Source organism: Phalacrocorax carbo, chromosome 1, assembly GCF_963921805.1.
Source record: "Phalacrocorax carbo chromosome 1, bPhaCar2.1, whole genome shotgun sequence".
NCBI classification, from domain to species: domain Eukaryota; kingdom Metazoa; phylum Chordata; class Aves; order Suliformes; family Phalacrocoracidae; genus Phalacrocorax; species Phalacrocorax carbo.
Window position 1 is genome coordinate 94,615,810 of NC_087513.1, and position 288,358 is coordinate 94,904,167.

A 288,358-nucleotide genomic window follows, 5' to 3' on the forward strand; every position below is an offset into this window, starting at 1 on the left:
ACTGTAACCAGCTGTGCTTCACCAGTGGTAGGTATGAAATGCGTAAATTTTATGTATCGATAGTTGTAAGTTATTTCACAATGCCTCATCTGATCGCAAACCTTCCTTGCCCTTTTTTCCCTCTGGAAGGCAGTTGTCCAGGCTGTTGGGCTGTATAACAAAGGCCACCTTGTCCAGCTGTCCCTGCCTTAATTAATGGAATTAGGACTGGTGTGGGGTGGAACAGAGTAGCCTGGAACAAGGTTGGTAGCTTGCTCTAAATGCATTTGGTTTTCTTGTAAACTAGAGAAAGTTTGAGGGAGCTGGAATTGCTAGCACTGTGTATTGGATATGATTCCTTTGATGTACATGGAGAAGCACTAATCTAGCCAAGGATCAGTTGTGGGGGTCTTTCTTCAGTGGAACAATAATCCCATTAATTCACACTGCTGATGCCTATGTTGTGGGCTAATCTAACCTCCTGTGAGATACCCAATTCTATGAATAATCTCATTGTGGTTCTTTTCCCTCTTTCCCTCACCTCATTACCTTTTAACAGGGGATGATGGCAAAGGTTAGATACTTTTGTATGAGATTGGCTGTATGCAACATTAAGCTTGTATAGTGGTTGATTTGGGTTTTTTAGCTTTGCATAATTCATATCTATTTTATTTTCCTCATATGAAAGCTCAAGTGGATATTGGACAGAGCACAGCAAGAAAAAATATTTGGATATTACTTAGGAAAATGAATGACATTGCAACACTCCTGCAGTTATAACTAGATTTAGATATTTTCATTTTTCACATTTCTGTTCCCCTTCAGAAAAAAGCCCCAGCAACTTCCAATCACATCGTCATGAGTTGTACTGAGGAGAAATGGTGAGTGTGTTCCTCAGCATAAATCCCACAAATACTTTCCATGGAGGGGAATAAAATCAGATGGTTTTGGGGAAAGCAGTTGGAGAAGCCTCTCAGACCCTCCTTCTCCTTTCTCCTGATGAGAATCCAGGCCATAAAACAAAAGTACTGTTTGTTCTCAGGCTAAATAAAAGTCCCAAGAGGGAGGCTGGTTTTGGACCTTATAACCATACATTTGCCTTGGGTGCCCCAGCAGCATTTCTGCACAGGGCTGAGGGCAGGAGGTGCACTGCTCCAGCAGCAGATATTGCAACACCTCCAGCATTGCAGGGAGGAGCAGACGTGCTGGAAAGGCTGAGCCATGCCCTGTGCTTTCCTCATTCATCACAGAGGAGAGAAAGGCCTCTCGATGTGAAAAATAAATAAGGTACTGAGGGCTGAATCACACTGGCTTGTGAGGAAACAAGAAGGGAGCGAGGCTCTATTTTAAATGCGTGTTTATTTAATTTATCACAACACATGCTAAATTCATCTTTTTTCCTGGGGAAACCCATGGGAAGGCGTGGGAGGAGGTGGCATGAGGTCATGTCTCCTCCAAGGCCTGTCTGCCTGGAAGGGATGCATGGCATGGCTGGAGGGCTTGCTGCTGGCTCCCCCACCAACATGGCATCCACCTGGGGAGCAGGGAGAAGAGGGTCCATTCAGCTGTGGCCATGCCTTTGTTGGGAGGAAAAACTGGGCTGGGAAGTGGGGAGTGAAAGGAGCGTGGGTCTGTGTGGGGCTGGCAGAGGGAGATGTGCTTCTGGAGCCCAAGATCCCACAGCACCTCTCCCAACAGCTAATGCAGGCGTCACCTCTGGTGTCCAACCTTTCAGGCCTTTAAGTCTCTTTTGTCCTTGCTTTGCAGTTAGTGCTCAGCGGTGACAATGCTCTAGGTCCAGCTTTTCTTTCACAGCAACTGCTGTTGTGAAGGGGTGAGCTGAAGGAAGAAAGCAGCTTAGGTTTATTTATCAGTGAAAGCATGCCATAACCACCATTATGCCACTGAGCTGGAGGAAAAAGGCAACAACAAATTTGATTACCGGGTGAGGGTTTTTTCTGAATAAAGACAGTGAAGTATCGGTACATTGCTACAGCCATTCTTCAATGAAATATTTTATATAGCTTTGGTTACCCATGCTCTGGAAGGATTAATTAAATGTGAACAGTTGCTACTCGTTTGAGAAGAACAGTATGTCTTCCTTTGGAAGAATGATGAAAAGAAGCTGGCTTCTGGAGCTGGAGACATTAATGATGGCTCTTTGTAAATATATTTTTGGAACAAGGAGAGGGCAAAAATTGCAGAGGAAGAAGAAGTATTTAAGTTAAATGACACTACTGGCACAAACCCAATTGGCTAGAAATTCGTCATGAGGGAGTTTATGTTTGAAATTAGTAAAACCATTCAAAGACTGAAGTTCTGGATCAGTCCAGAGGGCTCTAGCTCATCAGAGGGAAAGGACCTAAATCCTTTTTCAAGAGGAATGTCCTGAGTTATTGAGCTGATTCTTAGTAATAAACAAGACATGTCCCCAGATAACCATGAACCAGCATGTCCAAAGGGATTGGAAAGGAGACTAGGTCACTGTACATCGCCCTGTATTAAACCTGTACTCAGATGCCTCTGCAGCTGGGATGTAGGAATCAGGGAGGAAACCCTTTCCTCCTCCCACGACAGCACCCTGGAGGTTGGCTACGGATAGATAGTGGCAGGATGTACGGCGAAGTAAAAAAAGTGGTCCTGTTCAGGTCTCTGATGGAGGAATGGTGCACCCTGTTTGTGTCCTTGGGTTTAGTCTCTGGATTTAGAGCTGAACAGGAAATTTCCTACAAGCCAAGCGTGCAGTGCTTCCTTCCTACCCTCAGCCAGTGGGGGCAGGACATGGTCCACTTCCCAGGTCTGCATGGAAGGTTGTCGTGGTAGCCTCCTTCTACCACCCGTAGCGAGAAAGATGCATTTTTGGGGAGTGACTTATCTGACCTATTTTGCATATTTACTTTGGGATGAGACAGACAATGCCCCAAAACTACATATCCCTTTTTGTTGCCCATAATGGGAGTCGAGATGAGTAGTTACATGCCAGAAGAATCCTTTTGTCCTGAGGACAGGGTATGGCAAGGAGAAGAAAGGTGTTTTTTTCTCAGAATAGCTGCTCTGATGAGTTCCCAGGGAAACAAGCATTTGTTTAAGATGGGAGGAATTAAGTTCTTCGAATCATCAGTTTCCTTGGCTATTCAAAACTTTTCATCAGCTCTCACCTCATCAGTCCCTGACTGTTGGATGTCAGGGAGGGCTTTACCACCAACCTTTATGGAAGGAGAACTGAGCTAACATGAAAGTAGTTTGCTCTGTGTGCGTGTCTGCATGTGGTTAGCATTGCAAAACAAGACAACAAGGCTTGCAGCTTTCCTGAGATACACTCATTTACATCACGATGTGATGCCCAATTACTACAGGGTCCTTTTACGGCACTTTCCTTTTTAGACTGTGGTGGTTCTTACACATGGGATTGTTTATTTGTGTGTACGTGACATGCATGTGTAAGCCTTTACTGTGGTATGGGAAGAGGAAATGTATTTTGTTTGCCCATTTCAAGAGGAGAGTGTTGGGGTTTTTTTCTCATAGGAAGTAATCTTGCTTTGCAAGCATATTTCTTGTAAGTATGTATGCTGGAAATGTTTATACTTCTCTTCTAAAAAGTAAGCTACTAAGAATATACTAACAGTTATATAACACCCATGCGACTGCATTATCACTTGAACTGATGTGGAAATTATTTTTAAAACCACCTTTGTCTTCTGGTGCAATAACTTTCTGAGGTACCTGAGACATTCAGGAATGTGTTCTGGCATCAGTGAGGTTGAAGGTAACTGGACTGGGAACAAGGAGGTTATTTATATCTCAATTACAGCACTGTGATAGAATTATGAATTAAAGCAACCTGGAACCTTACGAATTAAAGCCTCTTGAGGTTCTTTCCTTGCCTTTTTGTGTTAGTCTCCTATCTCTTCTGGAATAGCAGTAAGCTGCACTGTTAGGAAGCTGGCAGAAAGTGGCCTTAGTCAATCATTAGGTTAGACGTGAACTTGTGAACGGGGAGCACAGACTGGCTTATCACTCACTTCTGTTTGGAGGCAAGGCAGCAAATGTGGAATAATCTCGAGTGGCACCGTGTATGGGTTTGTCTGGGCAAGTGTGAGGGATCATGCTTCTGCCCAGCTACAAAACTGTTCTCTTCTACCAGAAAACATTTCCTTATTTTAGTACACTTGTTTTGTTTTATGTAATACAGCCTGCCAAAGTAGGAAGGAGTAACCTGCCTTTATAAACAATCTACATCTGTGAATGAACTCAATTCTTAAGCTGGAGAGGTGCCAGTCATTTCCCCAGAGAAATTACTCTCTTGGCTTTGCTGACTGACAGCTCCATCCACAGTGTCTGAATGTGTTTGAACTGGATCATGGGGGCCTCAGCCGGGTAAAGGGTGGGTGGAGCGGGAGAAAAGCAAAGTTTCAACCCCAGCTTAACTGATATGTTAAAACAAAAACTCAGCCTTGATTTATAGCCACAGCCACCACTGGTTACAGCTGTTGTTGTTAGCAGAACTACATTCAGCCAGTACGATTTGAAGTTAGGATCAAATCCATTCCTTCAGCTGATTTTTTTGTGGAAGTAAGATGGAAAACCGTGCATGTCTCCAGGAAGCAACTGTTGCATGCTCTTTGGGACAGCACGGCTGAGCCATCCCACCTGGAGCACGCATCAGCAGTTTCTAACTGTGTGCCTTTCACCTGTCAGGGAGATGTGGTCTCCTGCGCCAGCTTCGCCTTCAGCTACCCTGGGCACCAGTGGCAATGCCACCCCTTTCTCAGGCCTCCTGCCTAGGTTATTTCACCCCCAAAATTTCCACTTGGCTGAGGGAGGTCTGGGCTCCTGTTCAACTCTTCAGCAACACGGTGGCAGAAAGCGGGGGGACCCAGGCTTACAACAGAGCTTCTGGAGAGTTACGCAGCTGGGAGAAACAAAACCTGAATGCCTGTCAAGTTAGGATGCTGCTGCTCTTCAGAGGCATGGTTTTGCCTGGTGCCCTTCAGCTGCTCAGCCCATCCAGACCTATGTCAAAGCCCTTCTGCCTGGGGTGAGCCTCTTGTGTCAGGAAACTGCTTGCCTTCAAAAATCCCCTCCTTCTTCTTTAAATTAGGATACAGGTTGAGAAAACACATCCGCTTCCTCCGGAGAGATCTTTACTGAGAAATTATTCTTTTTGTTATCTCAGTCTGTCTGGCTTCTCTCACAGTTAGTGCGGCTAAGGCAGCCTGTGCTCCACCATTAGTATCCTCAAAATAAAACACTGTTATCAGGATTAAGTTGCTTTATGCCCTTACTGGAGCTTTACACTCTGATCTGGAAGCTAAATTGCAAAGCAAGCATTGCAGTGAAGGTTATAATAACATGACAGAGATTTCATTTTGACACAGACCTATCTGTTGTTCGTCACAAGATCATCTAATCTTCCAACTTCCACCTATAATTGCATCCACTGTTTTGATTGCTTTTGAAACAACACAGCCATTGTGTAATAACCTGGGTGTGTGTGAACTAACACTCCCTGAGCTCTTGAAGCAGGGAGCAGAAAGAGACAAGGCAAAAACTATCTCGGTGAAGCCTTCTGTGGTTGAGCAGGAGAGCTGTATGTGGAGAACAATGAGATGCATTCTGAGCACTTGGAAAGCTCAGTAAAATACTGTTTAGCAAAGTATTGTCACTGTCACTTCATGCCCTATTAGCTCCTGTCCTACTAGTTTAAGAGGGCATGAAAGCAGAAGGGGTGCTCCCACCCAGGATGTTTCTGGGCTGCCAGTCACCCCATGTTGGGAGGGTGGGTATGGGAGACAAGACTACAGGTGGGCCCCGCTTGTAGGCTGCTCCTGAGGCTCAGGCAAGGGGCTGCTGCAGTAGATGGGATCTCAGTGTGGCCTCCCATGCCCTTGTAAACCCTGCGCTGGCTGCACTTACACCAAATCAGCCAGCATGCCCGTGTGCCCGTGCAGCGCTGGGCTGCCTCTGTGCTGGCAGCTCGCAGCCCTGGAGTCAGTGACCTGGAGGAGGGCAAGTGAGCGAGCAGCCACCCTCTGCTGCCCACAGAGGAGGCTCTGGCACTGCTCTGGCAGGGCCGATCTAACCAGGTTGTGACCTGCTGGCTCTCAATTTCAGTTAATTACAACTCCTGTAAAACTTGCAGCCTTCCTCTTTGCTCCCCGCTGTTAACAGATGAAGCAAGTTTCTATTTATAACTGTTTTCATGGACTTCCTTGCCAAGGGATTTCTATGTTTGTTGCAAACACAGACCAGGCAGGCAGTGGGGGTAAAAATTATACTTGTTTTGCTGTGTTTTCAGCCATGACTTCTCACCTTTCTCCCTATTGAGCCACTGCCCAATGCACTTTTTGGACTAAAGTACACATGGGGTGAAGAATTAATCAGCCCAGCCTCTTGCCTTTGTTATCTTACGTGCCAGGTAAATAGATATATAGACTCTGCAATCTAGTTCAGATGAAAGATCTGCTTTAAAAACAAACCCAAGTGTAACAGACGTTAATCTGGACCATTTTGGTAGCAGTGGGTTAGGTCCTGGCTCCGTGGGCTGTTGTGTTGGCAGGGCAGAGGAGACATGCTCTGCTCTCCGCTCAGCTGCGGCTGGAGCAGCATGTCTCCTACTCTTTCTGTTAGCCCTGGCAGCTGGCCTACAGCAAACCTCGCTGCATGACATATGCTGATGAAAAGATTGGATCAAAGCTGTGTTTGAATGATCTTGTCGACTCTGATGGTACCTACTCATCTGACAAGCCACTTTTACAGTCCTTGGGTGCATTTCAGAGGGAAAAGGGAGAGCTTTACTTTGTTGGAGGCATGTTCAGTGGTAAACCTGCCAGCTGTGGGCGAGGTGGTGAGAAGAGAGAATGTGTTTTGTTAGGGAAAACCCACCTGATGATGGGGCATAGATGCCTCAAAGCACCATGCTACCAGTTACTGTGCCACTGGGGGGGGATTGGGACCCAGCCTTTCCAAACTCACACACACTCCGTCTCCTCAGCATGGTGCCTCCACCAGTGATCTCGCGTCTCTTTGCATAAGCCTTCCCCTCAAAACTTGCCACATTTGGGGCTAACATTACTGCTGGCTCCTGTGAGAGGGCGAATAATGGCCACATGCCAGCAATCAGCAGACCCAGTGCAGCTGGGAAACCCTGCCGTCTGAGAGCCATGTATAACTTCAGTCACTTCCCCCTGGTTCTTTCAGCTTTCGGGTATATAATTTTCCTAACAGTGCAGCAGACCTTTACATCAACAGGTGATAGTGACCAAAATGCCTGAACTGGGCCTTTAGCAATCTGGGGTGTTGGGTACTTTCCAGGTGACTGTATCACTTTTCTTCTGTCTCAGCCTGGCGCCCTGATGGGGCCGAGAGCTACAGGCAGGTACTCACATGGGCCCTCAGAGATCTGTGGTGTTGGCCCTGCAGGTTTTGGTGCCCCTGCAAAACTGGGTCAGGTCCCACGTCTGTGTCCGAGCTCTGGCTCCGGAAACACCCCCGTGTGCTTGGACTTAGGACAGGCAGGCTCCTTACAGACTCCTGGTTTGGGATAGATGCTGGGGATCACAACAGAGTCCAAGTCCCCTGCTGACTCCTAAATGGGACCTCCTCTTCCAGTTCTGGAGTTATAGGTGCTGTTACAACGGACAGGATCGTTTTGGTTGCTTTGTTTGTCCTCATGGCTTGGATGGGTGTACTCTTTGTTGGGTTAAAAACTGTCTGGATGGCCGGGCCCAAGGAATTGTGGTGAGTGGAGCTAAATCCAGTTGGTGGCTGGTCATAAGCGGGGTTCCTTGTTGGCTCAGTGTTGGGACCAGTTTTGTTTAATATCTTTATCAATGATCTGGACAGGGGGGTCAAGTGCATCCTTAGTAAGTTTGCAGACAACACCCAGTTGTGCAGGAGTATTGACCTGCTTGAGGGAAGGAAGGCTCTACAGAGGGATCCGGACAGGCTGGATCAATGGGCTGAGGCCAACCATATGGAGTTCAACAAGGCTAAGTGTCGAGTCCTGCACTTAGACCTCAACAACCCCATGCAACGCTACAGGCTTGGGGACAAATGACTGGAAAGCTGCCTGGTAGAAAAGGGGGTGTTGGTTGACAGCCAGCTGAACATGAGCCAGCAGTGTGCCCAGGTGGCCAAGAAGGCCAGCAGCTTCCTGGCTTGTATCAGGAATAGCGTGGCCAGCAGGACTAAGGAAGTGATCGTGCCCCTGTACTCAGCACTGGTGAGGCCACACCTTGAATATTGTGTTCAGTTTTGGGCCCCTCGCTACAACAAAGACATTGAGATGCTGGAGTGTGTCCAAAGAGCAACGAAGCTAGTGAAAGGTCTGGAGAGCAAGTCTTATGAGGAAAAGTTGAGGGAGCTGGGGTTGTTTAGCCTGGAGAAGAGGAGGCTGAGGGGAGACCTTATTTCTCTCTACAACTACCTGAAAAGAGGTGGTAGCAAGGTGTGGGTTGGTCTCTATTCCCAAGTAATGAGTGATAGGATGACATGAAATGGCTTCAAGCTGTGCCAGGGAAGGTTTAAATTGGATATTAGCAAATATTACTTCACTGAAACAGTTGTCAGGGATTGGAAGAGGCTACCCAGGGAAGTGGTTGAATCAACATCCCTGGAGGTATTTAAAAGACATTTGGATCTGGTGCTTAGGGACATGGTTTAGTGGTGAACTGGCAGTGTTAGGTTTACGGCTGGACTCAATGACCTTAAAGGTCTTTTCCACCATATAGGATTCTGTGATTCTGTTTGTTTGTGTTATACTCCTTTTTGCTAAGCCGTAGTTTCCCCTTTGCAGTAGTTGGGTGGATAGCGTTTATGGTTTTGGCCAAGAAAAAAAAAAATTATTGCACTTAGACACGAATAGCGAAGGGCTTACCCAGGGCATGATCAGGCCTGTGACTCTGAATAATGTAAGTTAGAATGTTGTTTATGTAGGTTAGAATGATAAACAAGACAAACCAAAGACAACCAAAGTATCAGATAAACTAAATAAACAGAAGGTCTCAGCCAGAATCCAGATAGCGTTGCTGAGTCCCAGACAGTACCTTCGGTCCCAGACCACTTTTGCTTTTCTCCTTTAACTGCTGATGTGGTGTGACCTAGTTCCGGGGTGAGAGGGAAGGAAGGAAGACCTCTGCCCCCTCCCTTCATAGCCCTTCAACTGCTCTGAGCCAGAGGAGGGTGACTGCTTCCATCTTCCACCGCCTGTGGGGAACAGCGGCAGGAGCAGGGTGGTGGCGATGCAGGGCAGGACAAGGTGAGGAGGCAGGGTGGCTGTGAAGCCGTGTCACCTGGCGCCAGGGCCAGCTCTCAGAGGGCTGGAAGCAAAGAGGGGAGCTAAAACCTTCTGCTTTCCCCTCTCTGGGTCCCTACTGGGTTTTGTGGAGGCTGTGGGCTGGAAGCTGGGGTGCCTGTCTGCATGACTCTCCCCTTGTAAGCACAGACGCGTGCCAGCACCACAAGTGACATCTCACTTCTCTAGCATGGCCCTGTTTGAACCAGCATCTTAAATGTGCCTCAAACTTGCTTGGCTGCCCCATGCACAGGCATCACTGGTGTCCTGGTCCCAGTGCCCCTTGCCAGTTGCTTTCTCCCTTAAACTCTTCTTGTTTGTCCTGTGGTAGGTGTATACTCATCTTGCGCATATGTTTCTCCTGGTCACTTAAGGATTTTGTGCAATTTGGCCCAATTTTGAAAGACTGGGGGTGCCCAAGTACCTCCTGCTGTCCCACAGCTACAGCCTCCGTGTGCAGCAACCATGTGCTGGGCACAGCTGCTGTCACCTGGCCGCCTGCAGGTGAACAGTTATGTTGGTGTGTAGAAGACATCAGTGAGATCATCATATACTGCAGAATCATCTGCTTTGCCCTCTTGTAAAGATATTTCCTTGTTTGTTCATGTTTGGGTAACTGTCCTGTACTAGTGGTGGTGCCTCGCAGCACGTCTATGAACATCTCCCATTCACATGAATGGCATTCAATCGGGAAAGCCAAGCACTACTGGGCAATTTAGATAACCAGGTCATGATGTGAACTGTCTCTGTGCCATTAATCAAAATTTATACAGCCCAAAGACTGTAAATATTTTGTACTGGGATTATTATTGCTTTGTATTTCTGAGTAATGATTATGCAGCAAGAAATTAGTCAATAAGACCAGGATAAGGAAAAGACAATAATGTGCAAAATCTCATAACAGATCATAAAAAGTCTCAGTCTACAATGTGGTCATTAGTTGATGGCATATACAGCAGACATAAGGAGGTGATCTGAGTCATGACCATAATATTGGCAAATCTCTGACAAACCCAGGAGAATAATGCACGCTATCTGCATCTGAGCAGGGACACCATGAAACAGGGATGGGGTAATGTGGGCAATAGCCACTATTAAACTTTAACCCTAGTTTCGTTTGGCTTTAGATGAAAGCACTGGTATCAACAGTGTGCAAGATGATCTATGCAGATTTTTATTTTTGCTTTCACAAAGTTTGGGAGAGCCTTCGATTTTGAAGGTGGAGGTAAATTATCAGCATACTGCTCCACTCGCAGTAAGGACCACAGTTCAAACGGCTCTACCATGAAATAAGGAGAGGCTCAAAATCTGTGTGGGTGACTGGTTGATCTAAAAAAAATGAAACAAAAATAAAATCAGGCCTCATTTTAGTGTAGATATCTTCAGAAATTAAAAGGAATGGGATTGAGGGTATTGGACCAAGAAGACTTTTCTTTGTTTTCTGTTAATTTGCCACCTTTACCACAATGTAGCATTTTATATTTGAGTTTGTAGTGTTGCTTATTACTGCCAGCAATGGAAAGCAGTGTATTCCCATCCATTCATCTCCTTTACAAAGTGATCCAGACCACAGTGAAGTAATTTTTGTAACATGACACACATAACAAGCTGTTGTTATGCTGGTCTCTGTATCTTCTGTTGCTGATTTACTACTTATTAAAATTTCAGAAAGTATTTATTAATCTGCTGCGAATGTGTACACTGGAATCATGAGTACAGTATTTGGCTTAGAATATTGTTACTTTGAATTTACAAAATGGTGTGGAGTTATGGCCAGTTAGAGCAAGGATGATGTCCTCAACTGCACGTTTCCCAGCCTCTCGGCATGTGGATTTTATCCACAATGTGTGAAGGGAACACAGTCTCAAAGAGCAACTGCAAGCGGTGTTTATTCATTTCAGGGTGGGGGGTGGAAAAAAGTATCTGAGTCATAAAATCCCAAGCTTTCTGAAAATTTGGGTGTGTTCAGAAGTAGAGTTTCCATCCCTGTGACTGTATGTGAGACCACTAACACGCTTGCTTTGTTTACTTCTGGAGAGAAGCTTGAAAAACATCAATATTTTGAACCCAGTTTCTCACAGTGCAAGATGATAAAATCTTGTTTTCATAAGTGCTAGCTTACTAGCACAATCCCTCTCCCTGGGCATTATGCCTTTTATTACTAAGACATACGGAGAAAATAATTGTCCCACACCTCTCCTTCTCTTAGCCTGAGTTTGCCTGTGTGGGATTTGTCAGATTGGGTAATTAAGCCTGCTGCTCACTGTTGAAGTTTGCTTGCAGCTGGTGTTGCATGAAACACAGCTGGTTCTCTTCCTGAGTGAGCAAACTCTGGCTGGGGATGGTCTTGGACATCCCTGAGGAGTCTCATCCAAAATCCAGCTCTCACCAACATGGCACTGCCAACCTGGCAGTCCCTGTGGATGGAGAAGGCACTAGTGGCATTGAGGGCCAGGGCTGTGGACTGCATGGGCTGCCGGTCTTCAGTTGCACAAGAAACACCACTTCCCTGCATCAGGCTGGGCGCTGGGGGAAGATGGGCTCAGTGGGTGGGAGGCAAGGGTGCCCGCAACCGGTGGCAGGGCTGGGTGCTGGAGGCCACTTCCCGTCTGTGCTTGGCCAAGGAAAAGGCTCAGCTCTATTGCCTTCCCAAATATGTCATTAATCCAGTGGAGGCAGAGCTAGAGACTTGGAAAACAGTGTCCCATTTTGGCATGGCTTGTCCCTGCACTGGGACTTCTCAGTGTTACGTGGGAATGAAATGAAAACAAACTCTGAACCTCAGTCACTGGTGTCCAAAATAAACAGGGATGTAGGGGCGCCAATCCTGCTTGGTTTTTCACTGCATCCTCCAAACATGGCTCGGAGGGATGAATTAACCCCGCTTCTGCTGAGCTGCCCTGCTGACCCTGACAGGCAGGAGATGGGCGCTTTACTGCCAGCATTCCTGCCCGCCACGGGCGCGAGGAAAGGAGATGTCCCCCAGGGTCGGGTTCCTGTGCTGCTGCCTCACTGTGCGAGGTCGTGCCAGCTGGCACTGCGGCTGACTGTGCCCTGCAGGGCTGACCTCTGCGTGCCGTCCCTGATGGCACGCATGCTTAAGCCCCAGAAAAAGCAGGGCAAGCCGCACACTAATCCTGCTCTGATCCTGCAAGGCCGTGTGGGGTCCTTTTCTTCCCCCACTTCGTGCTGCTTGCGGGTGCTGTGATTCCTGCATGCACCCGCACTCCTTCAGCACTCTTCTGGGACACTAGTGTAGCACCATATGGGACATAAGGACAGTGCTATGAGTTTTGTGATAAGACAGTGGTAACAGAGCCCAGCAGTCTTGTCATGTAGAGGTGTGTTACTCTCACAGTGTGTCTTTGCTGCTGTCGCCCCAAGGAGCAATGGCTGTCTTTGCTCCGTGTGAATTGGGTGGCAGATTCAAACTGCCACCCTAAAATGCTTCTCATCTATGGTCCCCTTCTGCGACAAGAGGACATATTGCTGTTGAATCCCCAAAATGTGGTAAGTTTGTGCATCTGCCATGGGTTTCCTGACATCTGGCAGCACAGCGGGGGGAGGAGTTGCAGCTGCTCTGCCAGAGCCTCTGGGTGTCCCAAAATCCCAGAGGTACCCACTTTGCCTGCACAGAGCGGCTCGGACTGAGACGTCCAGGCTGACCAGCCCTACTGCTGATGCTCTCTCACAGCTGAGATCTCCCAGGCAGAAATACAACTGTTCGAGTTCTGCATCTCCAACACGATTTTTTTCTCCTTTATTTTTGGCAAAAGCAGGTCACTATTCTAAACATAATAGGTTTAGGGTTTATATTATCTGTTGGTCTGCTTTATCTGGGTTATTCCATTTCCTCTGGTCCAGATAACCAAAAGCTATTGATGGCAGCAGCTCTATGCTTTAACATGAAAGACAGAGCTCAGAGGTGCTTGGGAGCCTAGAAGATTATATGCAAACACAGGTAATCTCCACCACCACAAATAACAAAATTTATGTTTACGGAAATGTCTATCGAAGTCATGGTTCATTGGTAAATTATTAACATTTTAAAGTAAATATGTGTGCAACTGGGAATAATGAAATACTTCAAGGAAATCTTAGAGTATGAGGCAGCTGCAGGCAGCCTGGAGGGCGAAGCCCCGGTGGAAGAACTCCCTTTTGTCGGGATTTTCACAGAAGACTGGACAAGTGACTAGAGAGAGTACTAACAGTGCCAATTTGGCATTGCATATGAGAGCTATACAACAACTGTTAGATGAGCAGTGCTGTCCTCCTGAGCTGGCTTCCAGGAGAGTGGACAAGATGACCCAAGAGGGAGTTTCCACTTCTGTGCTGTAAATGACTGTGTCAGTGTTTAAACTAAACTGAAGAAAGTAATACTGGAAGCAAAATCAAAGTGTCCTTGGCTTTCTGTCAACCGTTGCTGTGTGTGCCTGCTTCCCTGTTCCTAGACCTTCCCCAGGTTTCAGGGTTTCACCAGCTGGGCTGTGTGATGGGAGGCATGCCAGGAGTTTTGTGGTGAGGAGCTGACACGAGGACAGGGACATGCAGTAGAGAACCGGCCTATGTGTCACGCAGGGCATGACACGCAGCTGTCTGGCAAAGGCCAGGGGAACTTTGGCTTTCACACCACCAGTGATTCATGCTGCCGAGAGGAAAAAGGCAGTGCGGGCAGAAAGCATGCTCCTGTTGACTGCATGGCTGAGCTTTAGAAAAGTGAATGGACCTTATGTGACAAGGAGAACTGGAAAATGCTTGCACTAAATTGTGTGTTCCACAGTTAATATCAGAGCTTTGTAGTATTCAGGCAGGCATGACCCTTAGTAGCATCAAACCTGAGATTAAGAAGTGGATTTAGCTGTCCTGTGCTTCTGCACATGTACTGATTAATATCAGGTTTTATGCTGGCTGACTCATAGCTCCTAAATGACCAGTATATTGTGGACTTGGTTATTTTTTCTAGTATCTTACCCATGCCTAGGATCTCCAAGCAGTAGTGTGGGAGCACAGCTGGCCTCTCAGTATTATGCTTCTTCGGGCAGTTTTCTTGCAATTGGGATTTCTTATGGGCTAGAAAAAAAAATGCCATATTTGTAATGATTTTAGGCCTCGGTGTTTGGCAGGGTTATATACCCTTTCTCATTCATGTCCATGTTCAGCTCTGGACTTTGTCAGTGATGAGTGTGTATCCCACAATGCTGTCATCATCCAGTACTTCTAGCACCAACACACACACACAAACACACATATTAGCAGTTGAGCTTCTAAAACTTTGAGACTTATTTGAAAATAGATGTTTTTACACAGTCAGGTTTCACTTGCCTTTGATTTTGATTCTTAAAAGATACCTGCTTTGAAGCTCTTCTGAGCTCCAGGAACTTAATTTTGTTTTAATGGGAGTCCAGATTGTCTTAATTGCATGATACTTGGCAGTGTTAAGAAAAATATAAAAATCATGAGACCTTTGATACTTGCCAGAGGTGTACCAGAACCTGTGGGTAATTTTGTATGTGTCTTATTCTCCAGCCCAGTTTTCAGGTGTGGCTGACTGTTAATGCTTTCCAGTTAGTGGACATGAGCTTTAGTGATGAGTACTTTGTTTTCTACATCTGATGAGACACACAGTGCCTGAAATCTCTGTTTACTTTTTAAGGAAGATATGAAAAACTGCTTTGTCATAGCTGATTGCCGTGGTATTTATCATTATGATGCTAAGCCCTGTCAGTTCATTTAATGGGTGTGCTTGAGCACGTGAGTTTGTGGGTACACATCACTGCTAGCAGATTTCTCCTTCCCAAGCCACACTAACTACTCTGACTATTAATTCAAAGCCCCTGTGATGGGAGAAGGCAGAAATGATAGTTAATCATGGACTGGAGAGCTTGTACTGTTTAGATTATAACAGTATGTGTTAAGAAACATGCTAATTTTTGGTTATACTCCCTTGGAGCTAGATTCTGTTGTCCACTGGAGTCAAGAAGCTTGGTTTTGTTGATGCCAGCGAAACAGGATACAGCTTGTGGAGGCTGACCCACCTCCAGCTCAGACAAAACAGCACCATCTTTAATAGCATGAGATTTTTCTGGAGGACTAAGTCTTTCCAGGCTCTTATTCCACTGTTATTCCCATTTGCTAGCAAGTCATCAGTAAACCTTGCTGCTTCTTTAAATGAAGTGGGGGAAATGATGCCAAGTGGACCAGCTGGGATTCATTGGAAGGGGGTGGTAGCAGTGGGACAGAGGAGGAGGGATAAGCTTGTGGGTATTTGCATGAATGTGCTGCAGAAGGGAGAATCACCTGTAAGGAAGAGCTAAGGCGGCTGTGACATGCTTCATTTGGGGGTATAAAAGACCTGGAAAGCCTTGTCTCATTTTTTGCTTTTTGTGTCTTGAAGGGTAGAACAGAGGCAGAAAGCTGAACCTGTTGGCTCTGGCCTAGAGGGTGTTTATATGTTGATTCTCTCCTTGGCTCTGAAAGTAGATGGTAACAAAAGCAATGAAACCAAAAGGTATGGTTATTCCTTGTTTTTACAAGTGTTCTTCAGGAAGTAAGTGCCTTTTCTTGAGCTGATGCTGTGTTTTCTGATGTGTGCAATGATTTGGTGAGATTTTGTTTCATTTTTTTCCTGTGTTTTTGTGAATCATTTAAGTCAACTGTGATTTCTTTAATGCCCTTGTTTTTTTTTTGAAGCCATCCCTGCAGAGGTAAATGAATTTATATTACTGTGGCTTCTAAAGGAATATTTGTTAATTAATTTGAGCTGTCTCAATTGTTTGCCTGTACCCATTGAACTGGTAGTAGCTATGGGATTACTGCTGTCACTGGACAGTTATGGTTTTATTTCCATCTGACAAAAAGTCCTGCTTTAAGAGCTGTTTGGAGCCCAGGCCTTGTTTTGCTACAAAAAAAAGATACTCCTGATATGACTTAGCTAACACTTGGTAGGAGCCCAGGGAAGATAAAGCTTCAATAAAGTGAGGTGACCGATCTTGAGTGAGTTGATCCCGTTAACTTACGGAGAGAAACATGAATGGGCCTGACCCCCCAAATGCCTTTGATTTGAGGCTTATTAGGTCCACAGATCTGTAAATAAATATTTCAGGTCGAGGCACTGAATATCTGTGTAAGACAAGCATGTTTGCTGAGTGTTGCTTGGCTACAGTTAGGAAGAAATTCTACGCCTCTCTTGTGAGGGGAAGAGGATTGATTTGCCTTTGTATTACCTTGTCTCTCATCAAATGCATGTAACCCTAGTACGCAGGACTTTCGTAGCTTAAGAGAACAATTTTTTGGTGTCTGTGCTTGCAAAGGTGACTGTTCTTTCCTGTCTCCCAGGTGTTCTTCCTCCCTTCTCTAGTATAAACTCTCCTGCTGCTGTTTTTTTGCCTGAGGCTTTCTACATTATCCTATGAATATGATCTCAGCCTAAAATCCAAACAAAGATATAAACACAACAGCTAGCAGCAGAGCTGCTGGGTTTTTTTGCCTGTGTTCTCTGTTTCTGGAGAAATCACCCTTGTGTTTAGCATCTTGTTTAACTTGCTGAGGTGTTTCCATGCTTTTGAAGGGTTACTCTGTGCTTGCCTGTGGTGTGCTCCTCCTAATCACCTCCATTTATTGCTGATGTGTACTTGGCTCACCTTACCTGTCTGTGATCTGGAGATGGGGCAGAAGGAGGAAACATCTTACTTAACCTGGGACTGCAGATAGCAGTGCAGAGCCCTGGCCATGTCAGGCCCTGACCTGCCAGGGTGGGGTAGCACTGTGACAGAGGGGAAGAATAGGGCTGCTAACCATAGCTCTCCTGTTAAAGCCCCTCTTGGGAGTAACTGTGTACTGGCAGAAGGGTCTGGATATGCACGTATGCTGCTACTGCTCAGCAGTGGGGACAGGATGCTTTAAAGCAAGGTGTGTTGGTGCCCTGAGCCAGCGCTGGAAGGAAGGTTTCCCCTGTGTCTGGTGCCTGATGTTGGTGCCAGTGTGAGTGCAGTGGCTGTGCTCCTCTGGGAGCCCCTTGGTCCCCTTTTGTTCCTGTCAGCCCTCCCTCCTCTCCTTTTCATGGAGCCCAAGCTGGACTTTGGTTGTACCACCCACTGACCGATACTAGTGAAAGAGTCGCCATGGTGTGTACAGGAGCTGCTTGGGAGCGAGGGCAAGCCTGGGGCGTTGAAATGAGTATGCTTGTTGTTGCAACGCCTCCTGTGTGGCTGTGGTTTCAGTTCTTGCACTCCTCCCCTCTCTGATGAATGTTGTAGGAATGCACCAAGCTGAAGTCTCTGGGTTTCTGTTTAAACTTTTGCTTGTCTTGACTCTTTGAATAAAAGAAGCTAAAGAGAGGCACAACATTCTGGGCTCCAAAATAAGGTGCTGCTGTGCTGCTGGAGCATTTTCAAAACAGACCCATGGGCTTTTAGGTCTTCCCAAGAGTCCAATTAGAGGGAGCTCCTTCTTAGAAAGCAGGTACTTGCCTCCTACAACTTGTGTTCCTCTAAGATAGATTCAGGAGAGCAGATAAATCACTAGCTGCTCCCAAAACCTTAGCCTAAAAATTTAAGATATGCTGTCCTAGAGGATATGAAAATTGAAAATACAACTATATTGTGGTTCCTGATGAGGTCCACTAGGCAGAACAGCAATACAACAACATATATTAGTGGAAGCTCACTTAAAAACACAGGTGCAATTTACATGGTATGCTCATCTTTCTGGTGATATCTTCCAAAATTATTCCAGTGTTAGCCTTACTTGTTACTAAGTTTTCAAAGTAGTAACATGAAATGCTACTGTGGGTTTTCTTCCTGCCTTACAACTGGCTGATCAGTGATTTAAAGTCCAGTGAAGGCTGGGATTTTGAAATCTGAAAGGTATTTTTGTGCTTGGGAATGTCTTCAGCCATCCCTTCTAACTTAAATATTTGTATTCTATAACTTGGCTTGTAATGTTTTCTTGACTCAGTCAACAGCATCATTGAAGTAATGGCGTTAAATTAGTCATAATCCTGTAACTTGCAGCAGGCTTTGTTCCCAAATGGGATGCTGTGTCAGCACAGAACGCTGTGTGTTGTAGGTAGCAGGGTTGGAGTCTCCACACTCACTTTCTTTTTACTTCTTAAAACTAAATAGCACAAGTTGGGATGCTTTCTAAAACTAACAAAAATAGAGAAAGCAAACTTGATTATTTTTAGGGTTCCAGCTCAATGGGGTGAAGGTCAAAATCCTGCAACTGAGCAAAGTTATTAATTAACAACTAGTTACCGGATTCTTCCTAACTTATGACTTCATGTATCACAACTCTTTCGGTAAAACATCCTTGCTGGTTATAAACATGCCCATTGAGTAATCACATAGTATGTACAGACAAAAAAAAAAGCAAGAACTCAGCAGCTACAAATTAGTAGAGCCTGTTCCTGACTGGAGCAGGTCAGAAAAGTTACTCAGCAAAAGAGTTTATTGAAATAAAGGCTTCTCAGTAGTTTCAATAAAATAGAGAGGAAGCCTCCTCTGTGCTGGAAAGAGAGCCAGATCTGCTAGAGTGTGCTGCCCATTCTGGGAGCAGGGGCTGGTTGCAGTGCTGGGGGCTGAAGGCCAGCCCTGCAGTTAAGTCAGAACATCTTTAGGGACACTTCTTGCCTGTCACTGAAAAGCAGTGCCCTCTGTGACTAAGCTCCAGGTTTGGGTGAGGGTTGTGGTGCCATAGCTGTGCTGAAACAACTATGAAATACTCTGGAGGGTCCAGAGGCTGCTGGGCAAGGTGGGGACCTTCATGGAAGACCCCCAAGAGACTTGTAACAAAATAGCCGCTTCTCTGTTTTGTTTTGTGTTTTGTTTTTTTTTTTTTTTTGAAACAATGCTGTGCAGTTTGAGCAGAAGATTAAACCTGAAAATGGCTTGGAGAACATCTGCTTCCCTACTAGCTTTCAGACTTTAATGTTTAACCACTCTTTATAATCAGGACATCATGGATGTTTGCTTTCATTCTAGCAGGAAGGCAAATGCAGAGAGGCAGGTGTATAAAACGAGTGTGGAGTCAGGAGGGTGAAGACCAAAGAGCTGGACAAGGCCTTTTCTCTCCCTGGCAGCTGGAGAACTTTTTTTTGTGTAGGGAGGAACCTACCATCCATCATATTCTGATTTAACCATATTTCAATAATAAATGCAATTTCAGTGTGAGGGGCTGAAACATCACTAGAAATCAGTGCTAATTGGACAGTGGCCATTTTCCTTAGGGGTGGTTTGATCTCAGACAAAATCCCCATGGGATCAGGATCCTGCAGAAGGCGGATATCCCTATCTCCCTGATCACCTGTCTGCCTCCCATCATCCTGGCTATTTGCAGTCACTAATAACCTCCTAATTTGCCTGTAAGGCATTGTCTTTGCCTTATGGATTAGAAGCTGAAGTGCAGCACAAACTAAAAGACTTGCCCAAGGTCATGCAGGAAATCAGTGTCTGAGCCAAGAACTTCAAAACCAGTATTTCTGAATCATGACTGACATCTCTCTACCAGCTTTGATTTGGTTAAGGATGAGTCCCTGGGCAGAAGGAAAGAGTTAAAAAAACCCTTCCCCCAAAACTGCATGTTGACCTTCTTTAGTGAGAAACAGTGCCTCCAATTCAAGTGTTTATCTCATGATCTGACCCTTCATATCTCCCAGCTGTCAATTATTCTAAGAAGACTTTCCCAGTGTTTACTTTGTCACACTCCGTATGAGTGGACCGTCAGGGTCACAAAGTCGTCTTGCTTTCTGCCTCTTGGGTTTTTCTTTTTTTCCTTTCAGTCATGTTTTTTCCTTTTTGTGTTGGAGGGCAGGCGAAGGGAGGAACCTCAGAGGCAGCCAGCCAAGGGTGTGAGTGGTGCAGAGTTAAGTAATGGCGTTGCTGACATGGATTCCCATAACTGCTGCCTACTCCTGCCCTGCCAGGAACAGCCCATCAGACGGCAAGTTTTGAAAGTCAAAACAGTCCAGGACAGTAATCTATTGACCTGTACAGGGCTGCAGGAGAAAGCTTGTGCATATATGTGTGTTTCCTCAGAAAACTTATTTATGTAGTAATATTTAATTATTTAAGTGGCTGGGAGCTACAGGAGTCTGATGAAGCACATGTGAGAGGCTGAGGAGGCTGGTGTGCTCAGGGTGCAGGAAGCAGAGAGGACCCTGCAGGATAAGCTCTGTGGGGCTGCAAGGGAGCTGCTGCCAGGGATGCCTGGCCCTGAGGGCAGGATGCTGGTGATTACTGTTAAGCACTGCCTCAATCCTGTCATATCTGCTCAGTAAAGGGCATGATTTCTGCCCTTACCTTTTGTCTACATCCCCTTTTATTTATTCCAGGTCCAGCAGAGATGGGCTACAGGGGTTGAGTTATAGGTTGCTTGTAATGCCCAAGCAAATCCTCTGTATTTGTTGGAGCTCTAAAGCAATCTGAACAGACTGAATACAATCCTTTCTAAAGTTCATGGGCTCACTTTCTCTGATTTTTTCAGTAATAGCTTAAAAAATGGATGTAACTCTCTAAATTTGTTTCATCAACCCCTGCCAGGTCTACCTCTGTAACCAACCAATGAAGCAAACCATGAGACCTGATTTCTCCACTGGTTATTTTCATGAACCTTGGGTTCATGAATTTATCCATGCCTCCTTGTCACAATGTCAGAGAAGCAATTCAAAGCCTACTGCTCTGAAGGTGACTGTTCAAAGCAACAGCTTGATGGACGAACTGATGTTTAGATATGTTTTGAAATCTTCTACCAAAAAAACCACATTAGGCTGTCAAGAATGCTCTCTTCATCGGAGGAAGCATTGCTTTATCTCAAGTGTGTTATTGCTGTGTTGCTTCATCTTGTTCAAAAGGAGCTGTTGTCCTGGAAATCTGCTAACAACAGGTGACAGAGATATGAAACATCAGCAGAGAGGGGCTGAGGGATGATGTGAGAGGGAAGTGCAGGTTATCCAGAATCACAGCACAGTGAAGGTCTGCCTGACCTGTGTCATATTGCCTGTCTTCTGCAACCGGGCAATAAAACTATAACTTTTATCAGCTCTTCAGAAGGTAGAAACCATTTAACCTCTTTCTTTGAACAAAGCTTAAAGCTGTCTTGACTCTACTTGTTGACTGGAATCCAAATGCTCTCCTTCTCCCACTTTTCATTAAACAGATTATGACCTATTTATTCATTTTGTTTAACTCTTCTTTGACCCAAGACACTATACAGGTATAGTACTATTGCTTTTCCTGTGGTGTGGGTATGGGAACTGTAGCCTAAATGTGCTCTTTCCTCAACAGCATATTTTCAAAAACAAAACTAACACCCTTCTGTCTCCTCTTTATTACTTAAAAGATCTGGATGCCAAGGTATCATTACAGAAAGATTTTGGAGAAAAGTAAAAGCTTGCCCATGGACTTATTTTTGAATCATCAGATCTGTTGAGATTTGTAGCATTTTTATTTGTGACAGAGCTGTAGTGATTGTTTTCCCTGACTAGGTTTGTTGGGTTTTCTGGTTTTTTTTTGGGGGGGGATTTTTTTTCTTCTTCAGAGAATTTAGCAGGCAGTGTGTCTGTGTGCATTTTTGCATGCTGTTGCTTTGCTTTAGGAAACTTGTGCTTTCAGCTTTTGGGCTGTAAAATGTGGCCACTTTCATAGGGCTGATGTGAAGAGTGGGTGATGGCTTGTGAAGTGCTCTTGACTTATCCTTTGCTAGAGCATGGGCCTTTGTGCATAATGTGGAGCAGGGCTGGGAGAAAGAGGGGACAGAGTGGGGGTGCTCAGGGAGGCTCTTGGAGCTCCTTCCTCTGCTGGGGCAGACATGAACCGCTGTGTCTCTACTGAAGAGGAGGAGTTCATCTGGGTACTTGGTGTTTCACATAGTCATACTGTTGACACATGGGTGAAGGAGCTTTGCTTGATTGTTCTATTTGAGGTGACACTTCACCTTGTAGGGAATGCCTCTGAAATGACACCATGGTTTTAAACATCTGTTTTGCCTTTATGTGGGCTGTGTGCATAGGCATATTTTTCCATTCCTCCTTCATATGAAAGTATACAAGTTTGCCAGAATCCATCCTTCTACAGATAATAAACACATTGCTATGTAACACTTGTAGAGACTATCACAGACCTTCATTTTTGCAGACTGATGTCAACCAACTGGTACCAATAAAACCAGCAAGAATGATTGCCACTCTTGAACTGTTTTTTACTTAATCCATTTTAAAAAGTTAAATCTTCTCTAATTAAGATTTTGATATTTCTCAGAACAGGTAATAGAAAGGGGAGGGGCAAAATAAATACTTGGCACAAAAGATAAATGAGTTATACTCTTGGTTCAAACACCAGCTGGAGCTTTAGTTATGTAGAAAGAGCTCCACTCAATGGCAGAGCAAATTCCTAGACTATTATTTGTGATGCCTTGCTCTTGGGCTAAAAAGAAGTCAACAGGGGCAGCTGTTACAAAAGACAATGTGACCGCCCTAGTGGAAATTTTGTGTTCAGTGCAGAACCACTTATTTACTAAAACTCAAAAATATTTAATGGCTTACTAATTTCATGCATGGAAGCTAGTGTATATATTGTGTTAGAAAAAGTGTATTTTGATGGATGTGAATGGAGTAGGTCTAGAAGTTCTTCAGAAGAGCTCACTAAACATGTGTGGCTGATATGGCTGACACACGTAGCGGGAACAAAGCATGCTGTGCTATGATTAAAAAAAATTATGTCTTTGACTAAGCAGTGACCAACATATATATTTTTTTTTTTCTTTTCCTGACCAAGTCATTGCTTCTGCTTCCTCCTTTGCTGTCCACAAGGAGCAGGCTCCTCTGCAAATGTCATAGAACCATAAAACGGTTTGGAAGGGACATTAAAGATCACCTAGTTCCAACCCTCCTGCCATGGGCTGGGACACCTTCCAGTAGACCAGGTTGCGCAAAGCCCCATCCAACCTGGCTTTGCACACTTCCAGGGATGGGGCATCCACAACATCTCTGGGCAACCTGTGCCAGTGCCTTGCCACTCTTACAGTAAATAATTTATTCCTAATATCTAATCTAAATCTACCCTCTTCTAGTTTAAAACCATTACCCCTTATCCTATTGCTACACTCCCTGATAGACACCCTCCCTATCTTTTCTGTAGGCCCCCTTTAAGTACTGGAAGGCTGCTGTAAGGTTTCCCTGTAGCCTTCTCCAGGCTAAACAACCCCAACTCTCTGACTGTCCTCACAGGGAAGGTGCTCAAGCCCTCTGATCATCATCATGGCCTTCCTTTGGACCTGATCAAGCAGGTCCATATCTTTGTTATGCTGTGGGCCCCAGATCTGAACACAGTACTCCAGGTGCGGTCTCATGAGGGTGAAGTAGGGGGGGTGAATGACCTCCCTCAACCTGCTGGCCACACTTTTAATGCAGCCCAGGATATGATTGGCTTTCTGGGCTGCAAATGCACATTGCTGGCTCATGTGAACACCTGGTGGTGTGCTGTGTAGCTGGCTACATAGTGGGGAGCTCTTGGGAGTTTGCTGTTCCAATAGGCACCAACTAACCTTTTTGTTAAAAGGTTTAACAATGTTTAGGAAGCTCTCCTAACAGTTAAATATTGTAGACTTATCCTTGACCACGTCCTTCAGAGAGAGATCACAATTCATGAATTGCTGTGTCTTACATCTATTGCAGAACAAGGTGTGCCTAGTTACAGGCATAAAGGGGCTGCGTGTGCAACAATGTCTTGGCTGGCTTTTCATGACCATCCTTGGCCTGGAGGCACTATTGTTGCATCAGCAAGACACTGCTCCGGTGCGGGTCTATACACATGAGGCTGGATGGCTTTCAGATCCCAGCCAGGCATGGGGCTGTCTTGGCTCAGGGGTCTCTTTGTGCTCCTCCTAACCAAGCAGTGTCAGGCCTATTTCTAGAAACAGGAGAAGTTTGTGCTCACATAAAATGGTTACAGCTTGATGTGTTATCCTCGTTACATCACCAGGGCTACTCCCCTGCCATTGATGAACAAAGTCCTTGGTTGTCTCAGTCTCTGAGTCTCTGCCTGCTGCCTGGTTAGTGGGTTGGAGGGTGTACAGGCATGTAATGTGCATATATGTGGCAGTATGGCCCCAGGGTATCTTTGTCCTTTTTGGGGCACTTGGGACAGCAACTCCGGCTAGGTGGTGTTGTGGTTTAACCCAGCAGGCAGCTAAACACCACACAGCAGTTTGCTCACTCCCCACAGTGGGATGGGAGAGAGAATTGGAAGAAAGATAAAACTCATGGGTTAACAGAAAGTCAATTTAATAGGACAGAAAAGGAAGCAAACATAATAATAAAATACATAAAAAAGTGATGCCCAGTGCAATTGCTGCCTGATGCCCGGCCAGTTCCTGAGCAGAGGCTGTGCCCCGCTGGCCAACTCCCCTCTGTTCTTTTGTTCAGCATGATGCCATATGGTATGGAATATCCCTTTGGCCAGTTTGGGTCAGCTGTCCTGGCTGTGTCCCCTCCCAGCTTCTTCTGTACCTCCAGCCTTCTTGTTGGCAGGGCAGTATGAGAAGCTGAAAAGTCCTTCACTTAGTGTAAACACTGCTTAGCAACAACTAAAATATCACTGTTATCAACATTGTTCTCATCCTAAATCAAAAACACAGCACTACAGGAAGAAAGTAAACTTTATCCAAGCTGAGACCAGGACAATATCCACCCTTTATTCAATACCACCTATATCATGCCTGGGTCCCACACTTTCCAATACGTCCTAATTAATCACAGAACCACAAAGAATCAGAGAGATTTGGTTGGAGGGACCTCTGGAGCTCATCTAGGCCTATGTCTTCCTCAAAGATTGCCAGCACTAAACCAGGCCAGCCTTGGCTTTGATTCATCATGGTCTAGAGGCCTGAAAGGATGAAGACTCTACAATCTCTGAGCAACCTGTTCCAGTGCTGTGCTAGTCTCCTAGGGTGTTTCCAGAAAGTTTAAAGTAGTCAACATATTTGAAGTTGTAGAAGCTCAGTTCACCACCAGCTTTCCTGTTTTTTGGTGTATTCACACAGATATCACTCCCTAAGTCTAAGGGCTATCCTTCTAAAATGTCTGAGCTCATTTAGTCCATGACTTTGGGATCTATCTGTCATAACAGTGCTTCAGGGCAGGAAAGAGGTGTGTGGTGTTCAATTGTTGCATGCTGAAGCCAATTCTGGTTCTATCACTGGTGCACTTGTCTGGTTCTATCATTGTACTTTGCTTGGTTTCATCAAAATTCATTTTTCAGTAATTTGGGTGAGTCAATCTAATATTGTTGATATGGCGTACAGCAACTATACTAGTGATGACATACAGTATTGTATAGCAATTAACACAGTACAATTCAAAACATTGGCTCTTCTCACCCAAAATCAAATCCCCTTGAGGTACACACTGGAATTCCCCATCTTTCTGCATCGTCCACCAAGTGCACCCAGGCTCTTGAGCAAAAGCAATCCCAGTGATGGGTTTACCTTTGCCTGAGGCAGGAATAGCCCCAGACTGTCTTCCCCAGCATATTTTTTGCATGCACTACAGGAACTTTATCCTCTTCCACAGTGCATAAGTTTTGACTGGGAAGGGCCAGCTTGATTGGCAGATCCCCTAGTGTTGACTAAAAAGGTGGCTTTTGTTAAATGTGTATGACAGTGTTTGAATGTCCCAGCACCTGTTGATCACAGCAGTCTTGAACACTCCATTGTATTGTACAATTTTCCTAGAGGCTGGCGCATGATAGGGGATGTGATACACCCACTCTGTGCCTTGCTTTTTGTCCCAGGCATCTATGAGGTTGTTTTGGAAATGAGCCTTGTTGTCTGACTCAATTCTTTCTGGGGTGCCCAGTTGCCATAATAGTGTTCTGGGTGGCATGGGGGATGGGATATGTTTCCAGCCACCTGGTGGTCGCTTCCTCCATGGTGAGCACATGGTGCTTGCCTTTGCAGATTTGTGGGAGTGTGATATAATCAATCTGCTGGGCCTCTGCATACTTATATTTCAGCCATTGTCTGTCATACCAGAAAGGCTTTACCTGCTTGGCTTGCTTGATTGCAGCATGTTTCACATTCATGGATAACCTGTGCAATTATGTCCATGGTCAAGTCCACCCCTTGATCATGAGCCCATCTATATGTTGCATCTCTTCCTTGGTGGGCCCATGACACTTCAGGCCATTAAGCTATAAGTAATTCACCCTTATGCTGCCAGTCCAGATCCAACCGAGCCACTTCAGTCTCAGCAGCCTGATCCACCTCCTGGTTGTTCTGATGGTCTTCAGCGGCCCGACTCTTGGGTACATGAACATCTACATGATGTACTTTCACAACCAGGTTCTCTTACTCGGGCATCAACATCTTGTCACAATGTGGCAGCCCAATGGGTTTGCCTCTGCTCTGCCAGTTGCTCTGCTTTTACTGCTGTAACCACCCCCACAGGGCATTTGCCACCATCCAGGGGTCAGTATAGAGATAGAGTACTAGCCGTTTTTTTCAGTCAGCAATGTCTAAAGCGAGCTGGATGGCTTTCACCTCTGCAAACTGACTTGATTCACCTTCTCCCTCAGGAAGTTCTGTGGCTTGTATGGGTCTCCATACAGCAGCCTTCCACCTCTGATTCTTTCCCACAAGGCGACAGGACCTATCAGTGAACAGGGCATACTGCTTCTCATTTACTGGAAGCTAGTTATACGTTTGGGCCTCTTCAGCGTGTGTCATCACCTCCTCTGGTGATATTCTGAAGTCTTTGCCTTCTGGCCAGTCCATGATCACTTCCAAGATTCCTGGGCGACTGGGGTTTCCTATTCGAGCCTGTTGGGTGATCAGTGTGGCCCACTTACTCCAGGTAGCATCAGGTGCATGATGAGTAGAGGGGACCCTCCCTTTGAACATTCAGCCCAGCACCGGCAGTTGCAGTGCCAGAGGCAGCTGTGTTTCAGTACCAACCACATCTGAAACAGCTTGAACCTCTTCATGTGCTTCCAATATCTCTGTTTCAGTTGGAGTATAGCAGGCCTTGGACCCTCTGTATCCCTGCCTCCAAAACCCTAGGGGTCAACCTTGAGTTCTCCCCTGGTGCTTTCTGCCAGAGGCTGCAGGTAGGGCCATTCTCCCTGGCTGAGGTGTAGAGCACATTTTTTACATCTTGCCCTGCCTGAACTGGCCCAAGGGCTGTTGCATGAACTCTCCTGTTTAATTTGTTCAAAGGCTTATTGTTGCTCAGGGTCCCATTCGAAAGCATTCTTCTGGGTCACTTGATAGAGAGGGCTTACAATCAGATTGTAACTTGGTATATGCATTCTCCAAAACCCCACAGTGCCTAAGAAAGCTTGTGTGTCCTTCTTGCTAGTTGTTGTTTTGTTGCTCATGTCCATTGGGATCTGATGGTGTCCATATTGCCATTTTATTCCTAAAAGCTGGATCTCCTATGCAGGTCCCTTGACCTTACCTTGTCTTATCGCAAAGTCAACTTTCAGCAGGACTTGGACTATTTTCTTCCCTTTCTCAAATAACCTCTTTGAATAATGTAGTGTTTCCCACTTCCCTCCTCCCTCACTTTTGTGACCCCCAACCCTTAGAGCTGGGCTGGTTGTGGCAGAGGAAGTTCAGATCCTGGCTCTGATACAGGGTGGTCAGCAGCCTCACAAGTGGCTCAGTCAAGCCTCCTGTTGCTTTACAAATGATGTGCAGTGCAACCAGATGGGCTTTGGGCAGGATAAAGTGGAAACCTCTACTCTTAGACCCTGCTACTACTCTGCACTATGGATCTGGGACCTCACTCTGCTAAGTGATGTACGAATAAAACATGGTCCCAGCTTTTGGCATCCTGTAAGCTAAATGAATGCTGACATGAACTCCCACAGGAATCCAAATGGACATATCTACATTCCTCTGGCCTTACTAGCATAGATTCACCAAGTCGCTGAAGCAAGTTTCCAGAGACTCTGCAAAGCTGCTTTGGCAGATGATATTTTATCAGGTATGTTTGCCAGGAAACTGAAGCAATCCATGATATGGTAAGGGATACTTAACTCTCTTCCAGTGCCAATGTAGTCATGTTTTATGAACAAATAGCCAGCTGACACAAAGCTGTATGAAAACATACACATTAATAAATGCTTGTGTGTAACAGGTGACAGATACTTGCCATAACCTTAAGGATAACAATGTGTAGCTATCTGGACCAGAATAATTGTTAGAAAAAACACTTCAGTTTCAAGTGTTGTCCATTTCAAGCCATAGTGTAGCCAAGATACAAATATTTGAAATAATTAAGTTCTATAGATGAGAAATCTGTTTTAAACTGAGACTTCTGTTATTTTTCTCCAATTTCTTCTTGAAGTCAGAATGAACCGCTTAGTACTGAAGATCATCATTTCTTCAGTTTGTGCAGTCTTATCCAGCAGCCAGTGAAGACTGGAAATTCTGCATTTAGCTCCCTTTTCAAGGAATAGATTGGTGAACTAAAAAAAAAAGAGGTGCAGAGCTATATCTGCTTTGACACTTGAGGTTAAGTATGTTGAACAAAAAAATTACCTGAAATTTCTTGCACTACTTTGCTTTCTGGGGTTCTTAGAGTAATCAAATATTCATCATAAGGTATAACTGAATTTCAGTTCCTGCAAAGAATGGGAGTGTTATGTACTCTTTTGTATTGTGACTTTTAATAAAGTTTTTGTCATAAAAAAGTACATGACTTCTCAAAGACTTTCACATTAAGATAGCTTCTCTGTTCTCTTCATTGCCCGAATAAAAGGCAGATACTAACACTTGTGTATCATGGAATAATTATGGTTGGAAAAGGCCTCTAGGATCATCAGGTCTCCTGAACCATGCCCTGAAGTGCCGCATCTACAGGTTTTTTGAATACCTCCAGGGATGGTGACTCCACCGCCTCTCTGGGCAGCCTGTTCCAGTGCCTGACCACTCTTGCAGTAAAGACATTTTTCCTAATATCCAATCTACACCTCCCCTGATGCAGCTTGAAGCTCTTTCTTCACATTCTATTGCTAGTAACTTAGGAGAAAAGATCAACACTCGCCTTGCTACAACCTCCTTTCAGGTAGTTCTGGAGAGCGATAAGGTCTCCCCTCAGCCTCCTCTTCTCCAGGACAAACAACCCCAGCTCCCTCAACCTCTCCTCATAAGACCCGCTCTCCAGACCTTTCACCAGCTTCATTGCCCTTCTCTGGACACTCTCCAGCACCTCAATGTCCCTCTTGTAGTGAGGGGCCCAAATTTGCATACAGTATTCAAGGTGCGGCCTCACCAGTGTTGAGTACAGGGGCACGATTACTTCCCTACTCCTGCTGGCCACGCTATTCCTGATTACAAGCCAGGAAGCTGTTGGCCTTCTTGGCCACCTGGGCACACCACTGGCTCATGTTCAGCTGGCTGTCAACCAGCACCCCCAGGTCCTTCTCAGCTGGGCAGCTCTCCAGCCACTCTTCCCCAAGCCTGTAGCGTTGCATCGGGTTGTTGTGATGATCTATACACTGGTGCAACTTCTGATGCAAAGCCCCTTTCTTTCCCTACTTAACGGCAACTTTCTTCATGTAGTACTGAGTGCTAGACAATGAGCTCCAAGTGACTGTAATACTCTTCAGACACTTCAATTTTGTCCTGTTTTTCATATTTCTTATGTGGAACAGGATCATCTAGCCTGCTTGAACACCCCTCCTCTTCCCTCTGACAACACTTTAAAAGTTTTCTTAAAAGATTAAGTTGTTTCAGATCCTCTAAATCTTGAACGAAGGATGTCCAGGTAAATCGAATAGCAGAGATACTTTATTTGTAGTGGACTGAAAAAAGTTGTGATGGATTCTTGTATTGTGAACAAACTGATGGTCTTCCCATCATTGCCTGGAAGTGCCCTGATTTCACACATACACTTCTGGGACAGAATTCATTTAGCATGTTAAAGCTGAGTTTTTAATTAAAAAAAATTAAAAGAGGTAATGTGTGTACTTTAGTATGAAGGGATGATGAACAGACACCAAGGAACATGGAGGTGCTTTGGCTTCGGTGCTTGGTTCTTTGGCATAATTTTATATTGGGGCTCTCCTGGAGATGTGGGATCTGCCTCCAGGACAGATACAGCTCATCTATAGGAAAGCATACTTGCCTGTTGCAGCACTGTGGAAATTAGGCATGCTTGCTTGGTTTTTTGTTTTGGGGTTTTTTGAGGGATGGTGGGGCTGGAGAGAAATAATGAGCTGAAGTCAGCAGGTAGTCTGGCACTTTGGCAACCAGGACCTCCAAGGACTCTGACTCAGCCCCTGCTGCAAGCTGGAGCCTGTGGGGTGATGGTCAGGGCATGGACATCACTCTTGCTCTCATCAGTCTGGCTGATGAGGTAGGGGTAGGAGCAGCTGTGATGTCATACGCCACCAATGGCAGTGGGATGGCTAGGGAAGGGCCCTGGTGGTGAGCAATACCCAGGCTTGGCCCTCTCCTGCCTCATGTCACTTAACTTAGCTCTTCCACTTTGTTATATGCTTAACTTGTGGAACGGACTCTACCCAAAGAGCTCTGACCATCTGCATGGCAAGGTTTTGGCAGTAGGGAGGTTATAAGGGTGACTTCTGTAAGAAGCTGCTAGAAGCTTTTCCATGTTCAACAGAGCCGGTGCCAGCTGGCTCCAATACGGACCTACTGGTCAAGGCTGAGCCCATCAGTGATGGTGGTAGTACCTCTGGGATAACATATTTAAGAAGGGAGAAAAACTGCTGCACAACAGTAGCTGGAAGAGAAGAGTGAGAATGCAGGGTTGTGCCTCTCAGACATCAAGGTCCGTGAAGGAGGGGGAGGAGGTGCTTCAGGCATCTGAGCAGAGATTCCCCTGCAGCCTGTGGTGAAGACCATGGTGAGGCAAGCTGTGCCCCTGCAGCCCGTGGGGGTTACTGGTGGAGCACAGATCCACCTGCAGCCTGTAGAGGACCCCATGCTGGAGCAGGTGCATGCACCCAGAGGAGGCTGTGACCCCATGGGAAGCTCATGCTGGAGCGGGGTCCAGGCTCCTGGCAGGACCTGTGGCCCTATGGAGAGAGGAACCCACACTGGAGCAGGTTTTCTGTCAGGACTTGTGACCCTGTGGAGGACCCATGCTGGAGCAGTCTGTTCCTGAAGGATTACGCTCCATGGAAGAGACCCATGCTGGAGCAGTGTTTGAAGAACCACATGTTTCTTCACAAGTAGTTCTTCCCATGGAAGGGAAATTCAGAAACCACATGCAGCCCATGGGAAGGACTTTTGTTGGAGAATCTTATGGAGGACTGTACCCTGTGGGATGGACCCTATGCTGGAGCAGGGGAAGAGTGTTGAGGAGTCCTTCCCTCTGAGGAGGAAGGAGTGGCAGAGGCAAAATGCGATGAAATGACCACAACCCCCATTGCCCATCCCTCGGCACCACTGGAGGGGAGGAGGTAGAGGAAATCAGGAGTAAAGTTGAGCTTGCGAAGAAGGGAGGGATGGGGGGAAGGTGTTTTAAGATTTTATTTCTCATTATCCTACTCTGATATGACTGGTAATAAAATAATTTCTGCAAGTTGAGTCTGTTTTGCCTGTGATGGTAATTGGTGAACAATCTCTTCCTGTCCTGATCTTGTCCCATGAGCCTTTTATATTTTCTCTCTCCTGTCCAGCTGAGGAGGGGGATTAATAGAGTGGCTTTGGGGAACACCTGGTGTCTAGCGAGGGTCAACCCACCACACCATCTGCAGAGGTCCTATCTGAATTCATATTGGTAATGACCTAATATGGGCTATCCCACTGTGTAGAAAGAATATTTTTAATTACTTGAATTAAAAAACCTAATGTGCTGCTTGCATTTTCAAAGGTGTAGTAAACATGGGTTGTGGTATTATGGCCATCAGTGTTGCAGCTGGTCATTATTGGTGGCAACACTGAACGAGAATCAGCTGCCTTGAGGATCTGCCTCTTTTACCAAGGCAGGTGCCTTTTGCACTTGCCTGATGAGCTAACAGATTGGGAGCGTTAGAGCAGGCCAACAGCAGTCTCCATCTAGCATCTTCCTCTTTGAAACAGCCTCTTCTGTAATGGCACTAGGGCATATACTGAGGAAATGAAGCAGAAGTAAATATACCTCATGTAGCTGTACGCTCATCCTCCTGTTGCTGTGATGGGAATTCAAATGCATGTTTGAAATCTACATTGACACAATTACCCAGAGTCTTAAGCCACGGGAATCAACTTCTGTTATGCCAGGCTGTGAGGCATGAGATCAGCATGGCTGTAAGCAATTGAAAATATTTTGCTGGATACAAGGAGATGAACACTGGGGTTATATGGCAGGTCCAACTGAATGAGCACTCCAGCTAATCTCTGCCGAAGATTTTCAGAGGGAAATATTTCTCCTTGCGCAAGATGGCTGGTACTTGATATGTCAGACCTCAGTGTTGTGTATTTATCCTCTTAAAAAATGTGACATTTGAAATGTTGCTGTTCTTTGATTACTGATTTACCAGTGTTTCTTCCTGGAAAGAGCAGGTGTTGATGGACTGCTGCTCTGTTTTATCATGCCACGGTCAGAAGTGAAGGTAGGTGAAGCAAGACTGTGTTGGGGGATGAGGAAGGGAAGACAAGTGTGGTTCTGTCTGGAGTTCAAATGACAGCTCAGATCCTGGAGGGAGGTTTTATTTGAGTAGGGCAAGCTGGTCTGCCAATCAACAGGTATCTAAAATGCAGTTATACAAAAACATAAGATAGAACTCTTCTACCTGGAAAATAGTATGTATAAAAGTGTGGGCATATGCACATACAAATACAATGCTTTTGGGGGGGAAAAAAGTCTTTCTTAACTGCTGGGTATAACTGTAAAAGACAGGTAAGTTTTCTTTTTCATTTTTATAAAAGAAAAAAGACCTTAAGTAAGTTTAACAACCCTTCCTGAATTCTTCAGTACACAGTCTCAGAACAGGGAGACTAAATTGCTGGTGCTGAAAGACTGAGCTTTGCTAGAAGCTGAGACTCTGGTGGCCCAACCAGTGAGCTAGTTAAGCAGAACATCGTGCTGATTGTTATGCAGGCAGCCCACTGATTCCTCAAAAAACCTTCTGCATATGCAATTGCATCTGTTGAGTTGTGAATCGAAGGCCTGTAGACCACGTTTTCCACCTGGTTTTTCTAAATGCTTTGAGCATGGTTGGAGCTTTTCCTAATGTTTTGTCACTACTTCCCTTGCTCTTTCTGAAGTGTTTCAAGACTGAAAGGAAAAGTATGGAAATGTGTGTACATCTTAAAGATGAATGTATGATCTCATGGAAGGAAGCAAGAATATATCTTGGGTATTCTTGCAAAGATAGTTTTGAAGTGACAAATACAGTGGTGGGGAGTGACTCTATATTTTGGAAGAATAAACATCCTTATTCTCTCCTGTGATCTAGGTCGAAACTTGTAACGGCCTGCAGTAACGTGCTGAACAATCAATCAGACCTACACTAAAAGCAAACTCAGCAACAAGGTGGCGATGCCACCACTCTGGTCTTTCCTTGTATGTAGAAGCAGAAAGTTTGAGCTGATCCTTTTTTTGTAAAGGAGAAACAAGCTGTGGAGTGGGTGGGAGCTGCAATATGGCTAAGCGTAGGCTTGCTGAAATGTGAGGTCTTGCAGTGTAAAACAGGGGCTTCATGCTTTTTATGGGGTGGACTAAGAAGGCTGCAAAAAGCTGTATGAAAAGGTTGCAGCAAAGTGAAAAGTGGGAGGGTGGATGTGTGCGCACTAAAGAAAATATGCAAACGCGACACCTTTCAGAATGAAAATAAAACTAATGCACACTCAATTAGATTGGTACTGGAGTGTTCTATTTCCCAGACAATGCTGGCATCATGTGGCCACTTTATTTGGCTTGTCTTGTACTAAAATATTGCTGAAAAATCTTTGCTCTTTCTCAGCATCTTTCTGATTGGAATCCCCAAAGAAGCTCACAAACACCACTAAACTCAGCTGCTTCACTTGGCTGGATGCCCTGGGATACTATCTCCACTTTACAGAAGACATAAGGAGTCTTAAGTGGTGGTTTGGGGTCTCTTACTTTCTGACCAAACATCACTAATAACATTTTTCAAATGATCAGACTGCCTCTTCCACATGCAGAAGTGTTTTTAGCTGTGTGTTGCTTCTGTATCTAAATGAGGAAGAAATTGCCATCAGCATGGCAGGCCGTGGTAAGGAGGGGGAGTAATGTTAGGTGACAGTGGGTTTGCAGGGAGGGAAAAGAAACTCTAAGGCAGCAATTCTTCCTAGAAAGGAAGAGCATGGACTGTAAGAGGAGAGGCGAAGCTCACTTTGGAAAAAGCTGAAGAGGGAAAGATCTTGCTGTGGCCAGGAGATAGGCACACAGGGAACAGGAGTGGAACAAGGAGGAAAGGGAGCTCTAATGCTTTTCATGTGTACCCTGCAAAGGAGCAGCACCCTGTAGAAGGTCTTAGTAAAGCAGGCTTCAGTGACTGCTAAGCTATGGAGAAGTGTATCATTCTGAATTTAGCTGATTCGTTTAATTATCCAGGCTATAGAAAATGAGGGTAACTTCACAGCGATACTACTGGTATTCTGGAAGAATGAAATCCTGTGTAGAGATAGTATCTAACACTAGTTGAATTGGGATCCTGTTAGACCAGACTTAAAGAATTTTGCAGAAATGCCCCTGAAGCTCAAGTAAATAAAGCCTAGGTAGTGTAGCTTTAATCAATGACACTAATAGCTTACTAACCTCCATCCAAAATAACCTGCCAAGAACAGAATCTGTTCAGGGGAGTTCTTCTTTGAAGTTCTGTACATTCAGATAAAATGGAAATCTTGGCAAGAAACATAAAACAGTCAAAAAGAGGGTATTTCTCCAAGCTATGTTTCAGATTGTGGAAGAGATGATACAGCATTCTTAAACATTAAGACAGAGCATGTGCATAATTGCACACTTGCACAAATGTACAGAAGAGCTGTGCATAGTCGTATACATTTCTGTACATAAGAACACTCATGTCTATGTAGACGTGTGGCTTTCTGCAAAGGCTCTCTATAGTTTAAGAAACCTCATACAGGTGCAAAAGGGGTGAAAGTATAAAATGGAAAAGGAACGGTAAAACTATTAAACCTTCTTCAGGCTTTGTACAAGCCCAGTAAGTCTCAGGTTTCCGGATACCTGATATCAGCAAGCAGGAAGTAAATTAAAGGGAAACACATGCCTCATTCTAAAGTATACAGTGCTAGCTGTATAAATGCAGACATGTGTCTTGGGTAAATATTGATAATTATGACTCTGATTTTATAGCTTTTATGTACTTTTTATTATGTGTTTGGCTGAGGGAACCTTTAATCCAACTGCCTTGCTTAAATTGGTTGCACTTTGTTAAAATTTCTAGCTTGGATCAAAGCTTTGGCAGAGAATAAAATACAAAATACAAAAATTCTGTAATAAAGAGGTATCCGCATTGCATAGTAGAAAATAGATATTTAACTGTTTTTCTATCTAGGTGATAATGCAAAGCAGATAAATAAATCACTTCTCCATTATCACTGAGATTCCAAGTGCAGTGTCCTGCAGATAAGTGAAATATAGGCCCTTTGCCTTCCTATGGTAAACTCTGGAAGAGCTTCTGTCCAAAAAGGAGATACTTTTATTTCTCTGGCTATATATGATTAAATGCAAAGTTTAATATATGCACATACTTACTGTGTGAGGTCTGCTAGACTATTTGTTCCCAAAGACAACTCTTTTCACACTGGTTCTTAGAGGTGCATTGATAAAAGGAAGTGAAAGCACTGTGTGTGCTCTTTATGTTTCTTCCAGTGTAGCTTTAAACAGAAGGCTACCTGCATCATTAAAAGTTGTTGGGCTGGATACACGTTGACCTCGCATTGCCATTATCTAGAGTTCACTGTTGGCATAGGACTTGATAAAAGCTATTAAATAGTTATTTCTTCTCCTGAGTATTTTGGAAGGGGGTGAATGGAAAGGAGTGGAAAAGGAAAATGAGAAAGTGGATAATGTGACTGAGGGGAAGAGAAGAGGTTCTTCTGCTTAACTGAGGAGCTAGGGAAAAGGTGAGACTTTTGGTAGGTTACTCTCTCTCAACTGTAGTTCTGCCTCTCATTTCTCCTGGCTGGAAGAATGAGAAGTTTTAATACATATTCTTAGAGGCTTTTGCATAGCTTTGAGTGAAGGATGGGGCCTGTTATTAGTGATGATATTAGTAATTTTGGGCCATAATGGCAGGTAATCTTCCTGATGCCTATGTACCTTTACCAGAGCCACAGAGAGCAAGCATTTACAGATAGAAATGAAGTACATCTTTACAAGGCAAACATGGCCTACATCTCTTGCTGCCACAGGACAAAACTTACTTGGGATGTGAAAGAAAAATAATGAGCTGGTTGAGTTTTTTTTCCTGAACGGTTACTTCAGCCTTTCACTCTGGTTTCTCAATGGAGTCAGTTATAGCAAGTAACAGTTACCACTAAACATCCCTGCAAGGCACGCTTCATGCTCACTGGAACATTGTCTATCAATCTGACGCATTGCAGGAAGGACTGGGATATTAAATGCAATGTAAGAGACATTTAAAATGTGAAGAAATAAGCATACGCTGGAAGTTGAAGATACTGAAGTGTTTATTGTAGTCAAGCTCAGACCTAAATCTCTTCTCAAGGAAAGAAGAAAACATGTTAAATACCCTTTTTTTTTAAGGGGGAGGAAGGAGGAGGCCTTTTTAGACAATTCAGATCTTGGTTTCCTACCTAGTTTATTAAAGATTAAAAGCTTTAGAGTGCATGTCTCCAAGTATTTTTGGTGACAGACCTCATATTTAGGGAAGTTTCAGCTCTGTTTTTGGGGATGAGAGACAGAAGTAGAGTACAGACTGAATAATCAGCTCAAATACCCCAGGGAAAAACTTATGACTTAATTGAAAATTATGTCAAATTCCCCTTTCAAATAAACTAGTCTTTCCTTAAACTTTTATAGGGGACAGTATTCTGGTAATGGTAGAAAAGTGAAGTTCCTCTTGCTACAAAAAAACCCCCATACAAACAAAAAACAACAAACAAACCCAAAGAGATCAGGACTGGCAAGACTGCACGGCTACAGGAATTGGTGGGTTTTACTTTATGGGGAAGAATGGTTAAAGTATTAGAGCTTCAAGATCAAAGCACTTTTTAAAGATACCTTTACAGCTATTAAACTCAGGCTGATATGCCTACTTTCCTGGGCTGTACCAGCTGCAACCCTGTTCTAGGATAGACAGAGAGGAATGTAATGTTTGGATCAGGGTTGTTATATTCACACTTAACTAATACATACGAGGATCAACAGGAAGGAGGATTGCACTCAACTCAGGTGGCACTATGCTGGAAGAAGATGGGGTATGGTGGGATACTGCCTCAGCTCCTGAATGTGGGGAAGGAAAGGAGCATTGAGGGAACTGTGTGATCTTCAGCAGTCATTTAGACAGCTTGTAGGTTTTATATCTTATATGGGAGATAGAGACTGGCAGAGCCATAGTGCCTGTCCATTCATCGTGTGGGTCCAGAGCAGAAAGACAAGCAGATGTTGGGGTTTGGGTTGGCTCCTTTCTGGTAGTCCCTCTGGATGCCTTGCTACAGGTGCAATTCTGGCCTCACCAGATGCATCTGGTCTGTGGGACTGGAGACTGAAGGAAAAGCTTGCAGGGCTGCACTGTAAAATGTAAAATATGTACCTGAGGGAAAGACCATGGGAACCATGCCTTGATGGTATGCCTTGAGAATAAGTGAAAACAGGTAATACCACAAAGGGTAACAGGTGTCTTACAGATCCTGGGTTTGGACTGACTTAGTGCTGTTGAAAAGCAGTTGGAGGGAGAGTTTAGTATTTAAAAAACCAAACCAAACCAAAAAACCCTACCTGAACCCAAACTGGTTTGCTGGTAGAGGCACACAGAATTCTGTCTGCTTAAGACATTCTTTCTGCTCTTTCCCCAACCACTAGCTGCATTTCTAACTCATTCCTACCTGATTTTTTTCTCCTTTATTCTCCTTTAGTAGGTTTTATTCTCCTTTAGTACCATTTCCATGCTAGATGAGAGGCTGTCTTCATGGCAGGCGCTCTCTTGAGAAAATCACCATGAGCTTTGTAAGCAGTGTTCCTTGTTCCTGTCACAATTTCTCTGCTGCAGTATAGCTTGTAAAACTGAATTTGATTTTGCTGCTGTTTTTCCTTTCTTCCAAATATATATCTTAAGGTATATAGAGGCTGTCATGGCTTTTTAAACTTATGAGGCGGAGTGGGTAATTGTATTAAATGAAGGCATGAGACACGAAACTCTTTCAGCATCCCTAAAAGAAATCTGGAAATTTTGCATCTCTAACATTTCCTTGGTGTGCTTGAGTTCTTTATAATTTATAGATTAATCAGTTCAACCCTTCCAACTTTTTTAATGAGAAAACTACCCATAATCTATAGCAATAGCTTCAATATAGTATATCTTATGCTGGCAATAAAAACATGCTGCAAGATTTTAATCTAGTATTGTGGAATACTCTTGGGTATTTTTTAAAATTAACATAAGGGCCGACTGCTGGAAGATACTCCATGAAAACAAATTATATTATTAATCAAACGAAAGCACAGAATTCTCCACATAGTGGTTTTAAAATGCCCAAGATGGTCTTTAATTGAAATGTTACAGAAAATAACAGAATGAGAAACTGTGTACTTGGTGCTTAATTAACTTTACAATGTATGTTCAGCAGTTTGTATTAAATGGTGGGACCAAAATGCAACTATGTAAGATGTTGTCAACACACTGAGTCCATCTATCTATTGACTAATAATAAATTTCAACTTAGATTAATAAGCACCTTCTTAATTAAAGAGTGTCATTCCTTGTTGCACGCTGAACTGGCTGATGCTAAATGCCATTTCCATGCATTGTCTTCCATTAACTTCAGCACTTGCCTTTCCTTATGAGGATTATCTGTCACGTAAAGAAACCAGGTTTTAATGACACTTTTTTCTCTCAGCATCTGTCATGTAGTTGATTGTGGCTTTTTTGCATACTTTTATTTAAATACAGGGTGTGTTTTAGCCTTCTGTGGTTGTGAAAAGGATACAGGAGATCTAAAGAACTCTATTTTGTACAGAAGGCCTTGGCTGCTGGTCCTTCATGGGGTTTCTGTTTGCTCCGGGGGCCAGGCATAGAGATGACTGCCCCCCCTGAAGGCACGGGCCTTGTCAACTTTGTGTTTTTGCTCTGGAGCCTGCTCAAAATAGCTAGAGGAAGAGACATCTAGATTTCAACAGAAGATCCAGACAGTCTTGCAGCAGTGATGGATAGTGGATGACTGGGGAGGGGTATGAGGACAGGACAAACATATGATCATGCATTCCTGTTACACTCTGCCCAAGCCACACTGCTGTGACTTTGTTCTGTCTGTGGATCTTCATGCTACAAAAAGCTACTTTCAAAACTGGTCAGCGCTGGAGCCCTCAGGATTTTCTCCCTGTACTTGCTGTCCTCTTGGGTTAGCAGATGTGCGCTCCTTCTGTACCAGCACAGCAGCTCCAACCCTGCTGAGCCTTAGCTGTGCCCTGACACTGCCGTCTTTGGTCTTGTTCTCACCACCTCAGCACTGGCTGGTGAAGCCCCTGGTTATGGCTGGTGTGGTGGGCCTACAGGATCAGTCAAATATAAATAGTTTTTCTGTACCTGGCAAGAGACTCATCTCTCCTTTTTTTTTTTTTTTTTTTTTTTTAAACTTTATAGCAGGTTGTACAGGATGGATTGTAGTACAGTGTGACACCCCTCTTTAAATATCCAAGCAGGACGCTGGGCTTGAGCATACTGCCAAAAAAGCAGGGGAAGATGGTAAGCAATATCTTGGTACTATTAAGTACCTCTTGATGTCTGAAGCAACTGTTCAGGACCTGTTCCCTTCTGCTTTATTGGAGAAGGGCTCTTCTCTGGAAGGAAGGAGCGTCACCTACAGGAACCCCTGCTATGGGCAGTGGATGGCTGGGGCTAGGGACAGGATACCTCTGGGGTTTGAGCTGGAGGAAGTGGGGTGACATCAGGATGACATGGTAGGCTAGGGCCTGGGGTGGGATGATAGCAGTGAGAGCAAGCAAAGGTTTTCCTCTGTGGTCAGCTGAGCTTTCAGCCACCTGACCCAGGTGAGTGTCAGTGATATCTTGCAATATCCAGAGCTGACTCTGCTTTGTAACTTGTGCTAGTCAATAAATCTTGCCTCTAGTGGGAAGGATCTTGTGTCTCTTGGTGCAAAGGTACCAAGTAAGCTGAGTGTGTCCTCTAGTGGCCTGTTAATATCAGCTAGTGAAGAGTTGGGGCTTGCTGGGCTTTTAATCTGCTGGGATCCTTGATGTTCCTTGTTAATTAAGACCTGCAAATCTGTGAAAGAAAAGAAAATGACCACCAGAGAGCAGGGATATCTACGTTGCTTACTATCAAGCACCTGCTCAGCACTGCGGGCATCTGTATTGCACTAGAAGAACTGCCATTATAAGGCATGTGCAAACTCTTTAAAATGGTGCCACAACTGGATCTCGCTGCCAAAGCATTCGTACTTTTGTTAAATATACAGTAGAAGCTTTCAGTAAACTAAAAGCTCTAATAGATGTGATCTTTTGAACAAGGACAAAGTAAATATTAGATCACAGTAGCCTTAATTTATTAATATTTACTTCTGTAATTTGCAATGCTGTGTTGTAGGGTAACACAAAGCTCTGTGTTGTCCCCCTATGCATCTGAGATGTCTCCTATAATCTGGGTTTTGTAGTTTCTTAGCAGCAGGCACCCAGGCTGGGTGTCAGAGGATGCAGTTTCAAAACCTCCAGTCCATCTGACTTGGATTATAGCAGGATCTACTGCCTTCCACAGGCGAACTGCAGAAGCAGAGCTGCTCATCCCAAGCATGTTAGTGTGAAAGCAAGCCCTGGCCCAATAGAGCCTATGTATCCTCAAGAAAGTCCATTCCCTGAAGTACAGACTTAAGTGACAAGCAGTAACAGTACTAACAATCAGTTTATCTATATATCTGCAATCTTTCATTTTTAATCCCAAGCAGTATAAGCATCTAGCAGGTAAGATTGAACAAGTGTCATTTTTGTCTTGTTTTTAGTTTCTGGGAATGTGTGCATGAGCAATATTGCTTCTCATCTTCCACAGCATCCTTCCATAGATGTGTTCACATTTGTGCTTTCCTGCAGCTCTGAGGTGCTTATATACCTTGATGTCATTGAAGAAAGTTATTACTAATGGTCACCAAGTGCAAAACATTCTCTGCAATAAGAAACTTTCATAATTTTGTACTTCTGATTTGTGGTGCTAGCTCACAGACATGAGTAAATTGTAAAATTCTGCTGGTGCAGTGTGTGTTTTCCACAGCCTTCCATTGTGCCCTTGACTCAGAGGTTATTTCCCTCTGAGGTATCTGGCCCTGCTTCAGCAGTGACTCAACTGTTTGTGGCGTTGAACACCACGAATGACAGCCTGGCATATTGAGGAAAGCTGAAACTGGCACTGATTATATATTAATATGCTGTAGCTAAGCAGCTACTTTATGAGCATCTGAGTCATGCCTGCAGCTTGCATGAGTCATGAGGTCTGCATGCCTGCAGACCAGGACCAGAAAAGTCTGAGGTAATTTGGAATAAGGCCTACTGCTTATGCTCTTCCTTTCTCCAACCAGAGCCCTGTGTCATTTAGGTACCTTGGCAGCTAGGGAGAGCTGCTGTTACCCTGGAAGAGAGAGAAACCTGGAAAATAGGACTTAACTCCCCTTCTCTCTCTGCCTAGTGTCTGCCATGGAGACAGCCTTGAGCATGCATGAAGCTCCTGGTTTTCTTCTTGTGGTGGTTTCTCTCGTGACTGTGTTCAACAACATATGCCTGCAGAAGGATCAGTTAGGGCACATTTGGGTTTTCAGAAGTATATAAAACACACTCCACAACACCTGGTGTTTCTAAAAATTGCCTCTTCAGTAGCTGTCTCCCAAGGTTTTTTCTCAGGTCAATTGACTTTTTTCTTCATAAAACAAATGCTTGAATTTTTAATCAGTTTTTTGTCCTTGTCTAATATGGACATGGATGCTTTCTGTGGTGAGGTTAGTCACCCTTGGAGAAAGATGATTTGAGAATGCTCTGAGATAGGAGGGAAGATGAAAAAGCATACCTGTTGCTCTTTTGTTATTCCTTGCTGTTTAAGGGCACAGGAAAGACTTCAACAGCTGCTTTCTCTTTAGACTGAAGCACCCTCATACCTGCTTTTAAAGTTTTGCTGGGATGAGTGCTGAAAAAAAGAAATAAGTCTTTGACTTTTGCCTGTACAGTAGAAACTATTTTAATGTTAACATTTTTTTGAAATGAGACTGGGAAATGGCGATGTCTCAGATATGAGCTACCCTCCCCCCTCACCCTGCCCCAGCCAAAAAAGGTGCGACTAGCAAAAGCTGGCTTGGTTGAAATTACTAAATTGCATTTTAGCCACAAAAATATTCCCTAGCTGATTCCTAGAGAGTTTAGGGTGTTGCCTGGAAAGAAGCAGGCTCTCTTCACATGTGGAAAAAGCAACAGCTTTTGGAACAAAAAAGTATTCAAATGGCAGACTGAAAAGTGTTGGTAACTGGCAAATGGGGAAAACTGCCTCCCGGTCTGGGCTCCTTGAGGGAGCTGCTTTTCCTGGTGAATAGCTAATGTGCTCTCACCACCTTTTGTGTGCAGACCGATGCTCAGGAGAGGCAGGATGGAGACAGCTTTGCTGGTGTACGTGCGTGATAACGCCTATCAGTCTGGGGCTAGGAAAAGGATCTGTGCTGGGGAAAGGATAGGGGAAATAGGATACAAGATACGAAAGTAGAACCGTGTCTGAACAGTGTTTTCTAGCGTATCTGTTCTTTACAGGCACAAACTCACTATCCAATTTATTTTATAGCAAGAAACTAGTACCTTTGAAGTCCTTTAACTGAACAAAGATTTGTTATATTTGCCTTTTCTCGACTAGCTCAGATCTCTTTGCTCTCATTCGGTGTTCTGATTTCTGTATTAGCTGATGCTTCAGGGAAAGGCAAAGAAACAAAATGAGTGCCTTAAAATGTAGTACACCTATATAAGCTGTGGAGAGCTACGTGTGAGAAATGCTTCCTTGTCTGCAAGGGTGATCTATCTGTGCAGTGAGGCCTGAAATTTGACTATTATCTTTTTCCAACCTTTATTGTAGCTTGTAGAGCTGAAAACATTATTAATGTAAATAAAATTACTCAAACTTTCCTAGGTAATGTAATCCTCCTTTAATTTTCAGAGGCAGTGAGTCCCTCAGGTTGGTTTGCAGTCCAAGCTGGCAGCTGTTCTTTGCCCCAGAGCTTGTTTTTGCTGGAGCTGTGGGATGAGGAACTAACAAAGTCTTCGCATTCTGACCCAATGCAATGTACAGCTGAGCACTTTGCAAGGACTCAGATTTGTGTTGTGTGCTGGTATATTTTAAAATCAAAATCCCTTGTCAGGTCAGAAACATCCCTGTTACCAAGGCAGGTCCAGGAGCACATGGTGTGACCGTTGGCATATTTTGGCACATGCCTCAGGTCTGAGCTAGCCCTTATCCTGGGCTGGCTCTGCTGGGTGCCAGGAGGAATGAGTGAAAATAGAGAGCTGCAGCCGAGCCAGGCCCTGCAGATGGCAGCAGAACAGCACTGAAGGCAGAGCCTGGTTCACACGGCACAGCAGCACCCCCAGCTCTGCCTCAGCTGGAAAGCTTCGGACATCTTCCACGGAACCCTTCTGCGAGGCTGAAGGGTGAGGGCAGTGAATTCATATATCCAAAGCGTGTGCCAAGGTCCCATGTTGGAGTTCAACACCTTGCATTCAGGCACGGCAAAAGAATAATGCTTTGGAAAAAAGTGAACCATAAAGAGGGGAGAATAAGATGCCTCAAACACAGTACATACTAATAGCATATTATAAGGTGATGTTATCTCTCTGCCCTGTTATAGCCCTACTGTGTAAATACTGGTGAAGGAACTCAAATTAGGGTGGTGTTTCCCACCAGTGGGTCTTAACTACAGTTATGATGAATGCTCTTTGTTCTCGGCCTGAGCCGAGGGATGCTTTCTGCAAAGCAAAACAGGTTCAGTGATACAGACTGGGAGAAACCTGCTCCCAGAGTAGCTCTTAACCACATGGTTAGCACTTTCTCCCTTGAGACATTGGTTCAGAAGCCTTTGGACAGGAAAGGAGCTGAAGTAACAACGAGTGGTTCTCTGACTATTAAGTAGCAGAGTCTGTTGCTGCTGGGGCTAAAGGATGAATTGCAAGAGCTGTAGGGCTCCCAATGTACCTTGTCCTGATCACTGTCCTCCCACATGGGTTGGTTGTAAGGTGGGAGGCAGGCATCAGCTCTGAATTTCTATCACTTCCAGAGTACTCTGTTTATTCTGAGAAAATCTTCAGCCAGCTGCTGAAGCTGGTTACGAGCCTGTTTTGCACGGTTAGCTTATGTGCCAGGATCTAGCTCTGGGTGTCTGTTATGATTATTTATTATTGTGGGTGAATGTAATCATTACAGCAGGCTGAAGAGGCCATTTACTGTATATAATAACTGCTGATTTTATTTGTTGGTATATTTTACTGTTAGTAAAAGCCCCCACAGCAATGGATCTGGTGTTCTGATATCAATCAAAATAAGACTGCTATGAGAAAAGGCTATCACCCATGCAAAACAGCTCCTCTTCAGCAGCATTTTTATTATGTATTTTTAATACACATGCAGGTGGTAGTACATAACCTCTGGAAGACATGCAATTAAACAGTGTACCTGCACTCTTTTCAGAACTCATGCCAGTATACCAATTTTATGTCTGCAGTCATGTTTCTGCTAGTGGTTTCTCACAATGGCCATAAAAATTAAACAAAAGGCAGTGTTCTCTATAATGTGGTTTATTAGGCATATTGAGCAGTAATACACAGATCAATGAACCTGTGTGTAGCCAAATGCTTCTAAGTCATGACTGTGGTACTCGCTGGCTTGAAAATGAGCTCAAAATTGAGTTTGCTTTTAACAATAAGGGTCAGCAGGATGAGTGCTTTGCTTTATGCTTACCAGCCCCATTGTTGACCTCTAGAACACTAGATGGTCAGCTGGGGGGGTTGTTCCCCTATTTATTTATTTTAAATAACAAAAAGCTTCATCTGGCTCCTAATAACTTGCAGCACTGTCAAGTCAAAATAGTCGAGTACTTACAGCAAAACGAAAAATGGTGAATCTCAGAAGTGCCATTGTGTTATCAATTTCCTGACCTAAGTTGGTTAGATATTAAGGGCTGCCACAGTAGTGGGGTGTAGGAGTAAGAGGAGCAGATCATAATCCAAAACTTCAGCTGCGATAGAAGTAATACAGAGTTTAAATATCTAGGTTTGACTCGGGTAGAGTCTGGAAAAAAAGGACTCTGTCTCAGAACATACCAGTTGGTTAAAAGACACTGCAAGATGTTGCCTGTGGTTTTGTATGGTTGGTCTTGGTCTGTTTTGCTAAAATACTTAAGGATTTGAGAGAATGACTGTCTTCAGTGGTGACAGCACTTCTTGGCACAAGTACCTGAATTTGAATCACATTTCTGTTAAAAGAATCCATAGTTTTGTATTTAAGGAAACAGGTCAGCGAAAAAAGACAGAAGGCAGATCACACTTAGCAGTATACATTAGCTGGCAGTTGGGCACTTGTCTTGGAAGATGATCCAGTCATGAGGACCCTTCTGCAGAGGAAGCTTGGCTGTGCTTTGTATCCAATGATTGTCCCAAGCACTGGGCCATCCTAGGCTATGCAAGTGGAATCACACTGAAACTGTTGCTTAGTCACAAAAATATTAAGATTTTAATTCTTTGAGCTCAGCCCTTTGCCTCTGTTAAGTGGCCATCAGCTGGGGAGGAGGAGGAAGCAGATGACTTGCCATAGATTGAATGGACCACTGAGTTTTCAGTGACCAACTTTGAAAGATTGTTTTGGAAGCATTGTCTGAAACAACATTCCGATCTTGCTTCCCCTCATTTTAGTCACTGGCCTTGAAATGCATTCCTTGCATGCTGTTAGAAGTTTAACTAGTTTTCATATTGGAGCCCTGGGGCTCGTGGAGTCTGCTTGGGTTCTGCCCACGTGGTGAGCTGTGTGCCTGTGCTGCTCATGTGCTGCGTTAGTTTGACTCAAGCTACTTCTCATCCAGAAACCATTTTCCATGTTAGCTAATGGGCACACCTAGCATTACCCACATCTTTGCAAGATGTCATAGTACACACAAACATACAGATAAATACCTGTAGCCTGCCACCATTTCTAGAAGACCTCAGGGTAACTCCCTTGTGTCACCTCCCCCTGAACAGCACTTATGTATTTGACTGTTGTAAAATTGTAGGCTATGCAGGGTGGACAAGGACTTCAAGAGATCGTGTAGACCATCTCTGAGTCAAGACAGTAAACTCTGAGTCAGAGGAGTATCTTAGATGAAGACAGCAACACAACAGGTGCAGAGACAGACAGAAATGGAACTCAGAATATTTGTCAGTGGTCTGCTGCCAAAATGAGAGGACTTCTGGAGGGTGTGTTCTGGAACCTGTACTGCTAAGAAGGTAGAGAAGGTGGTTATTAAATCTACTGCTGCTGAATGTTAAATTCCGTGATCTCGAAAGAACTGGAGGTAGCTTAGCAATGAAAAATAGCTTGAGAAATCAGGAAAAACGCGTGTGTAATAGAGAGAAATAGCATAGGATGGAAGGAAAGAAGTAAAATAAACTCAGCAGAACAAGTATGAGGTACTTGACTTGAGCAGGAACAATGAATTGCACAGAAGCAGGACGGGGGAATAACTCAACGGGTATAACTCAGAGATGGGAATAACTCTAGTCTTCTCTACAAAAGAGGATGTAGGGGATGGTAATGTATCACAAGCAGCATATGAGTCAGTGCCATGCCACTAGGGAAAGAGGCAAATACATTACTAGAATGTATAGTAGAAGGGAATACAGTCCATCAGACGCATGAAGCGGTATGTCTGCTCAGTATTGCTCTGTTCTGGTGCTGCTGGAATGCTGGAGCTGTTCTGCACAGAGCTCTCCAGTAAAGATGTGACCTCCTGGGAAGAGCTCAGCTGAGAGCACCAAGGAAGGCTCAGAGATCTGGAAAATGCAAACTGTGGCTGGATGGAGCAAACTGATATGGTGTTTAGCTTAGAAAACAGATTTCCTCTGTCTGGGCATGTCTCTAAATCTGCAAGAGGAGGGAAATTGTGTTGCCTGTCTCTGTGGTGGGTAAGATGAGACCTGATGGACCTGAATTGCTGCAGCAGAGATTTAGGGTAAGGTGTTAGGAGAAATCTGCAGTGATTAAGATGGAAAGGATGGGAAGAGGGACTCTCTGCACTCTGAGCAATTGCTCTCTGCAATTGGAGGTCTTAAAGAACAGACTAAACACCTGTCAAGAGTGACACCAGCAACCTATGATCCTTCTGTTACAGTGTTTCTGTGAGCTGCCTACATTTTTTTTGAGCACTATCTCCATCCTTCCTCATTTTTTAAACCTTGTGGGATTCTTTTTCCCTCCATTTCCTTCCATTTGCAAGTACACCTTTGCACTAGTGCAATCCATCCCTGTCTGCCAGAGTCTCCCATGCAGCTGCCTAGTGCTGCTCGCTGAATTTCCTCAGCTGTTCAGCCTGGGAATGCTTCTGTCAGGGAGCCCTCGTGCCCTAGTACTCGGGGTCACTTGGTTCCCCCGCCAGCCCTATTCAGAACGATCCTGGGGGTGTCTAGACCCTTCTGCGCACCGATGGGTGGTGTTGAGCGGGGCTCCTGATGTGCCTCCTGCGGCCCCGGCCCTGTGGCGCTGACTGGAAGCGGGGGGCGGGGCAGCGGCCCACCGAAACCAACGCCTGCGGCGCGGCGGGAAAACGCGGGCCGTGTGAGGCGGCGGTGGGCGGGGCGCCCGCCAGGGGGCGCTGCCCGACAAGGAACGTGGCCGTGCCCCTGGTCCGCCGTTAGAGCCCCCTCTGCGTGGGGGGCGGGCGGGGCGGTCAGGGGAGGTGGCGTCCGGGGGGTGGAAGAAGAGGGGGCTGGAGCCGCAGCCCTCCCGCCGGACGGGGCGGCCCCTGGGAGGCCTCTGGTGTCGGCTGGGACCGGGGCGGCCAGGCGTATGGCTGTGGCTGTAGGCGCCTCCGCACCAGGCACTGCCGTGCCCCCCGCCGCTTTGTTGCCAGCCGAGGCTAGCGGCGCTCTTGCCTGCTAAAACAGGAAAGGTTGTTAAAGCAGGCGGTCGGAGCGAGCCAGGGCCGTTCAGTTTTGGGAGGAGAAAGGTGGGATGAGTTCTCAAGAGGCCTCTTGAAGAGGAAGGGAATAATGGGGAACAGGAGGCTGGAGAGCAGCTCTTCAGAGAGGGACCTGGGGGTTCTGGTCGACGGCAAGTTGAACAGGAGCCAACAGCGTGCCCCGGCAGCCAAGAGGGCCAACCATGTCCTGGGGTGCATCAAGCACAGCGTAGCCAGCCGGTCAGGGGAGATGGTCGTCCCGCTCTGCTCTGCCCTGGTGCGGCCTCACCTCCAGTGCTGTGTGCAGGTTTGCGTGCCACAGTACGTTCAGGATACAAAGCTACTAGAGAGTGTCCAGAGGAGGGCCACAAAGTTGGTGAAGGGTTTAGAGGAGAAACGGTATGAGGAGTGTAAAGTCACTTGGTTTACTCTGCCTGGAGAAGTGGAGACTGAGGGCAGACCTCATCATGGCCTGCAGCTTCCTCACAAGGGGAGGAGGAGGGGCAGGCGCTGATCTCTTCTCTCTGGTGACCAACAACAGGACCCGAGGGAATGGCAGGAAGATGTGCCAGGGGAGGGTTAGGTTGGATATCAGGAAACGGTTCTTCACCCGGAGGGTGGTGGAGCCCTGGAACAGGCTCCCCAGGGAGGCAGTCACGGCACCAAACCTGACAATATTCAAGGAGCACCTGGACAATGCCTTGAGACACATGGTGTGATTTTTGGCATTGTCCTGTGCAGGGACAGGAGTTGGACTCGATGGTCCCTGTGGGTCCTTTCCAACTCAGGATATTCTATGACTCTGAGATTCTATGATCTGCTGTCTGTGCTTGGGGTGGTGGGGCAAGGAGCAGTTGCTCAGGTTGCAGCAGAGGGTACGTAGGGAGTGTGTGGTAAAACGTTTCGGTGCCTGAGAAAAGTGAAGTGCTAGAAGCTGCGCAAGGCAGGGGGGTGGATGCTGTAACCACAGGTCTATTTAATAAGAGAAGATTTGCTAATTTTTTTCGGGATGTGCACAGTAATTGCTGGTTCCACCCTGGAAAGGGGGAGCTGGGGGGGACCTAAATGATCCTCTCGTGGTTCCTTCCAGCCCTCTTACTTTTTTTTCCTTCTCTTGAACCTCGAGTTCCTTACAAATACTAGTCCCACTTTTCTAATTAGCTGTCCAGACTTCCAGAGAGCTTATTACACAGCTGTCACTCTAGGTGCTTGAGTACCTTTGTATGCCTTTAGGTTCTAGACACGTTCTATCTACTTTGGAATAAGATTTAGAGCATCCCATAGGTGAATTTGAAAACTTGGTCATCAATAGAGTGAACCTGCTCTGGTTACCTGTCACCTCTGCTCTAAATTCTTACTGAGCCCTTTAGTAGCTTAACATGTGACAATCTCAAAAGCAATGTGACATGGTTAACTCTATCATTCACTATTAAGAGAAGATGTAATCTCTTCTTGCATGAGCCCTTTCAACTATTTTCATCTTCTCAGGGGCTGGGAGCAAAGCCTCAAGGTTTTTGTTGTTTTGCTTTGTTAGATTGTGTTGTCTTAGGAAAAATATTTGGGATTTACTGCATGTCTTTTAGAGCAGGATTCTGCAGGTCTGGAAGACCTTTTGATTTGCCTGCAAGCTGGTCCCAAACTGCAAACTTATCTGCAAACCGTGTCTTGCCTCTTGTTCCCTGGAAATGAAAGGAAGCATTTTGCTATTAATGTATTTTCAACTATACTTAATATGAATAATAATGATCTCATTAAGGGCTGACAAACCTGTCCTTTTTAGAAACTTTATTTTAACATGGGATGATTTGAATTTCCATAGATAAATTAAGTGTTAGCCTTGAGTAAGTACAAATTTGTAGATAATTAAAATCAGGATTAGTGAGAGAGGAGGTGAAGAATGGGGGTCAGATGCAAACCACCGTGGGTCAGGCACCATCAGTTTTGCTTTTGCATTTTTGTGCTGTTCAGAATAAAGTTTTTGATTTTGCTGGTTAGAACAAGGTTTTTAATAGTTTGGTGTACTGAGTCCTTCACTTCTAAACTCAGCCTTATCTCAGTGCCAGTGATAAGCTCTCTTACTTAACTAAAAGGTTTGAATATATACTTAGCGTCCTGCTAACTTTATGGGAGTGTGCTACAGACACCTAAACAGGTGCAAAGGGTTCAATTTAGTTTGGAAAACTTTCTGCTTGTGTTTTGTTGTCAGGGATATATATTCTTCTAAATTTATTTGGGATTTCCTTACAGATAGTGTTTTAAGTATTTATTTTTATGTCTGTTTCTTCTCTTGCTCATTGCCTATCTAGTCTTCTGGCAGCTCTTTTGTGTGGGTGATAAAAAGGGGATTCAGTCCTTATGGTCAAATTATGCATGTGGCTTTGAGACCTTGGCTCTTGACCGACTTGGTATTCATTTGGTCCCCATAATGGTAGCATCTATGTGCTGCCAGTAACTCTTCTGGTAATAGAAGATCAGTGAAATGAAAAGCCATCTTGGCTGTTTCCCCCCGCCTTTTTTTTAGCTGTCCCGGAGATGCAGAAAGATGTTTATCATAAAAGTCACAGCATCGTCTTGTGCCACTGAAGAGCTCAGGAATCCTGCTGGAATCTGGCTATTCTGTGAGGTTTCTTTTGTCATTTTTAGAAACAGGACATCCACCTCCCAAGGTGCTGAGGCTTCACCCTGTAACTTGAAGGGAGGAAGGGGCACGTTAGGCTCCAGCAGGGTTCATAAACCCCCAGGGGACTGAAGAAAATTAAACTACTAGTTTTCTTTGTTTCTGATAGCTACAGTTCCTGTGAAGAAGCTGAACCTTTCCTCTAACTGACAGTAAAAAAAACACCCCCAAAACCCAGCCAAACAAAAAAACCCCAAAACAAAACAACCCCTGCCCCAAACCCTACCCCAAACCAAACAAAACCTTCCCCCCAACAGTCAAACCCCCCAAAATGGAAATGTATTATGCCACTGTGGTAACTTGCAGTAGATTGAAGATAATTGGGGCAGACGGGGGAAAAAAGAAATCCAACCCTGCAGAGCTTCTTCCAACTACCTGCAATTTTTTTATATTTTTTCTTTTAGTACAAAGTGAAAAGACTCCTAGATAAGGTATAGAGGGACGTAAGCAAAAGTCAGCACTCCACTGCACATTTCCCAGATGTGTCAGTGGACTGGTTCCTATCTCCTGCATTACCTCAGAGCCTCATGGTGGGAATCTTCTTTGAATCTCCTTCAGTTTCCCTTCTGTCAGGATAATGTCTATTGTAGCTGCCAAGTTTCTGCCCTGATCTGTCATCATTATTTGGCTGTTCAGAAAAGGGGAGAACACCTAAGTACTACTGGGTGGCAGTTTTGCAGGCATGAGCTGAGTTCCCCTCCTCCAAAAGTCAGGAGCAGAAGCTGGCAAGTAGTGGGTATATACTGACGGACCTGAAGCTTGAGAGGCATCGTGTCAGGCTAGAGCAAGATGAGCAATTGAAAGTGGGTAGTTGCCATTATTGTAGCGCTGTGTGTGTGAGCGTAGCCAGTTTCCATGTCTTGCCCTCTGAGAATGAGAAGGCTGCAGGGATGGTGGGAAGAGTAGAGGAACTGCTCTTACGGGAGTGGTGCTTCAAGGAGGATTGGCTTTTTAGAAGGTATATAAATTCCCTCTGGCTTGGCAGGTTTTTAAGTCTGCCTCCCACTGATGTTATGTAGAGGTATTCTGCAGAAGCTGGATTCTTCTGGATTAGCTGTGCATTTATGCCCTTGTGATGACTTCCATATTTATATCTGTGGTGGAAAGCAAGTAATTATGATTAGGTGTTTTATGTATTTAGAATTATTGGACATCATATGTGGATATTGGCCTTCTAAGATGCAGCTGAAGTGAAGCCAGGGTATAAAAACAGCGAAGTAGGACACGTACTTTTCATAGCTTGTCTGGAGTTTCCATGTATTGTGCTGTTTACAGCAGTGTGTGGTTCCGACTTTGAGAAAATGAGATTTAGAAACTAAAGATATTTCTCTGTGGTGATATAGTTTGCAATAATTCCAGCACAGCCAAAGTTCCCTGCAAATAAAGAAAAGGTTGAGCCCTATGAATTTACTTCTTTTATTTTAAAATTGCTGCTGCAATTGTTGTAAGTGCTTGGAAAGCAAGATTAGAACGTTATTAGAAACTTGTCCCTTGGGGCATGTTTTTTATGGCATTACCAGTGGGAAAGAGGTGGTTGGGGAGGGAAGCATTTATACTGAAACAGCAAGGTCGGAAAATATTTTTTTAAGTAATACACTACTGAATGTACGACCTGGTGCCCCTTCACTGTCACAGGAAATGAATGGCACTGCCTTATTTGTGCAGTGGCAGTGTTTTTTGCCTCTAATAATTCTTAAGGTATTAGGCATAATAGAGTCTCCAGCTGAACCTATTCAAACATGGCAAATATTTATGGATGTTCTGGTGAACTGGGATGTACTTTTTGGCTTTTCAGCATTCTCTCCCCTGGCAGTTTATTGACACATAGCACCTCCAGAGAACTTTCTTCATCTTACTGACAGTCCACACAAAACAGACATTTCTTTCTCTTAGTTTTTAACTGCCATAAAGTGAGTTCCCAGCAGCACTCCAGCTGTGAAATTCTCTAATAGGCTGTAGAATTGAAGAAGAAACCAGGAAAAGAGGATGGGGGGAGGAAAGGAAGAAGAAGGTGCTGAGACCTGTCCTGTGATCTCTGTGGTTCTTTAACTGAGTTTGGTCTTGTAACTATTTTTGACTGTCGACATTACATGAAATCTACGCAAGAAGTGACTGCAGTCCCGCAGAGCTAGCGTCATTGCCTGCCTGTGGATATGGGTATGGGGATCTGCCTTCTGGCCCAAAGTGGGTTTTGTTAGGTGCCTGAGTAAAGCCTTTTAAGAGCTATGTGCTAGCTTGTGATGGAAGGTGTAATCCTCGTTCCTTGTTTTCCAGTAAAGCAGTGTTTTCCAAGATGAAAACCTTTCCTGCCACCTTATTTTGGTTTAAGTCTGTTTCTACGTAATCTCTAATTTTCTTTCATGAGGACTGGAAATTCTGTTTAAAGAAATGTTCGATTACTTTGCTCATTTAGTTTACTGAATCTGCAGGCCAAGTCTAAGTGCTCTGCAGAAAGAGGTATGCTCTCATCAGGTTTTTTTTTAAGTCTTCGATCTGTGAGGAAATGTTTTTTTCATACCCTTTCCTTTGAAAAGGTGACCTTCCTGATACTGAGATGGTAGAACAGGCCAGCACCCCAGAAATCTGAAAATAGATGCAGACTGGCTGGGATAGCTCTGGGTTTTTTCTTCCTTCTTCTCAGTGAAAACGTTTGCCAGTTTTAATTATGAGCCTTGGATGTGCATCTTGAGATTTGCAGCATCTGGAGCACGGTGCAATGATTTCTGTTCTGTGCAAGGCATGCAAATAAGTAGCAGCTTGAGCTTGCTTTCTATTCCTAATGGTATCTGTGTCTCTTCTGCATGCACACAGCCTCATCAGCCCTTGCATATATGTGCCTCCTCGTCTCACTGTGATGGCCACGTTTTCAGACTCCCTTAGCTTTTAAGGCAGGGGGATGGATTCTCTTAGGGGCAAACCTTACGTGGCTTCAGTGATTGACTTTTTGAATTAAATCAATATGTTCTAATTGGATAAACCCAAGTGAGTCAGGCAGCTACATACGATAGGGGAGAGAAGATTGGAGGTGAAATGGTTTGTTTATTGCTAATATCCATGGATGATGTTCTTCACAGTACCAAGTTTTCCCTCCCTCTTCCCTGTCCTGTCCATCACTTCATATATTGCTGAGGATAGCTCTCTAAATGGAACAGCTGTGCCATCTGCCTCCAATATTATTTCAGTCCTCACTGTTTTGGGATAAATTCCATAAAGTGTGTTGCACATACAAACATTTAATTGAACAAATGGGAAGCCTCTCCAGTTAAGAAAGCTGTGCAAATGACAAGTAGTGTCCAATTTCCATTCTAATGGTTACTCCGGGGCTTTAAAATACGTGTGAATTCATCTTGCAGGGGCTGATGGTATATTTGAGGCAGATGGCTTGGTTCTGCAAAGAAGAAATGTAAGTGGCTTTTACTATAAATCTTATTTTTTTGGCAGAGGCTTGACATAATAAAGATGTGAGTATTACTGAGAGTGCTGTTTAATAATTATACTACCTTATGTTTTCCCTCAAGAATATGGTTAACTGACTAGAAAAATCTATTCTGAATTTTTATGCTTAACTATAACAAACACTTTAGAACCAGCCCTTTCTTACTCTAGTAAAAAGATTGAAGAGTGGGCAGGTTATTAAACAAAAAGGCAAACATCAGTCCTTAGAGAAACACTGCAACCTCTGGAAGGGTGTTGGACCTCATGAGAAATGCAGATCAGCCACACACAATGTCCTTGCTTATCAGAGGACCTTAAGACTAAGCGTAAACCTAACCTCCCCTATAAATTCTCAAATTTTTAAGGCAGATAGGAAGTAGGCAACTGGAAGATATTTGAAATGTTTCTCTCAAAGCTATGCTGGTGACTGTCTCAAAGCTTCAATGCCTTATCTTAATGCTCATGAAAGCTCAGCTGTGAAGCAGAGTATTTCTGAGTCATTTGACTGAGAGCCATTACCACAAACAGTGGGCAAACAGGCAAGTGTTTCTAAAGGCACTGGAGATGAATGTGCCTATGGGACCAGTAAGGTGGGAAGGGCTTCAGAATTTTGATAGTGCTGATCTGAATTTGCATTCAACCAATGCATGGAAGTAGGATGTCTAACGTAAGTTTAGCTTTTGTCTATGGCTTTGAGACACTTGTATCTTACCTAGCGGAATAAAACATGAACATGTATAAATTTGCCAGTGAGCTTTATCTGCACAAAGAGGACAGATCTTGCTAGTAAGAGCAGTAAGGATGTATAACTGAGAATGTCTGCTTGTTTGCCACAAATTTGATCAAAGTTGCGTGCTCATCACACCTTTCCTCTCAGGGTTTACTGAGCTATACTCCTTTCCTGATGCTTTCCCTCCACGATATGCTCTTACGATTTTCTTTCCCCCTTCTCAGAATTTGGATGTATGGATGGATTTTGTGAATTCTGGTGTTCTTAGGACTGAAAAGATGTTACCTTGATAGTGTTCTGAGTTCTCTAATTGGAAACTTATGAGCAACTGAGGTCTGGAGATAATTTTTTAGTCTGTCATAAAAACAAAGTTAAACAGGAACAGAGGACTAAATATACTGTCTAACTTGGGGACCAGCTCTTGAGATTTGAATTAAGCCCCCAAAGTTGCAATAACTATTAAAACCCACAACAATTCTGCTCCATGCCCTTGCTGAAAACAAGAGTAAGCTGAAAAAAATTCTGGGCTTATGCGCTTGAATTTATGTACTTCTGAATACTTGCATATGTCTTAAATCTTAAAATACGTTTGTCAGAACTCATAAGAACAGACGTGATTATTGAGTCTTCAAATGGCTTTTTTGTTTTTACTTGGGACAAATTTTACTAAAAAGAAGACAGATGTGATGGAAACCTTAACATACTCTTTAACTATGGTAGTGTTTGCAGGCACCAACCTAGTGTTCATAACCCTTCTCAGTAATTCTTATTCTAACTGTAATAAGCAGCTATTGACTTCTGTTGTATTCAGCATCAAGATTCATTGACCTTAGAGGTAAATATTGGTGAGAGCAAAGCCAGGGTCAATATAACCCGCAGGGAAATGTTAATCTTCTGTAGACTGAAAAGGAAGTCAATATCAGTATTATTTCATGATTCCAGCGTAGAAATTTCTATTATGTGCACACACAAAGGAAAAGAGAAAAAAGCTAGCAAAAATATAATGTAGCTGTTTCTCTGGGCCCTGTGTGTAGTCAAGTCATAAAAGTTGATTATTTTTATAAAAAAGTTCTGAAAGTAATATTCTCTCGTGATGCAGTCTGGGTTTGGATCAAAAGCAAAGGAAGGCTGTGAGATCTGGTGAGAGGGAAATGGCACTTCTGAAGCATTGTTTTTTCCACCTGGTGGGCATAACCCTGCCAAGTGCTAAATGTCTTGTTCTTAATGCTGGAGAGCATGGGAGTCGCTGTCGTTGCTTGCATCAGAATAAATAAGTGATACTGCTTTGCAGGCTCAAAGGCTGCAGTGCTCACAAGAAGGCAGGATCCTGCCTTAAATGTAGCTGGTAAACTGGTCTGTGCAGTGTCTCCCAGTCAGCCTTCGTGACAGTTCCCTGAATTTTAATTGAATCCTAGTTTTGAACAGTGCGTGTTCATTGTGTCACCTTGCTCCCTTCTTGTCCTTCCTGAGGCCTCCACTCTGATTGCTCTCTATCTCAGCTTGGGTAGAAGTCTTAGAAACTAGCTTATAGAATCATAGAATCATTGAGGTTGGAAAAGACCAACCTCTAAGATCATCAAGTCCAACCGTCAACCCAACACTAGCATGACCAGAAGTGCCATGTCTACATGATTCTTTTAACACCTCCAGGGTTGGTGACTCCACCACCTCTCTGGGCAGCCTGCTCCAATGCCTGACCACTCTTTCAGTAAAGACATTTTTCCTAATACCCAATTTAAACCTCCCCTGCTGCAGCTTAAGGCCATTTCCTCTTGTGCTATCACAAGTTACTTGGGAGAAGAGACCAACCCCCACCTCACTACAACCTCCTTTCAGGTAGTTCTGGAGAGCGATAAGGTCTCCCCTCAGCCTTCTCTTCTCCAGGACAAACAACCCCAGCTCCCTCAACTTCTCCTCATAAGACCCGCTCTCCAGACCTTTCACCAGCTTCATGGCCCTTCTCTGGATGCTCTCCAGCACCTCAATGTCCCTCTTGTAGTGAGGGGCCCAAATTTGCATACAGTAATCAAGGTGCGGCCTCACCAGTGCTGAGTACAGGGGCACGATCACTTCCTTAGTCCTGCTGGCCACACTATTCCTGATTACAAGCCAGGAAGCTGTTGGCCTTCTTGGCCACCTGGGCACACTGCTGGCTCATGTTCAGCTTACTTTCTGAATATTGCATAGTTATGAATGCAATGCCTCTTGAAAAGTGATGAGCTTTTGGAGAATATGATGCACTTATTTTGAATGGGCTCCTCTGATTCATGATCTGTACAGCAGTAATATAACACAAAAGAACTGTGGGGTCACAGTAATACCCAATAACTGCTTAATGATTATATGCAAAGTATGTAGTCTTGCCATTGCCATAGAGAGGTGGTCTGGAAGGTGCTTCTGGGCTTCGGAAATCAAAGAAAAGCTATTTAGAGAGCCTCATGTAGTATTGTTCCTGCAGTGTGTGTCTGAAATGGGATTTGCCTTTTGATGAAGCACACTGCTAGCCCTACTGCTGTGGTTAGTGAGTTTGGTCACACTCCTTGATGTGCTTTCTGAGGGAATATTGTCAGCTTCTAAACAGCTAGGCAAAGATTGCTTTTCACTAGGAAACAAAATTAGCTGTTCCTGATTCATGATTTGTTATTTCTCTTGTATGGATATAGCAGCTTAAAGTTTCACTCGTTCACTTAGGGAGTGGAAATAATGTTGTGTGACTTGAGTCTGCTCAAACATATTGGATAATAGGTAGGGAACAGTAAAAGCAAACAAGCTTCAGAGAAACCCTTAGGGTGAATTTCCTTCATATAAATTATTCTGTGAATAATTTGCAAACAGCAAATGTATTGAGAAAGAATGGGTTTGGTTTGTGAATGCCTCACAAAGGAAAAATAGGTTTGAAATCCAGACCATTTACTCACAAAAAGTAATTGGACTGACTCTTGTTCTCCGTTAGGGTTATCTGTAACTTTAAAATCACATGTGTTAAAGGTACCTAAAACTCTACTTTTTACAGTTGGTAACATCTACTTATCTACCCATCAGTCTCCACGCATGCGTGCTCTGTGATTGCTGTTTGCATAAGAATTTCTAATTCAACTCATAAAATAGTAATATGACACTTAAATGATGTGGATATTGATATTTTACAGGTGCTGGTATTCAGAAACATGCAAGCATACAACACAAAATATTGAGGTCATTGTGTAAAATATATCTTTAAAAGTGCCTGATGATAATAAAAAATTAAATAATCTCTTTTCCACTGTTAGTTGTATTTGCAGTTCATCTTCAAATAGACTTTGTGTAGGCATAATGTCCTAGAAAGAAATACTTTGAAAAGTCAAGTTTGGATCTTATTTGGTATTATTTCAGATTTACCATGGTATGGCAATGGAATCAAGTCAATATGAAAGTAGTTTAACATGGTGGTGCTGTGGTTCCTAGCCATTGTAAGCTTTGGCAGCTTCTCCTGCCCCTTTTATCCCACCCCGCTCTGTGTCTCTAGCTATCTGATTTTTCAAGAGAGAACTTTTTACCTAGAAAAACTTGTTTTATTGGCTCTTTAGATGTTAAACCGATATTTTTTTTGTGCAATACCTTGCAAACCCTCTGTATTGTATTCCATGAAAAATGAATTGGACTACCAAGAGGTGATTTTCCATGATTGCCTACAAATTAATTTCCTTACCTGAATGTTCAGCTCCAGACTTCAGGGTAGTTTTCCTGTACGGGAAATTATTTTCAACCCAGCCTTCTTATCAGATGTTGGTTAGAGCCCAGAAAGACAAACAGGCTGTTTTGCCTCTTTAATGATGTCCCAACACAAAGAGCTTCCTAGAATAAAATGCTACATTCAATATAGAGGAATGCAAAGAGGGTGCTACTGTCTGTCTGGAGGTATGTTAGAAACAACTATGGATGGTTAGAAAACAAGAAACACTTGAGCATTTTCTGTCTGGAATTACTAGAGCTGAAAAATAGAAGTTACATAATTGTGGCCAATTTTATTAAAGCCTGAGTTTTAACAAGTCAGTGTTTTGTGGAAGTTTTGGTGGAGGAATTATACTTCTGTAGAAATACTCCTATGTTGAGTGTTTTTTGGAGAGGGGAGCGGATTGCTTGTTTTCACCTAGCTCTTTCAAGTACTTTCCTGACACTCTGTAGTCATGGGATTATGTCCCAAAATGCAAAAAATATGGGTATGCATTCTTTCTACTGTTGTGGCAGGGTTTCTACTGACATCCCTATTTAACAGTAATAACAAAGTCGGTTGCAATTTTTACAGGATTAGGGAAATTCTTTTTTCTGAGTTAAAATTGCTGGTATTTTAGGCAAGGAAAACTTGAGCATAATGGTGACCAGCCGAAACATCCACTTTTAGATCAATCCTACCTTAAGGAGGTAGACATATTAATGACAAGAAAATAGTTAAAAAGGCTTTTGTATAAAAGCTTCCTAGGCAGGAAATGCTACCCCAAGTGTTTATTGCTATGTATGCATTTGCATGTGTCTTTCAGTGCAATGAATTTGTGAAATGTATGCCTTGTTAATCTGTCATGAGAATATCAGTCTGTCAAAAATTGATCACCAGCCTATTACAGATTCATGCATTTACCTTTCACTGCTGAATGGTAGCACAGTTTTGTTTTGAAAGATTGTTGCACAATCCAGGTTTCTTTCTTCTTAAATACAAATGAGACTGAGATACAAATAACCTGGTAAAAGGAAAGAAGTGCTTTTTCTAAAAGCCTAATATTTCAGTGCAAAGTGTTCATTTGTCCCGGGAGCTTCTTGCTGGAAATGTTGTTGCTGTTAGCGCTAAATGGATGTTCAATTTCCAGGCTCACAGCAATGGAGCTAAAGAATGTTGCATCAGTATGACAGTGAGTCAGACATGCAGCACTGGGCTAACAAATTCATGTGCCGAGCTCAATGTTAATCAGCTTCTACCCCGTGGATTCCTCAGATTTGCTTTTAAAGTACATACTATCCATTCTGTGTAAAGAGCAGATGTGCATTTCCAGCATATGGTGCAATCAGGAAAGACCAGAAGATAGTACAGTAGACGGTGCCCATTTTTTATTAGGGTTTGCAGCATACTGATAGCACATACAGTGACTCTCTCCACTTTTCTGTCTGTTGCTTTAGAATGCCCCATCTCTTCTCTTGCACATTACAGTGAGCAGTCTGTAGCTGTTTCATTTTGCTTCCATTTTTCAGAAACTCTGTTCCTTTCAGTTTTTCACCTTCTTGTGTTGTTCGTGGCACTAATTCAGAAGCTCTAGGTATCTCTATGCCTGTTTCATATCCCTTGTTTTAACTTGAAACAACATAAGGTCTTTTTCTGTTCTTACTTGAAAGCCAGAAATAGCTTTATTCTGTTAAGGTTGCTTGGAAGGATGGACTTGCCTCACTGAGTACGCTCTAGGGACTGGCAGGGAGGCTGAGGGTATCATCAGTCTCTTAAGAGCCCTGTTGTGTGAATTCAGTTTACTTGTACTTTGACAGCAGTCAGTAGCAAGGTTGGTAAGACACCTTGCCCATGTGATAGGCTGTGTTTTTATAGCAGGTGTTAAATCTAGGTCTGGATCCTTTGGCCATATAAAGCCTTCTGTTCTGCCTGCAGAAGCTGCAACCTCAGGCTAAAATGTTATCAAGTAGTTAATTATCAAATGTTATCAAGCCAATGTTATCTAGGTCTTCTCTAGCACCCAGAGCAGAGCTTGCCAGGGCGGTGTCAGGCTGAACAGAAGATAAGCCGAGTTGCAGCTGCATCATGCCATTCACTAGTTCTTGAGCTCAGAACAGAAAGTAGAAGGCAGCATTTCCCTTTTCTTCCTCGCAATGCCCAGCTCCACTATTGACTTGGAAGGGATGCAGGGGATAAAAGCAGTTACACCCCTTGAGGTTAGTTTATGCAGCAGGTAATTCTTTTTTTCAAGTACTTGTTTTGGCTGTCTGTCTGAGTATTCCGTCTGCTGGGAATGAGGAGAGCTGATAGAGAGCGGTCTGCCAGCTCTGAGCAGCCTGATTCAAGACACACAGCTGTGAGTAGCTGGGATGGTTGTGCTATGGGTGCTCTGCCCATGTGTTCTGAGATCAAGGTTTTGCCTTTTGTTACTTTCATGGAAGATGAACAAAGAATGGTACCTTGTCCCCTTGCTGTCATGAATGTGTCTTTTGGTATCTGTGCAGGAAGGAGCTTGCCTTCTTGCCCTTGCTCTGATGCCTTTTTCTGTGCTTTCCTCAGAGATGTGGAATTATGAATAGAAAGCATGTGAGCTAGGTTTTGCTTTTATTCACTTAATGCTTTTGGAGGGCCCAAGAATCTGTACTACTGACTTGAAAATTAGCAATGCTATTAATCATAACGCAGTAAGCTTTGAGTTGTGCCACATGAATTTGCAGGCCTTGAATGAGCAAAGCTTCTCCTTGGCTTCAAAAATACTGGGTGCTACTGCGCTTGCCAGACTGGTGGCTGTCAGCCAAAGGAATGAGAAAGGAAATGAGATAGCTGTGGCAGGCTAACTTCCTTCTCCCAGTGGCAAGAGGAGGGAATACTAGATTAGCATCAATCTAAGGTGACGTGACTTTGACATGAAACTTCTGTTGGATATAACACATATATAATCTTTCCACATTTCCTCCAGAAGACTCTTGGTGTAGCTCCTTTCAACACATCAGAGACTGATTGGGCTTTTGCCCTTGGTATGCTATCTTTGTGGCTTCCTTCTGTGCACTGTCTGCCCTAGACATGGAAAAAAACAGTATAAGTTTGTGCACATCCTGAGATTACATGTAGCTGGGTACCCCTCTCTTCTGATCCAAGATCTTGCAATAAGGCTTAAGAAGTCCCCATTAAGACGCTGGGGTTGGAGAAGATTTCTCATTGCCAGAGCTTCCTCATTGTTTAATAAAAGGAAGTGGTCAGAAGTCAGAAAAAGCTTAGCTGATGTTGAAAAGTCATCCTTATTTCTGTAGCTCTTTGATTATTCCTTGTATCTGTTATTCATGGATACCAAGCATTCCAAATACTGTTGGCAAATAACGTAACCTCTAATGCTCTCTGACCAGAAAGCTTCCGAATAATGAGCCAGTAACACATGGAGACACTGAGTGAAAAGATTATTTCCGCAGCCTTACATGTGGGCATTGCCAAATTATGGGGTTAAATGGGAATCACTGGCAGCTGCGTGCAGAGTTTTTTCCTCATCATAAAGCTACGGACAGAGTTCCCAGAGGAGAGCTTCACAGGGCTTGAGATCACCTTAATGACTTCTACCTCGAAAGTGGATCTGGTTGGGCTTCTCTGCCCCTCTCTCCTACTTTGGTTCCCATTTGTCTCTGCATGTTAAGCTGAGGGGACCAGAGAATTGAAGTGTCATGACTTGCTGCCCTTTTGGTGTGACTGTAGGAGGTAAAGGAGATACGACCCCCTGCAAAGCTCCTTCTGCTTTGTGCACTACTGTCCATGCTCCGTGTGCTTCTGCACTCATGCAAGCAGCTAGCTAGTTGTGACAGACTGACAAAAATTAGAAGGGTAACCCATGGGCAAATGCTGGTAACTGAACTCCTACCCTGGGGGCTTCTGCTAGTGCAAGATTGGAAAGGGAGGAGTAAGGGCAGAGACTCGGGCGTCTTGTGCCTCCTCCCCCCATGCTTGTTGCATTGTTTCTGACACACTGAAAAGGGAATTCTGGGGCCTTGTCTGAAACATGTTTTCCCTCCTGTCCATCACCCAGGTACTGCTATTACATGTGTATCAATTTTCGTCTCTTTCTCTTTTTTATAAACCCCCTTTTATCATAGGACATTTTTGCCTGTCTCATCTTATAGATGTGTGGTGGGAACCAACTGGCCTTTTGTTCTCTGCAGATGGAAGGAATATGACACCAATGTACTTTTCTGGTTTGTTACCAAAATTAACGTATTTCCTTCCCTGTGCCTCTCCCACACAGTTAGTGGAGTGATGGGAGTGATTTGCTGTTGTTTTTTAGATCTGCAGCAGGAGGTGTCAGGGAGAAGTATATAACTAGATGCTTCGCAGTGGCACAAAGCTGAGAGAAAAGCTTCAAGGGTAATGTTCTGTCCTTAATCTAATAATGTTCCTTGTTCAGTATTAGTAGAAATGACTCTTTCTGCGTTCCTTCATATTGCTATATAATAAACAACAGCATAATACTGAAAATATGAAGTAATTTAATAAGTTCAGGCTTTGTTATAGATAATGGATAACTGTACACAGGAGTATAGTAAATCTTGAATGACAGTTTTATTTCATTACCAAGCCTGAATGCAATGTTCCACAGCACTGCTTTACCATAATGCTGTGTCATACTGTAGGAAGTCTGATTACCCTCAGATCTGACCAAGAAGTTCTGCTTCTGTGGCCTCCTGTCTCATCAAATCTGACAGACTATGCTTGGTCAGTGCCTGGGTGGAAGACCTACAGAGAAGATTTATGTTTGTTAGGAAGAAGTCCTGGTGACTCATACCTGTCATTTCCCACCTAGTCCAAACCAAACTGAAGTCTCTGAGGTAGTGCTGAGTATGTTCAGGTTCGGAGTTTCCACTTTCAGATGTGATGTACTGCTGAGGCTCAGGCCAAAAATTGAGTCTTTAAAATAGATTCTGTGGTTTCACTTATTTTTGGTTTTTTGCTCAAGTAAAGTTTTCATCAGGTATTATCACATTGTCCTGTGGCTGCATTTTAATGATCAGTGAAATGTTTTCAAATGGAGTATAAAGACGGCAAAGAGCTTTGCTGTATTACACAAATTACATCTTTCTGTTAGACATGATTAAAGGAAACAGGAGGAGATCAGTTTTTATCAGACTCTGCCAGGCAGATGGAATATGTTTCTTCCTTCCCCTGTATCCATTTTTCCATTCAGCCTCTTACCACCACGCTACTTTGGCAGGGTGACTTTGAGCAAAGCAAGAAAAGACATTTGACAGTTTTCTAACGAAGCACTGACATTGTCCTTTAATACTGCCCTGAGAGAAGTCATGGTATTTTGTTCTTCCTTGATAGGAGGCAGCCAAATGTTGTGACATTTTGTGATGAGCAGGAGCTAGGAATGAGTTTTTGTCCTTAGGCACTGAATTAGTTAATTGTTAGACCTGTTTCGTACCCAAAAAAGTTCATCCTGGTTTACTGAACACCCAAGCCTCATGCTTCTAGTTTGTTTTATTCCTCACAGGCACACCCTATGGGTGTGGAAGGAATTGCACTTCAGGCAGTTTGCAGTTTATTTTTGACAAATGGGGAGGTTGCCAGTTTTAACAAAGATTATGTTGCACTTTGTGCACAATTTACTGGTTTCAATTTTTGGAGGTTTCGGTAGACCGTTTTTCCAATGCCTACATTTCCACATAACTTTAAGGAAGCATAGTGTTAAGTGGGTTTCAAATGAGGTGGTTTGTTGTGTTGTTTTTTTTTTCATTATCATACATCTTTATCAGAGATCCTGGGACAGGAGGAAGAGGAGCTAATTATCAATTAAAAGGTAAATTGCTGGGATGTATTAAGCTAAAGATTGGGGAGAGATCTAGCAACATATTGTTCCTTTCTTGAGACGCCACAAGGACAAATAGCTTGTTCTTTACTAGAGAGAGATTTGAGGCTATAGAGCTCCCTTGGAATGGTTTCCAATACCACTGCTAAGTCATAAGACTGCTATAAGCAGTACTGCATCAGCATCAAGACTTTCAAAGTGTGCTGTAAGTGGTCAAAATCGGAGCTTCTCTATATTCCAACCAGTGGCAGTAATTTATTTTGACTTTCAAAAGGATTTTACTATACACATTCATAAAAGACCGCTGAGGATTCTTGGGTAAAGATTGAGAGGAGCAGCCCTTTGAGAGAGGGAACAAAGGCTGATAATAAATAGCTAATTCTCAGTATGGAGGGAGGTTAACAGTGGGGCAGGCCAGTGAAGAACTTAAAAGGAATGCTGGTAGAGTGAGGGAGATCAGAGAAGCTGTTTTAGAGAGTCCATCACCTACTCTTTAACATCTTATTCACCACTGAAGCTAACTTAAATATCTGAGGAAGCTTCTTTTGTCTCCCTAATTAAGACTGAATGTTAAAAGCAGCTAAAACTTCTGCAGCTAAACTGAGGTCAAGTAGATAAGTATTGAGGTGTCAGTCTCTTATGAAGGTGATGTAGAGATATAGTGTGATGAGAGCACTTGTAAGACAGAGCTCCCGTTGTCTTTTAACACTTGTAAAGAGAATGCAAGTTTGCAGTATTTTATTCCATGTTTTGTAATCCTAGATAAGGCACCTAAATAGGGCAAAACCAGCCAAACTTTTTATTTAAAGTAGGTATTTTTGTATTGTTAGGCCTAATAACATCTCTTGACAGAGACCAGCAGAACTTAGACAGCCACCTGTTCCCCACCAATCCATGATATGTTTTACTAGCTGATGTATTTAGATTACTTAAGTGCATGGAACAGCCAGTGAGGGGACCAGTAGTATGCAGCCTGCGGATACAGAACTCAGTTGTGATCATTGCTCTAAGGAGCTGTAAGCCAACCTGAAAAAAGGATGAGTGTCACCTTTTTTTATCCACTTCTGTGGATTTATCTAATGTGGCTCTTTTTATACACAATGAGGCTTATTTTTGCAGAATGCCATAATATTTGGATTAAGCATGTTGTGTGTATGAGGAAAGGAGATAAGGACTGAAACAAGGTAAGGAATGGAATGTGATTTACTTCTGGTCCCATTAGATTTGAATGATACCTCCTTATTAAGTTAAGTATTTAGCCCCGATTCACTTGGCAGAACGAGTACTTTATACTAAAGCTCTGTGCTGTATATACCTCAATGTCCTTATTTGCAACCAGCTATTGTAGTACTAGAGTGGAGTAAATAATGCACAATCAATGATTTATTCTGCAAATAGCATCTTATTTTTCCGCTAGTAGAAAATCCATGAACAACTCTTGATTTCCTGTAGTGGTTACTCAGTAAGTATTTTGTATTAATAGATTGAACATGGACCTAGTTCTGTTGGCATGTATGTGCTGTTTGAATTGGGAAGGTGAGTTGTGTTTGAGGTAGGTCATTTGGCATGATTTTTGTTATGTGGATGGATGCACATCAAGCTTGAATAATTTTGCACGGTCATCTTGGCACCAAGAACTGTGTTGAAATGTAACACTTGTTTTTAGCAAATAAGCACCTTAAAGTCTTTGTTTCAGGCATTTCTACTAGTGTAACTCAGTGGCATAAACATATTGGAAAGTAAATGCAAAAGAGGTTCTTGTGGTCAAAGCAAATATTCTGCATATTTTCAGGCTTAAAGGGGTGTGTCTGTGTATGTATACACAAGTAATATATATAGTTATATAGCATTCAGTTAGACCTTAGCTTATCTTTCTTTAACTCGAGGGAGTTGCAAAAGTTATTGCACATCTGCAAGGTGCTTGGTAATATGCTGCCTCAATTCAAGCATACTTTTGGAATGGTATATTTTTATCTAACCCATATATTTTGGGTCAGAAAATGTATCCAAAATGTAGCCAATTAGAGACTGCCTTGATGATGTAATGGTTTTCCTTTAAAGTGCCATTGGTTGCCTGGGGAGAAAGTGGGTGGAGGTTGCAGAGCACTGCGGATACTCCTCTATCGCATGCATTTCATCACGGCTTTTAATCAACTCTCTCTCTCCCTTTCCTCACAGCATCAAACTGGTTTTGGAAAGAGGTGTTAAGCTAGGAAGACAGACCCATTCTTCACTCTTGAGAGCGCGGCAGTGAGCACAGGCATCATAAGCTCCTGTGCAGGTAGAATTTCTGACACAGCCAGATTTATCTACAAATAGTCAATAATGTGAGGGGAGTAGGTCATAGCTAAATCTTGCTCATTTCACTTCAGGTGACTGAATTTTGCCCACTGAAACAAACTGCATAACTTTCAAAGGAGGCAGGATATAGTCCTGAGTGATGGAGGAGCTGCAGTACGGCACGTGATGAGAACGTCAGCCAGAGAACGACTAGAGCTATAAGCGTTGATTTTTACAGATAGATCTAAAGAGTTCAGTCCTGTGTCTGGGAGCTGTGTATGGGCTTCTTTTAATCTTTTGTGTGATGAATGTGTAAGGTAAATGTGTAATATGTGCAAACAGTTGCTAGCACTCGTACAGAGGTAAAGATGGCAGACTTTTATTCATTTAAGTCCATCCTGATGCAAGTGGGTGACATTCCATGGAGAAAAAACTTTCAAGATATTGAGCTAATACTGTATTTACAATTAAGCCATAGGCTGAGCTTTAGCAGTTCTTATGACTGTAGCTTCAAGTCACCCTCTTCTGTTATTTTCCCTTATTTTCTGTTTTTGTTGTATATAGATACAGTATCTAATGCTAGAATGGCCGAGATGAGACTGCTAAAACCATCTGATCTGTCCTATAGAGAGCTGGCATGCATCAGAATACTAAGTTGCATCTTCTTTAGTGCCAGTAATCTACACAACTAAACAGGCTGCGACTGCATTAAATTGCTATGATTTTTGACAGAAGAGACCTTGTTTGCATAAATCCCTTGAATACCAATGGGAGTGTGATTACAGCGTTAACAAAGGCAGAGGCTGAATACAAATTTGGGAGGGCCAGAAAGTGTTTAGTATCTCTTATTGTTTTCATCAGAATTCTAAATCTTATTCATGCAGATGACTCTGATCTTTATATCAATGCACAAAAAGAAAGGAACGGAGCAAAAAGACTCTTCTCTTTTGACTGAAACACTGATTTTGTTATCGTGTTACCAGTGAGGGTCCATTTGGGATATTATTCAAGCACAGAGATCAGTGCTGGCCTTTTGTAAGAGCCCTTAAATGTTTGGAATACATTTGCCCTTGAGGGAGATAATCTACTGCAAAAAAGTTGGATTCGGATCAGGAGACAGAGAAGGTGGGATTGTGCTTAGCACATTGATGCTTGCTGGCAGGGCAATTCTGCCTTAAGCTTAACCTGCATTCTTTTGTAACCTTCTATACTTAATACCTGGATTCTGTTTTCTGTGTCAGGTTTTGTTCATGAAACAAATTGGCAATTAGCCACTGGCTGAGGGAACAAAGAATATTTGTTTGGAATAAATGCAGTGATCAGGATGTGTCTTGCTATTTGGTTTCTTTTGAGATCATAAAAACCAGGTATGTGTTTTTTGAACAAAATAAGCTAAACAGACTGCTTGTTACACTTACAATAGACATTAAATTTTATTTTCTATACCCCATATTGTCTCCTGTTGCTTCAAGGGTGTTAGTTTTGCACTATGAGTGGACAGTTAAGTTCTGCATGGACTCACAGGGCAGAGAAAAATGATGGGCCATTTTGCTATTTTGTGCCCCATGTAACTTGGCCAGCCTTCCACTTGGAAGCAAAGTTGCATTTCCCTGCTAGTATCCTGGACATCTCCTTTCTGACAGGAGGCATGGTGTTTGAGGCCTGGGCTGAAAAAGCCACTGACATCCCTGAGGCTGGGGGATCTCATCGATGTGTACAAATATCTGAAGGTACAGTGCAAAGAGGATAGACCCAGCTCACTTCGTTGGTGCCCAGTGACAGGACAAGAAGCAATGGGCACAAACTGAAACATGGAGTTCCCTCTGAGCGTCAGAAAACACTTTTTTAACTCTGAGGGTGATGGAGACTGGGAATGAGTCAAAGGTGGAATGAGTAGGGCAATCCTGACTGAATTCAGGACCCTCGGATTCAGGCCTGCAATGATACAGCCACAGCTTTCATAGTGCTGTGAATGTATCAGTTCATTGTAATTGTGAATATCAGACTAGTTCAGGATTGCTTCGGTTTTACACTTATGCCTAAATGGGTGTCCTGACAGACCTGAACATAACTGAGAGAAAGGCCATGTGCTGAGCCTCACACTGGGAGATATTCATGTGAAACCTGAGGTTTGGGCTAGGTTTTACTTATGTATGGCAAGTGAAGTGTGCCTGTGTATTTGTTGTGGCTGAGGATTTGAAAACTAGGCCAGAATGCTCTGACCGAGTCCTAGCTCACTGCAATATTCTGGTCCTGCTGCCCAGTGCCTGGAAGACTGTAATCTAGCACACTGTGAAAGTTTAACCTTCCAGGAATTTCATCTCCCAGTGAAATTTGGAATAATTGGGAATTTTTTAGGCTTTTCAGGAAAATGTAACCGGAAATCTTGTCTTCCTATGGAATTTTAATGGCAGAACTGCATTGGTGTAATGTTGCTATAGCTATACTAATACAGTTTTTCCCATATAGATACAGGATTTAGAAACCCCTTTCTAGTTCTGATCATTGTTTTTTTAAAGTTAAGAACTGCCCTGATTCCTAGAGGTGGTCAGAATCCAAAATTATGTCCATATAGGCAATATAATGGTATACTTAATCATATATTGTACTAATGTAGGTTTTTCCGCACAGACTTCCACAAATGGACCAGGTCTATTTTCTGTCTGTTGTTTCCCCTGACTATCTTCCTCCCCCACCTTTCCAAGCTAGAAGAGCTGCCAAAAATGGACATTTCTCCTTCCAGGAATAAGATCAGAATAACTCAAATAACCTTTCTACATGGGTCATTAAATAGCATTGTAGAGAAAATCCACTCTATGGATTTATATGTATATACATATATACATATATACATATAATATACATATACACAATAATGTACCAAAAACCTGTGATCTTCTAGTTCTCTCACAGCTGTGCAAGAATTTGGACTGCAGCACTGCGCTGTGACCACTCTTTGTGGTTGTATAGGTTACATGACAGTTATCAGTTTGACATAACAGCAATTACTCTCACTGGTCACGGGGAGATGATAGATTGCTGTCTAAACATTTCACTCTTCTAGTCCAAAGGCACTGCGAGATTTGTTTGTGATAATTTGAGTCTGAATGATCTGTAAAACTTCGTATTCTTCCCTTTTGCTTTGCCAATAACCTGGCGTTCCTAACTAAAGTGGTATTGGTGTCCTTGTTTATATTTTAAAAAAGAGGTTAAAAAGATTAGGAATATTGAAGTAACTCAATATCCTACTGCTCAGTTAGTGCTGGTTTTTGTCAGAGTACTTCTGAATGAAGATGATGTTGTTCCTAGGTTAAGTTCTATTTTAGTGGAGTTACTAAAACTGGGGTTTTAGTGACATTTAAGCTGAATACTAGTTATCTTCAAGTTCCTAGTTGTGACTTTCTTGCTATACAATGACATGGATAAAACGGAAATACCTGGGGTTCATTCTGATTCCTAGTGGAGCACTTACGTCCTGAAATACCGTCACCTATTTCACCTGTTTTGGATCTTGTCTGGGGCTCTCTAAGTGATTAAGTAGGAACCATTCAAAGGAAGTCCATGAGAACTTCCCACACTCCTTTAATGTCATATAGATAGGCTTGAGTATTGTCTGTAAGCAGAGTGTAATCAGTGACTAATGTATTTTTCTTGTGCTGAGAGGTTGGAACTGCCTGCACATATGGAGGTTAAACACAGGAGATGTTCAGATCTGGGCTATACAAAGAATAGTGTACAATCAACAGCACTGGTTCAGGGAATGGATGGGACAAATGATGTGCTGGATTCTTTAAAATTCAAAATGGCTGATTATTAAATTTAATGACATACATATTTCACCTTGTAATTAGGTTTTATGGAGCAACACTTTTAATATGGAATAAGTATATAGCAGACGTGCCACAGCTTGAATTTGTCCAGTTTTGCTTTGAAATGTTGCTTGTGTAAGTCCCTCTTGGGTGGGCGTGAAGGCTGATATTTGGGGAGGGTGTAGTTTTCTTTGTTTGGTGTGGGCTTTGTTGTTGTTGTCGTTGTTGTTGTTGTGTGGGTTTTTTGTTTTTTTTAATGTTTGCTGAAATCAGTGGACCTCAGGAATGTGCTTCAGGCTGAAGCTTGACCATCATATCTTAGCCAAATGCCAAACATGAGTATGGCTTGAAAATCAGCAGTGGAGTGAAAACGTGGCCAGGGTTTGCCCGCAGCGTCCTTGCTACATTAATCTTGGAGATACAATATTGCTCATTTGTTTACTCTTCTTATTAGGCATGAGAGTTTGCACAGGGGCCCATCTTGCCAGCTTACTTCTTGACAGGGCCTTTGCAGGGAGCCTCTTTGAATTGAAGGTCTGCATCTGGCCTAGGCTTAGCTAATGGGAAACTAGACACTGGTGTGGACCTCAGCCCTGACTGAGTGCCTGTCTGAGAGGAGTGAGCCTAGTAGTTACCTTCCCAGTTCTGATTCTCTCTGGGGCTAGGATCTTCCCACGAAAGCAATATGTTGTCTGCATCTGCTTTGGCATGCTCTCAACTTGCATTGAATTGCAGTGAGACCAGCAGGGAGAGTGGGATAGCTGTGAAAACCTACTTATGGTGGAGCTCTGTGAAGGAAATATTGTCCTCTTTTTGCAAGCATCTTTTGCAAAAAAAAAAAAAAAAAAAAAAAACCAAAACGCCTGAAAGGCCTTGTAAGAGTTGGCTTTGCCTTCTGTGTTTTGGAGTAGGGAAAAGGAGAGGAAGGAAGCTGTTCATGGCTCTGACTGTTGTCGGGGAAATGCAGCTTATAAATAGTGAAACACTGAGCACCCAGGTGAGGTGTTACATCAACGCCTTTTGCTGCCTGTGTTGCAGGCAAATGGTATTGTGGGTTTTTGGTTTTATGCCTAAGGGAGAAAAAGGGGGGGGGGGGGGGGAACACCTAGCAGTGCAAATACAATAGTAGCAGCCTTCACACCTGGCAGCAAGTAGTTATGGCTGCAGGCATTTTAGATCACAAGAAGTTTGCTGGCATGTGACACAACTGTCACTTCCCTGCTTGGATAGAGCTGTCTCATCAATCTCAGTGCCTGTGCTGCTTGTCCAGGCTGGGAGAAAGGAACTGTAATAATAATAATAATAACAATCATAGTAAAGGGGCTGTTACAGGAGTATGATGGAGCTTCCTGTTGAGAATGCACTGTGAGCATATTGACATACTGAAATGTACGTCAGTCCATTTAGTGCTTTGTTTCCTTGAATACATTTTGATGATACAGGATTGTCTTTTTTTTGTGTGTGTGTGGGGTGGGCAGTTGCTTCGTGTTTTGTTCCATAGCTGTGTGCTGTAATTATGAAGTGGGAATGGAATTTTGAGTTCTCTCACCTGGGACATGAATCTTCTGCTCAGTGCAGCTGAGTGCACACATGCTTGTTTTCACAGCACCAACAAATAACTACATTAAAAAAGTGTTAAGGCTGTGAAATAACTGTGGAGAGGCAGAGATGAGGAGACAATCTCCAGCCTCGTGCTGTGGGGCTCAGAGGAATATCAGACTACCGAATGACACTCTCTTCTCCTGCTCAGCAGAAGTATAATACTTGGGTGTACGTTTCTGTGCTTATTTCACTACTTGAATGGTATTTTCCCTGTTACTTGAAGTCCTATGTCAGCTGACGCTGGGAGGGTATCCTATACTTCCTTATTAATTGAAATAACAGAAAGCAATAAGTGGCAAGCCTGTGTAAGCAGTGGCTGCCACACATAAGAAACCATGTAGTATGTAAATTTATTTGTATCAATTTTTACTTAATGTTTATTTACATTGTGTTATTATATGCAACTAACCAACTTATGGAATTAACTATTTACGACTATATTATTGTAAGTTAAGAAATTAAGAAATTCACACTCTTTGACCACAGTTTGGTTGTTCTTTTTCAATAAAGTATATTGTGCAAGGAACCAGCGTATGCAGGACTTGGCCTTCCAAATATCTCAGCTGCTTGAAAATGTGGTGATTTTTGTCCAAAAAATTAAAACTTAAAATAATAGGACCTTTCTAGTTAGGGCAGCTGTTAGAATTATGTCCAACGTTGATGCTGGTCATGGCACATGCGGTACTGTGTGTCCAACTCTGATGGTGTTTTGAAGATCCTGTTTTATGAAACTGGAATAAGCATCTGCCCCCTCTTGTGAGGTTACTAGTGCAAACTGCCGCATTTCTATTTTATGGAAGTCTTTTAAATCTAGTTTTACAAATGGACAAATGGTATAGCATTGTAAATTAAGCATGTTTCTACAGCTGCTTTTGGGCTTACAGAATTAATTTTGAGGCTTGGAAGGCCTTTGCTTTGTATGGTGGAAATGTATCCTTTTCATGTAGTCTGTCTGGTTGAGAGCACAATTGTTCCTAGAAGTTAATGGAGTTTAAAGAGGAACAAATACAGAAAAATTTTCCTGTTAATTTTTCAAATACTATTGCCTAGATAAAGGAAAGTGTATAAATATTTATTCATAATGTATTGGGTTGTCTGAGCCTCAACTGTCTTTGGTATTCCATAATGAAGTACTAGTTTTTTGGGTTTTTAAAATCAGATTTCTTCATCTTGTCTCACTGATCTCTAAGCACCCTGAATTTGCTTTCCTTTTGTATTTATTTCCTTTCTTTTTGTGTCTGAACTCTTATCTCTTCCATGGAGCTGAAGTGTTTAATAGCTGGTGCCTGAAAAAAATTTGTAATAAGTGTATGCTGCTAGTTCCAGCAGGTAATGTTTGATCCCCATTGTATTACTGTAAAGGCCAGTCAGCTTTGCAGTCAGTTCTTCAAGTGTTGAAAATTTGATGCTGTGGTTTTCACAGTAAATTTAAATAAAGCTGTACATTAAATGCTGCTTTAATGCTTCTGAGTTAGTCTCAGATTCTAGGAGCAGAAGTGAAAACTGTGGGGAAAGATTCTTCCTTAAGCCTCTTCCCCTTCTCACAGGAAAGCTGGTCCAAACAGTACATGGCATTTTTGGAGTAGTACTTATTACTAGAGTCTGAGCTTTGCACTAACTTTTACCCTAACATCAAAAAATATCTCCCACTTCTTTACGTTGTATGTTCCTGTCTCCCTCTTACTCAATGCCAACTGATTTTATTTATTTATTTATTTTATTTTTTGGCCAGTGTGATGTTCAATCCCTCCAAAATAGAGAGCTTCTTATGATCAAATATGTTGTGTTCTACCACTTTGGTATCTTCCATTATGCTCAGCATCTCTGCTGCTTTGGTACTCGCACCAGACACATGCTTACACCACTAATAAGGTATGACTAAGCGTTGTGTGTTTTTCAGTGTTCATCTAATTACAAATTGTACATTGATCATGGGAGTATTTGTACCAACCTTGTACTCATTGGGATAGCTATTTTAGGAGACTGTAGTTCTCAAAGCAGATTGTGGAAGATTGTAATCATGTAAGGATATTTGTTTCTGCACACATGCCATATATGTAACGTGAATAAATTCCCAGATGCTACAGGCAATGCATATATCAAAGCCACTCTTGGCTGTTGAGCCAAGGCTCTGATTACTGGTTTCCCGTGCCCCCAGCACTAAGATTACTGTTTAGAAATAACCTATGAGTCTCCATGAAATATTTTTCCCCTCTTTCAACCTGCCTTTTAAATAAACTATCTCTTCCAACCACAGAGTACACTTTTTTCTACATTTTTTGTTTATATATTATTTTACTATCTAGGGCTGGCAATATTCAGTCCTTTGTTACTGACAAGCCAGTTCACAATTGATTGATCAGGGCTAGAAACAGCATTTATTGCTTTCAAATCAAGACCAGATATGATTCTTAAATGAACAAAAAAAACCACCTCAAAACCAACAGCTGCTCAAGCAGTAGTTAAAGCCTGATATGGAAAGAGTTGTGGAGGCTTTCTGGTCTGTGCCGTACAGAGGATCTGGCTAGAACATTACAAAAGTCCCTTTGGCCTTCAATATTGATTTGAAGTTAGAACTAAGATTTATGCTGCTCTGAGGCTGAATTGCAGCCTAGAGAGGGAACATACAAATGTTTCTGATTGTGGTGGAGATATCAGTAATTGAATTCATGCTATGGAGCATGATACAGAGAACTCAGAACTTTGTTTCTGGCAGTTGTAAAAATGTATGGTCGTTGTTTTTCCTGCTGCCTCTGCCTTGCTGGTTCTGCCCTTGGGTACTTTGTAGCATTTTGAACAATACCAGTTTTCATGTAAGGGATTTTTGGTGTTTTTTTCCTACCAGTGCCTTTGCTTCACCTGTGTTGACTATTTCCTGGAGGTATTTAGTGACTATTCCAGCAAAGCCGTCTCGGCAGGAATGCTTCACACACGCATGGCACAATACCCATGTTTAGCTTGTCCCTGTGAGCGCATTTCCAGGGCCCTGGCATTGGTACCTTGTATCTGGAAATGAGTGGATGTTGGGGCAGAGAACTCACCTGGAGGCTGGTAACTAGGGCAATCGTCAGCATGACAAGGGGTCCCTGACATTGACATGTTTAGGTCCTTCTGGTATAAAATAATGACAAGTAAGGATATTTCTGATTACTTAGTAGTCTGTCTTAAGAAATCCAAATAAGAGTAGATAATTCTTAAGCCAAACTTCAGGATAATTGATGAAACCAAACATCAGTCACAGTCTCAAAGTGGTGCGTTTTTATGTATCTGCTTGCTGAGAGAATTAAGCTGCTTAATTTCGGGAGCAGGCCTGATGCTGTGCTGTGCTTAGTCTGCAGGGTGGTGGGCTCCTACACCTCCCACATGTGAGCGGCAGGCCATGAATTGCAGATATGTGAGGCTGGCTGCCTTTGGGGAGGCATGGGTAGCAGCTGCTTTGAATAGCAGCAAGAAACCGGTTGTCTTTTCTTGGGTGCTGTTGGAAAGGAAGATCCAGACCTGGGGTTGACGGGAGGAAAACCGCCCACCCAGCCCCACTGCTGCTTGGCTGGGTGAGAACCATGATGTTGCTGCCTGATTCAAAGCAGATGTCCCTCAAAGCTGCTTATTAACAAGTGCCTACCTTTTGTCACACTAGGATGCAGCGTCCTGAATGCTCCAGCCTTGAGGGCACCACCGGCTCTGATTGTCCCTGCCCAGGCCCTGTTTCAGCCCCCGAGGACTACTGATGCCTGCCCCAGCAGGTCTGCGGAGTGCCTGTCCCCTGTCCTGCTTCTGGCCTGTCTGCTGGCTGGACTTCAGACCTGTGTGATTGGCAGCCCCTCTCCCAATGGACCTTTCAGATGCTGTCAGTGGCTTGCCTCCAGCCCTGCTGGTGGCCCTGTTCCCTGGATGGGCTCTGTGTGGCCATGCCGGTCTCCCAGCTGGGCTCCCCAGACAGGCCCTGGATCTGGATCCTTGCTTGCCTTGTCCAGGGCTGTTGATGGACTCCATGGGCAAAGTCTGCCTGTTGCCCCCCGACCCTGGGGGACAGCTCCTCTGGTGAGGGTCACCAGGGCTCCTGGCTCACCTTGCCCTGGGCTCCCCGACACCAGGTGACTCAGGTGTCTGAAGATACTGTGTGTCTTTGTCGGTGCTTTCTTGAGGAATCAGGTTTTGAAAACAGTGTTTGACTTGCTAGTTGTTTATCTAGGGTGTTAGCTCTACAGTGGAAATAATGTTAGTATTTATGGTAGGTTGTGACAGAAAATAGCTCTTTAATAGCTCTCTTGCGGAGCGTAACGGAACAATGCCGTGATGGCCTAAGATGTTTAGAAATGTAATAACTGTGGTTTTCTGCTGGGTGGGGTCTGAAATGTGGGATACATCTGCCATTCCTTTTAATAGACATGCAGCACTCGTGAGACAAGTCCTGCAAGATTGGCAAACCAGAAGAAGCTGGGATTTCAATTACTGAATGCTTCTTTATAAACCTGAAGTGTGCTGGTGGTATGGTAAATCTTGCTACAAATCTTAGTGCAGTATGGTGAATTTGGGTGCCAGCCAGGCCAACCAGCAAGGTATCTGAAACAGTTCTACATATGGAAACCCACAAAGTACATGCAACGCTTTCCTTTGTGACAGGAGGAGGATGAAGGTGGCGGTGTGAAAGCTGAGCTGTAGAGACAGTGGAACCAATGGTTTGGCTTGGGTTGTCATGTTGCAGGACTGTTTCAGAGGTGCTGGAAGAAGGCTGGGAATGGCTTGGAATTGCTCAGCCAAGTGAAAGTGCAGAGAAACTATGATCTTGCAAAATGTTTCAGCTAGTAAAAAGATTTTAGTTTTCTTTTTTCCATGTCAATTTTAAAATTGGGGAGAAATAGTAGGAATTAATTTTGTTCATGTTGCCCATGTTAACACCACATCTCAGATTTCAGGGAAGTCTCCTGTATGCATCTCCTCAATGGAGCAGAGAAGAAATGGTTACGTGAAGTGTGTTGCAGGAAAAAAGGGAAACTAAATTGATGGAAATCAACTAATATAAGCTTTTGTGTACAAGGGAAGCATACAAACCATGCATGTTCTGTGAACAGCTGAACTTGATTCCTACCTGGATGTTCTTTAGAGTTTGTGGATTCTTTTTTTTTGTTTTGGGTTGTCTTGTGGAAGAAGGAAGGAAGATGCTTGTTCTGATGGGAGCACAGATTAAAAAGTCAGCAGTACCTAGTGCTGCTGTCTCACATTAGAGCAGGTTAATCTTAGCTGCACTCTTAAGTAAGACTCAACTTCCCTGCTGTGAATTCTGCAGGGTCTTACCCATGCATTTACCCAGTGCAGAAGTTCATGCTTCTCTCTGAGACATGATACAAATCTGACACTAAAAAGCAGAGAGCTGGAGAGGTGCAGTGCTCAGAAAAAAGGGGTATGAGCAGAAGACTTAAAATTGAGGTTTTTAGGGATATGGAGCATAGCAGTAGTGACCTGAGCTGGCCCTGGTTTGTTTAGGAGAGCAGGGAAACTTGTGGTAGTGGTGCAAGAAAAACAAAGGAAGATGGTCAACCTTGGTTTACATATTTAAGTCAAATCCATCATAGATAGGAACAGCACTGAAAACTATGGAAATCCAGTTGAGTGGCTATAGTAGAGGGAGATTACCAAAAAAGAGATAGATGATGCACATCAGGTACATCATAGATTTAGAAGGATTCTGAAATTCTGTAACTGAGAAAGGTGACCATATGGCTTTTACTTTCTCACATAAATTAAAAACAGGTATTTGTTGGCAGGATGTGTATTCTGACTTCCATTTATCAGAGTTTGGTGAGACACTTTCAAGGTATTTGTGAAGTTTGATCTTCCAAAGGAAATTCTTAGGGTGCAAAACACACTAACTATGGAAGGTGTTGAGAAATGTGAATTTTAGGAAAGTAATCAGGATATTGTTTAACTGCTTATATCCTATTTCCTTTCTGCTCCCCACTTTGTCAGAATACTGGATTATGTTGCCAGCTTCTCTGTACCAGTGCTGCGTGTAGATATGAACTTTTTTGTCCCTCTTATGCTTGCTCCCAAACACCCATCCTTCTGTTCTGATATATCCAAGACTGGCATATAGGCATGTATATGCCTATAGGAATATGTGTATAGGAACAACCTACTGTGTTGTTCCTACTTAATGCTTAAAAGGCTTTATGCTGGATCTAAGCTCAGAGGACTTTTCTCCCAGATAAAGAACTTAAAGGTACAGGTGATGAAATACTGTCTAAATATAAGGTACTCTAATCTAGTAGAGCCACCAAGTCTTCTTCATCAGCTAGTTACTAGGAGCTCATGAATGCATATCCATGCACAGAATTAGACTGAAGTCTCACCTGAGTCTCTGCCTAAATTTTCCCTAGCATAAATAGGCACAAAACTTGAGTGGCCTGAAGTGCTATGTTGGTTGGTAGGCCTTTTTCTTTAGGGTATGCAAAAATTGTGTGGCCTAATTATTACTCCTATAGGTGTATTTTAGCTCCAGCAGTTCTTAATAAATATACCATGCTAACTTAAGTCAATATATGAACTCACATGAAACTGTTATTGAAAGCTAAACCTGTCTGCATCATTAATTACATGGTATTTCATATCCTTGGAACAAACATCTTCATTGTAAAAGAATCTGCCCGCAAGGTCAGCTGTCCTTGCAGAGTTATGGTTTATAAATCAGATCCAGCTATTTATGCTGATAGTCAGATTTGTTCTTCTCTTGTTGTGCATAGTTCATAGGTTTTTTCCTGAGTAACACCATTATGGAACCTTGTCTAAGCCCCATATGAGCAGTTGAGGTATTTTCTAGCTGAGATTTCTTGTCTGGTGCTAATTAATGTAGATTTTTGAAATAAAGTGATTAAATGCTTTGATTTACTGTGTGTAAAGAAACAATAGGAGTATCAGTAGAAATAAGTGAATTCTGGGAGTAACTACTTCCAAACATTTATAGACATACCCAGGTGGATTGATCTGAGTTATGTGATTATCTCCAGGCAGTGTGTAAGTACTGCAGATCCCTTCTGTGAACTCTCTTAAGCTTTTCCTAGCCGTGCAAGCAGATAAGACCGTTCTCCTTGTGCTCAGTGTCTTGTTCCAGAGCTGGGGGCTGCATCACTTTCTGTAGGCTTGCTGAGTGCGTTCATACGCTGCTTGTATTCCTCTAGGTTGCTAAAAGCGTGGTTTTAGCTGGCAGTGCTAGGCTGGGGCTAGAGTGTTGCCTGTTTCTTTATTGACTTGCTGCTGCTTTCTTTTGCACTGATTTCTGTCTGTGCTCCCTGCCAAGGTCCTTCATGGCTTTAGCTGTTGTAGCTCCTTCCTCATTCAGTACTGAGAATGTTGTCTTCTTATTGTAACCAGCGATGTGTCCTGGGTAAATCTTCAAAAAGTGTCTTCGTCCTCTTGCTTTCTCTCATGCCAGGGAAGAAATCCTAGCAAATGTCTCTTAATCTGCTTCCCTGTTCCTCTCCCTATTAACTCTCCTTTGCCTTAAGGCCTGCACAAATCTTGGCTGGACTGCTCATGGTCCAAGAGGTTTTTCTTCTCCCGGAAGAGATGCATCAGCACAACAAGGAAGAGCACAGGAAAGCTGGGAGCAAGACACTGGGGCTGGGGCTAGGGCTGGGGAAGAGAGGAAATTGGCTTGTTTCTGCCGCTGCCCCAAGAGAGGGGCCTAAGGAGCCACAGCCAAAGGTCACAACTCCTCATGCTGCCTAGTGGGGTCTCATTGTTTTACTGGCTGTCCTGTCTGTACCGCCATGTTCTTGTGTACTGCAAATATAATTACAAAGTCTTTGGGATTGATACTATCATCTTGGAGTTTATGCAGTTGCTGGCACAAATGTAGCATTACTACAATAGAAACAGTATCTAATAATCCATACATTTTTATATAGAGAGCTTTAACTAGATAAAGCTCTTTTTTTTTCTTTCAGCTAAAGCTCTACTTAGAGAAATACAAAGCTGAAAGAGAATTGGAAAGGTTGGTATCTATTTAAGAAGCAATGAATTTAAGTGGCTTGTGGTGTGGTTTGTTTTAAAATTGTGCATAATGTTGCATATTCCTTCCATATATTATTTTTTTTCCCCTGCTTACAGTGTTTGGTATTAAACTAGGCAGTATACTCTCCAAAGAACAATTGTTTTCCCAAAAGTATTTGTATTGCAAGTAGCAAGCCTTCATCTAGATAGAGGAGCTTTTGCATATAATAAAAAGCAATAGTAATTATTCTTGTTTGGAAGTAAAGCTGAAAATTATTTGGACTGTGGAAAAAGTGTTTTCTTGCATGAAGTGTAAGAACAGCAGGCCTTGTTTATGATCTTCCTTCCTCTGCACTAGTTTAAACTACAATTATAGCTTTAGTCTTTGAACGTACTGTCTTAAGAGACACAAGATCACATGCTGATGCATTTGTTCGGAGACTATTATAATCATTAGTGATTAGAGTTGCACTTTATCTTAGCAAGAGTTTTCATCTCTTCTCTCTGGATTCCCTTTTTTTGCTATTGGTAATGTTGTTACCATGATCTTACACCTATTTTGACATCAAAAGAGTGATTCTTTATCTTTTATGTGACTCTCAGAGTTTGTACCCAGGTCCTGTTGAGGGAAGAATAATATCAATCTATAAAATATATATTTATAACTGGAATATATATTATATACAATATATAATGTTCTATAAAATATTCTATAAATTATGTCTAATGTATAAATAATATAAATGTATAAAAATATTTATTACACAAGGCTAAAGTTTTATTTTAGAGAGTTTTTATATAGGTGTCTGATGTATTTTCTAAAACAAGATCTTCAGTCTCTGTAGCTCTGACAGGAGCTTTCTAGCTGTCTCCAGTATTTCTTTTAAGTTCATCATAGGTCTGCAACTCTCCTTTGTTACAGGGACGTTCTTGAAGCTGTAATTGTTTTATTCAGGAATAACACTGCTAAAGTTCTTCCTACTTCTGTTTTGTGACCCTTTGTTATTCATACATTCTTTTCTCTGTTCTAATTTTAAATCTGTCTGTATTCTAATTTAGCTGGAGTCTTCAATGTATTCCCTTTCACGTTACTTACAAGTTTTTATATCTCTTAGTGGCTTGATTTCAGAGACAGATCTAGTGGAGCCAGCTGGCTGAGAAATGGATTTCTCCATTTCACAGGAGGAAAAAAAACCCCAACCTTATTTTAGGAAAATGATTTCATTTTCTCTAGCATGCTGGTTTGAAATGGAAATGAAGTTCAAAATTTGCAATGGAATTCAGGTTCTGAAAAAATCTTTCAGATGCATTAAGTTAGAAAAAAACCCCAAACCCTGATGTTGTTTTAATGATTTATTTAATGTTTTACTTGAAATATTCTCGATGACCAATATATTAATGTTTTTGTCCCTTTTTATCTGATTTTATTTTCACTGCTCAAAAAAGTGGAGAGAAAAGAATAGGTACCTTCAGACACAATAAAGTAGAAGAGACTCTCCAGCCACAGTGTGAGAACATGTAGAGAAAGAAATAAAACTTCTGTTGAGCATGGGTTTACCAACACTTATTTTTTATTTAAATTTGTTTTGAATAAGGCTAAAAATAGCTTGAAAAGTGCAACAAGAACACTTAACCTGACGATATTTCTTTAAGCCAAATAGATTTAAAAACAATCTTGTTGAAATAGCCTGTCATTGACTGTATTTCAGCCTGTCAAAATAATTTCAAACAATGTGTGTCACCTCACTGCTGCTGACATGTTACTTGAGGACATAGCATTCTTTGTGCACTTTATGACAACATGCATAGTTTAACTCAGATATGTTTTATAAGGAATATAATATTACTCTTTATTGTAGTGTCCAGGCACCTCACAAATCCAAGAGTTTACCTAAAAAGCCTTGTTCTGGGAAGAATTGTTATCCCTGTGTGGCTGGTAATGAAAGTGAGAGTGTGCGGTCAGCCCCGCACTGTGTCAGCAACTGCTGCTCTGCACTCAGAAGCATCACAACACTCGTGCAAATTGTGTAGCCACAACAGAGTAGTGGTGCTTTGTCCATGTTAACAGGCCACGTATTTACCTGATTCTTGGACAGGCTTTCAAAAATGCTTGGGGTCCCCTGCTGCTGCAGCCTGGCTCCCCACAGGCAGGGCTGCATGCTTGAAATGTGCCTAAATTAAATAGTGTCTTGTCTTGCGAATAAGCCTTCAAACTATGGTTGGTGGTGCAGTGTGGTTGGCGTGGGTCCCAAGGTCGAGCATAAAGGGGAAGGCTGTCTCTCGCATCAGTATTTATTTATTTATTAAAAAAAAAACCCTCTCCTTTTCACTCCATAGAATGACTTTCTCGGCTGTAACCCTGTAATGTGTCCTCAGTACAGCTAGTTTTTGTGCTGCTGTACATCGCTGTGGGCTGCAAATTGCTGTGATCTGTTACCGCTACATTCAACACTGCATTCTTTTAAATCGAATGACTTCTGAGAGGTTATCTTGATTAAGCACTTGAATGAATAAATAATGCAGTGTACTTAATAGTGAGGGAAGAGACAGATCAAATGGAGCTGTAATTCTTGAGAGGATACATTTTTCTCATTTTTTGATTTTATGGATTTTTTAAAAGAAATAGCTCTAATCACAATGGTTTTTTGCTATGTTTTCATGCAGTATAGTAGCTTTTACTTTGGTCTTTTGCTATTGTACTTAACAGGCAATCCTGATATTTAGCCTACAGTATCCTTCTATAAGGTTCAGAGCAATGAAGATCTGCAAGCATTCATTTCCTCCATGTCTTCTCCAGAAAATGAGCGTGAAGATCAGAACTTCAACTTCGTAGCTCTTTGCACTGGTTTTGCATGGAGGAAAAGATAAAAATCAAGATCTCTAATGCTGTACCACCAGTATGTTTTCAACTTCAGTCCTGAGATGTTTCTTTGCAGTCACTCAGAATGTAACAACAAAGACGGAACAAAATAAAAATATTTCGGAGAATGGCAGTTCAAAGAGGGGAAGTAGTCGTACCAATTCAGACACATCTGCCAAGATCTTGGGGTGGGCATGTTCAGCTAATGAACAAAGGAAGAAAGCTACAGCTTGAGTTCTCTTGATGCAGAACTTGGAGCAGGCTTTCTTGTGTGTGATAAACTGTGCTATTATAAATGCATATTCAGAAAATACAAGGAAGACTGTGAGTAACCGGAGTTGTTGCAGGTTTGGTTTTTTCCCCCCAGTCATGTAGTCTTCAATCTCTGGTCTTATTTTCCCAGCTACTGAGGCAAGGGTCCTCATCCTTATTCTCCCCTGAAATGAGCAACTTAAAGAATGTCTGACTTCGGCAGAGATGTGACAGAATGGATAAAAGGAAGGGTATATGCAAAGTCCAGACCCCCCAACCTTATAAGTCTGTTCCTTTTGCTAGAGGCGTTTTTTAAGTGATAATGAACTTTTGAGTGCAACACTAAATGAAAACAAAAAACAGCCCCCAACCTATACCATTTGTTAATTACTCTACTCCCTAGCAGAAGATAAATAACTCCTAAAGATAAACAACTTTTTTTAATTGAATTTTGCCCTGACAAACAAAATAGCTCACTGTGAATGCAACCAGGTCCTGGGATGAGGATAACTCTTAACAAGAGAAAATTATACCTACTACACAGTAAAGAAGTGAGGTAACAGAACATCAGTTAGTATCCAGTCAGTCTAACTTGCTGACAAGGGCAAGGTGCAACCAAATAAGATGAAAACACTAAAGGGTGAAACAAGTGAGAAGGGGTTAACATTGAATTTTGTACATATCAGTATAAACTCTAAATAAGATACCTAGAGGAATGAAAAGAACACCATGCATAGAGGTGCTAAATGGCAGGACTGTTCCCTCAGATTCCAACCTTTCTCCTTCTGAAAGAATCCAGTCAGTCCTGTCAGCATAGGACATTTCTGGATTGGTGATACAGGGTGGGATGGGGAGCCAAGCCTGATTCACTGTGGCAAGAATGTAGATGTGTATATTGCTTTTGTGTGCTGTCATAAAAGAAATCAAATGTAAACTTGAATGAAAGACCATTTTTTTAACTTCTGTTGTGTCACTCTTGTGATGTAATATGTAACAAATTTTGGATGCCCTGGTAGAAACCTCTCTGTAGTATCTTCTCTCTGTTAGTCCAGTGATCTGGCTACTTGACTAAGATGCTGAAGACCCAGGTTTAATGCCCCTGTAGTCCGAGGCCTTTATTTCAATATTGTCATGTTTCTTGGGACAGTGCTTTAGGCACTGATCTAGAGCATACGCTAAACTGAATTATTCTTTCATTTGCCATAATTGATATTAGAGTTTTTGAAGAAACAGTTCAGTGTGAGTTGGTGGGGACAAAAAATGTTGTCACTGACCAGGGAATAGATTTTGTCCTTTGGCCTAATGGAGCAGTCCCCAAGGGGAGATGTGCTCCCTTGATCTTTAGTCTGCTCTCCCATGTACTGGATAAATGCCCTAATAGTTGCTGGCTGGGGGGGAGGGTAATGAGGACAGTGACAGTGGGGTTTGTAAAGCCACAGTGGTGGCAGCACAACCAATTTTGTGATAGACTATTATGATTAGCCCTTTGCTATCTCTGTGAAGACGCGCAAGAGAGGAAGCAAAATGTTTATTCAAAAGGGCATGAAAACACTTTCCTTCTCAGCTTTGATAGCGACCATGAAATATCCATCTTGAGTGGATCCAAATTTGTAACCTTTTTAGGTCATGCAACCATTGAACTGGTAACTTCTCTTTGTGTAGGTGGAGCCTGTTCTGGCACATATCTTTTCCTGGTGGGGGCCTGGGGCAGAAAAGTGTTCTTGTGCTGGATGCTTGTGAATGATCTGAAGACCAGTGAAATTGGCAAATTATGATTTGGGAGCTCATTATCTCTTTGTGAAACTCATTTTCCAGCCTACTGATTAAGCTTATAAAAGCACAGTTTTAATATGCCTCCTGCTCTGTTTTTAATTCCCTGGCTGACAGTTAAGAAAATTCTGACCAACTCTCAGGACAGTTTATACTCTTCTTTTATCCTGATGGCATATTGATCCTGTTGAACATTCCTTCTGCAAAATAGTGAATGTGTATCTTAAATCCAGTTCACAGAGGTGGTGTAGTGTGGTTTTTTTTTTTTTTTTCCTAGGGGCAGTTTGCTGCTTTTGTATTCTGATAGCAGGTACAACCCAGGAGAAACAGGTCACGGCTCTTCTGTGGAAAAATCTTTCTCATCTCTGTCACTCTTTCTCCTTAATTAGAGTTTCCTGTCACCTAATGGTCTTACTGTTTTGAAGTTTTAGTCTCACATTAAATTATAGAAAATTGTCCTAGTAACCAGAACAGAAGCTGTATTTACCTAGGAAAAAGCTCATGGAAAGTGGTCTTAGAAACATGTCTGTGGCGTGAATAAATATAGGGAGCTCTGCCTTTGCACTAGCTGTGAACTTGCTTATTTTTTTCCTTGAACAAAAGTAGCTCTAAAAAAACCCCAAATCCCACGAATAAAAGACTTCTAGTGCAATGTAAACCAATCTCCAAAAATGAAACCCCCTCTTACACCAAGGGCAGGGGGGAGCCCACTTGGCTTGGGGAACTTCACTGGTGTATGAAAGTACATTAAACTCGTATCCTACCTTATGCAGAAATTTTTTTCCTCCTTGGAGAAGCTCCATGGTGTGCGTGTGGTCTGCAGCAGTGCTTGCTCAGGCAGCCCCTTTGCTTCAGTTCCCTTTGGGCTCTTGCTGAGTGTGAGCAGCAGCTGGGACTATCTGCATGCAATTTTTTTGCCATTGTGAGCAGGGCCTGAGTCTCTGAAAAGGAAGGCAAGGCCTCAGGATTTGTCCCTGGAATAATGGCAAATTCAAACACAATTCTTTGCAATGCAAGCTAAACTACCTGTATTTTTCAAACAAATAATTATTGCCTCACTCACCCTACACTCTGGAGGCAAACAGGCTCCCAATCATATGAATGAGGTAATCTTTCAGCAACTTAACACTAAACTTGAGAACAGATGAAATAAGGAAACCACTTAGAGGAAAATAACCTCTCTGTGATGGCCCTTTCTCAGAAATACAAGATTTGCTGTTCAGCCCCAGCAAGTGTGTATGGAACCAGCTGAATGGGAGAATCTGTCCACTCCTCTAAGTACTTAATGGGACACTTATTTCCTTTTGCTAAAGAAAGGCTGGTGACATCTGCATTTAGTTGAAGAAGCTAATGGTGCAGGGAGACAAGGAAAGGTTCTGCTGTAAAGCAAGAGAATAAGATTAATGTGGCTTTCAGGCTGAAAACATCCTGTCTTTCTCATCTGAAAATCTGCAGGCCTCAGTAGAAGAAAAATGCTTGAAGTACTTGAAGTTTTTAAGTATAATCTAGGGACTGTAGTTTTGAGGAGGTGGGAATGGGTTCAAAAAGGAATGTATCTCAGTAAAGATAGGAGTGTGTAATGTTTATGGTTCATCTAATGCTAATAAAGTGTATGTATATTTGGAATTGGGGGTCTTAAACTTTGCATATTGTGTTTGGACAGTAACTTTCTATGACTGAAGATAAGATGGCAAGTGGTAACAAAGTGATTTTTACTTTTTTTAGATTGGGGGAAAACCAAAAATTCTCTGTATAATCCAAAAGGATTCTGCTAGTAGGGGCTTAAACATCTAAGACAAAAAAGCAGACAAACTATGAAATGGAAAACATTTAAAGCAAGAAATGAACTGTTTTTAATGGTGTTCTAAAGCACTGGGAGAATATTTGTTGTTACCAATCAGGCAGGTTTCCATAAAGCCAGAGAAGCTGAAGGAGTCTTGTGTGTGTGTTTGTGGTTTTTTTTTTTTTAATCCAAGTCACAATTTGTTACCACAGCCATTTCTCATTCAAGTTTACCTCTGCTAATACTGAAACATGTTGGTCCTTTGATGTATGGTGTTGTGTGCTAGTGTGACTAACAGGGATCTATATATCCCAGTTCTGTGGTCTGTACCCAGATGAAACTGATGCTAGGGTTATTTACAACCTGTTTGGGTCATATTTTTGCCTTTGGTAAAATTCTGCATAAACTGGATTTGGGGACTGTGTGATGTTTCCGTGCAAGTATAATTTCATGATCATTTTTCTCACTTGTGCTCCCTGTTCTGCTAACAGTTTGCATTAGAGAGATTTAAATTACAATTGCTTTGGCAAAATAGAAAGTGAACTAGGTTCTGAGGTTGAATACTGGTTAGTTATTTAAAACTGGTGCACACTCTCCAGATGTCAATAATGTAAACAGCCATGACAATTTCTAAGGCATGTGTTTGTGTGAGTATATTTGATTATAACTAGGGAGGAATTTCTCAAGCAGTATTGATTTTGAAAATTTTTTCTTCCTTGTGGCTACAGCACACATTAACTAGGTTTAGTAAGAATGATATAAGTTGTTAATCTACATTAGCTGGGTTCTGAATTAAATCTGATTTTTCAGAAAAGAAACCTGGGTAGTAGCGTGGGTTGTTTATACCAGGGGCTTAATGTGGGCTTAATACTGAGAAATGGCCAGAAAAGCAAAAGAGTGGGGTTTTTTAAATGCAGGTGAATAAAGGTATGAGAAACACAAAGCAACTGGAAGGGGTGGGAAGTGTTTGGTGGCTTCCAGATTTTCATTGTAAGAAGAACTGACAGGACTAGTGTAAACCCAGTTGGAAAAGAGGCAGGTGAGAGGGGTCGTAATGGCTGTATATGGATGATGGTAATGTCTAGAGAGGAAGTCCATGAGACCACTCCCAAATATAAACCTATATGTGCCAATATATGTCCCAAATATAAGTGACTTCTGTCAGGTTATTATGTGGGAAAGGTTTGCTTCTTTGTGATTTGTAAGCTGAGGTTGTGCTTATAAGCATTCCACCCCCACCCCCCCCCAACAAACTTTTTGGAAACATTTGGTGTTGGGGTATATTCTAGACAAGGCATATGGCTAGATAAAGTACTTGTCTAGTCACTTATTAGGTTTCCTCTGTTCCTAAACAATGGAAAAGCGCTTTCGTTTAATTGTTCCCTTAGAAGGCCGTTTAGGCTGCAGAATTCATTTCACAGGCCCTCTGGCAATCACTGTGCACCTTCAGAACTCATTCCCAGAAAGGCAGCGTCCCCCTTAAGAGAGCAAAGCATTTCACTTTTGAACGAGCATGGTAATTTCATGTGACTTATAAAACTGAAGAAAATTTTGTTTTGAAATAGCCTTATCTCTCATCTGTGCTTAAAAAAGCTAGCAATATTAATAGTCATATTAATGGTGGAGTTCTGATATTGGCTTAAATTTGGTAAAATCAATTCTAGGATATCTACAGAACTCTATACAAGAAGATAATAATGATAAAAACATAAGGAAAAATTCCTTTTATTTTCTGGTTAATAATGAATTACCTTGTATGTCTATTCTTATTAAGAGAAACGCAAATATGGCAAAATGTGAAGTTATATCATTGGCAAATCAGCAGTAGAATTTGGCTTGCATACGGACTGCTTAATAATCTTTGGATTTGCCCTTTTATTTGGAATTTGTTCTCTTCTATTTAGTTTTTTGGTCCCGTTGCAGCTATCTTTTCTCTGCCACAGGTAGATATCAGTTGCAAATTGTGGGTGAGTGGGGCTTTCCAAAACTTGGAGAAGGGGGGAGGAGAAATGGTTTTGCTTATGCATTGTGTCTTTATGAAAAGAGAAGTCTCCTTAGATGCTAATGTTAAAACTTGTAATCAGACTGTATCCAAAACTCCTCTAAAATTAGTGTTTAGAAGAATCAGCTTGTCTGAACTGAAATAATACAGAAGATAGTGAGACAGGCAGAGGGATTTTGGGATGGAGACAGATTTTTGTATTTGGAAATGAGCAAGATGTCTTTTAGTCATAATGAGGTAGAGTTGGGAAGCTCTTTATGTGATATATTCATAGCACTGTGGTCTCATATTTGTTCTGGCCAGAATAACTCTTTGAAATCATCCTGGAAAGCCTACAAAACTATTGACTATTACACAGAGTGAAAATAATTTCTTTACAAATAAACTGTGTAAGATTAGTGAATCAAATAGTTGGGGGCACATTCATTCAAGGATTAATGGTGAAATACTCAGGTTTGTTTTGTTTTTCCATGTTAACGAATTCAGGGATTTCTTTTCTGTTTTAGATGTAAAAAGTAGATAAATAACACATTATATCGCAGGGGAATTAATGAGTTCTCTGTTATTTATAGAGAACTTGAAAGAGAACCTTGGATTTTATGGGTGCATGCAGCATATCCTTCAGGTCAATTATAAGCACAGTGTGATAGCAATGAAGTGCCTGTTTCTACTAAGTGAAGAGGTTTGCTGATTGATTGCTTTCTATAAATAAGAGCAGTTAATTACTGATAGAACATAGTCCCTTGCCTATGGAGTTTTAATAGATTGAGGGGGTACAGCCACCACTCCTCTGTGTGTAGCTGTTGAGATGGCCAGCTTCTTGGGTGAGTCTCAGGTTATAAGAACCTGTCCTGCAGCCTAGTGCTTTGACTCTTATTTAATGAAAAACGTAGTCTGCAGCAAGAGAAAGATGGGATGACAGCTGGGATGCTGGGCCAGGACTTTACTGTGTGTATATTCCTATGGAGGGAAGAAACCCAAATGTTGCACAAGCTGTACTTGCCATGAGTGGAAATGGAGAGAGAAATTGCATGCAGTGTCTTATGATGATTTGATGTTTTTAATTATCTGAAGACCAAAAGGCAATGGATGGCTTCTGATATTATAAGTGTCTTTAAAAAGTAAGAAAATAAATCGAGATTCCTATTTTGGAAACCCACTCAAGGGTGGAGTGTGCTTTAAACACTCTTGCTTGTGGAACTGATATTACACTGACATATTTCATTGTGGATTTGTATGAGGAGGTATCAAACCTGTCTAAACACTGAACGTGAAGTAAGAGACTGTAATGTCATTGCTGCATATCTCTTGGTTTATCTTTTTATTAGTTCAAGGATGCTCTAGTCTAGACTGTATTACATTATTCATATTATAAGGTTGGATTTAGTTTTTGAGTCCTTACCCAGCCAAAGCAGCATTAATATTATAGAGTATGTGCCTGAATAAAGGGCTAGGAATTTGCAGACGTAAGGAGCCCTTTGGTGCCTGGTAACTTCAAGGTATAACTCTTACACTGGATCCTTTCTAAAGCAAAACTCCTGCTGGGAACACCAAAAGCTCTGGCTGCTGGAGTAGAGGGTCGGCGCTGGGCTCTTTGCTGTGTCTGGAGTGGCCAGGTGGGGTCTGCCATTCCCCCATTCCCCAGTGCAGAGCACAAGGCTTGTGTGTGCAAGGGCAGCACATGCAAACTGAGAGGACTAGGAGAAAGGTGAAACGAATCTTCAGTTCTGCTGGAGCTGTATGCAGTGCCGCTGGGCAACAAGGGTGCTCATCTCCCATGAGTGGAGGTGACTGGCTGGGGGTAGCTCAGGATGAAAGGGCGGGGAGCATCCCACTGCCTCTGGAGAAACAGAACAGGCAGGAGACATGCAGACCCATGAGCCCTCTGGGGTTCCTCTAGGAACTCCTTGACCAAGGTCTGTGCCTCTGCAGGGTGCTTCAGTGTTAAAAGGGAAATCTGCTTTCTCCTGTCAGTGCTAGAACTGTCAGTGTCAGTAGAACCATGAGGAGGAGGAGGGGGTGGTCAGTGCATCGTGTCGCTGCCAGTTCTGCCATGGCTGTTCTTCGGGCCTGCCCGGGTTACCATGAATGTGCACAGTGTGCTCTGCAGCACTTTGATGTTTAAGAGGAGCTGGCTGAAGTGAAGGCATGGCAGAAGCAGGGCTTTTCAGTTCTAAAAACTGCCCTAAACCCGAACAAATCCAGGCACCTCAAAGCTTTCTCTGTGGTGCCAAAGCCTATAAACTACTGTTTTCCCTGGCCAAAGACATAATGAAAACTTCCAGGCGTAGATGGTTGCACTAGAAACTGAAAGGAGGGGCTGAAAGGAGGCAGGAGGAAGAAAAACCTATGCAACAAAAGGGAGTTAAACACCTCCCCTTCCCCCCCACCCCCCTTCAAATACCAGAGATAGGGGAGTAGATATTATGAAGCAGGTCTGGTTTCTAGCAGCTTGATCTTTGCCTTTTGTGTCCATTTGGCTTTGTGTGCATTGATGTCCTGTTGGTAATTATCATTCTGTTGACACCTGTGTTCATGATGACACCCCTATATCACATTTTCATCACAGCGTGAAATGTTGCTCTTTTTCCTTTTGTTTTGTTTAGTACTATGATTTTAGCCCAGAATTGAAAAAAAAATAGACACTTCTCACAACACACAATGGGACATTGATAACTTTGCAGCTTAGTTACTGATCCTATCTCAGTGCTTCCATCTCTCTCCTTCCTCCCACCCCTCTTTTTAAGCAGACAAGGTTTTCCCTCAACAAGCTGATGACAGAATAATTTCTCCAGGTTAATTGTTTGCTCCACATGGTCCTCTGGAGATCTTCATACAAGTGGAGAGAAGCAGATCAAAAGGCTGCAAGAAAAAGAGGCAGAGGATTGAAAAAAGCCACCATAAAGATCCTGCTCAGGTTTCAGTCTGATGATGAACAGACTTGTAAAGTATTCTGAGACCTGTCAAATTTTCCCATCTAAAATCCAGACCTATTTTAAAAAGAATTTTCATAATGAGTGTTTCTTTTCCCCCATCCACAGGCTCAGAGTATTTTCTGAAAAAGTTCTGCAGGGCAGAGGAGTTGAACACTTGATCATATGCAGGAGCACAGGATAGATGGAGTACAGCTGACTCAACAGCTACAGGGGATTTGGGTAAGTGCCCACCATGTCAGCCACTAGAACTTATTAAAATATTGGTAAATGTCAAATTATTCATTACTTTTTAAAGAAAATTCTCATTTTATCACCTGCCAGACAAACTTAACCTCATTGGGAAATCTCAGTGTGAGTTTGTCAGGGAAGAAGTATGCGGGAGTGGCTAATGAAAACAGGAAGGCAAATTAGCATCCAACTATGAAAAGAGGTGACTGGTTTTTTTGCAACTTAGCTGTTACCTAAAGGTACCTAGGTCAGACTCGTCCTATTAATGTGGGGAAAGGAAGGTTACAAAGCCATTGCATTGCCGAGGCTATCAATGTATGTCAGACCCACTCATGTTGCTTTCAGGAAGGAAACAATCAATTGCTTGAAGGAGACAATGTTATCCAACTTGTGGTGTCAGTCAGCCTGTTCCCACAATCATTGCATTGATGGAGAAAAATTTTGATAAGCGAGACTTATCTGGCTCCACTGCAATCGAATGACATGGGTTTGCTGATTGGAAATTACATTGTCTCTGGTCACAAAGGTGACTGGACATGATAATTGCACTACCTTTGTTTATTTTTAAAGTAATAATAATGACAATATATTCTTGAATGAAGATAGCGGGGATTTGAAATCAAGTCTGGTTAAGCTGATGAACTGATACAGTCCAAATTGACATAGTTACTGTAATTGTTTTGTGTACTGAGAGAGGAAACTTTATCATGGTTTAAAAGCAGCAGAAGATAAGCGTTGGCCCTGCGTGCATGCTCTTGATCAAAGAATATTTTTATCAATGCATGACATTTTGTTTTCTTTCAGCTAGGTCTTGAACAGTACGCCACAGGTTTGTTGTAGAGGTTAGCTTGAATATAGCGTCAAACCTTGTTTTAAGTCCAAAATGGCTATGAAAAGGACTTGAAACATGGTGAAAGAAATATTCATAAGTGAATGTTTTCTATTTCACAATGAAAATAATTATTCTTTTTCTTTTTAAATATAAATCTGGGAGCAACGTAAGTGCCTCTCTGATTTAACAGCATTTATGAACTATGTGGTATTACATACTTTCTTAGACCAAGATATTAGCAGCATTATTTACTGTAAATTTGTTTAACTTTTAAGGATTAAATAAGGCTGTATCTACTGCAGCAGTATTCTACAACTTTACTGCTTTATTTCTGTTCCTAAAAGTAAAGAAATTGAAGTCATCATGATGGCATAAACTGTTGCTGCTTTTTGTCAGGGAAGTCTTATTGGTAACTTTTCAAGTTGCGAACAGATGGCTGCAGTATCATCTACTTGCCAGTGAGATCAAGCATTATTTACTAAAGATTTATATTTACATTGCTCTCTTCAAAAGTGTAAAAAGAGTGATTAAGTAGAATGATACTCATTTAGCTCTTTATCTGCCCATGTGACTGCAGGGCTTTGGGGCAGGCAATAGGATTAAGAGTGTCTCATCAGGTCAGTGTGTTTGAATCCAGGCTATGTTCAGAGGCAACCGAAGGCTGTTTGCATGCGATGACTCCTCAGTGGCCTATATCAAATGATTTGATAGTCACTGTAAATTTGCTAGTTGATAGAACCCCCATAATGATCAGTGGTCTGGGAAGGAAGACTGAATGGGCTGTGTTGCAAATGTATTTCAGCCTAGGAACAACGTCTTCGTTCCAGGATTTAGGGACACTCTTTGTACACTCCCTGTACTGGGGACTCGACGCGGCTGTTGCTTTCATGTTTCAGTCCAAGATGATCCTGGACTTGCTTTAGTCTCAGTGATTTTGAAATTGCAGTGTTTCCACTAAAAGTGAAAGAGGAACACAATGTAAAACAGGTGCAAGTGAGCAAAATCAGCCCATTTTTTCCTCAGTGTTGGATTAATTAGCCAGTGTCTTAAAAATACCGTAGTAGAATTCATTACAGATACTTCGATATGTAACAGCCAGTCTGTAGCTGGGTGCAGCATGGCTGGTGATTACCTGATAGTCCTTGTTTTGTAATTGGGCAGTTTCAACTGTTAACTACAGGATTTTTTTCTTGTTTGTAATATTTTGTAGCTGAAGTAAGAATTTGAAAATCCAAAATTATTTTTATTTTAGTTTTATGATGCAAGACAGATACACAGTGGCTTTAATAGGAAAACCTATCTGTTTTCAGTAGGTTTATATTCTTGGCATTTCATGCTGAATCCACCAAAGCTGCATTAAAAAATCTGATTTCTAACAGACAAGAGTAAAGAAATATAGACCTATGTGCAAAAAGACAAACTATGTGAGTTTTAATGATTAAAAAGAGGTCTTGCTTTGTCAAGAACCTCCAAATTTGGGCTGAAATTATCTTTTCAGGTCACTGCAGTGGTCTCCAAATCTCATACTGAACTTCCTTTCTTTTTTCTCAGGTCTCTTGCTGATGTCAGTTTTTCTGATGCAGTAGACAATATGAAGAGTGTGAGAGGAGAATTTGTCCAAAATTCTTTAGTTCAGACCATTTTCCTCTCAAATCTGCTCTCACTGACAATATTCTGTACTTCATATCTGTGAGAATGTTCTGTGGGAAACAGTGGTTAATTCATGCAGATTGGAAGAACAGAATAGAAATCTTGTTTCCTGTGAGGCTCAGGAGATGTGATTTTGTGCATTTTCATATCTGGAACTTTAAGCTCGTTTGTGTTTTAATGTTTTATAGAGGTATCTGTGAACCATGGAGTCAGAAACATCATTTCAAACATAAACAAGTTTTTAGGCTATCTATCAGATACATATTTAGGTACTTTCATTGTATGATATGACAGGCATGATTTAGAAAACACTAGCATTTTCTTAGGTTGTTCAAATAAAGGTCTGGAACAGTTTTAGCAATATTTTCTGTGACATGCAGGAAGAGAGATCTAAATATTATACTGAAGTAATCTTTGTGGGACAAGCAAGTATTCTGGCAATATTTTGAGTAAAGTCCAACTGTTCCATCACTAAGCATAACTACAGTAAAAATAATATGAACAGGGTTGGGGGGGAAGGTAGCATGTTTGAAAAACATTAGTATTTCACTAGTGGAAAAGCTAGATTAACTCTGATATTTAGGACAGAATAGCAGGTAAACAGTTTATTCCATGACTTCAACAGTCTTAAGTGAGTAAGTTGAAATAGATCTAGTAAGTCAAGATCTCTGGCTTGTTCAGCGAATAGTTGTTCAGGGTTTTTTTTATGCTTTAATAACTGTATTTCCCTAATAGTCTGTCTCCTTGAAAGAAGGTATTATGCTACTTTGTATAAATCTCTTGGAAATATTTTGTATAGTCATATTCTTCATTTGATCACTTTCGTTTTACCTTATAAATATGCAGTTAACTTGGTTTCTTTTCAGAGCAGATTAAAAAAATCCCAGTGCATCCAAGGATTTATTGTAACAATGAAGAAAGACATGTATACTAAAGTACAATGTTTAAAAGATTATTACGAATGCTTTTAAGTGTTAAAATTTAGATTTTTTTTTTACAGCTTATTGGCAGTATGGTACACTGATTAAATTTCCCTAGTTGTTAGGCAGGAAAGAACAGTCTCAGCTGGAGTTTTGCCTATCCAAGGCTATGAGATGAAGCTCCAGATGGACCTATGCTAGTGCGTAACTCTTTAAGCACACCTTTTGCTGATTTTATAGGATGAAGAGCACTGCGTGGCTCTAAGGCTTCTATTATTTACTCAACATACACATTTAATTGTCACTGCCAGTAATAAGATTCACAAAAAAAAAAAAAGACCAAGCTGTGTCTTTGGGAACCATATCTAGGTTTTCAGCTCCTTGGTGTTCAGCAGGGTTTTGAATGGTTATTTTGTTTCAATTCGGAAGCAAGCTATGGATTGCTTTCATTTAAATATTTTATGGTCTTGAATTTCAGTTGCCCATGTACTGTGCTGGTCAAAATTGAAGCCTTTCAGATTAAAGTCTAATGATTTGGTGTGGTTTCCTTTTGTGGAAAATTAGTGTCTCTTTCTCAGCCCCTTTTGGCTTTTTTTAATCCTGTGGAAGAGATTATTGTAAAAGGACTGGAAAATAAAGCAGAAGTTTTAAAACTTAAGAACCAAAGCAAAAGCTTTTTGTATATTGTTTTTTAAAAGACTGTGCAGAATTTTGCTCCTCAGTCTCATTTTCCTTGGACACTGTAGGCACCTGCTTGATTCACAAAACATTTTGGCATTTGAGACTAGCTATGATTTAGCCTTCATCAGGTAAAGCTCCTGTTTGGTTCTGGTGCAGGAGGGGCTCCAAGTTTTAACCTGACATTTAATTACAAAGCTGATGTAGTATGGAGCTAATCCAGGACTCTTGTTTTCAAATCTTAAGAACCGAGAGGAAATACAGGACTAGTGAATAAACACGGATCATTCTAGAACCAAATAATTGATGCTGAAGGCAGCTCTGTGCCTAGCTATGTGTGTGCATTTAATGCATGGTCTTTCCTCCATAGTCTGCAACTGCTCTTTGTGTTCTGAATAGCTACGAAAGAGAGGTTACCTCTTTAAACCAGAACTATTTTCCCATTCTTGGGGGGGGGGGGGGAATCAGCTGGTTTTGTACATTCTAGAGTGCACTGATCTCTGCTGTTCTTAGTTTTAGTATTTCCTCATATGTGTTAAATCATTACATTTGTTGTATTTCTGTGCTGTGTGCCCTCAAATACTGTAATTTTTTGAAATAGTCTGTTTGTGCATTTAGCTTTGTCATCAGCTTTAGTCATCTGTTTAAGAAACTTCTGACCTTCGAGAAAATATATTTGTACCTCTGTGTGTATATATTTGTCATGTGTATATGTGTGTCTGCGTATATATACTTTTTCAGCTTTGCAAGATTTGCTTGGTGCCAGAAAATGGATGGCACTATGGAGTCTGAAATCAGAGAAAACTGTAACAAAAGAAATGCTGTGTTTCAAAGTCACAACACCAAAGACTATCCACAAGCAGAGGGAAATTTTATAGTTGAAATGTGTTTTAAAGTTCTCAGCATCTCAGTTGCCCTTTTTCTGTAACAATCCTTCTGAAAAAAGGGGAATCATCACCATTTGGTAGGCTTGTCTTCAAAACAGATACTGTAAAGATCTAAGTCCTATTTTATCTGCATCAGCGGAACCAAGGAGATAAAGAAGTTGAAGACAATTGTGAAAACATGATCTGGATAATCCATTAAAATGGGATGTACATGTTAAAAGAGAAAGTTCCACTGAAGAGCTTGAGGTAGAGAGGTATTCTGTTTCTGTTCACCAGGTTACTTTTAAGTGATGGCAAATGATCTAGTGCATGTCTAGAAGGAAAGCGGTTCTGGAAGACCTGACTGCAGTATACTTAACACACTTCACAACTTGAGTGCAGGTGCAGAAGCAAGTGTGGCAGTAAGACAGGTGGAAACCAAAGAGACAAGGAACTATCTTGTCATGAGATGACTGAGAAGTACTTGTTGAACTATATAATAATACTTTGACAATATTTTTTATGAGTAAAAGTAGTAATGTTTCTATTTCAGTACTTGTCAAGCCCTAATGTACAATGCTAGAGAGCATTTAGCCAGTTACTAGGTATGTATGAAAACACTTATAAATGTTCCACCAGCTTTATTATGTGCTTATCACATCTATAATTTTCTTTCAGAGGTTTTCATTATTACTATTAACGGGTTTTTTTTAAAGACTTATCCAGCCAAAAGGCATAAAGATCACCATATTATTTTGCAGAATTGCCACACCCTGTGAATGAAGAATAGAGAACAAGCAGTAGATTATAGGATGTTCTCATAAAATACAGAATGAATATTTGAAATAAGTAATGTACTTAGAAGTCAGAACTGGCTCACAAATGAATTTCAATAAAAACGTAGGGCTGAATCAGTGAGTGCAATTTTTTTCAGATCTTTTTAGAGAGGATGAGTGAAGAATAGAAATTAACGTTAGGTGATGAGAGAAGAGGGGATCTAGATAGGTCAAACCACTGCTTCTCCATGAGACTAAATTCCTAAATTGACTGCAAAATGCCTTTCATTTAATTCGTAAACATCTTTACTTTGAAATTTTCTGCACATTTTCTGCACATTTCCTGACATGGTGAAGTTTATGAAAGCAGGAGTAAGGGCTTTGTAAAATAGTAAGAATTAAACTGAGGACTGCATATTGCAACTCTTACCTCTCTGTACTCTCCGGTGTTATGCAGCACAGAACAGACAGACCTGCAGTTGTGACTGAGTGCTGAATATATAGACAACTCTGGTTCAGCAGAGCTTCATACCCTGACTATTTCAGCATCCTGGAAGTTTACTCTAATTTTATTACCTTGATCTGGGTATGTTGGGCTGTTTTTCCTTTGAACTGATTGTTTTAGAAATCTGTGTGAACCATGGTCTTTGAAATGACTTAATTAACCATGTTTGGTAGGTCTTTAAATCCCTGACTGCCTCTTTGTCTATACTTGGCCTTTTGCTTTAGTAATGCTTGAGATAGTTGTTATGCAAACTTCTTTTCATGTTAATGGAGGTCTTGCACAGGGGTTTTTACTTGCACTGCCAAGTCATGTGAGAGAATGGTTCCCTTGCTGAATAGAAAATACCAGACCTTGTCTGGAAGAGATCCTTAGGTGGATGGGTGGAGGCAGAAACATTTGGAAGTAAAATTCTTTAAGTGACTATGATAGGATTCTTGAGGTGATTTGGGCATTTTAGTTAGACTAAGCACTACACTGTGAATGTTATAAATAAAACATGGTAGTTCATGTAAACAGTAAAAGATCCTTGAAGATGCTCGGCAGAGAAAATGAGAGATGAGGTTTGATGAACGTAGAGAACTCTGGGTACATGAGTGAAACCTGGTATGGGTTTGTCAGTTGAGTTTCATAGATAGAAAGGATCCCATTTCCCTTGCTGTGTGTGTTGGTATCTTTGGAATCATGCAAGTTGTCTTAACAGCCAAATATGTTTGATACTTGACGAAAGAGAATCACTTTTTTGGAAAGCACCAAGAGCTGTATTCCTTGAAAAAGGCTTAAATAATTGCAAACTAAGTTGAAGGAAAAAAAGCATGTATCTGCCGCATGAATTTTGACTCCTGGATTATAAATCACCCTATTCCTGATACTTGCATATTATCTTCCTTTTTTTCTACATGGAATTTTCATTTTCTATTCACATACAGGCAATAAGATTATGATGTTCCTGTTACTGTTTTGATAAAACTTCTATGATTTCTTCTTTAATTGGATGAAATGTTGAGCAGTGTCAGTGTGGTACATATATTTTGGTTAGGATGCCTTATACATTTTGGGGGCTAAAGTTTTAGAAATTTCTGTTGAGAAATAAATAGTCAGAGGCCTTTAAGAACAGGCTAGAAAAGCAGGAATGGCTGCTTTGATTCTAGCTGGTGTGGGCAGATAAGTGAGGTTGACCTCTCAGAGTGCTTTCTAGCCCTGCAATTCTCTCAAGAAATTGAAAATAATGCATGTTCCTACCTTGTTTAACTGAAATCAGCAGTAGTCAGCTCAACTGGTGATATGGATCTTTATGTTGATCCATACGCAGATGAGTCAATAGCCAGGAATCAAATAGGACATTATTGGTTGTGTTTCAAATCTAACTTCTTCTGAATACAACTACAGAACTAATGCTATAAATAATTAATGTATTAATTCAGCTTTGTTCCTTAGCAATCATCTTTCCTTCCTCTGAAACATAGCAGCAGAAGTTAAGTTTAATAATTAAAATTTCATAATTTATTGTAAGTTCTGCTTTTCATCTAAAATAATCGCTACAGCTTTGTCAGTGTAATCTTTCATTAAATTCTTTTTCAAACAGTTGGGTTTTTTTGCGTAGCAAAAAATACTGTGGCAGTTAGAAGATTGAAGTCAGATTTAGATCTTGGTAAATTGCCCTTGATTTATACCATTGTAATGGATGTCAGAAACCAGCTCATATACAACAGAACAGTAATAGCCACTTTATTGATGTAACTGTTGTACAAGCAGAGGTGAGGCTCCACTACGTTGGAGAAATGCCAATTTTTCCAAAGAAAAAAATGTTTCTTTCAAAATAACAGATGAATTTTCATAGTAAACAAAATACCACCTTACTTCTCCATCTGAGAGTAATGGAGAGGGTGAGAAGATCATGAAAATACAGAGGTTTTGTAGCAACCCAGTTAGGAATTTTATTTTCTTTGTTTTCACAGTTCTTCACTGTTAGCTGCAAGTGCTGTCAACCTCCACAGGAATCTAATGGAAAAGGAGTAGAGGGTCAAAGAGTGCTTTCATTTAGAGTTTTGCATCCCCCTTAAACTAAAAGGAGGTTGCATTGTTGCAGTAGGTCACGCTTCGAGGAAGTTGTGCAGAACTTGCTAGCAAAGCTACTTTTGTATATGATAACAAAAGTTATGCCTGACTTACAAAATATGCATGCTTAGCAGGTGTTTCCAATTCTCCAGTTTTATTCCGTGTACTTCTAAGCAGAATTACACAGGGGTGAATGGCTGACATTTGGACTTCCCTTTTACTTTTTAGTAGTTTGGCTCAGTGCTTTGTTGTAGTTGGTTTGTCTGCCAACAAGGAGCACTTAGGCTTGTCCTCTATGGGTCTGCCTTTGTGTACTCAGTGAGGCTGGTTTGAAAGGTAGTGGAAGCCTTCCGATTAACTTGAGCAGACTTCAGCTCTGGCCGCCGTGTAGCCATTAAAGATCGAGTTACAAGTGAGGGTTTGTCCCACATGTTCTCTGTGTGCTGTTGCCAGTTCTTCTCAGCAAAGCACAACAGCCACTTGCTGTGCTAGGTATGGCTGCATTTAGGTGTGCTGCATCTATGGAGTTTACAAATGTTCTTTGATGTCCACTGGGAGAAAGGTTATGATCAGCATCTCTGTATCTACAGACTTGGAGAAAGCAAACCTCCTAAATCTTAGAATTGCTCAGTTCCTGTCTATGCAAATGGAGAACGTTGCTGCATTTGATGTCCACATCAGCAGAGATATTTTCTATGATTACAAAATCTCATAAATAAGTTAAAAAACAAAAACCCAATCTCCTCCCCCCCCCCCCCCCCCCAACAGTAACACTTGGATCCATGGGTGAAAATCTCAATATTTTGGGATATTTTTGACAAAAGCATGAATCAGATTTTTTTTTTTTTTGGTTGTGCTAAATACCACAGGTATTACACCTTGGAGTTTTCTCCCAAGAGGAGTAATTACTCAAAACACTAGAGATTCATGTGTTCTGATCTCCTGGTCTGGTTGCCAGATACAATTCAAGTAGATGCAAGTGTCTGTGCCAACTCTGTACATGAGCTTAATACAGTTGCATGCATGCTTCAAAGAACATATATTTGGCAAATAGATACGAACTGGTTTTTATTCTAGGACCCTGAGCCTGAGAATAGCTCAGCAAGCCATTTATGTGTATGGTTTTCAAGAACTTGGATAAAATAAAACTATTGTTCTAAGATGTCTTTCTCAAAGAATTTTGACACTAAAATGTCAAAAAAGCTGTTGGAGTTTAAATATTTAAGCAATACTAATCTGTCAATATATTGTAGGGTTTTTTTCCTTTCCTTTTATATCATCCTTGAGTATCTTTTTTTTTTCTTTTTTGCCACGAGTTATGATTAAAAGCTGTAGAAGTTAATAGAAATTACACATTACTCAGAAGTAGAGAAATGGGCCCTGCTGCCTGTGGCCTCTTTCCCATAAGCTTGTGAACTTTATCCCCAGTTCCTTTGCTGGAGACCATCACCTCCCGAGCGGTTAAATGTCTGCAGTAAGCATCTTTAACGCAATGAACAGATGTGTGTAATAACCACCTAATGTTTCACTAGGTTTTGCAATGGAACAGGTATGGTTACTGCTCCTGCTGACGATTAAAGTGCTTTCAGTGACTGCTCAGTTCAATGGATACAACTGTGATGCTAACCTCCATAGCAGGTTTCCTGGTAAGTCTTTAATAGACTTTTTTTCTAATGGCTTCTTTATTGTCTTGGTTCAAAGCAGTGCTTATTTTTAAATACAGAGCTTTAAATCTGTCTGAAGCCTGGGGGTAGGACTCCACATTAAGTGAGTGTTAACTATCTTAGTGACAATGAAACTCCTGTAATGTTGCACTTTACTTTCTTCTTAATTGCACAATGGGTCAAATTCAGCCTAGTAGTAATGAATACAACTCCCCTTGCATCAGTGGGGTTTGACCTGTTTTTGCCAGAGCTCTATCCTGTCCAAGAAATTCGACAGAGGTCATGCTGTTGGAAATGTTCTTTATATTTTTAAGAGTCTGAAACTCCTAACTGGGTTTTCTTTCATGTTTTATCTGGATAAGAGAATATAATTATGTCCTTTTACTTAAATAAAGAAATATATATCTATTTTTGAGCAAAATGGAGTCGATGGCAAAATTCAGTGCCTCACTTGTACATTAAGCACTTGGTTAGTGACAGGTGAAGCAACAGGATGTATCTATGTATGATGTACAGTCATGCCTGTGAGAAAATGCGAATTAAGTTGTTTCGGGAACGTCAGATGTCCAGAGCTGTTAATACAGTAACAAATATAAATGAAGTGTCAGTCTTAATGACATGCGTATCAGGGTTTACTCAGCTAAATATTATTTTTAGTCTGTTATATTGCTTATCCTTCCTGCCTCAGTTGTTTCTTGAACAGAATAATATTAATAATAAAGGCTGTGAATACTGGCTCACTCACATCTTGTTTTTCTGAGGTAGCAATTGAATTGAACAGTATAGTGATGAACTCTCACTATAGTATTATGCTGTAATACCTTTCAGTGTTGTTGCTTTCTGAATAATAAGTTTTGATTTATTTTTTTTCAGGAAGGATCAGCTCTTTTATTAAATTTAAGTCAGCAGAAAGCCTACAGTCTGTTTATTGTTTCCTGTGTTGCCACCACACTTGTAGGTGCTTTGTTGACATGGAGACCAGCAGTGGGTTTGATCATTGTTCACTTAATTGATGTGAATATGAAGAGAAATAAGACATGCAAAGAATATCAAATATGTTGTCTCCATCCCTGACAAAAATCACTGTTTAACTGTGTATTTAACAAACTACTTCTGTATTTCCCTTCTTAGATAGAAGTTTTATGGGCTTGCCTCAAAAGTGTGGGTGAATTTTGCCCACTTGCCTCAGATCTACCTTCACAGTTTTTCATGTAATTGTTTTTCTGTTTCAGGTCTCTTGAGAGGATTGCAACAGCTAGAGGGAAATTTAGATGACTCTTTCTGTGCTTTTTAAATATTTCTCTGGCCATTTTTTGCACCAGCCCTGTGCCAAGGTTTTATCTTTGCAATGTGATACCCATGAATTGAATGCAGTTCTGATTGTGGGTATTTTGGGGCCATTTGCAGTTCTGCCTCATAAAAAAAAGGGTCATATCAGGTTCCATGTCTGCCAAATCTCAGGGACTTGGGAGAAAATCTGTTTAGGTTACAAGTAAACAGATTATTTTTTTAAGTAAATGCTAATCACCCCTTACTGCCCATAGGAGCCGAGAATTGAGTCCTGCTCTTTCTTGTGTTTGATCTCAGGCAGTAAAGATTCAGAAGTTGGAATTTAACCAACAATCTTAGTGCTGATTTTGAGTGCTAGGAAAGGAAAATAATTCCGCTTGTTATGGTGCATTTGAGATAGAGGTAAAAAAACCAGAAAATCCTTTTGTCCCCAAATTTGATGGGTATTTTCAGTATGCAGAAGGGACTGCCATATAATGGGCTGGGGCTAGTGGAGCTCAGTGAGGCTGCCGGAGCTCTATTTTCTGGGTTGAGGAACCCCAGAAGATGGGTGAGAGCCTCTGTGGGGAGACGGGACTTGCCCTCGCTACGCTTCCTTCCCCAGCACTCAGATCAGGCTGCGGCTTTGAGGATGCCGGCCCGACTGCCTTCAGAATTCCGATGTAAGGGGGGTGGTGACACAGAGGTCGAAAGAGGGAGTGTTTCAAAACAAGCATCCTCCAGGCTGAGATACTGCTCACAGAGCCTGGTTAGGGACAGGACTTACTTCCCATTCCTTATTTGTTTCACACAAGAAGTCTTCATTGTTGTCAGCTAAAATTCAAAACACGGGGCAAGAATGGACTTTCTTGCTGAGGTCTGTGGTGTACAGATAGCAGAGAAGCCATTGGGTTATGAAGTTGTCTGCTCTTTCTTTAAATCCTGTGGAGACCAGAAGTTGTCTTCAGCAAAGATGAGAAATTAAGCCGCCTTAAAGGAACCTTGGAGCTCATCCACTTTTCATTTGTTTGTGTTTTTATCATTCATTGCTTGGGTGACTCTTGCATAGGAATGGTGCTGCATAAATAGGATGATAAATAATCAGGCAGGACTTTTGTTTCTGCAGTTTGTGGGTTTATTTGAGTGTAGGTATGCAACAGTCATCAGGGATGAAGAAAAAACCCCATATTTGGTAGCTTGAAAATTGTGACGTTCTGTACTAAAAGTAAGATGTGTTCTAGAGAGCATGTAATCAGGTCAGATCCTACCATCCTTCAGAGAGTTGCCTGGAGAATAAAAGCTTTAGTTCTGCATTGCAGTAAAGTATAGCTTTTGGAAGGCTTTGGGGGGTTGGAGCTATAGCAGTCTGGCTGTATTCAGGTGGGAAACGCACAATTTTGGTTCAGAGGGCTTTTGGTAAAAGTACATACTGAGAACTTAGTAGAAGCTAAGAAAATATTGCAGCTTTTTCCACATTCCACATTTTAATTCACTATGAAAGCAGTGATTTGATCAAAAAGGAGGCTCATGCAGAGAAGCTGGTTTTGAACTACAAATGTTTTTGCACACCTCTTCCTGTGGAATTACTTTTGTCGATGGTGTTCTGTGGCAAACGCTTGTCCTCTACAGGTGGTTTTGCTGTCCGCTCTGCGGGGAGTCTTGGCAGCGTGCGGAAGGGTACCAGGGCAGAAGCAGGCAGTGGGGCTGTCGGCATTTGGCTCGTGTTGCCATGAGTTGTCCTTGATTCAGGATGGTCTCTGTTACTGTAGTATCTGTGTACCTCTTGAGCTTTACTCTGTTTTGCATGGGACACCCTATGAGTACTGTTGACTGCAGGTAGTTTGTGTGATTTGAGTCAGAAAGAGGCCAAGTGCTTTGTCTGTATGGAAACTCTGTGACAGAGGACATTATATTTAAGGCCCTATCAGCTAGGTGACATAACCTTCAAACCATTGCTCCTCTCTTACTCAGAAAACCAGAAGCTTTTACTGCAGTAATGCAAATATTTTTTGTTCAAACTTATAGGTATATAGGAATAATATTTACCTTACTAAAATCAAAAGAAATGAGCTAGATGTTTAGCATCTAAAGGAGCATTAGGTCTGTTTGCACCTAGCTTCAGATTAATTTCTGAACAAATAATGTTGTTTTAATTTAAGAATGGACTAATTTGGCAACAATACTTCCTTGCAAAGTAGTGGGCAGGTTGTTTATCCTCCTGTATAGCACAAAGGTTGGTTTTGTACTGTATGGTCTCACTTCCTTCAGTGTCAAATGAGAATTTTGCAAGTGGTAATGGTACCTTACCTGTTAAGGCAATATCCTGCTTTTTTAAATGGCTTGGAGTGAGTTATAAAATTAACTGAGGTACTCTATACCACATCCTGCAATTTGTTAAAATCTGTTTGTGCGTTGGTCCAAATCAGTGTAAAGGCAGACTTTGCCATTTGCCTTTTTGTACTGTTCCCTCTACCTTGGGATGAAATGGATCACAACAGTCCTTATGTAGTGAATACCAAGGCATGCTGCTTATTGATCTTTGTACGTTATATTCGTGGAATTATGTATATGTACAAACCAGGAGAATTTCATGCCAAATAATTTGAACTCCTGCCGCGCCTCCAATACCTTTCTGCCCAAATTTACACCGAATGAGTAACATTTATCACCGCATTAACTCAGGACTGAGTTTAGCCTGTTATTTCCTGCACTTGATTGTTTTGGCTTTAAAGTCACCATTAAAGCTGTCTAAATTAAACTGCTTGTGCTCCTGTACCATGGGGGAAGAGCTCTAGTTCATTGTAGTGGAGATTTCATTTCCTCTCTGTTGTGACAATGCAGTAAAACAATTCATTTCAGCAGGCTTAATGGTATAGTATTGACTGAAGTTGTTCTGCAATTTTTAATACCACTTAATCTTTAAGCAGATGTAATAAATGAGTTGTTATATAAGGGAGTAATGCCTGTGTTTAACACGATGCAGTATGTCTTTTTGTAAAGCACTAGGAGAAAAAAAACAAACACCAAACAAAATACCCCCCAATCATCTACAGATGTAGAAAAACTACGTTATAGCTCTAAATCAAAACAAACTGTTGCTTATGCCTATATCCCAGCCTGATGCTTTTTCATTCGAGTACATAAAATCTTCAGAACTTTTGAATAAAAGGTCAAATTCATCCAAGAAGACTTTTTGCTGTTGTTCAAAAATTGATCAGATATAACAACTGCTATTTTCTGTTTTTTGTATTGTGATAATGTATAGAATGAAAGACTGCAAGATGCTTTTGTAGTATCTATCATTGTCTTTCAAGAGCCAACTGATTTTTCATTAAAGCTAAAGTTGATGGTTCTTGGAAAAAAAAAGCCCCCAAAACCACCAATCAAATTCAAAGATATCATAATAAATTGCTCTGATAAGCTCTTGGTTGTACTTCAAAGTCTGCACAGCCTGAGACTGCAGTCTCATACAAAGTGGACTCCAGACAACCTAAGACAAACACACCTGACTTCCATGCCAGAGTGGGCTGGAAGTCAGAGCTCAGCCTCCTGAGTTTCTCAAAATTGCTGGAAATTTCTGTTCCAGAAGGGGGCTGTTTAATCAGACTCCAAGTATTTAACCACTTGCTGTTTTCCACTCTGTTGTAACGCTTCAGTTTATGAATGTGCTACTGAATGATTTGCTGGGGAATTTTGGAATAATGGCTTTGTTGCATGGTATACTATGTTACCATAATAATTCTTGTTTTCTCTTTAGTGAAGCTGTAGAGTCAAATCTGTTCTTCAAAATAATGCAATTCTGACCTTTATATTCCAGTATTTTGCTGTGACTGGGGTCTAAAAATTGATTTGATCAGAAGTTACAACACTAGGCTAACTGCTACGATAATTATATGGAGATTAGTTGAAATACATCTTACAATGTCTTTCCCTGTATTTTTCTTGCAGCTGAACGAGATATCAATGTTTTCTGTGGAGTACAGACAATTACTATGAAGATAAATTTTTGCACAGTTCTTTTCTCTGGGTATTCTGAGACAGATCTGGCACTGAATGGGAAACATGGGGATGCCCACTGCAGGGGGTTCATCAATAACAACACCTTTCCAGCAGTGGTCATTTTCATCATCAATCTGAGTACTTTGGAATCCTGTGGAAACGCTTTAGTGGTAAGACAAGGTCAAAGTGAAATTGTAACGTTGCTGTTTATGCATAGGGTAAAGTGAATGGCCTTGACAGCATTATATCTTTCACAGATAATGTTTATATTGTCTTGCCCAGCTGGCAATATATTGCATACATCAAAGAAAACCAGAGAAAGTCAGTAATTTATTATCTTGATTATAAAGATAAAATGTGGTGGGACACACATGTATCCTCTGATTAGAAAGCATATTTTTCATTTGAATATTTTTTCAGTGGAAAAATGAGATTTTCCCAAGCCATTTTTAAAACTCCTGCTGAACGTGCCTTAAATTTTGCTGAAACTCTTTGAGTACCCACTTGGAAAATGAAAGTAAAATATTTTTAAGAGTGGGTTAGATAGATGATGGTTACAGTCTGGGTACCTTCTTCTGTGCTCTCATATGAGAGGGGCTTACTGACTGACTGATCTTTTATGTTCTGTGATAAGGCAGTGACTGAGTGTCTCAGGGGAGATGGTCTGGTCAGAGGGCCTAACCCACAGTAAACAGTTCTGCTAGCAGCGCCTTGAGGTCTTGCACCTCCTTGGAAGGTCTCAGCTCAGTATGGAACTGCCTGGCAACAAACTGAAGTTTTCAAGCAAATTTTGAATATTTCTCACACACACAGACTCTCTCAATTCGTGACAAAAACAGTCAAGATGTGGGACTGAAGTTCAGATTTCTATGTTCAGCTCTCATCTCCTAGTGCACAGCCACTCTGTGCTACGGTGTTTTGCCTGGTGGTGTGACTTCAGCGTCTACATTTTTTTGTTGCTGTTTCATGCATGGATAATGCACATCTTGCGCAGCTATTGACTAAATCTAATCCTCAGCTGTGGGTGAGATTTTGGACTCAGAATCCGATCCAGGAGCTGACTTCAAAGTCTGTTTTGTAGCAGTATAATTTCATTTTCTTCAATTAAACTAACTCATTCTGAAAGGGGAGAGGAGGGAAGTCAGGTCTCCAACCTTCTAAACCAAAGGAATAGAGTTGTACAGCCTCTGTGTGTGTGTATATCACACTGTACAAGCAGTGATGACTTGTATCAAAGTATCTATGAATAACTTACATTTTTACACTTGTTTTTGTATCATTTTTTAGGCTTATATATTGTATCTGGAATTCATACTTGCACTTGATGATACCTGCCAGTTTTTATAACAAACCCCGTTTTCTGTTGCTGCTAATTTTGCAAAACTGGGCTGAAATGTTCGATGTGCTCTGTGACCTATTTGCCTCAGGCTGAATTTTCTTTTAAAATTTAAAAAAAACCACCACAGTTTGGCAAGTTCAATCTTCTTGTTTCCCATTTTCCCTGAAAAGCTGTAGCACCTCCATGACTTGCAGTAGAAGAGTTTACCAGGAAGCAACTTTGTCCCATTCCCGTGGAGTCGGTCACACTGTAAACTGCCTGGCTTGCTATTTGATTATAATTGTAAAGACCTTGGTGTGGTGGGTTTTTTTTGTGGTTTTGACTTTGTTGTTTTTTTTTTAAAAAAAAAAACAACAACAACAGTCTGCTAAGCCCAAATAATTGCAGCTCCCCATGAAGCCCCCCACAGGCTGTACAGGATACAAAGAGAAAGTAGCAGCTGCTAAAAATATAACCAAAAATTCCCCTCATCCTCTCTCAGTTTATGCATGCTGTGCCAGAAACAAAGAGGATAAAGGAGCAGGGAGCATTTCTTATCGTGTTCCCCACACTGAAGTAGTACAATCCCATGCATTTCTTGGCTGTGTTTCACAGCAAAGACCTTCAAACGCATATTCAATGAAAGTAAAGGAAAGACAACAGTTCAGACAGAATCCAGGCAAAACCAAGGGCTGTCTGTAATATGGCAGACACAACTTTTTTTTATTTTTTGGTGGGGGGGTGGGAGTGGGGTGGTGAGGAAGCTAAACAGAGCTGTACTTGGCTATACTGCCTTAGTGCTCTAGCCTGTGTTTTTAGGCAAGGAATAGATCCTAGGAAATTTGGTTTTCATAATTTTCCTGCCATTTAGCAAATGATTAGGCATGCTATTGGCAAAGTGTGTGGCTGCATCTGTCTTCTAGCTGGCCTTTCTGTAGCCAGAGAAATCAAAATACCTGCTGCGCCTCCTGTACTACTTAGTGCAATATATTACAACTCATACTCACCACAGGATGATTCTTCCATAATGAAATGTCATTTTAAGAAACTCTCTTTTAAAGCTTTAGAAAGCATGTGTTTTGCTGGTGCAGTTGTTCAAAAGAAATGCTACAGTGGAAGTCCAGTGCCATGTTAACTGGCCTTATTGTGTCTATGCCTACTGAGAAAGTAATTTGTGGCACTTTATCTGCTGTTTTCAAACCACCCTGTTATTCAGATCAGTAGCTAAATGTGGAGTGGGGCTGGGCTGCTACCAGGAGGGATGCGTGTCCTTTGGTTTTCTGAAGAGCTGCGTGTTATTGCTGGCTCTGCACGCTCTGCGAGCCTGAGCAACACAGCAGAGCCTGTGTCCAGGGACTGAATTAAGGTTGCATTGGCATTAAAGTTGTATTACTTTTCAGCTCTTGTGTTTCTGACAGTGTTTCTTTGCACATAGTTTATAATTTAGATGTAGAGATGCATAAAGTAGACAAAAACACAGGCTCAGAGTCCAGCTATTTGGATTGTATCTGCTTATAAAGTACATTTGTTTTGATGTGTCAAAAACAAAACTTGAGCGACAGAGTATTTTTTCTGTTAATGAAATTGCTTGTGTGTTGACTTTATTATTACATATGGAAGCTCATTTTAAGCTAATATTTTTTTAACTGTAACAGAAAACTTCCTTCAGCTTTTCCCAGTAAGTCACGTGAATTCACTGGGCATGCTCAGAAAAAAAAGTACCTACCAAAAAAACTGCTTCCAGGAATCATTAGATTTTTCCAACTGTTGCTCCGGTCTGTGTTTTAAGAACAGGGATGTCGCTCGTGAACTGTATACACATGATTTCGGGGAGGTGAAAAACAGAACACAGGGGACATGTTATTAAACTAAATTATTTTTTGAAGGATTTCCTGAAGATATCTCTAGGTAAATTATGGGCTAAAGCATGGGTGTCCTAAGCTATCTTTTGTTCCACAATTAACTTTCTGATAATAGTTGTTTTCTGTCTCCCTCAAATAGGTATCCTCAGCTCGAGGTATCAATGCTTATGGAAATACCTCAGTGGTACAGATAGGTAATGTTTCAGGCTATATTGATACGCCAGACCCACCAACAATTATCAGCTATTTGCCTGGCCTTCTGTACAAATTTAGCTGTAGCTATCCACTGGAGTACTTGGTTAACAATACCCAGCTTGCTTCGTAAGTGTGCTCTTTACTTCTATGCATTTCATTCCCTTGTTTATGTAAGCCTATATGTATGTGTATTTCTGTGTACACACCTATACATACCATAGTAGTACTGTCAACAAACACAATGATTTTTCAGTTGTGCAAGAGTAAAGGGAAAGGAAAAAAAAACATTGAAAGAAGAGGTGTTGCAAAGGAAAATAATATTCTGTAGCATCATTTTATGAGATAACAGTTTATGAAGAGCTGCCTTTATGAAGAAGGCCTTAGATAATGTAAAATGTCCCTTAAAATTCAGAAGTTCTAATGACAAAATGGTAGCAGCAAAAAAATGGACATTCTTCATGAAATATTTTGTAAGCATGTGAATATAGAGTACAAGAGAAAATATTTCAATGAGTAGACCTTTTACATCATGAAAAGTGTGTTCCTTTTTGTCACTTTGCCTCTCTGCTAATTATTTTTCTGATTCATGTTTTCAACAGTATCCATTACTTTCTGCATATTTAAGGTTCTGTCGGGGTTTCCCCTTATAAATTCCTATTTCTGAAGTTTATAACTCAAATGCATAAATTAACTCCTTGTGACATGACTACTTGAGTTTTTTAATGATAAACGCTGAAGTGTGTAAACAGAAAAATAAGATATATTTTTTCATGATGGTTTTTGATTTCTGGTTCTGTTGTAGATCATCAGCAGCTATTTCTGTGAGAGAGAACAATGGTACATTTATCAGCACTTTGAATTTGTTGCTTTACAATGTGAGTATAAAACACAGTAGTATGACCTGGACTCAATCCATCTCTGCACTGTGTGGGTGCAAACCAGAGCAAAATACAGATTCTTCTTCATTATTTGCTATTCCTTTACCACTCCTCCCATGAAGAACCAGGCCTTCCATCTGGGCATCTTTCATCTGAATTCCCTTGTCCTTTTTTGTTTGCATGGACCTGTTGTCTTGTATTTATATGGCTTTGAGGACACACAGTCTTTTTGTCCTGTATTTATACAGTTCCTTGATTTGCATATCTGGCTTTCAGGTTGTAGTTCCATGTGAATAATCAGTTGCAGTAATAATAATAATAATAAGCATACTCCAGAGTGCATACTTGTGTTTGCATTTATTACGTATACGTGCATGTGTGTGTGCATATTTCTATATATGTGTGTGAATATGCGTATCGGTACGTTACACTAATACAGAGAGTACTCTGTAGAATTCTATAAAAATATTCTAGACCTGTTCCATTAGCAATAAACTGTAGCACTTTTGCTGGGGTGTTTTTATGTTCAAGCCTCGTCAGAGTGTTTTGATCACCTGTAATTGTAGTGAGGGATGTGGGATTTGTTCTGAACCTATAGCCCACGGTACTTGTTGCCTCATTGTGTGGACTTTCTAGATTTTAAGGGTTAATCTGAACAGCTTTCAACTCACACTTCTTTCATATGTTTTAGATAATTTAACTTGAATATGCATTACTGTATAAGCTTTTACTATGTAAATACGGATGGTGACAGTAAAACGTGAAAAATGCACGGACCTCTACTTAACAACATTAATCTCTGAAATGATATTTTCGTGTTGATTAAAATTTTTATTCATACATTTTAAATACCTGATTTAAATATCAATTTTTCAATCTATCAAGCAACATTTTTGTAAATTATGAATCTGATTTTTTTTGCATTATTATTCATGCTGTCATGACACAGTTATAATTCATGCAACTGATTTAAAAGTCAATGCTTTATGCTTTGAACATAATGAGATATAAATATTGTAACAGGACATTTTCCAAAGGCACACTTGAAAAAAAAGAATTCATGTTTGTTTGACAGAGCAGAGCTCCAAATAACAACCTATAATCTGTTAAAATGAGGATTATACTTCTCTCATTTTTAAATAAACCTGTGACCAAAAAGATGGGGCAGGGTGAGGGTAGCCAGAGTTCTCAGTCAGGACAAGCATTAACATGTTTCCTGACTTTCAGGGCCCAGTTCTGCACACAGTCAGGTATAAATGCTATGGATGCTTGTACTGAGCCTGTTTTTTTCCTCAAATACCACATGCCAAGCTGGGCTTTCATCTTCCCTACCCCAGTCAGTTTACAAGTCGACTGTGAACAATCCTGTCTTATCCTTCTGATTTCAGTTGTATTACTCTAGCATGAATAATACTGCTAAGGCTGGCAGATTCAGATGATGGACATGCCCTTCTGGTTCACGTCCTAGTGCTGGGTGTGTACACAGGCGGCTTGTGCATTGCCTGCAGTCTGTCTGGTTGGGTGTGCCTCTTGGGACACCCATGGTCTTGTGAGCTTTGATCCTGTGGGCTCACTTAGTCCCTGTTAGAGTCCTGGTTTTGGGAGGGACCTCGAGGCACCTGTCCACGCTTGATATTGGTGAGAGGTTGTGCACAGATGTGGCTCTTGACTTTCAAACTTTAGCTGTAGTGTTATTTCCTAACATTGACATTTCATCTTCTCAGCCCACCTCCATCTTCCCTCACAAGGAGATGTTTACATTTACTTTGTGGCGTTAGTGTGTGTTATCATTAGAAAAGACAAGAGAGCCATTATGATAGACTCAGAAATAGCTTAATAGCAAAAAATTTAATGGGCTTTCACAGAGTCTAAGTGGCTATGTGCTTTTAAGCCTTCCTCTAAATGTCTGTCTAAATGAAAAGAAACTACTCTTTAAGAGAACAGCTACTATGGAATGTAAGTGAGGGACTTGCTGTAGACTTCTTTTAATCAGTTTGCAAAATGTGACAGAGCTACGTATTAGAGAAATGTATAACAAATTTTAAAGAAGGCAAACTTACCTGATCTCACTTGAATGTATCTTCAAGGACTTGCTCTGTGTATGTTGCAGAACTGGTCTATATGTACATGTGTACATCCGAAGGCCTCCGATGCTGCAGAGATTTAATATTGGGCATGCTGTGAATTTTCCCTTTGAAAAAGTACTTGATTTATGTGCTTAATCCCTCTTGTTGCTGTCAGCTGCTGATCTTGGTCTTACCTGCCACACTGAACCTGGTCCAATATTCTGTTTACAAAATTTTTCTTAGTATTGAGTGTTTTGACCTCTCACAAGAGGTCTCAACGTGCTGAATCCCTGTGCTTTCTGGATTAGCAACCTATTTGACATAGGTGACCTTACCAGTAAATTCATTTTGATATGCTGAATTAATGTCTGTCACTCAGATCCCTTTCATGGCACTGTTGCTAAAGAGACATTAATGGTTCAGCCTTTGAACAAGGAACCAATAAAACAACTATATCTACGTAGTGGTATATGGGGAATTCCCAACTTTTTGTTATATACAGCTTTTTTTAAACAGCTTTTTCTAAACATTACAATTTAAATGAAAATGTCTGTTACTTGTAGTCTTCAAGAAGGGAACTTCCATAGAAACTGCATTTTGCATAATATAATGTGTCTGTTCTCCCAAACTACAGGTTAAAGATATATAAAAGGTGGTGGCATTGCTCTCTCCACTAAATCAAATAACCTTAGCAACCTTTTCTGCAAAAGGGTACACTGTGGCAACCCAGTTAAGCTCCTCCTTTAGAAAATCACAGTAGCTGCAATGTTTGCCTGTAGGTGCTGGGAAGCTTACTGATGTGTCAATGGATGATACCTTTTCTTTAATCACCAATCACTTTATAAAATCATAAATACATTCCCTAAAATAGTTGCATAGGCTAAAGCCAGTCAATTGTGTTTGATCTTTACAGACAAACTTGTAGGCAAATGCTCTGGCACTGGTTTTTGCTTCTTCGCTTAAGGAGGACAAAGTAAATGCCCTACATATGCCCTACATAGAAAGGTCAGAAAAATTAGGTGGGAGTTCAATCCGTGGATGCAGATAGGTTGTTACAGTGGGATTTCTGGTACACTAAGGCAATGTTTGTTTTTCAGGATTCAACCTACAGTCAGCAGCTCCTTATTCCAAGTACAGGTTTACCTTTGAAAACCAAAATATATGCGGCTGTAAGAGCAACGAACCTTGATGGCAGGTACCATAAAGGATGTTATTTCTTGTCTTGCTTGCTATTCAGCTCTTGGTGTTGCAATTTTTTCTGATTTAGAAGTAACTGTCTTTCCTTATAGCCTTTGGTATGCTAAAATAATGGTTGGTGTTTGATAATAACTGCCCTCAGCTGGAGGGTATCAGGTCCTTGGTGGTGAATGCATATCTTGCTGCTGTCCTCATTTTGAAAGTTTCCCTGAATTACACTTTAAATTCTATATTGCTCTTATTTAAGAACTGGCCTCAGTAAGATCAAGTGAGAAACTCCAGGCCTTTTGTTGTGGTTTAACCCCAGCTGGCAATGAAGCACCGCACAGCTGCTCGTGCACTCCCTCCTGCCCTGCAGTGGGATGGGGGGAAGAAAATTGGAAGAGTAAAAGTGAGAAAACTCATGGGTTGAGATAAAAACAGTTTAACTAAAATAAAATAATAAAAGAATTAAATTGTAATGAAAAGGAAAATAAGAAAGAGAGAAATAAAATCCAAGACAGACAAGTGATGCAAATGAAAACAATTGCGCACCACCAACTGACCAATGCCCAGCCACTCTGTGAGCTGTGGCTTCTATGCCAACCTTCCCTCTAGTTTTATTGCTGAGCATGATGTCATATGGTGTGGAATATCTCTTAGGTCAGTTGGGGTCAGCTGTCCCGGCTGTGTACCCTCACAACTTCTGTTGCACCCCAGCCTGCGGGGGCGGTGGGGTGGGGTGAGAAACAGAAAAGGCCTTGACTCTGTGTTAGCACTGCTCATCAGTAACTAATTCCTCTGTAACCAACACTTTTCAGCACAAATGCAAACCAGAGCCCCATTCTAGCTACTATGAAGAAAATTAACTCTATTCCAGCCAAAACAACACATTTTCCACCCCTTATTCCCTACTATTTATGTCATGCTCAGGTCTCACACTACCCAATAATCCTCATTACCCATCACCCTCCTTCCCATCCTTTGATATCACACACCCCTGGACCACCCCTGTAAAATGTCCACAAAATATCCACTGAGTTCATTTAGTCCATGACTTTGGGCTCCATCTGTTATGATGCTCATGGAGGACAGGAGAGGTGGTGTGTTACGTGGAGTTACTGGGCACTAAAGCCAGTTCAGGTCAGGTCACTGCTGCACTTGCGCTGCTTCTTGTAAGGCTTGTCCTCCATTGGTTCATGTGGTTCCTGCTTTAGGAATTCCTATAACATGGAACTCAAACCATGGGTTACAACAATTTAAAGGTATTTCCATTACAATCTCCAGCCCTGGTCCCTTTGGGCCACGTTATAGTGTTTAACATTGCAATGAACTCTTCCTCTTGCTCCTAGCCCAGCTAGCAACAAGGGGTTCCTGCTATAGTAATTCCCGTAACATGCAACTCAAATAACATATTATTTTCACCCCAGATCAAATCACCTTGAGGTACACATTGGACTCCCCCACCCTTCTGCATTACTCACCAAGGGGAACCATGGCCTTGAGCAAAAACAATCCCATGAATAGGTTTACCTTTCCTGAGGAAGGAATAACCCAGACTGTTTTTCACAAATGCCTTATATATACTATGGGAATCTTACCTCCTTCCACAGTACACAGGGGTTTTTATTGGGCAGGGCCAGGTTGACTGGCAGATCCTCTAGAGTTTAACTAGCCAAGTGGCTTCTGCTAAATGTGTATCCCAGTGCTTGAATGTTCCATCACCCATTGTTCTTAGTGTAGTTTTTAACGGTCCATTGTATTGTTCAATTTTCCTGAAGGCTGGTGCATGATGGGGGATGTGATACACCCAGTCAAAGCCATGCTGCTTGGCCCAGTTGTCTGTGAGGTTGTCTTTGAAATGAGTCCTGTTGTCTGATTCAATTCTTTCAGGGGTGCTGTGTCGCCATCAAACTTGCTTTTCAAGGCCCAAGACCTCAGATTCATAGAATGTCCTGAGTTGGAAAGGACCCATGAAGGTCATCAAGTCCAGCTCCTGTCCTTGCACAGGACAACGCCAAAAATCACACCATGTATCTAAGGGTTTTGTCCAAATGCTTCTTGAATATCGCTGGGTTTGGTGCCGTGACTGCCTCCCTGGGGAGCCTGTTCCAGTGCTCCACCACCCTCTGGGGGAAGAACCGTTTCCCGATATCCAACCTAAACCTCCCCTGGCACATCTTCCTGCCATTCCCTTGGGTCCTGTCGTTGGTCGCCAGAGAGAAGAGATCAGCACCTGCCCCTCCTCCTCCCCTTGTGAGGAAGCTGCAGCTGTGATGAGGTCTCACCTCAATCTCCACTTCTCCAGGCAGAGTAAACCAAGTGACTTTAGCTGCTTTTCATACAGTTTCCCCTAAACCCTTCACCAACTTTGTGGCCTTTTTCTGGACACTTTCTCATAGCTTTGTATCCTGAATGTACTGTGGCACCCAAAGTTGCACACAGTACTCGAGGTGAGGCCGCACCAGCACAGAGCAGAGTGGGACAACCACCTCCCCCGACCGGCTGCAATGCAGTGCTTGATGCACCCCAGGACATGGTTGGCCCTCTTGGCTGCCATGGCACACTGTTGGCTCATGTTCAACTTGCCGTCAACCAGAGCTCCCAGATCCCTCTCTGAGCAGCTCCTCTCCAGCCCCTCATTCCCCGGCCTTTATGTACATCCAGGGCTGCCGTGCCCCAGGTGCAGAATCTGGCACTTGCCCTTGTTAAAATTCTTATGGTTGGTGATTGCCCAGCTCTCCAGTCTGTCCAGATCTCTCTGCAGGGCCCCTCTGCCCTCAAGAGTGGCAACAGCTCCTCTCAATTTTGTGTCATCAGCAAACTTAATTAGCATTCCTCCCAGTCCTGCATCCAAGTAATTTATGAAGGCATTAAAGAGTAGAGTACTGGCCCTAAGATGGACCCCTGTGGAACCCTGCTAGTGACTGGCTGCCAGCTCGATGTAACCCCATTTACTATGACCCTTTGAGCCTGACCCATCAGCCAATTGCTCACCCACAGCATTATGTGTTTATCCAGCTGTGTGCTGGACATTTTGCCCAGGAGGATACTGTGAAGAGAGAGTATTGAAAGCTTTACTGAAGTCCAGAAAGATTACATCAACTGGTTTCCCTTGGTCAACTAGGTGGGTAACCTTGTCACAGAATGAAATTAAGTTTGTTAAGCATCACCTTCCCCTTGTGAACCTGTGCTGGCTGGGACCAATGACTACACTGTCTTTCAGGTGTTTTTCAGTAACTCCCAGAATAATCTGCATAATTTTGCCAGGCACAGAAGTGAGACTGACTGAGTGGGCCTGTAGTTGCCAGGGTCGTCCCTGTTGCCCTTCTTGAAGACTAGGACAAAATTTGCCAGCTTCCAGTCAACTGGGACCTGTCCAGATATTTTGCTATGGCATCAGCCAGCTCTTTACCCTTGGATGAATCCCGTCAGACCCCATTGATTTATAGACATCCAGCTGGAGCAGCAAGTCCTGCAGTAGTTGGGGATTGATTGGGAGTTTATCATTCCCACAGTCATGGTTTTCTAGCCCAGGGCTCTGGGGGTCCCAGAGTCCATCATTGGTGTTGAAGACTGAGGCAAAGAAAGCCTTAAACATCTCTGCTTTATGTCCCTGTTTGTGAGGTGACCATTCCCATTGAGTGATGGGCCAGTGTTATTTCTGGCCTGCCTTTTTCCATTAACATATTTACAAAAGCCCTTTTTATTGTTCCTCACAGTATTGGCCAGCTTCAACTCTAATTGAGCTTTGGCCATGTGAATGTCCTCCCTGCAGTGGTGAACAGCCTCTCTGTAGTCCTCCCATGTCACCTGATCTTGCTTCCACTGGCCATATACTTACTTTCTTTCTCCTTATTTCTAGAAGAAGATCCCTGCTCAGCCAAGCCAGCCTTCTGCCTCGCCAGCTTGACTTCCTATGCTTTGGGATTGCCTGCACCTGTGGTCTTAGGAGGTGGTGCTTAAAAAGCAACCAGCACTGGTGGACCCCAGCACCTTCGAAAGCTTTTCCCCAGGGGACCTTCCTAAGCAGGTCCCTGAGCAACCTCAAGTCTGCTCTCCTCATGTCCAGAGTTGAGGTCTTGCTGGCAGCTTTCCTCCTGTTACCATAAATTTTAAGCTTGGCTGCTTCATGGTCACTATGGCCAAGGCAGCCACCAACTTCCACTTCTCCCATGAGACCCTCTCTGTTAATAAGCAAGAAATCAAGGAAGGCACCTTCCTAGTCGGTTCCCTCAGTACCTGTACCAAGAAGTTATTGTCCAGATGGTTTAGGAACCTTCTGGACCTGTTTGTCCCAGCTGTGTCGTATTCCCAGTTGACACCTGTCAAGTTGAAGTCCCTGCCAAGGACAAGGGCCAGGTGACTTAGAGGTATCCCTTAGTTCCTTAAAGAATAACTCATCAGTGTCATCACCCTGGCTGGGTGGTCTATAGTAGACTCTTACAACAACATCTGCTTTATTTGTCTGTCCCTTAATCCTTACCCAGAGGCTCTCAACTGTGCCATTGCCAATTGCAAGCTCCATGTATTCCAGCTCCTGCTTTATATACAGTGTCACCACCCCCACCCCCCACCTTGCCTGCCCTACCTGTCCTTCCTGAAGAGCCTGTAACCATCCATCATGGCACACCAGTCACAGGACTCATCCCACCAGGTTTCACTTATGCCACTGATGTCATATCTCTGGGACTGGGCCAAGGCTTCTATTTCTCTTGCTTATTCCTCATGCTGTGCACATTTGTGTAGAAACACTTTAAGTGCGGTTCATTGTGCCCATTGCCACGTGGAGCAGCCTGAAGAATCTCACTAGCATGCAGCTCCTCCAACTCTGGCGTGCCATCCCATTGCTCGTCACTGACTAGCCTGGTATTGTCCCTTTCTCCCTTCCAATCTAGTTTGAAGCTCTACCAATCATCCCTGCTAGCTCCTGAGCAAAAGCCCTTTTCCCCTTCTGAGAAAGGTGCATCCCATCGGATGTCAGTAGACCTGGTGATAAATAGACCATCCCATGGTCGAAAAACCCACAGTTCCACCCATGACACCATCCTCAGAGCCACATGTTGATCAGCTGGGTTTGCCTGTTCATTCAGTATTCTTCCCTGCTACTGAACGGATCAAAGAAAACGCTACCTGAATGTCTTCATTTAGCCAACCACCTCAAGGCTCTGAAATCCCTTTTGACTGCCTTTGGACTTCTTTGCTACCCTTTCTCTGCTGACAGAAGAACCAATAGTGGGTAATAGTCATGACCATACCAGACTAGGGACTTTTCTAATGACATCTCATACCTTGGCCCCAGGCATGCAGCAGACTTCCCTGTGAGTTGGGTCCAGTTGGCATATTGGACCCTCCATTCCCCTCAGAAGGGAGTCACATATGACAACTACTCTTCTTTTCTTAACGTGAATGGTTGTGATGTGGGGGTAGACTGCCCTAGTAGTCCGGGCAGTGGCATGGGTCACAGGGTATGTTTCCAACCATCTAGTAGTCTCTTCCACTGTTGTGAGCACATGGTGCTTGCCATGGTGGGTTCATTCTAGTGTCATTTAATTTATCTGCCAAGCTTCCCCATATTGATATTCCCCATATTGATATTTCAGCTATCAAAAATGCTTAGCTTGTTTATGGTGCATGTTTGAGATTCATAGATAATCTGTGCAGTGACATCAATACAATCACAAATACATTTGTATGTTGCATCCCTTCCTAAATGTCCTGATGTGTCATGGGCCCATTGAGCTATAAACAGCTTACCCTTATGTTGCCAGTCTAGATCCACCGGAGCTGCTTCAATTAATAGAATCTTAGAATATTTGGGGTTGGAAGGGACCTTTAAAGGTCATCTAGTCCTACTCATTGTGGGGGGGTTGGGACACCTTCAATTAGATAAGGTTGCTCAGACCCCTGTCCAACCTGACCTTGAATGTTTCTAGGGATGGGGCATTACTACCTCTCTGGGCAACCTGTTCCAGTGTCTCACCATCCTCATTGTAAAACATTTTTTTCTTCTATTTAGTCTAAATTTACCCTCTTCTACCCTCTTTTAGTTTAAAGCTATTACTCCTTGTACTATCACAACAGGCCCTGCTAAGCCTGTCTCCATCTTTCTTATAAGCCCACTTTAAGTACTAAAAGGCTGCAATAAGGCCTCTTTGGAACCTTCTTTTCTCCAGGCTGAATAACTCCAACTCTCTCAGCCTTTTTCCATAGGAGAGGTGCCCCAGAGCTCCGATCGTTTTTGTAGCCCTCCTCTGGACCTGCTCCAACGGGTCCACGTCTTTCCTGTGCTGAGGGCTCCAGAGCTGAATGCAGTACTCCATGTGGCGTCTCCCCAGAGTGGAATATTTTAGTAGCCTGGTCTACCTAATCATTGTTTTGATGTTCTTCAGTGCCCTGACTCTTGGGTATGTGAGCATCTCATGATGTATTTTCACAACCAGGTTCCCTACCTGGGCAGCAATATTTTGCCATGATCCAGCAACCCAGGGTTTACTTCTGTGCTGCCAGTTGCTCTGCTTTCATTGCTGTAGCCATGCACATGGTCATTTTTCTTGCTCAGCAGTACCTAAAGCCAGCTGGATGGCTTTCAGCTCTGCAGACTGACTCTATTCACCTTCTCCTTCAGTAGTTTCTGTGACTTGTCGTGTAGGGCTTCACACAGTAGCCTTCCATCTCCAATATTTTTCCACAATAGGACAGGATCCAGCTGTAAACAGGGCGTGTTACTTCTCATTTTCTGGTAACTTTTTATATACAGGGGCCTCTTCAGCATGAGTCACCTCCTCTGGTGACATTCTGAACTCTTTGCCTCTGGGTTAGTCCATGATCAGTTCCAGCATTCCTGGGAGGTCATAGTTTCCAATCTGAGCGCGTTGTGTTATCAGTGTAACCCACTTAATCCATATAGTATTAGTTGCATGATGCGTAGAGGAGACCCTCCCTTTGAACATCCAGCTGAGTACAGGAAATCGAGGTGCCAAGAGGAGCTGTGCTTCAGTCCCAACTACTTCTGAAGTGGCTCAAATTCCTTCATATGCTGCTAATATTCATGTTTCAGTCAGAGTCAGGCTTGAGATCCTCTATATACCTGGCTCCAAAACCTTAGAGGTATACCTTGAGTCTCTCCAGGTGCTTTCTGCCAGAGTCTTCAGGTGGATCCATTATCCCTGGCTGAGGTGTAAAGCATGTTTTTTACATCTTGCCCTGCCTGGACTGGCCCATATGCTGCTGCATGAGCAATCTCCTGTTTAATTTGTTCAAAGGCTTGCTGCTGCTCAGGGCCCCATTCAAAGTTCATCTTCTGTGTCACCTGATAGAGAGGGTTTACAATCAGACTATAACCTGGAATATGCATTTTCCAAAACCACATGGCACCTAAGAAAGCTTCTGTGTCTTTTTTTTTGTTAGTTGGTGGAGATATAGCTGTTTATTTTATTGATCACATCCATTGGGACCTGATGATGTTTATCTTGCAGTTTTATTCCTAAAACCTGGATCTCCTGTGCAGGTCCCTAGACCTTACTTCTTTTTATGGCAAAACCGGCTTTCAAAAGAATCTGGGTGATTATTCTCCCCTTTTCAAACACTCCCTCCGCTGTGTTGCCTCATGCAACTATATCATGAATACACTGCTGGTGTTCGGGAGCCCCATCTTCTTCCAGTGCAGTCTGTATCAGTCCATGGCAAATGGTAGGGCTGTGTTTCCACCCCTGGGGCAGTCGGTTCTGGGTGTACTGGACACCCCTCCAAGTGAAAGCAAACTGTGGCCTGCACTCTGCTGCCAGAGGGATTGAAAAAAATGCGTTGGCAATATCAGTTGTGGCATACCATTTGGCTGCCTTTGATTCCAGTTCATATTGGAGTTCTAGCATGTCTGGTATGGCAGCACTCAGTGGCAGCGTGACTTTGTTCAGGCCTTGATAGTCCACTGTTAGCCTCCACTCTCCATTAGATTTTTGTAATAGCACAGCTTTTAGAAGTCAGGTAGCTTTGATTTCTAGTTCTATGTGGCCATGACTTCTGAGAGGATGTATGCAACGTGTGTCGGTATAGTGGCTTGCTTGCATGAAACCGTGTAACTTGATTTATACAATTCTGCTGCTATGCTGCGCTGTTTAGTTTTGTAAGCTGTGGGAAGAAACAGGTAATATACTGGGAATGTAGGATGACTCATATATGACCAGTTAAATACAGTAACTCAGCTTCAACGTAACAGCCTGCATTATCAGTTTGTATGCTTGCCTGTGCTGTCTTCCAAGCTTATCTCACTTGCTGTCCACCCCTACTCTTACATTGCCAGTTCTCCTCATCTATGACTCTGCTCTCCCTGTGCAGGTGGAATGTTTTGATGGACTACTGTTACACCACACCATCTGGTAATCCTAGCGATGATCTTCGATATGATCTTTTTTTCAGGTAGGTCCTGGGCAAACCCAGTGTTTTGTGGGTCCTTCCTTTAAAAAAAAACAGCTATAAATCTCTCTAGTAGTGGTGTTCTAAACTGCATGGAAAGTCTAAGCAATATTATCAGGGAGGACTGAGGGCTGGGCTTACAGATAACGTGTCAGGACTTATCTTGTTTGTGAATATAAACATAGAAGCAAGTGCGAAGTTGTAATTATTATGAAGGTAGAGAAACATTATCTAAAATGGTTCTGCTAGAGATACCATAGACACCCAAACTGAATGGCTAAACCAGCATTTATTTTACCAAAGGTGGCCTTGTGGTAAATGGCAGTGATATAAAATATCATAGACTCCAGTTCAGGAAAGCAGTTAAGCAAATGATTAAAAATAAATAGATGCTCCTGCTTGTACTCCCAGTAATAACATTTCTTTGAATTGGAACTTCGAAAAACATCTTGGCAGTATCTCAGATTAAATCTTATCAGTGATGGTTGCTGGAGAGATACTGTCTTCATTTGGAGTTACCCGTCTATACCGGTTAGCATACCAGACTACTTTTTGCTTCAGGTCTCAAGTATTTTTGGGCACTGAAATTAAATGGTACCTTGATTATGGCTGTGATTTTGCAAAACAAAACATAATATTTTCGTAGGAATGCATTTCAGCACAGGACTGTGCAGCCTGACAGGCAGATTGTGGCTGCCCATGTTGGACATTAGCTCCTCGGAAAAGAACAGTGTGCTCTAAAGCACTGAACTTGCTGCATAAGTTATCTTATTCTCAGCTAAGAGCTGTAAAATGTTAATTATACAGCTGCTCATCCTAGTTTTAATCTTCTCTACAAAAACTAGCTGTGACAAGGACCCGCAGACAACTATAATTGAAAATGGCAAGAGCCAAATGGGCCGGTTTTCCTTTGAGGTGTTTCGCTTTGTGAAGCATAAGAACCAGAAGATGTCTACAGTCTTCCTTCACTGCGTGACAAAGCTGTGCAGAGCAGATGACTGTCCCTTTCTTGTGCCAGTAAGTTTTGGTGGACAGAAGTTGCTGTTAATATCTGGATATAAAATAAGCATCGTGGAGTTTTGTGTACAAATGCTATGGAAACTTGGATGGCATAGAGTGAAGGTGACTTGTAGAGTCTAAAGTAAGAATGTTTGCCCCTGAAGGAATATAAAACTGATGAAGAATAGGGCAGTGAATATTGTCATCTGGAAATAGAATAATACTAGATCTGCAAAACACAGTTTTTTGAACACATGAGAAATGACCTCTTTGCCTTTTGGTCCTTAATTCATTTTTAAAAGGAATAACTCTGAGGCAGCTTCAGAGCTGATATTCTTAGCATAGCATTGAAGAAACAAGGTATCCACAGTCACAGTGGATAAACAGAAGTATCTTACAGTAGAATTTATGGAAAACTTAAAGCTATAGTGAGTGCTGTTATACTGACAAGGAGAATTTGACAGAGTTTCTGGATGGGGAGAATACTACATCCCCTAGAGTTTATTGCCATCTCCTTTATATTTTGGAAGCCGCTGTTTTGCTGAAGTTCATGAAGTTGTGTCAATTCAAAAATTATTTAATTTTAGGAGTGTCAGGAACAACAAACATGTTTTGGAGATGGAAACATTTAAATAAACATATGAACGCAGAATATCCTGTGTTGGTGTTGTCAGAATGCGGTTTCATTTCCTATTGAATTACTTACCATTTAGAATTTTAAAATGCTATCAGTCCAGCATGCTTCTGACATTTTGTATGTTATTTTATACTTTTATGTTACACTCCTAAGTTATTCATTGTTTCTATTGAATTTGTGTTCTGAGGTTTTTGAAGTTCTTTTACAAGAGGTTGAAATTAAAGAAACGCTCTTGGTTGAAGCATACTTGAGTACCCAAGATTAAGGTAGATGATAAACTAGAGATGTTAAAGGTGGATTCCAGATGACAGAGTACTGGGGATTGTTTTAACGTGGGTCAATGCTGCTTAGAACTCTGTGGAAAGTGTGTGAACTTTAACTCGAGAAGCTTGCTAGAAGAGGGATTGTAGCATGTTGTCTGTCTCTAGTCAAGCAAAACACATTTGTTGGGGAAAACTCTGTAAACAAAGCTTTGGGAAATTAACTACTGAAAATTTAATATACTATAAGATGGATCTTGTACACAACAGAAAAGTAGTTCTGTAAACGAAGTGAAGGAAAATACAACAGGAAGCCGGGCATTTATAAGATACACTTCTAGGGAATATTGCAGCTGTTTTTATTGCAAAGTAATTTAATGCATACTAAGAAATAAAATCAAAGTTGTAGTATCGCTTATAAGAGTTTACATTAAAGCAGGAAGCACAGAAGGGCAATAATTCCAGTCTACTCTGAAACTGTGATTCTTTTGATTAACCGCTCAGATCTGCAGTAACAGAGAAAGAAGAGACGCTGGTGGGAGGACAACTTGGAGCCCTCAGAGCACCTCTGGCAATGCTGTAATCTCTGCTGGCCCCATCATTACAAGGAGTGGTAGGAATGAGCAAACTTTTTCTATGGACTGTAGGAATTTCAGAAACCTGGGGAAATGTTTTGCAGTTCAATATAAATTTGCAGTGACTTAGAGAAAGGGTGGATTTTCCATGAGTTTGCTGGGTATTTTTTTCTGTACTGTTGAAGTCTTTTGGTAGAAATTTTGAGCTAATATTTCTGTTTGGCTCTCACATACTTCCTCCCTCCCTCAGTAAAATCACCGTGGGATACTCTTATGCATATGAGGCCATTATAAAGCCCAAACTCAGTGGGCTGACCTTTTTTTTTGTCAGATTTCACTGAAGATAACGGAATTTAAGGTACTGTGTTCAGTGTTGCAATTTAATTTGGACAGCTAATGGATATTCACTGTCACTTTCTATTCACCATTTCGTCCAGCTTCACCTGTGGGTTTTTATCTAAGTGTTGCAAAAAATTAATATGTGCTACACTTAGCCTTCAGCTATAAGAAAGAAATAGGACAAACACATTGTAAATTCTAAATAGAGTGGGCCAAAATCTAATCCTTTAAATCCAGGGTGAAATTCCGTGATTTCCATTTCTATTGCCAAAGTTAAAGCTAAAACAAAAAACCCCCCAGCTCTAAATGCAACCTGCAGTCTCTGAAAGTAATTTATGTGACTGCTGTTGACAAAATAATAAAAATAAATTATTTGGAAAAAGTTTGAGAAATTCTGTTTACAGATATTTATAAGTAGTTGCAGTTAAGCAACTGATTTCAGCAGTCTTAGATTCAGGAAGCTGAGAGCGGGACTGAATCCTGTCTATGAAAAATAATTGAAACACTTGAGACTAAAATCCTTCTTTACGTGCAAAGTGGTTGTGCCCACAAATACAAAGAGAACAAATGACCCTCCAGAATAGGGAACTGTCTAGTAAGAGACCAGTTTTAGCACAAATACCCTATGTATTTGTTCTTACTGAAATGATATTTAAATTTATATATAAATTATATATAAATATATATATTTAGAAATAAATATATAAAATAATTATACAACAAATATAATAAGCAACATTTCTGCCATAAAAATGAGTATTTTTGTTCTGCATTATACATAGTCCCAATTGAGTTGCTGCTATCTGATTAGTCAAGAAAAAGTGAAAAGAACGATCTTCAAAGTTGCATGCATGAGGACTTATGGGAAAGGAATGACAGACTTGCTCAGACAAACATGTATGCTAGAGAAATGCTGCCTTAGGCAAGGGATGGAAACTAGATAAGGCTTGTTATATGAGCAACCCCTATTAGGTAATACAGCTTATGATTCAAATGCTGTGAATGTTACTTTTACAATTACAAAAACAAAAGATACTCATTAATTACCTTTAAATACTGTATAACTTCAAGTGAACAAGGATCTGTCCCCAGGTGTTTAATGACCCCAAAGAAGTGATAAACAATTTCATATTTTCTTGACAACTGTTGGGTGTTTTAATGAAAATATGAGTAAGGCTGAAAAAGGAAAATATTTTCCTTTAGGTGTCTTCTACTTGAGATATGTGGCTAAAGCTTTTTAGATGAGACATATTTCTGCATCTCCATAGTATACTTTTAGAGCATCCCACTCCTGCTGACAGAAGGACAGTTCGATGTGAACTACTCTGAAAAAGAATGGGATTCAGTTCTGAACTCTGCCATGAATTTCCTGAGTGGCACTGGGCAAGTCACTTAATCTGACTTACACTTCACTCTTCCTTCTGAAGCAGCAAGAGGAAATTAGTGTTTCCTCCCACTGTCCATTCCCATTGTGAAAATAAGTGCATTAAAAATGTGAGGTTCATGAATACTATAGTCCAGGAAAGAAAAGGGGGAACGTCATGAGAGAACTTGAACAGAATTATCTGGTTTTGGATGAGGAGTGCCAGGGTGCAGTGCTGGCTTACTCTGGTGCACTGCTGCATGGAGGTGCTTATACTGTTTCCAAGACCAGGTCTGGTCCAGATTTAGTACAGATACATTTGTACAAAGCCCATCAAACCTGCTGCGCCTGTCTCACCATGGTACATACCCCAGTATCAGGCCTGCGGTTGCATTGACGTGCAACTCCCCCGCTTCCCTCATTTAGGCTGGTGCTGCATCTCTCCCGGGGTGGGTCCTGTGCACATCGGTGTCTGCAGAGGTGCCTCGAGTTAGCCAGGTCTCCCCATCACTCTAGTCACCAGCTGTTCTGGTAACAGAGCTGTTTATGCAGTTACCTTGATAGGAACTGAATAACGCTGCTGCAAACGAGTAATGGCCCTTCTCCTGTGTATTTCTGAACTCCTATTTCTAACATTTTGTTCTTTTCAGAGATACTTTATTCTTGTTTGTTAATCTAAAATAAGTCATTACAGGAGACATACACAGAAGAAAATGTTTTGGCCTCTGTGTACAGAATCAAAGCAAGCACCTACATGTAAAGGTGAAATTGTGTAGCTTTTGATTGGTGTCTCACTTAAACTTAAGACAGCTGCTCAAAACAAATGTATACGCGAGCTGTGCTTACAGGTTGCACAGAAAAGCAAAAGCAGTGCCAAGAAATGTAGTTCTGAGATGGACAATGGTAAGTAAGTAAAACTGAAGACAAAATAAAAATGTTTCCCTTAACATAATACCACTGTGCAACTGTCAAGAGAAAAGTGAGTGTGGGGAAAGGGCATTTTTGTAATCACTTATGGTCAATGATCTGTTTTTTCCTTTAAAAACTCAGGTTAATTTTTTTTTTTTTCCTGTACAGATCTTGTAATGTGATTAACAGTGAAGGGACTTGAGTATAATACTGTGCTTATGGTTGCATTTTTATTGAGGGACAGAATAAAACTAGCCACATTTTCAATTAAGAGGTTCCTGTGTTAAGGTGTGGGTGGTTTTGGTGGGGTTTTGGTGTTTGTTGGTGGGGTTTTTGTTTGTTAGTTTGGTTGGTTTTTTTTTTTTGCTTAGTTTTTTTTTTTTCTACAGAATATTAAGTAACTTCATATTGGTGTGCTTGCATTAACAATGGAGCAATGTCATGTAATTAATATTGTTGTCCTTATTTGACCAGAGATGTTAAAAGCTACTAGTCAATGTTGCAAGTATAGCTGAGTGTTTTGAAAATAAAGCTAGGACTATTGGCTTTTGTGTTGCAAGGAGGGGAGGAGTTAGGCAGAGGTATTTGTAAAATATAATGCATCCCATTTTTGTTTTATACAGATGAGATGCCAACCAACAATTCACAACTTGGTAAGTTAATCAGAATTTGAAGAAACATAAAAGAGGGTTTATGAGTGAAACAGAACTGAAGAGGTGAACCATTCTGATAAGCTCTATGCACTGAGCTGGAATGTTTTTTCTTTTTGGCTTTTTTTTTTTTTTTTTTTGTAATTTAAATGAGTCAATACTGACATGCTGTAAAGAAAGCAATTGGTGAATCTGGAATGCTCACTTTAATTTGTGTACCCAGCCCCACCAGCACAGCAACTTCTAATTCCTAGGATGAAATTGAAATGAAAATCTGCTGCTATGACATATGAGCGTGAAGGAACATTGCAACTGCCAGATACAAAATCAGACTTAAGCAGTGAGATTTGCTCATGCCACGCAGGAGTAGAGCAGCAAAATGGTTCTTATGGTGCAGTCCAACTCAGTTCACAGCTCAGAGTCAGAAGAGCTCTGCTTCAGCTCCTGTTCTCCTGTCATTTAACCACACAAAGAGCCTATGGAAAAGCTTGGATAGAGCTTGTGGCCTGCTAGGGCAATGGAGGAAATAGGCTGCAGGGGAGATCAGGTCTCTAAGTTTTAGGGTGCTTCTCCTTTGGGCACTTGGAAGACTTGTTTTAGCCTGTCTGTTACTGTTCTCTGCTGGTAACAAGAGCAGCTTATGACTAATAAAAGATGGTCAAGGTAATCAGGAGGTCCATTGGGTCATTCCACCTCTTACTTGTTCATAACAGGGCTGAGTGGCACAAGCAACCTATCCTGTCCTCTGAACTCCAATACTATTTGTTCCTTCTGTTCTTACTTAGACCATATAAAAGCAGCTACCTTTCTTGCCTGGCATGGAAACAAATTTCTCCCTGTAATGAATTGCTCCCTAGTGTATTCCTATCCATAGGTATCATCAAAATAATAATAATAAAAAGCAAGTTCTCAATTTGCTGCACAGAGTTTGCTCTGTTAATGGCTGCTACCTTTCCTCTCCATCCAATGAAAACAGTAGTCCTCTCTTTCCATCCCAGAGCAACAGTATTCCTGTGCCTGTTGCTGTCCCGGTGGAGAGGGAGGTAGAGCAAGGTGGGGTTATTATTGTAGTGGAGGGAAGACAAGTAAGGTCAGAAGGCAGCAGTGTTGAGAATGGGAGGGCAACCTGATCAACAGAGCTGACTTTTTTTCACCTTTGGTGAAGAGGGAGGGATTGATGATTTTGAGGGCAGGCGGCTGCTTCTGGGAGGAGCAGTCTGGTTTCCTACCGAGAAGCCATGTTGTCATCTCGCCTCACTCTTCAGCACTGGTAATAGCAAACAGCTCTTAGGCAAATGCATAGCAGTGCTTTGGGTAGCACCTACCACTCGAATATTTTTGTGGTTTGGTGGTTTTTTTTGTTTTGTTTCGTTTTCTCTCCCCCCCCCCCCCCCCCCCCCCCGGAAAAGATGATACTGGCTGGATGCGTGTGTTCCAGTATCCAGGAATTGGTCCATGAACCAGTGTAGCCTGTTGAGCTACAGTAAATAGTAAATAATATGTTACCTCCTCCCTCTAAGAATTGGTAAACATATTAAGAAGCCTTCTGTGAAGGTGTACAGTCAAGCAAGAGTAGCTCAGGTATCTGGTGCCAGATATGCCTGCTGAGGATTTTTATACCCTTTGAATTGAGATGTGGATAATGATATCAGGGAAGAAATCCTTTCATTAACTTGGTTAGGCCACCAATCCTTACATCTCTGCCTTGATAGTTCTTGGACAGTGATAGTCTTGCCTTCAATAGCACAGGTCAAGGTTGGTCACTAGCATATGAGGGATTATGCTGTAGGAGTATCCTTACTGTCTTTATCCCCTAGCATGATGGCTATTGAAAGAACTAGTAGCTATTTTCAAAGTGTGCTTAGATAAGTTTTATCCAAGTAGACAGGTGCTCATTCTGAAGTACAGCTTTAGTCCCTTCATTGTAATTATTCTGTATATAGCACGTTGTAATGGAAAGACAGAAGCATTTGGCACTGCTGAGAGATTCTAATCGTATCTTACCTGTGCATTTTTGTTCTCATTGCAGCTCATTCAAATGGACCTCCTTTCCAACTGAACTTAGTCACCAGTGCACTGATTTCAAGTGTTGTCATCCTAGGAATCACAAGCGTTTTCTTTTTCGTATGTTCCCTAACTCTTCTGCACAGGAAGTGGCCCAACAGTTCAGTTTTGAGTGGCATCCGAAACCCAGTTTTCAACTGAAAGTGATGATATACTTGCACTTTTTCTTTGGGATTGCCTTTCTTGTCCATGAAATATTATTCCATTAAAAGTAATATTAAGGCAACAGTCCAGCTGTATCCAGCTTCTATTCCAGCTGTTCTATATTTTTAGGTTTGCTAGATGATGTTGTGTAGGTAAGCAGCAGTGACAGTAGTAACAATTGTAGACAATTATGAGAATCTCAATTGTGTTTGTGATCAGACCATATGACATTATGCCCATGGGTGTGCTGACAATAGAGCTTGTGTCTCCAGCTTCCCAGTAAGGTTTCAAAGCTGAAGATGCTGAAGGTGAGAACCTTTCCAAGTATGCCATTATTACACACGACACATTCAGAAGCATTCATAAATTTGTAAACACCTACTAAGATATGGATAATTTCTATTTTGTCGTGGTATTTTTCACAAATTTGAAAAAAAAATTATATCTCAGGAGGAACTTCTTTTTGTCTATCCAGGATAAAAATAACCTCAAATCGTTTAGGGCAAACTGTATTTCATCCCAGGGAACAATGCTGCCGTTGTTGAAATGGCAGAAAAACCCTTTTTCCAGCAAAATCACTGAGTGAGAATCCAAGAGCTTTAAATCTAACTTTAACTAAACTTTTAATCTAACTTTAAATCTAAGGAGAAAGTTAATTCTGCACAGAATTGCCACACCTGCAGCCTTCAGCCAAATTCTAACTCTGGGGACTGCTACAGAGGGAAAAGTATTTCGTTCCCCTGGCTCCTTGAAAAGGCAAGCTAATACAAATATGTAATGCCCAAACTTTCCTCATACGAAACTGGTTTTGGAGCATAATTTGTCAGTTGAGTAAAATCCTTGTATTCTAATTTTTAAGGCCCACTTTTGCCCAATGAGTTTTGCAGTTCTCAGATAAGGCTCTCCTTTCTACGTGAAGAGTTGTAAATCAGTGCTTATGTCTTCAGCAGATTTTCCACATGGATTGGACTTCTCCACTGTATGGATGAGGGGAAGAGGGCAACTAGAAGGATAACAGGCCACAAGCAGTACTGTACCATTGACTAGTTCATGTGAGAAACATCAGACTTACCTGAAGCGAGTGTGAGTGACCAGGTACCCTTAAACAGCAGCACAGGGCAGTGGCGTAGCTGTGTAGAATAGACAAAAAATGCTAGTACTGGAGAGGCCACCGTAGACACAACATATGTTAAGCTGCACTGGATAGGCAGTTGATATTTTTGTCACACATACAGCAGTTAAATTTCATTTTTCATGTACTGTGCATATTGGTCTAGAAACACCTCACTGATATTATCATCATCTGTGTTAACTATGTCTGTCTTCGCTGGTGTGACACAACTGGCTAATGATCAGATCTCTTTGGCTCTCAAGACTAAAGACAAATACAGGCTTGTTCTCAGTTTTCTCTGATCCTGCAAATGCTGTATAAAGGCCTGTTGTTCACAAAGCCCACTGTGCTGTAGCGCGATATCCCTAACAACCAACACTGTGCCTGTTTTCCTCCATTCTTAATACCTCAGAAACATTTTTGCACTTCAGGGGTTAGGTCTGATGACATGTAAAACATGATTGTTTAATAAAATTATTTGAAACATTTCAGAATGGATGCCTTGTCTGAACTGCCTTCCTCCCGCTGTCAGATTGTTAGAGTTTTGTACGTGCTTTCAGTGACCTCATTCTACAAAGATGAAAACTGGATATGCTTTTTTAGTCAGTTTGGTAAGAGCTTTCAATACATAGGATAAATTAATATACATATAGCTGTACTGGTCTTTAAAGGAGGGCAATAAACTCTGGAGATGTATATCCTATTCTGGGGATAAAGAAATTCAGATATTCTATTTTAATTTACTCATAAAGACAACCACAGAGATTCCATTAATGTAATTACGACTTCATAAACAGCAGCTTTAGCCGAAAGTTTCCGGTGATGGAGATAGCCATTATCATCCTTAGTAAGTTGTTCCAACAGTAAATTGCTGTCTTTAGTACTTTTTAAAAGACTATTTCTAATGGGAATGTGCCCAGCTTAACTTGCCAGCCTTTAGAAACTGTTGTGTTTGTCTGCTAGACTGAGCGAGACCCTTTTTCTAACACAAATCTTGCATAATCTGTTTAAGGCCACAGGAAAAAAAAAAAAGTGAATGGTGCTGAATAAAATAAAAAAGAAAAAACAAAAGCTGCTGATATATCATGCCTATCCTCTTTCAAGTTCTTTGTATTTCTGGAAAGACAGTTTGCTTTCATATACAGAAAAGTAGTTTACAGTAGTTTACGGTATTTAACAAAGACTTGTTGACCAAACTTTTTAAGGCTTGGGTAGTCTATTACAAAAATGGAGTTGTTATGCAATAATTTAATATGCAAAATTTGTTTTCTTATGTTAATTAAAATTTCTAGAGTAGTTTGTTATTGTGGAGAACCAGATAAGATGATGTTCTTTGTGTAACTTTTCCTGTGTGAAAATTATTAGGTAGCAGAGGGTGATCCCACACCAGTTAAGTTAGTGAACAGAGTTGCCACAATCATTTGTAGGAGTTATTACTGAGCTTGGTATGGATTGAATGTATTTGTCTCCATCATTCATTAAATGAGAAATACCTGATCTTCCTTGGTAAAGCAATATGGAGAGCCATAGGTGAGAAATGAAGTCTGAAACCAGGCTTGATCATTGCAGATCTGACATGGGAATTCTTTACGAATGGTTTTTAGGGGAGGTGAAAACTTGAGCCAGACTGCCCAGATATTTCTAGCAAGGAGAGGACTGGCTGTATTTGTAAAATCACCCCCATCCCAGTTTGTTGGAAAGAGATACACAGGTATTTAGGAACTTGTGGGAGCCATAACTCATGACCTCACAAGTTTCAAGAAACAGGTTAGGTAGAAGTTGGGTGAATGTGTATGAAGGTTACACCATGCTTTTTGAAGGGCAGGGTGTCAGGTGAGAGGGAAGAGGGAATGGCTTGAGAACATAAATTACATACAGTGAGAATGGACTTCTGGCACTTGAGTTACCAAGTTTTAAATGGAGCAGTGAATTAAGAAGATACTTTGTACTTTGGATAAAGGAACTCTAGCCAGATACATAATGGGGGGCTCACAGGTGTTAAGTGAAACTGATTTACTGAAAGAATAGTGGTTCTGCTAATAAAACCACTTCTATTAAGGGTGCCCATTACATGTGTTTAAATACTGTTTTTGCACAGAGGTCAGATTTCTGCAGGTAATCGCAGTGTAATGAAATGTTCTCAGGTCTGTGACCCAAATTGGGGGGCAGATAGCAAAGAAACTGAGTGAGACTTTAAGCGTAGGTCTAAATCCAGTAGAGTTTAATAAATCTATAGGGAGGTGAAAGCACTTCCTGGGTTCCTATCTTTGGAAGAAATAAATGGCATATCCAACCGGAGCTATGCTTGGAAGAAATTCAACTGGTATTTGAGAAGCAGGCCTCGGCAAGTGAACTGGGAAGTAAATTACATTTCCCGCTTAATTCAGCAGGCAATATTTCTTACTCTTGATATCTCTTAGGCTCTACAAATATGCCAGAAGCAGCAGCCTTTCCCTGTTAAGCTAGTCATCTCTCCATCTGGAGGAGACACAGGCAGGAGTATTGTGATAAACTAAGAAATGTTCCAAGTGTGGCAGATTGGTCCTTCCTTAGGTTACTCCCAGGTTTTATTTCAGTGCCACTTGGACCTTTCCCGTGCCTTTCAGGAAGAAAAGGTAGGATGGAGGTGGAAGAAACAACAGAGAGTAGCTCTGCAGGGTTATTGGTGGCTGAACTGGCTGTTTGACATGCTGGCAGTTTCAGGGTAGTATCGTGGCTCCTTGCCATGAAGTATGTTTTGAAAAGTTTATGTAACTTTTCTGTTATTCACTAGTTAATTAACTCTTCCCTAGTCTTTAAAAGAATGTTTGTACGATTAGGAAGCACATCCTTGAGACAGTGAAGTTGAAAATCTAGTGACTTATATTGTGAAGAAGGTAAACTAATTACTGTTGGCAAACTGAGGAGGGTTGCTGGCCAGCCAAATTTCAAATGCCAATATTACATTTATAACCTCTGCTTTTGGACTTCAAGGTGTAGTGTGAAAAGTACTTGGTGCTAAATCAGGACCCACACCAGTCCTTGTAACCAAGACATACTGTTTAGCAACAGCTCAAATGTTTTGCAGGTTCACTTGCAGTCCCCTGCAAAAGGGGAAATCTTCAGTGCTTTGTACCGATAAGGTGGTGGTTGTTATAGACACACAGTGTTCTAGCCCGAGCAGCCATTGCATTCTCTGGCTTGCTTATGTTTAGACTCTGAGTCTCTGAGGTGTGTTTGTCAAATTTGCTTGTTTTGCATAAACAAAATAAAAGAAAAACAGGCTTGCTTCAGCATGTTTTCAGCCTGCTTCCCTGGACTGGAGAATGAATCAGGAGAGGCTCTGTGTTCCTGCCAGCAGCCCACTAAATTTCCCATCAGGACGGAGAGGCTGAATGTTGTCCGTTACAGGTGCTGTTCAGAGCGGGCGAGGCAATGTCTGCTCTTATGACTGTTTTCCCCTCAGTGCTTGAATCCATTGTTTCTTGATTCAAGCTGAGGTCTGCCTCTATTCAGTCAATCTGATCATTCTTAGCAGGTGGTAACATCTGTCTGCTCAGCAGCTGTTTTGAGGGACAGGCATAGTTTATGAAGGGGAATTAGTGAACTGGATTCATCAGTGCGACCACAGGTTACTTTATATAGCAAATATTCCTGATTTCTTTTTTCCTCTCCAGATTGTAGTGAATAAAAATAATGATCCTGTTAATGCAAATGTTAATGGCAAATGAATGTAAGGTCAAAAGTTCAGTGTGGGATCTGGACTGGATCATTCATTCAGTGCATATGATATCCTGAAGAAAATGGAATTTTTGGAATTTTCTGCTAAGCCATAACAATGAACCATGTGAGCTTGGCAAAACAGAATTTGATAGCTAGAGACAGAAACTGAGAGATAGAGAAGCACTTGTTTTACGACAATATCCTTGAGGAGAGCTGAGAGACTGATCAAAGCAAACATCCAGCCTCAGAAGACACTGAGAACGGGGTGATAAAGCATGTAGTCAAGGAGTACAACTAATTGGGATGTTGATAACAACTAAAACAAAATGCCCAGAAGGTGAACTATCCTCATTATAACACTAACACCCCACTACCCCCACCACGCCCAATAAGCCCCTTACTCTCTGAGTATGCATGGTAAATTAAAAGTGAGCTGTATCTTTACATCAAAGCAAGAAAGAAATTAACCAATTATCAGCTGAGGTGTGTGAATATTAGCTGTGAGTGACATATTTAACTGTATAAATGCCTTGTAGTTTCTTGGTGCGGAGCGCTAGCTTTGTGGGTTACCACCTAGCAAAAATCTTTCTGCAAAAATGAAATAAATAAAATACCTCCATTCTGTGTGTAGTTTGGCGTTTTACACACTGGGCAAACGAATCCACTTTTTGGGATAACACCCGTGGGTGTGCGTGTTCACCAGGTATGTATTCTTTGCGGGCTTGCATTGAATCCGAAGGTCGTGACTTGTTGGGAGGTAAGTACTTGCCACGTACTCACGGTTAGTGTCTCACTTGCAGAGTCAAACCCTGCTTCTGCATGTCAGGGGCTGCACAGCTGAGTCAATGCCATGAGACGGGGTAACACCTTCCTCTCTCCCCCTGCCCCCCCAAACATGGACCAGTGGGTTGCACGTTGTCATTACAGCACTGTAACTGGTACAGCCAGAGCCACGAAATGGGTGCCCAGGCTCCCAGTGCGCCTCATCGATGTTTCCTGGTGCCTCCCAGGCTGTGGGTCCTACTCTGGTAGCACTCTGCACACGCTTTGTAACTTGGCAAAGCAAGAGCACAGCCTTGGCAATGCTTTTGCTGTTCGTTTATATTGCTGCACATGGATATTGCTGAGCAGCTTGTTCTACTACACATGAACTCCACGTAGACTTGCTCTGGTGGGAACGCTGATTAAATACACTAACAGAAGTGTATGAGTTAGTGGAAAATCACTGAGTAACCCCCTTTCTGGAGAATAGTGTTTGCTTCCAGAGGAAGGCAGAGCAGCGAGAGGGGGAGGTGGCAGCGCTATGGCCTCGGGCAGGAGAGTGGCAGCCCCTGCAGGATGAGCTGTCGAGATGTCAAGTTGCAAGGAAGAGGCACAGCTTTATTCCCTGTCTGCATTCACCTGGACTTCAAAGGCTAGTCAATGTGTTATGCGGCAGGAATTGATGATGTTTTATGGTATCTATGGGGCAGCCGCATGTCTATTTTCGGCCTGGTACACTCCAGGGCAGTTAGTGCGCAAGGTAGGCTCTGTAATATAAAGTAGGAAGGACTGTGTCATCCTTGGGAAATCTGCTTTGATACTAAGCCTGCAACAAGATCACAAGCGGACAGAATGAAAACTTAAGCACTTGCATGCTTTTCTCTCGTACAGATCACTTCTGTAGCAGGAATGGGCTTTTTGTTTCGATGACAGTTTGACATTCTCAGCACAGTCAGCTGGGAAAATCTTTTACCAGTGCTTGCAGAGGACTGCACTGGTACGCTGCTCAGATAAGAGATACTCTCTTGGAACCTTTATTAAATTAATTGCACTTAGTAAAGGTGTTTCTGGTCTGTCAGGCCAAATGTGTGGGTGTGGCTTGTGCCTTGGCTGTTAAATTAGTCAATGTTAAACTTAGGCATGCTTTGAGTATGGTCCTGTTTCAGTCACTACTCTAATTTTAATCCTCTAGAGTAGGAACTGTCATCAGCTCAGGATGGCGCTTTGTCTTTTCTTAGCATTTTTCAGACCTGCAAGGGCTTTAAGTGTATTAAGGTCTCTCCAGGCTCTATTCCCTCAGACTTTCCTCACAGGGCAGGTGCTCCAGCCCCTGACAATATTGGTGGCTCTCCACCAGAGTCATTCCAGTTTGTTGATGTCTTCCTTCTCTTCGGGGACAAAAAAGGACACAGTATCTAGATGCAGTGCAAAAAGTGGTGAGTAGTGGGGGACAGTTGCTTCCCTCAAGCTACTGGCCATGCTTCTGGTTGTACAGCCCAGGACACTGTTGACCGGCCTTGCTGCCAGGGCCCACTGCTGGCTCCTGTGCAGCCTGCTCTCGGCCAAGATCCTCAAGTCCTTTTTAGCAGAACTGCTCCTCAACCAGTCAGTCCCCAGCCTGTATCGTTGCAGGGGTTATTCCCAACCAGGTACAGGACTTTGCAGTTTTCCTTATTGAATTTCATGAGGTTCCTGTCAGGCCATTCTTCCAGCCTGTCCTGGTTTGTCTGAACGACAGCCCTGCTCTCGAGCCTATCAACTGATCCCCCTAATTTGCTGTCACCTGCATACTTGTCAAAAGTGCACTCTGTCACCTTCTCCAGGTCATTGATAAAGGTGTTAAAAAGGGACAGGTCTCAAGTAGACTCCAGCAACAAGCAAATGGAGTACTGCAGGTGTCCAGGTAGGCAATGACCCATTAGCCACTACTCTCTGAACTCAATCATCCAACAAAATTTGAACCGCCTAGCTGTTCACCCATCCAGACCATAACGTTCTAACTGGGGTAGAAGAATGCTATGGAGGCCGTGGGGAAACCTTGCTGAAGTTGAGGTGAATGGTGCATGCTGTGCACTCGATCACTGATTCAGTCATTTTATCAGGATGGTCAAGCACTATTTTACCCTTGGTAAATCCATGCTTGCTTTTTCTAGTCACTACCACCTCTTCAGAAATGTGTTTCAATACCACTTGCTGCATGATTGTTCCAAATCCTGAAAAACACTTGGGATTCAACCCAGGAAGCTGTGTGTTGCTACCTGAAAGTAGCTGTGAAGCTTGTGGTTGAATTCTGTTTCCCATTCACCAATCATCACACTGGCCTGTGGCCGCTACCATTCCTCCTTTTGTTTACCTGAAAGAGACTGTTGCTGTCACTTCAAGGTTCATGTTCTGATGATCATGTATTATGGGGGCAATGATGATGCTACACAGAGAAGGTTGTTTCATTAGTTTAGTTTTAATCAGAAAATTACATCAGAAATCCAATCCTGACAGAAGTACAAAGTAAAGCACTAAGAAGCTGTGCTCAAGCATGGTGTGTTTTCTTGGAAAGGCTCTTATTTTCCATGGACCCTCATTTTGCAAGGCACAAGATGAACAATGAACCAGGGTAGTATCGAGCAATGCGTGGAAAGGAGGTTAATGCCCAGTGGAGTCCTGTCACCTTTACCGAAGAAGTTACGCTTTCCAGTGAATGAGGCAGGGAAGTGGTTTAAGATATGATGGTCGCATAATTAAACTAGTTGATTCTGGTCTGCTAATTTAGACAATGTTTCTGAGTCAGTCTCTTGCTGAACATGGCTGAGTTGAATTGACAGACTGAACTGAGGTCATGCTCTGTACCTTAATTCTTAACCTTGTCCCCAAATCCTGTCTACTCAAGCCAAAGCCTTAATCCTTGGAATCATTCCTGGTACAGCTTTCTACCACTGTGTGCGTCTAATGTTATTCTGACTTTGCCTTGCCTGATTCCTTGGCGCTGTAACCTTTGCACTGTCCCATGACCATAATTCTTGCTGCTTCCTGGGTGGGCAGTCACCTGCCTTCTCTTGCTCCTGACCTCAACCTGCCTTGACTACAACTCTTTGGCTTTTGCCCAACCAGCCTGGCTTAACCCTAAGCTGTGACCATGTAGGAGCCATGTCAGTGCTACCCCCACTGTGATTCTGGTTCTGAGTGCCAGTGCCCTCCCTCCTGGGGTGGGGGTGGTTAAGCCAAACTTCTCTTAGGTGGTTCTTGCCTTCTCAATTTCTGTTTACTTGGGATAGGGCACAGTAATGAAAGGATACAGTGACTAACAGTCTAGAAAATGAGTTCTTGTGTTGGCAAATGTCAAACATACTCTTCCTCTGGGTAAGTCTTAAGCAAATAAATCTTGATGCTCAATATATTGAGCATACTCTGCTGCTGTCATCATACTGGAGAGACGAGACACGAGCATTAAGAGGAAGCAAAAAATGTTAAGCAACAGCAACACCTTATGCTAATATTTTGGCATTTACTTCATAATTGAAAATAAACTGAAATATATATGCTTCAGTAGCTTTTTTTAGTGTATTCCGTTTTGGACTGGAGCTGTCCAAAAATGTCACTGGTACACTCTGATTTACATGGATGTGGATCCAGCATGAGAGCCCTTCACAGTTACTAAAATAAAGATACTTGCATTCTCAGAAGGCAACCGTCTTATGTACTTCCTCAGCTGTTTGTTCATATGATTTGTACAGGTTTGCTCTGATGCTGCAGAGGCCGTTTGCTATTCTCATTGTTTTATGAGTTTTGCGGTGGAAGAAACCTGGAGAGAGACTTATATACTGCTTCTTTCCTCTGTTTCTACGATTGACTGGGTTAATATTGCTTATAGGTGTGTTGGGGCTGCCAATAATCTCTTTTAAGGTGGGTATGGAGATCACTTGTTTTTTCTTGCCTGCAGACAAAGAAGCTGAGTTTTGCTGCTGTTTGTGCTGTCTGGAAACAGCTTCCCCCAGTGAGAAATACCTCTGTAATGATTACCAAACAGTGAATATACAACAGAATAGCTACGGTATCCATATCTGTTGATTCAATGTGGTAAAAACAGTCCAGTCTCTCATAGAGTTGCCTCACGAATGAACGGTTCCCATTTGAATTGCTGAAAGAAACATCGAAATAGGTGTATTTTATAGAGGCGTAAATTTTGTGGTGTATGCTGTGTGCTTCCCTTTCCTCATTTGTTTCATTCTTTCCTTTGAAATTTTAGTTTCCTACCTCAGAAGCTCTCTGAAACCTCTCTCCTTCCCTAATATTCACCTTTCAATACCTTCCTCAGTATTGCTGGAACAGAGTCCTTCACCCTCTAACTTCTGCTATAACTCACTGGTGCCTATTATAGTTATAGTGCTTTGGTTTCTTTGCTATTTTTAAAGCTTCTAGGGGCAGTAGGAAAGGTATCTACAGAGAAAAGTAATAAACAGCAATTTGAATTTTTTTTTCCTCTTTTGATTTTTCAAAGTTATCCTTGACTACATATCTGCTAAGGTGCAGCAATGAAAGACATGATTAGCAAAGTAGTCTTTGGGTAGGTTTTTCTTTGAAAAAAAAATATCTGTGTATCCTTCCAGCTTGGCTGAAACATCTCTTCTGTCTTCCTAGACTTTAGAGCATGCTTTATCTGCATTTTATTGTAATTGGGTGACTTGGCTGGTCAGAGTTTCTTCCAGTGAAATACAAACATGAGGTACTAACATATAGAGAACACATAGACTCCGAAGGTTGTAAAGAGAGCTTAGAAAGTAAGTTGTTTGTTCCCATTTTACTCATTCAGTCATTTGAAGAGTTATGCTACTTTAAGATCAGGGAGATGGAGAGAGAGTCCCATGAGTTAAAACACACCTCTCAACATCATGCATCTACTTGTTTTGAAGTGGTAGAGGGTGGAAGAAGCTGTTCAGATGTGGCAGTGGTGTTCAAGTTTGGTTACTGTCCAAACGGGAAGGCTGGGAAGATGAGTCGTTAGCTGAGACTTGCGCATCTCCTCGACAGCAGGATCCGGCATCTCGTTGCTTGCTGAGTCTCACTCACTCGAGACAAGCCTGTGCAGTCCTCAGCTAAAGATTATTTACTGATATGGTAGTGTATCTGCCTTGAGTAAGTGACGGTGAGAAAAGCTGAGGTACAAATTTGCAGTTTGCACACTACTCTGTGGTAACTGCCTGCCTTCACCTGCTTCCAGGGTTGGGTAAGACACCTGACATGGATAGCTACCAAAAGATCCTCACCCAGCTTAGTGTGTAATTTCCTCCTGGAGCACTGGGAGAATGACCGCCTGCTTTTCGGAGTGCAAAGTACGTGTCTCCTGCTACACTGGAGCAATACCAGTGTATCCTGTAGAGCGTCTTCCTTACGGCTTATGCCAAAGGGAGTAAATGTTTAACTTTCTGAGTCGGATAATGACAGCAAAGCAGGAAGGAGTCAGAATTAAGATCAACAAACAAGAATGAAAAGAAGTTTTGCAGGTGAAAGCTGAAAATGTGTCAAGCCCAGATAATTTTCCTGAATCCAGACTGCAATTGACTTAAGGATGTATTGCAGCACCTTCCCTGTATTGACACATCAGCCAGGTAGATCATAGCCCTGGACAACAACTTTCTGAAGTCTGTTTATTTTACTGACTAGGGAGTAAGGTGTAACACCAGTAAACTAGCAAATATTATGATTGATACACAGCCACAATCAGATTTTAAGTCATGCTATTTTCTTTCTGAACCAGCATGTTTCCAAATCAATACAAGCCAGCATGAGGGGCTTAAGAGCTGCTGCTGTTAGTTTACGGTAATGTTAGTAAATTTACTGAGGCGTCATATAATGGGAGTCATTCAGGTTAGTATACTTAATGTCATGGTGCCAGCGATGTTGATGCAAGCTCAGAAACTGCTCGTATTAACACTGCTGATACCACTGGCTGTATGAGACAGTTGCTCCGAGTAGTGTTGGGGAAATACTTCTTTTGCAGTTATCACACTTCATAGCTAACAGCAGGGAGAAGACACGTAGTGATGTTAAAGATCAACATTGAAATAATAATGTATGGCACATCAGGAATGTACCTAAAGTGATGACCTAAAATTCTTGACCTTATCTCTCCTGTTAAAAGATGTGAAGCTGCTGTCCTGCGGTTTCTAATGACAGCTCAATACCTCTTTCCTGTTGGGACTGGCTCATCCCACGAATGGTGGGAGGAATCAGAGCCCTGCAACTCATATTCTCCATCTTAGTATTTTATATCACATCTGTCAATCATTAGAGTATTGAACAAGGCCATTTTACATCACCCAGATGAGTTCTGAGAAAATGACATTGTACTGCAGAGTAATATAATGTTTTGCTTTTATAGTGCTGTACGTTGTACTGCAATATGATGAGATTCTTTTTACTTATCATATGGCACCATTATTTGCTTTTTCCATTGACAAAGGTCAAGCAGATGCCCTTTGTTGCCTGTGTAATAAACTCCTTGGCGGTGGCAAGGAGGAATAAGTTGCTTTTTCAGGGGTACTGACTGAACAGTTAAAAAGCCAGCAGCAAGTACAAATAGATGTGTTTCCATTTATATACAGTAGTTTTAATCTCTGTGAAAGAGAGGCAAAAAAAAGCTTAGGAAAATTTTGAAGTGAACAGCACCTTTTTTTACAAAAAATCCCTATGTGTCTGTACCTAGAAAGCCTTCCTGCTCACGCCTGTCCTTCCAAAATTAGCCCTGGAGTAAACTGCTTCAAGGTGGGGATCCCCCTGGCTTGGAGGAAAGGCAGGAAAGCCACTGCTGGAGTTGGAGCTGCTGAGAGCAACTGTCAAATGCCAACAAGTGACAAGAAAATGAAAAAATCACTTTTGCTTCAGTGAGCTCCTAGTCTGGGATCCTCAGGGTTTGGCTTCCCTCTGCTTGCAGGCAGGTACGGGTAATAAACCATACATTGCAGTGAATGCTTGTATGGGACTGAGGGTGTACCAAAGCAGTGAGGCCCAAACAGTCTTCTGCACTGTCAGCTGAAGGGATGCGTTTAAAGGCCGTAATTTCGGACTTCATAATATCCCTGTTAGCCAAGGCAAGCAGGGGTTCCTTGACAGATCTCGCTCAATGAATACATATTTATGGTTAATTAGATATTTCATTTGGCTTTTTGACCATCTGCTGTCCATCATCTGCCAGATACGTGCTTTGTATCTTTATTAATAACGAGCCCTGACTTGTTGACATGCTTGTGTGCAGGACAGGCTGTGGTCTGCCTGGCTTATTTTGTGCCCTCAGTGGCAGACTTGGGAGTTGCTGCTCTTGCACTTGTTCCCCAGTGAAGCAGGTGGGCCCAGGTGCTCTCACAGAGCTCAGGCCTGGCCATGGTTTGTCAGGTCAAGTATCCTGCCTGAGGGCAAGTGGGATGTAGCATCCCTGTTAGGTTAGTGTTGTTTTGGGGTTGATGCTGTGCCACAGGTTAAAAGCAAAACTGCTGGAAGTCTAGTAGCTCCGGTAGTTTTTTTGACGATTCTGTTTCAGACTGAATTCCTGTAACTATCTCTTGTCTCTGCTGGTTTTCTCTGCTTTATGTACTTGTGGCTCATGACCCATGAAGTTATCAAAAGAAGCATAGGAAGTCCTTTCATTCTCAGAAGGCACCTCTGTATCCGTTAGAAAGTTCAGTTAACTGTTTACACATGGAATTTAAGCAGTTTTGCTTTGTGCTGGCCTGATTTTTCAACTGATTCACTGAGCACCCAAGCTCCCCTAACTTTAGAGGAAGCTGGGGAAGGCAACATCTCAAAACTGTCAGACCAGTAATCCCCGTGTACTCAGATTAAAGGGATGGTTGCTGATGATGCCCTTCAGGTGCTGAAACATAGACCCCTAGTGACATTTTAGGCACGTTGGAAAGTTCTGCTTGGTGTCTGGTTTCTACTCCATGAAGATGAGTGTCTCCTGTAGGTCATGTGGCAGATGTCTTGCTTGAACTAGTGTACAATAAGTCTGTGCTGGAGGGCCTGAACTGCTCACCAGTTCTTTGTTCATATGATTTTTTTCAGTGGCTGAAGGGCAGCATGAGCGGATACTGGGAGCTTCAGTTTAGTGAAGGGTACTGATGCAAGGCTGTAGTGTGTTGCAGGGCACCTCCAGGAGTAAGGAGATACTTAAAGCAGAATGGGAATGAATTTCTGGCCGACAAAATATTACTGCCTGTGCCCTGACACAGACAGTCAACTCTCAGAAATTTCTATGATGTTATCAGGTGGGGTTGTAGCAAGGAAGCTCGCTAGAGTCATCATTGGACTAGACAGAGCAAGTAACTGCTAAACCCTGAGCTCCTTAGAATATAAGCAAAGCACCTCATGGACTTCAGGTAATGACCCCTGGTTTGGTTTGGTTTCTTACATTAGTCTGCCCTACCTCGAAAGGCAGTGGATGACACACATGTGAGCTTACTGTATTTCACATTTTTCTCATATTCTTGGTGTCCTCTGTGAGAATGGCAGGGGGGAAAAACAGTATGATGCAGAGACCAGTTAATATCATCAGATGTCCTCTGCAAAGCAGGGAGCAACCACACCAGAGGAGACAGGAATATTGTTTTATTTGTAAGATAGTGGGAGGTGAAGGCTTGGAGAACAAAAACCTCAGTGTAGTAGCATGGACTTAATCCATGCTTAGGAATAAAAGCGAGGGTATTGTACAAGGAAAAAGAAAAACACCCTGCCTCAAGCCAACAAACCTCCCTGTTGTGGTTTAACCCATCAGGCAGCTAAACACCACACAGCTGTTTGCCCACTCCCATCCCCCACAGTGGGGTGGGGGAGGGAATCAGGGGGGAAAAAAGGTAAAATTTATGGGTTAAGATAAACGCAGTTTAATAGGACAGAAAAGGAAGGGAAAATAATAATAATAATGATAAAAGAATATACAAAATAAGTGATGCACAATGCAATTTCTCACCACCTGCTGACAGATGCCCAGCAGTTCCCAAGCAGCGGTCCCTGGGCCAACTCCCCCAGTTTATATACTGAGCATGACAATGTATGGAATGGAATATCCCTTTGGCCAGTTTGGGTCAGCTGTCTCGGCTGTGCCGCCTCCCAGCTCCTTGTTGGCAGGGCATGAGAAGCTGAAAAGTCCTTGACGAGTGTAAGCACTGCTTAGCAACAACTAAAATATCAGTGTGTTATCAACATTATTCTCACATTAAATCCGAAGCACAGCACTATACCTACCAGCTACTAGGAAGAAAACTAACTGTATCCCAGCTGAAACCAGAACACTCCCTAAACATTAAAAGATATATGAGAAACTCAGAAGTGTTATTTGAAGAAAGGTATCTTCCCAGTTATACTCTTTCTACTTTTAAAAATTATCTAACAGCAGATACCGCAAAGTCAGTACCGCTTTCCTGAGGAGCCATTGATGTTTTAGGAAATTGCTTCTCTCTGTTTTTTCTTCCTTTGCTGGAAAGCTGCCTTTTATTAGCTAAGACCTAGCAGTGATTGATTCTTGGAAGGAAGGAGTGACATTTGAATAGCCGGAGCTGCAGTGACCTACTTCTTGTAATAGCTTGATAAGAAGCTCCACAAAGGGTTGTGTTTCTGAACAGCTTGTATCTTTCAAAAACATTTGCTTCGTGGGAATTTAAATCTCATCTTTGTCCCTTTGTAGCTAACTAAACGTGTGAAAATATGAATATTTCCCAATGAGTGAGTTTGCAAAACTGCATTTGAAATGCGTTAAATGGTGCAGAAAGTGGGTCCTAACTGATATGTCAACATGTGAGAAATGCTGTAATGTCACAGCGAGTTAATTCTCATTAGGAGCAGGGTATAGAGGAGGTGGTGGTTTGTGTCTGGGGCTTGACATGCTGTTTTTGCTCAGAGTGTTTACCTTCATCTTCTGCCTCTGTTTTGAAAAAGTTCCTTAGCTGCCAGCACGGCTCCTCCTGCCCTGCCTTCCTTGCTCCTCCCTGTGTTTCCTTCCATCCTCACACCCTTCTCCCCACCCCAGAGTTTTCTTCCTTTTCCTTCTCTCTTAATCATTATGACCTCCCTGCTTCTTCAAACCCGGAGTAAAGATGGATGTATATACCTTTACCAATAACTTTAAATCATGCCTTAATTTTGAGATTAAAACTGAGTTCTAGCATTTGCTCTGACTGGACACACAACCGAGGGGAATAAAGTATTACTTAGCTTATGGGGAAATTAAAAAAGGAAAAGCTAGGTATGTAAAATCCTGACTTTCCAAACTTCATGATTTTCTTTTTTGGTCGAATAATGCTCAATAGATCTTCCCAGAGTTAACTTTTTAGTAGTTTAATATTGAGGCTGTTTATGTCAATAACTTACCACTATGTAACAAATTTGCAAAAGGTTCAAGACAATGATCTTTTGGCTGCTTTTCAAATCAATAGGAATAAATGAGGCATTTCAACAGTTATTTTTCAATTGAAATAAAACTACATTTCACTCAGGAATAGTTTAATGGAAATAGACTGTTACAATTAGAAGTAACTTAGATTAGTGATGATCCTTTTCATGAAACGTTTCCCCAAAACAGAACAGACAAAAATCCCTCTCCCCAATAAAAATATTCCCACAAAAAAAACCCTTTCTGTTTGTACTTGTTCACCTGAATAGAGAAAAAAAATCAATTTGGTGTTAAAGGTTTTTTTGTTTAGAAAAAAGTCCACCCCCGACAGAATCAAGTTAACTAATGGAAAAGCTATTTTTCTGCTAAGAGGCTGCATCATTAAACTAGGAATTAGACAAATGAGATCCTAATGCGTTTTAATAAAACCAATATATTTCTCCCCTCACTCAAAAACACTGTGGTCTTGCATATTTTTTGGATGTTGGCTACTGGCTATGCGGCGCTCAGTTATAATTGCTCACCTTATAACTCCTTCTGACACTTATACCTAGAGCAGACTGCGTTACACGAATATAGATGTGTTCTGAGTGCATGAAATATTTCGTAGCTATTTTTGAACTGAGCTCAGGAGAAATGACGATAACTTTGAATGGTTCTTCAACCACCAAAAATATGAATCTGTTATGCATTTTATGCATATTATGCACATCTTTCTATTCTGCATTGTTCCATTTAAAAAGTGCTTTTTGAGAAGTAATGGCAATGTGTAGAAATAGCAATTCTCTACATAACAGTTCTGTTCCTTGAGCGTACTGAGACATATTTATTTCCTTTTGTGAATAAAACTGAGCATTACGGCTTTTATTTCTTTTACTTGCCGCTAACTTTCAGAAAAAAAACATTGAATGCTGAGCCAGATTCTTGTCTCATCCCTGCACCGTTCATTTGAGCCATTCCACTGAATTCAGTGTTCAGGATCCTTCCCAAAGATGCATGTCCCGACGATGGGACAGCTTGCTTACCTTTGGGCCCTGAGCTGGGTCTGGATGCCTACTGGGGGGCTGTGAAAGGCAGGGGAAGCTGGTTAAAAGGGAAACTCTCCCATCTTATGAATAAGCCATATTTAATTTATGAATCGTGTTCACAAGTGAATGTTTCCTACGTAATTTTTTACAAAAGTAATTCTTCAGTTTTCCCATCTGCATGAGAGAGGTGCTAAACCACTCTTCCTAGCTGTGCGAATCCATGTGCACCATCCCTTTCACCTGTTTGAAATTTCCTCCTATTTGTTTTCTGTTGCTTAAGGAAATCAGTTGTTTCATACCCCCGCTGCATTTTTGGCTTCCCTGTTTAATGTGGGGTTTTGTTTGTTTGGATTTTGGGGTTTGGGTGTTTATTTTTTCCTAAAACACACAGCTCATGTAAACTCCTTGGGATTTGCTTCTTTCTGTAACTTTACTACTGTTTGATGCAAGATGAAATTGGAAGGCTTCCAAGTAGAAAACAAGTCCACGTACTGACAGAGTAACTTCGGTATTAAACACTGTACAAGAAATACTAGTGATTTTTTTAATTCCTCTGCATGGAGCTGCCTTTACAGTGGGAGGAAAGATTTAAAAAGCTGTTGCTGAGTGTGAAGTGAGCAAACGTTGTGTGTGGGAAGCTTTGCCACTGCTGTTTCCCATTTCTTGTTCGTCGCTTTCACCTTCAGAGCACTTTACATGCAGTAGATCAAACTTACCACAGCTCCTTGTCCTGTACCTCTCCCTACCGTGTCCACCACAAGCAGTCCTCCAGCAGAAACTGCAGCCATGAGCTCCTGGCTGTCAGTGTGCTTCTCCAAGCTATGGCAGGGGACACGGATGTCGCCTGCTGCTCCTTTCCTCAGCAGGCTTGGTCTTTTCTCATAGTTGCTCTGAGGGAAAGCATGGAGACGGTGCCTTCCAAAACCATCTCCAGCCAAGAGGGCTCTGCTAAAGAAACCCTGGCTGTGCATGGTGGAGCATGCTCTTCCCACTCTTCAAGTGTGCCAGCGGGGAGCATACTGAGCACATTGATTGATCACGTTGGCAGGCTTTGTCGTGTACAGTCAGGTGGTAAACGTGGAGCTGGTCTTTCAAATATTTGGCTGAGCTTCCTGTTTTTTCATGTGGCTGGTTGCATTACTCTACGCAGTGATGAGAGAAGGTGGTGAATTAAAGCTGCGCAGGACTGGAAGGAAAAAGGAAAACCTCAGTGTTCTGTCTGTAGTCTCACTGATAGTGTTCATGGATTTGAGTTCATGTAGTACTGGTAGGCAACAGCATGTATGGAGTCCACTGAAGAGGACTATTTCCTTTTTATTCTTTTGGAGGCAAAACCCAAATATCAAATGTGCACTCAAACCACTCACTGCCTGTCAATGTAACTGAGACATGGAGCGTAGCCTTCAGCTCTGCCTGGGGTGCCTGTGCGAGTGCAGGCAAAATGCAAAGGTCAATTTAAAACATTTTCCCACCCACTTTACCCTGCTCATGGGGATGGTGAAGGTCAAAACCAAGCTCAGACTTTAGGGTGGGTTGCCAAGGCACTGCTCACCTTTTTCTTATGTATCTAGACTACAACTGCTGCAGATTTGATTGCATCACTGCTAAAACAGGCGAGGCTTTGTGAGCAGTGTGTACCAAAGTCTGTCTCACTGGGTGTTAGTGGGCAGGTGGAGTCCTCTGACAGGATTTGTAGTTTCTGTGTTTTTTTTAGAATCTTCGCTACCTTATTCTCCAAAGCTGTTGAGCTGCTTAAAATATAACAATAAACTTTGCATAGTGAATTGTAGAACTTCTGTCTCTTTTTACACCAAGTTAGACATGAACCTCTTGACTTGCTTTGTCTGTTATGCTTCATCTATCACAATAGGAACAAAAAATGCTTCATGGTCTTGATTAAAACCAAATATAAGCATGGAAATTGTCCACTAATTACCATCAATGTGAAGTAATTTCTCCTATGCAGTAGTTATATTTGTTTATTATGCATGTTTTTTGCAGTCTTCTGGCCAGTGCTCATTCATGATCAATACCCATAAATGAAGAGGATATAGAAAATTCAGGGTCTGACTAGCAAAGCCCAGTCAGAAGTACTATAGTTTAGTTCAGCCAGAGAAATACAACATGATAGTATTGTCAGTTTTGTCATCCTGTCTTAGGTTCTCAAATAGAAGACTGTCTTGAGTATCTGAAGGCCTTTAACTTGTGAAATAGTGTAAGTATATAAAATTGGTGTAGTTCTTAATATAGTGTTGTAATTTCTGTTTCACTTGCTATCTTCTGTTGCAGCTCTGAACATGAGGCTCCCTCTCCACTTCAGTCTTTACCTGTGGACAGTTTTGCCAGCTCTGTGTTGCTATATGTCCATTGATTCTTGTTACTGTAAAAAAAAAAAGAAGTCTAATTTCTGGAGTTGGATGGTTAGGTGAGATTCTTGGGCTTTGTTTAGAAAGGTCATGATCTTTTTTTAGTGGTGGAGAGGATTTTGAAAGTCTAATTCTAAGGGCTTGAAGTCTGAAAGAATGAATGTCAGAGTATTATTTTCAAATTTTATGCATTCTGATATCTGATGTGGCTTTTCATGGCTTGGAGAAGGCATTATAGCCTGAACCAGTTCCCATTATGATGAAAAACCAACTATTTTGCTGCACTAGCAAAAAAGAAAGGTTGGTGCTGGGGCACCTGTATCTGCATTTTTGGTACGAAATGCATGTCTGCTGCTGTCGTGGAACCACACAATCCTGCACCAGTGTGGAATGCTTTTCCTCCCCTCTCTGCTGGTTGCTTTGCAGAAGCTGTGCTGGCTTTGGGAAACTGCGCCTTCACATAGGTGCACCCCAGGACTGAGACAAGGTGCCTTCTGTTCTGCTTACTGCCTCATGCTGTAATAGGTATGGTGTGATATATCCATTTAGTTGTTAGTTTGGTGAATCTTGACTATGTTTTTCCCATCTCAGTAACCCAACAATTTTGCTTCCCAGTGTCCCCCAAACATTGTCTGGGAAGTGTCCCAGACCAAGCGAAATTCGGACCTTCGGTCACTGAATTGATGAGCAGCTTTTGTGGCAACTGACTGGTGCTAGCAGAAGTGATTCAGGGCTCTGCCTGACCCTATGGGAGAAGGCTTGATTTGGAGAAAAGGTCAGATGTGGGCTTTGCTTTTTGTTTATCCACATGTGTAATGGAGTCAACAGTCTTTCCCCATAGTGCAATGTGTAGTTCATGCTCTTTCCCACGAGGTGGGTCTTCTGTGGCTGGAGTCTGGTTTGTTTAAGATGGCTTCATGTACAAAGCTATTCACAGCCTGAATTGGTTTAATCTACAATGTTCAGAAAAACTTTACTGAAGTCCCCTGAAACTTAAGAGTCTGCGCCCTTACTGAAGGTAGGTGCCTACAGTATTGAGAGCTGGCTAAACTTGCCCCTTGAGGTGGTAGAAAGAGAGATGGTCCGGGAACCACTTAGGCACAGTGGTACAGCAAGTAAAGTTCTGCTTAAGGACTTCTCACTTGGACACAATCACACAACAAATCATCTAAACAGTTTCCAGAGCACAGTGTTGTACCACAGCCTTGGAGCTCAGGCAAAGCCACTCCTGTGCAGCTGCTAAGTATGCCCTCCAGTTCCTTTGAAATCCCAGCTTTCAGCTTTATAAATCCCTTGGCGATCCTTGTAAGAAAATGTCTGTGTCAGAGCAAATTATTATTACTACTGACATGATAATAAAAGGTGAAATCAGACATTGCTTAGAAAATTGAATTCCTGCTATAAAATGCCACTGTGTCAGGGCTGCGCATTACACAGTACCTGCATTTGCTCATTTAAAGTAGTACATCATCTTCATCTCTACAGCTGGCTTTCAGCTCTTCCGTCTTCCCCCCCCCCCCCCAATAATTGGCAAATGACGGGATGTGATTACATGGCCATTTACAGTACTTATTAGCATTTCATTTATAACATTATCATATAAAACTGACTTAATTGCCCTCTGGGTGTAAACATTTAAATTTTGTAAATGGCAGCTCCATTCACTTCTCTGCCACTGAGGAATACAGTATATTACTTCTCAGAAAAGAAAACACAAATTTGTCACGGATGGCTACATCCACTGTATGTGAAGAAGAAAGAGCTTAAAAGATGCTATGGCTCCTTGGGAGTATAGACAAGGATAACAACATAATTTGCATTCTGATATTTGCATATACGGTACAGTAATTTGGCATGGCTGCTTTGGTTTTTATCTCATAGGAGGGAAGGATTGTCATTTTTTCTATTTAGTATCCTAAATATCACAAAGTCTAGTGCTGAAAAAAGTCTTTGTAAGAGCATCCATAGCCTTGTCACTCTAGAATTGTTCCCAGTAGGGTATTTATTGGTGCTTTGCCAAATCTGCATTTAAATATACCAACTGATAGCTTGGCATTCATTTCAGTTAGAGAGTATTCCAGAAGCTAAGCGATGTCTGTCTGGGGATATTTTTTTCTTGGTGTTTAGTCCTAGTTTTCATTCCAGTTCTCCCTCTATTCTTACCTGGTCTGTTGTCTATGTGCTTATTCAGCCAAGCTGGATGTAGTTTTAGTCATGCTATCCACATTTAAATCTCCTTGCAAGGGGTGTCTGAACCACTTCAGGGAGCTGTTGCTTTTTAAATTCCCACTGATGATCTCTTCCATAATACTCTGCCCTGCCCTCAAATGTTATTGGCCATTTTCTTCCGAACTCATGTTGGATAACAGCTTGCTCAAACCACTGAGCAATGTGCCAGATGCTGCCGTGCCGGGGCTGTGGGTCTGGTCCAGAAGGAACTGCAGCCAGAGGAAAGCCTCCATTGATTTTTGGATCAGGACCATAATGAAGAACCAGGGAATAAGATAGTGATTCATAACTTAAAATGTAAGCCTGCATCACGGTGCAAAGATGGAGAAGTTGAAGGCTAAGGGTCTTTCACAGCCATAACCAAGAGGCAGTAGCGATGAGCTAATAATCCTGAAGAGAAATAAATGACCCAAGTCTTTTTTGCAGCCAGAGGAGGCTGACGGCATTTTGGCAGGGTGGGCAGAGCTCAGTTTGGCAGTGGTGGGCCGGGAGCAGTGCAGCAGGCGCTGCTGCCCCTGGGTTCTGAGGTGAGAGGAGAGCCAGGGAAGGCCGAGGGGCAGGGTGGGGAGCAGGGAGGCTCCTTAGAGGGCTGGGAGGATTTTGTCATGGACTGACAGTGCAGCAACAGTTTGCTTTGAGTTTGGTGGGAGCAAGGGGAGAAGAGGTCCACAGGGCTGGTGGATCTCAGCAGCTTTGGGAGGGTTGTGACTGTGACTGGGAGTCAATGTGGATTCTCTCTGCTCCTGAAGCCAGCCTCCACTCCTGTGCTGAGTATGGGAAGGAAAACGCTGTGTCAGGAAAGGTCAGGGCTAGTCCAGAGGGAGCAGCACACCTGAAAAACAAGGTGTTTTGCTCCTGTGGTGTTGGGGCAAGAGTCACCCATGGGACTCTTTCAGCAAAAGGCTGTACAGATGAGAGATGGGGAGAAACTGCCCATAGTAGAAGAGCCGTGTTGTCCCACCTTCTCCCTCCCTACCATGCTGCTGTCTTAAGCAGTCACTCTGTCCATGGGGTCAGCAACCAGTGGAGCAGGGGCCAGGTTCTTCCCTGGGGCTGTGGACTCCTCTTCTGGTCTCAACTCTCTATCTGGACACCCCTCTGCTCTTGCCATGTGGTTGTGTGCCATTTCTTCTCCTGTTTGTGCCTTGTTTGCTTCTGGCATCTTCTCGTTCAGGCATGATCCCACTGGCTTCCTCCATGCCAGAAGGCCAGCCCTTGAGGTCTCTTGCCCCTAAACTGCTGCTCCATCTGTTTGCCCTTCTTTTTCAAGTCACTGGCCCAGTACCCAAGCACTTGCTTCCTATGCCAGGGTGGGGAAGGTGAGGAGCAAGGTGACATAAACCTGTGTAGGAGGTTTTTGGGGATCACTGCAGTCATGTAATTTGGGGCGGTCTTAGAAGCTGCTCAGTCCTCTGCTTTCCCCACAGCCCCCCTAGGCTGGACTGAGAGCAGCAAGAGTGCCCTGGCGCTACAGCCATACCCCTAACGGGCCTTTCAGCTGACAGTCTGACAAGCTCTTCCTTATCCCACCACCCAGCGCTGGGGCCCAGGTTTGAAGCCAAAAAAGTACCTCTGAGCCTGCAGTGCATGGGAATGGTCTCTGCTTCAGGAGATGCTGCTGGGATGCCCTGTCGTCCTCCCTCAGTCATCCTCTACGTTACCTGAAACAGAGACTGCCCTCCCTGCCTGAGGTAGGACAACACACGAATGTTATGTGGGTTGTTTTTCTCCTCTCCCACAGTGTATGCACTTTCATCCGGGCTTCCTGCAGAAACCAGATAAGTTTTTACTCTTTTATCAAAGACCAACAATGCATATTTCCATGGCAGACTGAGCTAGCTGGCTGATGTCCTTTGCTTCAAGAAGATTGTTAATTCAGATTTCCTTTTCCTTTCAGCTTTTGTACCAAATAGCTTGATCCATTTTGGTGTTAATTTACTGATCTTGCAGGTTAACTTTTTCAGAGGTGCTCTCTCCTCATGGCCATTTAAGAATAAACCAAAAAATATCATTATACCTGAATGCGTGCATAACAATAATTGTTACCGTTTTCTATAAATGCCTGTGACAAAATTCTGTGAGGTTAAGTAGGAAAACATAAGGAAAGAAAAAATATCAAAAGGAAGAACTGTGAAAAGAAAGCAGAAGGAGAAAAGAAAAAGGGACACACACCCCCCTTCAACAAATAATAAATAGCAATTGCAGTGGCCAGGTTTTCATAGCTCATTCCTGAGGATGCACTGCCACCTGCCAGCCTTTAAGCAAAATGCAGCTGAAGAAAAAGTAGATTTATTTCCTAGTTATACTGGTCTTTAACTGTCTGAATCGCCACGTGGCCTACATATCCATTTCAAAAATAAATCTGCAGTCAAAGATATACATATGTATTTATGCCCTTGCACTTTGCACATTATGCAAAGAAGGGGAGTACGTTTGCAAGGCGAAGAGCCCTGACCCCAGCCGGAGATGGCCGTGGCTGGGAAGCCAGGGCTGCAGTGGGGAGTGCGGAGCTGGGGCTCCCCAGAGCCCCTCCTCGCCCTGCAGAAGGGACCCTGCGCTTGGCTAAGGGTTATGAACGATTTCGGGGGAAAGGCACAAGTAACGGGGGTATAGAAAGGAGTTGATTTATGCTACTAGAAGAGATTAAAATTGCTGCATATTAAGGGATTGTTAAATGGGAGCAGGAGGAGTGGGCTGCTAAATCTTGAAGGTGACAAATAATGGAAGGAAAAGAAATATTGATTTAGGGTGGGTTTCCAGAAGTAATGGGATAAAATTTCAAAGGGAAACATGAGTATTGTGTTAGGAAATGCTTCCTTATACTGAGATCTATCAAGCTGTGAATAATATCCCAGGGGAAGCTTCTTCACCCCAGGCATTTTTAAACTAGACTAGAATAAATTATATGAAATTATTATAGAAGGAAATCTTATAGTGGTAAGGGGTTGAAATAGATAATCTAATAAGTTTTTATTTCTTCTCAGATTTTTTATTCTCCATTGTCTTTCATTATGCAGCGTGCACAAGCTGTTCAAGTTTGCATATCAAGCAGTACACTACTATTACTATGTACACAAATGTCTGCTAAGCATTACGTCCATCGTACAACCCCTGATAAAGGACGTGTGGAGTACAGCTTTGTTTCAAACGTTTTGCAAGTGGCAATGTAAATGGCATTTTTGATCTCTCAGCTTCTTAGTCTTGTTTCAGATTTAGCTTTTCTTTAGCACTGTGTAGGGTCAGTTACTGTGAAGAACCTCATATATATATATATATTGTTCAGTATATTTCTTAGAAAAAAAGACTTCTGTCATTTGAGGCAGTACATCACCTTAAAACCCTACTGAGTCAAAAGCAATTTAGTAAGCACAATCCAGTTATCTCCTCCTAAAGTGTCATTGTCTTTTCTTGGTAGGGTTGTGTGGGATGTAAAAATTCAGAAATGCCTCTGGAAATTAAGTAAGCCTTACATCTCCCTGTTAAAATTTGAATGCTCTTCTCTGGGTTGGCAATGAGATCAAAATAACTGTCTTGTGTTCATGACTGACTGAATACCTGTCATACTTTTTCTTAACAGAGACCTTGTGACAAATGGCAAACAATTAAAGAAATTATTACTCTCTTGAAAGTTTGGTTGTCTTTTTGCATACAAAGGTGAAAATTAGTGAAAATGATGGAAGCACACAAGTGGAAAAGCATGCTGAAAGCAGAATCAAACCCTGATTTTTATCACCTGGTTAACTGAGTTCACTCCAAAACATTGGCTAAAAGTCTTTTTTTTTTTTTTTTTAATTATTTATCCAGAAACACAATTTTAAAAGAGCCTCTCTAACTTTTGTCAAAAGCGATCCAAGTTCACATAACAACCATTTAATAATGCCTCCCATAAAGGCACCACATCAGTTGAGTGTGGTCTTATTAGTCTCATGCACCAGCTGCCATTGTTACACTGTGAGTTCAACTTTCCTCTTTCCTTGTGAAATTGACTGTATTTGTTTTTCTTTTTATTCTCTCAGGGAATCATTTCAAAACAAGTTGCACTTATAGATACTAAGAGAAGTCTTAGTTTAGGAAGGCGGTTACCATAAGCTTGAAACTACGCATGTACCAAGCCTTTTTTACTTCAAATGAGTATTAAGAACATGTGCAAAATTTAAAAAAGCAGTGCTTGTCTGTCATTGAAGTTTGGGAACTGAGTTGGTGGATTTATTTTTGGCAAATGTGAAGTTTCTTCTGCACTGAATATAAAAAGAAAAATATTTGCTGTTACCTAAATAGTGATGCGCAGGGTTACATTGCTCTGAAGACAAAAGTTGGCCAACTGCACATGATAGTACCTGCACTAAGAAGTTGCTTTGTCTCTAGTAAGACCAGCAAAATATTCAGTACCTTAGCTCTCAGTCATCTGGCAGGACCAGAAGGTGAGTTAGGGTGGGTACGTGATGATCTTTTCCCCCAGAAGCTCTCTTGGGTTTGGCTTTTCTCAAGCACCTTGAGTCCATGCTACAGATAGGTTAAAAGTCAGCTGTGAAAGTCAGAAGAGCACCAGTCCCCAGGGTTCAGTGTATAGAAGCTCACGCTTCACCTTGCAGATCAGACATACCCAGTGACCAATCCATGGGACAGTTTGAGTACAACAATGAAAGTGTGGTCTTCTGAACTGGAGGGTCACAAAGCACCGTGTCATGGCAGAGCACATGAAGAGTTAAGCTGGGCCTGCGCAGCAATTCTTTGCAATCTGTCTTAGAATCTGTTTCAAGAATGGAGCAGCTGTGAACCAGCTGCTGCAGAACCAGTTTCCATGAGCTTCTCTTCAGGACAGAGGGACAGGATGACGAGCGGTTTGGCAGGGGAGAGTGAAGTTGGTGCCGTGTGGATAAGGGGCTAAGGTGCTGTGAAGTGAGTGGGGAGAAGGAGTTGGGTGAAAAGCAAAGCAGCTGTAGGGTTGGATGATATACTAGAACTAAAAATGAATCATATGGACTGATTTGTCTTCCTTATTTTGCCTTCTGGGCAAAGTATGCTATGGATTGGGATACCAGCATAATGAATGCTTGCTAAATATAGGGTATTTGGTAGGACTTCCTTCTGACTTGGTTATGCCAGTGTCAATTTATGCAGGAGACTGGTTTATTTGTAGTCTCTGCAGGATGGGAACAAAAATGAATACCCACCTCATTAATCCCTTTTAAAGTAATAGATGGATGGGCTAAACAAACTTGTGTGGTTCTATTTCTTAAAAAACAAGAAAACCATTATGAAAAGTTTATCAGCTTTATGTTGGTTAATCATCTCCATTGTTTCACTCCTATTGCATAGTCTGCAAGAATAAACTAAGCTAAATGAGCCTTTATGAAAGTCCTTTTTAACAATGTTTTTGTTTAGAATTTCCCTACCATCTCTGTAAAGCTGTTTACGTTTCCAGTTTCCCAGACTGATCTTCCAACATCTATTGTGTTTGCCTAAATGTAGAGATGAAAAGGAAAACCTAGTTCTCTTAGATATGCCCTCTGGGACTAATTACACTCATTTGACTAGACTAGCAGTTAGATCTGAATTATAGTCATGAATAAGTTAGCTCTTAATTAAAGTCATGTTTGGGTGCAAAAGGCAATGTCATACATGCAAAGAAGCTGCATTGTAATATGTGGAAATTAGTGTTAATAATAATTTGTGTATGAGATTTGGATTTCAATTTATTCTTCATATCTCTCTCTCTCTCTGGCGATTTACTCATATAATAGTACTTCCTGCTCCTGTTTCCACGTTTGGGTAGTCTCAAAGTAATAAAAGGTAAAATATTGCTAAACCAAAAAATAAAAAGACACATTCAATTCACATCAATATTTAAGGAGCTTTGTAATTGTCAAGGCCTTATCAGGTGTTTGATAGTGTCTCACTTCTGTTTGGAATATGTTGAAAAATTATTATAGTGTAATATAATTACTTTCTTCTAAAGACTATCAGAGTTTCCCAGGAGGACAGCCTAGTCTCACATTTTTCCTGTTCTGGTCTGTGCTGATCTTTCCTATGAACTTACCAATAACCCATAAGTGTATGTACATCCATAAATAATAATACAGCATGCTTTAAAACACTGTTGCATTTGGGTAACCATCAGCCCTTGCTTCGCTTTGGACAATGGTATAAAGCTTCTTAGGGAAATACCTACTCCACACAGGAGACAAAGACGACTCTAAAGCACAGAGAGCTGGTGTAAGGCCAGTTGGCTACACAGGGCTGAAAGATCAACATGGAAACACCGTCTTGACCACAGGATGTCTGCGTGGAGTAGCCATACAACTCCAGAACAACAGCGCCTGTGGCTGGTAACTGACTTTATTTCTTCGTGGTCTGTTCATCTTGCTGCGTGGTGATTTAGGTCTTGAAAAGCAAAGTGTCACTCCTGTTTACCATGAGCAGGTAGCCTGAGCCACAACATGGAAGCCTGGCAGACTTCTTTTGCATGACTTGTTTTCTGCCAAATGCCCCATCTGAATATGTTTGGCGACAAAGGATCTTCTACATTTTTTGTGACCTTTTTGTCTATCCTTTTTATTTCTGAACAAAACATTCTGAGAAAGTCAAAGTACTTTCTTTTGATATTCTCTAAGGAACATGTTGTTACTTGAAAGAAGTTGCTATCTTTTCCTAATCCCTAGCAACTTCTTTTTTGACACTTTGATCCATTCATTTAAAAAAAAAAAAAAAAAAAAGAAGGAATTGAAGAGAAGGAAAACTTAAAATAGAAATGAGGGTTTTTTGATATCATCCTGAATGAAGTATTTTTGCCTTAAGCCGAGATTATTTTTTTCCCCAACAATTCTGCTCTTTGCATCAGATACACTCTATATGTTGAGAACAATCCAGGCAGGCAGGTTGTACTTGGTCACAGATGAGGACAGGGATGTAACATGAATTTTGTATCTATTCTGCTGCCTAGGTCAATGACTGAGCCTGGCTGTCCACTGACTAGCAACTGAAGATCCTGGGTTTGGCCCTCGCAAATACAGTGTCCAGAGGATGTGGATCTCAGGAGAACATCTTGGAAAATGGACCCTGTGCACAGAGTTGCCCTTGGGTGGAGGTCAGGTCACGGTGTGTGTTTAACTCTGCAGCCATTGCATTGCTGTCAACGCTGTGCTTATGGACACTGCAACTGTGTGGGCAGAAATCACCCTGAACTGCTCACGGTGCTTTTAACAGTCATTCGAAACCACGTAGGGCAAGGGTGCGTAAGGCAACGTGTTTTAGGAGGAGTTGTTTGCACTATAGGTATGTAATGACATACTAAGAGGGCAAATCATGATGTGTTTAAATTGCGGCAGGGGAAATTTAGTGTAAACATTGAGACAAACTTTCTAACAGTTAAGTGCTGGAGTTGTCTGTCCATAGACCTTATTAAATTCTGTTTCCTAAAGATTTTAAGAACAAATAAGTCAAATAAGGAATGATTTTCGTTAAGTTGACCCGTGCTTGGCCGGAAGATAGATTAGAGAACTTCCTGAGGTCTTGATGCTTAGTGTAATCATTTAAGGAAATTGCCCACAAGATACCAAGGGTAGCTCTTTAGACAGGTTTGGATTTAAAAAGCAAAATGTTTTAGGAAAGCAGTCGATAACAAGATGGAAAGTAATCACACAAATGCTTTCCTTCGGTTACAGTGTTCACTTCTGCTGAAAAGATATCAAAGAGTTGTAAATAAAGAACAAATTGTCGCCGGCACAGAGAGATTTTCAAATCCTGTTTAAAATTTTAGGACTTGACCAAATAGATTGTAATGAAAAATAGGAGTATATAAAGTAAGAAAATATTTAAAGGGATAATTTGGACCTTTCTTTTTACCTTTATTGTTATTTCAGAAATGAAGATAACTTAGTAAAGTGAAAGAAGAAATTGTGAATTTTATTAAAATATCTTTTCTTTTTTTAAAAAAATTTCACTGTCTCTTTTTAACCTGTGAAACTCACCGCTTCTGGACTCTATTACTGAGGTACTAAATTTGACTGGAGAGGGTTCCACTCAGGTGAATGTAGCTGTACTAGCTGGGATAAAGTAAAAAAATTGAAGTAAAAATAAAAGCTTAAAAATAAAAAGATATGAGCTCTTCTGCTTCAAGATATTAACCAATCTTAAGTGCTCAGTTTTGGAAGAAACATCCTCTGTGGGAACACTACTGTGTGACTGTCTATGAGGATTTGAAGCACCTGTTGCTGGTACCTGTCAGAGACAAGGTATTGAGCATAACAGACTTATTGCCTGATTCAGCCCAGCAATTAATTTCCTCTGTAGGAATTGTTATCCCGTAAAACACAGAGCAGAGCAAAGTCCTGCCACTTTTCTTTTGTCTTAGGTATTGCTTCTTTTGTTCTAGGAGAAAAGTAATAATTGCAGCTGGGGAACTTGAATTACAAATACATGTAACGTTCCTGTAAGTGAATGACTTATTGTCTAAGTACTTAACTGTATAAAATTTCCATAGTTTAGAAATTAATTACAGGGTATGGGTACTCTGATGCAAAAGGAGTCCTGAGCATCTGCATGGATGCACTGGGCTGTGAGGAAGTGCAGCTGACCCTCTTCCTTGTCTTTGCACGTTATGATGTTACACGAGTTACTCAAATTTGTTTTAAATTTTCTTTTTGTGCTTATTTGTGTATTGTCACACAGTCAGTATCAGTAATATATTTACTTTTATTTAGGTAGATATATCTGCGTCTGCCAATAGGAACAAAGCACCTTGAACCAAAGGTAGAAGCACCGTAATTCCCATCCATGTAAATAAACCCAAAATACAACTCAGGGACTGATATAACTAGAACATAGTTATGCTTGCTTTCCAGCCTTGGTCTGTTGATCAGCAATTACTTTGAAAGATAGGTCCTGTGCCTGATTTTTAAATTTCTTTTTAAATTCTTTTCCAGTGTTCCTTTTATTCAGCCATGGGCTTGCAGCAGAAAGATGGGAGGCAGCTGAGAGGTGCATGGTGCTTTGCGTATTTCTCAGTGACATTAAAAAGAATACAATGTACCTGATACAATAATCTTCAAGTATATAAAGATAGCTGCAAAGAGTAAGGGCCTTGGATGGAAACGTTTCTTTATGAAAGAAGACTAGAAGTAATGGGCATGCATTTCACCAAGGGAAATCGAGATTGGATATTAGAAAAACTCAGTGCAAAATAACACTTCTTGAGGAAACCATGGGCTCTGTCACTGAAAGTCTTTAAAACTGTTTAGATTAACTGCTGGGGAAATGCTTATGTGGACTGGATCCTACTCAGTGCAGAGCAAAGGATAAGATGGCCTCTGAAAGTCTTCTTCAGTCTTCATTATTTGATGTACACCTTTGCTGCGTTGTGTTGCAACCATATATGCACAACACACTTAAAATGTAGTTACACAGCTGTGACGGTGATGGCAGCAGGGTAAGTACATGCCACCAAGATACAGTTGCTCCTGTGGAAATGCCAGCCCCTACCAAACGCTGTCAAACAGCAGAGCTTGCAGAGGAGCAGGGGATGACTAATTCTAACAGTGATGACTACAGGGTTCACACACAAACAAGCGTACCACATGCCATCTGCTTCATTGCTGAAGGTATAAATGCTTCATGCTGGTACAGAGCTTTCATCTGAGGATCTCAAAGTATTTTACAAAGTGGAAATAGAAAATGACATTATCCTAATTGCACAGTTAGATAAGCAGGATTACCACCTTCCTTAATTGCATGCCGATATTGTAGGCTGGCGTCTTCCTGAAGAGGTGTTCCGTATTTAGGGCTTGTCCATGCGCGAAGGTTGTTTTGCTTAACCCTTCCAGGGATACTTGGAGGTAAAATTGTTCTGTTGTGCCACTGGCCATATGCACGTGTGCATATAAACACATATTTATTTTACTAGCAGAAATTCCTTACATATTAGATGTGATGCAGTTTTGCTGTTGTGAGATATCTTCTTTATAGAAGAACACGTGCAGCTGATATAGCTGTTTTCGTATGTCTGGCTCACTAGCAACACCACTGAACTGACATATTTACATCGATGGAGGTTAGTTTATGCCTCCAGGAATGAGTTTTTCTCCCAGCCAATAATACATGGAGATACTAATGTGAAAGTTCTGCGTAAAGCAGCACCATTACCTCACTAGTATATTTTCAGTCATTTTGCACGGAAGCAAATGACTGATGATGCTGGGAACGGAGAAACAGGGGTTCTCCTTTGCATCATGAGTTTCTGTTAACACAGATGTAGTATACTTGGGAATACATCCGCGTGCACTTCCTCCCTGACCCAGATGTTTATAGAAATAATTTCCTAGCCATTTCATTGTTACATTTAGGACCCTAATGTGGACAGAAGTTATCATTTTACTGGGCACGGAGTAAGCACGCAGCAGAGATGTCATGACTGAGTATGTGTTGGTGGTGAACTCGTATCCACTCCAGTTCCTTTTCAATATTAATATTGTTTCAATGCATATTTAAAGACTCCCTGACCTACATACAAATATTTTCAGGGCATGCACATTCTTATTCTAGCTGGCATCTTTCATGTGACTGGAGCGGTCCACACCTTTCGCTGCAGACAAAGGTGTAGCCTCCACTGTCTTTGACTATGGAGAGGATTTGGAAGATGTTCAGACAAATTATTCTGTCATGGTTTTTAACTGGGAAACACCAGTTTGATTGTCATGAAGCTAGGCACAAACTTGTGTTAGGTTCACCAAATACGAGAATCTGTATTGAAAAAAGAGGGTGTCTTAGGAGAGTGGTACCATTCAGAGAAGGGCAATAATGGTGGCAGTGTGGTCTCTTTTTTGTTTCAGTAGTGTAGGCAGAGACACCTGGGGACACAGCAGAGAGACAATCGGATTGCATCTGCCTGGTTTAGATCAGAGGCTATAGGGTAGTCTGGGAGAAGTGTCCTTGTTGCAGCTGTTCTGCTTGTACGGGTGCCAGAGACAGATGAGCAGTAATTAGGCTGTTCGCTAGGACACCTTTGTTATAGCCTATACTCTGCATTGAACAGAGAGAAGCTGCTGAGGCATCTCCAGCAAGTGTCAATTACCGAGCTATGTGGGGCAGGGCCATGTAGCTGTTTTCTGAGGTGATCTGTGTTGCTCAAGTCCTTGTCTTATTAAACAGGCAGGAAAACTGTTGTGACTTGCTAAAAATTTGGAAAAGAACTGAAGTTTTCCAATTCAAGAGGCTTATTCTTTACATCCTCAGGGGAATGTATTTTGACTGTGGTGGGAGGATTTGGGTTTGTCTTGAGCTTGTAGGGTGGCAGGAGTGGGTGAAGGAGCCTTTCTACCTCTGGGGCTAAACAGCAGCGCCAGTAACTTTCTAATGGCCATCCTTCTCCTGGTGCTTGGGGATGTACAGGTAGGGATGTATGTGTTTGTTCAGATGAAATGAGAGCTTCTCTTTGAAGTTTCTTTCTGAACTATGCCAGTGTCAATGTTTTTCCAGGGTCACTGTCCCCTGCTGGGGTAGGAACAGTGTGCTCTGCTAGACGATTGCTAGAGATTTTGAACTTGAATGATGACTGTTGAAGCTGGCATGTTATCCCAAGAGGCCACATCTGTGTGTTGATCGTAAGTCTGAGGAAAAGCAGAATGGATGTTTTGGTTGCCTTCTAGGACTTGTAGGTAGGAGGATTTTTGACTTGGCCTGGGAGTTGTCTTGCTAATAATGAAAATGAGAGGTGGCCAGCATAAGAGTTCGGGAGTGTGAAAGAGTTGGCCTCTGCTTTACAACAGAGCTAAAAGAGATAATAGGTGGCCACAGAATCACTTATTCAGAAGAAAACTGGAGACAAGGATGGGAGAACCTGAAGAATGGTGAAGAGAAGATGAAAGATATCTTCAAGGACATGCACTAACAGCTTAAGGGAAGACGAGCAGTCTCTTACTTTTAGTTGTTTGGCCCCAGGGAGAATTTTGCTTATCGTTTATTTGTAGGGCTGTTGATAGAGACAGAGCTGGAAATGAAAAGTCTCTGAGTTTCTCTCCCTAGAAAGAAAGGTGATAATCATTGCAGTCATTCCCATTTCAAGCAAAGCAGGAGTTGTTTTCTGGTGCCCACTCAAGGGAAGTTAGCAGTCAGATGCACAGGGAAACTGTGTTCCCATATTGCTGTGGAGCAGGTCATGAGATTGCATTGCAAAACATCCATGAAAATGTTAATTTTAAAGTATGTGCTGTGTTGTGGGAAAAGCAAGTGGGAAATGATACATGAGCAGCATCGATCAAGCATCAGCACGTGCTATGATTACCAAGGGCTCAGGCAGATCTCTTTACTGCTTAGGGAAGGTCCTCTGCCTCCCTAAGAATCATGACAGGCTTTCCTGTTAGGCAAAAATAATACTGCAGGAATGTGTGAAGTGTTCATTAAGTACAGTAAGCGCAGGAACTTTGTAAGCGACTGAGCGTCACTTTGATGGATAGACTACAGTAGGTTATACTCAATAAATCCTCATGATCTCTATGTGCATTGTCATTCAAAATGAATTATTATTCCTAGCTGAAGAGCTACTGAAAGGCTAAAATGTATGCACATTGTGCACTATCATGTCCTGGGTTACTGGGCCATGTAAGTGATGCCACACAAATCAGTGCGGAGCTGGGGAATTAGCAAGTTTCTTGGACCCTCACAGGGATAGAGCTGGGTCAGATGCACTGGAAGTGCTCTCCCTGTATGTGGGGCCCAGAGAGAGCTGGACAGCTGTGAGTGGTATCTGATCTCTAAGGCTTCCTAGGGTCCCCTCAAACACTAGTTTCTAGGCAAATGTACTGTCATTTTAACATGTGCAAAGGGAGGATGGAGAAATAGAGAGAAATTACATTTTTTGAAAAAATGAAGGATTGAAAATGCTATGGGATTAAAGCAGAGCCCAGTTCAAATTTGTAAAATTCACTTGGCTTTCACTATATTAAAGCTTAGACACAATTAAAAAGGACTTTGAAGAACTGGGAGATTCTTTAGGAGATGTGAAAGGGTAGGAAGATAACAAGGCAAACATGCTGCCTGTATTCATTTGTAAGTGGAACTGAATGTCGTTAGCTTGGCGATGTCTGAGAACAAAGCTAACTTTATTCAGGTTTTGACCAAGAAATTGGGAGTCATGTATGATCTTATTTAAACTTCATCATTAGATTCCATACCTCATCTGTGCCCAGGGGCATGACGAGGGTACAAATGGGCTTTCTCATTTTCTAATTGCTTTCATTGGACCGTGGATGGAAAGCAAGCAGGACAGATGTGGGTGCAATATTCCAGGGCCAGAAAGAGACATTTGTTGATCATGTCACTGTATAATATCACAGCATATAAAAGCATACAGTATTGAAAAATCTAGCCACCTAATTTCCTGGCATCAGTACTAATTAAAAAGCAAATTGGAGTGGGGAGCAGCTGAAGAATATCCAACTATTTCTATCATCATAACTGCTTGCAGTAAAGGACAGATGAGTAAATGTTGTGTTTGAATTGGCAAACATTCATTGTACAGCTTCAAGGCTGCTGAGAAAATGAAATTGAACTTTTTTAAACAGAGATGCATTTATTATTCTTCCTGCTATTTAGAACACAATAGGCTTAGTAGATACAATACAAAAATAAGGCTGCTGGATCAGGTTCAAAATAAACCTACAATGACCAGGTGCCATAACGTGAATATCTGAGCATGACGTTTTAGTTCACTGAATTGCCCTCCTTGCTCGTTTTCCAATGTCTGTAGACAGTGGCCTTGTAAAGTGCCCATGTTTAGATTGGTGTCAGCACAAAGTAGGGAAGGAGGGCTCTGAGGGAAGGCTGCGTTCCTGTCTCCAGTGCTACGTGTGGTACAAGAGGTTTGGGGAGGAGTGGAGTGGAAGCACCAGATTAGAAGCAACGTGCAGATATTGTGGTACATGCCTCCTCTGAAACCTGTGCTTTTCCGGCATCACCACCTGCTTTGATTGATGCTAAAACTGTAGAAAAGTATTACCCACCTCTTAATATTTGTGTGTCTGCTGGGGTGAACAGTGATGGAGAGCATATGCTAGAATAGCTATTTAACCTGGATCTTTGACTATGGCTCTGTGGAACTGGTTATGTTGTCTTCCTTAATCTGCTTCACATTATTTTTAGGTTGTGACTGTGACAAAACTAGCAGTTTGCTGGAGTCAATTTTCAAGAAAAGCCAGTAACAGAGTAAGAATTTCTGCCAATCTTCTTAACTTGTACTGAAAGCCTACAGTTTCTCAGGTGGCAAGAGCATTATATTGAGGCTAAAAATGGCAGCCATCAAAACATGCTCTTAACATAAATATTTTGCTGGCTTTTGTGACTCCTTGTTTCACACAGAAATGCCCAGATTTAAAACGCATGACTTGGACATAGTCCTATACTTTACACTGTCAATCTAACCCCCCTTTCCCCTCAATCGCTTGTCCCAGTCACTGACCTTTTGAAAAGTATTTTTGTTTTGGTGGGTGTCTGGGCATGGTTCTTCATCTGGTACTGCTGCTTGTTGCTCCTTATTGCTGAAGGAGCGGAGAACTGAAACGACTGATCATCATATTTGGACTCCTTCCTGAAGAAGGACCTTCCTTCTGTCTTTAACATGCAGACAGAAGAAACTGGAAGAGGAATGTGATCCTGCACTTTTAGCTATGTCCAAAAAGGGGGGGGTGAGGGAGGTCTCTAGACTTCTTTCCTGAAAACTCTTCTATTCATAGCCCTCTTGAGAAGGAAGGAGGAAAGAACAGAAAGGTACTGGTCCTTTGACCATGGAAAACTTGCCCCAGGAAAAGCAAGTTTCCCATAGTTTCAAAAGTACTTTCTTACATTCTTGCTTTACCAGGAGTTTGTGTAAGGCGTGCTGTGAACTGTAAGCAAAGTACAGTGCTTCTGTGCCCCTAAATGTGCCCTGTAGGTACTCATTACATGATTGGTATGCAGTACATGTTGAGGATCAGAAAAAAGAAGCATGTGTATGAGAAGTAATAGTTCTTCAGTAGGATGTGACAGTGTGGGGTCAGGTTTTGCCTTCTCTTACAGGCAAATCTTTACTGAATGCAATATGGGTTGACAAGCATTGTTGGTGTTGGGAATTGGTGTTGGCCAGCTATGAGGCTGCAGTAACTCCTGTGGCATAGCGATTAAGCCCTCTAGTAACAGCACATGGTGCAGGGGTCTGTGCTATTGAGGGTTCCTGCATAGTGGACGTGCTGGTCTTGGAAAAGCTTGCTTGATAACTCAGGACTTGCTTCTCAAGTTACTATGGCTTCTGCAAGAATTTGCCTGCAGTGTGCACAGGCTTCCATGCTCAAAACATTAAAAATTGGGTGCTGTTTTACTTGATTCCAATTGTTTTCAATGCTGTGGAAATGAGATGCTTAGAGATAAATAAGCTGGCCGTTAACACTGGTTTTTCTTTGCTTTTGATAGCTGGTACTAATTAACTGGGTTCGGTCTGGTTTCACTTGAGTGGGAGTGACATGAGCACAAAGATCACAGAATGGCATTTACATTACTCTGTTTCACTAAACAGAAGAAGATTCCGTTTAGTAAGAGACACCTCCAAGGAAAACAATGCCAGAGGAAACAAAACTATTTCTGTGCTCGCAGAGAACAGGGCTTCAATACAGTAGTCTAATTAAGATGGTTATCTGCTGGTAAACAAACATAGCTGACTTCTGTACAGTGGACAGGGGAATTTAAGGAGAAAATGTATTGATTGAGTCTGGAAGAAGAGCTACAGCCCAACAATGCACCAGATAAACACATATGCTTTCTCTGTTTCTTTCTTTCACATTGAGCAGATCTGATTGTGTTGGGGAAACTTTTTTTTTCTCATTTGTGGTTTTCTTTTTTTTTTTTTCCTATCAGGGTTTTCTGTGAAAGACTTTGCAGTGATGGATTGGCAACATGGGTCAGCAAATTCAGCTCTTCAGTGAATCACTTTGTTTAATTCCTTATTCTTTGATTTTGTCAGCTCTGAAAACACACTGTTGGTGCCGCCTTGGTTGAAATTTGTAAATCCCTGCTGTATGAGTTAAGGCTTGTGCAGATGGTGGCAGTACTGATCAAAATGACACTAAAGAGTTTTCTCTTTTCTAAAACCAAGCAAAAGCATTTTAAACAAGCGGGCAGCTATTATGATTTTGGTGGCTTCTGTCGCTGCTCTGTAAAAATGTCCTTTGGCTGCTTCTTCTACTTGTCTAATTTGAAAAAAATAAAAAATAAAAAGTAAAACATCCCCAGAAATTGGTGGGTATTACTGTTGCCTTGCTTCAAAATCTCCTAGAAACCATAACTTTATGAAGTGACAGGTATTTTATTTTTGGTGTGAATCCCTTTTTGGACCAAAGACACTCAGGAGCATGAGGACTGAGGAGGCTTCACTGAGCGCTGCTGGAGTCTGAATGAGCAGTGCCCAGGCAATCCTGAAGAAAGGCTGGATGAGGATGTTATAGAGGGCATCTACTGAAACCAGCTTGGTGTTGTGCCCTGGGAAACTGTCCCTGATGGCTTCATTTCACTTGGGTAAGTACATTGCTTATTCTGTTGTAAATGAACAAAACAATCCACCTATGTTTTTTTCTTTTTTTGAATAAACTGTAGATATATCTGTATCGTTTGTGTAGAGGTATCCAAGCTAGCTCTAAACAAGGTGTGGTAGGGCAGTAGCGTAAAAAAGCAATAAGCCTTTGTTTAGTCAGCTCTTCTTCTACTCATAATTTGTGTTATTGACTTGTAAGTCATGGAGTAAGTCATCTAGGAAGCTGAGGGAAATGCATCTGGTCTGTGAACACAGGTAAGGCGGGGAATTGGGTTATGCTCAAGTCATGAAGAGGGTAACAACAACCACACCCATTTTTCTACTATGGTTTCCATAAGTTTCTTGCAACTGATACCTCAAAGCTGAAGCCAATTCAATGAGATATGTCAGACAAAGCTGAATGGCATTTCTGTGTGAGAAAAGTCTCAATGGTTTGGACCAATCATCCAGCCAAGGTGTGGGGAATGCCATGTTGTTTAATTGACGACTCACAGGCCATAAATAACAGGTAGTCGAGGAGGTGGGTGAAGTGACTAGCCCACAGACAGAATCTATATGTGGAAATATGTTTGCATTAATTTTTTGCCAAAAATCCTTGAATAATGAGCAGATTAGTAAAAATCAAAACCCTTTGTGATAATTTATGAACAGGAACAAAACGAGGTAAGTTATGAGCTGCAAATAGTTCTCCTAGCTGTAGTCATTGGCCTGTGGAATTCAGTCAATGCCTAATAGTTTAAACCTTTTTTAGGAAAGGTAGTTTAAATGAATTCACTTCATCTGGCAGAGTGGATGCAGTCAAAGAGACTAGATGGTTAAGGAAATGCCATGCAATAGCTAGACAAAGGGAAATAGTTGGTGTATGTAAAGTGCTCTTTGATTATGCCTTTTTGTTTTATATGGTATCTCTTCTGCAAAGGCTTTTGGACAACATCCAGCAAGCATGCAGGAATGCCATGGGGACAAGCACTGTCCATAATTTGGACTAGAGTGGCAGATCAGACTCTATGAGCAAAAGCTACAGGTACAAACTTGATCACATCTGGCAGAGAAACCTGAAGCGCCAAAAGTTTAACGACAGCTGGCTAAAAACCTGGCTGAGAATTGGCAGTGAGGAGGGAATACAGGACTGCCAGTTAAAAAGGGCTTAAAAGATGTGATTTTGAGAACACTTGTTAAATATGTGCTTTTCCCCAAGGCATAGTGGATTGGAGAAGGGCAACTTGCAAAACTGTGTCCCTTGGTACGTACAACAGGAGAGGAATTACCATTCTGATTTTCTTCCAGAGCTTCCTCCAGCAGCTTTTTCTCCTCCCTGCTGCTTCAGCTCAGGCTGCACATGCCTCAGATCCATGTGCCAAGCAACCTGCCAGCCTCACGTTGAGCCTCCCTCTGCTTGTCACAAGTGGTGACCTCTAGCACTTGCATTAAAGAAACTTGTCCTGCAGCTAAGATCATTAGGTTGCTTTAAGCATGAAGTGGCCAAAAAACATTGCAGAGCACAGAGTGATTGGTAAGCGGTTACAGATGCAGGGAATATCCACTCTGAGTTTCTAAGGGCCAGCAGTTTTTAAAAGGCTTACAAACCAGCTCTTGTTAAGGACTCTTTCAGCATTTTCTCAGCAGAGATGAAGTTGTCTCTAAAGTACTGCAATCTACTACGTGAACGCAATGAGCAATTTGCTAATGCTACTTGAAAAAATTGTGTGAATCTCTTCCTTTGCTTTCTAGGTTTTGCCATGCAGAGCTTTTGTTGAAGTTTCTCCTCTTCTCTCTCCACAGCTTGACAGCCTGAGCTCTCCTTCCCAAATCAAGCTGCTTCATATATGAGACCTTCTTCTGCTAGACTATGGTGGGCATGGCATGGATGTGATGTAGGACCTTTGTACTTCTGGTCCAATGTTGCTTTTAGATCAAGCATGCAGCATTCTTGCAAACAGTATCTTCAGTCATTTTATTGTTTTGGTGCTTGGTAACAATTTCAAGTCTGACTTGAAAAACCCCTAGCCTTTCCCTCCCCCATGAAATGGCACACAATCAGTGCTTCAGGCCTTGAAACCTCCTCCCTCACTGTAGACTGTGGGGGGCTGAAAAGCCCATTTTCCTTTAGCTGACAGTCACGCAATCCATGACTGAACTCATCAGTCCACCTCATGGGCAATGTTGGGCCACGAATTTACTCTCTAGCAACACAGGTGAGTGAAGTGGACCAGCCTGATGGCACTGGGTGAGAGCATAGTCATTATCTCATGGTCACCTGGCAACAGCAGGAGGTCAGTAAGAGCTGTGTGCTGGTCACAGGTCTGTAACACTATTTCAGCTAAAGAAGGGAGGTAATAAAAGAACTGTTTCTGACAAGAAAAATAGAGGCTTCCTCAGCCTCAGTTTAAACAATGCCATGCAGCTCCGTGGCTGCTAAGCCTCAATGGAAATGTTGAGACAAGAGTTTTAGGAGTGAGCTTTCACTTTCATGTTTAGGAAAAAGCATATTATAAATGTTGGTCCTCCTTCACATTCCCTCAGAGCTTTAGCTTTTACCTATTGCCAGAAGTTGAGCTTCCCGCTCTACCCCTTTATTGATAGTGAAGTGCCACCAGATTATGTTGATTTGTCTCATCACTCATGACAGAGATGAACATCTCCATTAAAGTGCTGCGACATGGTAACCTCTGCATGTGGAAGACCAGAGTACTGCTCTAAAGCAGACTCCCCAGAACTGGCATGTTCAGTGCTCTCCGCTCCAGGAGGGCAGCTTTGTCCAGAAGGGTCAGAAGTTGTCTGTAACATTTTGCAGACTTGTGTATGTATCGCTTTGCAGAAATCACATTCTTCCTCAAGCCTCCAAGAGAGTTACACTTACATAAAAGGAAAAGAAAATGCTAAAAACATACAAAGCCTCCTTTTAATATTTCACTAAATGTACCATGCACTTTCAAGTCTATGCTCCAGGCTATGTTGCTCCAGCACTGTGGTGAAAAGCAGCTTCTTTGATTCATCGTCAGATATTTTTCAACAATACCTGAATAACGTTAATTCATAGTAAAACAAATCAGCATGAATCCAGGAGCAAGCCGTCCTGAATGGCTTCAGCATGTACTTCCTTAAGAAGAAGCCTCCAGAAAATACAGACATCTAACTTACCTTTTAATTCAGTGCCAGTTACTCTGACAGCACTGATCTTCTACTGACCCCTCACACCAGGAGTAGACGTGCTTTTATTGCCCATCTCAGTCTAAAAGAAAATCATATAGACTGTGGCACAACGTTGTCCTTCTGTGTGCCCTTTTTATCACACTACATTGTCCTCTTTGGAAAGAAGGAGAAACAATGAGTCATGACAGACAATGGCATTTACACATGTTGGCTTGCTAAAGTAAATATATACATATAGTCATTTGAGGAAGAGCAAAGGTGGCATGCTTCAGGAAGAGAGGCACGTGGCTGAATTACAGTGTAAAAGGCAGGCTGAAAAAGAAATACAGGGAAGCATGCAAGAAAAAAAAAAGGTAATTTTAAGTTTGTAGCCCTCAAATTGGTTTTATTCACCTTTGAATGCCAGTGCCTGGAGCAGTGTGAATTGCGCTGGGTGCCTGAAAAAGCAGTTTTGTCCGGTCTTGAGTGCGATGGAGGGAACCATGCAGGAGCTGCTGTGTGTTTCACTTGCAGCTGTATGCCTGAATTGACCTCAGGTTTAATGAAATGCTTGTCTTCTAGTCACTGGCTGCACACATGAAATAAGCCAAACGGGATTTTACTGTGGCATTGAACAGGGGTTAAAATCAGGCTCAGAGAGCCTCCTCTGCTCTATCCTGTAGTGGTGGTCTGCTTCAGAGAGGTCCTGCTGTGGGAACTGGATCCCAGTTTTGGGACTCCCCTCGTTTGGGGAGGAGGCAGAATGGGGTCAGGAATTGGCTGGGCTGTCCCTGTCCCCCTGCAGTGGGTGGAGAGGAGGAGTGCCTGTGTAGCAGACCAAACCCAGCAAAGGTGTGAGCTGGATGAGCTGTGTCTGCTGGCCACTGGGACATCATGGGCTAACAATAATTTTGTGGACTTCAGTGGAAATCCTGTGCTGCTCCCAAAGCCTGGGAAAACTGAGGAGAGAGAGGAGTGAGAGATACAGGCTTAAATATAACAGACGGGAATAGCTCATCCAGACCTTGCTGGAAACTACAGCTGCTATGTGAATGACACTAGTGGATCAAATTAAAAACAAAGAACTAGAGAATGGATCACTTCCCTCCAAAATGCTCACATTTTCACAAAAGAAGGGAGAGAAAGCAATGGCTGGGATCTGGAGGGAACGGCAAAGACAAGGTTTAGTTGATCACAGAGGCGGTGAGGTCTTGCTATGGCCATCACAACACTACCTCAGGGAGGAGAGGAGTGAGGAAGATAGGTCTAAGACGAGCTCTTCAGCTGTGCTAACCAGTAATTTTTTTTTAATTTCCCCTCCTTCCTTCCTTCTCCTTGAATGCCCTGTGAGAACTTCAGGATTAGTCTGGTTGAAACAGTGTGTGAGAGAACAGTCTGTTCCATCTTCAGCTACACAAAGTCAGGGCAGTGTGCATGTGTGAGAGGGAGAGCATGTGTGTGTTGTCTGGGGAAATAGCAAAAATACACCAAAAGTTTGCAAGGGGAGAGGCAGATATGACTGGTTCTGTGCATTTCACACGACAGAGTTAGTTGTAGCTGTTGGTCATTGGTATATGTAGCTATTAAGCTCTGGAAAAGTCAGAGGCTTTTTGGAGCTATGACTAGAGTCTGTAGTATGAGGTCAGGTGCTTGTTGCCCTAAAAACACTAGTATTGTCCATGTGAGTGAAGCTAAAGGCCTGCCGGAGCTCTAGGAGAGGCTGAGGTATTCAACAACTTTTTTGCCTCAGTCTTCACTGGTAGCATCCCTCTTCACCCCTCCCAAGCCAATGGACTGCAGGATGGAGACGAGGGGGATAAGCCCCTCCCACTGTGAGGGAAGATCAGATTCGTGACTGCCTGAGGAACCTGCATATACACAAGTCTATGGGACCCGATGAGATGCATCCCAGAGTCCTGAGGGAGTTGGCTGATGTAGTCGCTAAGCTACTCTCCATGATATTTGAAAAGCCATGGCAGGCAGGTAAAGTCCCTGGGGACTGGAAAAAGGGAAATATTGTGCCTATCTTTAAAAAGGGTAGAAAGGAGGACCCAGGGAACTACTGACCTGTCAGCCTCATATCGGTGCCTGGGAAGATCATGGAAGAGATCCTTCTAGAAGCGATGCTAAGGCACATGGAGGACAGGGAGATGATCTGAGGAAGCCAGCATGGCTTCATCAAGGGTAAGTCCTGCCTGACCAACCTAGTGGCCTTCTGTGATGGAGTGGCTACATCAGTGGACAAGGGAAGAGCTAAGGGTGTAATTTATCTGGACTTCTGTAAGGCCTTTGACACAGTCCCCCACAGCACCCTTCTCTCTAAGTTGGAGAGATACGGATTTGATGGGTGGACTGTTTGGTGGATAAGAAATTAGTTAGATGGTTACATCCAGAGGGTAGTGGTCAATGGCTCAATGTCCAGATGGAGGCCAGTGACGAGTGGTGTCCCTCAGGGGTCTGTGCTGGGACTGGTACTATTGAATATCTTCATCAATGACATAGACAGTGGGATTGAGTGCACCCTCAGCAGGTTTACAGATAACACCAAGATGAGTGGTGCAACTGACACACCAGAAGGATGGAATGTCATCCAGAGAGACCTAGACAGTCTGGAGAGGTGGGCCAGTGAGAACCTCATGAGGTTCAACAGGCCAAGTGCAAGGTCCTGCACCTGGCTTGGGGCAACCCGTGGTATCAATACAGGATGGGGGATGAAGAAATTGAGAGCAGCCCTGCAGAGAAGGATTTGGGGGTACTGGTGGATGAAAAGCTGGACATGAGCCAACAATGCGCGCTCACAGCCCAGGAGGCCAACTGTCTGCTAGGCTGCATCAAAAGAAGCGTGGCCAGGAGGTCAAGGGAGGTGATTCTGCGCTTCTACACTGCTCTGGTGAGTCCCCACCTGGAGTACTGTGTCCAGCTCTGGAGCCCTCAGCACAAGAAGGACATGGAACTGTTGGAGCAGGTCCAGAGGAGGGCCGCAAAAATGATCCGAGGGCTGGAGCACCTCTCCTATGAAGAAAGGCTGAGGGAGTTGGGATTGTTCAGCCTGGAGAATAAAAGGCTGTGGAGGTATCTTATTGTTGCCTTCCAGTACTTAAAGGGGACTATAGGAAAGACAGGGGCAACCTCTTTAGCAAGGCCTGCTGTGACAGGACAAGGGGTAATGGTTTTAAACTAAAGAGGGGTAGAACTAGGCTGGCTATAAGGAAAAAATTGTTTAAAGTGAGAGTGGTGAAACACTGGGACAGGTTGCCTAGAGAGGTGGTAGATGCCCCATCCCTAGAAACATTCAATGTCATGTTGGATGGGGCTCTGAGCAAACTGATCCAGTTGAAGATGTCTCTGCTCACTGCAGGGGTGTTGGACTAGATGACCTCTAAAGGTACCTTCCAACCCAAACTATGATAATAGTAGGCTCACAAGTGAAGAAGGCACTTGAGTCTTCTCTCATTTGTCCATTTCATAAGTGCACATGGTTCCTACGTGGATGAATAACTAGACTATTCCCCATATCTTTTCCCCTAAGAGATCAGCTTGTCAAGCTGGCCAAAGAGATAAATGCTAGCACCAGTTAAATGAGCTGTCTTTCCCATTCCTGTAGTACCATTCTCAGCATGAATTCTGATGCTAGGATCAGCGCTGCCATGAGTCATCTTCAGGTTGCTGCAGTCTCCTGCCCAGCTCCTTTTCCCAATGTAAGCAACAGAGCAGCTGTAGTTTGAGATATTTTCTCCATTTTATGTCTCCCTTTCCATGTTCTTACAGCCTTGAAAAGTGCTGTTTTGGCTCTCAGCATGTATTTTAGGGATCAAGAATGCCTCTTGCTTTTCACAACCACTGACTTCAGTCCAGACTTGCAAGGTTTTAATTTCTTGGTTTGCTTAATACTCTGTTTTAGCTCTAAAAAAAAGTTTGGAATAAGTGAGAGAGTCATAAGTACCTAATTTTTTATGGCCGAAATATAATGAAATTACTGACAGATTGACTGAACACAGTGTTTAATCAGGTATCTCTGGAATGGTTGCTTGAGATATGGACATTTAGAAGTGTTGGTCATACATTAAATGGGAAAAAACAATGGAGAAAGTTAAAATGGGATAGTCTTAACACAAACTTTATTGGAAACAGGGAAGAAACAAACAAATCTGGGTGGGAATGGCAGTTTCTGAGAAGAACAGTAATCAAGAGCAAAGGGTAAGCACAGCAAACCTTTAAATTTCCCTGCACCTGAAGAAATGGGTTTGGGTAGATGTTTTTGTGTTTGGGTCCTCCCCCCCACCCCCTGCTACTGGTTTTCTTTCAATACAGTCTTTTTTTGTCAAGAACTGAAGAAAAGAACAGCTGCTTTTAAGGAAATTCTGCTACCACGAACCAGAGGCAGGACTGCAGACAAAGAAAAATTTCTCCTAATTTAAAACATTATCAACTCTGAAGAAGCTGGTACAAACATATAAACAAGAGACGGAAAGGTGTAAGAGACAGTCAGGGGTAGGACTGGCCTGAAATGCAAACTCAGAGAGTAGACAGGAACACAGGGCTGTCCTTTCACAACAAGTAGATGTCAACTTAGCTGATGTGGCACCACTGATTGTAGGAGATTCCAACAGAAAGGCTGAATAGATCACGTGCCTAGCATAAAGCATCTCCAAATTTCTAGTCAAGCCAAATACATCTGAGCTCTTAAGCATCTAAGGGGTCTCACATTACAGCTCTCGGACACATCCTCTGTTATCGCTTCTTCCTCTCCCTTACTCCTTCCAATACAATAGCTGGTTTTGCTTCTAAAATCTAGCATATAAAAATGCCTATTTTCTTCTTCTTTTTCATGCTCCTAAGAAAAGGCTGCATCATTATGAGAGAAGGACATTGTTGCTCTGTATTACAGCAGACTGCCATGAGCAAAAGGCTTTTGCCTGGGTGCCTCAGGGGAACAGCCAGCTCAGTCTGAGCTGAGGGACTTTCCTCTGCATCAGTTTCACCTACCTTTCATTTTTTTCTGAAAGACAGCTAGATTATTCTAAATCAAACACTGATGAGGAAGCACATATCATAGTTAAAATAGAAAATTTGTATATGATCTAAATGTTCGCTTCTTATAATGTACTCCATTAACATGCTTTGTCATAGATAGCTCAAAATAATTTTTGACTCAGTAAATGAAAAGAGTCCTTAGCCTGATAAATGCATTGCATTATTTCTGTGCCGTAACAGACTGAGATGTTACATACAAGGAAAAGACTGACAGCTTCATAGTGAAAGCAAATTGTCTGCAACTGTTAGACTGAGTTAATGAAAGAGGGAAAAAGAGGGAGGGGAAACTTGTATTAAGCACGATATGATCATTAAACTAATGAGAGGAGCATTATTTTGCCATTAGCTTAAAGACTAGGAATTTATAGTAAACTAATGTTAGAACTGCACTGAGTTATGTTTTCATTTCCTGGTGAAGTAAAACAAAAAAATCCCAAACTGAATGAGTTGATATGTTATGTTTATGGTCACATGTTTGTATAGGTGCACCTCAGTTTACAGGTGTAATATACATCTTATACCTGGGAAGGAGTTTGAATTTCCTTGCCTGTACTGAATAGTGTAAATATGACTGAAGGTAGCATTCAGCTGACCTAAAGTTTAAACTTCACAGTGTGAATGTCTTCATCTGAGCTCACTCACTGTTCCCTCCATCCTGGGGGAAAAAACAATAGGGGCCTTAGGACATGGCCTGTTTGATTGAATTTATTCATACGTATTAGGTTGAAATGGGTGGCCTCTACAAGTGCCCATTTTTCCCCACTGACTACAAATGATGTCCTTGCTGGTTGCCTTATGTTTGAATGTAAACATATTCAGTCAGATGAAAACTATGCTAGGGTTGGAATTCAGTTCATATATGATTTCACTTAAATGTCAGTATCTGGGTGTAAGTGAGGTGCTTAAGCTCCCATTGTAGCTGATGAAGAATCTAGTCAATACAGTCAATAAGTCTAGAGAACTGTTTTGCCAACTGTATGTTGGGTGTCTGCACCTGCAGAACAGAGGCTGGGTAAGGGTAGGCTCGCTCAGCATAAAGATGTCAGTGGAATTGTCTAACTGAAAAGTTAATAATAACAAAAAAACATGTGTTTAAGATGTGAAGTCTTCTTGGGGTACTGAGGATAAACCAACAACTTTGGGAATCAGGAGAGGAAGAAAGAAATTATTGTGGTTTTAGGTAAAAATGGGGGTTCAGATATCAAAACCATAATTATCAAAGATGAGCAAGGCTAGACATTTACATCCTGAAAAAGTATTAATGACCATTTTCTCTGGTGTTTTGTCCCAGCTTCTGACAATCAGTGTTTTAAGGACTCTTTGAACTAGAGCCTGCATTAGAAATACCATGTGAATAATCGCTTAAGGACTTATCTTTTGTGAATTTGGCTAATGTCTGTGAATCCATTTAACCACCCCAGAATCCTAATGCTTTGAATTCCACCCTGTACTAATGCATTATCCCCCCAGATTAAACTGGTAGCTTGACAATCTTGGGAGAACTTGGGTATGGTAGAGAATGATTATTCCCCATACACCTTTCTGGACACCAGTCAGTACCAGGTTTTTTCTTGCCTTCTGTCATATTTCCTCTAACAAGTGTGCCTTTTCCATGCTGAGGTTTAATCTATGCGGGGTCCTTTTCAGATGAATGCATTTCACATCTTAGATCACCCCTGTCATCCTTCTCTCTATACAGTTTTTAGTTCCTCACACTCTTTTGTTTGACGTGCTCTGATTGTGGCTACATGCTGCGTGTGGGTGAATACGTGGCTTAGGGCAATGGCAAATTGCTTTCCCCTCACAAGTCCTTTTACAGAGTGCGCCAATATTTGATTTTCCTTGCCCCCCCCGCCCCCCCCCAACCACTCTGCTGTCATTTTCTCAAAAGTATCCATGATGACTTCATTTTTTCTCATAGCTAATGCAAACCCATTCGTTATATGCATATAGTTAAGGTATCTTTTTTTTTTTCTGATATACATTACTTTGCTTTTAAGGACCCTGATCTTCAACTGCCACTTTGTTTTTTGGTATTGTAGTATTGTAAAATTCTTCTGCAACTCCTCACCGATGGTTTTAAATTCTACTACCAAGAATTACTTCTTGTTACTGGCAAGTATCAACATTGTTAAACTTCTGGTTTTCTGGATTGTTTCTGGATGTGTTGAGTGATGCAGAACCCACCTCCTGGATGGTGTGGGGCATTGGTGGTGAGTAGCAGGTGGTAACCTCAGGATTCCTCATCTGCTTTACTAAGGGATATAGCAAATATGATGAAAGATTTGAATAAAATCACCATTAACAGAGATACCAGAACCTTAGCAATACTTTTCATATTAATGCTAGCCCCTAAACCTTTGGATCATGTAAGCAACTGCATATGTTGAAGGAGACCATTCTACTGAGACTCCTATTTAGTTGTGCTTAAATCGGGCAAAGATCTGCAACAACACTTTAGGTTCTGCCAACATAAACATCTCATCGAAATGCTGGATACAAGATCGAGTAAAATAATAGATGATATCTACCATCCTAATTAGATGAATTTAATAAATAATGATCAGGCATTGATAGTACAAGATTACTGACCAAATTAATAAGCGCCTGTCAATACTCAGATAAATCCTTGCAGCAGTGCTGTTCTGATACAAAAAAGGCATTTGACAAGATTAGGTTGACTTGGTCCTTTATGTAGATTTGGCTTATGTGATAATTTCTCAACTGGATTTTCTTTCTTTATTATAGTCCACAGCCACTGTGACTCTAGAGGAGGTTAACTGCTTAATTCTTAAAAGCTGTGCAAAATAATAGGACATCCTTTTTCACTTCTTTTATTTAACACTGTCCTTGAACAGTGGGAAATACAAATTAGGGCTAATCATAAACTGCAATGCATGAAATCAGGAATATGTGAGGTTAAACTCTTACTTTATGCTGATGAAATACTTTTATTTATATCAGATTGACAAAAATCTCTTCCTAATATATTGGACATGGTAGTCAACTTTGGGAAATTTTCCTGGTATAAAATCAATTGGACTAAATCTGAGGTGATGGCAATCTCCCAAAGTATAAGAGGGAGAAAACTAATCGATAGACCCTTTCAATGGCAATAGACTAGTTTTAAGTGTTTGGATGTTCAGTTTCCCAGGAAAAGTAATGAAATTGTTAGATCTAATCTTAATCCTTTAATTATGGAACTGACTAATGACTTCAACAGATGGTGGGCTTTCCCCCTCTCATTATGGGGGAAGGTTAATACAATTAGAATGAATATATTACCCAGCCTTCTTTCCATCTGAGTACATTACCAGTTTCTGTTCCCTCTCGCTTTTTTTTTTTTTTAATTTAATGTTTCAAGTTCTTGGGGATTAAAAAAGAAACAAAAAAAAAAGTCATTAAGGAAATTTAGGAGCCTTATACTACCCAATATTATGTTGCATTATATGCCTGCTGTCTTGGGGGCAGGTGGCTTGATTGCTAAATCATTATTTTTTAGGGTCCTCAGTGTGGCAATAGAGAGAAGAGGATTAGTATCTTCCCTGCATTTATGGGGCATTTTGAATTCTGATAACTTGTCTCCTCCAGGACATTTGCCATGGTTGGAGGCAGCTGGAAATATCCTCTCTCGCAGGCAGAATTTTCAGCTTGGTTAAGCTGCAAATATCTGCTGCTCAGCCACCTCTGCTGCAGTAGAACTGGCATAAAAAACCCCAAAAGTCTTGCAGAAAATGATGGGTATATGCCTTCCATACATCTGGAGAAGAAACGTGCACTAGAGCGCAGGAAGCAATTGATACCTGAAAGAAAGAAAAACTTAAGTATGCAATTACAGGACAACTTGGGACCCAGTATTGTCACTGTGTTGAATCCTCCAGAACCCTTTTTGCTGGAGTGCTGTGGCCCTTTTGGCAGGATTAGAAATGCTCTTCATGAGCAGATGGAGCCTATGTAAAAATCCAGTCACCAGTGCAACTACCAACCGCTGTCATCTCGCATTATTCAATCTAAACCCATGTGTGACACAGCTTCTGACTTAGACATCTGACTGCCCTCACAGGAAATTGGCAGGCGTATGCATTAGACCCATGTAAATAATTTTAATCTGGTTCTGTATGTAGCACTAATCGCTGGCGCTGTCTGTGAGGATACTGGGATAACTTGTGGGACTGTGCTGTGAATCCTGCTCTCAGTGATCCCTCTTTCTCCTTGTCTCCTGTTTGTTTACGTTCCCTTGATTTAACCCCTCTCCATTTTTATTCCTCTTTCTGCCAGCTAAATTTTATGTGATATGTTTAAGTTAACATGATTGGTAGTTTTACTCATTGTATGGTAATTTTTGTTGCCATTAAAAAAAAATCAAGAAAAAGCAGAGGAATAAAAAATAATATTGGCCTTATTTCTGAAAATGTCTGCATGATGTGGACAAAAATTTGGGAAAAAGACAGCAGTGTCAGCAAACCACCAAATGACAGCCTTCATACTATATTTCTGTCTTCCTGTCTGGAGATTATGCAGTATCTTTTTATTACAGACCATATTTTAATAGGCAATTCTGATAATCTCATTTACAGATTCGCCCATTATAAAGGGACACTGATTTTTACATTAGCCATACTTCCAAAATATTGCTGTTGTGTATAAGTAAGTGCTGCATATATTCTACAACAAACCATTGGGAAGATCTTGTGCTGTAGCTGTTTAGGATTTCTAAAATATATTTGTGCACACTTGCATGGCAGCTAGTCTTACAGGCATAGGAATAGCATTCCTATTTTTACTCCAGCTTCTGGGTGCAGATGTGAACAAAAGTGTTTTGCTAGATGGGCATAATATTTGGTATGTATCTTGTCTCTTTCATGCCTTAGCACTTTGGTCATCATGTTTCTTTGTTTGTTTCTTTTTCTAATTACCCTGAAGTCAGTTTTGAGAACACATCTTTAACCTTTTCTAGTGTAATAAGAACTAAGGTGACCCTTTTCTGCTGCAAATCTGATCATATGCTGCATGGAAACAGAGATTAAAGAAGAAATATCAAAGGACAAGTATAGGACTCCTCATGAGAGGGAAATATTGTTTTTTCTGATCTGGGTAAGGCAGTGAAAACTTTTCAGGAGAGAAAGGAATTCTAGAGTAAGGGAATCTCATAAATTGGATGAAACAGGATGAATATTTTCTGGGCAGATGGACCATTGCAGTCCCACCAAAACCCACCGATTTCAGCAGCTCTATCAGACATAGCCCTCCTTGCAAAGAGCTTTGACACACGGGTGAAATCTGGGCTCACTTGGAGTCGGTGGGGGCTTTTGTCACGATCTTAATGGAAACCGGTCTGGCTTCTTATTTCAATCTGCACCCTAGATTAATTTTTTTAATGGAATAAATAATAATAAAAATAAATACATGCTTCAGAGAGAATTACCAGACATAATGTAAAGCCACAATGTTTAGGATGGAAAGCATGACATTTAAAGACAGTTTTATATATGTTTTTGTGGAAAAGCACACATGGAAAAGAAGTAAGGATTCGTAGCTCTATGGGCAGAATCACTGAATATTGATAAATTGTATTTTTCTATCACACTAGGATAAGACTAGCAAAAATACTATGTGGGAGTCGTAGTTATAGATAAAAATTAATATCTTTTTTAGTGAATTTTTTTGATTGAATTGTTGGAGGGATAAACATTGCTTTGCAAGTTTGAGTCATATTCAGGTTGTGGAACAGAAGTGGAAGAAGCACTTGAAATAGTGATAAATACTTGTGATTATTTTCTTCTTTTAATGATAGAAGAAATGAGCTCAATAGTTCAGCTGCAAATGTAAATTACTTTTTTCCTTTTGTGTTTAAGCCCCCAAATCTTTCTCCTACACACACTTACATTTTTTAAAATCTGTTGAATACTGACAAATACTGTTGTTTCTGAAGCATCATAGCAAATGGATACAGCTGGTACCTGGGCAGATGGAGAAGCTATCAAGGTCAGAGGTTCAAAAAAAGACAGGCAAGCTTTAAAACACTTATACAGGAAGATTTTCTCCACATCCAGTGCTCCACAGACTTTCACAGCCAGCTTGGAGAAGGCAGTCCTGGATCCATGGGAAAGGCCACTGACTGATGTCAGAACAAAAGATTATCATCTTTGATTTGGATTTCTGCTGCTGGATTATCCTGGCCATTTTTTGTCCAAAGAAAGCAGCCCAGGTAGGTGGGCTCTCAACTCTATAATACTCACAACTTCACACTTCCCAAGAGAAAATTGTGAGGTGCCATCTGTGTTCAGTGCTTGCTTTTTCCCTCAGGTGTGTGAGCTTTAACTAGAGGAAAAAAAAGGAATTATCTTCTTTTTGGTACCAGATGTTTCCCTATGAGAGGCAAGATCTGGTTTTTTATGAAATGACTTGCTGGTGAGAAGAGTTCATTCCTGTGCTAGTTAAGAGGTTGTTTATGCTCTGATACCTGAAGGTTTATATCCTTTCCAGACTTCTGCATTTTCTGGTGTTTATTTGCAAAGTTTATCCAATAAAGAAAGAATCAAGCCATAAAATTGTAGGTGACAAGATTGAAAGGAACCTCTTAGATTATTGTGTCCAGCCCTCCTCTTTCTGCTAGGTGATATGATGGAGACATATTTCTGAGAATTTGCATTTTTCTTTCTTGGCTGAACACGTCTCTTTATCGGAGTCTGTCCTCTATATTGCAATACATGTTTGTCTTTATCACCCACCTTCCATCTTTTGAAGTTTAGTAATATTTTTAAATGCCTGTATTATTCACCTGAAGAATGTAAAATGTGGGTGTTTGCAAAGCATTTTATGAAAGATGCTAGGACAATGACAGAGATTGCATGACCTTCGTACATTTTGATGTATTGTAGAGCTGCATTAATTCAGTGTTTGGAGCCCAAACACCTATAATTTGTTTTTGCTCGCACTGTTCTATTTTTTTAATGTATTAGACAGCATATTATATTACATACATCTCTCAAGTATAATGGAAAGTTAAGGAAGTGATTAGTCTTCCCTCAAAAGTTTGGTTTAGCCCCCACGTAACACTTTAAATCAAATCTCAAAACCAGCCTTGTGATTATTTGGCTGAGACTATTATGGCTTTGTTTTGGATATCAATAGATGCCAGGAGTCAGCAGCAGCCATTTTGTACTTTGTTCAGATGCTACTCATAGGCCTATTTATAAGGATGGTGACTGATATTTTTCTTTTATGATTTTTAAATGAATATTCCTTAAACAATTGAGATACAGGGAACTCTCATATCATCACTGTTCTGTTTCCTTTATTTAGTCTCTTAAATCTAAAGACATTAAATCCCAAGACAAGAAAATGGCAGAAGTTTAGTATGTGGGTTTTTTTTAATTGACTAGGACCATCCATTATTAACATTTATTATCACTTTTTAGGCATTTTAAAACAGGTTAAAATGTCAGTGAAAAATATGTAAAAACTATAAATGGAAACGAAATGCAAGGGTATGGGCAGTTACACAACTGTTCAAAATTTCAGGATGAGACACTGAGTTGATAATTTTATAGCTGCTTATTGCAGGTCTTTTTTTAAATTGTGTTTATCTTGCAGACTAGAAAAGCAGTTCTTATTTTGAGTTGAAAAACTCAACGAAGGGCTCATAAAAGCTATTCTTGTCAAGGGCATTAGTAGTAATCATTAAGAATATGCAAAGGGCTGAAACAAGAGCTGAAAGAATTTGTTGCTCTCTGTCAAATGAAGAGCAAGGTTGTTAGTCCTTTCATAATCTCCATACAGTGCTTTTGCATCTCCTTGTCCTTATCCATAGGCTTTCTAAGTTGCTAAAAGAACCTTTTTTTGCTGGAGATTGTTTGGACTAGCGTGGTCCCTCTGTGCCCTCAGCAGCATCTTCCAATTTAACAATCCTGGTTAACACTGGGGATGTTTTTCCCCTCAGATTCTTTTCATGGTAAGATGTGTAATAATAGTATTCTGAAAATTGAGAAAAATATTTCTCAATATGAATATAGTTAACGTATGCGTCTTGGAAATGGGTTGCAAGGACAGAGAGTCTACAGGGCAGGCAAATTTTTCTAAAGGAATAAACTTAGAAGGTGCTTGAGCACCTCTGCACCTCCTTATATTGCAAGTTTTATTGCTGAGCAGTGGGTGCACAAAGAATAGAAAGGCTTACAATCTTAGAAAGGCTGAGGATAACTCCAGCAAAGCATATTTCGAGGCACTGTAAGAATCAGTCATGCCTTTGTTGGGAGTATCTAGAAAGGTGTGGTGGTTTAGGTCTAGCCGGTAACTCAGCACCACCCAGCTGCTCATTCACTCCCCCCCGATGGGACTGGGGAGAGAATCGGAAGGGCAAAAGTGAGAAAAATCCGTGGGCTGAGACAAAGACAGTTTAATAGGTAAAGCAAAACAGTAATAGTAATAATAATAATAAAAATACTAACGTAATGAAAAGGAAAAGCAAAAGCGGCACACGCAAGCAAAGTAAAACAAGGAATTCATTCATTCCTTCCCACGGGCAGGCAGGTGTTCAGCCAGAAAGCAGGGCTCCATCACACGTTACAGTTACTTGGGAAGACAAACGCCATCACTCTGAATGTTCGCCCTTTCCCTCCTTTTTCCCCAGCTTTAAATGCTGAGCATGATGCCATGTGGTGTGGGATATCCCTTTGGTCAGTTGGGGTCAGCTGCCTTGGCTGTGCCCCCTCCCCTCCCGGCTTCTTGTGCTCCTGGCAGTGCATGGGGAGCTGAAAAAGTCCTTGACTAGTATAGGCACTGTTTAGGGACACTTAGCAGCTACTTAACAACTAAAACGTAAATGTTCCATCAGCACTATTCTCATACCAAATCCAAAACACACTATACCAGCTACAGTGAAGAAAATGAACTTCATCCCAGCCAAAACCAGCACAAAAGGGCATAGTTGTCTGTTCTGGTATTAGAGGCAAGGTCTCTCTTTACAAAGCCCATATAGAGTTTTAGCCAATACATAGCAATGCTATGTGAATTAAAAACATTAGACTTTGGAATGAAAGTTTTTTTGTATGGAGGGAGACTTGGGCAAAAGAACAGAGTTACATACTACCTCAGCTTAATTCTGCAGCTAAGACATTATTTTCCTACCTTTCTCTAGTCAGTCTTTCTTTCGGTCTTTCTGAAGAGAAACAGTTTTCTGTCAGGTCTTAGAAGGAAATAAAAAAAAAGGTAATTTTTTTTTTTTTTTTACATCATGTTAGTGGTTAGAGCCAAGAAACAAAAAAAGGAGAGTTGGCCTTGGAGACAACGTGTTAGAGTACAAATTCTGCTGAGAACTCTATTATGGGTGCCTATCTCTCTGTATATACAAAAAGAGAAGCACTAATAGTAGGGCTCAGATGGGCCTACAGATCAACTTGCATGTGGAAAACAGCTTTAGCTGCAATTTAAAATTACTGAAAAAAGTAGCAAACCCATGGCTAAAGCTAATCAGAGTTTGGTCTTGAAATACAAAGGCATTATTAAATGAGTGTGTAAGAGGCTGGGATTTTCAAAGCAAAGGTATGAAAACATGTTAGATGGAAATTGTTTCTTGAGCAAAGGGAAAACATTTGTTGGAAAGAGCTCCATATCTAACTCAATGAATAAGTGCTTTATTGGAGGTATCTGGGAATTGCAGAAAGTCCATAAGGAATGGAAAAACTTGTTGATCAATGAGAAGTGCAGGACTGCCTTGAGAACTGATGAGCTCAAGTGGAGCTTGCACAGGGTGAAAACCAGGAAGCATTCTTCAACAACTTGGGGGAAAAAAATAAAAAAAAAACATGAGAGAAAGAAATAGCCCATGGTATATCATATATCCCCTGTGAAATACTCGGATGAAACAGACTTCAAAGAAAATATCAGAAGTGCCCTTCTGCTCCTTTCCTCCCCAAATACACTGCTGCATTTTTTAAGAAGGGTAATGTTAGGGTATAAGGGCAAAAGGCAACAATTCCTGGTCTCAGGTAAACTTTTCTCCATGACCCTGAAAGAACAGCACAAGAGCAAGGTTATAGCTCTGCAGAATGTGTAATACCTCTACTTTAAAAAAGGATTAAAAAGAATCTGAACAACCATGCATCCTGTAGTGTGACTTCAAATATGGGCACGGCTTTTTACACTGAGTTTGGAAAACTTTTAGACCAAGTTTGGAAGAAAATTCAATGGAAAAAGGGAGCAGGGAGAAGGAGGGGGAAAGTCAGCCTGGGTTCTCTCACTAGTAATTTCTACCAGTTGATGAATCGGGCATTTCTGATAAGATATCGAGGAAATAAGTAGAAAGAATGCAGTAGATCTAGTCTCTTGGACATTAAAAAAAGTTTGCTACTGTCCATTTGTTAGAAAAAACCACCTGTATTGGGAGAAATGTGGATTACTCCAAGAACCGTATGGCATGTAAGGAGCTAATCGAAAGGAAAACCATGGTGGTTAGGATTAAACTTCATCTAGCTTCAGCTCTTCCCTTTTCATAAGTAATCTGTCTTGCAACAGACACATTTTACTGTTTTCACTAGGTTCCTGATTAAAAGAGGTTGGGGCATGCCATTAAAGCCAACAAAATTTGGATATGGAAAAACTGAATGATCTTGACAGTCTGGGGGAACAAAGGTGAGGCGAGATTTAGTAGCACAGCATATAAGACATTTACTACTAAATAAGAAGATTGTTGGCTATAAACTGGGGGCTCATCAGCTAGAGGTGACAGATTAAAATGGGTGGAGGATGCCTGTGACCCACAGTGTGATGGGAAAGACTAACACAGTCCCACAGTGTGCTAGAACAGAGAGGGAGGACTTCTGTAGTAGATCAACAAATCTTGATGCCACTGTACGAGGCTCCAGTAGTACCTAGGGCCACCTAAAATATAGGTGGTTTATATCTGAAAGAGTAAGTCAGGCTGGAGCACATGTGAACAGGGCCGCCAGCATGATCGAAGGAAAAGATATGATGCACTAGTGTGACATGTGGTAATGGGGGATCATGGAGCAAGCTTTCCAAAAGAAATAGTAAAAGCAAGACATCTACTGGTTTCTTAGATGGAGCTTGGTACATTTATGAGTGTGATTATGATATAGCTGCCTGCAATACAAGGCGACAGACTTGATTTCTCAAAGTCCGCTCCGGCCATATGTTTCTAAGCAACCCAGACAGTAGGGATGGAAAAGGCCACTGTTTATTGTTATTGGTGCACAATCAAAGGCAGAGCCTAAATGCACCCTTATTTCACCGAGAAATGTTCCAAAGGTATTGAAGCCCACAAACTTGTTGCTGCAGACAAAGGTCATCACTACACATTACGATCACAGACAGTGAAGCTGTAGGCATCAGACACTGTATGACCTAATCTGCAGTTGAAGGCTGGAGAGTTGTTAGTGTCTTTTCCTTTTATGTTCCAGTTTCTGATTCTTCAAAATAGAAAGTTCAAACAGACTAGTATCTTAGCCAGCAAAAAAACACCCAAAGAGCAACGTCCTCTGAAGATGTGTCAGAACTTTAAATGATAAACCAAAGAGGAACAAGTGCATAAATACTTAAAATAAGTTTGAAATGCAGCCAAGTAATGTTCTCCTATAGGTAAGCACATGTTGTACTGGACCAGGGCTTCAGCATTTTGTGTTCAGTAGGTGCCAGTGTTGTTGAATCTTATAAATCAAAATGATGCTTTCAGAAGGTTAAGCTGTGAATGACTGTAATTGCAAAATGATAAGAGCTATTTGGCATTTCCATGTGCTCTTGGAGGTAAGTTTTTTGTGGCTACTGCCCGAGAGTGCAGGTATTAACGGGCAGGTCTAGTGGAGGTTGTGACCATCCAGTTGAAAACTTTTTAGGGGTTACTAGTACAAAAGGTATAAACTATGAGCCTTTTCACTGCAGAAGCCCAGTTTCCTGCTGTAATGCAGGTGGAAACTTCCAAGTAAAGCAGGTAACAAACTTTATCAATAGCTTTAGATCAGCTCTTTTTCCAGACAAGACAACCAGAAGCAAAGCTTCTCTCCATCACCATCTTTCCCTCTCCATCTCAACTATTCTCCATGTATCCAACTCAGGACTATGAGTTTTCAAGTTTTTGTTTCTCAAATAGTCCAATTCATTGATTTTGTTTCCTCTTTTTTTTTGGCCTCCACTTACCTTTTCCAGAAAATAGTTGGTTAGGGTCATACAGCTTCATTTTTCAAAGTACTCTGAAAGATTTCTCATGGTGGTTTTATTATAGGTGTATCAAAAGAGATGCAACGAGGAAGGCCAAGGCCCACCTGGAATTAAATCTGGCAATGCATGTCGAAGATAACAAGAAGGGCTTCTTTCAATACATCAGCAGTAAAAGGAAGACTGGGGATACAGTGGGCCCACTGCTGAACAAAGAAGGGGTCCTGGTGACGCAGGATGCAGAGAAGGCGGAGTTACTGAATGCCTTCTTTGCCTCAGTCTTTACTGCTAAGGCTGGCCCTCAGGCATCCCAGCCACCAGAGAAGAGAGGACAAATTGGGACAAAGGAAGACTTACCATCGGTTGAGTAAGACTGGGTCAGAGATCACCTATGCAAACTGGATCCTCACAAATCCATGGGCCCCAATGTGATGCACCCGTGAGTGCTGAGGGAGTTGGCAGATGTTCTTGCTGAGCCACTCTCCATAATCTTTGAAAGGTCGTGGAGGACAGGAGAGGTGCCCGAGGACTGGAGGACAGCAAAGGTCACTCCAAACTTCAAAAAGGGCAAGAAGGAGGGCCTGGGGAACTATAGGCCAGTCAGCCTCACCTCCATCCTTGGAAAGGTGATGGAACAGTTCAACCTGGAGGTCATCACCAGGCATGTAGAGGACAAGAAGGTTATCAGAATTAGTCAATATGGATTCACCAAAGGAAGATCATGCTTGACCAACCTGATAGCCTTCTACGATGGCATGACTGGCTGGGTCGATGAAGGGAGAGGAGTGGATGTTGTCTATCTCAACTTCAGTAAGGCATTCGACACTGTCTCCCGTACCATCCTCACAGGCAAGCTAAGGAGGTGTGGGTTGGATGAGTGGACAGTGAGGTGGATTGAGAACCGGCTCAACAACAGGACTCAGAGGGTCATGGTCAATGGGGCAGAGTCTGGATGGAGGCCTGTCACTAACAGTGCTCCCCAGGGGTCTGTGCTGGGTCTAGTCCTGTTCAACATATTCATCAATGACCTGGATGATGGGATAGAGTGTAACCTCAGCAAGTTTGCTGATGATACCAAGCTGGGAGGAGTGGCTGATACACCAGAAGGCTGTGCTGCCATCCAGCGAGACCCAGACAAGCTGGAGAGCTGGGCCGAGGGGAACCTGATGAAATCAACAAAAGCAAGTGCAAGGTCCTGCACCTGGGGAGGAACATCCCCATGCACCAGGACAGGCTGGGGGCTGAACTACTGGAAAGCAGCTCTGTTGAGAAGGACCTGGGAGTGCTGGTGGACAACAAGCTGACCATGAGCCAGCACTGTGCCCTTGTGGCCAAGAAGGCCAATGGTGTCCTAGGATGCATTAAAAGGAGGGTGGCCAGCAGATTGAGAGAGGTTATCCTCCCCCTCTACTCTGCCCTAGTGAGACCACATTTGGAGTACTGTGTCCAGTTTTGGGTCCCCCACTTTAAGAAGGACTTGGAACTGCTTGAGCAAGTCCAGAGGAGAGCTACCAAGATGACCAGGGGACTGGAGCATCTCCCTTATGAGGAAAGGCTGAGAAACTTGCATTTGTTTAGCCTGGAGAAGAGAAGACTGAGGGGCAATTTCATCAATACCTATAAATATCTAAAGGGTGGGTGTCAGGATGATGGGACTAGGCTCTTTTCAATAGTGCCCAATGACAGGACAAGGGGCAACGGGCACAAGTTGGAACAGGAAGTTCCACCTCAACATGAGAAAAACATTCTTTCCTGTGAGAGTGACAGAGCAGTGGCACAGGCTGCCCAGGGAGGCTGTGGAGTCTCCTTCCCTGGAGGCATTCAAAACCCACCTGGACACGTTCCTGTGCCCTGAGCTCTAGGTGTCCCTGCTCAAGCATGGGGGTTGGACAAGATGACCTCCAGAGGTCCCTTCCAATGCCTACCAGTCTCTGATTCTGTGATTCTGTTAGAAGTAGGTAGAAGCATTTGAGAATGTTCAACATTAATATACAAAACTTTTTGGTCAGCCATTGTAAGGAATGTGTCTTCTGCAGTCTAAGAAATTGGAACAGAGAATCAAATTCAAGGGAAAAAAATAACATTAATTATGGTTTTGAAGCTTTCATTGTTGTTGATGTAGATTTTTCAAATTATCAATATCTTCCTGTAGGGAAAGTTGTTTTCATGCTCGAAGCAATACACAGCAAACATTGCAGTCTGGGGACTCCAAACTTCAGTATGGCATTGAATGACCATAGAAAGAAGCAACAATCAGTTTCTGACATGCCCATAACTAAACAGTCTGTGAAATAAAGGGGCTGGAATGTAAAAGACATGAAATGGGCAATCCTTACTCTCTCCTTTGGAGCTGAGATTTCTCACTGATACCATCAGCAGCATTGACTGCCTGGTATTCTTTGCTGGGTACAGCAGAATCTTTCCTTCTAGCCATCCCTGCCAGTAACTGCTCTGCACTTGGTTACATTCATTCGTAAATCTCTGCAGTAAGAAAGTCTGGAGAAGAAAATTCTGAGACAATTTGTGTCCTTTACAGTAACTATTATCAGTATTGTGCCTCCCTCTCAAGCAATATCCTCTTCAAAGTCACTCTCCTTTTAGAGCAGTACAATTGAAGCATTTCCCTGGCATCATTATGTAGCACTCAATAACTTACTTCTTCCTTCCTGAAGAAGTACTGGTGTAGTCCTGGTTGAATCCTGTTTTACCTGGGCTCCCTCTCACACTTTTTTGTCTAGCTAGGATATCTGCACACAGGTCTGTTTCTCTTATGCCTTTGCTCCCCTTCTCTTCCCTTTATGATGCCTCTCTCCCAGATAAACATTTCTATCTCTCTTAGGGATGTTCTCCTTAGGGTGTCCTAACAACTACATTTCCTCATTCATGTTCAGTATCTGTAAATTCATATTCCTAACAACCTATCTTTGCCAGCGTGGGGGTTGAACAAGCCCATCACAACACAATAAAATACATGAGCAAAGGCCACCACTCTTCTATTTGTAAGGGCTGTGTTGTTGTTATGCTCGTAACAAATACACACTCTCCTGTTAGCTTTTATGCATCTTCATCGTACTACTTCATACTTACACCAGAAACTAGATGGCATTGTCATTCTGCTTTGTTATGCTCTCCTGCTTGTCTCTTACTCAAGTTAGATTATTTTTTCAGGTCTGCATAATTTCACAAGAAGTTTAACACATGCCTTCTGCATGCATGCTCCAGGTGCTGGAACTGCTTCTTTCCCACCACAGCACTGTCTGCCTGCAACTCATTCAGCATCTTCAGCATGATGCCATGGAGAGAAACTTAATACTGGTAAAATATGACTTATTTTGCAGTGGAGTACCTTCAATTAAAGAAGAGCCAGAACATGGATGAAGTGACTAAATAAAGGATTTTGTTCTGAAGGACACAGACAGAATTCAGTGTTTGTTGTGGGATGCCTTGGGTCCCAGATGAATGAAAAGTCAATAAATTAGTGACAAAACTGCATACTGCACAGAGCCATAAAATCAGGTACGTGATTGTGTCCTTGCTTGGTCTAAACACTACTAAAATTTGGATTGAGTATATCATTTGAGTTCTATTAGAATATGTTGATGCACATGAATTAACAAAGACAAACATGTAGACTGCCAAGATTTATTACCAAAATATGTTGAGTCTTTACAGCTTTAATATCTGCCCCCCACCCCGCACTGTGTAGCAAGCTTTTTCTGAATCTCTATCCTTCCCAAAATATTAGAGTAAAAAGATTTAAGTATTTAGGAAGTATATGAACTTTTCTTTAAAAACCATTCCCGTTATTTTTCTTCCTGTATAAATCCATGAAAAATTAAAAAATCTTTGATAAGCAGATAAATGCTTCCAAAGACTTGTTCAAAAGTGAAGAAAAGGATAACTGTATAATACAAGGGCATCTGAGATGTGTTGATGTTGAGAGGGTATTTACATATTTTAACTGACGCAGCAAAGTTGTCTGAAACACGAGTCAGAGATCAGACTCTATAGATTGAAATTACAAATATTACTCAATAAATGCCAATTAGCACCTTATGCTAGACCCCCTCCAAAGCAGATGTCACCTTTGACACTATACAGCGCTCACAGTGGCAAAGTCTAAATATTTTCTAACATCTTCAATAGTTCATAATGCTACCAGCTCACATTTATGACAATTACTATCTGATGAGCTCTCATTTCTATTCAGAGAGGCAAAGGGCAAGGTTGTGAGAATGGTTAAAACATGGAGGAGACAAAAAACCCACCAACCCCCTTTTACTTTAAATCTTGAGGGGGGTTTCTTTGAGGCCAGGTGGAGAACCAGGGTTTAATGTAACAATACTGAGCCCCCCAGACCTAGCAGAGTTTTCCGAAGTTACCATAGGTGGGCAAGGTCTCTCTGAATGTGTTCATCCGAGACTGCATATTGCAAGAAAAGGGGCCAGTACCGTGAACAGGTGGCACAGGGTGAACCCTGAGCCCTTGCAGGTGAAGGTGAAAGGGAACCCAGCACTCCGTCAGCAGCCCTTGATGTTCCAGATGAAGGGCACCTTCATGGCAGGGACGGAAGACATAGGGTTAGCTTACAACCTCACGCTCAAAGCTGCAATTTTATTTGCCTGTTCTTGTGTCATGTGATACCTTACAGTAGAGGCAAGCATTGCTTGTCCTTTGTTTGTTTGACAACAATTTATGTAAAGGCAGTTTCCCTCAATGTTTGTGCAGACCTTTAGCTCAGTGCTGGGGAAGATAATTTATTGCAAAACAAAAAGGGAACAAAGTAGAAGGTGATTGTAAAACCAAAACTATTGGCAGGGGACAGACTTGTACCTGAAAGTACTCAGGCTTTTTAAGGTACAGAATTTCAGGCTGATAGTATCTACATCAGTGTCTCTCCAGTAAAACAAAACCATATTATACTTTTTCTGTGAAATAAAAAGCAAAAACAACTTCCATGGAATACTATCCTGACAGGATGGAGCGGAGACCCTTCGGGAGGGCTTTGCACAAAACACAGGTTCTCTGAATGAGCAAGGTAAAATTAAATGGATCTGAAACCTGCACAGACACAGAAGTGACAGTGCTGCAGAAAAGGAACTGCATCTGGTAGCAAGTGAACTGTGCACTTTTTCTTGCACCACACCTCTTTGTTTTGATGACACAGGGAGACTTTTTAGGTTGCCCACAGTCGTTAGGCTCACAGAGAAACTTGCTATGTGGGAGTTGCAAATGTGTCCTTGTGAGTGGCTAAAAGGAGGTCTGTGCAGTCACTTCAATGAGACCTCAAGATCAGAAAAGCACCTTACTGTGCTGTGCAGCTGCATACTTGTAACTGTGCTGCACCCAGAGTGTGAAACAGCTGCCAGGTAAACCAGAAGAGTTAAGAGGCCAGGGTGCTAGTCCCGCACCTGAGCAAGCACCTTCAAATCAAGCAGATGTGAAGTAGTAGACCAAAGGTTTGCACTGGAGGTTTGGGGAGTGGAGGTGATCACCTGCCGTCAATCACTGCATTTTCCCTTGGCAAGAAGTAGCTAACAGATGAGAGACAGTAGCTTTCCAAACTGCTGCCTGCCTGGAAGTGCCTCTGGGAACACCCTTGCAATGCAAAGGTGAAGAGGTTAGCTTTTGGCTCCCCCCTCCCCCTGCTCCAGGGTATGTTGAAGGGTACCCCAGTGAAGGTGGCTTGCCCTGCACATTTTGGCAGAAGCAAACTGAGAACATTTGTGCAATGACTTATGGCAGGGTTGTACTTCAGGAAGTTACCAATATTTTGGGGCATTTCTCCTCTTATTTGAGGATTGGTACCTTACTGGGATAGCGTGGACTGACTCAGTATGAACTAATGCAGTAGACATAAATGCTCATTAGGTATGTTAACAGACTCTCTGTGAATAAGCCTAGGGTTCAGAGCTCAGTTGTGTAGACACAGTGCTTTAGAAACGTGGGATGTTGTCAATGAAGCTCTAACAAAACCCCCTGGGAGATATACTTGTAAAACCTTTAAAATCCTTTGAAGATATGTTGCTGATGGGCAGAATTTTTCATGTGATGTGGTAAGTTAAACTTTAAGAAGAGTGTAGACTCTCCTTTATTTTATTCTTAAGAATTGAGATTGACAATCTTAATTTATTTTATATTTTCTGTATATATGTGTATAAATGGTAACATGGCAGACTGCCATGTGCTGTTTTACCTTAAAGACTGATAACAGAAAGCATGTTACGTAGAAGATAAAGTTAATCTTCTTAGTTTCAGAAAAGAATAGCAATAGCTTTCTTATGTGTTTAGAGTCTGTACCAAAGGCTGTGGGAAGTATGCTTCCAAACACACTGATCAGCGGTTCACAGTTTTTGTGCCATGGCGGCCAAAAAGACTATTGTCAAGATTGCAGGTCTCCTGACACTTAAGAAGGTTTGCACCTGCTATTTCTGGCAACAAAGCCATGCTTTGTTAATTCTTTGATTGTTTAGTTTTCTGCTATCAAGGAGGATATGGGAAGGGGCTTGAACTGTGTAGCTGCTGTCATCTGAACACGAAGGTCTGACTGAGATCAATCACTGCTATGCACTTTTGGTTAGGGTAATTTAAAGGATGATTCAGAAGCTCCTGATGTCGGCTGCTATACAGGTAAAAGTCTGTATTAGGTAGACTTTTTATGTAGTCTGTCTATTTCAATATAATTCAGAATCTTCAATCTGAAAATGCCTACTATTTAATAAGTCAAATAATGAAAATGCCATAGATGCTTCTTGGTGTCATGACTAAACTGTTCACGTCCAAGACTGTGGGACTGCAGCTACTGCTTCCATGCTTCACAAAATGTCAAGAAACATGATTACACTGATAAGTGTGGACATGCCTACTGTTGCATTTCAGGCTTGATGAGAAGTTTGCTTCTGAAGTTAAGCATTTTGATCTGCCTAGCAGACTGATCTTGCATTGCCCATAGCGGGCACGTTTCTGGTGAAAAAACCCCACTAGGGTCACTCCTGCAGCACTGCAGAAGCTATAGGCATTCAGTTCATGGGATCAGACTGCAAATAGCTTGCACTAAACCCTTCACCCCAAAAAAGTATGAAGTGTTAGCACCAACTTTCTCTCTACAGATCTGCTCCTCAGTGGACTTGCTAATGCAGACACAGCCTATGTGGCACCTCTGTGGTTCTGGGTCCAACCACACTGAAATCATTACAAATCTTTTTTACTTCACTGAGGTCTGTATCAGGCACCTTTGCCCAGCCTTCTCTAACTGAGCTGTTTGATAGGCTTTGAAATACATACAGTGGGTTGAGAAAGAGAGGACAGAATTGCTGAAGCCTGAAAGGCTAATTCCGTCAACATTTTGAAAGTTTGCTTTACCTTAAGATCAGCTATCAGCTGAAATGGCTACCTGAGATCTGCTGAATGAGAACTATTAAATCACATATAAGCAGGAAACTTCTTCCTGACAGCTGATCTGCTATGCTTTGGAGCATGAGTATTAAAAGGCCTCTAATATGTATCTTTGCCAGTATAACTTGGCAGTCCATCCTGAGATGCTTTCAGAGGAAAGACTGTCATGTTAACTGCAATCAATTTAGTCTGATACACAGCAAATAAATGTGTTTACCTGGCATTTTTGGCGCAAACATAAACTTTTTATTAAGCTCATTCAATATAATTTTATAATGGCATATAGCATGCAGTACCAATGACTTATTGGAAGTAACCCTAGTTCTATTTTTTGTCCTTAAAAATAGATATAATGCTGTAACTTTCAAGCAAAAGTCATCTGGGAGTTACTTTCTGTCTGTTGTGGATGTGTGATGAAAATCCTGAGAGCCTCAGAAATTGAATGTTGGCAGCTGTGAGATTTCATTTTACTCATTGACGATTGGATGCAAATGTGAGCCAAAGCAACTGACACAGTATTGCTCATATCTCACATGCCATTGCTGAAAAAGTGTCATAAAATGAATCACCTCTGCCCTGACATTATTCATGTTGTCTGTAATCTCCATGCATACAAAAAATAAAATCAAAAAACACTGAAAATGGAACCAAGGGAAAAGGCAACATTTCCACTGGCCTGGACTGCTTATCTCTAACACTGGTGCATAAGAAACTCCTAATAAATGTGATGGGGGTTACCTGAGCCCTCAGGGGAGTTTTTATGAAGACTTTCCTTTAGCTGAACTCATGCTAATGTTCCGTGTAATTTTCATCCATGTGCATCTGGAGTGACCTTCATTTCCCAGCAGGAGTTTTTTAGCATTAGAGAGGGGAAGTGGAGGGGATAAAGACTGGCCATGGACAGCTGAAGTTAAAATACTTCACATGGCTCAAGGTACTGTTCAAGGTACTGTTTGGATAGGTGTGATTTAAAATACGTGTTGGAGCCTGACAAAGGATAATTTCAGGAAAAGGGTTAGGAGTCCCTGTTCATTCTATACCAGTGAAATATCTTAACTCTTCCAGGTGTGACTGATCACTTTTGCTGGGTTCCTTCTCCAAATCTGTCTAGGAGGACTGTTTTCCCATGATTACAGTGGGCATATAGAGCTAGGCATCCCAAGGCCAAAGCCACCCTTTGCAAACAAGCACTGCTGCGTTTATTCCACAGTGGAGGGAAGGTGCAGTGCAGAAACTGCGAAGCGCAGGGGAAGGAAAAGCACGTGGGGCAAAAGATGCACTGGTGGCACTTGCCCAGCCCTGATGCAATTGCACTGTCATTCAGGAGTATGAGGAACTCATGAAACAAATCTCCAAATATAAAAGACCTGGTCTTATTTTTCAGTAGAATTCTCGGCCGGTCGGTTCACATGGATACTACACTTTTACTCAAGAGATTAGTTCACGTCTAGAGGCATAACGCTACTCTGTGTGCCCCTCTGAGCCCTCAGAAAAAATGCTCCTGAAATGCTACTTGTGCCATGGATGCAAAGCCGACCCTTCCACAGCTGGCAGCAGCTCAGTCAGTTGCGGGTGGATGCGATAACAAAGAGACTTGCTTCTGAAGCTGGAACCAAACTGCTCAATTACCTTTTCTTCTTTTGTCTTGCTGTGGTTGAATACCCACCGCTTTGCTCAGCATTGCTAGGAGCCTGGATTTTTTTAAGCCTGCGGCATAGCTTTCCAGGTTTTGATAAAATCATTTTGGTGTGTCAAACCTTATCTGTCAGGGACTTTCCTCAGTGCTGGAGGATGCTGTTCTGTGTGCTGACACACTGCACACATATTACTGTTCTTTTCATTGCTGGTAGTTTTAATATGCATTTCCTCAATCCTGCTATTTAGCATGTTGCTGCAAACAAAACCTACCTCAATATAACCAGAAATGGTTGAAGTTTTCCATTTGAAGATATATTCATACTTTCCTCAACAGTATGTAGCCTACATATACAGAAGACAAACCTGTAGTATCATTACCATGACAGACCCCTATACCTGTTCTTGCATGTTAGTATAACTTTTTGAACATGCTGTCAGATTTGCTGTTGCAAATTCTGAGTTTATGGCAGCTGGTCTCAATGCTGTTAGTCTTATAGAATGCAGCCTAATTCAGCCTCCCTGTACAAAACCCTACTGCATCATTTTCAGTTTCAACCTTTGGCTGCTTAACGGTTTCCTCTCCTAAACTATCAGCAGTTTCTTTGCAGACCAATCGTGTGTTGGTAGCCCTTCAAATATGACGTCGCAGCCCTTAAATGTTGGTTCCAGCACTAAGTGAACAACCTTGTAATACACAAACCCTTGGTGCAACTCGACCTTCCTGTGGTAGTCCTCCACCAAATGCTGAAAGGTCTGCTCAGGCATGCATTTTAATTCATTAAAGAAATATAATATTTTAAATTATTTAAAATCCAATTTTAGAGCTCTGAATCTGGTGTTTCTCTGCAAATAATGTCATACTGGAGTTTTTCTTCTAATGTTTAGGATTATAATCACAAAATCACTTCTCTTTAACTGTCATCAAATTGTAATGGGCTCAGGCTTTTTAAATGCTTAACAGTGATGATAATTGTGGTGAATACAGTCCATCTTCATGTACATTTTTAACACCAGGAGAGTAGATTTCTTTGTGATAACAGAAATTGTTATAATGCTGGCTGCATATGAATGTATTTTGTCCATAGTATATGCGCTAATACATTCCTAAAATTAAATTGCAAGTGTTTCAGTCTTTAAAAACTTTTCAAAGATTGAAATGTACTGGATAATACAGTATCTTTTATGCATTATAGCACACCAAAAATGCTCAAGCAGTCATATTGCTCAAACTGAATTTACTAGCCTTATAGAAAAGCACTACAGAGTTTAATAGAAAATGGTAACCTTTTTACATGCTTTTGAACCTTTCTATATGATGTAGCAAAGAATGAATGCTTGTGGGAGGACGTCTTATAGCTACAGATAGGATGGGATGGTGCCTGGAGTTTTACTCAGCGAAGCATTTAAGTTTGTACTGGAGCGCGAGTCATCCTGCTGAGCTTGAATGGGAGATGCAGATGTGCGCGTTTCCTATTGACTTTCAGGAGAGAGGGTTGTGATACACAGCAGAGACGCACTACTACTTCCTACACAGCAAAACTGAGAGAATAGAATATTCTGGCAATGTGGTGAGTTTCGTGTGAACAACTGGGATTTTGGAATCTATAGATTCTCTGCTGTCCCATTCCGTGACCTTTAATTTTCAAGCAGTCTGAAGTTAGGCTAGTCCCCTTTCCTCGCAGTGGCCATTGAGCGAGCAAGCCTGACTCAGTAGTTCTCCTGTGACCACAGATTCCTCTCTGTCTGCATCTTACAATCACAGAATAATTTAGGTTGGAAGGGATCTCCCTCCAGGATTCACCTGGTCCAACCTCTGGCTCCAAGCAGGGCCAGCTTCAAAGCCAGATCAGATTGCTGGGGGCACTCAAGAATCAATACCAAATGCAAGGTCAAGCTGACAGCATTTTTAGTTCACAGTAGCTGGTGCAAAGGGAAAGTCATTGCTGGCGCTTGTTCTCAGACAACTGGAAACTTGCATGAAGGCTGAAAATGATGGCTCTAACAGTTTTCCGGTTATTGAAGTGGATTACTAAATCTAAACTTCATAGGGTACCACAGCCTGTTTCAAAGGGAGGTTCTTCTTTCTAAGGAAAACTTGCAGTTCTGTTTGAATGCAGTGTCTGAGGGAAGGCTTTTTGCCAAAATTAATTGCTAGAAAAAGGTATGTCAGCAAAGACCACCTCCCTCTGAGACAACCTAATCCTCTGTAGAGATCATTGTGTGTGTCTCTGCATGAATATTTGATTCAGCGCTTCCTTTGCAGCCTCTCTGATCACGGTCCTGGCTGTCCTAAAGGTGTGTGAAAATGGTGGTTGGATATAGAAACATATATACTGAAGGTGAAGAATGCAGGAGGACTCTAACCCTGCCTGCTCAGCTGTTTTTCTGTTCTCTCTTACCCTACAGTTCATCCCATGTGCATAACAGAAAAGGGCTAGGACGGCACCACACGAAGTGCCTGTCCTTTCAGAAATTTGGCCTTGGCTGGGGAAGCTGTTGCCTGCCTTTTGATGGAGCTTCTCAGCTGCCTGGAGCCATGCAAGAGCTGTACAGTGGGACCATACCGGTAGGCCCACTGAAGATAGCCTAGCAGGCATGTGTTGTAAATTCTGCACTATGGAAAACGTTCCGCGCATCTACTTTGAGAGGTCAGTGCTCACTGGTGTGAGAAACTGGTCTCCTGGCTTAATCATGGGACCCAGTGCTGGAGGCAGGAGAGGGGGAGAGAATATATTTCCTCCAGGAAAACTGCTGGACAAGTCAATATCTGCATAAGTAGTTATGCACGGGTGTTTTCTTTCTCCAGGGCTGACCCAGTGTAGAAGTCTGCCTTCACAATCTTCTGAGAGGCTCTATTGACTAATTTGCTAAGATGCAGGTTTAGCAATATTATAATGCACAGTACACTGTTGTTTACCTCTGAAAAAAAAAATTAACTCCCTCTGCAGCTCGTTGTGGAGAGTCACAGCCCAGCAGCAAGAAAGGAAGGAAGGATGGAAAACTGGGTCTGGCTAAATGGGGCAGCAAGAGGGAGGGAGAAGCAGCTTTGGAACAGGGGAAGGATTTTTGAAGAAGCCATCACAAAGGAAGTCATGTTCCTTTGCCTCCCTAATTCCATGAATGCTTTTACTTACTGTTTCTCTTGCCGCCTTCCTAATGAGATCAGCTCTGGAGCACAGGTCTGCCTCTGTCTAGGTGGAGTTTAGCCTCGGGCCTGAAGGTATGTTCAGGTGCTTAAGCCTGAATTACATCAGTGGAAGGGCTGATCCAACATCCATTCAAGTCAACAGAAAAGTCTCAACTCAGCCCTGGTGAAGCCAGAGCAGAGATGATTAGTAGTCTTAATGGATGCTGCACCTGAGCATGCAATGTTTTGGCTTGTATCCTCACTCATAATGCTGAAAATGTTATTCCCAGTGGGGAAAAAGATAAACCCAAGACTTCTTCCTGTATTTTAGGCATTCAGCTAGCTTGCATTAGTTACTGATAAAGATCATGCATTCTGATAGAAATTCTTCAGAACAGTTTTTTAAAGATTTTTCTAAAGAACACAAACAACTATGTTCTTATCTTGCAGCGTACCCTGTGTGTGCAGAAGCCAAAAATAATTGTATTGACTCCTCCTGGCTTCCCTTTTGAAACAAAAAGCAGCAGCCCATTGTCTGTTCTTTCTCAGAAGTCAGTGGGAAAAGTTTTTGAGATGAGGAACACAGTATGCACCAGCACACTGCCGCTTGCAGCTAGCAAATGATAGGATTCCTGCTTTTCAGTTTTGGTTTCAACTGCAATTGCTTTCAGAAGTGCCTTATTTAAATGGGCCCATAGTGGTAAATACAGCACAGATAGCAAGATCTCAAAATCTTTTAATTTGTCCAGCCCTGCAACAGGTAGTGTAGATAATAGTCTAGGATTATACGTGAAGCAAGTGCATCTCTCAGAGTAACTTTATTGTGTCACAGTTTAAATTACCTTTAGAGCAAACAGTTTTATTCAGTTCTGCTTCCTAGCTTGTATGTTTATGATAAATAGTCAAAGAAAAGAGGTTTCTTTCAGAGCTTTTCTGAGATGCCAAATATTTGCAGTGTTTGTAAATACGCTTGCTGTTTAAGTGTATATATACAGAGACGTGTGTATGTCTGTGGAGATGGCTCTTAAATAGTAGCCAGGGCACTGAGGTATGTCAGCAAGAAAGATAATTCCTGATTTCCTCACTGGCAAAGAAGAAAGTCCATTAATTAGCTAGTGCAATGGAGCTGTGCAAAAATACCCTTGTAAACGTAAGCTGCTGCTAATTACTGAGCTGCCTTCAGAGGCAGGTCTTTAAATGTTCAAAATCCATAACGAAAATGGTGTTCCTGCTCCTAGCCCTCCCCTTATCCTTCTTCTCCACTGCTCTCCCTGCAAAGGGAACTACTTTCATGTTTGTTTTATTCGTCAAAGAGCTTTGCAGTAATGGGTCCTTTAAGTCCCCTCGATGCTGACATCTTTGCATCACTTCAAAATAGCATGGAGAAATGGTCCTCTTGGTGCTGGGGCTCAGCGTGAAACTCCTGTCACATTGTTTGTTGTTGCAGCATTTCTCTGAGTTTAGGGATATCGGCTGGCAGGAGATTTCCTCTCTTAACAGAATTTTTAATTTTGGTTCAATGCAGAGGTACGCAGACAAGGAGCCCCACTGGTGCCTGCATGGGGAGGGGGGCCCGGCTTGAGCTCCAGTCTAGCTTAGCTGCTGTCACCACAGACTTCTTAAGAAGTGTTCACTTGTTGGGAGAAGGGACTGGGAAGGAGGAGGAAAACATACTGGCTTTCCAAAGAAGTTGCTTCTCCTTCTACTGAAGCCTCTTGCCTAGCTGCCTCATGGTTTATGGGAACCGCTGTGCCTCTGCTTCAGGTTTTCTCGCTTTCCCATGAGCGTTAGCTTCCTGTTGTTGTGCTTATGGGCATTGGTAAGGAGTTAGCACAGGCAGTGTCATTTAACAGGGAATACTCTATGTGGTTGGTTTCCAGCTGCTAAGTAACGGCACCCAAAGATAGGCAGCCAGGGATAGGGATTCTCGTTTACTTTTATTACATGGAAGATTTTTTCCATCATATCAGGCTGTCCTTTAAGTATAATTAAGCAAATATATTTCCTATTCTTAGTCCTTTAAAGGAGCAGCTTTGAATTTGCAATCAGGCCTTCAGGGTTGGTTTTATGTATGGAGCCAGTCATCCTCAGAGATACCCCTCAGTTACACTGGTGTAACACCAGTGAGGTGTTACTGGTGTTACTGCACTGATGCAGCTCCTGGTGATTTACCCAGCATGGGAGGAGTGTGTCCTGGGCTCTCCTCTCTGCTGATCCCCAAATGATGAGTCAAACAAATGCTTTGAAGCAGAAACACTAGCCATTTGTCCTTTGAGAGTGCCTATCTGTTTCTTGTATTCTTGTAACAATGCGCATGGGTGGATTTTTCATTTCTGTGTTTTTTTGGTTTTTTTTTCTCTGAGCAGCCCCAGATCTTCCCATACCAATAAATGTGAGTTATACATCCACCTAGGATTGGGAGAATATCAAAAGTGCCTGGTTCCTTATTTGTTTTATCTGGCTCTGTTCCAGGCTGCTGATTAATTTTGATGATTCAGAATCTTTGGCAGTAGAGTACTGAAAATGTGAAAAAATATACAATAAAATATATTGAAAGCAACTTGAAATGTCAGGTAGAGTTCAGTGGAAACAATGTACCCATCAAGGGAGATTAATGGCATTTCTACACAACACTTCACTACTTCTCCATTCTAGATGGGCAAATAACCCATTATTCTCTCAATTAATCATGGCTTTCGATGTGGATATTCTCTGCATCTGACAACCTCTGCTTTTGTGCGTTTTCCACCAGGTGTGTGCCTCTCTTCCCTTTTAATTATTTCTGGGTGTCTCTTCTACCCTTGGGCACCTCCAGCTTGAGAGCGCCTCTCTTTTGCAGGTGACCATTCCCTTTCTTCAGTCCTTTCTTTTGTGGTGTGGAACATACTTATTTCTGAAAGGATTTCTTGTTCAGGCGGGGTTATGCTCTTTGACTAGGACAGGAGAGAAATGGTGGTCTTCCCTTTCAGCTGAGTCTTTCAGCTGGCCTTTGTGTGAGGGGGACCTTTGCTGACAGAAGAGGAATCAGAGATGACTCCTCCCTGGTGTGCCAAGGATGTAAGTTGGTCTTTAAGACTATCCAGATCACCAGAAGGAAAGCCTAAGATTACCTCCTCCCTAGCTAGTGGATTTTGGTAAAGAAATGTATCATGCCACTCTCGAATGTTTCTTCTAGCTGGTGAAAGTGGCCAAGGAGAGCTGAGGACTAGCAGAATAGTGTTGGATTAAAGTGTAGATGAATTTCACTGTGGAGATCCTTGTAAAAACTATAGGACAGCAAGTGTTTTTGTTAGAAAATGCTTGAAGAATTTTCTCTTTTTTTTCCATCAGAGATGTGGAAAAAAGACCAGGGAAGTGTTTCAGACTTGCCATAATGCAAACATAATGACTCTCAACATCAAGTAAGATTACATCTGAAATGGCTCTCACGTAGGTGCTGGTAATAATCTGGCTTTACTGGGGAAATGTAGGTCATCAGTAAGAACTGAGCTTGTAGCCTCAAAATTGAAAAACAGGAGTTTCAGGTGAGAGACAAAACAGTTTTGCCTTTTGCTTTATTGGCTGAGAGTTCAGAAACACTGGCAGGCTTATCTGTGGTGGGGGCATGAAGAGACAGAGTGAGCGCTGCCCTGCAGTGGTAGCTGGCATCATGCCTGCCAGCCGAGAGACCGTGCTGTCCTGCAAGTGCACACGAGAGCACCTCCCACCTGGACCCACCCGGCTCAGCAGTGCTCTCACGTGAAATAGCAAATCCCAGAGAAGAGCTGTGCACCACTTTGCAGGTGACATAGGTTCTTCCCTTTCATTTAAGGTTCTGCTTAAATGCTCCCTTTCATTTAAGGTCCCAGAGCTTTAGCAGAAACCTGGCCTCCTCCTGCGTTACCTTTTCTATTGCCTCTTGCTTTGTGCATTTTGGCTCATATTTGCCTCACTTCCCTTTCCTGTATTTTCCCTCCCTTCACCTTTAAATTGTGGTTTTTTGCACGTTATCTTGCCCCTTTCCTTTGCTATGTACGTTACAATATGTATTTGTTGATCGATGTCCTTTTCTTTTACATACGTTATTTTTTACTTGCTCTCGGGCTTTCCTTGGCTTAGCACTCTTCTGTTCCTTTCTCTCATCCCTCCTTTTACTTGCTCCTTCTACTCTCAGCAACAACATTCACACTATCCTCTTGACATGCTTTTTTCTTTTTTTGCTCCTTTTAATCTTCCCAGGTCCCTTCATCCTCCCACCTACAGCTCTTTTTCTTCCAGTTCCCTTTACCGGAAACTTCACATGAATATCCCAGAGCCTCCTTTAATATTTCATTTCCAGGAGAATTTGAGGGTGCTGTAATGTCTCAGGATTTACTGTGGGTCTGGATAGTTTCAAAAAGTAGTATTGCTGGATTGTAGCCAAAGCATCAAACCCTTCATTGCATTATGCAGTCCAGGTGGATGAGGAGGTGAGCATGACCACCAGCTCCACATCTCAGTCATGTAGCTTGAGCCTGGACTTTCCAAAAGCCCCTGGAGAAGGTTTTTAGCTCAAACCCAGCCAGAGAGGTACACTAAAACTTGGTAGAGCCAGGAACACATCAGGTGTCGGTTCCTCATTTGTCTCTGGGTGAAACATTATGGGCCAGCAGCCATGGTGCTGTGACAGGTCGCTGCATGGTGTGCTCCCATTTCGTCTGGCTTCCAGGGGCTCTGCTGCAGGGCAGATGCATCCAAATAATCAAGTACCTTAGCCAGGCTCTGCATAAGTCCTGCAGAGGATGCTTGAACCAGGCCTGTCCTGCTCCCTGGGTAGCTACTATAACAAGGAGGACAAGGGAGCTGCCTTTTCCTCCTCCCCCTGTGAGTAGCCTGCAATATGCGCTCCCATGCGGTGGTCTTGTTTGGAGAGTCAGGAGGAGTATGTGCAGGCACTGGTGTGCTTGCCAACAAATTTTGAAAAAGCAGAGCCTGCGGGGAGCCTGGGGGATGGCGAGATGAGGGCTGAGTGCTGCCATCCAGCGCAGTGTTTCATTAAGTACCTCTCTGGTATTAAGCCCCCTCCCTGGTCCCTCTGGGATGCCAGGGAAGCAAGGGCAGAGAGGACAGCCTGCTGCTGATAGGGGCTTCTGGTTGAAAGACGTGGTGTTTGGGAAAGGCAGGGGGAGCATGGTGGCATGAGGGTTGTGGTGGTTAGTTGACTGCAGGTACAGGCAGCTAGCTGCTGGAGGGTTTGTGCGAGCGCGCATTGGGCTTGGGGCAAGCTACCATGCTCCCTGGCACTGCAGGCACCCTCCTCTGCTGAGCTGCAGCAGCCGGCAAGCTCTGCTTGGTGTCAGCAGCCACTGCCTTGATTTATCTGTGCTGAAGTCCTATCAAGCAGTGTGGTTTTAATTGAGTGAGGGCCGGTGGCAGCAAGAGGAAGCCGTGGTGAGGAGGACAGAGGCACTTACCCAGCATGGACCTTTATTCCCCCCACAGCTGCCTTCCCACCTCCTCCCACTGCCAAGGCTGTCCCCACTCGGAGGCCACCTGCGTCCCCCTGCCACGGTGCCTGTCTCACTCCCTCCTCCTCCTGCCTGTGCACAGATGGGTGTCTTATGTGGGGGGAAGAGGAGCATTCATAGCCACGGTGTGCGGTGCCTGACCTTGGGGGACAGGTCTCCTCAGGCTCTGTTCATAAAAAACGATGAGAAAAGGCTTCCTCAGAGTCTTCTCTCCCCATTGCCCTCAGCGGGAGGGCAGCTCGTCTCCTTCCCTGCCTCTGCAGTCCTCTGAGCACTGTCTCCTGCGCCGCCTCTTTCCCTAATCTCTAAATTCCTTGCTTTCAGACCTCCTTGCTCCCTCTCTGGGGTCCTGCCTTCAAATATGCTTCTTTCAGAAATCCTTCTGATAGCTTGTTCTCATTAACTTAATGAACAATTAGAGAGTGAATCCATCAATGTAATTCCTGTGCTCTTTATCCTTCTCTTCGAGCAGCATGAGTTATACCTCTGCTCTGTGACGAGCAGGGCCAATGTTCTACAGCCAGCCCCATGTTTCCATGGGATGGGGAAGTGTTCAAAGGCACAGAAAAACTTCTGTTCTTCTGGCTTTGAGACTAATTTTTTAGAGGAGATTATTAAGGTTGGCTGAGGGAAGGAGGTAAAATAACAAATGCAGAAAGGAAAAAAGAACGGAACTGAGGGCTATTTTTTCTCTTGTAGGAAAAAAGCAACCACAGTCATTGTAAATGAAAACATTTCCAAATTTCCAGTTGGTATATGGAGCTCACTGGATGCCTCAGTCCACCCCCTGCAAGGAAAGGATTGGTTGTCTCTAAGCTCCATCTCCAGCAGAGCCCTGCTTAACTGAGGCACCAAAACTACCTGTGATGCTAGTGTGCATTGTACAAATGCTTAAAATAGGGTAATGCAGGCTCTGCTGATACCCATTGAGGTTCTGGCTGGGCGTCTTTCCAGTCAGGCTGAAAAGGATGCCACCTTGCACAAGAGGCATAAACCAAATATTTGTATGCAGAGTCTTGGATAGTTCTGCGATGATATTTGAATTTAAGCATTCATTAAAACTGAAATTGCTTCAAGTCAGTGGGTGAGCTGGGAGGGAAAGACAGATAATGCTACTGTGAATGGGGCCATATAGCGATGCTTTGCTCCCAGCAGATTGTGCAGATCCCGGTAATGTTTTGTCTTTATGTGTTTCTCACCTTCTGTCTTACCTCTTTAACTTTCTGAAGGAGCAAGGGAAATAATTGAATGCTGTGCTGACTTTCTAAGTTGTTGTAAATAGCCATGAGAGCCACTGTTTCAGGATAGTAAAGTCGATTTCTTGCTGCTCTTACAGCTTATTGATATAGGCTCTCAGGAGGCTGAAGCAGACAGCACCATGGCTCCTACGCCTTGCTGCCCTGGCTCCCTCTTTCTGTTTTGAAGGTTAAGATCCTGGGGAGTCAGGAGGGCTAAGCTTACCACCCCAAAGCAATCTGGCTCCATTCAAACCCCAGGGCAGGAGGGGCCTGCTCAGGTTTCCAGAAGGATTCACTGTTCCATCATTTGCCATCTTCTTGCGGTTTAATAATAGGCATCTGGTACCTGTCACTGTCAGCTAGAAGGTGCTATATTTAGGTGGATCAGTATGTCAGTATGGTGATCCCTATGTTCGTGTTGATGGGCCACGCTAGAAATAGCACTAAAATAACACACTAAATAAAGTAACACTTATATTAATGAAAATACAGAATATTATTCAGTTACTTACAATAATTACTCAGATTAGAACCTCTTTGAATTTTATATTTTTATACTGAATTGAATTTATTCTATACCACCCCCAATCCATTTTTCAGACTCTTTTTTCCCCTCCTAGATACCACCTGTGGAAAATGCTGTAGGTGGTAAGGTAAGAGGGAAGTTTGGGTATCTGAAATTGAAACAATAGAGATAATTTTGTATCTGAAAAGGTGTAAAAGTAGCTTACTTGGAAGGGTGTGACAACCACAGTATTCAGACATTCCTGCTAAATGCTGAAGAGTGGGATAACTCTTAGAAGAAAAGAAAGCATATTCTTTGTAGATTCTCAAACTTACCAAGAACTCACTGAGAGGAAGGTGGAGTTTGCAACTCAGAGCTCCTATGTTCTTTTTTTTCTTTCTTTCTAGAATACAAGCAGAATGCAGTGTATTAGTTGACATTTCATTTATATTTCTGACATTTTTTTACAGTCAGGAGTGGTAAAGTAATTAATTAAAAATCATGAGTATCTGGATGACTGGAATCTGTGGCAAACTGCACCAAGAAAAAAAATCACAAAATATGTAGTCCTCGCTGAGCTAGGTAAACAAAAAAAACCCTATGAAAGTTGCTTAAAGTGTCAATATTTGGAAAAAATGTGTTTGGAATGACCTGTTAAAAATATTTTTCAGCAAATTGGCAATGTGGAAAATGGCTCATTTGTCACATTGCATTGTAGAAATATCAGAAGATTTCTTTTCAGTGTTCAGTTTTTTCATTTTTAAAAGGGAAATTTCATTTCAAAGCTGAAAGTCATTCCAAGCACAGGACTGAAATGTTCCATTAAAAATGTCATTGTTTTTAAACACTTTTAATGACCGTTTTGCAAAGTTCATGGCTTCACAGAATGTTTTGCTGTGTTCAGTCTTTCATTTTCCAGCAAGGGAAGTTAATGGTGAAAAGCTCTCATGGGAAGGTATAACAGAGCAGCTTCCTGCCCAAAATCTTCGGTAACCCATGATGACAGCCAGTATTTTTGCAATAGTTTTTAACAAAGGTTCCTCATATTCTTTGCACTTTTAATGAGCTTCTTGCTTACCTTCAGAGGTTTTGATTCCACTGTGCATTCCTGGGTAAGCTGCAGAGTAACCCCAGATCACACAGTTTTGTTCTTGGAGAAGATGGAGACACACTTTTGGGTTTCCAGGGTATGTGGAATTGCATGCCTCCTTCATTCTCTTGGCAAGGAGAGTGAGTGCTGCTCGCTCCCCAGGTGGAAAGGGCAGTCACCTTCCTCTGCTGTTAAATCAGCAAGAAATTGGATGGGTTTCTGTGGGCTTTTTCAATGCTGCTGATATTCCTTCCTCATAAAGGGAAAGAAAGAAGGAAAGAAAATAAATCCCCCATTTTCATTATCATATGATCATGTGAGCAAGTAGTGTCCCCCTGGGGAGAAGCAGACAGAATGAACAGCACTGGAATGAGGATGATAGCTCTGTACCATTCGTCCTCCTTGAACATTGTACAAGATACCGCTAGAGTCCTCTTGTCCTGTAGCCAGGAAACGACCGCTAGGATCAACAGCTACTGAAGCTACAGCACCTCCTACAGGAGAATAAAACCCCCCAACAAATATGCATTATATTTGCGTACATTTGTGGAAATACACATTTTTAAAAAAAACCCCAAGAATATATATTGTATAAGAATACCAAATGCTGGCCTTAAATTTAAGGTGAGCATATCTAGCTACTGTTATCTTAAAATAAGAAAATTTTTATGTTCTGCACTCAAAAGTCTGAAGCCGCAGGTCAGATCCTATGATTCTATGTGTTTCCCATTGAAAATATACTGTGCCTCCTCCTGCTGATCTTCCTGAAACCCTCACAGTGGAGCAATCTCCATGTGTCCATGGCAGTATGTAAAGTAAAACCACCTTTTCTTCCCCTTGGCTCCACTCCCCAGGTGAAGAGGCTGGATCACCATCTGAGGCAGGGAGCTCTGCACCTGGCACCCTCCTCCCCCTTGAAAAGGTCACCCTCGCTTACTCCCAGCTCTTGCAACTTCCTTTTGTTCTTCAAGCATTGCAACTCTTCTCTGTTCAGCTGCATTTGTCCCTCAAGGCAAGTCCCTGCTGGGAGCTCAAGGACACCATTTCTAGCATCTCTGACCCTGGTCTCCCCCTGGCTGCCCCACATCTCCTAACAGGGACCCCATTTAGTCTCAAGCCTGGTGCCTCTAGGCGCTGGCAGAGGAGGATAGCTGCCCAAAGCAAATATCTGATATGTGCTTCCAACTTCTGCCAGAGAGACAAGGTCATGGGTAATGGAGTGTGTGCGAGGCTAATGTGACCTCAGAGCACTTTAAAGGGCTGTATTCTTTCCTTCCATGCCAAAGGAAGAACTATTGCAGGCAATTCGGCAGGAACTAGCCGGCGATTAATTGAGCAACAATTTCAACCATTGTGAGGCTCTATTGTGAGAGTATTGATGGCAAAGTGACTGATGCCTGCTGGGCTGCAGGTAAATGTGATTCCTGGTGCTGAAGTCAGGCTGACCGAAGAGGAGTCAGTAACGACAGGGACATCTGCTAGAGAAACAGACTTTTGTAGGAATAAGTAACGGCAATATATACTATATTTTATGCAATATTACACATATCTGTGTGTTTCTTGATTTTTAATAAGAAAGAGTCCAGTTCAAACGTAGACAGACAGAAGCTAACTGGCTGTTAATTTTGGCTGCTAATGTTGCTAAATGCAGTCCAGGCTGGAAACACCTGACCTTCCCCCTCTTGTGCCTTGGTGACCGTATCTGGAAGTGGCTATTAATGTGGGTGGTATGAGGAGTAATACTTGGAGGACCAAGGAGGGGAGCATCCCCTTTTGCTGTGTTGGGCATCCCTGTGACCTCAGGGCTCGTTTGCAGCCTTTCTTCTCAAGTAGGGCTGGGTCCTTCATGGCCAGTGACTGGGAGAAAGACCCCCAAACATGGAAAAGCAGGCTGCAGTGTTTGAGAAGGCTGCCAGGGTACGCTGCTGTGCCTGTCCTTTGTGATAGCGTGGGATTTGTTCAGCTGTCAGCGCTTGTGCCTTTCCAGTCATGTTGCAAGCCCAGGAGGGGGAAACAGATACACCGAAGCAGATGATGAACATTATTCATTATCCTGATTTTGTGGGAGGGCTCAGCAGTTCAAGTGCTGTGAGGGAGTAATTGAAGTACTAAAAACAAAGAGCTGACTTGTCACGGTGCTTGAGAGAGGAATGAAAAAATAAATGGGGAGAAGGGAGTTCAAATGTGTGGGAGAATGGCGGTGGCTGAAATTTCAGCCCGCTTGAGAAATCTGCTCTCTTCTTGTATTACAGTCTCAGCCAGAGATTTTGTGGGGGTGCTGCAGCTAACTCTCAAGCTGGGTAAAGTTGACAGAAGCACAAAAGGAAGTTTTCCTTGCCCCTGCCCTAACATTTGTGGGGAGGGAGTGTGGGAGGTGTTGCTCCCCCAGGGCATGGGAGGTTTCCTGCTGCCTCCAGGGACACCTTTACTCTTCAGTGGTCCCTCCCTCAGCATGCAGTGGTGGAGGCTCTTCTCCTAAACTCTGCGATTCACCTCAGCCTTGTGCTCACCAAATCTAGATACAGTGATTTTGGGGTGAAACCTGCCTGTTCTCCAGCCCTTTCTCTGGTGATGGGAGTTCACAGGGCACTGTAGTGCATGGTACTTTGCTTAGCTCTCCCACTGGTGGAAGACATGAAGTGGTAAGTTATTCATCTTTCAAATGACATACAAATCCTAAATCCTTGCTAATCCTTGTATCCATAGCACAAAACCGCACAAATGACAAGATGTGTAGAGCTTCAGCTCATTAGAAAGAGGCAATTATGTAGTCAACTGCAGCACTGGTCAGTGGTGGGTAAAACTCTGATGTTTAATTTGGTGTGGAAAAAAATGAGGTTCAGAACTCATATTGTCTAATTCCCAAATTCCCAGGCCTGCCAAATATATCAGGGTACTCCTAGAATGAATAAGTTCTGGTTTTAGCCAGAATAGGTACTCTCTGTGTTAGTATAGCTCCCTCATTTCCAGTCCTGGGTGGGTTTCAAGTGGTACGAAGGAGAATTTTAAGAGGAGTTGGAAAGATCATAGCAGGAAGTTGAGGAAGTTGTATGATCTCTTCTGGCTTCATAAAACAGCCAGTTCCAGATGGGTCTGGGCTATGGGTATAATCTAATTCCCATGCTCCTGTTTCCTCCTATGTAATTTCTCCATATTACAAAATAGCTCTGTAAGGCAAATGGCTGTACAGGAATGGATGGGAAAGATGAATCATAGTAGAAAAGCAAAGAAAAGCTTGATACATTCAAAGTATCTTTCATGATTTCAGAAGCCTTTCCCTATCTCTTCCCTTGGTATTACTGATGGATGCAGCCTACCTGGAAAATGGACACGCATATGCCACTATATAGAGTGAGTTTTGAGTGAGCTCTAAAAGATTTTAACTCATCCATCAATTGATTATATTGTCATTGCTACATAAGATTATTCAGCATACAGCATCTATTACTGCGGCTCTGATTGAAACATTGCTCTTGTTGTGCAGAACTATTTAACTTTGTCTCTTTAAAATGAAATGTGAAATGTTTCTTATCTGGCAAAAAGATAGATTTATTCTTAGCCTCTTGAAAAACAGGTACATGAATCTGAAAACATTTCTTTTAGCCAGGTACATCTACAGGTGCTGAGTTTTCACCAGCAAGGCTTAATTTCTCCTTCAGCTCCAGTGAAAACATCACACCATGAAGTCTGGTGCAATACAAAGAATGAAATGCATGCATCCTTTCCCCAGAAACTTGCCGTTTTGTGGCTTGCGCAAGGGTGCCTGAGGGCTATATGGAATAAAATTGAGGTTTGGGTTTTGGGTTTGTTTTTGTTGGTTGGTTTTTTGTTTGTTTGGTTAGCTTTGTTTTGTTTTGGGTTTTTTGTTTGTTTGTTGGGGGGGGGTGTTGGGGCGTTTTTTGTTCTTTTTTTTTTTTTTTTTCCCCCCCTTTTCCTAAAAGGTTATTTGAAACTCACAGTTCCCGCAGTTTTTCCGACGGGGCTCGCACGGCTTTCGGAGGCTCGGGCCGGAGCCCCCGCAGCGCCCCGCCGCCGCTGGGTGACAGTGCAGCCCCGGCGTAGGCAGCCGCGCCTGCCTCCCTCCCTCGCTCTCCGCAGCTTCTCCCGGCTCGCCTTTCCCCCTGGTCCGGCTTCTCTTCTTCCCCCTTCTCCTCTTCCCCTCCCTTTCCCATTCGAATGCCAGGGAAGTCACCGCTCCCGGCAAGCCGGGCGGCTCCCCGGGCGGCGGCTGCCCGGGCTGAAGCGGAGGCAGGGCGGACGCTGAGCCCGGGCTGCCTCCGCCGAGCGGGTCGGCATCTCCGAGGCTGGCTCCGCGCCGGGTCTTTGACCTGCAAATCGCGGGGAGGGGAGCGGGGGCTCGGCGGCAGGAAGGGAAGACCGTGCTCCTGCGGGCGTGGGTGGAGCGGCTGCTCTTTTCCCCGTCGGGGTGCGGGTTTTTTCACCCCTGGGGAGCCCGGGCAGCGCTGGCAGGCTGTGCTGAGCCCTCGCTGCGTGCCCGAGGGGAGGATGGTCGTCCTGCAGAGCGGCTCCTCGCCTCCCCCTGCCATCCGCCTCGGCTGCCCCCGGCCGCAAAGCTCCCGGGGCTGGAAACAGCGGAGGCTGGGGACGTGGCTGAGGGGGATGACTCGGGTGACTCGCAAAGGATTTAAGCTTTCCAAGTAACCCGCAGCTGTGGCTGTGGGAGAAGGCTCCTACCCTTCGGGTATTGCTGAGCGCTTGCGGCTCATTTAGTCCAACGCCTTTGGTTTCAGCAGAGGGAGGAACGAGAGGCACCTCTTCCTGAAAACCAGCTCCCTTGAGGTTGTTTCAGGTTGGACAGTTCAGAAACCAACTGTGTATATATATCAAAAGGCAAAATTAGGCTGGGAAGCAGTAGATAAGGATTCCTAGAGAGTTAGTCGATCTGGCAGTGGTAGGTTATTACTTCTACAGCACTTTTCACCCAGTGACTTCACAGCTGCTGCACCAGTGTCTGTGAGGCAGAAAAGTACTATCTTCACCGCCAAAATAAAAGTAAATGAGCTACATGCAAATAAACTGGCCTTCTTAAGTAGCACAGGGAGTTCATAGCAGAATAGGAAAAAATGGCAGAACCCCCAAATCCTGCATGCCACTGGTTCCAAAGAGAAATGCATACACTTAACCATTAGCACAGCTATGTCAAATATTTAGCCTAGAGTCTAATGCTAGGTGGTCTTCTGAAAGTTATTGCCTCTAGCTAGTGCTATGATACCACTGAAGCTAAGGATCCTGAAGCTGCTGTTCAGAAGCACCTCCGCACTCCTGAGAAGTTTTCCTCCATCAGATGGTGTGTTTACTATTTGGGTTTGACCAAATTGCACAGCCTGAACACAGGGTAGTGCTCAATGCAAAGTTGTGTTTCTTCTGCAGACTGAAAGCCTGGAGCCTGCTGTCCCTGAAATGGCTGTAAACATCTCCTAATAATGGACCAGAGATGGGCATCAGGAGGAACCCAGGCTTTAAAAAGAAGCCTGTCACTGGGGCATCATTTCTCCAGGAGCTGTCAGGAGCACCGTGTATTTTGAATGGTTCCCATTCACAAAAGTAAAAAACATGTCATTATTTTATATTCCCAAAGACCCAAAAGGAGGCAGTCCCCCCAGGCTGCCTTCAAAAGCAAAGCTCCTACAATCAGCAGAGGCAGTGCTGTGAGAGCTGAAGGGAGATGTGAGGAAGCAGAGAGCTGTGAATGATGGACCGTCAGTCAGGTGTGGATTTAAAAAATGCTGGTGGAAATGCCTCTTGGCAGTGCATGTAAGACAGAAGCAGGTGAAATTGGGCACGTGCCTGACAGTGTGGAGTTGTCACCTCTGTCTCGTTGACATCCTGCTCTAAGAGGCGGAGGCTAGAGGTGGAAGGGGAAAGGTTAAGTGGCAGAAAATGAAGTTTAGGCATAGCTCCCCAGGCTGGAGTCCTTTCTGTAAGGCCAGAGGAGGGTGTCTGGGGGGAGAGGGAACTCTTGCAGGCCTGATCTGTTGCACCTCAAGTTTCAGCCCTCTCTTGAATAAATAAACAAAATTCAGTCACCTTGGTCTGCTGAGATACTTTCCATTTTCCTCGCTTCTCCTCAGAGTAAAAGCCTTCTTGCAGAAAACAGTGCTCTCTCTACCCGTATTTTCCCCTCCAAAGCCCGAGCCTCTTTTCAGCTCTTCCTTTTCTTGCTTTGCCCAGCCTGTCTCAGCATGTCAGTTTTCCAGAAAGCACCACATGCAGTCAGTGTTTAAAAGCATCACTTTTCTTCCAGTTAGCATCCAAATAACGCGAACTCTATTTTCCTCCCTAATTCTATTTCCTTTGCTGGGCCTGCTGATTATGAAGACATTTGTGTGTAAATACAGGCGTTCTTCCCCCTTTATCATCCTGATTCCTTCAGCAATGCCACGATCTAGAGTTTGTGACATCAGAATTGATCACCAGTGACTGCATTACAGATGCAGCCAGTGCCAGGTAGTCTTTAAATCAGGCGGTGGTAGCAGCAGGTGCCTGATAACAAAGTAGAAAGCAGAGGCTTGCGTGTAGACTACGTGGTGGCTGCTAATCTGTGTGTGACACTGGGAACGTAAAAGCTGTGGAGTGCCTGAAATGTCACACCAGGCGAAGTTTGCCTAAGCAGGATGGAAGGTGTAGGGGAAGGTGACCTTGGCTGGCTTATAAAGAAAGCATAGTTCTTGAAATGGCCATTCTGTGCTCTGATCAACTGTAGTCACTTCCCACACAGGCCCTCTCCCCTGTCAGGTTTACAGGACTGGGGTGGGGGTCCCCATGGAACCCAAGTAACCCATAGGGAGTGGGGTTTTGGCTCTGCAGCACCTTGCTCTCAGGGCGAGTGTGACTGTATACTGGAGACTGCTCATCGTTGGCAGCTCTGTTGGCAAGCGAGAGGGAAGGATGGTGAGAGACAGCACCTCTAAGAGGCTCAACTGCATATCCATTTTGAACTCTTAAATGTGAATGTAAATTGCAAATATTAAATGCTGTTTCCCAGTAATGAATATGTTTTCTGTTTGTGCGTCACAGCCTACTAATGCCTGAATATTTCCATTCTCTCCTCCAGTCTTCTTTTTGTTTGTTTGTTTGTTTTTTTTTCCTGAATTGATATATTATCTTTTCCCCTTCCCCTCCCCAAACCCTGTATCGTAGGTGTGCCAAAGTAGCTGCAATGAAGGGAAATAATGTTTTCAGGTAGGAGGTGGAGTAGGGAGGGAGAGACCCCGTGTACATAACGCTGATAACAGTGGCAGCCTTTGTTTATAGTTGCAGGTTGTCATGATCTGAGATGATGGTGACCACTTCAGGCATAACCTCTCTGAGCACTTACTTGGCTGGAAGAGATGGGAAGCAAGGTGGGTGCTGACCTGCAGTAATGAATGAACTGGCGGTTTGCAGCAGCGCCAGGCTACTCACTAAAGTATGTGCAGATGTACGCATTTGACTCTGCTGCTTAAACATGCTGGTTGTGGGGTCGGCTGCCGAGATGCCTTGGCCGGCCGCCTGCAAGGTGGCCTCAGGGTGGCAATGGAGATTGCTGTGACAACTGCCACCAGCAGGACAGAGGGGCACCAGCTCCAGCGCCTCTCTGAAGGAAAGGGCTTCAGCTGTCAGCCCGGTCCTCTCAGCTCCTCACCTTGTCCCCCTTTGCCCCCGGCAGGAGTCAGTTAATTAGTCTCAGCGGCTGTTTTGGAGGTGGCATGCCCTCGCATTTTCGGGCATGAAGCACTCGGGGCAAGCCTGCTTGCCCCAGCCACGAGGCTGCCTCTCTGTAGAGCAGCTGGGCTCTGTTACGTGCCCCTGGGGAAGCAGCTTTCCCCCTGCCGCCAGCCTGACTGCCCCCTGCTTTGCAGAGGCGAAAGCGGTGGTTCTGGGCGAAACTGCACAGGCTGGGCACTCTTGCCCAGGGACAGGGGCTATGAAAGCTGTGAGGGACACGGCTGGCCGTCACTCTCGCAGGGGCTCCTGCACCTGTGGGAGGATGGATAGAAGGTGGGGAGCGGTTGGAGGTCTCCCTGGCAGCTGGGGGTTACCCTTTCATTCTGGTCAGGGTAAATGAGAAGCAAAAGGAGAAGAGACCTCTACGAACGTGTGCATCTGCTGCTACCCTGTCCTTCAGACGGTGTGCCTTTAAGAGTTTGTCTTTCCATGTCCTAGGAGCACCACAGTGACAGAAAATGAGCTGACCTCTCCCCTCCGTTCTTCCCTTTCTTCCCTGTGCCCCTCAAAGAAAAAGTAAATGCTGGCTGAAGCTTTTTTCAAAAAAACTTATTTGGCCTCTGAGAGTTTCCGTGATACTTGGGCTGTGTTTCTCCAGGTTTGTCAGCAGCTAGCTATTTCTCTTATTGTCAGCTGAGGCTGCACTTTCAGCTTGTGACTGTATGGTCCAGGCTACTGGGAATAATATTGTGCCTTGCTGTCGATGAGAATGGCACGGCTGCGGCTGTGGAGCCATTAACCAAAACAGAGGTTTTGCCCCAAAACATCCAGTATTTCAACTGGTGGGAAAGAGAGTTGAAATTTCCTGGGTACGTCAGATAAATGTGGATCTGGTAGTCTCTCATAAGGCCAGACTTGCTCATCGCCAATATTGTTTTACACATGGTGTGGACCTAGGTTTATTTTTTCAGTCTGGGTGGACGAAGCAGGGCTGGGAATGAGCCACCAGTTTGTCTCTGCTGTGGCACCATGGTGAAAGGGTGGGCAGCTCATGGGGTGCTCTGTGTTGGAGCACATTCCCGGTCACACACTTTGGCTTGAGGAATACACATATCTGCAGAAAGAGATTGATTTTTCTCTATTGTTTGTACCGGAGTAAACCTCACATCCCACTAAAGTCAATGCTGTTACATCAGTGTAAAACAAAAGACAAACCAAAACAAACAAAAAACAAAGCCCCAAACCCACAAAACCCGCCCATCACAAAATTGCAAGAAAAAAGAGGCAATGGTTTGAGTATTTCTTTTTATGGATGCTAAAAGTCTATCTTTTTTAGTCTTTGAAAATGATAATAGTTCTGTTCACAAGCATTAAACCCAGGAGCATTCAGTGCCTTTCAGCAAAGCTTAGAGTTAAAATCAGACCTTTTTTTTTCTAATGGCCGTTTGTAGTAAAACAGACTGCAGGGCGTGCGAAAGGGGAATGGCTGAAAATTTTTCTTTGCTGGTGACTGTTTTAAGTCACGTGGTGGTTTGGTCCTTATTTACTGCACCAGAACGTGCTTTCTTCTTAAAATAGCACAGAGGAGACAGACAAACAGTCAGAGTAAGGGCATTAGTGCAATATCAGTTTTCCAATAGAGATGTGAAGATATTAGCTATATCTGTGGATATAAAAAAATACATTATCACCTAGTGCCTCTTAAAACTATCTAATTTATTTATATTCTTCATGGGTTAGATGTCTATTGCCAGGATTTATGGTAAACATTTGAACTAAAGGTAGTTGTAGGTTTGACAAAAAAGTGATAAAGAAGCTGTGGAGGGCAATGAAAATTGATGGGGAGAGAGAGTGATGAACAGCAGAAGTGCCATTATGGTCAAGTGATGGGGTAGAAGGTGGAAGAGAAGGAGAAATGGGCTGTTTGCAGTAATTTGGGTACCTTCAAACCACCTTGTTCAGCTGCCTGTGAACATCTGCTTACTTTATTTACTGTGGCACTTCTTGGTAATGTCACTGCAGTTGAGCAAAACACTTTAAGTGTCTACGCTTGTGTCTTTTTGTTTGTGAGATAGAGTTTGCATCCTTTTTTTTCTCACTTTTCCCAAGAATAAAAGAAAAAAACTTCCCAGAGCAAACAAAGCAGGACTGTAACTGCTAGGACAAAGAGCTAAAAATTAATGCCAGCTTCTAACTGAAAAAATGCTCTTTCTTTAGGGAACAGGATCAATGTGCAAAAAGGGATCTTCTTTTTATGGACAGAAGAGGGAAACGGTGTTTTTTGAGGGTGAATTGTTCGATGGATGTAGGTTTTCCACTGGGAGCAAAGCTTACAGGGAGGACTTGCAAGTCTATTATTTTAACACCAGAAGGGTGCAGGTGAATTGGTTTCTCATGCAGTTTATAAAGAAAAGCAGTAAACGTTGTGACCCCTTAGCACATAGTGCTTCTACTTGTGGCTGCCTCTGATGACAATGCAGTTACTTGTGGAGGCAGCTGCTCTTTGTCAGGCATAATATAATCAAAATTCAGCCACTCATAAAAATGAAAGAAATGTGTGAGAGTAAAAATTTAGCAGCCTCTCATATCACTAGTGAAGTTTTGATGACTTAAAATGTCAAAAAGAGTGGATGCAGCATTTAGGGAGAGTTTTTGAAAGCCTTTTTTTCCCCCTGGTGGCCCTGACACTGCTGCCTGTGCTGGTAGTTGTAATAAAAATGTGAACTGTGTTCTGCTTTCTTTACCCAGATTGAAATATGGAGAGAAAGCGAAAATACATGGTGCTGGAAAGCAAACTAGAGAAACTTCACAACAGGGAAAACTTCAGACTGAAAAAAACGCTGTTAGATTTGGGAAATTCTGCTAGCTGAAATTCTGTTAAGTTCAAAGCTCTGGGTAGCGCCACAAGAAAAGTCTCCTTTTTGCTCATTTCCCATTTTATTTGTTTTGATTTAAAAATTGCCAGAGAGGTAGGAGGTGGACAGATGCGCTCTGTCAACATAGTGGGAGTGGGTTATGAAGCTTATGTGAGTGCTCCTTGTCTGCTTCAGCATAAAGTCAGCGAGCAAATTGAAATCTCCTCCAACAAGAATTTAAATTAAATTGACTGCCTTTGCATTGGGGCAAACCAGGAGCATTCATATAATCAATTAATGTGGCTCAGCTTTGGGGATGGCAATCTCCAGTTGAGACAATAATGAACAGATGGGGCTCGTAGCTTATTAAATTGCTACCTCCGTGACATCTGTGCCATGGACTAAAATGCAGGTGGGGCCATGTTTTGCATAAATGTATTGCGTGACCTTGGGGGAGTCTTTCAATTGTTTTCTGCCTCAGTTTCCCTTCTTAGAGAAAGCGTTTAAAGCATGAACTCTTTAGTGCCTATTTAGGAAGATGATTCTCTCCCAGTGGCTCAGACCTACATTTGGAGTTGCTGACAGTAAAATAATGCTGGTTAGACGAGCTATTTTAATAATGCTTTCGTGCTGATGTAAAGCCCTAGTTTAGAGGCAGCTACATGGGCAAAAAAAAAAAAAGTGCCGTTTTCTGCTGGTTATCTACATTCTTTTTGGGAAGTGGTGTTTTTCCTGCAGAAAGGAGGGAGTGGTATTGCCTGCATGATATGCCAAAAGTGAAAGTCAGCATGCTCTGCCTCAAGCTCTGAAATGACCAGAAGCGACGTGGATAGATGAGTGCCTTGCTAAACCTGAGGCAATAGATATTGCTGAGAGGAAGGGTGGATTAGCTAAAGTTTGGCTCTGTGGCCATTCAGGTTATAGATGGGTGGCTGGCAGAGCGCGCTCATATCTATGCCACGTACCATGGGAAGATGTATCTCGGGTCTCAGCTAGAAGGGTTTGCCCATATAATCACACTTGAAAGCCTCTCCTAGCATAGGCTGGGCCTGAACAGATCTCTAAGCTCAGCTGCAGTACATTCCCAATCTCACTTGTGTCTTTTAACAGCTATAATGTAATTGCTACTATTAATAATAAACTGACAGGCTCCCTTTAAATAACTGTAAGGCTGATAGACTAGTATTGGTTGGTTGCTTCAAAGTTTGACTAGCAGCAGGGAGAGGTAGAACAGCTCCATTCTCATCTCCTCGTGCAGAGAAGGGCTGGCACTGGGAAGACGTGATATACAGCTGCCACGTGGCACTGCGATGCCTCAGGGACTTTCTGTAGAGCATTTACTGAGCACCTTGCTTTCTTTCTTTAGAAAAAGACATGCTTTCACGATGACAAGTGACATTTTTGGGCTCTGCTAGAAGCCCTCTTGACTTGAAGAAGGATTTTAGCTGGTCTAAGTATCTGCTGTCTGTATGTGTGTGGCCGCCGGCTGGCAGTGCGGGAGAAGACGCCACTCTGTTCCCTCTCCCTTGGTGACCTGGGCTGCTGCTCCGACGACGAGGCAGACTGCCTGCAGAGATGTGCTGGAGCTTAAAGAGATCCTGTAATCCTGTGGGGTGTCCCCAGGGAGCTGTGGTTTAGCCCATTGCCTCAAAGCCTGTTGCTGGGATGGCCTGTTTGTGTTGGTTTTACCTGTTTTGTCCATAAATGAAGCACCTTGAAAGGGGTCTTGGGCAGAAGGTTGGGACCCACGGGATCACTGCGGCCAGTTATCAGAGCAAAGACATCGGCCGGAGCAGAGTGGAGGGGTGCCCGGCGGGAGGTGAAGGCACCTGTGCTTTAATGTCCTGCAGGTCTCTGACAGACAAAAATCCACGTGGTGATTATTTTGAGAGGAGGGTATCCAAACCTGACATATCTCCAAGGCTGGGACCTAATGCCTCACTTTCGAGGCTTCAGTGGGGAGTAGCTGTTTACCCCCAACACTGCCAGCTGTAGTGTGCTTCTGCAAACTGAGTTTTGTAACAGAAAGTGTGGCAGCATCAGTGTGCAGATGTGGTGCTCTGATATTTGGTAGGATCCCCTGTTACATGAGAGGGGGAGAACAAGATAATGAGCCAAGGAGAGAGAATTCTGGCATGTGTACAGGCCATGAAAAGAGCTCAAGTGTTACCTCTGTGTTTTGACCCAGGTAGCTGAAATATTTTTTGGATGATCTGGCATGTTTATACGAGAACAAAATTAGTTTCTAGCCAGCAGGGACATTTAGAGTCATTTTTTGAATCCCTTTCAAAGCTTCATTAATATCTGCAATTATAGTCAGCCATAGCGCGCTTGACCCAGCGTGCCAGTGTCACCAGGCTAAGCTGAATGAATCAAAAAACTTTTTATCATGGACTCTGACCCTGCTTTGGCTAAAGACAAAGGCACAGGGGATGAGTAGAAGAATCTTCTACCTGCATCAGGCAACCAAATCGTTGTAGCTATGTTATATGTATTCCTCATAAAACCATTCCTGTTTGCATATAAACGTCTCTAATACGTAAATGTGATTATGGTGTTTCTGCCGTGTTTAAACCATTAAATAAAATGATGGTTTCCAGTGATGAAGACAATTAAGCATGCAGGATATAATGAAACTTGATAGAGCCTCGGCTGCTGTCCTTCCTATTAGCGTGCACAGCTGCGCATGTGTGTCAGCGTTCGCAGATTAAAGAAGCAATTAATCTGAGCAGGGTGAACGTGAAACTGTTACTTAAGCACACCGGCAGATTGTGAGCCTTGGTCCCTGACTTTTTTGTTAAGGTCACAACTCGAATTGCAACCAGCTATGTAAGTCAGTTCTTCTCAGATCCCATATTTCTAATCAAATTTAAGAGCTGATACTGGTGAATTACATCCCGGTGTCATAAATCCACATTGCCAGCGATTTATGCACCTAGTCTTAACTGACACAGTGATTCATATCTGCTATGATTAAGAGCTGAATGGCTTTATAGATCTTGATATAGTTTCCAAGGGGTTAGATTACTAAAACAACAGAATGTCAAGGAGTAACATTTAATATTTTTGCTCACGAACAAGCCTCCTGCGTTTGGACAAGCTCACGAACAACCAGCTCTCAAGAGCTTGGCACAAACAGCGCTAATAGCTACAGCCGTCGGTGCCTGTTGCTCTCTATTGCGGCTACAAGGTTTGCAGGAACCGTGCCTCGCGCCATGCAAGCGGGGGCTGCAAGGTCCTTTGAACCCCCTTGTGCTCTGCGTGAGGTGGGAAGGAAGCGGGACAGGGGGTTGCCCGTTTAATTTAATTTTGAAAATCATATGTTAAAGACGGTGCTATCGATGATCTACTGAATGTACTGACACTCAGAAAGAATGGAGAAAGATGGTTTATAAATCACCCAATATCCACTTTAGTCTGCTTTTCAATTTTCATTTCTCAGTAACACAAATTGCAGCTGTTCCTTAAGGTGTCTGATCTATCCTCTCAAGAAGCCAATTTCTTTTTTAATTTCCTCTGATGAGACTCAGAAGATGCTGGATAAAATATGAGGTGAGTTCTTTTATTTATTTATTTTCAAGGCAGCCTTCTGTGTGAAACATGTCATGGTTTGCTTCTCTGCTGCCAAGGAAAGCGCTCATCTCTTAAAGCATTCTTGATGGAAGTGTTGTCACTGAGGACCATAAAGCAAAGCAGGCCTCCGCTCTGGCTGGGGTAAAAAAAAACATTATCAGTAAAATGGGTAATCGAAGCAGGTGCAAGACTTGAAATTAACCAAAACATTTTGAAAGGGAAAGAAATAGTGAAAAGACCTGAGCTGCAAAGGTTCTTACTGGCATATTTATTGCACCCTGCTAACCTGCAGTTAGAGAAGTTGCAGGTCTAATTCCCAGTGCACTCCATGATAATAAAGGTATTTTATTAAAATATTAGCTGCTGGGAGGGAACTTTGCAAAATGCTGTAAGAAAAGCCTTTCTGCATAAATAGGATTATGTGGAAGTTTTCAGTATGGTAATTTGGTTGGGGATTTTATTATTTTTTCAGTTGCTATGGGACTTTAAATCCAGGGATGTAAACAGAGAAATCAAATTTTTGGAACCAGCTGCTGTATTGTACATCACCAGTCATTGCCATCACGCAAAGCTGTCCTGTCCGCAGTAATGACAAGGAACTAGAAAAGCAAAATGAGAATTCTTTTACATGGCAAAAAGGGACATTATTTCCTAATAGTGTACTACAAAACCCAAGGAGAAATCAGAGAGGAATCTGATGGCAGCCTACGTTATTTCCTCCTTTTTGTGCAGAACTTAATGTATGGTGCAGAGTGTTGATGTTATTATATAGGCTAGTAATAGAACTGAACTTACATAAAGCCTGTATTTGACTTTTGTGTAGTTTGTTAATTATCTGTACAAGTAGTCCTTACTACAAATGCACTTACCTGAAACTATCTGACCAGGTTTTGAGGATGTATTTCTACTAATGGGCTGTCCAGGAACTCTTTGCCTAGGCTTTTCCCAGTCTAGGCACCTTCCTGCTTTTGGCCTGGTGCTTGCCTATAGAGCGACCTGCCGTTGTTTCCCCTCTCCAATGGGAGGTTTGACATTTCCTTTAACAAGAAGGGTGTCTAAAATGGCCACTCAGACCCTTCCCAGGTAAACCTCCCAAGGCATGTTCTTGGACAAGTTTGCCACCCTTTTCCTTGCCAGCGATGGTCTTGTGAGTGCAGTGTATCTTGTTTGGCATGGAAAAGATGTGTAAAGGATTATGTTTGACAGTGTAGAAAGTTTGGGGTTTTTATTTGGCCAAACGCTGCTGCAGAGCCTACTTTTTGTCTATACCAAATGCGTTGCCCTCTCTCAGCTCTGGATGGTGGGAGAGCCTGTGTCAGAGCCCAGAGGCAACCAGTTGTTGGTGACCCTCTATTATTTCCTCTTTGCCAACTTCTTGATGCTGTTCTGCCTTATGCTTCTTTTCATATACAGGGCAATTTTGTCAGCAAGAGCAAAGTTTTCAAACTCATTTTCAGAGGAGATGAGAGCGACCTATCTTGTGCTCAGGCTGAAACATAAAATTTGCTGCTTTGACTTAGTTTCCCTGCAGACCACGATGAATTACAGGGCAGGAGGTGAAAAGGAGGACAAAAAGGAGGTGAGGAAATAGAAATAAGAGGACAGGGAAAGAGAAGGAAGAGGAAAGGGGGATGAGGAAATAAACTCAACTGTGCAGACCAGCAAAAGAATACTTCTGAATGCCTTGGGAGGAAAATTAGTGAGGAAAATGAGCCTGTTGTGTGTTTTTTTGTTTCTACTACTGGGAAGGGTCTAAAAACCTTCTAATGATGGATGCTGTAAAATAAGCTATTTCTTCCTGTAATCGCTTTAAGGGAAATATGCACTACTTGTTTTAGCACAGATATACAGGGCAGTGTACATTCATGGAGAGATGTAGATAACCACTGGAAATAAAGTAATGCTTTCTCCAGCTGCTGGTGGTTCCTAATCATCCTCCCTCATCAGTCTTGTATCTGAGCATCTTTTTTCAAACAGATCTGCCCTCTGAAGTGCCTGGAGTGGGGTAATTCTGGAAAGTGAAGCCTGGAAAGAAAGGGTGAAAAGTGAGATGCTTACCTCCTTACAATCGGTGGAACTTGCCCATTTTCCCAGAGGAAGTCTGTGGTGTAGCAGTTATCCAAAACCAGGTCTCCTAGGCTGGCAACTTGACTACAGGTCTGTCTACAGCAGTACTTACCTATGCTTTTTGGACTAGCTTGACATGAGTTCTTCAGTGTTATGTGTGCCAAAAATTCACACAAAGCTCCTGAGCAAGCCTGGTTAGGCTGAATAATCAGATTTTATGGTCATGTTATCAAGTCAACCTTCCAGGGCTTTGGGTTTGATTTTGTGTTTGTTTCACTGTAATAGGGAGTGACTTGGGAGTGAGTTGTGGGGCTGTAAGGCTTCAGCTGCAGAACTGATGATGTTTGACCTTATAACTCTGTGCTTCTCTATATAGTGAAAAGGATAAATATATTGAAACGCAGCCATGGAGAGCTTGAGGCCAGAATTGCCATGAGTCTGGCATGGGGTCAAACATTTAGCTGCATACAATCAGTCAAGAATTGAGATCCGTGGTGTGACTTTTCATAGGGCGGCAACACTTCATTGGCAGCAAAAGCCGGGGGAAGAAAGAGGCAGAACATCTCAGTGAAGTGTCTGGTTAACCATATTAGAGTGTGGGAGGTTTTGATGTGGGTGGGAAGCAAATGAAATTCAGTGCCCCAAAAGTTGGAGCCACTGCTGCAGAAAGTTTTGTAACAAGTACCACAGGAGGCTGGGTATTGCGTCTCCCCGTCTATCTATTTCCTCGCTTCCCTACTGGGACTGCCAATTAGATCCAGCTCTGATGGTGGCTTTTTGACACTTTTGCTCACTGGGAAATGGACTCAGACTAGTATTTCATTGCATTTAGGCTTTTAAACAACATCAGAGAGAAATGACTTTCAGCTACTCTGTCTGAACTGGATGTGAGCCAGCGCTCCACACAAAAATGGAGAGAAGGTCTTGGTTTGACACGACTATTCCTTAGTGTGTGACAGGCTTTCTGCAAATGTACTGGGCACCCTAATTTACCTATATCTAGTAGGAGTGCGTGCACATCGTATTATTTTAGGTGCTGTCTCTATGTTTTCAGCATTCATAGACAAAACCTATTAGAGGGGACAAGGAAAATGAGAGGGGGAAAGGATGTGAGATTTTATATAAAAGGAGTTTTGCATGCAATTCCTCCTGAAAATGAACTAAGTTCAGTTAAATGCCTGTGTAAATTTGACCCTTGAGACAATTGAGACTTTAGGCTAAGTGCCTTTTTTAGACATCAGTTGATGCTTTACATACCTGTCATTTATCTATACCTACTTGTATATGCTCTGTGTGTATGTATGTTTTACATGTTTTATGTTTATCTGTGCTTTCTGAATGTCGTAGTTGTTGAAACGTACTGTAGCTAGCCCGAGGATGGGATGTACTTCAGGGGTGTTTGTCTTAAAGACTTCCTCTTGGGGTTTTCCATTTGCTTATCTAGCTATTTTCCTTGCACGATTTAAATCAGTTTCCTCGTCTGATCTCCTGCAGACACAGAGAACAGATTATTCCCTTTCTCTTTGCCACCTTCATGAACTTGAAGACTGCTGTCACCCCTCCTTCCTCTACCACCAAGTGTTTTCTTCTTCTAGGGAAACAGCCCCACTTCTCTCAGCTTGCAACCCACTGTCAGAGGATATGTTTTCTAGGCCACTCGTGGTGCTCTCCTGTGTTGTGCCCAGTTGGTCTGTATTTGCATTCAGGCCAGTGGTCCACAGCAATGCATGTAGGAGTCTGACATAAGCTGAAGATGAGAAGAATTATGTCATTGTGGTTATATACCTTTGTATAACGTGCAACATTCTCATGCCAGCCAGACTTCATGGACTTGTGCTCTGCTTGTGAGCAGCATGAGCCCCAGCCCACACTTCACTGAACTGCCACCCAACAGCTCTTCTGCTGCTCTGGCTCCCTGCTAGGAAGGTTATGTGGTGCCTGTGCGCCAGCTCTGCTTTGGGACCACAGGGAGGCACAGCTGATTTTTTTCAGCTGATACGTATGTGTGCACACCCACATCGGGCTGGCCTCAAAACTCCAGCATTTATATGCATACTCACTAACGGGATTTCTGCCAAACTAAAAACCTCTTCTATTTACATTTTTAAGATGTGTGTGCACGTGAGTTTCCCTCACTGCTTGAGTTTCTTCTATTGACCGAGGATGGTATACTAGTGAAAAATTTTTTTAATTTCAGCCTTTTTCAACCTTTCCTTTTCAAAAATTTCCAGCAGGTATAATGAAGCAGGCAAAACAAGTGATGCCAAGAGAGAGAGAAGAATTGCTGGCGTGTGTGAGGAAAAAGGACTTTGATATAGCTGTATGTGTGCTGATTAGCAGGGGTTTTTTTGACACAGAAAGTAATACTGCTATTTGCTCAGCATATAAACAAACACAGTTTAAATTTTAATTCCAGGATCTTTTCTCACTCTGTTATATAATTTTTAAATCAATCAGCTGTAGCAAATGAGCTAAAATGCCTGTCATCAAAGGGACTTAGTTCCAGCCTTGGCTGAGGTGGGGATGAGCCGGTCCTGCTGAGGCACTGTTCTTCTTATCTTGATGTACTTAGGGACTATGTAATCTTCCAAAAGCTTCAGTCTAGATATGGGCTTTCACTGAAGAAATGAAGGACAGGGGCTCTAGAAACTGACTAGGGGGAGTAATGAGCTTACTGCGACCCTGTGCCTCTGGGTGTGTAATGGGAAGCAATGTAAACAGATGGTTTCTAAACTGAGGTGCCAGGAGGAAGAGAGAAACCGTTTCTAAGTGAGGTGAGAGCTGTCCTTGGCAGTGGTTGATTAAACAAGTGCCACTATCCCCAGTGAGTGGAAATATGTACCAAATTAAACAACAACAACAACAAAATCTGTTCATGGGTTTACACGGTATCCTTTTGCCTAGCTTATGAGACCTACAGAGGCTATGGTTCCTGAGAAGGCACAGGAGCATATCATCTGCTAGTGGAAACAGAGATGGGTTGCAAACAGGAGTAGATGTTCGGCTCCCGCTTCCTCCTATCATCCTATAGTGAGAAAGACACAGGTTTTATACGCAGGATTGCCCATGACTTTTGGAACTTTATACTCATTGCCTGCAAAATAAACCCGTGCCCTCTCTGAAACTGCTTATTTTGGTGTTGGCTTAGGAGGTGGCTTATTCTTGATGAGCAGGTCTCCATCCACAGTCTCGTGCCACCCAAACTTCCCCACAGCACTATGGTTCTGGATCTGAGCTGAGCATTCGGTCTGGTAAATAACATGAAGGTACTAAGGATGCCTCATCATTAGGGAAATTCTTCAGGCTCCTTGATCTCTTGATAGCAGCCAAGTCTGAAAATTAGATATGAACTTTCCTAAAGCTTATTTTGGCTCTCATGAGGGCTGCAATAGAATAACAAACAGTATGCTGCTTTCTTTATTGTTTCAGTTCAAGGACTGTCTACAAAGAGTCACAGCCTTGTGCTTGGCATTACACAAAATTATTCATTTCCTAGCTATACAGAAAAGTGATTGTATTGCAGATGATTAACATATGTTGTATTTTCTTTTCTAATGCCTTCCTGTCCTTTCATGGCATACCTTGGTAAATGGCATCAGTACACTGCTTTCAAAGGGACATCTCCCTCAGAAACCTATTACCAGGGCTATTTCAGAAAAGTTGCTCTTGCTTGGCACATCTGGTAGACTGTCTCTAGAAGCCAAACACATCGTTGCTGCAGCAACTTGACCTCCGCTAGTCAATTTATTCCAGCTCCTATCTATATTAAAACAATTTTTTTTTCAAGGAATCCTCTCCAGAGTAAATGCAAACCTCTTCCCTCTGAGCAGTTGTGCTAGGATAAAGAACCCTGTAACACTTTTCCTTTAGAGATGCTTCTGTTTCTTATAATCAAATCTGGCTGCCACACTTGATCATGGTCAGCAGTATAGAGATTTTATCAGCCTGTGTTTGGCATACAGGTACTGCTGCTGATTAGCACGCAAGTGAGATAGGCTGGATACACCAAACTGTCATTTAAACTACCAAGTTCTTCTTTGTCTTGTTTCTGGCTTGTTTTAAAGACAAGTACAGTGGTAATTTTGTGTTCAGAGTTTTGTTCTGAGATTTAGGCAAAGACTAACTCAAGGCATTCAGCGCTGCTGAATTTTAGGAATTTTCTGGTCTTTTGCAATGTTAATTGCTTAATCATCAGAACAGCAAGTGTCATCTCATACAAAAGAACAGATGACAGAGCCAGAAGGAACTGTTGTGATCATTTTGCCTGACTTACTGCATGACACAGGCCCTAGGACTTTTTATATGAACTGGAACAAGACTTCAAAGAAGACAAAAAAATCCGATCTTGATTTAATCACCAGCTACAGAGAATCATCCAGAACACTTGGTAAATTTTCCAGCAGTTAATTGCTGCCATTGTTAAACAAATAATTGCACTGCACTTCATTTCTCTTCTGTCCCCTTTCAAATTGGGTCATTTGGTCTTGTTACACTTTTGCCTAATGAAATGACAAGCACTTTGATAATGTTGTGTTCCCTATCTTGGTCCCTAAAAATTCTGATCAAGCTTCTGATCAAGCTTCACCCTTAACTTTCTCCTTGGTAAACTAACCAGTAGATTCCTGAAGTCTTTGACTCTATGGGAAGTTATTTTGTTTTTTATAATTGTTATGGCTTTTTCTCATCTATTCATAGATGCTAATCCAGTTCTGGGCTCCTCAGTACAAGAAAGAGAGATGGCAGTACTGGATAAAGTCCAGTGAAGAGCCACAAAAATGATTAAGATGCTGGAGCGTCTCTCACATAAGGGAAGGCTGAGAAAGCTGGGACTGTTCAATCTGGAGAAGAGAAGGCTCAGGGGGATCTCATCAATGTGTACAAATACCTGATAGGAGGGTGCAAGGAGGCCGGAGCCAGGCTCTTTTCAGTGGTACCCAGTGACAGGACCAGAGGTGATGAGCACAAAGCAAAGCACAGGAGGTTCCCTCTGAACATCAGGAAACAATTCTTTCCTGTGAGGGTGACTGAGCACTGGCACAGGTTGCCCAGAGAGGTGGTGGAGTCTCCTTCCTTGGACATATTCAGAACACATCTGCACATGGTCCTGGGCAACTGGCTCTAGGCGGCCCTGCTTGAGCAGGGTAGTTAGACCAGATGACCTCCAGAGGTCCCTTCCAACCTCAACCCTTCTGTGATTCTATGGTTCAGAGTCTTTCTTACATGGTAGGCAGCAAGATTCAGCACAGTATTCTGGCAGGAGAGCTAAATACCAAACACACAATGACTACTACACCAGACACAAGAAATGAAGGCAGAGAGGTGAGTTGGAAGGCAGAGGAAGGCAGTGTCAGAGCCAGGGTAGGACCTGACACATGACTTCTTGCTGTGGCCCCATTGCATATGCACAGGGCTACGTTTCTTGTAAAAACTAAGACCCACCTGTTTCAAGGATTTTGAACAGAGAATTTCAAAGTGTTTTTGTTAGTTGATTTCCAAGCAGGCGGGAATCTGAAGCAGAGAAAGATGGAGTGACTTACATGATGTCATCCAGCAGCCCAGCCACATACCTGATTACAGTCCTTGGCTTTTTAGAAAACCAGGAGCAAAGATTCATTTATTCCTCCCCCTCCCCTGCCATGCAGAAGCAGGCTTACTAAATAGCAAACTCCATTTGCAGAAGTCTTTTGAGTTGTGTTGAAGCCAAACTGGGTGTGGAAAATTTCCTCCAAACTCAAAAAGCAATGATGGGAAACGAGAGAAAAAGAACCTTAAAGGGACTTAGAGTATGCATTTAACTGTGATACTTTTCTGCGCCTGTCAGTTTATTGTGCTGCGGGTTTCTTTTTAGCTAGGTCAGTGGTTTGTGGGTACCTAGTCAAATGAGTGGCAAATTTTTGCTCTGAACGCAATGCTTCAACAAAGCTCCATAGATTTACACTGACATAAACCTCTCAGAAACTGTGCTTTTTCTGCAGACCTAACAGAGGTTATGAACAGTAGTTCTGAAATCAGCATTTAAATAACATTTCAAAACCACTAGAAACCTCATTATCTTGAATATATAGGTTTTGCAGTCATACAAGCAGTGAAAACACTGTGAAACAAATGTGCAACTTGTAACTGAGAAAAAACAACAGTACTGCCTAAATACTGTGTTGATAAACATCCAATTAGCCACTAGGTACCTTTACACATCAGTGCATTTGCTGAAACTTGGTAAGGTAAGGGCAATCCAGAGATAAGTATCCATCTTGTTGTATGGGGATTTGTTCTGATCTTGCCACAGATCATGATAAATACAGCCTTTAACAATACAAGTGAAGATGTCTTGCTGTTATCCAGGTTTATCTAGGAATGTAGAGCAAAACCTGTGACCATCTTGAAATGAAGTCGCATTTTTCCATTTTAATTCTGGAAATGTAATTCTCAGTCCCTACAAGACTGGAGTGCAGGTACTCATGCACACATGCATATACTTCTTTCCCAAATCCCCCCTGATCACACATATGCCAATCTGCTGGAAAAACGTTTTTTTTTTATGCATGTTTTAAATTACTGCTGTCTGCCTGCTCCTCATGAAGAAAAGCAACGTGTGAGGGACTGTAGCCTGGCTTGGGGCAGAGAAGGGAACTGTAGTTTCTCTTCCCTATGAGCCCTGTCTATCCCAGTGTGGGGACATCCTGAACCATATGGTAGGGATGTGGCCATGTCCCTGGAGAGCCTCCACCCTCTTCTCCCTGCCTTCACCAGGTGATGTCATTATACCAGCCCATTTGATGTCTATGAAACCTGTTCGTGGAAACACAGGAACACAGGGTGCTCTGGTCAACTTAATGGTGCTACTTAATGGTGTGCACCCTCACGTCTGCCAGGTACAGATGTTTGTTGGATGGCACTCTGCAAGTAGCAATGTAGACAGGGTGGAAAGCATGCCTCCACATCACTGGTGAATAGACCAATGTGGTCCCTTTAAACCAGTGAAAACGTGGAGGTAAGGTGTGAGGTGGGCTGGAGTTTGCATTGAGGTTGCTGAAGCGGAGGCACGCTTTCCCTCCTCCCAGTGAGAGCTGCCCTATCCAGGGCAGATACTAAGGAGCTGGCAGGGGTATTGTTTTTTGCAGCGCTCTTGGTACTTTACCTTTACTTGGTACTTTAACTTTAACTCCAAACACATCACTCCCAGTGAGGCAGGGTTTCTCACCTGGGTGAAACCATGCCTGCCCCCAGGTGATCACATACCCTGTGTTTTAGTGAGGTGTCTCCCACCCGTCCTCCCCGCTTCTTTGAAAAGACACTTGCATATTTTGTAATTGACATTTTCTGTGCCATTTTCTTCTTTTTCAGGGCCAGATGGTTACCCATGACCTATCCCTTCCTACCTACCCCAGTGACTTTGTGGCATTTGGGGAAAAGCCTCTGCAAGAAGCCATTCTCTAAAGTCAATGAACTCCCACAGGCTTGGCAAAAATGTTTAGGTCGTCTTTGTTGCCATTTTTTTACCTTCCCTTCTAGGTGTTTTACTAATTCTTTGCTTTCCCCATCTTCTTTACCAGCAGTTTCTGTAGGCTGCATGGGGTTTTTTTGTTTGGTTTGGTTTTTTTTTTCCCCTTCTGTGTAAAGCAGTGTGATTCACTTTATAGCTCCTGCTTAGTGACCTCTCCTGGTTCCTCACCTCATGTTCTCAACTGATCAGACTCATTGGTGATTAGATGCTCAGCAGAGGTGATTGCGCAGCCTTTGACACCTTGCATCCCCTGCTGCCTGGATTTCAAAGAGGTAATCATTCCCAGGGACCTGCCACTGACCCTTTGCTCAAGCTTTTGTTATTCACCTTTTATTATCTCTTTTCTTAAAGAGCTTGAAGTATCTGGATTCTTCTGCTAGGATAAAAAGGACACATGCACTGAAATCTTAATGATTTTACCATTCTTTCAGAGTACTTTCACCTGAAATGATAGCAGATGGTACCTCTGTATCACATCTTTAATACCTTTTGGAGTGAAAGCTTCAGCTCCTATTCAGAGATTCCCTTTTTGTTCACTCAAAAACAAGGGGACAGTCAGTGAGATGGAGAGGTGGTTCAGTTCAATACCTGTCCTTTTTAACTTGGTACATACTGGCAGTGGTGAGTGGAGTGGACCCCACTGCCAGGCAATGTGACTCGTTCTGAAACTTTAGCAGGACTTCTAAAGGACTTGGGTGCCGACAATGAAGCTATTCACAGTGTTAGCTGTGAACAACTGAAACAAACACAAAGCTGAGAAGGAGATCTGAGCCCTCAGCCAACCTCTGACTTGGAGATCAGAAGGAAATTTTTTTTTTTCTGAGGCTTACTCTATGGTTTCTTCAACCAAAATGTCTGACGCTGACCATGAACACTAGACTACTGTTTGGAGTCAGTCTAGCTATCTTTGCCATGAATTGCTGATAATGTCCAGTGCCACAAAGACTGAGAAAATATTTGTGCACCTTTTGCACATTTTATTTGAATTCTTATGAACAATGAAAAAGCAGCTAAGACTAAGGAAACATATTAGTCCTATTTAGATTATTTAAATGGCCATGCTTTCTCCAGAGAGTTAAAATTGTGCATCAAAAATCCTAAAGGCTATATTAAATCAATTGCAAGCACAGAGAAAATTGACTTCTAATAGTATAAAAGCAAAAAGTCCTATAACTCCCCCCAAAGCCCCTTGATATGTCTTTGATGAATCCATCTGAGAAAAGAGCTGAGACTTGATTTCCAAAAGCATAATGTGCTTTTTTTTTTTTTCATTTTTGCTTCCATAAATGATACATTTTAAATATTTCCTTTGGGTTTCACAGTAAATAGATAAAGTAATGATGTTGCTTTTTTTTCCTTCTTTTTTTTTTACATGACTTGGAGTAAAGCAACTTTTGGATTATCTCAAATGCACTGGCAACATAAGTAGCAACAGTCTTCGAGATGAAGGAGAAACCTATGTGGAATATTTTAAATGGTAAGCAAAACTTGGGTGCTAAGTCTTATGAAGGGTGTAAGAAAAGGAAATTCTGCTGCTTTAGTGACAACACGTATGTTTACATCTTAAATCTAAAGCTGGCTGCAGTATTTTAAATTAATATAGCCTCTTTTTTTACCCTCCTCTTCAAAATTCTTCACAAATTGTGGTATTTGTGCCTTCATTCATTATTTGTAATTGTGCTGGGACTCATTTGTCTAAAAAACTGCAGCTGTTGGATTTGCTATAAATCAAACACTGTGTCTGGTGGTTTTTTTCCACTTGGTCACCTGAGTTATGTGGTGCTATTCCTATTCTTTAGGTGGATGAAAAACTTTATAAACTGGTGACTAACTAACTGTAAGCTTCAGATAAATTCTCATGTTTGAGGTACAAATGTACATAGATCAGAAGAAAGCATATGGGGCAGCTGTACAAGTGCAGCAGTCTTTATGTCTGTTGAATAAAATGGGATTGAGTTGACTAATGCATTTATATAGATGTGATTTTACGTTAAGACTCCTTTACCTACATTGAGAACTTCTTGCAACAAGAAGTCTTTTCTGGTCTGTAATAAAAGTTTCATCAAATGCACATATAGAGAGTCCTACACAGTACACACTACTAGATAACGATATGCCTATTAATTAATCAGGTACCTCCTTAGCCACGTTCTCGAGTTTAAAAAAAAAAAAAGAGCTCCCTGAAGGGGCCTTTCCCTACTCTAGAAGTCCTCAGAAATACAGAATGGAGGAAGCCCAGACTGTATTGCTCAGAGCTCAGCAAACAAATGCTGTTGCCGTACCTTGCAGGCAGCCGAAGGATGGAGTGGCAGTCCCATAGCAGCAGAATGCTTTCTTGGGACTTCAGGCCAACTTGTTCTTGTAGGCATACCTGTACCCTGGGTCTGACTGGGGCAATGACTTGAAAGTGGGTTAGTCAAGGTAGTATAATGTTGTGCACAGTCCTGGAAGAAACACTGCTGTGAAATCTCTCTCTTGTCTATCTTGGCATTATCAGTCATTGGTTAAAAGTCAAATGGATCGTGTTCAGGTCTAATAATGGGCAAGAAGGGCTAGTAATCTTAGTTCAGATATTCCAGAGGTATATGCCTCTACCTCTGTATGTTGGATGGTGTTTTGCCCAGGAATTCTGCTGTAAGGTACCCCCATCTTGCAGGGGTTCAGGGAAGGTTACAGGAGAGTGTCTGTGCCCACCAAAGTATCTCCTGGCAGGCACAGTGGTGCTCACAGAGCTGCTGTGAACTCAGCTGCAGTTACGAGGAAGATGAACTCAATGGTGAGCTCAATGGATTGGGCTACAGACTACTGATCTAGGTACCTAAACTCCATAACTTTATCAACTATAAACACTGTGTCCATCTTTTAGCAAGTTGTTCAGTCTTCTCATCTGCAGATTGGGTGCATTAGTGTTTATGTTCTTGGCAGGGGTGTTGTGATAAGGCTCACCAAAAACCAAGAGGAGGCGTTGAGACAGTGAGAATGTGGAGTTGGTACAGCCTGCAGCCAAGGAGCAGCAATGGGATGTAGGAGAAGATAAGGACTTTAATTCTGAGTGGTTTTGTCATAATGGGAAAGTTGTTCTGTAAAATGAGAATAGCTTTTTCTTCTTGTTGCCCTGGGGCTCACGTCATTCTCAAGTTCACATCATGTGTCTTGATGAAAAGAGTGAAATGAGATCTTTGGAAAAGCCACAGAATGTTTTCTTCCTTTTGGATTCACTAGTATTTATTTACACAGAGTGTGTCATGTTATGCTTATGTATAGAAGACCCTTCAACATCATATTGGTGCAATGGAGTGGTGGTCTCAAGATACAACAGGCTTTTGTAGCTGGTGGTGCAATAAGCAACGAAATTGCTAATCAGGCGGTAGTTTCTAAGGACTGCAGGAGGCTGCAGGCTCTGGTCCTGCAGTGACAACCTGGTACACACACAGCTGGGACCACAGGACACCCTGGAAGCTGCACACCTTCCTCCATCATGCTGTACCACAACCTGGGCCATGTGGTGTCTTGTTTGTTTAACAGCTAGTGCTAAAGGAGGAGAAAGCCATGTTCATCTGTACGGAGCAGCAGAAAATTTTGGCATGAGAGCAAAGCAGAGACTCATACCTACACCTCGGAAGATATAGAGAGGTGCTGTAATTGCTATGTCTCATTTTATTGTACAACATCTGGTTTGTATCCTTTAACTATGTGGCATACAAATAAAGAGGCATGAGAACAGAAAGTAAATACACTGAGGTATTTCTCAGTGGGTTTGAAGACCTGTGAAGGGACTTGGAATACCTGGTGTTGACTCAGACTGAGCAGGCAATGCAAATGGAGCTGTGTGAGCCCAGTGGAAGGCAGAGCTCTCGGCTGGAAGTCGCGGAGTACTAGGTGGTTCTGGGACAGGCGCACAGTAATGTATTGTAACGTAAGCTGGATAATAAAAAATTTGAATTTGACATAGTGCAGATGGAAATAGAAAGGAAATTAGAAAAATCATATCATCCTTTCCCCATAGAAAGCTTGACTCAAGGTAGATTTGGTGGAGCCCCTCTAGCTACCTTCAGTTAATGGTTCCTGGACAGCTCCCCACTTCCAAATCATGTATTGTTATAATAACTGCTATTTCAAGTCACAGAAAGAATATAAAACTACTGCTGTCTTTGAAGTTCACAGCCAGGGAATCATGGTTACTAAAGACTATTAATTATCTCAGCAGTCAAACTATGCTAGGCAAAACTCCAGTATAAATGGCAGACAGCAAGTCTGATGTTATACTGCAACATTTCCTCAGAATAATGTCTACAAACCAAGAAAAAAAGACATGTGCAAACTCTAATCTCATTGAAACAGCCTGCAGAGGTACATGTATAAATCAAGGGTTAAGCAGGAATGTGTTTTTCTGAAGAAAATAAAGGCACTTTCAGTGTTTAATTAACAGAACGCTAATTGGGTAAATGAGGGAGAATTAAAAGGGAAACACAGAGTGTCTGTAAGAGATTGGCGGTGAAGCTGTTAGAGCTGAATATTTGACCTGTGAATAGAAATTGTAAGTCAAGAACAAACCCTAAATTTGAGAGTTATAATGAACACAAAGATGTTCAGGAAAATATAGATGCCTGAGAATGAACACGCTTGGACAAAAAAGGGCTATTTTAGCTAAAAATATGTGAATGCTTTGTACAGACTGACCTCCTTGCACTGACTGCAGTTTTACACCTCGTGACCCTATGAACGATATTGGGTTTTTTTTTCCATGTGCCTCTGATGGATCAGAGCTGAGAGCAGGGAGGGAAAGGAAGTCAAAGAATAAGTTTTTGCTCATGGGCAGTCACATTAGAAGATGTTTGGGAAAGACTTTATTCATATGAAATGGGACCACTCATTTCACCATGGTTACCAGGAGTGTAATTTAAAAGCATGAAGCCCTTGGGCACCACAGGTAGGGGTGTGATAAGTCTCAGAGTCCAGCCTACAGAGAAGGAAAAAGCAAAAATCTTTGAGTCCAAGTACATACCTGGCACATTGCTTATGAGGTGGTGCTCTTTGGTGGTTTAAGCCCACTGTTAGGGCAGCGATGAAAGTGCTGCAATGCCTTAAGGCAGTGCCATGCTCTTCAAGTGCTCTGTGTGTGCTGCTTTGAAGGAGCCCCACTTGGCATTGATAGTGCTGGGCTGGTGGAGAAGTTTTGCAGACTGAGAAGTCTTTCCTGCAGTGGTGTATTGACAACCCTTGCTCAACGGACATAAAACCCAGAAGACCATGTCCCTTTTTGTGACTGTGCAGAAGGAAACTGCTTGACGCATTCAAAGCAGCAGCCAAGCAGAGAAAAACAAAGTCAGTGTTACAAGAGATCTTCCAAAGCACTTGCAAAGTTAAATAAGCAGTAAATGATTCCACTCATGTGCAAAACTCATTTAGGATATAGCTGGAAACAAGGCTCTGTGAAGCACTTCATTCAGTCTCCTCTTTTATGTGTACATTATTTTAAGGACTTGAAAAAGGCAGACTGAGAAACACTGAACACAGGTCCTCTGGCTCTTTAGAAGAGGAAAACAAACTGTACGTCATAGCAGTCCTTCATCCTAAGATATTGACAGCAGGCTTGAGGTGTGTTTATAGCAGTGGTTTGTGTTTGATATATACACATATACATATGTATCTTCTTTAAAAATACATTCTTCAAAATTAATCTTTTGGCCTATAATTTAGTTTTGGGCCACATATATTTTCTTTCTTGGTGCACGCCAGACACTTCTCTGGCATGCTCTGATTCACTGGGCCTCCAGCATCAGCACTGAGAAACTTCAGGACTGAGCCAATGCCTCTGGAATTAATCGGTGTCGTTCTGTTGGCCTAGGATGGCCCTGGCAGCAACGTGTGCGCTGTGGAGGCCAGCAGGCTGAGAGGCACTGGGCGGTAGCCCACATTTACCCATCTGAGCTTTGTTGCTTCAGTCAGTCCCATGACAAAATCAGGATGGATTGTTTTGTGTAATAATACATTGTTTCTTCTCCTACTACTAGTGCCAGCATTTTTTTTTCCTGTGTCTAAGTCCTGGCTCTTGGACTAAAATTGCGCATGCTCCTCAAGCCTATGAGTGGTCAGAGCTGATTAATTGCATTGGCACCTTGTACATTCAATGAGTCTCAGGATCTTGGTTTCATGTGTTGTTTTGAAAAAGACTGAAATTGATGTTCAGCATGTTATTGACCAAATTTTCTCTGATGTGACTTGGGAGAAATCAGTGTTACCTATCACTTAGAAGCTTTGAGGATGTGAATAAATACCAGTTCTGCAAAGGAAATTAAACAGGGTGTGAAATCTCGGTGCTTGTGAGCAACAAATTGTACGTTAAATATGGGTATGAGTGACTGGGAGGATTGTGCATCTGTTCCTATCTTGAAAATTCACTTAGATTTTATTCCAGAGCATGTGATTTTTTTTTTTCAGTAAAATTGATCAACGGATTTATTTTTTTGAAGTGAATTAGGGTGATGAGTTTGTTAAACTGGCATATCACAGTTTTCACTCCAGAGATTATTATGATTTTCTTCAGTTGCAGAGGAAAAAAAATAACCCCCCAAACAACCAAAGTCAAATACAGTCGCATTTCTTTTTTGATGTTGCATGATGATATTTTAAGAAGGTACACAACCAACCAGTTGTAATTGGAAAAATAACATTTAACTGAATCAGATAACATGCTTGGTTACTGTGTCCTGCCTCTTGCAGCTGGCAGATGCTGGTGGGGTGTTCGCACCTGCAGAGAGCTGTGTTTTCAAGGGCTGCATGCCAGTTTAGCATCTGAATGCTTCTTCAATGGGCTGTCTACCCTTAGGATGAAAGATGTCTAAGCTGGCCATGGCTGCACCCCAGCTGGCTCTGTTTGTGTCATACTGTGCCACAGCAAAAAGATTCCCCAAAGTTCTGTGAATTGCTGTGCAGAGTCACCCAAGACAGTCTGCAGGCACCAGTCTGGAGCCAGAGGTAATAAGCCTGCCTGGGCATGAGCTGACTCCAAAGGAAGCCAGAGGGATACCATTGCAGTTTGCTCCCCATCATTTCCTGTTCCAGCTCAGCACTTAGCAAACAGACACTTGGGCTGGCTTTCCCCTGAGCAGCTCCAGCCAGGCAAGGCTTTCTGAAACCTCTTCCATGCCTTCGGAAAGTGGGCAGGCCGTTTCCAGCGCTGGAGCAGGTCCTCATGAGCATGGGATTAGACATATGCTAATGAGCCCTGCTGGGCTTGCACAAGTCAGCCTCTGCATGTATGGCATGGTCCATCCTCAAACAGAGGTTAAAGGGAGAACTATATAGGCATAGGTATAGTTTCCCTTTACAAGAGAGGATTTGAGATACAGTGATACAGAGAAGACACGTTGACACTGAATGGAGATATGGACTGCAACACATTCAAGAGGCTTTTACCAGCAAGTTTAGCCTTGAGAAGAAATATATTTTGTGTGGTGCCATTTGGGTTCCACTGAAAACCATAAACCTATTCATTTTTAAGCAGACCCCTTTCTGCTTTGTGAGTGTCTTTGGCTCTGGATGCTTAGTGAGAACCAGAGCAACACCAATCACACAAGCAGCTCCAGTGTGCCTGGTCCAGTGCTGCTGGCAGTAAAGCCCAGCAGTCAGGCTCAACTGTGCACAACCCCAGCTGAGACTGTGGCTTTGCTGATGTCTATTTCCATGCAGCTTCACTGGGTTCGAGCTGATTCCAGTTTGCCATATGTACTGAAACCATGTTTCTGACTGCAGTGCAGGAGAAGTCTGCGTGCTGTGTTCAGGAAATCTGTGCTAGGGTAGGAAACTTGAGCTCACTTGTGTTCAAAGTATGTGGCCCATCATTTGTCTCTGCAATAAGTTTTATATACAAACATACACACATAATTATCAGAAACTTGCATATAGAGACAGTCTCAAAGCAAAAAGCAAAAAATGTAATTCCCTGAATAAGGATATAGGAGGTAAAATATTTGCTTCCTGAGATCTCATTTTGTTGCAGGACTGGAAGACAATTGTTCTTTTCTGCTAAGGACCCTTGTTGGCTACTCCAATATTAACATTAATTATTCAGGACAGTAACTGATAGTTTGGTTTATATTTTTCCTTCAGAGAATATGGTGGACTTCTAGGCATTGTGGAGTCTCCTGAGGTCCTCAAGAGCTGCTGTTCTGGGTTCCCTCCTCAATGGCAGTAGCATTGACATTATAGTGCTAATGGCAGCTTTTTTAATGAAAAAAAGAAAACTAAACAAAACCCAAACCAAACCCAGCCCAAAAGCAACTTGTGAGGAATGTTTTAAAATGCAGCTATTAAAACCTTGCTGGCAAGAGTTTTGGCATGCCTTTATGTATTGGCTTCAGTTTTTGGTTTCTTGTCGTTTTCCCTAAGGTCTAGATTTTCTCCGTAAGTTTCTGACACGACAAGCAAGTCCCTGCAAACAAAGTCATTTGAGAAACTGAGAAATTTCCTGTGCAGTAGGTCAGGTCATCCAGTTTAAAAATACATCCTTGTTTATCATATACGGTGGGTCTGAGGCAGCAATGGCCCCGAGGTGGAGTACCAGTCATTGACTTTGGCACAGTTTATATCCAGTCTGGGTGAAAAGCATGTCCATGTGCAGTGCATGTCACGATGCACTGGCTTGCTCTGAGATCAGAGAGATTTGTCTCTCTTAGATATTTGACTCTCCTAGAATCTAGATGTAGTGGAGAAATTCACGTGGCTCTAATTTAATATAAAACAAGATCTGAAACAGCAGCAAGAGGAATCCAAGGATGAGTCAGGCTACTAAGGCACTACTTGGTTCCCTGAAGTCTGTCCATTGGGACTGGCATGCTTTTCAGCTGATGGCCCTGGAACTGGTTTCATGTGAAATATTCCAGGAAAATCATTAGAAATTGGGTCAAAACAGAATTCAAAGAAACCCAAGAGGTTACAGAAAAAAAAAAATGCTGAATTTCCTGCAACCCTTACCTTGAATTCATCAATCCTGTGAAGGCAGGTCATATGGGATAAGAAAGCCATATCAGGCCACATCAGGCCACATCAATACACATTTTGCCAGCATGCTGGTTTATCAAAGTCACCAAAAATCCTCCAGTGTTTTCCTTGATGTTCACAAGGAAGATTTTGAGATCCAGTGACTTCATTAATAGTGCTCTGTCCTTTCTCCTGACTCAGTGAAGTTTCACTGGCATGCTCACTCAATTAATGAGATATGACACTTGGCATGCTACTAATAAGAAGGAGAAATGGGAAGAAATGTATGCACCATTCTGAAATGTTGCTGCAGGCCCCTTTTCTGTACATCTGGTACATATTTCTAATCTTTTGTTTTGCAGAGTAAGGTGCTGGAAATGTGGGAGTCATCAGCAGTTAGTGCTTTTCATAAAGGAAAAGATGCTGAAAATCTATGTAATTACAGACCCATTTCAATTTTATTCTCTGCAGTTAAATTATTTCAATGTCTCTTTTATAGTCAAAATGAACAAGTTTAGTTTACAAATATTTTATTACCATTAGGGTAACTTGATTTCCATTATCATCATTTTACAACTGTAGTATTATTAAAAGTGACAAATGACTCTGTAGTCAATTGCTCTTCTGAATAAATGTCGTTTTCTGTGGTGGTTTATCTCTGCTGCCAACCTTTGATCTAATGAGAGGCAGCAGATTTTATTTGGCCTTTTTTTTCCTTTGGCGTGTGACAGCTTTGTCTTAGTGACAGGAAACAATTCATTTTCAAGTGAGGCAGCTGGAAACTTTTTCTGTAATGAAAGATTTGGCACTTGGCGTGGCAACATTTGGGGATCCTGCAGCAGGCTTTGGCAATGTCCTTATCTGTGCGTTTCTACATTTACGGCAGTCTTTAGCAACAACACAGAGTTGCAGCAGATCTTTTCCCCTTTTGTCCTGTAGGTCTGCGAGGGGCTGGGCTGAAGGTCTGGGGATTTTGGCACTTCACACCTTTGCTGACTCCTGATTATACCCAGTCTGTGACCAAGGCTTTTACAGCAGTGCCGTCCAGTGAAGGGAACTACAGTGGCTTCAGTTTTAGGTACTGACCTCTCAATATGCTCCCCAAACTCCCCCTGCCACCGCTTGTACTCCTTCCCCCAGGGTCCATGCTGGTTGTTACCCACACGGCATTTCGGGCAGGTATTGACGCTGAATGTGTGCACCAGCTGCAATCTTTCCCAGGGCAATGGTGGGACAGGTAATGGTGGTTTCATTTGCCAGCAGATCTCCCTGCTGGTGCGCAGGTGAGAACATGGTCTGTCCCTGCTCATCTCACCCTGAGGTAACCGTGTTGGTGTGAGTCAGCTGGAACCTCCCACCATGGGGACAAACATCTCACCACTGTCTCATGTGTTGGCAGTAGAGAAAGTTGTTGACACAGGTCTTTCTGGCATTCCAGTATTAATATTGTTCCTCTATTAATTGAAAAATGCTGACTGTTATGTGCATCCTTTCTGTGAATGTAGTGGGAACTCGCTGAGTCAGAGCTCGAGAGGGTGAAAAGAAACTTGGTGGGTTTTACTTTTTAAACTTAATTGGCACGAGTTGAAGATGGACTTGAAGAGTTAGTTGAAGTTGTTTGTGATGAATGTTTTCCTTAGCCCAACTGCCCTCACGTGTTGGGGACAGCTGGAGTTTCCCACCTGAAGAAGCTGGGACGGAGCCTACCCCTGGAGTCACTCCCTGGAGGGTGACATGACTTAATTGTCCTCAGCAGGCAGGTCACTGCATGGGCTTCATTCAGCTGAACTGGTGGGACTCCCATTACAAGTCATCCTGTTACTTGTTATCTTTCTTATGTAAGTGGAATAACAGCAAAACCCTGGGATAACTGTTGCCCTATCAGTCAATGTCAGATAGAACTTACTTTTTAAGATCATAAGGCCAATATAGATCTGAAATGCCTAAAGCTGCACGTGGGAAAGAAGTGGTAAGGCTTTGCTATTTGCTGCTCTGAATAGCTGGCATCAATTACAAGCCTAGTTGAAGGATATATTCTTGTTTTGGACAATTTACAGTACAGGCTCTTTGATTATTTGTCGCTACAGACAGACAGCTGTGTTTACTCTTTAAAACATTAAGTAGAAATGCTTGGAGACTTTTTAGTAAAAACTGGTGGCATTAATCTTCTAAAAATGAACTTAAAAACCTGTTTGATTCTACCTTTAAAATTTGCATTTCTTTAAAGTATACTGCAGAGGCCAGCCAGTGGAAATGTTGGGACTAAGCAGCTATTCTTTTCAGTGTTTCAGTCCCACAGCTTAATCTATTTTTAAATCAGTTTCTTTAGTTTAGTCTTACATGTTTTTTAAAATTTTGATTACCTGAAAATTATGTAGCTTAAAAAAAAAACAGAGAAAAGAAAGCAGAAAGAGAATCATGAGTGGAGAGGGAAACAAGCAGGGTTTGGTGAAATAGTTCCAGGTATCTTGCCACCGTGGATCAGACTGGAGGCAGCCATGGCTCTGCTATGGTGGCAAACTCACAGTGAGGAGCCTTGGGGATATGCCAAACCCACTGCACTTTCCTCAATGTGCAGTGTCAGTCCTCAGTGAGTGTTTGCACGGGAGCTCTGATCACCAGATCTGGAGCTGTTGGAAATCCTGGGTGGGTGCTTTGCATGAAGAGGTGGTAAGGAGGAGGGTGGTGGCAGCCGGTGCCCCTGCCTGTCCAGAAGCAGCAAGAGCAGTGCTGCTCCATGATGGGCAGTGAGACAGGGACAGTGCATCACCGGCCAGAGGTGCAGTCCCACAGTACCCAAACATGGAAAGCCCCAGGTTGGCTGAGAGCCTGGACCAAGTCCATAGCAGGGAGGCAGGTCTGAGGTCAAGCCAGGAAGGCCAGTCCCCAGGCTGAGGTCCCGATCAGCACAGGATGTGGCCAGGCATGGGCTCAGCTGTAGCATGGCTCAGGTGAGGAGCAGCAACAAGTGCCTGAGATTAAATAAGATATATGAGCACTGGCAGGAGAAACGCTTGCATGTGAGGTACTGCTCTTTGAGCCCAGCGTGGGCTACACGTGGATGTCCCAGTTTGACTGAGAATATCAGTTTGGAAGTTTGGGCTGTTATATTGTCACTGTGTTATTTTTTTAGTATTTCTTTCAATGAAGCATGATATTTCCTCCTGCCCTCCTGAGATCATGTAAAGAAAACACTTTGTAACAAAGAGTAGCTCCTTTGCCTCCTTCTGTAAGCCAAAACTGGGTTTTCTGATTTTGGGATGGAAATGTGGCCATTACTGCTTGTTTTATGCTGACGTTTTTATTCAGTTCCTGGAGTTAGAGATCCTCTCTGATTCAGTCTGTGAATCCCTTTGCTATTACAGACATATCCCTGATTTAAATTTGCTGGAAGAGTTAAAGAGTCTTCTTCCCCTTTTTAGCCAGTGGCTATACTGTGGGCTCCAATGTTACATGGTGTGGTTATATGGCTCCACGGCTGCCCGCTATGGCAGGACTCTGTTGACCCCTCTCTGTATATTGCTCTAGCAGTAGATGGCTCTGACTGAATCCATGTGAAAATAATTCCCTAATAACTTGGGCGGCTTACCTGCTGGGAGGGTGATTTGTGAGTCTAACCACCTCTGTGCCATCCGCTCTTGACCCTGTAAACAGCAGTCACATATGTGTTCCCGCAGTCCCGCAGAGCTCAGCAGGTGTTATGAAAGTGATCATGCTTTTGCAAGAGCTCGGCTTTGGAGCTGGTTAATTGCATTGTGTTTAAGCATTAAAATTTTGGCAGCAGTTTTTTTTCTGCCACCAAACAATTGTTCACAAATGTTTCCGTTATTCAGCCATCTGTAATGCGTGCCTATCAAAGGAAGAGCAGTCCTATTAATAATTACTGTCAGCCTTGCGCAGTGATGCAGTCACTTTGCAGTATTCACTCTTGGTGTAATTCCAGTCAAACGGTATATTTCAAATGTCAGCCTGATGCTCCTGTTGTAAAGAGGAATGTTTTATTACAGGAAAATAACATTTACTTGTAATCCAGGTCCACAGTCTGAGGTGATACAGGATGGCCAGGATTTTCAATTCTGTCTTAGTGTTTGCTAGACTTACTTTTTTTTCTTTTTTTGAGATCCCTGAAGAGGCTGGGGTGGTTTCTCCATTTGTGGGACTAGCCCAGCCCAGCCATGTGATTTGAAAGCCACCTGAGTAAAGACATATTTTAGCTATCAGATCATTTCCCTTAGGAGCAAATAAGAGCCAGCTGCTCCTCATCATCTTGTTAGACAAAGGTGGTGAAAGCATGGGGATTAACGTGGCCTTTTTCCTGCCTGTTCATGGTCTTGTGGGGAGCTGGTGGCTGGGAGGGCATGCCCTTGCAACCACATGTGCACTCAGTGACATAACTGTCCAAGTCCCTAACCTCTGGCAGTGCTCTGATCCTCTCTGGGATTTTTTTCACTTGGTAATTCTGCTGTCCCATGGGGCAATGGGGATCTTTCTTTGTAGCTCTTCCTGTCCCTGTGTCACAGGGAAATGGGGAGCTGGGATGCCCCTGGCAGGAGAAGCATCCTCAATCCCGGCACCCTCCAGAATTTCTGCCCTGTGAGATGTGGCCACTCTCCTGCTGGTGCCTGCCCCTGCCCTGGGCAGTGAAGGGATGGGGCAGGGGCAGGGAGCAATGGGCCCGGGCCAGCCTCCTGTTCAGGGAACAGAGCAGGGCTGCCAGTGCTGTGCTGCTGTGGCTGGGGGGGACACCCAGGTTAGGGTTAGGGAGTTGTTCCCGAAATCCTGACAACACTGAACCTGGGAAAAGCTTGTGTTTTAGGGGCAGTGATGCTCAACTTTTATGCAAGGCTTTACATTACATTACTGAGCTTTGCAGACCCCCGAGGACAGATGTTACAAGCTGAGGGATAGAAACCTGCTAGAAAAAGATTAAGTGCCATTCTTTGCACACCAGAGGGGTCCTGTTTCTGCACTGGGATCAGCTTGTTCAAATTTCTAAGCCCCTTGTCCTGTGGTTGGTTTCCTGGGTTGCATAACTAATGGCATATTTGGGGTAGCATCTGCTGACACCCGCACTGTTGATACAGGCAGACACAAGGACCAACGTGTGCTAGCATCATGTTATTGTAGCTCAGATATTTGAATGCCAATGAATGCTGCTATGCCAACTTTTATTTATCATTCCCCTGAATAATATTGGTCATAGAACATTGCCAGCGTTTTTGGTTCTAAGCCCGAATAGCATTAAAACCTATTGCTGCTAAAATTCAGTTATAACCACGTCTGCAAGAACAGTTTATTAAATCTTATGCTTTATTCAAGTTGAGTAATTCTGAATGTTTCTCGTGGTGACAGGAGTGTCATTTTTGTGTTTGGCATCTTCTCTGTGTTTTTTCATTTGTTGGTTTATTTGCCTAATAAATATCACAGTTTTATCCAGCAATATCTCATATTAACAATTCTGCAGACCAGGTTACAAAATTCACCTACTCTTGGATTTGTTTCCATAGTACATCTTGGTAAAAGTCCAGGGCAGAGGGTGTTCAGGCTGCTGTGGAATGAGCCTGAATAACTTTGACAGACCTTGAAATGCATCTGTATGGATTAGATTACCTCGGAAGTAAGAGAAAATTTATATTTATTGGAAGGTACTGGCCCTTTCTTACTACTTCTGCTCACACTGAGAAAAATGTTAAGGGTAGCACTTTGAAAAGTATATAATTAATATTTCAGGGACGGTCTCAGGGCTGAGAGATCACAAAACTGGCATGCTGTATAACTTACACTAAAATCCCACTTTGAGAAGTCACCGTTTAAAAATGCTCTTACTCGACACATCTGCTGCCTCTGTGCGCAGTCGTATCTGCTGACTTCAGTCACAAAAATAAGTTCTTAGCTACTTTTTATTCCCATCAGTCCCGCAGAGCCAACACAGCTATGGGACTGTGGGTTGGGTCTGGCGGACTGACAGGCGAATTGAGTTCCCCCTGCAGGTGCTCTGATGCAGGCTCACCAAAGCCAGAGGAAACGAACTGGCAGACAGTAGCTGAGAACAGACCGGGTCTGCAGAAGAGGTGTTGGGCAGAAGAGGAGTCATTAAAGCAGCCTCTTCAGATCTGAGGTTCCAAGCTAAGATAAAAACCCCAGATATGTAGGGGGAAAAAAAGGGCGAGGGGATTTTGCTTCCAGGGCAAGATAATTTGTCTTGCAGTTCAGTTGCAAGTAGCTTTTTCCTTGATATTTAAGTGCTGTCGGGGGGGATTATATGGAGGCAGGGTTAATGCCAAGTGATGTTAATACTGGTGTTTCCTTGCACCAACCTATTTAAGAAGTGTCAGTGCAGATTTTGATGGCCGCAGTCCTTGTCTAAACTCTGGTATTCCTGTAGCTTTTCCCATTTTTGAAGCTAAAACATACATATTGTTTCTGGTTTTTATTTCTCTCATGAATATTTGTGAAATGTTGACATCAGCGTTGTGGTTTGGGGCAATATTGTCAAACTGAGATACTAAAAAATCACGAGCCAGACCTCCCTAAACCCACTGAGACTTGCTTTAAAATTGTAATGTATTTGTTCTTTTATTTCTGGTTTCTGAACTTTTGGGACACACTTATCTCAGGTTTTCAAGCCTTTTCTCTATCACTAAAATATTAAGGTGGGGTTTTTTAATTGATATGTGTATCACCGGTACTCACCACTTTTAGCTGAAGGTTCAAGTTAATAAAAAGGAAAAGTTCAATGGCTGGCAATGGAGAACAGACATGGGGAGGTGCTTAGGCTCATGAGTGTGCTGAGGACAGGAGGACTTGTCTTAGCACTGCTAAGGCCCCAGGATGGAAACCCATTGACTCAGTGAAGGTTTTCTGCTCACTTCAGTAATCCAGCATTTCATTTGTGGTGTTTGGAGGGTTGCCTTCCAGCCAGAATTTAGGGGCTGTGTATTAGTTGAAATGAATTTATGGCCACCTGGAATATGGCACCTCATGAGGCAGGGCTTTTCCCAAAGGAGGGGGCCCGTAATGGGGTGGGCTGGTCAGAAAGTAAGACAGAAGCTTTCAAGGAAATGTAGCAGATATTTGAAATCATTCCCATGCTTTTTTTTTTTTTTTTTTTTTTCTTGTTTCCCTCTTCCCTTTTTTGCTTCTCATTCAGAGGGCTCCTTGGAAAGGATGTAGTGAGACATCTGTATCGGGCTTCTCTCAAACTGAGCTGAAGCACTGCTGCTGAGAGAAGAGGAGAAAAAACCTCCCTGCGCAGGGTAATTCCTATATTCCCCCCAGCTCCATCTCCCCTTTCCTGGCCCTGCTGGGGGACTCCCTGACTACAGAGGGCTCCCACAAGAGAAATGAAAATACCCTGGTCATGGTAATGGTATCCCAGGACGCAGGGCACCGGGATTCAAATCTCTGCCACGACCATCCCGAGGTCCAAGATCTTGTCAGATTCGTGAGCCCTTAGATACGTAAACGTGTGTGTGTAGGTATATGTATGTATATTTATATGTGTACATTTTATCTTAAGTGTGTTTGTTTTCAAAACCTCACCTGTGGGGTGTCTGAAGATGGCTGCAGGCGAGACTGGACTTTCTGCTCCCAGCAGCAGCAGTAGTCGACTCTGGGTGCCCAACTCTCCTGCCATCATCCCCAGGCTGGCATGACAGCTGTCCCTGCTAAAGGCATGCACTTTTGGAAGCCAGCTGGTATAAAACATGCATACGCTGAGCTCCCATGCAAAGTAATTCCAGGGTATGATGAGCCTATTATATATATGAATAGACCTTTAAGGGATGTGTGAACGGATCCTTTTTTGATCTCTTATCTCTCAGAACACTTCATGCTGTTGCCTCTATTTCTTCACTCAAATTCTGCTATTTTTTTATTCACCTGCCACGTGCATGGCATATTAAAAAAAAAAAAAAATTGTTGAGGACCAGTATTCCAGAACAGATTAGTGATGGGGGGAGACAGGTGGAGGAAGGAGCTGTTGTGAAAGGCACATGTATGCATGTGAGATAATGATTTTATAGCAGGTCACATAGACCCAATTTTTCACGCACTGCTCCAGATGTTGGAGACAAGTGCAAATGTAAGACTCTAAGTGCTGTCGCAGAGAAAGTATGGTCAAGCCACACTCTGAAAACAGAAGGCAAATTAAAAAAAAAAAGATTCCCATAGGTATTACTTAGAAAGGGAGCCAATACCAAACTTATGATTGCATAGACCACCACCAGATTATTTTTCTTCCTTTTTTTTTTCTTTTCTCTGTTTTTAATTTTTCCATAAAGGTGAGGCTAGTAAGAGCTGTGATTTCTCCCTGGCTCAGCAATAAAATGATATTTTGTTCTTGCATGTGATTCCAGGCAGAAATAGGAATCTGCCCAAGGGGGCCTTGGCAGGACTAACACCTCTGGAATGACTTCTTTTGGCTCTCATCCCCATTTCTGCTCTGAGTAGGATGGCACTGTGTCCTGCAATGTGGACAAGCTGCAAAGCTGTGGGGCTTCCCTGTGTCTCAGCATAATTTGCAACCCATTTTCAGTAGATCCAGGAAATGATCATCGCATTTCAGGAGGGTCCTCTTTTAATGATGTGGAGGGAGGAGGACTGACCCTGGTTTTGATGTTTTTATTGTAGAGAGCAAAAATTAGGATATGCTCCCAAAATAGCCAATCATTAACAATTAATAGTGTCTCCTTGATATTTTCTTATAAAAAAACTACTATATACAATGTACAATGCTTATACAATCCTTTTCAGGGATCCCTTTGTACAGCAGAGCAGGTAAACTTGATAGTACTGAGGAGAAATTGCAAGAAGCTGTATAAAAGCACTTTAGATTCGGCACTATACAGAGCAATAGGGCTGTGAACATGGGAACTAACACAGCCTGGCTCCCTGTGGGCATGCCTCTCATGGCTGACAGACTTTTAAATTGAATTTTATCCTAAAGCAGCAGTATGAGGTCACCCCTTATGGACATCAGAGAGTCTGCTCGGGAGAACGCTGCGAGGACAGATGGTCAGATGGAAAGATGCCCATTTGGGAGCAAAACTGGGGTCATGCAGCAGGTTTTCTGGTGCCCAATAAGGCCAAAACTGTGGCTGAAGCTGTCTGCAGAGTTGGGATGTCTGCAGCGGTTCTCTTGGTGGACTCCCCCACCTCAGCCTGCCCCTCGGGGGACATGCACTGTGGTGCTCTCTTATTTCCACAATATTTTAAGGAACACAGGATCTTTGAGACTTTGACCCATGGTGAGTTTGTTAGGCATCAACCTCTGGGATCAAAAATCTTCACAATGGGACACTGGATTTGAATGCTAAAAGTTGGCTAAAAGCAAGGGGAGTTTTATGGGTTTGTTGCTGTTTGTGCATCCCATGAATGTCCATCCCTCCCTCCTCTGGGGCTTGTTGCCAGAAGACAGTGGTAGTAACAGAAGCCTCAAAGCTCTGCAGTAAAGTAGCACTAAGGAACGCCATGAAGATTGTAACTTTTAAAATCATAAGCACTGTGTTCTCCCATCACATGCCTGAATTACTCCTGGCTGGTGTGTGCAACCTGTGGTGGTGCAAGGGATGCTCACGAGGACACCACGCTGTGACCAGATGGAAGGTGTTGGATCATACACTGGGCACCAGAGAGTCCGGGGCCCAAGAGGCAACGTATGCCACACTTGCCATGTTGGAAAGCTATGAGCAGAAAAACCTGCTGTGACGTGTGCTGGGCTCCAGCTGCTCAAGAAGGTGGTGCAGTCCCATTTGGCCTCTGCAAAATTACATGTTTTGGAAGTGTTTTCTGGCCATTTGGATCTCTGCTCCTGCCCTGGCCATTAGGGAGAAATAGTGTATCTGAGAGTGGCTGCAATGCAGTACAGCCACAGGAGGGTGATTTAAAGGGGGCAGCGGGGACCTTAACTCAAGACTTCCTTGCTCCTGTCAGCTTGCAACGCTGCCTTTAAGTCATTTTTATGTCATCCTTGCATACTTTATTATTCACAGTAGCGTGCAGTTTAATGTAGGGTGACCAGATGCCCCAGCATGACTCAAACAGTCTTTATCCTTAATTAAATGTCCTCTATGCGTCTGTTTTTTCTTGCTGGTTTCTGAAGTCATGGGAATTCAACACAGTTTTCACTTTCCTGTTATTAGCAAACATTGTTTCATATCTGGTTTTACAGTTTTATTATACAGTCATCTGCAGAGCTTAAAATTGCATTATAAGGCTCCCTTGAATACTCAGGCTGTCAATATATGCTCCCTTCTGTAGCACTGTGTTTCTAAAGCTTGTGCTATTACAAAGTGATAATGCACAATTTTATATTTTACAATCATCAACTGTAAAAATAAGACAGTAAAAGTTTGTAATTTACAAGGCTATAAATGACATCTGCAGATCTTACGGGTTTAAAGATATATTGGATCAGTTTCACATATATATCAGTCTGAGATGGAATCTATTAGGTTCTACATATATACAGCATATTGCTTCCATTTACACTCAATGCTGTCATGTCTTTGAGGGAGAACGTAAAAAGAAATAGGGGAAAAATAGAAGTATGGACTCTGTTAACTACAGCAGATGTTTTCGAAATATGCCAAGTCATAGGGGCTCAATAGACATGAAATGGCAGCAGAAACAGCCCAAAATCTTGCAAGCACATATGGATGTGCTTTAAATTTATGCATCTGAATAGCTGTATTGATTTTAATGGAAGTGTTCCTGGATGTCATGCTAAGGATGTGCATGGGAGTTTGCAGGACTGGATGATAAAGAAGTTTATCTTAGGGCCAGAAATTAATTGCACATATTTGCGGGCAACCATGAGTTGGTCCATGAATTACTTGCAAGGTCATTCAGGCAGTGTTGCAAAATCAGCTGTGTGATCAGAAGAGCAGGCCACCCCAAAACCTCACTTGTAACCAGCCAGAGATGTGTAGGAAGCAGGTAGAAAGAACAACACAGCAGAGCCTGTGGCTGCCCACACATGTAGTTGATCCATCCTCTAGACTCAGTTGTGCCATTGGAGAAGGTTATTACTGCCATGCAGTTAGCAGAGATCACTTGCGTACATGGCTCGTATGGAGATAGCTGGTGTAGCCACAGAGAACAGGGAAGACCTGAGCTGTCTGGCTGCTGAGGGTGAGCTGCTCTCCCCAGTGAGATCTGCCAAGTCTGGGCTTGGGCAAGTGTCCTGGCCCCAAGCAGGTGATGTGTGAGGGGGCAGCGGTGCCAAAGGATGAGGGGTGCACCTGGGGCTGCTCCCACCATAAAAATAGGTGAGAAAATGCAGCATTTGCTCAGGCTGGGATGATCTGAGAAAGGCAATCTCAAGGCAGCTGCTTAGCAACAGCTTGCAGGGGACAACATGGTCTTCACCTCACAGAAGACGGCCTCCTCCTTTATGAGAAGGAGGAAAGGAAGTATCCTGTGGTGTAGCTACCACAGCATCTGGCTGCTAAATCTTGAGCAGTAAAGCAGTCTATCAAGGGCAATAGTGTATATAAGCATAACTGCGAGCTTCCACACTCAAGAAAATTATTTTTGAGAAGATTAATATTTTTAATATTTCTTTAGTCATGGAAGCAAGAACAAAGAAGAAAGCTGTTATGGGAGACACACCTGACTATTGCAGGTGAAAAAGATCGATGATATCATTTGTTCAGATCAACATTACTGCAGATACATTGTAATTTGAAAGAAAGAAAACTGAAAGCCCTCTTGTTTTAAACCAGAGGTAAAGATGCTTTGAGAAAGGCAAGTCTTGGTATACAACAGTAAAACAGTGCTGTATTGGTGGGAGCATGTTTGGAGAAAGAGGCAGGGAAGTCTTGGGGTGTATAATCAATGAAGAATTGTGAATTCACTCAGATTGTTTAGCACTCAGTCCTAAGTGCACATTTCCAGTCTGAAAAAAAGGTCTGATATCTGATCAGCAAAGTCTGGGGAGTATTACTGATTTTCAAACAGTCTGAGAAGAAATACCCTTTCCCAAATACCTATACTAGTTCAAATAAAAATATTCTGGACAAGCAAGTGTGTACTCATTTCATTAAAAAGGCATCAGTTTTTCATTATTCCAATTTTAGAAATCACCATACTTCCACTAATAAGTACCTCTGTGTACCAGGACAGTGTAATTGATTGGACATGTGTTCATCTAAGCCAGAGTAGTTCATTTCAAACCTATTTATTGTCCTGCAAAGCAACTGCATTGCAATTTTTTTTTTCCTCTCCTGTGTTCTCCCAGGCTGTGGGACATAGTGCTGTTCAAACAATAGACCCATTTATTTAACTGAGTAGGTGCTTGCAACTAAATGTATGGCATCATTATCATTAGCTTCAGTTCCATCAACAGGGTGTCATTATCGCATTTAACTTAATTAGTATGGAAGCTCTCTTAAAAGAATGCTTCATAGAGAGGGATGTTGTAAATGTATTCTTGACTTCTAATAAATAAACCAATAGGCTAATGCAGAGTGAAGAATTTATAAAATAGCTGCTGGAGTGGAAGGCAGGCACAGTAACTTATGCGCTCAGGCTTAGGGCAAGGAGCTAGCAGTAGAGTGGCAGAAGCAAGCTCACCTAGCAGCTGCTTATCATGAATGTATGATGGCATGACATTATCTTTTCAGGTGTGTGCTGGAAGAGATATGTAGCTTCAAGAGGATGGGCGTGCCAGGTGGTCCCGTGTGCATCTATGAAATCTGGGAGTCTTTGCTCGTGAGCGCATTTGCCCTATTGCACTTCTCAGTGTGGGAAGGCAGTAGCCATTTCTGAATTGCTGCAGCGCATGCGGAGGAGTTACTTGCACTGTTTACTCTTACGGGGTTTTTGTAATCTAAACAACTCATATACAGCTATGGAAAATATAAAAAGGTCTATTTCAGCATATTGGCCTCCCTGGTCGATCACTGTGCCATCCTCCCTCCCCCACTCCGCTCCTGACATCATGTCTCAGAGCGCTGTGAGGAGTTACTGCTGAGCGGCACGCGCATTTGCTTGTGACATACTTTGGATGGTTTTTTTCCCGTTGCAAGTATACACAGATGAGCTGTCTAATGAGCAATTAAAAAGATAGCCGAAGACTAGAAGTTAATTGTTTTACTCACCCAGCTGAACAGGCATGCAACCCCTTTCACCCAATATCCTCCTTTCTTACTCAAAAACACTAGGAAAGCCTTGCATTTTTCAAAATGCTGCATTTGAATGCCAGCCTCATTCACTCCAAGTTAGGCACAGGCGCTCATAATCCTCAAAACAAATGGAGCAGCTCCCTCCTTTTTTAACTTGCTTTTCAAAGGAGAGGAAGGCAGTATGGTCATGCTCTAGGTAAGAATTTGTGCGGCTCTTCGGCCTTTCTTCCATAATAATCTATTGATCGGGTTTCACAGAGATGTTGGGGTATTTAACTTCCTGCAACTTGCAAGGCAATGAGTAGATGGAAAGGCTCAGTCTGAGCTCAACCCTAATTAGACTCCAGGGAGTGAGCGGACCAGGGGAAGAAGCAGGGAGAAAATTACAAGTACCACAAATGCGGGAAAAGCTTCAGCTGGAGTTTTATGAGAATGGGTCTGTAGGAACCCTGACTTTGTTAATTCAGAGCTCAACTAACTAAACTGCATTCTGTTGTTTGGTTGCTTACAGTTCAGCTAAGTACCAGTTTTCTGGCTTTTCCTTATAATAATCTAGTCCAGAATTGTCTTTTTTCTTCTTCTTTTTCTTTTTGCAGTCAGAGATCAGCTATGCTATCTTAATCATGAAAAACCTAAAGAAAACAGAGCCAAGATAAAAATATGTGAGCTGACATCTCTGACAATGAAAGGTAATGAAATGAAAAATTTCCCTGCAGGCCTCCTCAGCTATGGGGTTCCCTCAGATTTGTTCTTCCTTCTTTTTGTTGAATATCTATGTTGATGTAGTTAAACATCTTCAAAGGGGCCTTGAAATCACTTCAAAAGCATAAAAAGATTGCAATCTACCTTTCTTCCAACAGAGGCAGTTTTGTAATAGATGTTTGATCGTGGGACTCAAATTAAGCCTGGCAGGACTGCTGTGGATAGCTGCTGCTGATGGCTCCTCGTGGTGGGATCCAGACCTTAGTGCTGTCTTTGGCTACACCTGGGCACCTGCATCAGCAGTGTGGACAGAGCAGCTACAGATGTGCCTTAAAAGGGGACAGTGACTCCAGAAATTACAGCTCAGTCTATTAGGTAGGATATGTTGATGGCTTTCTAAAGGAATTGAGCTCTAAGACAACTGAGGCTGGAGAAAAAGTAATTAAAACAAATTTGTACCCAGTAAAGATTATTATTATTATTATTATTATTATATTTCGCATCTTCCAGATGGCAGAAGATAACTTGTCAGCTTTCACAGCAGCAGAAGGGCCAGGATTCACTGGATTTAACGGCTAAGCTATAAGCAAGCACTGGACACAGTTCATGTCTGATTGACTGTAATGGACAATATGTCAGAGTACTTCTGCTTGAGATTGCAAGAAGCTGGGAGAAAAATTGGGGACATTAGGTCAAACTATTGCTGGAATAAAAGTCCAACAAGAAGTAGAAGGAACATCAGAAACACTTGAAACTAATTGTCTTAAACTTTTAAGACAGATGGAGAAATGCATCAGAAGATGCTGAAGTTTTCCTTTATCATTTTGATCAGGAGTAACAAGAGGGAACATTTTTACTTTGTCATCCTCGTAGCTGGTTAAATGCATAGCTCCTAAGAAAATTATTTTTCACTGTTAAGTTGTATTTTACAGACCACATGTTCATAGAAAGCAAACTGTCGAAGTAGGTATTGAACAAAAGAACAGCTCCTTGGGTAAACCGGACTTGAACCTTTGGCATAGATAAAATAGGTACAGCTGAAGTATTTGAGATAATAAGCCCCTAATGAGGCACAGGTGGACTACAGAAGAATGACAAATATCTGGGGGACTTCAAGAGTTTCTGAAAGAGTCTGCGGCTCAGCTACCTTCACCACAGGTAAAAGGCAACGCTTATGTGATATCAGCATGGATTTACTTCACTGAGACTGATCCTGCATTCTTAATCCTAAATTATTTGCCCAAAGCTCTTACAGCCACTGAAATTGGGGGAAGATAGGTTAAACCAATTTGAAAAAGAAGGTGCGTGCTGTTTCTGATGTGAAAATTAATGAAATTATTTTGAACACAATGTAAGCAAGTCTCAGTGTTTGTTTTTCCAGATTAAATTTAGTGCCTTAGGAATCATGGATGAAGATGCAGCCAGAATGCCAGGGAAATAAATAGTGAGTGTACATTTTTGAGCTCGCATCCAAATACACCTTACTGGAATTTGATCTGGAGTAGGCATTTTGTCCATTGTACAGCACTGCACTGCAAGCCATGGAGTTTACAGGTGTTAAATTAGCCGTGGTAGGACACCTCTTTGTTTCTTAATTTCAAATGGAACACTTTGAATGTGGTGGGGAGAAACGGTTTGTTTCAAAACTTTGTAAAAAGAGGGCTGCAGAGTTCAAAGAAATTATCTTCCCTGATTCCTGTTGAGATCTGCAGGTGTGCTGAATTCCTGGCAGATCTCAATTAATCTGCTGCTTGGTTTTGCTGCTCTGAGAATGAGAACCAGCCTGCACATTAGTTCTCAGTCACTCCAGCAAACAGGCCACCGGCTGGATAGCAACTCCCTGTGCGTGCGTTTGTGTGCGTACGGTGTAAACGGAGATCAGACAGTAATGGTGGGTCTTGTCAGGAGGGCCTTGATCCAGTTGTACTCCCTTATGGAAAGTGACCATGCCTTTTTACATAATTGTCTGTTGATACAAATGTGAACTTTGTAAAGGAGCATCAGCATTTTCCAATTCTGCTGCCATTGTATCTATGACATGCTGTGAGGCACCTCCCTATGCTTAGAATAGTAAATAACTGCAGAGGGTTGCAATTTGGTAAGTGTTTAATGCTGATTTTTCTCTTTATTTCTGCAAAAGCTAAGGGCTCCTCTCGTTCTTCTTACTATTCCAAAAAGCATGTCTTGCTAGGTCAGCAGGATTAAGCTGGCATGCATCTGGACCAGACTGCATTAAAGCAATTTTTCTCTTCTCGTTACCTGAACTCATTCGTTCACAGCTTGGTACTGAGAGTGCTGTTCTGAATACACATTATTGGGGTCATCTTCCCCTCAGCCCTCTGAGGTAAGGAGGGAAGAGTTTTAGATTTATGATTCAGCATTAGACCTACCATTTCACAAAGTCAGAAATAAAATTGAAGGGAGACTAAACGGCTAACCTAGAGCCACACATAAAGACAAAGAAAAGAAACAAATAAATCCCTCTATTTGAGGAGAGAATTAAAAGCAGTTTTTCCTTTCCACCATGCAGAGCTCCATGCATTCTGCCTCTCTCCTTTTCACTGGCAAAGGAGAAAATGTCTTTTGTCTCCACAGCCTAACAGGAAGGGTTCCTCAAATGTGTTTACACTGAAGTGGGCAATTGCTGTGCTGGTCAGTTTTATGGGAACAGCAAGTGAGGCATTGACCAAAATTATGCAAACCGTGTGTGACACCCACAGCTTCACTGCCAGTGAACTAGCGAAATATTTAACTTAAATCCACAGTACATCCATCTTACAAATGCACAAAAGTCAAACAATATAATAGTAAACCAGCGCCTTGCAAAGTTGAGGGGTGGGTCTTAATCTACAATCAATTTCAATAACTAATTCAATCAAGGAAATATACATGCCCTCTGGGAAAATGTATTAGCAAATTAATTCATTGTGATGAAGTAATCTTCCTTATGAAAAGAAAAATGAAAATGACCACAGTGTTATTCCTTATGCATGCGGTATGTTTCCTGCATTTATATTTGGGTTTTAGAATGCATGCACATTATGGAGAAAAGTATACATGGCAGCAATGTGCAAAGCGGGTGGTCACGCAGCGTCACTGAGGCTCATCCTCCCAGGCAAAAATGTGTGGTAGACTTATTAATATGCCTTGTGACCTGAAGAACCTACTCAGCAGCTGAAAGTTTTGTAAGAGAAAGCACCAAACTGAGCTCTTCCAGTAAGGCCCCCATGGGTACCTTCCAGGCTCTCAAGTCTGATGACTGTCTCTGGTACGAAGGAGAGCCCACACGCAAATGTTTAAGAGCTTCATAGAGCAGCATTTACATCCTGAGATGAATCCTGAGTTGAATAGAGAGCTAATGAAGATTTTGTAAGACTAGTGTAGTGTGGTCTCTGTAGCTCCTGCCTCCCAGGAGGGAAGTATGTGCTGCACCTGCCTGAGCCTCAGAGCTGTCTGTAAGTGTCGCTGCATGTGAGCTGTACTACAGCACTACTCCTGATGGAGTTGCATGAATAACCACCTACCAGTGTGCAAAGTTCTGTTAAACATAACAAGGTTACCTCTGGCTGGCCATCCTAATGCTGTACTGAAGAAATGAAATGATACCATCTCCTGGTTTTGGCTGGGATAGAGTTAATTGTCTTCCTAGTAGCTGGCACAGCGCTGTGTTTTAGATTTGGGATGAGAATAATGTTAATAACACACTGATGTTTTAGTTGTTGCTAAGCAGTGCTTACACTAGTCAAGGACTTTTCAGGTTCCCACGCTCTGCCAGGTGCACAGGAAGCTGGGAGGGGGCACAGCCAGGACAGCTGATCCCAACCGGCCAAAGGGATATTCTATACCGTATGACATCATGCTCAGCATATAAACTGTGGGGAGTTGGCCAGGGGGCAGCAGCCACTGCTTGGGGACTGCCTGGGCATCATTCAGCAGGTGGTGAGCAGTTGCATCGCTTGTTTCTTCCTGGGTTTTGTTTCTTTCTCTCTCTTTGTTTTCCTGTTCACTACATCATCATCATCATTATTATTATTAAACTGTTCTTATCTCAACCCATGAGTTTTCTTACTTTTGCCCTTCTGATTCCCTCCCCCATCCCACTGGGGGTGAGCAAGCAGCTCTGTGGTGTTTAGCTGCCTGCTGGGTTAAACCACAACATATGAGTAGGCAAGGATGCTGATGGAGGCCCTTCTAGTCAACGCAGTACATAGTCAGCTGAAAATGCAATAAAAAGATGATCTTGGTACAAGGTTTCTTTTCTGCAATTTCCCTTTGTTCCATTTGTAGAAACCTTGGAGAAACATAGCTGTTTCTTTACAGTGAAAAAGATCTTGCTTTAGCTAAAAGACCTTTGCAGTTAGTGTTTGTTTTTTTGAGGGAGAAGGAAGCATTCCCTGCTGGGAATGAATAACACTGGCTACTGCAGGAACACATGGACACTTCTTATGGCTATATTTGTTATTAACTTTTATGAAGTGACAAGAAGTGACTTCACTGAATTGCTTTACAAGTATAATAAAACCTTGCCCAACCAGACTTAAGATTAGGTGGTCAGCTCTGTTAGGGACTAATATGTAGCCTGTTTTAGGAGCAAATGTGTTTTAAACAGAGAGGAGCAACAATCACTTATATTATGGAAATACTGGAGATTAATTTTCTTGTCTGTAGATACAGAGTTCCTTGGAGCAAGGAGTTATAGTGACCTACTGTAGGTCAAGAACTAAATTTTTAGACCTCACTATGAAATTTAACAGAATACTTTCCCATGAAATACTGTTTAGTCCATGTTTTAGCACAGGCATCCAGGTGAGTGGAAAATACATAATGCAGTAGAATATACAGAACATTTGTGAAACCCTTGATCCAAAGGTGAAATATTAATGCTTTTCAGTTTATCCTCAAGTTGTCTTTTGTGCAAAATTGTTTGCCATTGAATTATTCAAAGACAATGAGCAAGGACTGTTCCTTATCTGACTTAAGCTCCAATTTGTAACCTTACTGGAAAGCAGGTTAAGCAGATTACGGTACTGAATGTATCCCAGTCGCTACTATGCTCTAAATCAGAATGTAGTATAACTTCATAGAAGGGGAAAGAGACATATTTTGGCATATTGCCATGGGGTTTTTTGGTAGATATTTATGGTACTGGTTGATAGCTGTGGAAGTCTGGTTTATTTGCTAGCATGTGCTGGCAAGAAACTTTTTTTTGCCACATAGCTGAAAAGACGCTGATTACCCTTACTGTGTTAACCAAGACTTAGAAATGTCCATAGTGCAGCTTGTTAATACCACTGAGCTACGAAGAGGAGCTGGTGGAAATGGAGGAACTTCTGCGATAAGTCACCACCAGAAGTCACCAAGCTAGGACAGAAAACTGGCTGAGCAACATGCTTGGGTACAGTTGGACCTAAGGAAAGCAATACACCACAGCTTTACCCAGTGCAGGCTGGGGCAGTGCTCGCTCACAGGGAATGCAAAACCCTGTGCTGTGAGGCAGGCGGAGGTTTTTCTGCTGTGGTCAAAGTAATTGCAGGTGTACTGACGTAGGGTGGGCTTTGGTGCCACCTCGGTGAGGTACCACCCTTTAAGTGGAAGGTGCAGTGCTGGGAGAGCGCAGGTAATGCATAGAGCCAGCAGTGAGCACTGGCTCATGCTGTAGATGAGGTTGGGAGCTGCACCTCTTGGCTCAGCTCTGTGGGAATCTCCAGTGACCAGCAGGGAGGCCGGGTACCCATCCGGCTCTCTGTACCACTGGCTTTCTTAGCCCTGGCACTGCTGTGCCTTATCATGTTGGGCCAAAGGCTTGGGCCATGGGTTGTGTTTTCCTTCTTCCTTTTTGCTTCCTCCTGTCAGCTGATCCATCTCCTAAACCCAGGCAGACTTGGGCCACCCCTCTGCCTCTTCTTGGGTAACTCATTCCCCAGAAAAGAGGAGAGAGGGTCCAGTGTTTCAGATATCTCAGCTGCACTTTAACATGTCTCTTACCTGGGCAGGGGAGAGGTGATGGCATCTCTCAGGGCAGTGGCCCTTGGTTCCTGGCTCCTCAGAGCCCTCACTTTACAGGGGCTGTCCCATTAGCAACTTACTTCTCTCTCCTTTGTGGCCATAGCAAAAGAGGTGAGGATGGCAATTCAGCACTGACGGTTGTCATGCCTGCTGCAATGTCCTTGATGCCATGCAGGGGAATATGGAGACCTGCCTGTCCGCACTAGTCTGAGATACAGGTGATCTCTGTACCTTTTGGAGCTAGCAGCAGCCTGGCATGGTGTTGATCAAGAACTTCTATTCTTTTTCTGTCCTGTCAAGGCTATTTTCTGGAGGAGGTAGTTGGACAAAATGTTTGTTTTTCCCTGAGGGATAACTCTCACCTCACCACAGGTTTCATTCCCCTTTCCAGCAGCTAGTGGGAGTTCTTGTAGGCAGCAGTAAGGGAATACGGCAAGCAAGCTTGTAGCCCACAAAGGATCTTGCACTGAGCAGGAGCACAATCTAACAGCAAGGTGCTATTGTACTTGACACAATGACACTCTGTACCTGAAAAAATTCACCAGAAGACTGGTCCAGCAGAAAGCATATTAACCTCAACAGGTCACTGCGCTCTGACTTAAGTGTTACACTCCCCTGCTTTGCAAATAACTCTATTCCCTAACACCCCGAGGAAAGTTAAGACAACCTGTAAAAAGCAGCAAGCAATCAAAGCACCATTCTTTAGTGTAAAGTGGGAAGAAATATCCTTTCTAATGCTGCCTCTGCTCTTATGAGCTTGCCAGAAACTTTTCTGTTCTGTACAACTTTGTCCTATTTCCATCAGGATATCAGCCCTCACCCCCTGCCATCGGTGCGCTTTACTGCAGAGCACAAAGCAACGTGGCTCCTTTTGTTTTTGTATCAACAGCACTCTTGCTGTAAACTGAAGCAGTGAACTAACAGGATTTAATTGACTACTGCTGGATTTTCACGGCAGGCCCCCTGCCAGACCACCAGCTCTGTTCCTGATGGCATCCTTTTGTGGCATTGATTTTAAGTGTAAGATGGTGGCGCAGCATGCAGGATATTGGAACAGCATTGACAGAGTTAATTTACACTCTGTTGGTCTTGATCTCTTGCAAGTGAAGGGTAAAATCATCATGAGGCCATGGATGCATATGGGGGAGTGGGGGGGATCTATATCGTTTGAGCCAGCAGTATCCCAGGAGACTTTCAAATAAGCATATGGGCTTCAGGTTCCAATTAGGAAGTTCTAGGCTGATAAAATCACATGATACGTTAAATGTGAATAGGAAAGATAAAACTTTCCTCTTCTCTGTGCTCATAAAAATCTAGACTATCTGCTGTGGCTGGGATTTACCCTCGTGTTACAATTCTGACTGAAAACCAATATGAGCGTCTCTGCTTTAGGGAAGAAATGAAAGAGCAGGGCAAAACTGTTTTGGAGTACTAGGAGGGGTGCAAAGTGACAGAATCAATGTCTATAGGTATTTCCAGGCTAATTTTTTTATTACTTCGTTACTGGATACTGTGGGACCTGGGACTCATCTCTGCCAGGTTTTGTGTGTCATATGACCAACCTATAGCATTCTGGCAGTGGTTTAGCTAACCCTGCTCTAGCAGTGCCTTGAGGGGTTTTTGTCCATCTATGCTTGCACCAGGTGGCCTGAAGTGTCCACAGTGATCTCCAACCCACTGTCTCCACTCCATCCCGTGTTGGGGTGCAGTCAAGGAGTCCCGCAGGTTTACTGCTGGTTAATGTGTGCCACTTCACAGCTCTGTTCAGAGCCTTGACCTGAGATGTGGCTTCTCCCCATGCTTTGAGCAGGTTGTATCTGCATCCCCATTGGCACCTCCTGGCAGTGGTGAGAGCACAGCAGACTAGACCACCTGCAGCACAGACTTCCCAGTGCATTTTGAGAGAGAGGCAAGTGAGAAGTGAAACAGAGAAAAGAGGATGAAGGAAAATATAGTCACTCTGAGACAAACGTGATATGATGGAAAGATTACCTTATGTAAAGGGACTCACTAAAGTAATAGAAGCAGGAGCCAAGCAAGGTGTTTTTAATGTGGTGTACAAACCCATTAATCAGACTAAAAGGTTGTTTGTGTAACATTCTGTGCCCTACACTGTATGCAAGGTCTATAAATCTATCTGATCTATATGGAAAATTTGTGGGTCAGGAAAAGCAGAGAATGCAGCATCAAATAGAAGAAAGCAACTGACAGTAAAATCAGTGATTAAGAAGTATTGAAACAAATACACAAAGACTACTGGAAATGAGAGCTTTGAAATGCTTGTACAGTGGGCTTCTTTTTGAGGCACACAGTTATAAAATATGTTTCCTTATCAAAGCCATATAGCTGAGCAGCTCTGATAGTATGGATTGCAAGTTACTGTCTATTTCTCAAGCTTGCTTCTTGTTGTTAGCTATGGAAGACCCTGAGTTAGAGGATAATTAAATGAAAAGACCATTTCAAAGAATTATCTGGATAATTAGTTGTGATAAATATGATTTTGCTTTAGAGCACTGAAGAAATAGAAGTCACTGAGTTGAGACAGGAAATCATATGGGATGCCTTTCATGTGAACATATTTATTATCTATTTTAGTTAGCAAACTAAGTCATAAATGTGTAGTGTAGAAGTACTTGTCAGGGGTTTCTTTTTATTAAATGACTTAATTTCTGAAAGTCCATTATGCTGCATTTTATATACACATATTTTTATGGCTACATCAGTGGCAGGGCTTTATAAAAGGACAACAAAGTGAATTATGGAGAGATATTAACATTTTGAACTAAGTTGGATTTTTTGGTCTGTTGAGTTCTGGATTTGAAAGGTTTTGTGTATATTTGACCTACTTCTAGTGGCTGGAGCCCTTAGACTGTTAAAGTACACAAAAGCTACTACAAACAACATTAATTCTGTGATTGAAACTCACCAAAGCAAGAAAAGTCTGACTGAGGTTGAAATGCTTTGCTTAACTTTCTCTCTTATGGCTGTCCCTGATGCATGTGCAGAGCATGAAAACACATGCTGTTCTGTGGCACCACAAGGTTTCGTAACTGAAATTTCTGAAGACCTTCCATAAACAAGAATAACTACAGAAGCTGATCAATGTTGGCCTTTCTTGCTGGAATTTTACGAGCTTTGCATTTCCTTCAGATCTCAGCTTATAGTTTTTAGGGATCAAAAAGCAAGCAAAAAAATTGTTGCAGTAACATATTCCATTTGCACATGGAAATCAGTCTTACAAAACTTGCTGTTTCTGGCTGCATTCTGGGTATATCAAACACGCATTCTTTCTTATGTTTGGAGAGGAGTTTTGGAGGCATTGGAGAAATTACTTGATTTGGTAATCAAGATTACATGGAAAATCACAATCCAAGGGAAGCTCAGGGGTGAGGAATTTCTCAGTAATGCCCATTTTGAACATAGGTAGATAGTAACCATCTCAAGAGGTTTAGGCATAATTTTCAGCAGTGAAGCACAAGGGAAAAATTAACTTAGCAATTAAACGTTTTTCAGACAAATTGCCCAGTACTAAGTGCCCATTCCCTGTGCAAGCATAATGGGATGATAACAGAGAAAAAACTCCTAGTTGTTATCTTCAAATTTTATTGGCAGTAGTCATAAATCCTAAACAAGATTGACATCCCAGTCTGTCAGTGTATTGGGTTTGCGTGGCAAGGTTTTGGTAGCAAGGGGGCTACACCCTGTGGAAGGGACCCACACTGGAGAAGGGGAAGAGTGTGAGAAGACCTCCCCCCGAGAAGGAAGGAATAGCAGAGACAATGTGTGATGAACTGACTACAACCCCCATTCCCTGCCCCCCTGCACCACTTGGCGTGAGGTGATAGAGAAAATCAGGAGTAAAATTAAGTCCTGGAAGAAGGGAGAGATGGGGGAAGGTGTTTTAATATTTCATTTTATTTCTCATTACCTTACTCCGATTTAATTCTTAATAAATTAAGCTAATTTCTCCAAGTCAAGCGTGTTTTGGTAATTGGCGAGTGATCTCTCCCTGTCCTTATCTTGACCCATGAGCTTTTTGTTAAATTTCCTCTCCCCTGTCCAGTTGAGGACAGGGAGTGATAGAGCAGCTTTGGTGGGCACCTGGCATCCAGCCAGGGTCAACCCACCACAATCAGGTACTGACAGTCTATGGTAGGAGACCATCTTTGATTTTGAATATTTCCTGGCTGAGCTGACAGGACAAGGAAAGGGCAGAAGCCAAAACAGAGCCTCCGAGCTTAAGTGATCCTGTGGCATTTCAGAAGCAAAGGGCTGTACCACATCTGCTCAGGATGCAGCCACTAGCAGTGAATGCTTAAAGAAAATTTATTACCAACTGGGTAAATTCATGGTGAATTAGCAAGCAAATATCCTGGTATATCCTCATAGCTTCACAGGTTACAAACATCTCAAACTGGATGTCTCATCATAGCAACTGATGAAGCAATTCTCCATGCATTTCCATGAAATGGCCTTGTAGATGTAGTGTCACCATAACCTTCACAATTCAGTTGTTCTGAGCATCTTTTTTTTTTTTTTTCCATTTAGATCTCCTGTCTGATTATTTCCATGGCTGCCTCCAACTCTGCCATATGAGAAAGGTTCCCTTCCTCCTCCTCCAAAGCATTTGTGTTTTCATAGGTATCCCTTAAAGATCCTTCTCCTTTGGAGTAAGAACAAGGTTAGTGTTTTAGTGTCCTGACTTATTTCCAAACCCATTCAGCTGTCTGTACAAAGCTTTTCTATGTTTTAGGGTGGACATCCATGAGTGGAAGTGTCCATGCCACCATCAGTATGTTTGCTTATGGAAAAAAAACTCTCTTAGAGTTGTAAGGCACTTCATTAATGTAACACTTGCCCTCACTCACTTTTAATGTTATCCTGATTGTTGGAAAATCTGACCTGGTCTCAGAAAGCCAAAGAGCCTTGTTATGCCTTCCAGGGCTTTCAAACTTGGGCCTGTCACAGGACTAACATACCTCTAGTTCGGGCACTGATGGTACCTCCCTCCTAACTGGTAGGGGTGTGAGTAGTTGACTCTGTCTGATCCCCTCTATTATAGACATCCTTGGATCTCCAGATTTCTGCCTCAGTCCCATAAATACAAGGTTTCCCTTCCTTGTGTACTGGCTGTAACACACTGGAGAATGGGTGTTTGGTAGCTTAATTTGCTTTTCTTTTTTTTTTTTTATAGTATTTAAAGGAAACAACATGCTGTCAACAAGTGTCATAGCATTAAATCCAGGGTCCTACCACTCGCCTGTTGAGATTTTTTTTTTTTTTGCTGTGTTAGTAGTAATAAAGAAAACACACTAAATAAATATTAGGACTTTCATCAGCTGTGGATTTAAGTTTAATTATAAGCCACAAATTCAAATGAGGCTTTCTGATACTTTGGGATATTCTAGCAGGCCAGAAGGAGGTCTCAAACATACCTCAAATAATTTCAGCTGAGAGCTGTGTGCTGTCTGCTGACTCCTATCTGAAACCAGCAAAATTTGGCTGAATGCCACCTTGCGCTTGCCCCAGTGTGGAGGTCCCACCCAGCAGCACATGGGGTGTGTTGTACAAGCCTCTACAGTAAGAGTCTTCTCCTCTGGGCAGGCAGCCAGAAGCAGGTTCCCTTCCCACTTAAGTCTGACTTAGGTTGCATTTTGAGAACTTAAATGATTCATTGACCTTGTATCATCATTCTGCTCCAGAGTAAATTTTAGCTTTTAATGCAGGACTTGACTAGAATTCCTGTAATTCCTGAACCCTTGTACAGCTCTGCTGTGCAGACATGACTTTCATTGTGAATTTTGGGGTTTGTCTGAGTTCTATCTGAAAGCGAAACTTAATTTCACAGCATTTCTGACAGTCATAACCAGGCTTATGTCAGTCCTTGGAAAAAATGGAATTTATTCTTCAGCAAAGAGAACTTTCAAAAGCTATATAGTTTTGCAAAATATATCATATATAGCACTTTTTGCACAGATAGAAAAATTATTTTACTGTTTTTCATATATTTGTACATGTACTTTCATAAATAAATTATTTGTTAAAAAGACAAGGGGTTTGGAGTCTGGAAGCTTGAGGTCTGGTACTTTATTAATGCATTTTATTAATTTTCCCTTTGGGCAAATTATTGTCCTTTCCCCATGTCACCATTTGTAAGGTAATACAGGACTTAAAGTTATTCTCCTTGGCAAAGTGCTGAGTAGAAAATGTCTGTCAGGTATTGCTAAACTCTCACTAAAATATAATTTTTGTCAAAAAGGTCATCTGACAACTAATAAACTGTTAACTTTTACAAAATGTATTACTTCCAATGAATTGTATTTCAATCATTTTACTGCAAATTTAACGGAATATTTCATCAAACTTTATTAAAACTATTATTCAAAGAAAAATAATTTATAGAAAGGTGTTTTCAGTAATTTAAATGTTTATATTTTATAATAGGTATGTAGCCAGAAACTTTCCACAGAATCACAGGTTGGAAGGGACCTCAGGGATCAACAAGTCCAACCTTTCTGGGAAGAGCACAGTCTAGGCAAGATGGCCCAGCACCCTGTACTGCCGAATCTTAAAAGTGTCCAAGGGAGCGGAGTCAACCACTTCCCTGGGGAGATTATTCCAATGGTTGACTGTCCTCAGTGTGAAAAGTTTTCCTCTTGTGTCCAGTCGGAATCTCCCCAAGAGCAACTTGTGTCCGTTCCCCGTTGTCCTCTCCACGTGACTTCTTGTAAAAAGGGAACCTCCATCTTCTTTGTAGCTGCCCCTTAAGTACGGGTACATGGTGATGAGATCCCCTCTGAGCCTCCTTTTCTCAAGGCTGAACAGACCCAGCTCTCCCAGCCTATCCTTGTATGGCAGCTTCCCAGTCCTTTGATCACCTTGGTGGCCCTTCTCTGGACCCTTCCAGCCTGTCCGCATCCTTTTTGTATAGCGGGGACCAGAACTGTACTCAGTACTCCAGGTGTGGCCTGACAAGCGCTGAGCAGAGCAGGATAATGACTTCTTTATCTCTGCTGGTGATGCCCTTTTTGATGCAACCCAGCATCCTGTTGGCCTTCTTGGCCGCAGCAGCACACTGTTTGCTCCTGTTCAGCTTCCTGTCCACCAGGAGCCCCAGGTCCCTTTCCACAGAGCATGCTCTCCAGCCAGGTGGATCCTGGTCTGTGCTGCACATGACAAAAAAAAAAAAAATTTTGTAATATTTTATTGCATTTTAAGCAATGTTTTTCATGAATTAGTTTGAGAAATAAAAAGGGCTCAAAACCACACCTTAAGAGACAGAAAAAATTGTAGAACTATTTCCTAATGGGCATGTTTTTCAGATTTGACCAGTTCTAACTGTTGCAAAGTATGTTTGTGTATGTTGTGGCTTCCTCTGGAAGTACTTGTGAATTTAAAGGTACCATAATGCAAGAGATCCTGTTCTTGCAGATTTTTGTTTAGGTAGCGATTATGGAACAGAAATGGCAAGATTTAACCTGAAGAGATTATCAAAATCTTTTCTTCTCAATTTAAAAAAAATAAATATGTGTGCATGGCCACTTTTTTGACACAGTTTGATAAGTTATTGCTGCATCTGACTGTATGTGCTGTGTCACCAATGTATGTGTTTCTACAGGTTTTGGAAAGCTTATAGTGCAGGGGTCTTGACAATTATTAGAGGAAAATTCCATGTTGCAGTTTTCTCATATTTGTCACATATTTGTCCTGAAGGATGGTTGTTTGTTCCCCGCACTGTGCACATTAGAAGAGACGCTTCTGTGACGAGCACAACTGATTTATACATGCATGTTCAGCCTACTCTAGAGAGACCTCTCTATTTTTTATGAGATACAGGATTGAAAGGATTTCTCTGTCTCATTGAATTAAATCCCCCTGAAGTCCCAGGCAGCCACCTTACACGCTACCTCCACAAACCAATAAAACTTCACTGTAAAACAGCCAGATTTCCTGCTCCTTAGTGCTTCTCCAGAATTTCATTCCTCTGATGGTTAGAAATCATGCTCCCAACCTAACCTTATTTATGTCTAGCTTCTACCTTTTTGTTCTTGTGCCAATGCTGGCCTTTAGCTTAAATAGCTCGTCTCCTTCCCTGGTGTTTACCTCTTTGATATGTTTATAGAGAACAATTATATTCCCTCTCAGCCTTCATTTGTTAAACAGTTTCTCTTCTTCTCAGATAAGCTTTCTATTTCCCTGATCATCCTAGAAGCTGTTCTGCGCACCTGCTTCAGTTTAAATAGCTTAAATTCATCATTTTTTGGAATGTGGATCACCAGAGTTGCCCACAGGGCTCCAAACGACATTTCAGCAGTTCCCCATACCCCGACTTGTGCAATTACCTTTGTGCAATATCACTTGTGAAAAGATAGCTCACTTATGTTTTCCTTCTCATCAAACTGATGCCCTCCCATCTTCTGCTTGCATTTCTGATCCACCCCTTACTACTACTGCCCTCCACTATGGTATTTTATTCCTTTTCTCCAACCTCCTTTTAATTAGGGCTTTAAAAAAAACCCAGTGTTTTATTGTACGGCAATGCTCACAAGATTTGCCTTGTCAGCATATTACCTAACTGCCTTCATACTTTTTTTGCTGAGTCCACTAACATAAATATAGCTGAATAAGATTGTCTATGAAATCAATCTTTGAGAATACCCATATTTACCTCCTTTCAGCCCCTTGCTAAGTAGCTGGTATGGTACTAAGCCATAATATCTAGGCTGTTTCCCATGCAGTGCTGTAACAGATGTTCTTCTAAAGCCCAAGTATACTGTAGAAAGTAAGTTGTTATGTTAGTCCAATCTATTTCAGATTAATCTATTTTGAATTTTATTTTCCCATTTTTACTTATTCCTGTATCTTTGATTATTGTTTCTTTCAAAATTGATTCAAGTATGTCACTGGAATTTTTTTTTTTTTTTTGACTACTTCTTAAGTGCAGGTAGTATATTTGCCATTGCTATCACAGTATGTTTCATATGGCAATTCTCCTAGTGTTTTTGGGTAGATGGGGACACATCAACTGCATGAGTTAAGGTCCTTTGACTTTTTGTTGCATCTCACTTTAGCCTCTGTTTTACAGTGACCCTACTTTTGTGCGTTTATTCTATATCATCTGAGTATTCTGTACCATCACCTTTAGTGCAAATATGCTAAAGTGCTTGTTTAGTTTATGGGCCCTACCAAGATTATGTTTAATATTGATCCCATCTTCAGTGTCTAATGACCTTTCTCTTTTCTTTACTATTTCTGTATCAAGCTAAAAAAAGGTTTACTGTGCATTACTTTTCCTTTGAAACACTTTCCACTAGCATTATGACAGTTCTTGATTTATCCTTATATATCCCTCCAATATCTGTCATCATGTCTTCTCTCCATCTTTTTGGTTTTTTTTTTGTTCATTTCCTCTTTCTTTGTAGGTCAGATATTTTAAAACTCTGACCACTGCAGTTGTTGTTTCTCCTTGGAATCTGGTCTACATCTTTCTTAAAGTATTAAAACCAGACACAGTACTAAAGCAAAGACTTTACACAGCTCTGAGAGAGAAAGTACTACTTCATATATTTCACAAACTATCCTCCTGCGGACATATTGTGGTACTGTGTGTGTTTGCCTCTTTTGTGTTAGCCCCCACATTGCTGAACTGTACTTATTTTATAATCCCTTATAATCCTCACATCCTTTTATGCTGAATTGCTACTTAACCAGTTATTCCCCATCTTGTATCTGTGCAAACTGATTACTCCTGCCTAAGTGTTATGCCTCATTCTTATTCTTCCAGTTGAATTGAATCAGATTTTTGCAAGCTATTTATCCAATTTGCCAATGCAATTTGAATTTCAGTCCTGTCCTCCATTGTTCTCACAGCTTTAGTTGTTGTCTATAAACTTAATAAACATATGGTGTATTCCATCATCTGCATCATTAATGAAAATATTGAATGGTCTTGGACTGAGGACAAAGTCGCAGGACTGCACTAAATACATTCTTCAATTTTTATAGAAAGATATTAATTGTTGTTGTCTTAGTATAAAGTGTAAAGAGGTGGTTTTCTTTACTGGTCAATTTTGATCTCTTTCTTATAGGCAACTTCACTATCATTTTTAATGCAGATATCTGTCCAGCAGGGTCTATGAATTCTTTCCTTTCTCTGTATTTAGAATGCATATACCAGATTTGACTTTGTCCATTTGACTTGAAGGGCGTTTTATGCCTTGTCTTAGGTGCTCGAGTTCTTCAGTTCAACTGACTGTAATAAACAGATCTCAAAGCTGATCTGCTCAAAATACTCAGACAGTAATTATGTTGGGACTGTCCACCTTTAGTTTAAGTTGATTTGAATCTCACCGTCCTTTTCTACTATTTGTTGTGTGATAAAGTCTTTATAATGTAACAGTCTATATTATGTTGTCTTTTGTTGGTTCAATGACTGCTCAGTAAAGAAGATTTTCTGCTACCAGTCGGTAGATCTAGATCCTTTTGTTGACACCAGGATTTACTTTTTGGCTTGCTTTGGGGATTTTCTGAGTTGGGCTTGCATGACAGTCTGCTGCTACAACATGTATTTAGCTAATTGCTGATTTGTAACACCTTCTCTGGCATTCCCTGTTGAGAATGCCAACATTCTGTAAGTGCAGTCATTGCCTTAGCATTTGGGTTGTTTTTTGCTGTGGCTGGGTGTAAGGGAGTCCTGAGGAGGCTCAGGCCTGGCTGTGGAGTCTGAGTTGGGTGTGCTGGGGTGCTCCAGGGGCTGGGGAATAAGGCAGGGAGGGAGGCTTCTTTTTTGGCCGTGTGCTTGCTCTTGAAGCTGGATAAATTTAAAAGCGATTACCATCTTCTGGCATTTAGCAGTCGCTTTGGGCTTGCCTGTAACTGCTGGGGGTTGCTGCTGTGGTGGGGCTCAGGAAGAGATGCAAATCTCAATTAAGACAGAGCTCTATCAGGTCTTCTTTGCTTTTAAAACTATGCTGTAATTTATATTAGGACTATTGCAACTTTTCCAGTTTAGAACCTTTCTCCTCTCCCACCAACTTTCATCCCTGGAAAAGCAAGAATAAAGCATTAATACACCTACAGTAATGGTGATCAGCATTTTTGTTAACATAGCTACCTTTTGTGCGGTCACAAGGTCTTAAGGAGGCAATGAAACTTGCCTATTGGAAATCATCTGGAGCGTGAAATGGGACTTTTTTAGAAGATAGACACTTATCCATTGGTTTAATTTGTCTTTGTGGGGTGGGTTTTTTTTGGTTTGTGGGTGGGTATTTTTTTTTTTTAAATCAGATACAAGGATACCCAGATATTTTAAATTCCCTTTTACTGAGGAATTGATGTCTAACACTTTGATTTTGCTTGGACTCTTATTGAATGAAAACTTGCTGGGTTGTATTTATAAGAACTGGATAGCTCTTGAAAGGGAAAGCTCAGCTTGTCTTTTGCATGTATAAGATTTGACTCCTTGCTTTCTTTTTTCAGCTCTTTGAGCACTAAAGATTTACACATTCCCTGCTATGTAGCTGAAAACTAGCCAGAGATCCTGCTAGATTTTCATGTAGTCTTTTTGCTGTTTGCAAGATTTTCTTGGAAGTAATCAGACATATCTCATTTATTCATTCCTTTTTAATATACATTCTATCAGTATCTCTAGATATATTCCTCTGCTTTTGGAGATATGAGGTTGTTATCATCCCATTTAAAAGTTTCTCAGCATAAGATCCTCCAAGATTTTCAGGACAAAGCATGCTTAGCTGAGACCCTTGGATAGTGCAATAGTGCAGCCAGACTACTGAAATGTCATACAAAAATAATGTATATTGTAAGTTTACTTTCTTTTATGTGTTACTAACAAATTTAGTAACATTGTTCCTACTAAAATGTCTCTTCTTTAATAGACCGGATTATGGATATCATGAAAAACCTATATTTAGGAGGAGGGGAAAACTGATATAAAACAAAACTAAGCTGAAATAGACCTTGGTCCAAGCTGTTTCCTGGGATGCTATTTGGTGCCTGTAAATTCTGACTCTTCTCCTGGCTGTAATGTAATGCTCCTCTGTAGTGTGACAGCTTCAGCTTTCTGCCTGAATGATCTCATCACACACAGGCACAAAGAGCCAAAAATGAAAAAAAGAAAACTTTCATATTGCTTATCTGCCTATCTTCTTGGTGAGGAGAAACTCATAATGTCTGTGCGGAACTTCAGACATAAAAAATGCTATATAAATGCTTAGCAATATTATGATGAACAGAAAGAAGGCTGAGAATGGGATATGATTGCTATCTATAAATACATTAGGGAGGTAAACTCTACGAAGGAAAAGAGATATTTAAGGTAGAGGACAATGCTGGTGCAAGAGGAAACAGATGTAAGAGGGCCATGAATAAATATAGGCTGGAAATGGGAGGAAGGTTTCTGTTAGAGCAATGCAGCAGCCTTCAAGACAGAGTCACAAGGTCAAAATCTTTCCTGGTTTTAAGGCAGAGTCTCAGATGTTAGAATTCTATGCTGGGGTTGCTTGCCCAGAGGAAAACTGAAAGTCTAGGGGATGCTTTCTGTTGCTCACCTGGCTGACAAGAGAAATCTTTGGCTACAACCAGACATCCTTCAGAAGGTCTCACCCCTCCCAGTATAGTCACAACCTGAACTTTTCCTCCTTCTGAAAGCAAACAAAGAAATAGAGTGTGAACTGGTTTTGTTCCTCCAATGAAAATTTGTTCATCCTTGCTTTAACTGACCCATACCTTTACATCATCTTATCCATCAATAATCCTGCAAGAGCAAGGTATATCTTGCTGGAGGTGGAGTAAGAAAACATTACGGAACTATAATTTACACACCAGAGCAATTTGCTGCTAAAGCACTCATTCCTATGATCTAAAACTTGCTCATGCAGGCAGGGAAATGGGGAAGGGAGGTTATGCAATGGGTGGACAAATGTAGATGCGGTTTGGCTAAATATTCAAGTGAAAGCAGCCGCTCTGCCTCCAAGTGCAAAGAGTGAGGATGATGTTCTCTGTGTGAACCAGCTCAGATGACTTGGATTTTTGCATGGGAACTTGTGATTCTCAAGACCCACAGGAAAAATATAATACAGTGAACAAAAAGAGCCAGAGGGCAGTCAGCAGGATATTCCAGTTGGATGACTTGAGTTATCTAGTGCGAGTAGCAGAATGGAGGGGTCTTTCCTTCAACAACTGAAAGAAAAGCTTCTCCAGAGGCAGTTCACAGCAGGAACAAAACTCCAGCTTCTCCTGCTGTAAAAATAGCCCTGTGGGACTATTTAGCCAGGCTGGGAATATAACAGGACAGAGACAAAAAACCTCAGAAGTTGCCATTTGGAAAACTATGGCTTTTGTGAAACCCAACTAAAAATAATTTCAGTGTGTGGAAGTCTTTGTTGTCTATTGTTAGGAAGTCTCTTGAACATTGAAGTTGGGAGTCATCTGCTACAAACTTTACAGGTAAGCACCATTCTGGGCAGTTGGATTAGGGTTGTGTGCTGCACAATATTTGAGCAGAAAGGAACCAGAAGGTGTTATTTGTGGAAACATAAGCTTACTGAAAATTGCACTCGCTCTATGCTATTAATTAGAGGCTAAACAATGATATTGCTGTTGCCATTGACAACCAAGTCTACAACCTTATTTTTTTGGATACTAGCATTAGGAAACAGAACTCTGTACCCCATTTGCCATGGTATAGCAAAGGCAGAAAGACTCTGAGCCTTGCAGCTCAAAAAAAAAAAATGTGCAAAGACAAGTTGGCCTCTAAATTTATATTCATGTATTAAGAAAGCCCTGGTGGATAATTTGCCTCCAAAAGGCAGTTGATGCTGTCACCTTGCACTAGAGAGAGATCAAAATGGCGCTGCACTAATCTGTAGTGGCTGAGGCTAGTGCTCAGAGCTTGGTTTTGAGGCAAAAACAATTCTAGGATTCCAGCTCAAGGGCGATGAATTTCAACTGTTCTTATGAGACTTGTGCCATAACTCAACGGAAATATTTCTTACTGTAATCCCCATTCTTTGACCATGAAAATGGCAGGCTATGCTTGTTTCTTGTTTGATAAACCCAGCCTGATGCTTTGTGTTGCTAATGTGGTGCAAAGCAGCTGCACTGCTCTGTGGATTTGGGCTAGTGCTTCTTGATGGGAATGGGGCTACCTGGGGGAAGCCTGGGCCCTCACAGATCATTAAAAAAGCAGATAGCAGATGTCTGTTATCTACAGCCTGCTCTCCTATGTTCCAGCATTTCCCTACAGGAATCAGCTGCTAAATGTAATTTTGGAGCAACATGCATGGGTTGGGGAAGGGTAGATTTTTTGGTAATCTATGAGGAACCTCATCATGTGAGGTTATAAAATAATTCATTTTGTCATCCTAAATGAGTTTGATCTCTGTCAAACACAGCCATCTCCCACAAAATTATTTAATTCTACAAAAGAAATGATGCTGTATTAGTTCTCATATTCCGTCCTCATCCTGAAACCTTAACCATTTTCATTTATGCCCTTCTATTTCGCATGTTTTTTGTCAATTTTCAGATCAAGCTGAGTGACTGCTGCCTGCATCAGTAATGGTAATGATTTCTGTGGAACAATACTTCCCAGTCTGCTAAACCTCCCTGAAGTACGTTTGCTAAAACACTCTTCTATGTTTGTATAACCAGTTGGGTCATTAAAGAATGGAGAGAGGATTAAAAAAGAGGTAGGAGAAAAACACTCTTTCTGCATCTGCAATTGCAGTTGTGCTTTGACTGGGAAGCACTTGAGCGATGTCTCAATTGGGCAATCTCCTCTCAGTGCATCATCAACAGTCTTTGGCTAATGTATCGCTCCTACTGGTTTCAGGTACATGAATAACGCAGACCATCAGTGGACTGAGAAAGACCCCAATAAATTGGACAAAAGTAATGAAATGTGTCTATATTAGGATACAGAAACCCAGAGAGGCTAGCACTCAGCTCCCTGCTTGTTTTCGTACAGTATCAAGTGCAAATTAAACTGCAGTGTGTTTCTACATGTGGAATCCTCTGGATAGTAAGGATTATTAGCTTTGGAGGATATGTCTACATAAAAAATGGCAGCGTGGGAAGCACACTTTTCTGGTGTTGATTAAACTGGAGTACACGTACCCCCAGTCCCTGGCAGGACTGCTGCAGTCCCATTGGAGTCCATGCTGCCACATCTTCACACTTCCTGCAACTTACGCTAGCTAGATTAAATCTACCATGGGACATGTTCATAGCCTGTACCTCAAGCCTGCTTTTGCCAGCTGCATAGAGATGCTGTGAATGTAAAACAGGAGGAAGCCTCTTACCAAAAGCAAATGTGTGTCTATGCCCACCACTGCACTCATAGACTCTTTCTGAGGTTTGAGGGTTTGTGTACCAAGGTGGGTGATGGCAACAGATCACAGCCATCTGCAGACCTGCATGGGCTGGCACTACTGCCCCTCCTTTGAAATGCTCATTCAAGGGGTGGCCACTGCAAAGAGAAAGTCACTGGCCTTCCTGTTTCTTAAGATTGCCTTTCAGATTAAATTTGGTTGGCTAAAAAAGAAAAAAAAACCCAACCTACCTCCAGGAAATAAGCTTCTCCTCTGCAGAAATTAATTCTCTAACTGCTCATTTTAAATGGCAGATTTGGATTACTGCTTCTGTTAAATGAAACATACAGCACTGGAAAGGAGATTTCATAGTTAATTGAGTGCCATCCCTGGCTATTGCAAGTGTTGTATCGCATGATCTTCACTGTAAGACTGTATGTTAAAACCAGCTTTCTTGTCCCACTTATTCTGATCAAAAAACTCACCTTATTCTTGAGTCCATATTTTTCAAGTCCAAGCAATGCAATTTAAAGTTTGTACTCATTAATTCCTGAGTGAACTCTGATTTTAGCCTAAATAATTGTGTATGACAATCATGCTCCTTTCAGTCTTCCAATCCCAAGTTTCTTTTAGATTTTTCACCAAAAAGAAGTTCTTATTCCTTCGATTATCCCTGTAATTCTTCCTTGTAGCTCTTCCATTTGAAATTTTATTTCTCCAAATAGCAAGGATCCTTCCCCCCTCCCCCCTACAGAAGCACCTCTTGTTTATGCATGCTAGGATGGCATTTTCTTTTTTTCACAATGCCCTCATATTAGTGGCGTAGCCTTCCTACAAATCTGCAAGCAGAAACAAGTCCTTCTTCTCCTTAGCCATATCCGAGGGAGGAGCATTCAGTCTATATGAGAATGTCTTGCTGCTAGTCCCATAGATTGTGATCCTTCAGTTTGTGCTTTCAGATTTCTTCCCATTTTATTAACCTAGTCTTCAGTGTTATCCACTTCTTTGTGTACTGTAGTCCATTTTTCCCTGCACTGAAAATGCTTTCCATTTGCGAATTATTTGATTTTTTCATCAGTGTTTTCCTAATGTTTCTTCCCTGATCATTAGTGACTTTTATAAAGTTATATAAATCAAGGCTGATTCTTGAGGAACCTCATTTATAATCTTCTTTCAGCCATAAACCTTCCCTTTCAAAAAGTACACTTTGTGTCTGACTTGAGACAGCTTCTCGTCCTCACAATTTCTCTGTTAATCCCCATCTCTTCTTATTTTTCTAATAATTCCCCATGTGTTATCATAGACTTCACTAAAGTTAAGACAGATGGGATCAATCATATGTCCTTTGTCTAGACTGTAGGTTATCTCGTCAAAGATATGTATGAGGTTAAATCTGGTACAATCTACTTTCGTTAAGTCCATGCTGTATTTTATGCCATTTTCATTTGACCTCCATGTCTTTAATTATCTTTTCCCTTAAAAGCTCTTCTGAAGCTTTGCACATCACTGAAGTCAGAATTCAAGGACTGTGGTTATCCACATCCTGTCCCTCCTGCTGGCTAACCCCTTCCTAAATACAGGCACTATATTTTCTAGTCACCTGTCTTACAGTACTTGGTAGATTTATTAAAAAGTATTTCTAGATGACCAAGAAGTTGCAGGTTGCAGTAGTGAATTTCTGGTTCAAGCTCTTTATACATTGGCCTTAGCATGTGCTGATGTTTATTGGGAATTCTTGCACAAATGTAAACGACGCACGGAAGTAAGACTTACATACGCAGAAGTGTAGTGAACAGAGGACCACAAGTAGGACAGTTTTCATGGAACTTTGGCTGAGAAAGGTGGGGGGAAAAAGTTGAACTGGTCCCTGGAAAGTTAGTAGACTGATGTGCCTCAGCTAGGCCAGATTTCACTTTGCTGTTAACTATCTTAATAAGGGGAATTACCTGACTGCCCAGCCAGGAGGGCAGCTAAACCAATGTAAGCTTCCATCTATGACACTGTGGAGGTTGATCTTCAAAAGCAAGGGATATTGCTGGGCTGATGGCACAGATAATTTAAAACACAGAAGAATATTTAAACTAGACCCCAGAGAAGATCCCACAGGTATGGGACTAAAAAAAACCCCAGTATCTCCAAAAAGACCAGCAAAATTGCAAAGAATAGGGAAGGCAAATGAGGCTGGTCAGACCTCAGCTGACTGACACGAGAGTGAGCAGATGTTAGATGGGGTTTTCTTTTTTGGTTAGTCAAATACTGTGCTGATGGTGAGGAACTCCAGAAAGTGTTTCCCACAAAACTCAGTGGGTGAAAAAAGAGGCAGATGAGCTTCACTGTAGATAAATGTAGGGTGATGCAGTTAGAGAGAAATAATCTAAATCATGCTTACACAATTCTAAGCATTTAACTGGTAGTTATAACTCAGGAAAGAGATCTTGGAATTGTCCTTGACAGTCCTGTAAAAAACACTGGACATGGTAGCAGACAAAAAGTCAGCGCAGTGTTGGGCTTCATTAGGAATGTACTAAAAGCAAACCAGGAAGCACTATTTTGCTCTTGTCTAAAACCTTGATGCATCTTTTGAGTACTTTGTGTGATTCTGGTCTCCACAATTGAAGAAGGACATGGTGGATATAGAAAAAATACCAGGAAGGGCAACCAACTAAGAGCATGAAGAAACTGTCTTATGAAGAGAAACTGAAAAGGCTGGGATTTCTCAGGCTGGAGTGAGGGCGAAGGGGAATATGGTGGTCGTTTATGACCATCACGAATTGGTGGATAAGGTAATGCAAAATCAGGACCAGACCTAGGGGGTCTAGTCTGAGGTCTAGGTCTCTTGACTGCTAACCAAGACCAGACCTCATCTAGTGCAAGACTATAAGGAGGAGTATGCATTAAAACTAGCAGAAATTGGTTTAAAATAGATACAAGAAACTACTTTTTATACCACAGAGAATTCATTTCTGAAGCTCTTGCAACAGGAGGCTGTGGAGGCAGACTGCATCAGCTGGCTTAGAAGGGAAATGCACAGATTCATGGTCATTTGATTAGCTGCATAAACCGATGCTAATGGAAATAGTCAGGGATGTGCTCCCTAATGTCTATAGTCCAGGAGTTCTGAAAGCTGCAGGAGTAGGAGGAGAATCTACAGCTAAGCAGCTGCTTCTCTTGCTGCTGTTGGAGAGTACTGGACTAGAAGGTCCAACTCAACCAGGCTTCCCCTATGCAATCTGTGTTGCTGGTGCCCCTGACAGCAGGGGATGTGGTGCTTTAAGCAGACTTCTGAATGGCAAAAGGCTGTCTCTCAAAAGGGTCCACAGTCATCCTCCAAAGGAGTCATTCCTATTCCAGTGGGAACCCCTGTATAATGCCCAGTCCCCTACGAACATGTCTCTCTTGACTTGTTCCCAGCTGAGATTGTGTATTTGGTTCTGGATGGAGATTAGAGCCGTTCCTTATCCAGCTTTTCAGCCTGCATGGGGCTATCCCTCTCACAAAGAAAAAAAAAATACACACACATGCACACACGTACATATAAGAAAGGCCAGAAGTGTGTTTATTCAAACTGAATATTTTTGACTGACTTTGGTTGAGGGTATGTATAAAGGCAGTTATTTATTTGATTGAAATCCTCATTAACTTCTTATAAGCCCTCCTTCTTAGTAAGTCCCTCACCTTATAAACTCCATTAGCTTTGTGTGTTTTGGGTAGAGTGGAATGTTTGCGGGGACAGAGAAATTATAGGTTATTTTCCATTTCCTTTCAATTTGTTTTTACCTGAGGGGGAATCTACCATTATGTGGCCAAGTAAGAAACGACACAACTGTACCATGAAAGCCCTTTTCAAGATAACAGGATATTTTGTTTCTTACTTTTGTCTGACCTCACTACTAACCTTTTCCAGTTTGTCCTTTAAAATTGTCCTTTAAAACTATCTGTGCAAATGAATGCAGAGAGCTGATGCACTGTCTATTACGAGACAGCCCACCATAGGGCCCCTCAGAGATTTCAGATTTGCACATAGAAGCATTGTTTCTGAAAAAGGCGGTGCTGGGAGGGAAACTGAGAGAGATTGGACACACTGATGCAATTAGACAGCAAGATTGTAGGGTTAGGGACCACATTTGTACTCCTGTGTTTATTTAAAAAAAAAAAAGAGCTTACAAGTATTTGGTCTTGGGAAGAGATGGAACCTTTAAGGAAAAAGAAAAACAGACTGAACTAAAGAAGGAGGGAGCCTTGAAGCTGTAACTCAGAATAAGTGTAAAAACAGAATGGGTATTCTAATAGACCTAGATAAATAATATTTGGATCCAATTTAAATAACCCAAAACATTAAATACCAGCTAAGACATCCCCAGTGGTAAGAAGCAGAGGAATGCAAATGTACTAAATTGAGCAAGACTGTAAGGGACATTATACTACTCTCTCATGGAATGAGTCAACATCTGCTTTTCCAGGAAGAAGGTGGCTTTCAGTGAAACGTCCCGCTGAGATGTGTGTTCCTGCCTAGATGGGAGCTTGGAGCAGTCACTCACCCTCCTCCAGGCTTCATTGGCAGCCTAACGTGCTGAGAGAGTGGAGGCAAGATACAACACACCACTCTCCGGAAGACAATAGTTGTGGATATTTGTCATTGTAAAGTCAATTATCTCATGAAAACCTGCAAAGAAAATTGGGAAAGAGGAGTGCTTTCAGCTCAGCTGATGACTGAATCCTGCCTTTGCCATCAAAAAACACACAACAAAGTGGCCCAGCTCCATCTTGCAAATAGTGACCTAGAAAAGAATACCTCTCTGGCCTTTATTCAGTGCCCAGACTAACATAGCCTGCAAACTACCAAGCACTTCAAATTCAGGGATTTACATTCATAAGAGTACTTGTGGGTTACATACAGTATATCTCTTTAAATAAAGCACTTATTAAGTCACTTTTTTCAACCCTTTGTAGTTACAACATGTCCCCAACACATTTAATACAAAGTAAGCAGAACACCTTGTAATTTAAGATCAAAACTTTTATATATGAGATGAGTATTTTACAAAAACAACTCCAAACTACCTAGCTTCACTATATAGTGTAAATTGCAGTATTTGGCACCATTACTTCAGTGCTACATTAAAATAATGAAAGGCTTAGAAGATCAGAATGTGGTGATTGATATGGAATTCAGTTTATCTGGCTTAGAAGATGTGATTAAATGAAGATTTGTATGCATAAAACTTATGATTTATCTTTGAAATTGGAGGCTCTCCTATGCATATCAGGGTTATGCAACAGGCTGGTCTGAATGCAGCATTCTTAATTTCACTATTGGTCCAATTGTTTTCTATGTCTGTGTTGAATTAGACTGCAAAAAGTGGTGTGTGTGCATAAGTCTGCCAGTAAGATAGATTTGCTCCATTTGCTCCTGGGAAACAGGCTTCCCATTTTTGCCTCCTACCCCCCTGAGAAATTAGTTAGTAGGTCTCTAAGAATATTGCTGAATAATACGGACTCCTAGTAAGGATCTGTCATCCCATGGTTGCCAATCAGTATGCCTTTGAGGAGGAGACTGGAAGACGATTAAAAACAGAGAGGAGTGATGTCATTCTGGGCACTCTTCCTTTTTTTCTTTTATACCAAGCACTAGATGGAGGCATTACATTTTGTGGTGGTAGTGAGGCAGACAGGAATATGAATACAGTTGTGTAGCCCAAAAAGAGAGTGATTTGCAGAGATGTGTTTATGAGGTTCCCAGCGGTCCATAGTCTTGCATGAAGCACAGGTGCTGCAGTGGTCTTTTTACAGCACCTTGGCACCCCTTTCAAATTCTCTTTGCACTCCACCTCTGATGCGCCTTGGAAGAATTAAATTCTAGTTCGGAATATCCATACACCCACAGATTTGGGAAAGAGGAACATTGCAGTTTAGCATTGGGTCAGCAGAAGGGAGGGGGATGCTTGCAGCGGATAACACTGTTCCCTGCTGAAGGCGCAGAGCTCACTGCCATGGAAAAAGGGACACATGAAGATATGTCTGCATCAGAGAGCAGTGGGGAGCAACAGGAGCAGATCTGTAGAGTCAGACAGCTGCTCCTGGGTACCCAAGGTCTGCACTACCTGCCTGTTGGCGGCTTTAACCTCAGACTAGCTCCAGGCTGCCTGTTGACCCAATGTGCATTCATAGCTAGACCATGCTAGGTGCACCTCAGGGGTGCATCTTTTGGTTTGGCCTCATCTAAAGGGAATCCAGTTTGCAGCCCAGAGACCTCTGCAATGTAAACTCAGGTGCAGGAAGGAGAAACATTAGAAAAGTAACTTTAAAGCCACTTTCCTGAGTTGAACTAAAAATTGTCACCAGGTCCCCTTTAAGCAGAAAGCCCAGTGCCCATTCTGCTTGTCCCTGGAGGGTATGCATGCTCTTTGAACTGTGCGGATAGCCGGAATATTTCAAAAGAAGAAGTGGGGAGTGGAGTAGAGGCAAAGGACTGCTAATTAAATGATCATCATAAATAAAACATAAGAATATGCTACTATATTTAAATGTAGACTATTATTTCTCTTCCTGTTAGGAGTCTGGAATGAACTCTGCCAAAATATTAGGATTTCTGACTGTCTTGTCACTCCCCCTCAGCGATCTTTAAAATGGGTCAAAATGTAAATGCAGTGCCTTGTACATGTAATGAAGTCTTCCTCCAGCAGCTGATTCACTGACAGGAAGAGTCTATTGCCTAGTTACAGCTAAAAGATTATTCTGAACTTTCAGTGTATAAATATGTGCTTTTTGGTGCTGAAAACCCTGAGTTTGACTCTTAATGTTTATAGCACTGCAAGAGTGCAAGTTGCAAAGTCAAATTTTCTGCTATATAACCTTGTGCCACTGTACTGACTGACGCCAGCTGAGGATACGGGTCACATGCTGGTATGTTTTGACAGAAGTTGGGGTGTGGGGCTAACCTCAGAGGCAATGTTGGGGAGATGCTGTTGCCACAGTTCACCTAGCCATGTTGCCAGTTTGACTTGCAGATCTCTGAGGAAGAAACCCGCAGTGATTATTCATTTTGGTCAGTCAGGTAGCAAAATCCTTGGCTACTCATTGCACTTACCTTATGGCATCTTTGAGGAAAGGATTCTGACCACAAGGCTATGGCAAGGGAGTAGAGGAAATACTGGGAACTGGATTTGGAGAGCTTAGTATGCTCAGCCTGTTTAGCCTGTTTGTCAGCACACTAGACAAACTGCATGGCAGAAGCTTAATATTCAGTACAGGTTTGCCTCCCAGACTAAGCAGTTTAAGAATTTTAGGAATTTGGACAAATGCTTGTAATTGGAATTTTTTTTTTTTTTTAGTTAGAACATATTTGAAAGCTGATCTTTGAAGACACAGTTTTGGTGGCTACCAGCTAATGCAGTAGCACTGGATTAAACAGAAATATCTCTGAGTATCATCAAGAGTGTCATTCTTTATGTCAGCTGAGGCGAATGCCTCAAATGTAGCTGGGACTGTACCGTTTCATGTTAAATTATTCTTTAGGCATATATACTTTGTTGTGCGCTGTAGTGTTTTACCCAATATCCTAAATATCCAAACAGACTTAAGCATCTTCTAGAAATTGTGACTTCTGATTTTTAGCCATAGATAACCAAAATCTCTTTTCTTCTTCTCTAACCCACAAATGACAGGAGTTCTCCCTCCTCCTTTCTCTTTTGGGTCATCTTAGCACATCAGGCTGAACCTCTGTGCTGTGCAGCCCCTCTAGCACAGTTAGGCGACTTACCTCTCCGTACAAGCTCTTTTTCAGCAGGCTTAAGATTGATGAGGTCACATCTTTGATTTAATAAGGACTCTACAGTGCATCTGGGAAACTCGGGGCTAGTATCAATCCTACCTTGCCTTCAAAATTAATTGAAAAAGCACTTTACCAGTAGCTCAATGAGTACCTCAGAACACACAGACTAAATTAAAAGAGCCTGGTTTTCATTCTGGATATGCTCTGCCCATAGCTCCCATAAAATTTATGGATAGTAGTCTCAAAAAAAGGCAGTCTTCCTGAACCAACGTTCACCTGTCCCTCGACATAATTTTAGCACATCTCTCTCTCAAAGTATGTTTATGTTCGGATGTTTGCTGACACGCTGATGACAATCTTTCTATATGCGCATGGGCTGGTAATAGCTTTTGAGAAAGTATTATTGAAGGGTATGTTAAAAATTGCTCAGTGGCCAGAAAGCAGTCACCTTACTTAAGTCTAAGTGAAACATAAACAGCCAGTTAGAGCCTTCTGGAGATGATAAATAGTCTGTTTGGATCATTTTAAAAGATTCACTAAGCAATGGCTTCTTCTTATAAATGCTAACTGCACTAAAATCCAAAATGTCATCTGAATAAAATATTGTATATGGCCATCCTATTAGGTAAGCTATTGCCTTTAAGGAAGCTGCATACCTAATGGATCTAATTGCTCAAGGACCATTAGAAAATTCCATTTTTTTTGTAAAATATGTTAGATCATGTTCAAGCAAAAATACTTTAGTGATTAATATTCTCTCTTTCTAATTCTAGAGATGAAATCTGAAGTGAGCATTGAAATGGTCCGCTGAAATTGCAAATAGCGTGCATGTGGGGAAAAGATAGCAGGTTTGTGTTAAATGGTACTTCTAAAATATTACAAAAATAATGTTCTGGGCATAATTGTATTCCATCAGAGTGGATAGGTGCCTGGCAACAAAGCTGAACAAATGTATAGACACTGAAAAAAGAGTATCTTGATGGAAAAGGCTCTTGTTTAGCTCAGTCTATGTATGCACAGATTTTGCTGTTGAACACAATGGGAGATGCTGAAGCTGAAACCAATTAAACTAGTTTACAAGGAATGCATTTACAGGAGCTAGGGGCAAGATGCTTGCCTTTCTGGAAGGTCCTGATGCTCCCTTCAGCAAGAGCAGCCAAACTCATGTTCATAAGAGAGCATTATATGAAAACCACCGAATAAAAGAATGCTGCTTTGATATTTTGATGCCCACTGGAAAAATATTAAGACAGGGCTGACAGTGGGGGGAAGTGTAGGATTTTGGTTTGGCTTTGAGGTTTTTTGAGGTATTAGTTTCTCCTTCCTCCAAAGCATGAACTAAATCTGATGGAGTTCAACATGCCCAAAAAATTCAGGGACATGATGTTTTACTTTGGGGCCTGAAAAATGAAAGTAGTCCTAAAAAAAAATGACACAACATAAAATGCAACCTACTGTGGCATGAGGCTGGCTATTTTAACACACATATCTTGAAATATGTACAGGCCAAAGCTGTGACCCATGTGTGTGCAGGCAAAGTGGCAGCTCAGCACTGGAGTGGATTCCCGTATGTGTACTCTGTGTGTTGCCAAGTTCATGATACGCAATGCAGGCGCAACACGCTGCTCTGTGTAACAGGTTATGGGTATCATTTGCCAGTTGGTGTCCAGCTGACCTGCTGACAGCTTTAACTCTGATGGGGAACAAGGCTGTGACAAAATGCTCCTTATGGAGTGCAAGGACTTCACATTGCGGCCCCAAAGGTCACGTGTGCTTAGGTGGAAAACAAGATAAGTAAGTTGTTAAATATGTCCCTGGCACCATGAGCATGTGAAGTATGAAGCACTCATGACTGCTGGAGACGACGTGCTGAGGCTACATTTCCTGCAACTTGGGGTTTGCTGTGAGGACTAGCGCTAGGAGTCCCAGCTCTGCAGCACAGCTGGAGGAGCAGCCTTGGGCCAGCGAGGGACTCTCCTGGGAAGAGTATGGTGTCCCTTGGCGGTTGCTTTATTTTAAGCAGATGAGTAACCCTGTTTATTTCAATGCTTACAAGTTTAAAGCCAAGTAAGTGCTTAATATTGTGTTTAATTAGGGGCTTAAAAGCGCAGCTGTCTGCCTGGTACGTATTTGTGCACATGGAGCATCTTTCTTCACTGTTTAACTTGTGAAGCCTGTGGCACACCCGCCTGAACAGTTTCGTGTTGCTTTTGGAGCTGTCGGAGGGCCTGGGCTTGGATGTACATTCACCTGAGGCACACAAATACGTACTCATATGGAGAAATGTATTGCTGCTTTCCAGGCGTCAGTTCTTCAATACAAAGACTCTGAATTCT

General features: G+C 42.2%; 1 protein-coding gene across 2 annotated transcripts; it reads left to right on the top strand.

Annotated features, from left to right (window-relative positions):
* The first annotated feature begins 1,164 nt into the window (after positions 1-1,164).
* Positions 1,165-133,102, top strand: ZPLD1 (zona pellucida like domain containing 1). 2 transcript variants are annotated; one of them, XM_064467811.1, is made up of 12 exons: positions 1,165-1,266; positions 92,314-92,427; positions 102,251-102,364; positions 107,600-107,820; positions 110,970-111,151; positions 111,828-111,900; positions 115,067-115,164; positions 123,483-123,563; positions 124,406-124,577; positions 125,961-126,069; positions 129,266-129,295; positions 131,322-133,102. In XM_064467811.1, exons 3-12 carry the CDS (start codon positions 102,259-102,261, stop codon positions 131,495-131,497), a joined length of 1,248 nt encoding a protein of 415 aa, XP_064323881.1. In that variant the 5' UTR covers positions 1,165-1,266; positions 92,314-92,427; positions 102,251-102,258; the 3' UTR covers positions 131,498-133,102. The 2 variants fall into 2 exon arrangements, with proteins under 2 accessions (XP_064323881.1, XP_064323891.1); XM_064467821.1 differs by lacking the exons at positions 1,165-1,266; positions 92,314-92,427 and having other exon boundaries at positions 102,172-102,364.
* Positions 133,103-288,358: the final 155,256 nt, after the last annotated feature.

What these genes read in the sequence shown, in the direction of transcription:
- ZPLD1 (XM_064467811.1), top strand. Translation starts at nt 102,259, where the DNA reads ATGGAACAGGTATGGTTACTGCTCCTGCTGACGATTAAAGTGCTTTCA. An exon ending in CCCCATCATTACAAGGAGTG is followed by an intron (nt 126,070 to 129,265) that starts GTAGGAATGAGC and finishes TGTTTTATACAG; the next exon opens with ATGAGATGCCAACCAACAAT. An exon ending in AACCAACAATTCACAACTTG is followed by an intron (nt 129,296 to 131,321) that starts GTAAGTTAATCA and finishes TTCTCATTGCAG; the next exon opens with CTCATTCAAATGGACCTCCT.